At 47.5% G+C, this 246,352-nt stretch overlaps 58 protein-coding genes across 58 annotated transcripts; 35 read left to right on the top strand and 23 right to left on the bottom strand.

Moving 5' to 3' along the window:
• Positions 1 to 17,881: 17,881 nt before the first annotated feature.
• F5J12DRAFT_324263 (uncharacterized protein) lies at positions 17,882 to 19,548 on the top strand. Its single transcript, XM_051738901.1, has 5 exons — positions 17,882 to 18,081; positions 18,131 to 18,324; positions 18,375 to 19,074; positions 19,128 to 19,447; positions 19,497 to 19,548. The coding sequence occupies exons 1-4, from the start codon at positions 18,052 to 18,054 to the stop codon at positions 19,314 to 19,316; spliced, it is 1,113 nt and encodes a 370-aa protein (XP_051597227.1). The 5' UTR covers positions 17,882 to 18,051; the 3' UTR covers positions 19,317 to 19,447; positions 19,497 to 19,548.
• A 1,150-nt stretch (positions 19,549 to 20,698) lies between these two features.
• Positions 20,699 to 25,314, bottom strand: F5J12DRAFT_324334 (uncharacterized protein). The gene is made up of 10 exons (XM_051738902.1): positions 25,236 to 25,314; positions 25,043 to 25,177; positions 24,846 to 24,990; positions 24,756 to 24,789; positions 24,511 to 24,707; positions 23,816 to 24,460; positions 23,730 to 23,763; positions 23,482 to 23,657; positions 23,089 to 23,434; positions 20,699 to 23,027 (listed from the first exon to the last, which is right to left on the bottom strand). The coding sequence occupies exons 3-10, from the start codon at positions 24,869 to 24,871 to the stop codon at positions 20,886 to 20,888; spliced, it is 3,600 nt and encodes a 1,199-aa protein (XP_051597226.1). The 5' UTR covers positions 24,872 to 24,990; positions 25,043 to 25,177; positions 25,236 to 25,314; the 3' UTR covers positions 20,699 to 20,885.
• Positions 25,315 to 25,559: 245 nt separating this feature from the next.
• Positions 25,560 to 27,627, top strand: F5J12DRAFT_849999 (uncharacterized protein). The gene is made up of 7 exons (XM_051746494.1): positions 25,560 to 25,866; positions 25,919 to 25,952; positions 26,001 to 26,194; positions 26,245 to 26,944; positions 26,998 to 27,317; positions 27,367 to 27,441; positions 27,498 to 27,627. Exons 2-5 carry the CDS (start codon positions 25,923 to 25,925, stop codon positions 27,184 to 27,186), a joined length of 1,113 nt encoding a protein of 370 aa, XP_051597225.1. The 5' UTR covers positions 25,560 to 25,866; positions 25,919 to 25,922; the 3' UTR covers positions 27,187 to 27,317; positions 27,367 to 27,441; positions 27,498 to 27,627.
• A 799-nt stretch (positions 27,628 to 28,426) lies between these two features.
• On the top strand, positions 28,427 to 30,691 carry F5J12DRAFT_955814 (uncharacterized protein; the record flags this gene model as incomplete). The annotated part of the gene is made up of 8 exons (XM_051749867.1): positions 28,427 to 28,504; positions 28,553 to 28,878; positions 28,931 to 28,964; positions 29,014 to 29,207; positions 29,258 to 29,942; positions 29,995 to 30,128; positions 30,177 to 30,315; positions 30,365 to 30,691. 8 exons carry the CDS (start codon positions 28,427 to 28,429, stop codon positions 30,560 to 30,562), a joined length of 1,788 nt encoding a protein of 595 aa, XP_051597224.1. The 3' UTR covers positions 30,563 to 30,691.
• Positions 30,692 to 31,518: 827 nt separating this feature from the next.
• Positions 31,519 to 32,859, top strand: F5J12DRAFT_324176 (uncharacterized protein). Its single transcript, XM_051738900.1, has 5 exons — positions 31,519 to 31,680; positions 31,739 to 31,946; positions 32,002 to 32,154; positions 32,209 to 32,282; positions 32,335 to 32,859. The coding sequence occupies exons 1-5, from the start codon at positions 31,607 to 31,609 to the stop codon at positions 32,537 to 32,539; spliced, it is 714 nt and encodes a 237-aa protein (XP_051597223.1). The 5' UTR covers positions 31,519 to 31,606; the 3' UTR covers positions 32,540 to 32,859.
• A 1,520-nt stretch (positions 32,860 to 34,379) lies between these two features.
• On the top strand, positions 34,380 to 36,064 carry F5J12DRAFT_849981 (uncharacterized protein). The gene is made up of 7 exons (XM_051746493.1): positions 34,380 to 34,485; positions 34,539 to 34,957; positions 35,011 to 35,105; positions 35,194 to 35,407; positions 35,466 to 35,618; positions 35,673 to 35,746; positions 35,801 to 36,064. The coding sequence occupies exons 2-7, from the start codon at positions 34,655 to 34,657 to the stop codon at positions 35,985 to 35,987; spliced, it is 1,026 nt and encodes a 341-aa protein (XP_051597222.1). The 5' UTR covers positions 34,380 to 34,485; positions 34,539 to 34,654; the 3' UTR covers positions 35,988 to 36,064.
• Positions 36,065 to 36,697: 633 nt separating this feature from the next.
• On the top strand, positions 36,698 to 37,511 carry F5J12DRAFT_849980 (uncharacterized protein). Its single transcript, XM_051746492.1, has 3 exons — positions 36,698 to 37,018; positions 37,093 to 37,378; positions 37,433 to 37,511. Exons 1-2 carry the CDS (start codon positions 36,932 to 36,934, stop codon positions 37,342 to 37,344), a joined length of 339 nt encoding a protein of 112 aa, XP_051597221.1. The 5' UTR covers positions 36,698 to 36,931; the 3' UTR covers positions 37,345 to 37,378; positions 37,433 to 37,511.
• Positions 37,512 to 38,535: 1,024 nt separating this feature from the next.
• On the top strand, positions 38,536 to 40,026 carry F5J12DRAFT_849975 (uncharacterized protein; the record flags this gene model as incomplete). Its single annotated transcript, XM_051746491.1, has 9 exons — positions 38,536 to 38,692; positions 38,715 to 38,938; positions 38,992 to 39,116; positions 39,173 to 39,278; positions 39,318 to 39,386; positions 39,445 to 39,597; positions 39,652 to 39,725; positions 39,780 to 39,876; positions 39,910 to 40,026. The coding sequence occupies exons 1-9, from the start codon at positions 38,629 to 38,631 to the stop codon at positions 40,024 to 40,026; spliced, it is 1,029 nt and encodes a 342-aa protein (XP_051597220.1). The 5' UTR covers positions 38,536 to 38,628.
• A 78-nt stretch (positions 40,027 to 40,104) lies between these two features.
• F5J12DRAFT_323941 (uncharacterized protein) lies at positions 40,105 to 41,031 on the top strand. The gene is made up of 2 exons (XM_051738899.1): positions 40,105 to 40,527; positions 40,580 to 41,031. The coding sequence occupies exons 1-2, from the start codon at positions 40,207 to 40,209 to the stop codon at positions 40,778 to 40,780; spliced, it is 522 nt and encodes a 173-aa protein (XP_051597219.1). The 5' UTR covers positions 40,105 to 40,206; the 3' UTR covers positions 40,781 to 41,031.
• F5J12DRAFT_849971 (uncharacterized protein) lies at positions 40,651 to 41,759 on the top strand. Its single transcript, XM_051746490.1, has 4 exons — positions 40,651 to 40,971; positions 41,045 to 41,203; positions 41,257 to 41,330; positions 41,385 to 41,759. The coding sequence occupies exons 1-4, from the start codon at positions 40,885 to 40,887 to the stop codon at positions 41,629 to 41,631; spliced, it is 567 nt and encodes a 188-aa protein (XP_051597218.1). The 5' UTR covers positions 40,651 to 40,884; the 3' UTR covers positions 41,632 to 41,759.
• A 226-nt stretch (positions 41,760 to 41,985) lies between these two features.
• F5J12DRAFT_323869 (uncharacterized protein) lies at positions 41,986 to 43,878 on the bottom strand. The gene is made up of 7 exons (XM_051738898.1): positions 43,734 to 43,878; positions 43,221 to 43,681; positions 43,037 to 43,167; positions 42,770 to 42,977; positions 42,559 to 42,717; positions 42,424 to 42,497; positions 41,986 to 42,369 (listed from the first exon to the last, which is right to left on the bottom strand). Exons 2-7 carry the CDS (start codon positions 43,518 to 43,520, stop codon positions 42,177 to 42,179), a joined length of 1,065 nt encoding a protein of 354 aa, XP_051597217.1. The 5' UTR covers positions 43,521 to 43,681; positions 43,734 to 43,878; the 3' UTR covers positions 41,986 to 42,176.
• A 205-nt stretch (positions 43,879 to 44,083) lies between these two features.
• On the top strand, positions 44,084 to 46,824 carry F5J12DRAFT_955784 (AMP binding protein; the record flags this gene model as incomplete). The annotated part of the gene is made up of 9 exons (XM_051749866.1): positions 44,084 to 45,095; positions 45,174 to 45,302; positions 45,373 to 45,503; positions 45,554 to 45,613; positions 45,680 to 45,817; positions 45,883 to 45,892; positions 45,944 to 46,043; positions 46,130 to 46,273; positions 46,324 to 46,824. The coding sequence occupies 9 exons, from the start codon at positions 44,087 to 44,089 to the stop codon at positions 46,412 to 46,414; spliced, it is 1,812 nt and encodes a 603-aa protein (XP_051597216.1). The 3' UTR covers positions 46,415 to 46,824.
• Positions 46,825 to 47,245: 421 nt separating this feature from the next.
• F5J12DRAFT_895565 (GH3 auxin-responsive promoter-domain-containing protein) lies at positions 47,246 to 51,069 on the bottom strand (the record flags this gene model as incomplete). The annotated part of the gene is made up of 14 exons (XM_051747844.1): positions 47,246 to 47,401; positions 47,832 to 48,315; positions 48,379 to 48,386; positions 48,452 to 48,577; positions 48,635 to 48,817; positions 48,876 to 49,025; positions 49,096 to 49,337; positions 49,390 to 49,426; positions 49,486 to 49,906; positions 50,002 to 50,075; positions 50,130 to 50,282; positions 50,334 to 50,522; positions 50,658 to 50,717; positions 50,773 to 51,069. 14 exons carry the CDS (start codon positions 51,067 to 51,069, stop codon positions 47,246 to 47,248), a joined length of 2,580 nt encoding a protein of 859 aa, XP_051597215.1.
• A 1,981-nt stretch (positions 51,070 to 53,050) lies between these two features.
• Positions 53,051 to 53,865, top strand: F5J12DRAFT_849944 (uncharacterized protein). The gene is made up of 3 exons (XM_051746489.1): positions 53,051 to 53,406; positions 53,464 to 53,529; positions 53,588 to 53,865. Exons 1-3 carry the CDS (start codon positions 53,229 to 53,231, stop codon positions 53,776 to 53,778), a joined length of 435 nt encoding a protein of 144 aa, XP_051597214.1. The 5' UTR covers positions 53,051 to 53,228; the 3' UTR covers positions 53,779 to 53,865.
• A 1,391-nt stretch (positions 53,866 to 55,256) lies between these two features.
• On the top strand, positions 55,257 to 56,098 carry F5J12DRAFT_849937 (uncharacterized protein). The gene has a single exon (XM_051746488.1). It carries the CDS (start codon positions 55,595 to 55,597, stop codon positions 55,925 to 55,927), a length of 333 nt encoding a protein of 110 aa, XP_051597213.1. The 5' UTR covers positions 55,257 to 55,594; the 3' UTR covers positions 55,928 to 56,098.
• Positions 56,099 to 56,660: 562 nt separating this feature from the next.
• On the bottom strand, positions 56,661 to 58,975 carry F5J12DRAFT_914670 (GH3 auxin-responsive promoter; the record flags this gene model as incomplete). Its single annotated transcript, XM_051749125.1, has 11 exons — positions 56,661 to 56,938; positions 57,015 to 57,181; positions 57,245 to 57,252; positions 57,309 to 57,446; positions 57,504 to 57,596; positions 57,662 to 57,685; positions 57,745 to 57,895; positions 57,929 to 58,208; positions 58,257 to 58,299; positions 58,363 to 58,848; positions 58,898 to 58,975. 11 exons carry the CDS (start codon positions 58,973 to 58,975, stop codon positions 56,685 to 56,687), a joined length of 1,722 nt encoding a protein of 573 aa, XP_051597212.1. The 3' UTR covers positions 56,661 to 56,684.
• An 11,714-nt stretch (positions 58,976 to 70,689) lies between these two features.
• Positions 70,690 to 73,524, bottom strand: F5J12DRAFT_906877 (uncharacterized protein; the record flags this gene model as incomplete). The annotated part of the gene is made up of 7 exons (XM_051748834.1): positions 70,690 to 71,055; positions 71,082 to 71,895; positions 71,926 to 72,001; positions 72,074 to 72,406; positions 72,572 to 72,902; positions 72,955 to 73,245; positions 73,294 to 73,524. The coding sequence occupies 7 exons, from the start codon at positions 73,522 to 73,524 to the stop codon at positions 70,690 to 70,692; spliced, it is 2,442 nt and encodes an 813-aa protein (XP_051597211.1).
• Positions 73,525 to 87,725: 14,201 nt separating this feature from the next.
• F5J12DRAFT_849917 (CTR copper uptake transporter) lies at positions 87,726 to 88,550 on the bottom strand. Its single transcript, XM_051746487.1, has 4 exons — positions 88,381 to 88,550; positions 88,199 to 88,331; positions 87,974 to 88,147; positions 87,726 to 87,913 (listed from the first exon to the last, which is right to left on the bottom strand). Exons 1-4 carry the CDS (start codon positions 88,535 to 88,537, stop codon positions 87,817 to 87,819), a joined length of 561 nt encoding a protein of 186 aa, XP_051597210.1. The 5' UTR covers positions 88,538 to 88,550; the 3' UTR covers positions 87,726 to 87,816.
• Positions 88,551 to 89,025: 475 nt separating this feature from the next.
• F5J12DRAFT_323681 (ferric reductase like transmembrane component-domain-containing protein) lies at positions 89,026 to 90,990 on the top strand. The gene is made up of 5 exons (XM_051738897.1): positions 89,026 to 89,070; positions 89,124 to 89,584; positions 89,646 to 89,814; positions 89,875 to 90,349; positions 90,430 to 90,990. Exons 2-5 carry the CDS (start codon positions 89,175 to 89,177, stop codon positions 90,786 to 90,788), a joined length of 1,413 nt encoding a protein of 470 aa, XP_051597209.1. The 5' UTR covers positions 89,026 to 89,070; positions 89,124 to 89,174; the 3' UTR covers positions 90,789 to 90,990.
• An 11,034-nt stretch (positions 90,991 to 102,024) lies between these two features.
• F5J12DRAFT_784941 (uncharacterized protein) lies at positions 102,025 to 104,194 on the top strand (the record flags this gene model as incomplete). Its single annotated transcript, XM_051743139.1, has 12 exons — positions 102,025 to 102,139; positions 102,213 to 102,293; positions 102,617 to 102,637; positions 102,788 to 102,907; positions 103,036 to 103,046; positions 103,177 to 103,209; positions 103,268 to 103,440; positions 103,499 to 103,581; positions 103,636 to 103,785; positions 103,939 to 104,029; positions 104,074 to 104,138; positions 104,160 to 104,194. The coding sequence occupies 12 exons, from the start codon at positions 102,025 to 102,027 to the stop codon at positions 104,192 to 104,194; spliced, it is 978 nt and encodes a 325-aa protein (XP_051597208.1).
• A 3,811-nt stretch (positions 104,195 to 108,005) lies between these two features.
• Positions 108,006 to 109,401, bottom strand: F5J12DRAFT_323632 (uncharacterized protein). The gene is made up of 9 exons (XM_051738896.1): positions 109,386 to 109,401; positions 109,154 to 109,318; positions 109,065 to 109,097; positions 108,843 to 109,015; positions 108,703 to 108,785; positions 108,442 to 108,642; positions 108,246 to 108,384; positions 108,116 to 108,200; positions 108,006 to 108,062 (listed from the first exon to the last, which is right to left on the bottom strand). Exons 2-9 carry the CDS (start codon positions 109,244 to 109,246, stop codon positions 108,057 to 108,059), a joined length of 813 nt encoding a protein of 270 aa, XP_051597207.1. The 5' UTR covers positions 109,247 to 109,318; positions 109,386 to 109,401; the 3' UTR covers positions 108,006 to 108,056.
• A 2,025-nt stretch (positions 109,402 to 111,426) lies between these two features.
• F5J12DRAFT_849864 (uncharacterized protein) lies at positions 111,427 to 112,409 on the top strand (the record flags this gene model as incomplete). Its single annotated transcript, XM_051746486.1, has 1 exon — positions 111,427 to 112,409. A coding segment is annotated over one exon (432 nt), but the record flags the coding sequence as incomplete, so codon positions are not given.
• Positions 111,977 to 112,409, top strand: F5J12DRAFT_849863 (uncharacterized protein). Its single transcript, XM_051746485.1, has 2 exons — positions 111,977 to 112,075; positions 112,110 to 112,409. The coding sequence occupies exons 1-2, from the start codon at positions 112,000 to 112,002 to the stop codon at positions 112,376 to 112,378; spliced, it is 345 nt and encodes a 114-aa protein (XP_051597206.1). The 5' UTR covers positions 111,977 to 111,999; the 3' UTR covers positions 112,379 to 112,409.
• Positions 112,410 to 115,547: 3,138 nt separating this feature from the next.
• F5J12DRAFT_323543 (uncharacterized protein) lies at positions 115,548 to 116,620 on the top strand. The gene is made up of 2 exons (XM_051738895.1): positions 115,548 to 116,338; positions 116,421 to 116,620. Exons 1-2 carry the CDS (start codon positions 115,881 to 115,883, stop codon positions 116,470 to 116,472), a joined length of 510 nt encoding a protein of 169 aa, XP_051597204.1. The 5' UTR covers positions 115,548 to 115,880; the 3' UTR covers positions 116,473 to 116,620.
• Positions 116,621 to 117,851: 1,231 nt separating this feature from the next.
• F5J12DRAFT_928880 (cytochrome P450) lies at positions 117,852 to 120,080 on the top strand (the record flags this gene model as incomplete). Its single annotated transcript, XM_051749467.1, has 12 exons — positions 117,852 to 118,015; positions 118,085 to 118,205; positions 118,257 to 118,410; positions 118,461 to 118,547; positions 118,596 to 118,710; positions 118,767 to 118,945; positions 118,995 to 119,181; positions 119,235 to 119,271; positions 119,324 to 119,436; positions 119,484 to 119,550; positions 119,604 to 119,726; positions 119,779 to 120,080. The coding sequence occupies exons 1-12, from the start codon at positions 117,941 to 117,943 to the stop codon at positions 120,078 to 120,080; spliced, it is 1,560 nt and encodes a 519-aa protein (XP_051597203.1). The 5' UTR covers positions 117,852 to 117,940.
• A 2,304-nt stretch (positions 120,081 to 122,384) lies between these two features.
• F5J12DRAFT_849830 (uncharacterized protein) lies at positions 122,385 to 123,828 on the bottom strand. The gene is made up of 5 exons (XM_051746484.1): positions 123,556 to 123,828; positions 123,209 to 123,502; positions 123,095 to 123,155; positions 122,918 to 123,032; positions 122,385 to 122,845 (listed from the first exon to the last, which is right to left on the bottom strand). Exons 2-5 carry the CDS (start codon positions 123,405 to 123,407, stop codon positions 122,597 to 122,599), a joined length of 624 nt encoding a protein of 207 aa, XP_051597202.1. The 5' UTR covers positions 123,408 to 123,502; positions 123,556 to 123,828; the 3' UTR covers positions 122,385 to 122,596.
• Positions 123,829 to 125,371: 1,543 nt separating this feature from the next.
• On the top strand, positions 125,372 to 126,727 carry F5J12DRAFT_914663 (uncharacterized protein). Its single transcript, XM_051749124.1, has 3 exons — positions 125,372 to 125,956; positions 126,009 to 126,123; positions 126,191 to 126,727. Exons 1-3 carry the CDS (start codon positions 125,770 to 125,772, stop codon positions 126,711 to 126,713), a joined length of 825 nt encoding a protein of 274 aa, XP_051597201.1. The 5' UTR covers positions 125,372 to 125,769; the 3' UTR covers positions 126,714 to 126,727.
• A 2,551-nt stretch (positions 126,728 to 129,278) lies between these two features.
• On the bottom strand, positions 129,279 to 130,967 carry F5J12DRAFT_895547 (uncharacterized protein; the record flags this gene model as incomplete). Its single annotated transcript, XM_051747843.1, has 6 exons — positions 129,279 to 129,878; positions 129,929 to 130,396; positions 130,458 to 130,486; positions 130,543 to 130,683; positions 130,739 to 130,854; positions 130,903 to 130,967. The coding sequence occupies 6 exons, from the start codon at positions 130,965 to 130,967 to the stop codon at positions 129,279 to 129,281; spliced, it is 1,419 nt and encodes a 472-aa protein (XP_051597200.1).
• A 57-nt stretch (positions 130,968 to 131,024) lies between these two features.
• Positions 131,025 to 134,176, bottom strand: F5J12DRAFT_895546 (uncharacterized protein; the record flags this gene model as incomplete). Its single annotated transcript, XM_051747842.1, has 9 exons — positions 131,025 to 131,332; positions 132,173 to 132,828; positions 132,883 to 132,924; positions 132,977 to 133,088; positions 133,134 to 133,142; positions 133,224 to 133,316; positions 133,367 to 133,796; positions 133,861 to 134,023; positions 134,070 to 134,176. 9 exons carry the CDS (start codon positions 134,174 to 134,176, stop codon positions 131,025 to 131,027), a joined length of 1,920 nt encoding a protein of 639 aa, XP_051597199.1.
• Positions 134,177 to 135,568: 1,392 nt separating this feature from the next.
• Positions 135,569 to 135,811, bottom strand: F5J12DRAFT_695552 (uncharacterized protein; the record flags this gene model as incomplete). The annotated part of the gene is made up of 1 exon (XM_051740431.1): positions 135,569 to 135,811. A coding segment is annotated over one exon (243 nt), but the record flags the coding sequence as incomplete, so codon positions are not given.
• A 4,643-nt stretch (positions 135,812 to 140,454) lies between these two features.
• F5J12DRAFT_784932 (uncharacterized protein) lies at positions 140,455 to 142,058 on the top strand (the record flags this gene model as incomplete). The annotated part of the gene is made up of 5 exons (XM_051743138.1): positions 140,455 to 140,616; positions 140,664 to 140,855; positions 140,957 to 141,355; positions 141,402 to 141,526; positions 141,578 to 142,058. 5 exons carry the CDS (start codon positions 140,455 to 140,457, stop codon positions 142,056 to 142,058), a joined length of 1,359 nt encoding a protein of 452 aa, XP_051597197.1.
• A 2,611-nt stretch (positions 142,059 to 144,669) lies between these two features.
• F5J12DRAFT_784931 (uncharacterized protein) lies at positions 144,670 to 145,847 on the bottom strand (the record flags this gene model as incomplete). The annotated part of the gene is made up of 5 exons (XM_051743137.1): positions 144,670 to 144,822; positions 144,879 to 144,922; positions 144,970 to 145,185; positions 145,417 to 145,738; positions 145,812 to 145,847. The coding sequence occupies 5 exons, from the start codon at positions 145,845 to 145,847 to the stop codon at positions 144,670 to 144,672; spliced, it is 771 nt and encodes a 256-aa protein (XP_051597196.1).
• A 372-nt stretch (positions 145,848 to 146,219) lies between these two features.
• F5J12DRAFT_784930 (uncharacterized protein) lies at positions 146,220 to 147,986 on the top strand (the record flags this gene model as incomplete). The annotated part of the gene is given in 7 exon segments (XM_051743136.1): positions 146,220 to 146,411; positions 146,458 to 146,631; positions 146,651 to 146,789; positions 146,847 to 147,038; positions 147,218 to 147,354; positions 147,404 to 147,461; positions 147,652 to 147,986. 7 exon segments carry the CDS (start codon positions 146,220 to 146,222, stop codon positions 147,984 to 147,986), a joined length of 1,227 nt encoding a protein of 408 aa, XP_051597195.1.
• A 2,634-nt stretch (positions 147,987 to 150,620) lies between these two features.
• F5J12DRAFT_849814 (uncharacterized protein) lies at positions 150,621 to 151,961 on the top strand (the record flags this gene model as incomplete). The annotated part of the gene is made up of 8 exons (XM_051746483.1): positions 150,621 to 150,637; positions 150,774 to 150,818; positions 150,908 to 151,012; positions 151,172 to 151,320; positions 151,352 to 151,353; positions 151,451 to 151,531; positions 151,582 to 151,771; positions 151,826 to 151,961. The coding sequence occupies 8 exons, from the start codon at positions 150,621 to 150,623 to the stop codon at positions 151,861 to 151,863; spliced, it is 627 nt and encodes a 208-aa protein (XP_051597194.1). The 3' UTR covers positions 151,864 to 151,961.
• A 1,264-nt stretch (positions 151,962 to 153,225) lies between these two features.
• F5J12DRAFT_849807 (uncharacterized protein) lies at positions 153,226 to 154,586 on the top strand. The gene is made up of 4 exons (XM_051746482.1): positions 153,226 to 153,408; positions 153,469 to 153,552; positions 153,608 to 153,669; positions 153,795 to 154,586. The coding sequence occupies exons 1-4, from the start codon at positions 153,381 to 153,383 to the stop codon at positions 154,311 to 154,313; spliced, it is 693 nt and encodes a 230-aa protein (XP_051597193.1). The 5' UTR covers positions 153,226 to 153,380; the 3' UTR covers positions 154,314 to 154,586.
• Positions 154,587 to 155,132: 546 nt separating this feature from the next.
• F5J12DRAFT_724886 (kinase-like domain-containing protein) lies at positions 155,133 to 156,245 on the top strand (the record flags this gene model as incomplete). Its single annotated transcript, XM_051741575.1, has 6 exons — positions 155,133 to 155,216; positions 155,280 to 155,485; positions 155,545 to 155,747; positions 155,801 to 155,913; positions 155,964 to 156,153; positions 156,208 to 156,245. 6 exons carry the CDS (start codon positions 155,133 to 155,135, stop codon positions 156,243 to 156,245), a joined length of 834 nt encoding a protein of 277 aa, XP_051597192.1.
• Positions 156,246 to 159,653: 3,408 nt separating this feature from the next.
• Positions 159,654 to 160,774, bottom strand: F5J12DRAFT_849778 (uncharacterized protein). Its single transcript, XM_051746481.1, has 3 exons — positions 160,687 to 160,774; positions 160,398 to 160,628; positions 159,654 to 160,365 (listed from the first exon to the last, which is right to left on the bottom strand). The coding sequence occupies exons 1-3, from the start codon at positions 160,737 to 160,739 to the stop codon at positions 160,110 to 160,112; spliced, it is 540 nt and encodes a 179-aa protein (XP_051597191.1). The 5' UTR covers positions 160,740 to 160,774; the 3' UTR covers positions 159,654 to 160,109.
• Positions 160,775 to 161,663: 889 nt separating this feature from the next.
• On the bottom strand, positions 161,664 to 162,314 carry F5J12DRAFT_849765 (uncharacterized protein). The gene is made up of 3 exons (XM_051746480.1): positions 161,979 to 162,314; positions 161,915 to 161,942; positions 161,664 to 161,887 (listed from the first exon to the last, which is right to left on the bottom strand). Exons 1-3 carry the CDS (start codon positions 162,130 to 162,132, stop codon positions 161,725 to 161,727), a joined length of 345 nt encoding a protein of 114 aa, XP_051597190.1. The 5' UTR covers positions 162,133 to 162,314; the 3' UTR covers positions 161,664 to 161,724.
• Positions 162,315 to 163,600: 1,286 nt separating this feature from the next.
• F5J12DRAFT_895537 (uncharacterized protein) lies at positions 163,601 to 164,463 on the bottom strand (the record flags this gene model as incomplete). The annotated part of the gene is made up of 2 exons (XM_051747841.1): positions 163,601 to 164,051; positions 164,183 to 164,463. The coding sequence occupies 2 exons, from the start codon at positions 164,461 to 164,463 to the stop codon at positions 163,601 to 163,603; spliced, it is 732 nt and encodes a 243-aa protein (XP_051597189.1).
• Positions 164,464 to 164,757: 294 nt separating this feature from the next.
• Positions 164,758 to 165,593, top strand: F5J12DRAFT_724872 (uncharacterized protein; the record flags this gene model as incomplete). Its single annotated transcript, XM_051741573.1, has 3 exons — positions 164,758 to 164,898; positions 164,933 to 165,217; positions 165,270 to 165,593. Coding segments are annotated over 3 exons (750 nt in total), but the record flags the coding sequence as incomplete, so codon positions are not given.
• Positions 165,594 to 170,835: 5,242 nt separating this feature from the next.
• Positions 170,836 to 172,685, top strand: F5J12DRAFT_784923 (uncharacterized protein; the record flags this gene model as incomplete). The annotated part of the gene is made up of 7 exons (XM_051743135.1): positions 170,836 to 170,992; positions 171,028 to 171,107; positions 171,165 to 171,257; positions 171,345 to 171,636; positions 171,682 to 171,817; positions 171,879 to 171,963; positions 172,038 to 172,685. The coding sequence occupies 7 exons, from the start codon at positions 170,836 to 170,838 to the stop codon at positions 172,683 to 172,685; spliced, it is 1,491 nt and encodes a 496-aa protein (XP_051597187.1).
• Positions 172,686 to 173,419: 734 nt separating this feature from the next.
• On the top strand, positions 173,420 to 175,707 carry F5J12DRAFT_784922 (uncharacterized protein; the record flags this gene model as incomplete). The annotated part of the gene is made up of 7 exons (XM_051743134.1): positions 173,420 to 173,832; positions 173,885 to 174,003; positions 174,163 to 174,220; positions 174,327 to 174,482; positions 174,663 to 174,982; positions 175,042 to 175,434; positions 175,619 to 175,707. The coding sequence occupies 7 exons, from the start codon at positions 173,420 to 173,422 to the stop codon at positions 175,705 to 175,707; spliced, it is 1,548 nt and encodes a 515-aa protein (XP_051597186.1).
• A 456-nt stretch (positions 175,708 to 176,163) lies between these two features.
• On the bottom strand, positions 176,164 to 176,774 carry F5J12DRAFT_849759 (uncharacterized protein). The gene has a single exon (XM_051746479.1). It carries the CDS (start codon positions 176,656 to 176,658, stop codon positions 176,170 to 176,172), a length of 489 nt encoding a protein of 162 aa, XP_051597185.1. The 5' UTR covers positions 176,659 to 176,774; the 3' UTR covers positions 176,164 to 176,169.
• A 1,100-nt stretch (positions 176,775 to 177,874) lies between these two features.
• Positions 177,875 to 180,056, bottom strand: F5J12DRAFT_895534 (uncharacterized protein; the record flags this gene model as incomplete). Its single annotated transcript, XM_051747840.1, has 3 exons — positions 177,875 to 179,174; positions 179,731 to 179,843; positions 179,895 to 180,056. 3 exons carry the CDS (start codon positions 180,054 to 180,056, stop codon positions 177,875 to 177,877), a joined length of 1,575 nt encoding a protein of 524 aa, XP_051597184.1.
• A 9,113-nt stretch (positions 180,057 to 189,169) lies between these two features.
• On the top strand, positions 189,170 to 189,643 carry F5J12DRAFT_784919 (uncharacterized protein; the record flags this gene model as incomplete). The annotated part of the gene is made up of 3 exons (XM_051743133.1): positions 189,170 to 189,365; positions 189,419 to 189,531; positions 189,578 to 189,643. 3 exons carry the CDS (start codon positions 189,170 to 189,172, stop codon positions 189,641 to 189,643), a joined length of 375 nt encoding a protein of 124 aa, XP_051597183.1.
• Positions 189,644 to 191,389: 1,746 nt separating this feature from the next.
• F5J12DRAFT_323008 (uncharacterized protein) lies at positions 191,390 to 192,495 on the top strand. Its single transcript, XM_051738893.1, has 2 exons — positions 191,390 to 191,791; positions 191,859 to 192,495. Exons 1-2 carry the CDS (start codon positions 191,742 to 191,744, stop codon positions 192,379 to 192,381), a joined length of 573 nt encoding a protein of 190 aa, XP_051597182.1. The 5' UTR covers positions 191,390 to 191,741; the 3' UTR covers positions 192,382 to 192,495.
• Positions 192,496 to 193,167: 672 nt separating this feature from the next.
• F5J12DRAFT_849741 (uncharacterized protein) lies at positions 193,168 to 194,793 on the top strand. Its single transcript, XM_051746478.1, has 8 exons — positions 193,168 to 193,311; positions 193,386 to 193,570; positions 193,633 to 193,835; positions 193,889 to 194,004; positions 194,051 to 194,240; positions 194,295 to 194,571; positions 194,602 to 194,661; positions 194,732 to 194,793. Exons 1-6 carry the CDS (start codon positions 193,222 to 193,224, stop codon positions 194,330 to 194,332), a joined length of 822 nt encoding a protein of 273 aa, XP_051597181.1. The 5' UTR covers positions 193,168 to 193,221; the 3' UTR covers positions 194,333 to 194,571; positions 194,602 to 194,661; positions 194,732 to 194,793.
• Positions 194,794 to 195,379: 586 nt separating this feature from the next.
• F5J12DRAFT_323015 (uncharacterized protein) lies at positions 195,380 to 196,521 on the bottom strand. The gene is made up of 4 exons (XM_051738894.1): positions 196,488 to 196,521; positions 196,176 to 196,425; positions 196,015 to 196,123; positions 195,380 to 195,956 (listed from the first exon to the last, which is right to left on the bottom strand). The coding sequence occupies exons 2-4, from the start codon at positions 196,360 to 196,362 to the stop codon at positions 195,485 to 195,487; spliced, it is 768 nt and encodes a 255-aa protein (XP_051597180.1). The 5' UTR covers positions 196,363 to 196,425; positions 196,488 to 196,521; the 3' UTR covers positions 195,380 to 195,484.
• Positions 196,522 to 214,296: 17,775 nt separating this feature from the next.
• Positions 214,297 to 215,293, top strand: F5J12DRAFT_849711 (uncharacterized protein; the record flags this gene model as incomplete). The annotated part of the gene is given in 4 exon segments (XM_051746477.1): positions 214,297 to 214,316; positions 214,328 to 214,405; positions 214,464 to 215,003; positions 215,066 to 215,293. Coding segments are annotated over 3 exon segments (592 nt in total), but the record flags the coding sequence as incomplete, so codon positions are not given.
• A 4,953-nt stretch (positions 215,294 to 220,246) lies between these two features.
• On the bottom strand, positions 220,247 to 221,273 carry F5J12DRAFT_849693 (uncharacterized protein). The gene is made up of 3 exons (XM_051746476.1): positions 221,250 to 221,273; positions 221,085 to 221,181; positions 220,247 to 220,886 (listed from the first exon to the last, which is right to left on the bottom strand). The coding sequence occupies exons 2-3, from the start codon at positions 221,173 to 221,175 to the stop codon at positions 220,711 to 220,713; spliced, it is 267 nt and encodes an 88-aa protein (XP_051597178.1). The 5' UTR covers positions 221,176 to 221,181; positions 221,250 to 221,273; the 3' UTR covers positions 220,247 to 220,710.
• Positions 221,274 to 221,303: 30 nt separating this feature from the next.
• Positions 221,304 to 222,613, bottom strand: F5J12DRAFT_849688 (uncharacterized protein). Its single transcript, XM_051746475.1, has 3 exons — positions 222,349 to 222,613; positions 222,197 to 222,296; positions 221,304 to 222,138 (listed from the first exon to the last, which is right to left on the bottom strand). Exons 1-3 carry the CDS (start codon positions 222,533 to 222,535, stop codon positions 221,640 to 221,642), a joined length of 786 nt encoding a protein of 261 aa, XP_051597177.1. The 5' UTR covers positions 222,536 to 222,613; the 3' UTR covers positions 221,304 to 221,639.
• Positions 222,614 to 222,742: 129 nt separating this feature from the next.
• On the top strand, positions 222,743 to 224,086 carry F5J12DRAFT_322815 (uncharacterized protein). Its single transcript, XM_051738892.1, has 3 exons — positions 222,743 to 223,170; positions 223,225 to 223,333; positions 223,391 to 224,086. The coding sequence occupies exons 1-3, from the start codon at positions 222,999 to 223,001 to the stop codon at positions 223,920 to 223,922; spliced, it is 813 nt and encodes a 270-aa protein (XP_051597176.1). The 5' UTR covers positions 222,743 to 222,998; the 3' UTR covers positions 223,923 to 224,086.
• A 2,218-nt stretch (positions 224,087 to 226,304) lies between these two features.
• F5J12DRAFT_928867 (uncharacterized protein) lies at positions 226,305 to 228,187 on the top strand (the record flags this gene model as incomplete). Its single annotated transcript, XM_051749466.1, has 10 exons — positions 226,305 to 226,510; positions 226,536 to 226,610; positions 226,766 to 226,793; positions 226,914 to 227,043; positions 227,318 to 227,470; positions 227,515 to 227,570; positions 227,598 to 227,670; positions 227,857 to 227,886; positions 227,959 to 228,027; positions 228,062 to 228,187. The coding sequence occupies exons 1-10, from the start codon at positions 226,429 to 226,431 to the stop codon at positions 228,185 to 228,187; spliced, it is 822 nt and encodes a 273-aa protein (XP_051597175.1). The 5' UTR covers positions 226,305 to 226,428.
• Positions 228,188 to 228,590: 403 nt separating this feature from the next.
• F5J12DRAFT_322746 (uncharacterized protein) lies at positions 228,591 to 229,825 on the bottom strand. Its single transcript, XM_051738891.1, has 3 exons — positions 229,505 to 229,825; positions 229,345 to 229,453; positions 228,591 to 229,296 (listed from the first exon to the last, which is right to left on the bottom strand). The coding sequence occupies exons 1-3, from the start codon at positions 229,686 to 229,688 to the stop codon at positions 228,786 to 228,788; spliced, it is 804 nt and encodes a 267-aa protein (XP_051597174.1). The 5' UTR covers positions 229,689 to 229,825; the 3' UTR covers positions 228,591 to 228,785.
• Positions 229,826 to 230,756: 931 nt separating this feature from the next.
• On the bottom strand, positions 230,757 to 233,496 carry F5J12DRAFT_784910 (uncharacterized protein; the record flags this gene model as incomplete). The annotated part of the gene is made up of 9 exons (XM_051743132.1): positions 230,757 to 230,916; positions 230,979 to 231,021; positions 231,079 to 231,822; positions 231,879 to 232,071; positions 232,130 to 232,457; positions 232,557 to 232,672; positions 232,725 to 233,112; positions 233,165 to 233,218; positions 233,264 to 233,496. The coding sequence occupies 9 exons, from the start codon at positions 233,494 to 233,496 to the stop codon at positions 230,757 to 230,759; spliced, it is 2,259 nt and encodes a 752-aa protein (XP_051597173.1).
• An 842-nt stretch (positions 233,497 to 234,338) lies between these two features.
• Positions 234,339 to 235,461, top strand: F5J12DRAFT_724905 (uncharacterized protein; the record flags this gene model as incomplete). Its single annotated transcript, XM_051741576.1, has 5 exons — positions 234,339 to 234,460; positions 234,511 to 234,687; positions 234,751 to 235,022; positions 235,074 to 235,283; positions 235,325 to 235,461. Coding segments are annotated over 5 exons (918 nt in total), but the record flags the coding sequence as incomplete, so codon positions are not given.
• Positions 235,462 to 241,266: 5,805 nt separating this feature from the next.
• On the top strand, positions 241,267 to 243,146 carry F5J12DRAFT_849661 (uncharacterized protein). Its single transcript, XM_051746474.1, has 6 exons — positions 241,267 to 241,876; positions 241,938 to 242,022; positions 242,070 to 242,329; positions 242,353 to 242,592; positions 242,732 to 242,754; positions 242,787 to 243,146. Exons 1-6 carry the CDS (start codon positions 241,733 to 241,735, stop codon positions 242,923 to 242,925), a joined length of 891 nt encoding a protein of 296 aa, XP_051597171.1. The 5' UTR covers positions 241,267 to 241,732; the 3' UTR covers positions 242,926 to 243,146.
• A 1,550-nt stretch (positions 243,147 to 244,696) lies between these two features.
• On the bottom strand, positions 244,697 to 246,352 carry F5J12DRAFT_724869 (vacuolar sorting protein 39 domain 1-domain-containing protein; the record flags this gene model as incomplete). The annotated part of the gene is made up of 9 exons (XM_051741572.1): positions 244,697 to 244,766; positions 244,819 to 244,875; positions 244,936 to 245,280; positions 245,332 to 245,434; positions 245,485 to 245,577; positions 245,631 to 245,826; positions 245,881 to 246,022; positions 246,074 to 246,144; positions 246,194 to 246,352. Coding segments are annotated over 9 exons (1,236 nt in total), but the record flags the coding sequence as incomplete, so codon positions are not given.

Here is a 246,352-nt window from a genome sequence, read left to right as displayed (position 1 = left end):
CCCAACAAGTCTTTCGACCTCCAAATAATGAAAGATTGTGTGAAAACATACTTCTGCATGATCCACAAAAGGGTAAAAGAGGAAATGAGCGATCAAGGTGCACACAGGACTAAGGAGAGGCTGGGACAGAATTGTCAGCGAGCTCGGCATGTTACGGTACTCGAACTCTCACAGATATCACGCCCAAGTGTGCCTGACATACTGGTAGGTTGCAACAGCTAGACGCAAGGCAGCGTCACAGTACGAAGCGGAAACTGGACATCAGGGCGCAGAAGCCCTCATCCTTACTGACCTCAGATCTGATATTATCAGCTGCAACAACGACGAGGTTAGCGACGACACGCTCCAGCAAAGGAAGGATGCAGAGGTTGGGCAATCTGCAAACTGGGTTGTAGGTCTGGCTTGGCGCTCAGTCGATGTAAGTTAAATTCATATCTGAGCGGCAAAGGTGACTCACAAATCCGGCCATATTAGTATGTTGCATTTCTGCGCTATCTCAGCATGCATGCCACGAAGCAGTGGCAAGATGTAACTGAGGACCTGAACGTGAATACTAGCAATATGAATCAGGAACCACAGCGTAAATGTTGCAAAACCACGAAGAAGGTGCACAAATGGGTCTTTGACGTCGCCCCAAAGCATTTGAGTCGTGACATGCCACCGGCAAAGGCCATGGTCTTCAGGGTGATGGTAGATGAGAGGTGGTTAGATGAACACCCAGGAATGGTGGTGCACGAGGGCATCAGCTGGCTAAAAGGCTTCTATTCTCGCGTCAACCAAGAAGAGCTTTTCAAGGTGGATGCCACCTACCTCAAAGAATTGGATGAATGGCTCAAGACGTCTAATGAAAATGGGTCATCGGATGACGAAAACGAGTATTGAAACTTTGCTTTGCTGTTCACGTTCTGAGCAACACATGTTGTAGGATTTGTGATGCTCTGTTACAAAATTAACAAACATCATGTTTAATTTACCATCCATCCTTGTAATACATGAATGTCTAGACTCCAGTTACTGAGTATTGATTGAGTAGCAAGCTGGGTATCAGTAAATGATAATGCTACGCACCTTTGCAAGGTCTACTGTTGCCCACACCTTGCACTGATCCTCTCTGAGTGAAACAACAGTTAATGCCAGTAAGTTACCAATCCAGTTGAATTCCATGAGCGAAGGGAGGTGTGATTCTTGCATTTGGTCTTCCCCGAGCTCCCATAATCAGACATCTACGGCAGAACTTCATGATGTTAGTGCAAACAATGGTTAGTAGGTCAAATAGGACGATGTACAAGTCGTCCCAAATCGTCCTTTGGTTCCCATGGTATGGCTTGAACCACCGCATGCACACAAACCATAAGTGTTGCTTCCCATCGTGTAAGGGTTGATCCAGCTGAAAGATCTCCAGTATCTCTCCATAGCCATGTGTAGGTACCTGACCTGGTATCATGATGTGAACTAGGGAAGACCGGTGAGTGCCAACTGCTCTTGAAGCATGAAATTGCTTTCCATTTATCACAACATAGTCATAGAAGATGCTGTTGGGATTGAGAGGAATACTGCAAGGAGTAGTTGGCTGCTCGTGTTGGCAGTGCACTGGTGAAAGCAGAAAGCACGCATTGAGTGTATGAGCAAGTAATTGATAAGTTTCTGATGAGAAGATGTTTTCATGACAGCATGGACTTAGGGAGTAAGTTATCCCAGCTATGCAGTCTATGGTCAGATGGCCATCCATTTGTTCTGCGCCAAGGGTAACTCACCATCTGCGCTGACCTCATCAAGATCATTGCAGAGGGCAGCAAGCCCTGTGATGGTTCCATGTTCCTCATGCATAGCCTTCTGCATGATTTGTGCAGCTTCTGAGCTGAGGGATTTCACGGGATTGGCACGCAGAGAATAGATCTAGAGTTCCGTAGTCAGTAAAATAGTATTTGTATTCCAATTTACGAACGTGTTGCACTTACCACCCTCAAGCTCTTGCATGTGCGATGGAACTCCTTGAAAAAGGTCATCTCGAGTTCGCCATTTGTGTGGTTGTTTGCTTTGAAGGACTTCAGAACCTTGTTAAGGCACTCAAATAAAAACATCCAGAAGTCATGCAGCAGTCTGAAGTTGCAAGTGCAGTTGCCGACGTGTGTGGAATAGTGATGATTTGGCTTTATGGCACTCGATCCATAGAGCTTAAGTTCAAGCACATTAGTGTCATTAATATTGATGTATAGTCTGGGCGATGACATACCTTAATCAACTCAATGTTGTATTCACGTAGTAACCGATCAGCCTCGGTGATATCGTGGTCATTGATTGTGTGCTTGATGAGAATACAGATGGCCAAGGACAGCTTAAGAAAGTTCGCTGGATCAGTAGGATGAAGGTTGAGTTGCTCATTGCGGTCTTCAGGAACCTCGGGTGTCTCTGCATCGCCTGGAGGGGGAGGTGGGCCATGTATCTGACCTTCAGGCAAGTCTTTGACAATCTGGGTCACTGCCTTTCATTTCTTCTGCGCCTGGGATGGAAACCCATATGTAGTATGTAGAAGTACACGAAGATGTATGTGAAACTCACTCGTTTGACTTCGGCCTGCTGCGCCTTCTCGGCTTGCTTTACTACCAGCTGTTGGAGCTTTTCCTGCTTCTTTGCCTCAGCGATGGCCATATTCTCCTGCACGATACGGGACTTTTCAGTTTCAAAAGCTTCCCTTCCACGTTTCTTGGCTTCTGCGAGGGACATCTTGTTGTTAGCCTTCTGGGAAGCTTCCTGTTGTTTCTCGGTTTCGGCCTGCTCAATCGTGGAGATGCGGCGAAAGGGTGCTTCATCAGACGTCTGGCGCGGTAGATAACTGTCCCAAATCTGAGGTACCTATGCCTGTATAGGTTGTGAGCTTGATGTCAAGCATCAATGAAACATATGATGATCAGGCCATATACGGTTGCCAAAAGCAACCACTGATCAGCCATAAGAGATCCACCAGTGGGGGTCCCAATGTCAGTCGGCAGTTTGCTGCACGAGCCCAGGATGATAAACTAGTAATGTTTTGAATGTTAAGTTGCTCTTGGAAGGGAAAAATAGGACACACATACATCTGTGAGCATGCTGTGTAGTGTGGTGAGCTCATGATTTGGCCATAATATCTTGCTTTGAACCCAGATATTGTAAAAGTGCATCTTCACTAATCCTGAGAATAGAAGACATGTCAGTTTTATACAGACTCGAAGTAGATATTACGACGCACCCAGGAAGAGATTGTGCATCGGATCTATGACGATTTGTGTGACCAAGTCGAAATATGGTAGGCGGGATAGCTGTGAATATCGTGTTGCATACTCTTTGATGAAGGTCTTCTGTGCATTCGGCATCGCAAGGTTGCGATACTGATTGCCTAAACAGTGCTGCTCAGCATCTGTTTGTGGCGGAAAAGCTGATATGGATAATAAGTTATTGTATACTGTCTGTGCGAGAGGCAGAAAGACATACCTCCTTGCTGAAATGCATTTGGATTTGTCTTGTCTGCCACAGATATCCAGCACTCTGTACAAAAATAAGTATGAGAGTGTGATGCGAAGCCTCCAATCTTATGCACTGCAGGCTTGTTGCATATGACCGCAACAAGGGCAACATGGACAAGCCGTCCTAAGATAAGTCAGTAGACACTTGCATAAAATAATATTAGACATACCTTCAGGCTGTGATTCAGTGGGAACTTTGATACCATGCTTCCAAAGCTGCAGTAGATCAGACACGATAGGCCAAAGAAATCGTTGTACCTGGTCCGGTGATTGCTCCTTTGGACCAGGCATGATACTCGTGCACATTAGATTTGCTGTCCGATACCTGCAAGGAAGGACAAAGCTGTGTGAGAAGAAAGATGCGAGGATATCATAAAACTTACCTGTATTCTGGTGGCAGGTTACAGATCGAGAATGATGTTGGAGCCAATGAATGGGATGGCATGATATTGCTCCAAATGTATGAAAACCTGTTGTGAAGTATGTTCAGTCAAATCATAAAGTCAGCGGGAAGAGTGTACCAGTCCACGCCCAAGTTCACACCTGAGCGAAGCTCGCCATTTGGACCACTGCATTCATTTGTCTGGTTTGAAAAGAACAGATTGCCATTGGGGCCTTTAAGCTTCATGCGGCAGATATTGCCATTGAATATGTCTGTATACATGCCAGGTTTTCATGGTTTGTCTCGCCACTTGTTGAGAGTAGCCTCGATGCCAGGAATCTTGAGGATTGATGCAATTTGCTCAGACAGCGGGAGATAAGGGTACTTAATAACTGGAGTCTTCAGCATGCAAGTGTTGCCACATAGAGTCTGCCCTGGAAGAAAAAGTTCAACATGGCAGGATGTGCAGGTATCATGACAACACAGTGACGAGGCCAGAGGGTATACATCGTGACAATTTGGACAGACCGGTAACATATGGATGGGTCTATTGACTCCGAGAAGGCAATTTCCGGACTGGAGCGTTGTGAATGGGGAGGTAGCAGTTGGGTTGAGAAAGAATAGTAGAAGAGTGAGGATCGCCAATAGCGCATTGCATGCAATGCGTGGGAGATGGAACTGGAGATGGAGCCATGATACAAGAGCATGTATGACTGTGACGTGCTCTGGGATATCAGCGAGGTCTAGGTTATCCAATCGCACCTCTTCATCGATAAGGAAGGGATCAGGATTGTCTTCATCGACGCTGGGGTGGGGGGGGCCATCTACTACCTCTGCATTGTGGGCATGATCAGTTTCATCAGCATAAGACCAGGATCCATTAGTGTAGGACATATCATCATAATTGAGGGGCGGGGCGTTGTTCTGACTATTGTTCTGCTCATCACAAAGTTCTTCTGCAATATGTTGGAGCTGACATTCCACGGTGCACTGTTCTGGGTCAGGAGGGAGATGGTGGGCACAAAATGAAGTGAGAGGGCAAGTGCCAGCAGACGTCCTTGCGTTGTACTCTTGGAAGTAGTCCACAGCAGAAAGCAAGGCCTCGGGGCTATGGAAGTTCAGTCCCAGATTTGGTAGTGCACTGCCAAAGGTCAGAATATCAAGGTCCTTGCCACTGAGAGTACTGTGGTCGAGCATCTCTTGTTCTACAGCACAGGTCAAAGTACGTGGCAGGTCAGCAAAAGAGACATCAGGTGAGAGGGGGGGAGCAGGCATGCATATAGGGTATGGAAATAATCATGAGATGGGCCCTGCATCTTTAATGACTGAACGGATGACCCTATGCCCTGATACACGCAGCTGTGACATCTGGGATGCTTTTGTCCTTGCATGAAGGTCATATCACATATGGGCAGCAGCTGTATGTGCAGGCACTAGCACTCCATTACACCTGAAAGATTTGCAGTTGCATTGCTGGAACCCCATTGGAGGCGTGTTCTTAGTGAATAGAGTGTGAGGCCTTGAGGAGGTAGCAGGAGGATGTGCACGACGTTAATGATCATGTGAACATTATATTAGTTCCAAAAAAAGACAAGTACTACTTGTGAAAGCGTTTAGTGGGAGGGGTGGGGGTACTAGCTTCAGAGAATATGGGCATGCGACATCTTTTATTATTTTCCTGGCCAGCGATAAGTCCCTCTCGAATTTGGTCCCATCTTTCCTGAGTAATGATGAGTACGTGACAACACAAATGATGAAGTTTACTTACACACAACAGTTGCATACTCACAGTATCAAACATCTCCGATCCAGCAAAACTGTCTGGGGTAAAAGTATGCCTAATGGAGGGGCCAGAAACCTGTGTGGGAAGAGACAAGACTGGTATTTCCAAAGTAGTTTTCTAGAAAGAGGTCAATATTGAGAAAAGAACGGTTCATGAGTCACAATGTACCTTGACAGCTGCAGTTGGGGTCTCCTCCATACTTTTGGGCTCAGTTTCACTCTCATCAATGAGAGGAATGCGAGGGGCAATAGGCAGGGCAGTACCACCCTCAGGGCTTGTCTGGCTTTTGTCGGCAGGCAGGAGATGGTCTGGAATACATCCGAACAGTCCTTGCATGGCAGGAAGTGGCTTGACGTTGATGAGTAGAGGATCCTATGTAATACCATCAGCAAGGAAATGAATTATGCGATGACTTACTGAGATGGCTGAAACATGGGCATCTGCAGACTCCAACTTAACCCCACCAGTACCAATGTTAGCACTGAAGTCGACAATGCACACTTGAGTTGCACGAAAGGTATCATTGCCAAGCTCTGGTGACATCGTTGTTAGGGAGATTTCTATGGTCTGGTGTATGGCCGTGAGTGGAAGACACATGAACGGTAATTAGCCACATGTACCACAGGGCCTTGGGAGTTTGGCTCGAAAGAGAGCATAATGTTTTGGATGCTGGTTGGGACATGAAGTCGAAGGATGTGTGGCCTACATTTGATGACTGTCGGGGGACCAACAAACTCGGTTTCATTGGCTTGTGAGGTTGGAACCACCTGGTTAGCATCGATATGGAACTTTTGGAGGTGAGTGCATAGGCCGGAGGACTCGAGTACCACATACCTTGGGTTGGTTCATGGTGTACATGGTGAACCAGTGAACTTGGAGACCAAGGAAAATTTTTGCAAAGTCCATTATTTTTTCCAAGGGGTGCAAGGGTGGCAAGAGCCACTCTTCTGATGGTATTATAGTTGGACTATGGCCGATGGAGTTGAGCATAGTCGGAGTGGGGAAATGCACGTGCAAGAGGTCAGGCTATTGGTGTATTGACTATATTTGGATCTTGCCTACGTCAGATTATTTGGATATGTTACTCAAAAATTGTGGAGTCAGACTTTACTCAGACTAATAGCTATATCTTACAAAAAAACATCAAGGTTGGATTATCTACATTTGGAGAATCCGGTTATGTCCCCTGCTAAAATCTCGTTTCCACAGTGAGTGATTGGTCAATACTGAGGAGTGACGACAGTGTGTGAAGTGTCTATACAATCAGTCAAGTCCGCAGTAGCTACTAGCTCTACACCCACACGTCGTGGGTCCCACCCTCATAGCAAGATCGAAGAAGGCCTATAATCTCAAACAGGGACCTGCTTTGGAACCCATTGTCATCTTCATTTATAGGGTTGCATTTCTTGATCGAACAAATCAAAATCCGACTTCGGCATATGCATTAAAGGTTGTCACCCCTGGTGAACCTGTGCATCTGCAGTCACTAGTCACTGACCAGGTTCTATGCTATGCTTACTAAACAAGCCCGTGTTACTGTGGCTTACAGTAACAATCATCTCTTCGACAAGACAATATATTGTACTTTTGACAACCCAAGTAAATGTGCCAACCCAGAAAACAATCAAATCAGGCCTAACACACCCACAATTCTCCCCCCCCCCCCCACAAGGTAACCTGCCTGATACATTTTCAATCAATCACTATCCCCAACCAGGAATCAGCACTGTTGTGTATGTACTCGATTCCAAAAAACCAGATCCTGCTCTGTTTGCGGAACAAGGTATTGCGCAGAGGAACAGGGAAGGTAGAAGAGCAATAAGCAAGAACACTTGCCTTGAGTTAGAATGGTAGTAGATTTGAAGTAAGCTTGGGGCTCAGTAGTTTGTTGAGTAGACAGAAGATTGAATGTATGATTTGAGCTGAGGTCTCTGGCTGAGATACCTCAGGTTTATATACATGTAGCTATATGCACAGACCAGTAACATATATGGAAAGAGCTATCTATGTATAGTAAAGAACAGCATAGAAGGTCATGGAATATGATGTATAGTATTGTGTCATTGTGGAGCTGCTCACCAATCATAGTCATGTGATGTACAATGTGTTGATACACGTGTAAGTCTAGTCACATCTAGAGTTGGAACTATTAGGATATTTCCAACACTCCCCCTCGCTCTAGAATGGTAGGTTTACCAAACCCATTGACGAGCGATTAGTTTTGAATTTTTGCCATGTCAAAGATTTTGTAAGACTGTCTGCTTTTTGTTTATTGGTTTGAACATATTCAATACCAAATAAACCATCTTGAACACATTCACGAACAAAGTGCCATTGGACGTCTATGTGTTTTGACTGTCCATCAGATACAGGATTCTCAGCAATGAAGTGAGCTCCCATATTATTGCAGTATAATATGGTCTTATTTGTTTTTATCTTGAGTTCTTCAAATAGCATATGCAGCCATTTGATTTGACATGCAGCATCACATAAAGCCATATACTTGGCTTCTGTGGAAGAGAGTGCAATAGTCTTCTGTTTGTGAGAATGCCAAGAAATGAGGGAATTGCCAAGATACATGGCATAACTGGTAGTTGAATGATGAGTGTCTTTATTTGAAGCCCAATCGGAATCTGCAAATCCAAAGATCCTTGACTCAAGTCCAGAATAATATAAAGCCAACTTTGGAGTAGAAGCAACATAGTGAACTATGTGCAAGGCTTTATTGCAATGATCCTCAGTGGGATTCACCATATATTGTGACATGTGAATGACAGCAAACGCAATGTCTGGATGAGTTCCAAGAGCCATATAGAGTAATGACCCTATAATTGATTGGTATTGGGATCTAATGGAAGAAGTTGCTTGATAATCCAATGGTGCTTTTTCCGGTTGATATCCCGAAGGTAATGGAGTGCGAACATTTCGCGCAGTCTTCATGTTAAACCTTTTGATGACCTTTTTGACATAAGGAATTTGATCAAGATAGAGTTCTTTCTTTGATCTATTCTGGTGAATTTGAATGCCAAGGTATTCCTTGACTTCACCAAGGTCTCAGGATTCCCATTTCTTCATAAATTCTTCTTTCTTGGCTTTGAGAAGACGTTTGTCCAATCCTAGGAAGAGTCCATCGTTGACATAGACGAGAAAAATGACTATGCCAGCTTTTGACAAAAAGATGTATATGCCAGCATCCACTTTTGAGCGTACATAGCCCATGCAAAGAAGGGAAGCATGAAGGGCTTTATTCCATGCTAATGCTGCTTGCTTTAAGCCATATAAGGCTCTAAGCAGCCGATAGACCTTGTGTTCTTGACCTGAAACTTTGAAACCTTCTGGTTGCTCCATGTAAATTTCTTCATTGAGACTACCATATAAAAAGGCAGTTTTAATGTCCAGTGCTTCAGCTTCCCAGTTCTTCTGAGCACAGAATGCGAGTAGAATTCGCACTGTCTCAAAATGAGCTACTGGAGAGAAGGTGTCTTCAAAGTTGGTTCTGAATTCTTGTGTGAAGCCTTTTGCCACAAGACAAGCTTTATAATGACCATCGCTTTTGATTGCGAAAACCCATCAACACTTGACTGGTTTCTGATCTCTAGGTGGTTCCACCAAAGTCCATACTTGTCTTTCCTCGATAGATTTTAATTCATCTTTCATAGCATCAAACCATTTCTTTTGTAGATTGGGAGATAATTTTAGCACATCTTTATATTGTTCCGGTGATTCTTTAACCCATGCAGCAAGTGCAAACTCAAAAGGATGCATTTCTGCTTGTTGATCAGGCATTCCTTTCGGAGAATCAGGAGTAAGTGGAGATCCAGGAGATGTGGGAGTAGTTCCTTGTGGATGTTCAGTCCATTGACAAGGAACTTCAGGAGGTATAAGTGCAGGAGGTAACCTCAGAGAAGGAGGTCTGCACTCTTCTGCATATCTCCGAATATCTTCTCTGGAATTGTGAGCATGCTGCTCAGCATTACAAATCCACTGTTGTGCTTGATCCCGATTTTGTTGAATATCTTGTTTGATTCAAACTGGAGGTCTATCTCCATAGATATTTCCAGGATGAGATACTGGTATGAAACGACACTTTGGACGAGGTTCTCTGTCATTGGCAGGTGGTTGAGCTCTGTGAACATTGCGCAAGTCACCTTGAATAAATTCTGGTTGATGAGGATGCTGAATATGATGAGGGTCAACTGGTGGTACAGCAGCAGGTGCTCTTCTTGGTTGTTGAGGAGCTCTTGGCTGGTCCGCAGCTCTCTGCTGTGAGTTATGTTGTGGTGGTGTGTTAGGACGAGGTGGTTGCCGGTGATGAGGTGGCAGTTGGATCTGATCAGGACCTGGAAATGAATATAGGCTTTCAGAGTTGGAAGAAGTTGATTCATGGTCGTCTTCAGAATCAGGGTCAAAGGTATCGGTCTTTTTATGATCTGAACAGAAAGGAAAAGAGTCTTCTACAAATTTTGCAGTTCATGAAAGTATTATTTTTTGACCATGCAAAAAGTGGTATCCTTTTGTGTTAGGCTTGTAGCCTAGGAAGACCATCTCTATTGCATGTGGTTCCAGTTTGTCTTTTCTTTGTTCTTTAGGAACCCATACATAAGCTTTGCAGCCAAAGGTGCACAAATATGTGATGTCCGGGACTTTTCCTAAGAATAGTTCAACCGGAGTCTTGAATAGAATCCTCTTGAGAGGAGTTTGGTTGTACATGTGAAGTGCACAGTCAAAGGCAAAATTCCAGAAGCGTTTTGGAATGCAAGCATGATGTCGAATAGTACTGGCTTTTTCTAAAATTGTCCGATTAAACCGTTCTGCACGACCATTTTGCTGGGGTTGATCAGCAATGGACAATTGATGAGAGATACTGCATGAAGAAAGGAGCACTTTGAAAGTATGTCCCATAAATTCTCCCCCTTGATCCAAACGGAGTGCAAGTAAATGATGTCCAAGAGTATTTTGCATGGAGACCATCCAATTGGCAAATGCAGTATAAGTGTCGGATTTATTTCGAAGGTAGAGGCAGAAACCATAAGATGAAAAATCATCCAAGAGGGTTAAGATATATTTGGACCAGAAATACGATTCGACTGGTAATTCAAGTAAGTCCACATGGACCAACTTGAGAGGTTTTGTAGCGCATTTCCATGAAGGTTTGAATGCTTCAGAAGATAATTTCCCTTGTGTGCAACCTTTACACAAGGATTGCTCCCCCTGTATATGTATATCTTGTTTTAGGCCTAATCTGCAAATATGTCTGAGAACAGCTTGAGCTGGGTGACACATGCAATTATGCCATAAAGACTCTTTATGTTCCTTAACCAGAGGGCAAAGGACCACGAATGCATTGGTAGGTGGAAGTGGTACACCCACAAACCAGTGTAGCGGTGAAGTTGGAGAAGCTACTTTTGCCTCAATGACAGTCTGGCCATCTGGTGCTTGGATTATCTCGCTTGTCAGTGTTGCTGTACTCCTATACCTGTTTTTAAGGAGTGCATTTCTTGAGCATAACCTCTTTGAGAAAAGAGGACTATAAACAACATTATAAAGTGGCAGGTTACAGCCATTTTCCAGGTGAATAACCACTGTTCCTTCTCCGAGTATTTGAACTCTACTTAACCCAGCAGTTGATGCATGGGAAGGAGTATTAAAATCTCAGTAAGAGAGGAAATCAGTTTTAAATGGAGTCACATGGTGTGATGCTCCACTATCCAACATCCATAACAACTCACCCTTTGGTAGGTTTTTAAATGACATGTTCACACCCAAAGGGTAACAGTCATAAGAATCGAAGGCATGTCCATCGAATGCAGAAGGGAGATATCCTGATGCAGATTTGTTTGGATCATACTCGATGTCTGGATTATGCTTTACTCGAAAAGGGTTACAAATTACAGGTTCTGGCACAGATTCATGAAATTGAGATAAGGACATAGTCCAGCAGTTTTTCTTTTTCTGATTCTTTATAAGTATGGATTTTTGGAGAGATCCTCCATTGTCACAATCATGTCCTCGAAATCGAGAGGCAGACTGATCATTATTCCATACTGTCAGCGAAGCTGACCCACCATTATCCTCAACATTCCTATCTTCCACCATGTTCTCACAAGCCAAAACAGGAGTTCCCACTCGTACTGAGGGGTTGCAGGTACCACTTGGACATATCCTGTCCTGCTGAGTAGTGGAAAGGGGAATCGCCCTCTGATAAGAGTTCCCATTCTCCCATTCCCAGTGTTCCTGTTGTCACACACCAAAGGTGTTTGGTGAGGTGGACATGGATGTAGCTGATGAATGGAGGTGAAAACCATAGCCCTCATGCGAAGAAGGACAGCCAGCAATGTCAGCAGTCATCCCTCGCACAAGAACAGGTTGTCAGTGCCAAAGAAAAAGGAGGAGGCAGGTTAAGCGCCAATAAGGTTCTTAAGCGCCTGTGTATGGCATTCCAGTTTTCAACATATCTCCACCAATTCTGCAGACACCAAAACCATTCCCACACTCGCTTGTAGTGCTCAGCCACGCGATCCTACCTTCCAAGATTGGAAAGGATTTGCACACTCCACATGTTTCTACAGCACTCCCTCCAAAAGATGCTCATTTCACTAATTCTTCTGATATGGCTGCCTCCACATCAGTTATTTCACTTGTCCCCTTTGCTAGGGACCATGGCTACATATATCTACCAGGGGTTCCTACCAGCTTCCATCCTGAAGCATCCTGGTACATCCCACCCTCATCTGCCCCCTCTCAGCCCATCCAGCTTGGACAGCATGTTCTTTTTGTCAGTATGACCTCCAGGAGGACATTCTTTGGTCACCTCAGGTCTGTCATTCGCTTGGAAAGGTCTTATGTGGTCGTTTCAGTCTCTCTGGTCCAAGAAGCATATGGATCCTTCCTCCCTGCCCCCTGCAACATCTTCATACCAGTCTCGTCCGTCATTCTTCCAAAATTGCGACAGCTACAGTATAATCTACTGTTCTCCACTCTCCCTGATCGCATCCATGACGAGTATGATGCACATCTTGCCTCCTTGTTGCAAGATACAGCAGAAGATGCTCCCCCTTCATCCTCTCTTCCAACAGAGCCTCATTCATGAAGTTTTTATTTGCTTCACTGAGAGGATGGTTTGGGGGGGAAAGTTGTGATCCCCTATGCTCCTGTCACCCCACAGACCCCCAAAGCTTGACCCCTGTTGACATCTGACTCACCCTGTCCACTTTTGGATGTACTATATTGGCATCAGATCAGCGCTGCCTCTCTGTCATCCCACTTTGGCCTAGAAGCAATCTCTTCAAGATGTGACATGCACAGCCTCCCCCTAATGCGATTCCAGTGCACTTTCCCAGTTCCTGACATTACTTGACTCATACTGTGACATTCTGACTGTCTTTGACTCACCTATTGCCAATACTTACCAATCTTTTGACTTTGCTTACTGATTCTTCGCTTTTTGGCTTACTTATCCTTACCAATGCTTACCAATGCTTTCCAAGATGATTACCCATCGCTTACATTCCTTACTCATCAGTTACCAATCGCTTACCAAGTGTTTGCACCTTGTTTCCCATAGGCAATGCCCCTGTACTGTATATAAGTCACTGTACTTAGGTAGCAAAAAAAAGAAGACATCAGAGAGCCCCTCTTGCTCACAATTTATCATCTCTCAGTAAATCATTCATCAGCTTTGATAGTTGAGACTTTATTAAGGGTCTAGCTATCATCTACTTCGCTTATCATCATCTATCATCCATATACTTTGCTCCAAGCCCTCCCTGAGCTCAGTACAGCTTAGGACATTGAATTAAGTCACCATCCATCCTTCTGTAGGCTGACAGCAGTCTACCCTATTGCTTTCTATCACATTCTTGCTCCCTCTTCATCAGGAGCACCCCCAACCCTCAGCACTCGTCTTTGAGTGTTGTAGCTCACAAAAACCCTCCCAAAGAACAGGTTCTACCATCTAGGTACTGCATAGGCACACCACCACTCGCTTTCATTGTCTTTTGTGTTGGTTTTGGTTGGTTTTCACCACTGAACCTCACTTTGACTCACACCATGTGCCAAACCACGAAGGTCATTACTCATCCACCAACACCCCCTGTCATTCCCCACAAAACTCCAAAGACTGTGTTTCCATTTCAGCAAGTGTCTATGGATCTCATCACCAATCTCCCAGTCTTGGGGGATCAACTATACAATTCTATTCTCATGGTTGTCAATCAGGGCCTTACAAAGGCTGCCCTGTTTGTTCTGTGTCATAAAACTATTGACTCTGTCAGGCTTGCCCAGTTGTTCCATCAATTCATCTATTCCCGATATGGAATCCTGGAGTCAGTTATCTCAGATCGCAGACCCCAGTTCATGTCATCCTTTACCAAGGAGTTGTACAAGGCAATAGGGGTCAAAGCCAAGCTCTCGTCTGGATACCACCTGCAGACCAATGGCGAGAGCGAATGGGTCAATCAAGAGGTGGAAGGATACCTGCAGCTGTACTGCTCTGAGTTCCTGAACTCGTGGGCTGCCAAACTTCCATCTGCCAAGTTCACTCACAATGCTCAGGTGCATTCCGTCCATCAAATGACACCTTTTTCCCTCCTCCTTGGATACGATCCATCTCCATACCCAGAGGTCCGGCTCACCCTGGTCCTGTCAGTTGATGAAAGGCTGGAACAGTTGGCCTCGAGCCAAGATGTCACTGTTCTCACACACAAGAAAGCACAGGACCAGATGCGTTCGCACTCAAAAGGGTCCTATGCTGCGCCCAAGGTAGGAGACAAGGTACTCCTGGATACTGTGCATCTTCGTATCAAGAACCAGTGCAACAAGATTGCGCCCTGACATCTCGGACCCTTCAAGGTGACTCAGGTTGTGTCACCAGTCACTTTCTGATTGGACCTTCCACCAACATGGAAGGTACACCCTTTGTTCCACGCCTCCCAGGTTTTCCCTTTTGTCGAAAATGAAACATATGGAGCTGCACCCACAGCACCACTACCTGAGTTGGTGGATGATGAAATTGAGTGGGAGGTCAAGTCAATTCTAAATCACAAGATTGATGGTCGCAGAGGTAAGAGATGCTATTTGGTTAAATGGAAAGGGTTTCCCCATTCGTCAAATACATGGAAACCCAAGGAACATATAAAAGACCATGCATCAGAAGCCCTTGACCAGTACAAACTCACTCGACACCTCCGAACTTAATGGACTCTCCCCGCTCAGTCAACACAGAGAATTACTACACTGACCTCCCCTACCCCACAGAATCCGTTTACTATGCCGACAACAATGGGGTCGTTCCCCCCATCTCTGTCTATGCCCCAACCTCTCCCCCGACGTCCCCTGCCGGCTTTTATGTCTCCAGGCTCTCCTCGCCAGTCTCCCAGACCCATCTGGTATCGCCCCCTGTCTCCAGGGCTCATGGACCACATCCACTCCAGGGGTACTCGGTGCACCGTGTCCCCACCCCCAAGGCCAGAGTCCCCCTCAGTGAGGACAGTAACCAAAAGGGAAAGGGAAAGGGAAAGGTATGCACTGACAATGACCCCGATAGTTCAACAGCCCCCTCTGGTAACGCCCATGCTGCCCAACCTGCTGACCTACGCACCGCCTTCACCACCTACTCCAACAGAGCTCAATGCGCCACCCTTGACCTCCTTGCAATGGCTGCCACTGCCAGGCTTGACCAGCAGCAATTACCAGTCTCAGCAAGTGACTACCTGGACGTTGTTAGGGCACTTGACATCTTCCATGATGGGGACAACATTAACAGGTGCTCACCAGAACAGGTTGAGTATTTTGGGATGTTGTCTCAAATCTACAGAGCAACAGATGTGATCAACGGACTCGTCTCTAAGGTCAGGACTCAGAAGTTAAGTGGGACTGTGCTGCTCTCCAAGATAATCATGATCAACATGATGGAGAAGGCTTCCTCAGACCTTACCGAAGCCATAACAGGTGGTGCCTTCCACCACTTACGTCAACAACAAATAGGGGAGTTCTTGGCACTGCCCACCACACGACTTCTTGATCACATAATCCCGAAGCAAGAGGAACCATCAGCTTCGAAATTAACGGAAGACGTTGCAGATCAAGAGAAGGAAAGGCATTGGTGCTCCGTTGAACTAGGGTTTTGTGACTTGGGCGACCTGTTTAAAGAGGTTGGTGCTTGCTTAGGTACTGGAACTCACAATTCCACTTGGGAGGTCCTACTGCAAGATGTGTCATGGGCAGGAACCCACAAGAGTTACCATAACACTGTCCACTCCACCAACCCTCTCCCTGCAACTCCCTTCGTCCCCGTACCTACTGATCAACTTCGGTTCTATCTCAGAGGTCAGACGCCAGTCCCTGCTGACCATGTCCTTTTCCAGCATGCCTGCTACCAATGCCATTACTTGGGACATTGGTCATGCTGTAACGGACATGGCTCCTGCTTTACTCTGGCCCTTGAGGAACTGCCGTCTCCATCACCTCTGTCACCCATCACCGCTCGCATGCATTCCTGCATGTATACTACTCACCGACCCCTATCCTCTCGCCCTGCCAATACAACTTCTGGTCCATCCTCAAGGGTCTGAGGACCTTAGAGGGGGGGTGATGTTATGCTTCCATCAGGGGTCTGTCCTTTTTCAACTTCTCTCAGTCACATGCATCACATGCCTCATTGTGTCACTGGTCGTTGTCACCATCCTAGGGGCTCAAATGCTCCAGGGAACTTTCAGATCTCCAGCTGTCAAGGTATTTCCAATACCTGCTGAGACTGCACAGCCCTGGTAGTCTGGTGCTCCACCGCCCTCTCTGATGGACAACATGTTTTCTTCATGTTCCATTGACTCGTTTATATTGCTTACTTGCTGTACTATAGTTCCAGTGTTAGGCTCCTCACTGCACATTGATTGTGCCTGCTGGTATAGCCTTCATTTCCTCCCTGCCCCCATCGTTGACACCATATGACTCTTTCTTGTTTCACTGATGGGATTGTTTACTGCTGCATATATGCATCGCAATGCATCTGTCATGACTGATGTGGTACTCGTACTTAGGGGTATATAATCCTACATACTTCATCCTGTATCAGCAGTTTTTTGATAGCTTGCAACTGAGCTTCATCCCTCTGCTTTATCCTTGTTCTCTCTCTGTGTGAACAACCTTAGGGACTTGCCAGTGGACAGAACCTCTGTTGGATCATCACAGTAACTCAGCCATAGGGGTTACGACAAGTTCAGCCCATAGACTCCCATCTTGTGTGCTTCGTGCCTATTCCATTTGAAGAAGTCACTGCACTTGGGGATAACACTGAGGTCTCTGGCTGAGATACCTCGGGTTTATATACATGTAGCTATATGCACAGACCAGTAACATATATGGAAAGAGCTATCTATGTATAGTAAAGAACAGCATAGAAGGTCATGGAATATGATGTATAGTATTGCATCATTGTGGAGCTGCTCACCAATCATAGTCATGTGATGTACAACGTGTTGATACATGTTTAAGTCTAGTCGCATCTAGAGTCGGAACTATTAGGATATTTCCAACACAAGGGTGGTCACTGCCCTCCCTCCAGTCCTTTGCATATCTCGTGTTGTGCGTCCTGAGGTATGTCAAGTACTTCGTTGTAATCCGTGGTGTTTTCCTTCGTTGACTTGATGAGTCTCAGTTGAATGTAAATCTCATCGTCCGTTACACACAGAAAAGAGAGGTGGCTTGTTCTCTACTGTTTTCCTCCCCCCAAAGGACATAGGACACCGCCGAGAAGTGACAAGGACGAGGATGACCATGCTCGAAGAGTTTTTGTTTTCCACGCGGAGTGCTGGCTGCCTGTTAGCACGTTCAAGTTCTCATCTGGGTAATCCTCGTGCCATGAGTGTCCTGCCTTGTAGTGCTATACCAAATTCAGTGCAGTGCCCCAGCCCCGTCGTCTTGCAGCATTTTCCTACGTTTCCTCATGTCTCCGTCACAGGTAAACCCACCTGTTCTTCACGCATTCCTTCAGCTAATAGCGGATTAGGGTCACTCTCGATCTCACTCTCCAATAAGGCGTGGGGTTGATGGAGTGGAAGGGGAGTCCTCCACGTTTGCGGCCGCCACCATCGTTTCAGCTCCTTCGGGCAATGCGTCTGAATGCGAGCCGTACGAGGATGATCGTCGCACACCGCTGAGAAGAAATTGGAATGTCAACACCTGGCTGGACAGACTTCACTTGCTTCCCACCACTCGTCGAGATGGCACCGCCGTCGACCTTGAAAGTAGGTGCGATGAAGCAAGTGAGCAAATTCCGCTTCCAACATCGCCGATTGAAGAAGTTGTGATTAGCCCGGACGATGTCATTATTGCGTGTGTCCGTGTAGTTCACTTATGGATTCCAGGCCCTCACAATCAACGGCAGTGTCATGGGTCCTGCTGACTCGGGAAAGACCACAGTAAGCACCCCACACGTTTCTATGCGTTCTCCTTCATCAATGTACCTAGTTTATTGACTGTGCAGTTGGGAGACCCGATGCTCTTTGTGGGTCGACTTCCCGTACAAAGGAAGTGTGCCCTGTCCGAATTCCCCACTTCGACGGCATTCGCGACATTGTTTTGGTTGACACACCAGGATGCAACAATTCATTCATGACAGATTTCCAGGTTCTCTGGGAAATTGCAGAGTGGTTGAATGCGGTGTAAGCAGCTCGCTTGGCTGCAAGTGATTCCAATTCTGATAAGGTTTTAGGTATAGAAAAGGCGTTAAATTGAGCGGTATTCTATATTTCCATCGGATTTCAGACACCAGCATTCAAGAGGCACCGTCAAGGAACTACAACATTTTCAAAGAACTATGTGGCAAAGACAACTGCAAGAATGTCATATTCGTTACCACGATGTGGGATCAAGTATGGGAAGAGTTCGGCTCGGAACGCGAACAGGATCTACAGTCTGACTTCTGGCAGGCGATGATCAGTCTAGGATCAAGCACTCGCCACTTCGAAAGGACCACCAAATCTGCTTGGGATATAATTAACTCGGTTGCTATTTCACCGCTGGCTGAGCGCCGCCCGCTTCAAATCCAACAGGAAATGGTAGATAAACATCTATCGCTTGACAGAACATCTGCAGGAAGAACGATTTTAGACAGGCTTCTCAGTCTCAGGCCCCGCTCCGAAGGACTTCTCGCACGGATTAAAAAGGCTACAGGGAGGCCGAGTTATCGGACGACGAAGATCACTGTCACCTTCACCTATGATCCCACCGATGCGGAGTCCGTTGAGACAGGAATATACAGTTCTGGAACTTGCAGCGTGGAAGGTTATCGAAGTGCTTTGCCGCAGATAACAACTACTTTGCGGACCGCGTTTGACGCACCAGAAGTTGCCCATAACGATTATCTGAAGGACGCAATTGCACCATGTCTTAGCATTTCTCTGTCCATTGAGGCAAGTGAGTCAGCGCGTGATGTTGAAGAGATTTGATGACCCCTTTATTAAAGACCATGACGGGAACGTACCACGCGCATTTCCAAGTTTTGGAAACCGCTACGCTGCTGATAAATGCTGCCGTTGACCGTGCGAAAGAGGCGACGTTCTCGCCAAATATACAGGCAGCGGTCAGCAAGTTTGCGAAGTATGATGATGACGAATGTCACATGTATAAACTTAATACCTTGCCAGGGAAATAAACCAGGTGCAGGAAATCATCCAGGATCTCGCCCAAAGGACACCTGAAGCACGACGTGTCCTTCAATCGACAGATGTCCGTATCATTTCTTTCTGCGCACATTCGATACGCCAGGTGCGCGAGGTCCTCACAGTACGTGCAAAGGCCTACCTGTGTCGCTTGCAGCTGATAACTTCTGCAGTCGGCATCCTCCATAAAATATGACCTCCGTGGTATCGACAAAGGTTTGGTGGCCCTGAAACGGGCCTTGGAGATTGTTGGTACTTTCTCCTTTTCGTGCCTCGGAGTAATCATCTTATGTCTATTGATTAGGACAACTGCAGTTGCGGCATTCCCGTAGAGCCAGAGCAAGCCCTTTCACCCTAAATACCGTATTCTAAACAGCCGCGTCAGCCTCTCACTCTCCGGGCAAGGTTTGGGCCATTGCCATGGATCATATTACTCTGCTGCCTTTTGTCGTTTGCATGTACGATGCTCATGCGCATGTTCATTTTTGTGTCCCTAGTTGTGCCGTACAACATGATTCTCCCCCTTCCCATTCCATGCTACACGTTATACGGTTCAAGTGATCATCTTTTGCAGATCTGCGTTGCGGTCCACCTTTTCTGCCTCACACTTCAGAAGTATGCCTCCTCGTGGAAACTGTAGCCACTGCAAAAATCTGTCTGTTTCGAAATGTAAAATAAAAACATACCTAACATGTATCGTATGCTACATACATATGTAGTTTGTACAAGATATCAAGGACTTTCAAAGTGCACGCCTAGAATTCAGAGTCACTAGTCAGTGGTTCGTCTAAGTTCGTCAACCCACCCACTGCACGACTTCACGTTTCGAGAAGACAACCAGGCGTCTACCGCTAGCTGTCGTTGGTGTCTGGTGGGATCGAAGGGAAGCACACAGACTCACAGCACGTGGATCTGCCATGAAATTCCTATTGTTTTCATACCATCATGTTGATCCCTGAGGCGCTTTTGCGGATCCTTCTTCGCCTACCAAAGTTGTTTATCGCCAATCAATGCTCCTTGACAAGTCTACATTTATTGTGGTACCTCGTGTCATTTTGGAACTCGATCATCCAGAAGCAGAAATGGAAGCATCCACCAGGGAACGACACAGATAGCGGTCCTGCTTTGACAAAACGCGTGGACAGCGGGAAAGAAGGTTGGAAAATGTCACGAGACGGCATAAGGTGACTACGGTCCAGCTTCGTCTCGCGCACGCGCACTAACGCCTGACGGTGGTTGGGCTGGGCCGAGCGATAGCTTGGAGGAGGTGAGGCAGGCGGAGCCGCTCGGGAGGGCAGGTCACCTGCTTGCTCTGACCGGCAGGCCGTGCACAATAGTGGATAGACGCTGTGGTGCCAAATATGCATAATTTGAATTTTAACCACGGACAGGTGTTTATGGTATACATAAAAGAGGGTGCGGTGGGTGGGCGAAACGAGTGGGCGAGGAGGTTGAGAGGGGGAGGTGACGAGCCTACTGGCAGGTGGTAGGAAAGTGCTCAGGCTGCCGCTCGGCTGGACGTTTGCTGCCGGAAGGAGCCGGCACATGCACTACGAGCTGACCTATACAATTTCCAAGCCTAGGATTTCACTGTCTGCAATACTACGCAGGTCCTGGACGCAAGCAGTGATCGCACAATTACTTGCGATTCTCTTGTACTCGTTGTGCGGTAGTCTCATGAGGAGGAGTGCGTTGAATGGTTGTTCGAGTTGCTCGAGCAGCTCCCACGTAGCGTCGACCTCGCTCCCCGTTTGCGTTCCAACCCATTTTGGATGCCAAGGACGAATGAGAATATATGTCGTGGGATCTTCCCCAAGGCAAACCGACAGTGTGACCACTAAGGGCATCAGGTGCGAGACATGAATCTCGTATGTGTAACCTGGAGAGCTGGTGGAATTTTCTAGCAGTTTAGCCGCCACGACACGATAGGCGATGGAGGACAGGATGAGCCTACGGTGGAAAAATCGCGGGCGTGGTAACTTCGCAAGGATGTTGTACAATTTCCGTGCACCCTCGAAATTGAGGCTATCGCGTCTAGTAGAGTCGCATCGAATTGACTGCGTGCAGGGCACCGTCTGGTACGGTATAAGGTTGGCGGGGAAACAGCTGTGGAATGATGACGCCTCCCCAACCCAATCAAGAACCGAGATGTCTCCCGATTGTGATACGATCTCCGCTAAAAGACGTCCAAGCGCATTTTCCGCAGATTCCCCGTAGATAACAGGTAAGTGAACCTTGAAAATGCCGAAAAGACAGTAGGCAACATCTTCGGGTCGGGTGGTACAACGGCTTGATGCCCAGTGGAGTTTCGATCGTGGATCATCCATACCTGGAGAGAAGTCCTCAAGATGCCGCGCCGCCACTCCCGTTGCTTTTTGGAGCACTTCGAGCATAGTGGGGTCTGTTTTGTGGTTTCCGGAATCAGAGTTCATGCTGGGTGACCAGTCCTGCAAATAGAACAACAAGGTGCGTGAAGCCAGTAATTCCTGAAGTGTCCACCCGCGCTTGAACCAGATACTGCCAGCTAGTGAGCCAGCGTCGGAGGCATCAGACAGGTAAACAATTGTCAGGGATGATCGATGATACCAAGAAAACATGGATCCTATAGCTTCTTGAAGCTCTGCGCTGCTGTTTTTTTCGATGCAACAAGTATCGCTCCATGCCCATGAGAAAGTGTGTCTGAGTGAGACAAGACAAAACTGTTGGAGTTTCGCCAGACCCTCCGTCCGCTCCAAGTCATAGATCACTTCGCCTTCAATGTCGCGTAGTAATGGCTCGCGGACTCCCCATCTGTGGGATAGCGTGGTAAACCGAAAGAACAATGAAATCTTCGCACGGATCTGCGCTGGAGACGACAATGAATATAGCTCCAAGTATGCAGGGCTATTCACGAAATGGGATATCAGCGCATCCCGATTGCATAAGGCGCCAGTTGGTGTATGCAACAGTCGTGGTGGCATTTTTGCGACGGTTTCAGAAATAATGTTCGTGATCACCTTGTGGATATCGGTAGGGTCGGAAGCGTCTGTCACCGCCCTCGCTGCACAAACAGCCCCTTTTCCGAGCTTTGTTTGGAGACAATCTGCGAGACATTTCTGAGCCAGTACATGATCTGGGTGATCGGAGGGATTTTGTGCCAACACGTCATGTGCGAGCTTAATAGCCTCCTCCAGATCACTCCTGACACGAAGTGTCCGATATCTTTCGTGAAGGGCATTCGCGAGGAGGACCAGAGATCTGCAGCGATCTGGCAAGGATGCACATTCCGACGCAGTTCGGCGAAGATATATGATTTCCTCTAAATCCGCGACACTTCCCCTTCTGAAGCGCTTATAGAGGTAATCATCCAGCTCAGTGAGGGTCCCTCGCCACCTTGGGTCGTGCGGGGGCAAAGACGTCCAAGCATTTCGCCTGAGAGTGACAGCATCGTCCAAGTCTGCTCTCCTCCCTTCCTTTCCGAACCGCTCAGAAAGAAGGTCGGCGCAAGCGATGAGAGTTGAAATATACTCAGGGTGACTCGCGGGAGTGAGGTCCCGCACAACTCGCCCGAGTACGATTTTGGCGTCCAAACTGCTGTTCGTCGTTTCCTTTTTGTACCCTTCGAAAAGGTGGTCCGCAAGATTTTTGAGTCCCGCACGGTTATCTGGGATTTTCAGAGGGAGGCCCTTTAGAGTAAGTCTTCGGGAGCTGGGCATCTCATTTGCCTAAATAGAAATGGAGATATGGTCATCCAGCGAGTTTACCGAACGTGTTGGAGAGATGTACCTGAGTCTCAGCTATGTCTTTGAGAAGCAGCAGTGCCGCACTCCATGCTATTTCCGGTTGACCTTCGAACACTCCAGGGAACACTGATACCTGCCATCTTCGGCCACAATGGCTGTTCGATGACTTCATCACACTTTCCAGCTCCGACAACCGTTGACCAGGGCCTAACTTTGCATCCGCTGAACTCCCGATCGGCACTACATAAACGCGGGAAGGAACCATGGACTTGTTAGGAAATCTCATTGCAAACGTATCAAGGTGCCGCTGCATCACTATGTCACGATCCTTCGGATTTTTGGAAAGCGGGTGGAGAAAGAGGACGCCGGATCGACACTTTTTAGTGAACCTGCAGAGGTGGGTGAAAATATTCGGAGGGGAAGTTTTTGCACTTACCTCGACTTCAACCAAGATGTCATAAATCTTTCAGCGTAAAAGTCATTATCGGTATGAAACGACGGCGTGTTGACGACTAGGATACCATTCGTGCTGTCCTTGACGTTGTATCTGGATGCGCTCATGTGCCACTTGGTACAGGGGTGTCGAATCTCTCCGGCCTGAATAGCTTCATTCTGCGAGAGCGTTTTGGTGAACTACCAATGAATCAGGATATCCCGGCTACAATGAAGTGTCTGCATGCGTACCCAACTCTTGTCTGCTCCCGGTGGGCCAACCACACTGAGCGCACGGTGTTCAAAGGAAGACAAGGAAGAAGTGTTCCACCACTTACAAAATTACGAGATCAATTTCTGAAACTTCTGGAATCGCAATGATGGGATTAGAAAAGAGAGATAAAAGTTGGCGCAAGTAGGAATGGTGGCGCATCTCTAGTCTTTGCCTTTCTTTTCGTGCCTTCCGTAGTTGCGCTTCAATGTGCCTGCACTCTATCTCGAGCTCGGTCATCGGCCTCCGAACTGTCCGCGTCCTGGGAACTCCCCAAAATGGCTTTGGCGTTTCCAGTTCTTCCCGGAGAAGCTTCTGCAACTGCAGGTAGAGAGCATGACCAGCAAACGTCTCGTATAAGTTCCTTTCTGCATCCACCAGTTCCTGCTGGAGTAAAAGAGGTTGTCCTCCCACACCTAAATCCATGACAATGTTCCACGCGGACTTCTCGGAATTGTTGAATTGCATATGGCGAGCCCCTGCGTCAAGTAAGGGCTTCCACGAGTTCCCTTCTAGTTGTGACACCATAGTCTCCGCTGCACTGCGATCTTTCACCTGGTCCCACATGGTAGACACCAGTCGTACGCGCTCAGCAGCTTTGTCCCCACATATACAACAAAATATGTCCAGGCTTTCACACAGTATACCGTCCATTTGGCGGGTAATGTCGTGAGCGTAAATGACGCCCGTGAGAAGAATGCCCTCCCTATATCTGTACATAGATTAGCCAGTAACAGTATGATCATAAACACATCCACTCACTTCATCTCCAACCAATCAGCGATCGTTTGGAGTATATCTCCGCCCGGTCGATGGGGGTCATTGAGCCCAGGAGTGTCCACCAATACATATTCTTGGTTATTGCGCAGCTTCATTGTGATTTCCTTGATGTCCTGTGTACGCGGCCCAGCCCCAAGCATTGCCTTCCCTCCCTCAACTCCCGTAAGTTTGTTGATGAACTGTGTCCATTTAGCCGATGACTAGGATACAAGGATTCCTGGACTTACACTGCTTCGCCCGGGCCCCGCAGGTCCCATGAATCTAGAGCAGAGTGAAGGTATGAATGAAGAGTAAACTTCGTAAAAAGGAGGACATACAGAACAACTGTAGGCTTGGAAATCATTCTGCGCGTGTGAAAGGTATCTCAGCGGGGATGATTGTATATCATCCTCAAAAACTAGGCACGTGTGCACCACTGGTCCGCATGTTTCCAAACCTGCGCCCACGGATAACGTTACCTGCCTGATGTTTCAATCAATCACTATCCCAAACCAAGAACTGTGTGTGTACTTACTGGATCCTGAAAGACCAGTTACCCCGCTTGCGAATTCCGGAACAAGGGGGTCACCGCCTTCCATTGAGTGCCATTGATCTCGTGCTGCACGTCCTGAGACTTGCCGAGGGCCTCGCTGTGATTAATGGCGCCTCCCTTCGTTTGCTTCATTTGAGTCTCTACTGGGACATAAACCCAATAGCCTTACACACACCTTTAGTTAAAAGATGGCTTTCCCTATTGCCTGAGCCCCCCCACAAAGGACTTGGGACACTACCAAGATGTCCATGCCCGAAAAGTTGACGTGTTGCCGTGCTGACTGATTAGTACGCCTTCCAATCTGGGTGATCCTCGTGCAATCCTCGTGTGTATGTCCTGCCTTGTGGTGCTATACCAAATGCAGTGCAGTGCTAAGCCCCAGCCCCGCCTTCTCGCACCATTCCCCTGCGTTTCCTCATGTCTCGGTCGCAGGTAAACCCGCCTGTCCTTCACGCGCTCCTTCAGCTAATAGCGGATCAGGGTCGCTCTCTATCTCACCCTCCAATAAGGCGTGGGGTTGACGAAGTGGAAGGGGAGTCCTCTACCTTTGCGGCCGCCAGCATCGTTTCCGCTCCTTTGGGCAATGCATCTGAATGCGATCCGTACGAGGATGATCGTCGCACACCGCCGAGAAAAAATTGGAATGTCAACACTTGGCTGGACAGGCTCCACTTGTTTCCCAGCGCCCGTCGAGATGGCGCCCCTGTCGACCTTGAAGGTAGGTGCGATGAAGCCAATGAGCAAGTTCCACTTCCAGTATCGTCGATTGAAGAAGTTGTGGTCAGCCCGGACGATATCATTATTGCGTGCGTCCGTATAGTTCACTTATGGATGCTTGACCTTAATGATCAACGGCAGTGTCATGGGTCCCACCGGCGCCGGAAAGACCACAGTGAGCATCGCGCACGTTTCTACATTTTTTCCTCAATGAATGCACTAGTTCATCGACTGCGCACTTGGAAGACCCGATGCTGATTGTGGGGCGACTTCCCATACAAAAGAAGTGCGCCCTGTCCGAATTCCCCACTTCGACGGCGTTCGCGACATTGTTTTGGTTGACACACCAGGATGCAACAATTCATTCATGACAGATTTCCAGGTTCTCTGGGAAATTGCAGAGTGGTTGAATGCGGTGTAAGCAGCTCGCTTGGCTGCAAGTGATTCCAATTCTGATAAGGTTTTAGGTATAGAAAAGGCGTTAAATTGAGCGGTATCCTATATTTCCATCGGATTTCAGACACCAGCATTCAAGAGGCACCGTCAAGGAACTACAACATTTTCAAAGAACTATGTGGCAAAGACAACTGCAAGAATGTCATATTCGTTACCACGATGTGGGATCAAGTATGGGAAGAGTTCGGCTCGGAACGCGAACAGGATCTACAGTCTGACTTCTGGCAGGCGATGATCAGTCTAGGATCCACCACTCGCCGCTTCGAAAGGACCACCGAATCTGCTTGGGATATAATTAACTCGGTTGCTATTTCACCGCTGTCTGAGCGCCGCCCGCTTCAAATCCAACGGGAAATGGTAGATAAACATCTATCGCTTGACAGAACATCTGCAGGAAGAACGATTTTAGACAGGCTTCTCAGTCTCAGGCCCCGCTCCGAAGGGCTTCTCGCACGGATTAAAAAGGCTACAGGGAGGCCGAGTTATCGGACGACGAAGATCACTGTCACCTTCACCTATGATCCCACCGATGCGGAGTCCGTTGAGACAGGAATATACAGTTCTGGAACTTGCAGCGTGGAAGGTTATCGAAGTGCTTTGCCGCAGATAACAACTACTTTGCGGACCGCCTTTGACGCACCAGAAGTTGCCCATATCGATTATCTGAAGGACGCAATCGCACCATGTCTTAGCATTGCTCTGTCTATTGAGGCAAGTGAGTCAGCGCGTGATGTTGAAGAGATTTGATGACCCCTTTATTAAAGACCATGACGGGAACGCACCATGCGCATTTCCAAGTTTTGGAAACCGCTACGCTGCTGATAAATGCTGCCGTTGACCGTGCGAAAGAGGCGACGTTCTCGCCAAATATACAGGCAGCGGTCAGCAAGTTTGCGAAGTATGATGATGACGAATGTCACATGTATAAACTTAATACCTTGCCAGGGAAATAAACCAGGTGCAGGAAATCATCCAGGATCTCGCCCAAAGGACACCTGAAGCACGACGTGTCCTTCAATCGACAGATGTCCGTATCATTTCTTTCTGCGCACATTCGATACGCCAGGTGCGCGAGGTCCTCACGGTACGTGCAAAGGCCTACCTGTGTCGCTTGCGGCTGATAACTTCTGCAGTCGGCATCCTCCATAAAATATGACCTCCGTGGTATCGACAAAGGTTTGGTGGCCCTGAAACGGGCCTTGGAGATTGTTGGTACTTTCTCCTTTTCGTGCCTCGGAGTGATCATCTTATGACCATCGATTAGGACAACTGCAGTTGCGGCATTCCCGTAGAGCCAGAGCAAGCCCTTTCACCCTAAATACCATATTGTAAGCGGCTGCGTCAACATCTCACTCTCCAGGCAAGGTTTGGGCAACCGCCATTGATCGTATTACCCATTTGCATGTACGACATTCATGTATATGTTCGTTTGTGTCCCTAGATGTTCTGTACAACGTGATTCTCCCCCTTCCCATTCCATGCTACATGTTATGCGGTTCAAGTGATCGTCTTTTGCAGGTCCGTGTCGTGGTCCATCTTTTCTGCCTCACAATTCAGAAGTATACCTCCTTATTTACCCTGTAGCCGCTGCAAGAATCTGCCTGTATGTCAAATAAAAAAATTCCTAACCAAGGACTGTCAAACTGCAAGCCTGGAATCCAGAGTCACTAGTCATAGAGCGGAGAAGAGGTGCGCGAATGACGAATAACATTCGAAATAAGAGTACATACACAACAACTGCGGGCTTCAAAACCATTCTGCGCCTGTGAAGGGATTTCCACGGGGGCGACTATGTATCATCCCCAAAACTGGGTACGTGTGCATCCACTGGTCCGCATGTTCCAAAGGACTCATTTGAACTCGCGCCCACTGGTGACGTTACCTGCGTGATACTTCAATCAACCACACCATCCCCAACCGACAAGTAATGGTGTTTTGTGCGTGTGCGTGTGCTCGATCTTGAAAAACCAGTGGTCCGTTTGCGGAACAAAGGCGGTCACTGCCTTCCAATACGCATCATACCCTGAGGCCTTATACCTTAAGGCCTTATGTCGTGCGCCTGTGACTTGTCAAGGACCTCCTTATGATGTGATGCAAGGCGTTTTCTTGACGAGTCTCTGATGAACGTAAAGTGGCAAGGACAAAGATGTCATAGTTGGTCGTCTTCGTGTGGGCGGCCTGTTATGCAGTGCCATGGCGAATGCACGGTGCCGGCAGTCCTCCCAGCCTTGCCCCAGCATTCTCCTGCGCTTCCTTATGTCTCCGTCGCAGGTAAACCCACCTGTTCTTCACGCGTTCCTTCAGCTAATAGCGGATTAGAGTCGCTCTCTATCTCACTCTCCAATAAGGTGTGGGGTTGACGAAGTGGGAGGGGAGTCCTCCACGTTTGCGGCTGCCAGCATCGTTTCAGCTCCTTTTGGCAATGCATCTGAATGCGAACCGTACGAGGATGATCGTCGTACACCGCTGAGAAGCGATTGGAATGTCAACACCTGGCTGGACAGGCTCCACTTGTTTCCCAGCACCCCTCGCGATGACACTACTGTTGACCACGAAAGCAAGCATGATCAAACGAGGGAGACAATGCCGCCCCCTACATCACCCACTGAAGAAGTTACGATTACCCCAGATGATATCGTCATTGCGTGCGTCCGTGTAGCTCAATCATGGATCCTAGACCTTAGTAATCAAAAACAGTGTCATGGGCCCCAGTGACTCGGGGAAGACCACAGTAAGCATCCGACACATCTCTAAACATCCTCCTAGACGAATATACGTAGTTTATCGACCGCGCAGTCGGAAGACCCGATGTAGGCTGTGGATCGACTTCCTGCACAAAGGAAGTGCGCCCTGTCCGATATCCCCACTCCGATGACGGTCGCAACATTATCTTGGTTGATACACCAGGGTGCAATGATACATTCATGCCAGATTTCCAGGTTCTTGGGGAAATCACACAGTGGTTGAATGCGATGTAGGTAGTTTGCTTGGTTTAAAGCGATTCCAATTCTGATATCGTTGTAGCTACAGCAAAAACGTCAAATTGAGCGGCATCCTGTATTTCCATCGAATTTCGGACCACAGAATTAGAGAAGCCCCGTCAAGGAGCTACAAAATCTTCAAAGAGCTTTGTGGCAGAGATACCTGCAAGAATGTCATATTCGTTACCACAATGTGGGACGAAGTATCAGAAGAGGTTGGCTCGCAGCGTGAACAGGAACTGCAGTCTGATTTCTGGCGAGCAATGATCAAGTTGGGATCGACCACTCACCGCTTCGAAGGGACTACCGAATCTGCTCGGAAAATAATCAATTCCGTCTCTATTTCACCGCCGGCTGAGCGCCGCCCACTTCAAATCCAGCGGGAAATGGTAGATAAACACCTACCACTTCACAAAACAGCTGCAGGGAGAACAATTTTAGATAGGCTTTTCAATCTCATGCCTCGTTCCGAGGGGATTTTCGCACGGATTAAAAAGGGTACGAAGAGAACGAGTTTTCGGACGCCGAGTGTCACCCTCACCTATGATCCCACCGATACCCAGCCCGTTGGGATGGGAATAAGCAGTTCCGGGGCTTGTAGCGTGCAAGGTTACCGGAGTGCTTTGACTCAGGTAATATTCACCTTGCAGGCCGCCGTTAGCGCTCCAGAACTTGTCCGTATCCATTACCCGATCGCTCCGTGTCTTGAAATTGCTCTGTTCATTGAGGTAAGTGTATCGGCGGCGTGATATCGAAACGATCTGATGACCATTTTACTAGTCCATGCCGGAAACGCACCACGCACTTTTTCAAGTTTTAGAGACTGCTATACCACTGATCAATGTGACCATTTACCGTGCAAAAGAGGCAAGGTTAACGCGAGATGTAAAGGCAGCAGTCGACGAGTTTGCAAAGTAAGAGGAGGATAAATGTCACATGCAATAACCTAATGGCCATGGCAGGGAAATGAACCATGTGCATGAAATCATCCAGGATCTCACCAAAAGGACGCCTGAAGCACGACGTATCCTTCAATCGACAGATGCCCGTATTATTTCTTCCTGCGCAAAGTCGATACGGCTATTGCGCGAGGTCCTTTCAGTGCGTGCGAAGGTCTACCCACGTTGCTTGCAGCTGATGACTTCCGCAGTCGGCATCCTCCATAAAATACGACCTCCGTAGTGTGGATGATGGTTTGGGGGCCTTGAAGCGGGGCTTGGAGATTGTTGGTATTCTCTCGTTATCGGCCCTCGGAGTGGTTATCTTAACAGTATCGATTAGGACAATTGCAGCTGTGGCATTCCCACAGAGCCAGAGCAAGCCCTCTCGCCCTAAATGTTGGTTGTGACTTGGAAATGCGTGAATCTCTCACAAACACCATTGCTCCATCTCCATAAGCCGTATTAACTGATGTTCATACACATTCATTCTTCCGCCCCTAGTTGTGGTGCACAAAATCATGTTGCCACCCTACACGTGGTTGAGCTCCTCAAGTGACTTGACCATCATTCGTAGGTTCGTGTTGCGGTCCCCCTTCCTACCTCACTTGCCAAGAAAACACAACACATTTCTCCACAGACACCGTAGCCACAGTAAATGTTTCCGTTTCAATTCGCAGATGTAAACAAAAGCATTCCTAGCATATATTTGTGTGCTACTTGGCTTGATGTCAAACTGCGAGCTTTTCTGCCGCCGCTGGTAATTTCCGAGTACTGTGTACGTGCATACTTAGCTTGACCGATGGCTCTAGAGCCTGAGCGCGAGCAACGAACAGAAAGGTAAGGTCATGGGAAATCCCTAGTTCGTCAATCCTAACTACTAATAACGCTGCGCGATTCCACGTTTCGACCCGACCTATATAAGAGGACAAGGCGTCTATCTTCACAAGCTGTATATAGTTGATATTTGGTTGCTTCGAAGAAGCATACAGCACGCGAGTCTGCCATGAAGTTCCTGTTGTTTTCATACCATCATGTTGGTCGGCCCTGAGGCGCTTTTGCGGATCCTTCTTCGTCTACCAAAGTTATTCATCACCATCGCGAAACGATGCTCCTCAACAAGTCTACATTTATTGCGATACCTCTTGTCATTTTGGAACTCGATCATCCAGAAGCAGAAACGAGAGCATCTACCGGGGATTGACCCAGATAGAGGTCCTGCTTCGACAGAACGCGTAGATAGCGGGAAGGAAGGTGGGGAGGGAGATGCCAGTACTGGCAGTGCGACCACCGCGTGCTCCCGGGGTGAAGCCTTCGTCCCGGGTAATACACCCACACTACCCAGCTTCAATACGGTGCGCCGCATAATTGGTTGAGGAACTTAATAGCCTGATGTCGGTGTCAAGCCCGCAGTCGGGCCGCCTGTGGAGGGTGGGGTTTCAACCTTGAGCGTCATGCAATCCAGCCTACCAAGTGATACGAACCTCAACCGCAATCACTACCCGCCAGTGCAAACACATGAAGACTGGTACGTGAGATGCGATCGTTTTATCATCGCTGCTGTAGTAACCCTTGTGATACCAAAGCATGCACTGCTGCAAACCTCCGCTTAGACAATCTCTCTTTACAAGAATTTCGTTATATGGCCTAATTTACATGTTGATGTTTCTCGATCATCCTGGCTTCATCGAGCGCTCGCTCAAAGCTACACAGCATCATCATAAAACGAACGTTGACGAATGGAAAGAGTTTTGGAAAACGTTCCAAAAAGACGTCGGGAACATTAACTTGCTTGTAGGCTAGCCACAAGTGTGATATATGCATTCGCTAATAACTTTTTTTCTTGCAGGCGACCGTACTGCTGGCTGGGAATGCCAATTTCCTGAATATCACCAATCAGCATGGGTTGTCTTACTGGCCTCAGAAGCTGAGCTATGTATCTCTCGTGGCTGCATTGGGTAGTATTTTGATGGGGTTGGCGGTCCGGAACCCGAGATTCTTTGTGAGTTATCAATAGTCTCGGTTTTGTGGTCAATCTTGTTGAAATGAAATCCAGACTGCTTACTCGGCGTTTTACTTCCAAGTCATGGTATTGGTATTGGGGTTTCCGTTCGAGCTCTTCCTATACAGGTGCGTGAAGAGCACTTTGTTCGACATCGCCGTTCACGTGTTTGTTTTGTAGCATCATTCTATTCATTGCTGCACTCATTGTGCACCTCACTATTAATGCAGCAAAGCTCCAGATTTATGCGGCCGTTGCCATTATGGGCCTCGTGATCATATGTCTCTTTTTGTATTGGCTTGTCACGGAGCCATTAGATGGCTGGCAGTTTTTGCCCCAAGAGTGCAAGAGTCGTGGGACTGAGGAGCCTTTGCAAAACGCGTGAGCGCCTCTAGTGGAAGGAAGGAAGGATCTTGGGATGAGGTTGCTGGCTAGGTCGTACAGCTTTCGTTTGATTTCTTCGCACGGTGAAAGTGATATCCTTTTACATGATTGATACCCTGAAATGTATTGTAGGTGGCTCGAGTTCTACATGCAATGCTTTGTGTTGGGAAATGTGGCCGGAGGCTGCTTCTTCGGATCTGGACCTCACCTAAGTCGCTTTGCAACTGTCGTATGGTGTTGATATGCACCCAGTTATTCTTGGTTGCAACTTGTTCGACGCCACTGGGCCAATCACGAATACCCGGGGGAGCGTCGCTCTTTCCTCAGCCTGCGATAATGTCTGCTTCGAGGGAATCTATGACCCACGATCGGGCACGGTCCACGGGTGAGACTTTCTATTGAATCCCCCGTGTGAATTTCTTTTCGTCTCGTTTCAAGTCTTCCGCAGGAAAACAACCAGTTCTTTCCAGTTGGAGGATCGCCTCGGTAGATCATATGCAGCAACAGGTCATTATATGGCAAGTGATGATGCATCAAACTTGTTTAACGAGCATTCTATTAGCTGCAAGCAGAGAAGTCAGAGAGAGGACGTTCGTTTACGATGCACTAGCAGGATTTCCAGAGTCGCCCATGATCCCTTAAAATCGTGTCAGACCGTCCTCGTTGGACACAGGGATGAAAAAAAGTACCAGAGATGACGATTCATTCATCCCTTCTCCAACGAGCTACATCGCGAACAGCTGATCCATGGACAACCCGTTTTCATGAGGAAATCATTCCCTACCTCAGCACTTTCACAGGATCCTGCAACGTAGTCGTAGAACGACCACACGGATATTTTGAGGGAAGAGGGAACGATTCACAACGTCGACAACTGGGTGTTGCATCCGAAACATATCCCTAACAATCAGGCCTCCAGAGTCTTCGGTAAAAAAAGATAGTCATGTTACTTAAATAACTTGAACAAAGAACGGCAATCAGCAACCAATCGCAGAAATAAACCATACAAGAGGCGGATTTCATAACGTCAGATCCTAGCCGATTTCGTGCTCGCGGTCCTTCGCAAACCTCCATGCATCTGGGCAGGATAGTAGTGTCAGTGCAAGTAGGACTGATAGGCCGAGTACTGACTTTGTTCGGCGAGCGCTTTGGATGCATGATACGTTGTCAAGACAGAGGACTTATTTCCTTACTCTTTGAAAACCCCAAGTGCTCTAACATCCCAGTCTTTCTCAGTAAAAGCAGACATGAAGCGCCTGATGAACTGACTATAAGCATAAACAACAACTCGACATTCAATAACCATTATAAGACCTGAAAGCTTACGGACATGCACAGTATGCGAGGAGGGTGCTTTAGAACCCACCTGCAACCCACATCCAGCCCACTGTTATGTGGGAGGCTGTATGCATGATTACGTCTGCACTCTTGACTGCCACATCGAACACTCCTTCCTGAGTCTCTAAGTCAGTCTGACGGGTGCTTGTTTTGCCATTTGCAGGATAAACCTTGGTTATGTCCCTCTACAACAATGATTTCAAGTTTGCCATCAGCGCAGTTCGCGAAGTTGTCCTTTCCTTTCTTCACAGAACGAAGGGCGGCCAACGGAATATCCGTGTTCGAGGAGGTCATGAACGACCCACATGGCTATCTCAATTGTTGATCATTTGACTCGGGAGTCGGGGATTGGTACGGCTACCGAGCCAGGTGGTCCACAGGGTAGCTTGTCGTTGCTGGGGGGAGTCACCACATGTAGGCCGGTGTTGCAGGTTGTTGGAAACGACAACTGTAGCAACTAACCACCGATGTTGTCAGATTGGACACGCGGCTGTGCTGGCAACTCCCGTCGCAAACACCTTGTAGCCGAAGACCATGCTGGACACGCCGTGGCATCTGTAGCATGAAACGGAAACACGAACGGGCGCCGAGTACCACGTGTCATCTTCAGTAGGACTCGAAGCATTACCATGAGCATGACTTATGCAATCTTCGGGATCTAGGGTTATGACAAGGGCAGTACAATGGTTACTGTGTTTAGGTGACGTTAGTGTTGTTCGTTTACATCCTGTGGCCTCAAGACATGCGGACATCGTGCTCGTGGTTCTGAATAACCATCATGTCTGTCGCTGAAACGCTCCTGCGCATGCTTCTTCGCTTTCCAAAACTACTCATCGCCACTGTCAAACAATGCTCCTCGACAGCTTTACATTTGCTACGCTACCTTTTCTCGCTATGGAACGCGTCGGTTCAGAAGGGGAAACGAAAGTATTCTTTGGAAGATAACACAGATAATATGTCTCCCTCGAAGTCGCATGGGGAGAAAGATGGGGGAGCAGGTATCCACGTTGAGAGCGCAACTGCATTATGCTCCGAGGATGAAGGCTCGGCATTGGAACCTACACCACGTGGAACGGAGACAGTGAGCAGCTTTCCTGGCAAGATGTATCTTCATGACCTGATGTTGGCGTCAAGCCCGCACCTCTGCTGTCTGCCGAGGGTAGAGTTTCCACCTTGAGCACTCTGCGACCCAGCAGCACGAATCTGCCCGAGCCTAACCGCAGCAGATCGTCCACCAACGCAAGCGACTGATCAAAGCCAGTATGTGACACCTGAGTATTAATCACGGCGTCCAGACTGACTCTAGTCAAATTCAAGTTTACAGGTCTGCGCGCCTCCCCTCAAGAATCTGAAAGAGCTGTTCACAAGAACATCATTGTATAATTTGCTTTGCATGCTGATGTTCCTCGATCATCCTGGATTTGTCGAGCGCTCCCTCAAAGGCACCCAATATCGTCGTAAGACTGATATCAACAAGTGGGTGGCTTTTTGGGAGACGTTCCAAAAAGACGTCGAGAATATCAATCTGCTGGTAAATTGAGCCGTGAGTATGACACGTGTATCCGTTACTAAGCCCTTTTTTGCTGCAGGCTACCGTGCTACTGAGCGGGAATGTCAGCTTTCTGGCTATCATTACCAATAACGGATTATCGTACTGGCCGCAAAGGTTGAGCTATGTGTCGCTCGTGGCTGCGTTGGGAAGTATCTTGATGGGACTGGCAGTTCGGACCCCGAGATTCTTCGTGAGTGATCATAAAGCTTAGTTCCGTAGTCGATCCCGTTGAACTAGCATCCAGACAGCCTACACGCCGTTTTACTTCCAAGTGATGGTATTGGTACTAGGATTCCCATTCGAGCTCTTCCTATACAGGTGCGTAGGAAGTACACTTCACTAGATATCACCATTCACGAGCACGTTTTATAGCATTATTCTTTTTATTGCTGCGCTCATTGTACACTTCAGCATCAACGCGGCGATGCTACAGATTTATGCAGCCATTGTTATCATGGGCCTTGTGATCGTATGCCTCTTTTTATACTGGCTTGTTACGGAGCCTTTAGAGGGTAGGGAAGGCCGCGAGGAGGGTACAGCCCGTGGAGTTCAGGTTTAGCTTGCCCAATGAGTACATCTTCGATAGATACCTCAAGGTAACCTTGTAGTGTGACCCTTATGGAAAACATTTCCCTGGGCTGTGAGAACTGAAAGCTAAACTACATTAGTATGGTCGAACGGTGGACCCACATGGTATGTGTGTTATAGTACATATTAGTGTAGGACAATATGCTCGCGTTGCAACCTTGTAACTGGTACTCACATCGTAGCCTTCGGTTGGCGCGCGCTCCGGTATGGTTGTCCAAGCGTTCCTTCGAATCTTTGGTCGCTTTCCGAAGTTCTTTATTGCTATTGCCAAACGATGCTCGACGACAATTTTACATTTGCTGCGTTACCTCTTCTCGTGCCGGAATGCATCAGTCCAGAAGTCCATGGAAAATGGCACACGAAAGGGCCTTGCCTCGACTGCGTCCAGTACGGATAGCGTGACTCGAGTCATGCAGCTAGAGGAAAACGGCGGCATGAAGCCCGCCACCACACTGTGTTCTGAGGTCGGTGGCGTCAGTGGGGGTTCCGTCCTGCACCACACACAAGTTATTCCGCGGAGCGCTGAGAAGCATCAGACATCGTTCGAGAGTAGTACGGTGCGCCGCTTTCCCGACATGGCTATGATGTTGAGTTTGATGTCAGTTTCAAGCCCGCGACTGTCACAGACCCGGAAGTCGGCGACACGGGTGTGCAGCCTGTCATCCTCCTAAACACCGCGAGTGATGATGTCGAACTCCGCCCTCACAATGTTCTCCCCCAAGCACGTGTGCAGCGGTACGTACGACCTCCAAGTATTCGCAACAGCATCCAAACTGACATTCGTAACGTCAAAGCGAACCACCCCCATTAAAATACTCCTTGCAATTATTTGCTGTCTTTATTCTGGCGTTGGAAACGATTTCGACATGTTTCTTCCTTAATGGTTCTCTGTCCATTTTACGTTCTGTCAGGGATATGCAAGACGGGCGACAGACTGATATGGCCAAGTTTAATACGTTCTGGGGAGAGTTTCGAAGAAGACTTCAAAATGTCACTTTGCTGGTGAGTCTGACAGAGCAAGAGAGAGGTCCCTTCGGAAAATATTGATGTACTTCATTACTGAACCTCACGGGCAGGCCACTGTACTCTTAACTACGAATGTCGCCTTCCTTGCTATCCAATCCGTCGATCAGCCAGGAGTGTCTTATCTACCTCAGAAATGCTGCTACATTTCTATTATGGTTTCCTTGGGCAGCATTGTGGGTGGGTTTGCCCTTCGGATGCCGAGAGTTCTCGTATGTGATTTGGTCCATAATCTAATAGTCGACACTGTTGACGTCCCAATCAGAAGGGTAGCACAGCTTTCTACTTGGACGCCATCTCCCTGATTCTAGGGTTTCCGTCTGCACTCTTCTTATATGGGTATGAAACACTTTGGATGGTGATTGACCACGCCCTTACGAGCGCCTTTTACAGCCTCCTCTTCTTCTTTTTCGCTCTCATATTTCACATTGGCGATTCTGGACCAGGGCTTTGGTTATACTGGGCCTTCACGAGCTCCGCCATATTTTGGTTTGCATATGCAGCACTCTATCTTGTTATCACGGAGTCGTTGGAGAAACGTTTAAGTTCGTCTCTCGGCGGGGCCAATGGAGACGAGGAGGCCTCAAGGGGCCAGCGAACTCTGTGGGGCCTTTCAGCGATGCTATCATATCAGGGGTAATGGGTGCTGTTTGTGAAACAGAATAACCGCTAATATTGAAGCCGGCGGGAAGTTTGGTGCACAAGCCAGAGCGGAATGAAATGTCCTAAGATCTACGGATCAACGAGGCCCGAAATCAAGATGTCTAGATCGTCTAGGGACTACGTATATACCCTTTTTTGTCCTCGTAGAATGGTCAAGTTCATTTCAGTTACCCTATATACCCTCTCCCGACTCATACCATTTCAAATATCATACATAACTCGTTTTCTCAACCAGATATATGTCCAAACGGGTATTCGGAACTCCCTCTGGAAGGGATAAAACTACAACTTGAGAGTAAGTTAAGCTTTCCTTCTTTAGTGAACCTGGTGCCATGGGGGGATACATATCAAGAACTTCGAAAAACTTTACCCGACACTAAAATACATAAAAACTTTCATGCATCCTGCGCTCCGAGGTATCGATCCTGGAGAACAGATCACTCTCACTTTTCATGGTAAGAAGATATAAAGGACGATGCTTGCCGAGAAAATTTCTCCTGGCCCAGAATCCCAGTAAGTCAACCCCTGGTGATCGACAGATTGGATACCGAGAATTCCTATATTAGCGGCTAGCAGGATAGTTGCCTACCCACAAAGGCTCAGTGATAGATCACATTTACAATCGCGACCCTACTTACAAGCAAAATTAGTGTTCTCGACTCTCGACTTCATTTCGGAACTTGCACCAGAACACTTTCCAGTTCCTTACGTCTGTTTCGTGATCAACTTGTGTGATCTTCAAACAGCGCCCGACAACTCCAGAATGATCAAGGAAAAATAGCATGCACAGTATGTCATGAAGCGCTTTTGTCGCGAACAGTGGCTTCCTGAGGGGTTACTGTGTTTAGGTGACGTTGATGTTGTTCGCTTACATCCTGTGGCCTCAAGACATGCGGACATCGTGCTCGTTGTTCTGAATAACCATCATGTCGGTCGCTGAAATGCTCCTCCACATGCTCATTCGCTTTCCAAAAGTTACTCATCGCCATTGTCAAATGATGCTCCTCGACAGCTTTACATTTGCTACGTTTGCTTTTCTTGCCATGGAACGCGTCGGCTCAGAAGGGGAAACGAAAGTATTCTTCGGAAGATAACACAGGTAATATCTCTCCCTCAACATTACATGAAGAGAAAGGTGGGGGAGCGGGTACCCACGTTGTGAGCGCAGCTGCACTTTGTTCCGAGGATGAAGGCTCGGCGTTGAGTCGCAGACTTACACCACGTGGAACGGAGACAGTGAGCGGCTTTCTTGACAAAATGTATCTTCATGACCTGATGTCGGCGTCAAGCCCGCACCTCTGCTGTCTGCCGAGGGTAGGGGTTCCACCTTGAGCATTCCGCAACCCAGCAGCACGAATCTGCTCGAGCCTACCCGCACAAAGTATCCGCCAACGCAAGCGATTGATCAGAGCCAGTACGTGACATCTGAGTATCAATCATGACGTCTAGACTGACCCTGTCAAATTCAAGTTTACATGTTTGCGCGCCTCCCCTCAAGAATCTGAATGAGCTGTTCACAAGAACATCATTGTATAGTTTGGTTTGCATGCTGTTGTTCCTCGATCATCCTGGATTCGTCGAGCGCTCCCTCAAAGGCACATAATGTCATCGTAAGACTGATATCAACAAGTGGAAGGCTTTCTGGGAGATGTTCCAAAAAGACGTCGAGAATATTAATCTGCTAGTAAATCGGGCCATGAGGGTAACATGTGTATCCGGGACTTGGCTCTTTTTTGCTGCAGGCTACCGTGCTACTGAGCGGGAATGTCAGCTTCCTGGCTACCATTTCCAATAACGGATTATCGTACTGGCCGCAAAGGTTGAGCTATGTGTCGCTCGTGGCTGCGTTGGGAAGTATCTTGATGGGACTGGCAGTTCGGACCCCGAGATTCTTCGTGAGCAATCATAAAGCTTAGTTCAGTAATCGATCCCGTTGAACTAGTAACCAGACAGCTTACACGTCGTTTTACTTCCAATGTATGGTATTGGTACTAGGGTTCCCATTCGAGCTCTTCCTGTACAGGTGCGTAGGAAGTACGCTTCACCGGATATCACCATTCACGGGCACCTTTTACAGCATTATTCTTTTTATTGCTGTGTTCGTTGTACACTTCAGCATCAACGCGGCGATGCTACAGATTTATGCAACCATTGTTATCATGGGCCTTGTGATTGTATGCCTCTCCTTGTACTGACTTGTTACGGAGCCCTTAGAGGGTAGGAAAGTTCCTAAGGAGGGTATCGCTGTCGAGGTCAGCCGTAATTTGTTCAACGGGCGCATCTTTGATAGATACTTCAAGGTAACCTTGTTCCTTACTGAGTAGCGTGACCCTTATGTGAAGCATTTCACTGGGTTGTGAGAACTGAGAGCTAAACTACATTAGTATGGCCTGTGGACCCACAAAGTGTGTGCGTTGGTATATATCAGTGTAGAACAATATGCTCGTCTTGCAACCTTGCAACTGGTGCTCACTTCGTAGTCTTTGGTTGGCGCGCGAACCGGTATGGGTGTCCAAGTGCTCCTTCAAATCTTTGGTCGCTTTCCGCAGTTCTTTCTTGCTGTTGCCAAACAATGCTCGACGGCACTTCTACAATTGCTGGGTTACCTCTTCTCATGCTGGAACGCGCCGGTCCGCGAGTCAATGGAAAACGGCACAGAAAATGGCATTGCTTCGACTGCCTTCAGTACGGATAGCGTGACTCAAGTCATGCAGGCAGAGAACAACAGCAGCATCGGACCCGCAACTATGCTGTGTTCGGAGGTCGGCGGCGTCAGTGAGGACTTCGTCCTGCACCTCACACAAGCTATTCCGCAGAGTAGTACGGTGCGCCGCTTCCCCGACATGCTATGATGTTGAGTTTGATGTCAGTTTCAAGCCCGCGGCTGTCACAGACCCGGAAGTCGGCGACACGGGTGTGCAGCCTGTCATCCTCCTAAACACCGCCAGTGATGATGTCGAACTCCGCCCTCTCGATGTTCTTCCTCAAGTACGCGTGCAGCAGTACGTAGGACTCCCAAGTATTCGTGGCAGCGCCCAAACTGACATTTGTAACGTCAAAGCAAACCACCCCCATTAAAACGCTCCTTGCAATTACTTGCTACCGTTATTCTGGTACTGGAAGCGATCTCGACATTTTTCTTCCTCAACGGTTCTCTGTCCATTTTACGTTCTGTCAGGGATATGCAAGACGAGCGACAGACTGATATGGCCAAGTTTAATACGTTCTGGAAAGAGTTTCGAAGAAGACTTCAAAATGTCACTTTGCTAGTGAGTCTGACAGAGCAAGAGAGAGATCCCTTCGGAAATATTGATGTACTTCATTACTGAACCTCATGGGCAGGCCACTGTACTCTTAACTACGAATGTCACCTTCCTCGCTACGCAATCCGTCGATCAGAAAGGGGTGTCTTATCTACCTCAAAAGTGCAGCTACATTTCTGTCATGGTTTCCTTGGGCAGCATTGTGGGGGGGTTCGCCCTTCGGATGCCGAGAGTCCTCGTAAGTGATTTGGTTCATAATCCAATATTCGACACTGTTGACGTCTCGATCAGAAGGGTAGCACAGCTTTCCACCTGGACTCCATCTCTTTGATTTTAGGGTTTCCGTCTGCACTCTTCTTATACGGGTATGAAACACTTTGGATGGTGATTGACCACGCCCTTACGAGCGCCTTTTACAGCCTCCTCTTCTTCTTTCTCGCCCTCATATTTCACATTGGCAACTCTGGAGCAGGGATTTGGTTATACTGGGCCTTCACGAGCTCCGCCATAATCTGGACTGTATATGCAGGACTCTATCTCGTTATCACAGAGTCATTGGAGAAACGTTTAAGTTCCTCTCCTGACGGAGCCAACGGAGACGAGGAGGCCTCAAGCGACCAGCGAACTCTGTGGGGCCTTTCAGTGATACTATCGTGGCAGGGGTAATGGGTGCTGTTTGTGAAACTCGGAGTAACCGCCCATATGGAAGCCAGTGGGAAGATTGGTGTACAAGCCAGAGCGGAATGAAATGTCCTAAGATGCACGGATCGGCGAGGCCCGAAATCAAGATGTCTAGATCGTATATAGGGACTACGTATATACCCTCCATTGTCCTCGTAGAATGATCAAGTCTATTACGATAGATTTATATACCCTCTCCCGACTCATACCATTTCAAATGTCATAGATAACTCGTTTTCCCAACTAGATATATATTCAAACGGGTATTCACAACTCCCTCTCGAAGGGATATAACTACAACCTGAGAGAAGTTAAGCTTTCTTTAGTGGATCTGGTGCCATGGGGTGGACACAAATCAAGAACTTCGATAAATTTACCCGACACTGAAATGCATAAAAACTTTCATGCGTCCTGTGCTCCAAGGTATCAATCTTGGAGAACAGATCACTCCCACTTTTCATGGTACGAAGATATAAATGACGATGCTTGCCAAGAAAAATTTCTCCTGCCCCGGAATCCTTATGCTCGAATTACAAAGCCTCCTTATCTTCACGGTCCATGCTTTTTATGGAAGAAGCCAGATGTCCATCGAGTGGCTCCGTTATAAGCCAGTAGAAAACGAGAGACGCGATGAGGAGGGTAATGACAAACGCGCCCCAGCAAACCTGAGTCACTGCGGCATTCTTGCCTAGATGTACCACAATTGCAGCGGTAAAAAGGAGGCTATAAGAAGTGTTTGTCAAAAATGTGAATCAAAACAGGCGTTCCTTATCTTACCCGTAAAAGAAGAACTCGAATGGGACGTCTAGAATCAGTACCATGACTTTGAAGTAGAACGGCGAGTGAGCCGTCTGGCATTATAAATATATATCAGAGTGTTGATCGACCATTGAATTCGGTTGAACCTCTTACGAAGAATCTCGGCGTTCGGACGGTTATTCCCATCAAGATACTACCCAGTGCGCACAGTAGAGACATGTAGCATAACCTCTCGGGCCAGTAAGTCAACCCCTGGTGATCGACAGATTGGATACCGAGAAATCCTATATTAGCAGCTAGCAGGACGGTTGCCTACCCACAAAGGCTCAGTGACAGATCACATTTAAATCGCAACCCGACTTACAAGCAAATTAGTGTTCTCGACCTCATTTCGGAACTTGCACCAGAACACTTTCCAGTTCCCTACGTCGGTTTCATAACCAACTTGTGTGATCTTCAAGCAGCGCCCGATGACTCCAGGATGATCAAGGAAAAATAGCATGCACAATATGTCATGGAGCGCTTTTGTCGTGAACAGTGGTTTCCTGAGGGGAGGTGCGCAGCACCGCAACCTTGGATGTCAGAAGTGTTAGTATGGGCGCTGAGATACATACTCGGGCTTGTCACATACTCCTGCGATCGCGTTCCTGTGGGTGGGTGCCAGGGAGGCTTGGGAGCGGAGAGTTTATTCCCCTCGTTTAACAGGGATTGCATTTGGGGCGCGTTCGAGTCATTGCCCACGAGAGACACCGGAGCTGCGGGCTTGTTTCTGACATTAGGCTTCTAGGTCACGACTAGTCAGACATTTGGCGCACAGTACTTGTGGGAGCTGGTATGATAGGCTGTGTATTATCCAAGGCAAAACCCCCAACTTCGGAACATTGTATGGTGACATGGTCGCCTCTGCCCCCACCCATGATGTATGCTATCGAAGGAAGGCCACTATCTGCGGCACCCTTCAACAAGTACTTTCTTTTCCACTTCGCGACCGACGCGTTCCAGAGTGATAAGAGGTATCGTAGCCATTGTAAAGTCGCCGCCGAAAGTCGCTTGTAAATGATCAAGGATAACTTCGGAAGGCGAAGGACTCGCAAGAGTGTGTTGGGGGTCAACATGATGGTATCAAGACAGCGCCAGTTTCATGATGGACGCCCAATGACAATCTGGGCATATCGTAGCTTCGTCTTCGTCTCGGTGATAGCTCATCCAATCGTTGGCAAAGGGTAAACCGGTCCCCATATCAGCCGATGTGTGATTGGCTCGGGAAGTCGGCGTGCTTCTAAATTTATAGTAACTTCCCACAGCCGTAACAAAATATTAGTACGTACTACGCAGAGAACTTTGTCCGCCAAATACTGCCCGGCCCTCCGCTCTGTAATGTTCTTCACCGCATCGCTGCGGCGAGTCTTACTCGGGGAGTGCAGGTTAATCTTGAATGAAGGCGTGCGAAGACGCTGGGTGTCTGTCATGAAGGTGCCTCACTCGGAATTGAATACTTACGAGCTGTATGTGATTCATATATCAGCAGGCTCAACACAGGTCAATCCACCGCCTCTACTCACAGTACGCCCAAATACGGGTACCCCAGCCGAACAACGACGTCTCTGCGGAGCCTTATCCATTTATGTAAGTCAACACGACCCTACTGGGCAACATCGCAACTCTCTTCCAATACACCACCATGAACGAGCAAATTTTCAGGTCGTCGTTGCCACCTATCCCTCTTTCTCGCAGGTCGATCTTCACCCATCTTCTCGGAACGTCTCCAACCACACCACATCTTGTCGGTGGCTTCCCTGTATCTTCCCCGGCTTTCATCGATGCAGCCACTGGGGTAACAATTTCCCGTGGGCAACTCCGTTCCTTCGCTCTGCAGCTTGCGCATTCTCTTATCAACTTGCCTGAGCCACTTCGACACCAGCCTAATGGAACTACTACTACCCGACCAACCGTACTCATTTTCTCTCCGAATAGCATCGTTTGGCCCATAATGGCTCTCGGCGCTTCTGCTGCGGGCTTTACCGCCACTCTTGCCAACAGTGGATATAACCCAGACGAACTCAAGCACCAGTATGTCGACGCCGGTGCTCATCTTATTTTCGTCCACCCGTCACTACTTGACACCGTGAAGAAGATGCTGACTTCAATCGGGTGCTCGGATATGCACTCCAGAGTTATTGCGGCTACCTCGGGTTGGCTCACAGGTGTACCAGATACTAAGATATCGGGTGCATCAGGTTTCGTCTGTCTCGAGAACCTTCTTGGTCGCGGGCAGCTTTCTTGTGAAGTGAACTTCGACGGAGAGCGGTCTGAAGAGACAGCCTATCTTTGCTACTCCTCAGGAACTACGGGAAAACCCAAAGGCGTACAGACTACCCATTACAATGTAACTTCCGTTGTCGACATGACTAAACCCCTATGGCCGAACACGAGACCTTGTCTCACGGCATCCTTAGCGGAAGTGACTGGACCTGAGCAGCCAGATGTCGCCCTTGGATCTCTTCCCTACTTTCATATCTATGGACTGGTGACGCTTCTTCTACTTCCGATTGCTCTTTGCACACCGAGCGTCGTCACCTCTGGGTTCGTTCTCGAAACATTCTTCAAGGCAGTAGAGAAGTATCGTGCAACAGGTCTGGTGCTTGTTCCTCCCATACTGACCGTATTTGCTCGCCACGAAGGCAGGTATCGTCTCTTCCATTCCGAGACGGGGCGGAGATGGCCTGGTATTCAACGAAAACAAGTAGAACTGACATGCTCATTCACAGCCTTCAACAAATACGATCTCGGCTCCCTCCGTACAGTACTCAGTGGAGCTGCACCGCTCAGCCGGGACTTGGTACTGGCCGTTAAGAAACGCTTTGAGGGGGCGGGGTATAACGTCACTGTCACTCAGGGTATGGTGCCAGAAAATCGATCTACTCGGACCACTGGATATGAGGCTGATCTTTCCTCCGCGGGATGTAGGGTATGGCCTTACGGAGACGTCGCCCATCGTGTTCATACTGCCTGACAAACATGCGTACCATCATCCGGGCTCTGTGGGAGTAGCACTCCCCAACCTAGAGGTTCGACTAGCTCGTGAGGACAATGGAGAGGTACGTGTTCGCGCTGGTGGTTTTTTGACTAGTTAAAGCGTGCAATACAGGTTTTGACTGATATTGAAGGTGGTGGAGAAGTATGGGTAAGAGGACCGACAGTCATGAAGGTCTGTGAATGTACTTACCTCTTTTCTCGACTTCCGTTTGACGCTCGTGGTATTCACTGTTACTAGGGCTACCTCAACAACCCGTCAGCCACCGCTGCAGCCATCACCGACGATGGCTGGTTCAAAACGGGTGACATCGCTATCTGCAGTAAAGATGGATTCTTCACGATCGTCGATAGACGGAAGGAGCTGATTAAATACAAGGTGCGTTCGCGGGACACAGTCTTGAGGCTGTCTCATCACGGTTCACATGATTCACCAATGATCAGGGGTTCCAAGGTAGGGATGATATTTTTTCTCTTTTCCCAACGTCACCCACATTCCACGCAGTGCCACCTGCCGAGCTCGAGTCGCTACTCTTGCAACATCCTGATGTGGCAGATGCAGCGGTCATCGGTGTACTAAGCACGGAGACAACAGAATTACCTAGGTGCGTACCCCCTAGAGTCCCAACCTGCGCGGACGGGTTCTGTACGGCACGTACATCTCGTGCACTTTTCTGATTCGTTTTCCTAGGGCTTATATCGTCCCTGCACGAGCTGTCGCGAAGGAGAACGCAGAGACGTTTGCGCTAGGCATTCAAAAATGGGTCGCTCAACGAGTTGCTCCACACAAGAAGCTACGTGGGGGAATTGTTCTGGTAGAACATATTCCGAAGAGGTATGTCTGTTAACATATCCAGGCGTGTCGCTGTGATAGATTCCTCTCAGTGCGTCTGGAAAGATTCTACGTCGTGAACTTCGTGATCGTTCTGCGTCAGACATGGTATATGGTCAGATTGGAGTCCGTGCTAAACTGTGATGGGGGTATTGCTGCGAGAGTAGGCTCCTGTGTGTTTTGTCTTACGATGGCGGGAGCCTGTTGGATCAAGGAGATTAGTTGGTTTGTCTTCCATGTTCCGCTGTTTTTGGGATTCCATGTTGACCTAGGAGACGCACCCCTGCAATACCATTCGAACTGATCAAACTGTTTACCAGACTTCCAGCTTTGGGGCGTGCCCAGCGCTAGAAGGCTGTTGTAAGGTAAATCGCCTTTTCGTGCTTGTCTCGTTGCAGTTTGATACTCAGGAACACCACCTTTCTTGTTGGAATATGCCACCCGTCCGAGTGCGCTTGACTACCAGTTGTTGCAAGGTAAATCACCTTTTCGCGTTTGTTCCGTTGCAGTTTGATACTCAGGAAATACCACCTTTCCCGTTGGAGTATGCCACTCGTCCGAGTTCGCTTGACTAATTGTTGAGTAGCGCAGAGAGGCGGGTCGACGTCGTTAATACGACTGATTCACGAGAGTAAGTTGCAATAATTATGTTTCCCCAATCACTGCGCACAAAAGGAATGGACTAATGTTCTGTGGCGAATGGAGAAATAGAACTATTACAAAAGCAGTCGTGGCTGCTGCTGCTTTTATCATGGTTCAATATCTTGGCTGACAAGGCCAACCACAGATCCAACCCTGTGCTTTATGTTGTTTGTTTCCATCCTGTTAATTATTCCAATCACCATCATGTCGGTCGTCGAAGCGCTCTTGCGGACCCTTGGTCCTTTCCCGGTTACTCGTCGCCATTGCCAGACGATGTTCCTCTACAACTCTACGATTGCTTCGATACCTTTATTCGTTTTGGAACGCATCAGCTCAGAAGTGGAACCGAGAACATTCGTTGGACGATAACGCAGATCCCTCGAGATCGCCCGACGTTAGTGGGGAGGCGGGTGCCAGCGTCGAGAGTGCTACGATATTATGCTCTGAGGCTGAAGGCTCAGCCTCGGGTCGCAGACGTTCGCCACCTGGCTGGGGGCAAGTGAGCTGTTTTCCTAACCAGTTATAGATCTTCATGACATGATATTGGTGTCAAGTCCACAGATATACGTCTGTCGAGGGTAGAATTTCCAATCCGAGCGGTATGCAATTTACCATGCCACACAACACGAATCTGCTCGAGTCCAACGTCCGGAAACTATCCGCCGGAACAACCGGCTGATGAAAGTCAGTACGTGACAACTGAGTGATTACCGCACCTGATCTCTGCAAGCCTATGGTTCAGCCTCCTAGCTGCAAAAGCGTCAAGCCTTTCATTCCATAACCGACTCACAAAGAGTAAACAGTACAAAGAAAAGTACACTATGTTACACATATATGGCATGATTAAATGAATTCTATCACAACAAGAAATACTATTAACCCTCCCTCGTTTCACGCTCCATCATATATCATACATAACCCGTCCTTCCAACCATGCACGGTCGGCCTCGCCCCAGATCACAACAGGCACCTTAACCTGTCCAGAGGCAGCACCCTTCGTCCTGACCTTCCATTCTCTGAAGTCGCTGAATGTCCCAGGTCGAACCACCCGAACGCAGGGTATGCCGATTTTTCCTATTCGACTATCTTTCAGGTAATTCTCATTGTGTTTCTGCAGTTGGTCATGCAAGGCATCAGGTACCACAGAAATGTTTACGCCTGGAAGAAACTTTGGTTTTATCAGGCTGCGCTCGAGCCTGGAGGGTGCGTCTCCCCAAAGAATATCCCGAGACCCACCAGCATTTCCTTGTAATTCTACAGTGAATGCATACCGAGCAACAGCCTGACGGTAGTCAGAGGAAACGCAGAACTCTGAAACTCTTCCAAGCAAGTCTGACGTTGCATCGACGACTTGGCGCAGCTGCGTTTCTGTTGTCACCTCGTTTGCAAGGTGGATGTGCATGCTAAAAATGATATATCCGCCATTGACTCGTGCATTCATGTACAGGGGAAGTTCCAACACTCACTTTCGCCGCTACAGTGAACGAGCAATTAGATACCTCAAACTGACTGGAAAGAAAGAAGCGTACCTCGATGTACCTGATAAGGGGTTGTCCCGCGAGGATCGAATACCACGATCTCAACGACATCGCCAAGGCGATAGCGCCAGAATCCATCTCTCGTTGTCAGGACTACTTCGTATTTCTTTCCCGATTCGACGTTCCACTGATTCAAAAGGGATCAGTACTTCGTCACAAGCGCGCAAGACAAACATGAACTCACCGACTGAGCGAGGTATTTGGATTCCTCTGGGTCGTCCACAGGTAGGAACTCGATGACGTCGTCGGAACCGACAACCTTGTATAGGTTAAGGTCTCTTGGACCATACGCCACAGCCAAATACGCCTCGCTACTAGCAATGGCCAACGTCTTCACAGATACCTCGGGACCAATGTAATGCCGGATCTACATGGTTGAGTGTGTCAGGACACACCAGGATACGGGACGAAGGGTTATAACTTACCTCTGGGACGACTGTGGCAAATGGGCCACTGGCATTTGCCAGAATCGCGCGCAACTGTGGCCAAATCTGTCTGAACCATCCAGGGGTATCAGTTGCTTTGCCAATCTTGCGCAACTCCTCGGCACGATCTGGGTTGGGCTGAAGGAAACGCTGTAAAGCAAAGCGGAGATTCAGCACCCGCATGGTGATGGCCTTTGACACTGCCGTCGCAGAGACGCACCTGAAGATTATCCTTCACGCCTTCGATTCCGTCTACATCTGGTATGACGCCCGTTTCGATGCAGTGAATGAGATTGTCCCAATGATCGTCAACCGTGCGACATAAATCCCGGCATGAAGTCGTGGACATGCTGTTGATGGTCTCGAGTTTGGGTTCCACCAATGCAAAGAGAGCATGCATGAAGAGGAACGATTTGTAGTTGGAGATGAAGGAGACGGCGATGGGCGACGAGTAGTTAGGAACTGTGGATGGGGGTTAATGAGGAATTGTGCAGGAGAAGCAAGCTAAACTGACTCTTTAGAGTGGCAGCGAAATCATCTCTTTCCACAGGCTGCAAGCAAGTATGGTGAGTTCAGCTACAAAGACTGGTTTTTTCCTGATACAGCCTACCATATTATTTTCTATGCGGCCCAAACCGCTCGTCAGCAAGAAAACGGGTATGTGTTTGGCCATGTCTCCATCCTCATCAAGAGGAGTTACGACCTGACGGTATGCAAGGGAAAATATGATACAGTTCTTGCCGGTGCCGTTCTTGCTCTGCGGGTTCGCAAGTCGGACTGTCTCAGTCATCGCCCTTGACATGTGGTCTGGGTGACGGTATTTGGGCAAGTACTTTGCTGCGCCGCCCGAGGTACCCGAGGAGTGTGCAATAAAGACGGGAAGACCAGGCGCCATCAGGTTCTCCACCGAGGACTTGTTGCATGTGGGCTCGAAGAAGCGCGAGATAACGGGGGGATAGTCCTCGTAAACACTCAATCCTACGTTATTGTGATAGATCTCGAATAACTCCTCTTCCGTCACTGTATTGGTGCTGAAGTGCGCAATGAGCGCGGAAATAAATAAAAAATAATGCTATAAAACGTGCTCGCCAATAGTCACACCTAATGAAGCGCGCTTCTTACGCACCTATATAGGAAGAGAACGGATGGGAGCGCTGGTATGCATACCATAACTTCGAAACAAAATATCGAGAAGTCTGGCTGAATGTTACTTCAATGAGACCGACCACTGAACCAAGCTTTATGATCACTCACCAAGAATCTCGGTGTATGAACCGCCAGTCCCACCCAGATACTTCCCAACGCAGACAAGAGGGACGAGTAACTAAGCCGTTCAGGCGAGTACGACAACCCATTCTGGGCGATAAGACTCAAAAAACTGGGATTGCCGCTCAGCAGGACGGTAGCCTGCAAGAACTCATTATGGGATACGTATGTTGCACTCATGATCCGACTTACAAGCAGAGTGACGTTGTCGACGTCGTTTTGAAACTTCTGCGAGAAAACTATCCACTCCTTGCCGTCCGTGTGATGATGACTCCGTGTAGCTCTAAGGGAGCGTTTGATAAACCCGGGACGGTCGAATGAGATAAACCAGAACCATAGATCTAACAGTAATAGCACTGTGCTGATAGGAGGTGCGCTGCCCTGTAGACTTGGATGCGACAGGGTCAGTCTGGACACCGAGATCGTGACTCCGGTGTCACGTATTAACTCTGATTAGTCGTGTGTTGGTGGATAATTTGGGGGGTTCGACTCGAGTGGATTCGTGCTGCGACACACGCTGGGTTGCGGAATGCTCAAGTTGGAACCTCTACCCTCGGCAGACAGCATAGCTGCGGGCTTGACGCCAACATCAGGTCATGAAGATACATGACTTGTCAAGAAAGCTGCTCACTGTCTCAGTTCCATATGGCAAAAGTCTGCGACCCGAGGCCGAACCTTCATCCTCGGAGCATAATGTCGTAGCACTCTCGACGCTGGCACCCGCCTCTGCACCTATGCCAGGCAATCTCGAGGGATCTGCGTCGTCTTCCAACGAATGTTCTCGTTTCCACTTCTGAGCTGATGCGTTCCACAACGAAAAGAGGTATCGCAGCAAATTTGATGTTGCAGAGGAACATCGTTTGGCAATGGCAATGAGTAACTTCGGGAAGGGGACAAGGGTCCGCAAGAGCGCTTCGGCGACCGACATGGTGGGGATTGGAACATTTAGCACTTGAATCTCCGGCCACAGGAAGGAAACAAACAACGTAAAGCACAGGAATTGTGGTTGACCTTGTCGGCCGAGATATTGCTGTGTCATCGGCGAATGGAGGAATAGAACCGTGATAAAAGCAGCAGCAATCGCCATTGCTTTTGTCATGGTTCCATTTCTCCGTTCGCCATAGAACATTAATCCATTCCTTTTGTGCGTTGTGATCGGGGAAATATAATTATTGCAACTTACTCTCGTGACCCAGTCGTACTAACGACGTCGACCAGTCTCTCTGCGCTACTCGACAGTTGGTAGTCAAGCGGACTCGGATGAATGGCATATTCCAACAAGAAAGGTGGCATTTCCTGGGCATCAAACCGCAACGGAACAAACGTGAAAAGGTGATTTACCTTGCGACAACCTTCTGACGTTGGGAGCGCCCCAAAGTTGGAAGCGGTGCGTCTCCTAGGGACGAGATAGAGTTCCAAAAACAGCGGAATATGGCAAACAAACCAACTAGTCTTCCCGTTCCAACAGGCTCCCGCCGTCGCGAGACATAGTGCACAGAAAACCACTCTCGCAGCAATACCCGCCTTCACAGTTTAGCACGGACTCCAATCTGATCACACACCATATCTGACGCAGCACGCTCTCGAAGTTCATGACGCAGAATCTTTCCAGACGCACTGAGAGCAATGCTGTCACAACAACACGCCTGGACATGTTAACATGTTTTGGCTCACATGACATTCTGACATCGCACTTTGATACTTTGACTTGGACATTTTTGACTTATGTGATTCGAGTTTTCACTTTTAAAAATTGACAAAGTCAGTTTGAGAAAAATGGAAAAGTGACAACCGCAAAGTCACCTTGTTTACAATTTACAAGGAAACTCCAGCCCGAAACTGAGACGCTTTTTTCGATATCCGCGCATATGCCTCTAAATCAACTCCGCACGGCAAAATCTCACCAGCCACTTACAGCTCGAACTGTACATCGTATTCACAGCACGTATGCTGCTGGTTCATCTGGTGCGTTTGGCGTGTGCAGCGCTCCGGCGTGGTGAACAAGGCGCCCGCAGGCGGCGACGGCCCTGTTCCAGTGAAAAACACAATGAAAAATGAAAATTGCAAAGTGAAAAATTGAAAAATTGAAAATTGCCAAATGAAGAATGATTTCAGACAAAAAGCAGAAACGAAGCGCGACCGTCTGGCTTTACATACGTCTCTGCTGCTGAACCTTGTATTGATGCCATGGGGCTGTGCGGTCCCGGACGGCACCCCTTACGCGAAGTCTTGTGGAACGTTGAATTTGTCTGACGTACATGGGTGGCAGGTTGGCGGAAATGGACAAGGTTGACACTGCCTCGTACGTATGCACATAATACACACAATGGTGAAGTGCTTGTCTAGTTCCTATTTATGTTCTTGGTTGTCCCTCACACAGGCAAGTCGTTTACGAGTGCATCAGGAAATTAACACTTTACTATTTTTGACCTTTTTGTGACTTTTTTTGACTTTTTTGTGACTATTGTGACTACTTGTGACTTTTTGGGAAGGAACCTACTATCTGTACTTTTTTTCTTGACCATATACAGCATTTTGAAGAATGAAAAGAGAACAGAATCTATTGAGACAACTAAGTGATGATATATCTAAGCCAAGAAGACTAGAAAATGTCTGAAAATTCAGAGATATTGAGCCATTGGTGTGATGCACACTGTCTGAGAGAAAAATCACAATATCTCTTTGGAACCTCCATCAATTTGAATGTATGTGGTATCTACTGAAAGCTATGAATTAGGTGGTTTGAACAAGACCAAAATAAGCAAGAACAGTGCAGCCATGCCTGCAGGACATGGGTATGATAGTTGATTCCTTCCCAAAAAGTCACATTAGTCACAAAAAGTCAAAAATAGTAAAGTGTTATTTTCCTGATGGACAGTCCTGGTCGATAGTAAAGAAAAGGTTACTATTACATGACGCCAACAATAACTTCACAGCAACTCAACCTTTAGATCTAAACTTGATAGAGAAAAGGTTAATTACAGCAACCCATGACTCCCCCGCTTTCCCTCCGCCGTCACCCTCATATAAAATGTCGGTTCAATTGTCAAATCTCCCTCAGCGTCCCCTGAGCAACTGACCTTCGTCATGTTCCGTCTCTTTTGCATCGCGCTGTTATTGCTTTCTGCTCAGCTCACTTTCGTTCACGCGGACGATTCAACGCCGCGTGTACACAACTCACACACGCCCAGGGCTCTCACCGGACTCTTGGGGCGTAGCGCAAAGTTCGCGCAGAGGCAGTCGTTAGAATGTCCCACTGGTGATCGTATGACACTCTACCTGCGATCCTTCTTCACACTAGTCTCACAGAACATCTTCACAGAACAGTGTACTGACAATGAATGCTGCAGCGTCGGTTCCTTCTGCTGCAATGACCAAATTGGTGGTTGTGGGTACCCTGTCCTCCGACGTTATGATATGTTTTCATTTACTTATACCGTATCCAGGTTGCCCTATTGGTTCAACTTGCTCGACTGGGACGGATTTCTGCACTGGTATTGTCAGCGGTGGAAGTAGCATTGGCGGGGTTAGCAGCACTGGTGGTGGTAGCAGAGGCCCGTCGGCAGGGTTATCTACTTGGCAGGCTGCCGGTCTTGCAGCGATCGCCGGCGCGCCACTGTTCGGTGCTGCGTTTTAACAGATCTCCAACATTCAAAAATGATACCTTCCATTCGAACGTTCGAACATTTTTCTTATTCCTTCTACCCTTCAGGGTTCGTAACGATCAAGTATCCCGGTGGGAATGCGGCAGCGAGGCCGGGCGTTGGGAACACTTTGAAGTTGGGTGGGGTTGTCGTACGCGTAGAGAGCTTTGTGCTATAAACTGATTGTGTATGAAGATGTTGTCCGAGAGCGCATATCTTTGTGTAAAATTAATATACCCTTTATTATCACCATGAGCGGAAATTGAGTGCTGTGTATGGTAAAAGAGGCCGATGTTTGTGGCATAGTCAACGTGCAGGAAATTGACGAAGGTCGCACCTTGAACAGTGTAAGGAGAGAATGCCAGATCGTTTGTGGAACAGCCTTTCGCGAGTTGTTTCTACTGCATACCGCCCCCACTCATCCACATCATGAGGAGGGTGCATTAAATAATAATGTGTACCTATGGTGCACCACTTTCCGTCCAATTGCGTACAGAAAGCAGGACAACGAGTGGCTGAGATTAGGTGACGGTGTTCGGTGGTGGCTTAGCAAGTTGAAGGGAACACGTTGCCTGGCTGTTGACTGTCAGAAATTCCTGGCGCCTAGTGTACAACTTTACCACTTGTACAAGATACACTTGCATGCAGGAAGTACATACGGATTCCATCTCAAATTTCCGCACTCTGGCCCCACGGGCGTGGGAGAGTCCGGTCGATCGCCTTCAACCTGGCAAGCGCGGCCGGCTAACACGATCATGATATGTTTTCCATAACGGCAGGACCTCGTAACGTGGGCACAGCCCAACTCAAAGAGCTCGTAGAAACCATTGGTAAGTTAGACCGCCCATGCCGGCCGAAATCCATTGCGAGGTATATTGAAAACCTACCCTGCGTCACGGAGAGAGCGGACAAAACAGCCTCACCTGCGACTTCCACTGGCTTCACGACGGGATGAAATTCCATTCAGAAGGTGTGCCTCAGTACGACTCAGCGAAGACGACGCTGGAATTCCTCCCAGACTTGCCGCAGTTTAAGGAAAAAGGAGACAAGTTGTCAGGAAGTACTCTTGCTGGTACGTCGGAGGCGCGTTGCTGTCCATTTCTGATCGTTTCTACCCAAATCCGATGACATCCCCCACCTTGTGCATCTCACACGCCGGAGGAGATCAGTTAGACCACAGTAAGGGTCGTAGTTGGGTTCCGAAGTTGCGGTACGTGGTCAATGACAAAAATTTCGAAAGCTGGAGAGATGTAAACAGTATGATATCCAGCTAACTTTGCACGACGTTGTATCGTGTCTCCCGGTTTTATCTCAGGCCTGGCTGTTCCCCCTCACAAGTTGTGCGTGTGTATTGTGATAGGCAGCCGTCATCGTATCACGAGGCACCCGAGTATTCCGCATTTTCTAAGTGCCCACGGCGACTATTGGAGGGAAAGACCGATCACCGTGAGATCTACTCACATCACATGTACAGGATTTTCCGGTTTTGATAACGGGCACAATATATAATTCAATTTGGCTTGTCGAGATGACACAGCAAAACACATGATCAAATACTCGCTGTATATGGATATCGAGAAGTTGCTTAATCCAAATGATCTTACCACGACATAGTACGACGTTGGCCTCCCAAGTTCCCCTCGCGCTCCCGATCATATCGAGGTAACCGGACTTACGCCAACGATGAGGTCGCGCACATCAGAGTCGTACAGTATAAAGTGATCATGGACTGAGCATGGGGGAAGCACTGATCAACTTAACCTCTAACCTCTGCGTTTTGTTCTTCTTAGCATCACTCTTCACTCCATTATGAACAGCCTACCTCCCGCACCCATTACCTCACTCACTCCAGAGCTCGTAGAGCGACTTCGCGGACAGGCGCTGGATGTACTGTCGTACCTCGTGAAGACCAACTCTGCTACTACCTACTTCAAGGAATCCAATGTTTTACCGCAGTTCCGGGCTGCGCTTAATCTCACCGACGGCGGTAACCAAATAGACGCTCAGGATTACCCTGTGGAGACTTTTGTAGCTAGTTTAGTCGTGGGCTTCCTGATCATGTGCCTCATTTTGTACTGGCTTATCACGGTGCCCTCAGAGGTTTTGCCTGTGGAGGGTGCAGCACGTAGAGGTCAGGCTTAATGACCTGAACATACGCCTTTTCATGATTCTAGAGAAGGGGATATCTCCCGACATGGTGGTCGACTAAGCCGCACAGGTATCTCTTGATAGGTGCTACGAAAAGTGATCTGCTTACGTAGATGCTTGAAGGTAACTTCGTCGAGTAGAAGGGAAACTTATCTAAACCATGATCCTACAGTATCGGTACGTAGTATGTACATTGAATGTAGAACTGCATGCTCGCTCCTGCATGCTCGCTCCTGCATGCTTTGGCCCACCATCGTCCGCTATGGTTGTCCAAGCAGTACTCTCACTAAGTTTTGACCATTTTCCAAAGTTTATTTATGTCAGGTGACAGTAGTGACCTGAAAACCTGCCAGCCAGTCATAAACTTGACTAATGAATATCGTCTGTGTCGTGCAGTGCTAAAACTATTAGGCAGTCGGACCGTGCACTACGCTGCACTGCCCAAAGGTTGGAGCCTACTCTCGTCCGCTTGACCCGCCCCACTGTTAGTGCACCAACAGGCAGTATTGGCACTCTTTACAACCTCGGGCAGTACATAAAATACAGTCATTTACTGCACCTGATCTCTACATGTTCCAACCTTCTAGCTGCAGAAGCGTCAATCCTTTCATTCCATAACCGAGTCGCAAAGAATAAGCAGCACGAAGAAAAGTACACTAAGTTACACTTCATATGACGTGATTATATGAATTCAGTCTATCACAACAAGACACTACTATTAACCCTCCCTCGTTTCACGCTCCATCAGATATCATACATAACCTGTTCTTCCAAGCCATGCACGGTCGGCCTCGCCCCAGACCACAACAGGGCACCTTAACTTGTCCAGAGGCAGTACCCTTCGTCTTGACCTTCCACTCTCTGAAGTCAGCCGAACTGTCCCAGGTCCAACTACCCGAACGCAGGGTACGCCGATTTTTCCTATTCGGCTATCTTTCAGGTAATTCTCGTTGTGTTTCTGCAGTTGGTCATGCAAGGCCTCGGGTACCACAGAAATGTTCGCGCCTGAAAGAAATTTGGTTTTATCAGGCTGCGCTCGAATCCGGAGGGTGCGTCTCCCCAAGAACACTCAGAGACTCACCAGGATTTCCTTGTAATTCTACAATGAATGCATACCGAGCAACAGCCTGACGGTAGTCAGGGGAAACGCAGAACTCTGAAACTCTTCCAAACAAGTCTGACGTTGCATCGACGACTTGGCGCAGCTGCGTTTCTGTTGTCACCTCGTTTGCAAGGCGGATGTGCATGCTAAAAATGATATATCCGCCCTTAACTCACGTATTCATGTACCAGGGAAGTTCGAACACTTACTTTCGCCGCTACAATGAACTGGGAAGTCAGATACAACAAACTGACTAGAGAGAAAGAAGCGTACCTCGATGTACCTGATAAGGGGTTGTCCATCGCGAGGGTCGAATCCCGCGATCTCAACGACATCGCCAAGGCGATACCGCCAGAATCCATCTCTCGTTGTCAGAACTACTTCATATTTCTTTCCCGATTCGACGTTCCACTGATTCAAAAAGGGGTTGGCGCTTCGTGCAAGCGCGCAAGACAAACATGAACTCACAGATTGAGTGAGGTATTTGTATTCCTCCGGGTCGTCCACAGGTAGGAACTCGATGACGTCGTCGGAACCCACAAGCTTGTACAGGTTAAGGTCCTTGGATCGTACGCTACAGCCAAAAACGCCTCGCTACTGCCAATAGCCAACGTCTGCAGATATACCTCGGGACCAATGTAATGCCGGATCTACATGGTCGAGTGTGTCAGGACACACCAGGATACGGGACGGAAGGGTTATAACTTACCTCTGGGATGACTGTAGCAAATGGACCACTTGCATTTGCCAGAATTGCATGTAGTTGTGGCCAAATCTGTTTGAACCATCCAGGGGTATCAGTTGCCTTTCCAATCCTGCGCAACTCCTCGGCACGACCTTGGGTTGGGCTGAAGGAAACGCTGTAAAGAAAAGCGGAGAATCAGCGCCCGCACAGGTGATGGCCTTTGGCACTGCCGTCGCAGAGACGAACCTGAAGATTATCCTTCACGGCCTCGATTCCGTCTATATCGGGTATGACGCCCGTTTCGATGCAGTGAACAAGATCCTCCCAATGATCGTCAACCGTGCGACATAAATCCCGGAATGAAGTCGTGAATATGGTATTGATGGTCTCGAGTTTGGGTTCCACCAATGCAAAGAGAGCGTGCATGAAGAGGAACGATTTGTAGTGGGAGATAAAAGAGACAGCAGCGGGCGACGAGTAGTTAGGAACTGTGGATGGGAGTCACTGGGGTGTTGTGCAAGAGAAGCAAACTAAACAGACCCTTGAGAGTGGCAGAGAAAGGCAGTCTCTCTCCACAGGCTGCAAGCAGATGGTATGGTGAGTTCAAGCTAGGAAGACTGGTTTTTTCCTAATAGAGCCTACCATATTGTTTTCTATGCGGCCCAAACCGCTCGTCAGCAAGCAAACAGGTATGTATTTGGCTACGTCTCCATCTTCATCAAGGGGAGTCACGACCTGACGGTATGCGAGGGAAATCATGATACAATTCTTGCCCGTTCCGCTCTTGCTCTGCGGGTCGGCAAGTCGGACAGTCTCAGTCGTCGCCCTTGACATGTGGTCTGGGTGACGGTATTTGGGGAAGTACTTTGCTGCGCCCCCGGAGGTGCCTGAGGAGTGTGCAATAAAGATGGGAAGACCAGGAGCCATCAAGTTCTCCACCGAGGACTTGCTGCACGTGGGCTCGAAGAAGCGGGAGATAACGGGGAGATAGTCCTCGTAGACACTCAATCCTATGCTATTGTGATAGACCTCGAACAACTTTTCCACAGAGTGTTCCAGAGCGTCTATTTGGTTACCGCCATCGGTGAGATTAAGAGCAGCCCGAAATTGCTGTAGGGCATCGGATTCCTTGAAGTAGGTAGTAGCAGAAGTTGGTCTTCACGAGGTACGACAGTACGTCCAGCGCTTGTTCGCGAAGTCGCTCCGCAAGCTCTGCAGTGAGCGAGACAATGGGCACAGGGGGGAGGCTATTCATCTTGGTAGTAGGTAGTCTGCAAGAGATGAAGTGACGAGTAGTGACAAGAAGAACACAGCGCAGAGGGGTTGAGTTGTTCAGTGCTTCCTCCATGGCCACTTCATGATCATTTTATAGTGTACGACTGCCATGTACGCGACCTCATCTTAGCGTAAGTCCGATGTGATCGAGAGCTGCAGAGGAGCCCGAGAGACCAATGTCGGAGTAGTACGTCGTGTAAAATCATTGCCGTGTCGGGTTGGAATGGATAGACTCCCCCATACCCATATACAGTGAGTATTGATCAACCGCGGTTTGCTGTGTCATATCGACAAACTAAATTGGATGATATATTGCGCCCAGGACTCGATTTGAATCCCAAAACACTGCACACACCTTAAAAAAGTCTGATTTAGACTTGCCACGGACCGAACGTGCTGAACTTTAGTTCTCCTCTACGGTACTTACCGGGATGTGCTGCTGCTTCAAGTCTAGCAACCACACCACGTGCTAGCGGTACTATGCGCGATTCAGAATTCCGAAGCTATCGCGGGACGATGAAGTGATTGATCACTGATATGCTGGAACCATTCCGGTTATTGGAGCGAAAATCCTGTACACGCAATGCGAGGTGACCGCATTTGCCTTCCAATGGTCGCTGTCGGCACTGGGGAAAGCACGGGATAGTCGGATGCCTCGTGATGCAAAAACAGCTGCCTATGATTGATCACAATACACACACGCAACTTGTGGGAAGAACAACCAGGCCTGAGACAAAGCTGGGAGACGTGATACAACGGCATACGGGGGTAGCTGTATATCACACCTTTCCACATCCCTCCCGCGTCCAGAACGAAAGACTTACCTCATGAGCAACTTCGGAACCAACTACTACCATCGTTGTGGTTCAACTGGTCTCCTCCGACATATGAGATGCATGAGATGGGCAGTGTCATCGGATTTTGGTAGAAACGATCAAATGAATAGCAACGCCCCTCCGACACACTAGCAAGGGTACTGACACTTTATCTCCATTTCCCTTAAACTGCGGAAAGTGTAGAAGGTATTACAGTGTCGCACGAGTGCAATCGATTTTCGCTCGTACCGAGACACGCATTATGATATGGACTTACATCCGCCGTTGTGAAGCCAGTGGAAGTAGCAGGTGAGGCTGTTTTTCCGGCTCTCTCCGTGGCGAAGGTCGGTTCCCAATATGCTTAGCTATTTATTTCAACCGGAAATTGAATGAGCGGTGTAACTTGCCAATATGAGCTTTTGAGCTGCGCTGTGCCAACGTTACGAGATTCTGCTACTGGAGAACACATGTCATGGTTGGTGTTAGCCAACAGAAGACAACAGACCAGACTCTTCCACGCCCGTCGGGCCAGAGTGAAAATTAGAGACGGAACCCGTGCTTACTTCATGTAAGTGTAAGTATGTATCTTGTACAAGTGCCAGTAAAGTTGAACACTAGGCGCCGGAAATTTCCGACAACCAACATCCAAGCAACGCGTTCGCTTCAACTTGTTAAGCCACCACCGAACACTCAAGCTCCCTCGCCACCCAACCTCAGTCACTCGTTGTCCGGCTTTCTGTACGCAGCTGGACGGAAAGCGGTGCACCGGAAGTACACATTATTATTTAATGGATCCTCCCCGTGATGCGGGTGAGTGGGGGCGGTGTGCAGTAGAAACAACTTGCGAAAAGCTATTCTACGGACGACCTGGCATTCTCTTACACCGTTCAAGGTGCGGCCTCCGTTAATTTCCTGCACGTTGACTGTGTCCCAAACATCGGCCTCTCTTACCATACACAGCACTCAATTCCAGCCCACGATAATAAAGGGGTATATTAATTTTACACGAAGATAAGTCCACGCGGACGACATCTTCGGACGTACAAGCCCTCCCAATTTGCAGCGTAACGATCTCTACGTGTACGACAACCCCACCCAACTTCAAAGCGCGGTCCCAACAGGACAGGTATGAACCCTAGAGGGTAGAAGGAACAAGGAAATGTTCGAACGTGCGAATGGAAGGTATCATTTTTGAATGTTCAAGCTGTGTTAAAGCGCAGTACCGACCAGTGGCCCGCCAAGGATCACAGCAAGACCGGCAGTCTGCCAAGCAGATAAACCTGCGGATAAGCCTCTGCTACCCCCACCAGTGCTGCTAACCCCGTCAATGCTACTTCCATCGCTGTCCTACGCCCCAAGGGTCCGATGAGAGCCCCGGACGTATGTGAGTTGTGTATACGCGGCGTTGAATCGTCTGCGTGAACGAAAGCCAACTGAGCAGAGAGCAATAAAAACGCGATGCAAAGGAAACGGAACATCACGATGATCAGTTGCCGGTAGGTATTGACGCTGAGGGAGACTTGCCCAACGAACCGACATTTTATACGAAGGTGACGGGGACATTTATTAGGTAGTGTGAATGCAAGGACAATGGTAGGACGAAGACGGGTGAAAGGACACGGTATGGGGCCGGAAAAGAGTCGTCGTCATTGGCGTCATTGTCGTGCTGTTGTTGTCCTTGCCTTGCTATGTGGTCATGTCGTCGTCAAGAGTGCCATCCTCCCCTGGTGGTCGCCACGATCAGTAGCCCTGCCAAGTTAGCGCTCAGCAATATTTACAAGTCGGATCTGGTTGGAACGAGCAAGGTGAAGCTGAGGTAATCATTCCAATTTCCAATTTGTTCCCCACACCATACTTGAACGTTTGAGATGAGGTTGACGAGACGGCTATGGCAAGTATACGCTTGTATGATACCAGGCTTAGGACAGTTTGCGCTGTGCCTACTGTTGTCCACTTCCTAGAGAGCACCGTCGACATTCCTTCCAAAAGTGTGGGTGTGCAGGGAAACAGCCCGTCGCTGGATCTCTGTCATCAAGTAGGTTGCGGCGTGTAATGAAGGAGTATTCTCTCTAGGTGATGAGGGGGAAAGACGTTTCCCTAAGGGGTGTTGACTGCCCACACTCTTCGATTTTGCTGCTGATGGCGGGACGTATCCAAAATTCTCACACAGAAAGTTATGGAAAGCCGGACAATATGACACTGCATCTGTAACATTAAACAAACAAAAATAAAACAGCTGATTGTGTGACTTTTGCAGCACTGCTCCTGCACAACTTTTTATACTACCCCTGCATAATTTTTAACACAGCCACCTTGTACCACTTTGCACTAGCTAGGAGGGCAGATAAAATAGATAAACGTAGGCAGGACTGTGAACACAGTTCGTCGGCACCCTCCCCAGTCATCCCGCCCAATCCATGAGGCCGTGATGCCCCACAGGGCCCTGCTCGAACACTCGACCCCCTCCCCCGCCCCTCCCGCCTGGTGGCGGGATTGCTCCTTCGGGAAATTCCCACGGCATCGCCACCTGCAAATTCATGTGACTGCACTCCGCACCACAAGTCATCACTGGTCTAGCGAATTTGGGCCCGTTTCTTGGCAAAATACCCATTATTACATGGGTTATGTACAGTAGCATCAAAACGAGTCCCAAGGAATGGGCGAGGAGTGTGTGTAGCCCTGACTCACTTGCTCTCCCTGTGCACATGCCCTGCTTAGTCAGTAGCTGTGGGCACAGCCACCTGCAAATTTTCTGCACATTACTGCAAAAGTCGTGCAATCAGCTGTTTTATTTTTGTTTGTTTAATGTTACAGATGCAGCACCATAGGACAATCATGCTCAAATAAGGAATGTCCAATGGCAAAATGTCCAACTCAAAATGGAAATGGCCAATGGTGGACCTCAATCACTCCAAGTACTTTTTTTTTTTTGCCATCATTGTAATGAAAAATGAAAAAAAAAACATGTTTGTCCAAGTACCTTTTTTTTTTGGCCATCATCATAATGAAAAAAGAAAAAACACATTTGTCAAAGTACTTTTTTTTTTGGCCCATCATTGTATTGAAAAAAAGAAAAAACACCTTTGTCAAACTTGTGACTGCATTTCTTATGTATCTATAATTGCAGTGTCAACACTGTCTCCTTATTATAGCCAACAAGAAGTTCCCCTCAGCCACAGGCAAGCCCTCCTGTGCAAGATGCATCACAAACTGGTCGCCCACAGGTGGTTCCATGGAGTGAGATTGCCTGTAGCAATCGAGGATAATGTCCATGTCAGATAAGCCATAGCTGTGGGAAGTAAGATATTGGGATACTATTCCACCCAATGGTCAAGCTCGAGCCTTGACCTGGGAGCTTAAATCCGAGTTTGCATGAGGAACATATTGGCTGGAAAGAAGACCATGAAGGCTATGGATGTGTGTGTAGATGATCAGGCTGGCAGGGGGACCTGAAGAGGGAGGGGGGGAGAATGGATGATGGGTAGAGCACACACATGTGTGGGTATGAGATGTGGATGGTGACAATGTCATCAGGTAGGTGGGAGATGTGGGAGTGGACACAGGAGGAATCCTACAACTTGAGGGTGGGGATCTTGGGGTGTTTGAGGAGCTTACTATGTCTGCATCAACTTGGAGAGTGCAGAGACTGTTGGTGATTGTGTCTACTGTACCACAGTTAAACCTGTCAGTTTGCAAAATGCAAAGTCAAAAATCACCATTGTTAAGCACTTCAGTAGATGTTAGCAAGGGAGGCATGAGTCCTTCAATGCCATTCACCATGATGAATGCTAAAACCTCCCAGAATGAGGCAGTGTGACATTTTATGAGATACTTGAATGTACCCTTGGCATGTGTTACACTTTCCCTAATTTGTTGATGGACTAGAATAAGGCCATTTTGCATGGCAGGCACCTTGTTTACCATGCCCATGCCCAAGCCTGATATTCAACCCCACAATGCCTTATAACATATCTCCTTGTAAATAGAAGACTACAGACAGGAGTGATTGTGCTTCCATGCATTCTAACATACATCTCAGTAGGTAGAAGATTAGAGATATAGAAGGAACATCACACAAGCAGTGGAGACACTGTGCCTTGTTGATATGTATCCGAGCTACTGTCAATAAGATTCCACCAAGCCTCAGTTGCACAATCCAACCTCTCCAACTGCCAATCTTCATTGCACAAGTGTTCACAAGGGTGTTGTGTAAACAGCTGTTCATCAAACTTTTGTAGGAGTCAAATGTTTTCCTGACCATGGCTACAGGAGAGAGCAACATAGGCATTGAATGGGGTAATTTTGCCAGTAGGCGGTGAACCAATGTCAACAATGCAATACTTGATCATCTGTGCTTGTGCACAGTAATCAGTGAAAGTGAATGCAGGGGTGATAGGCAGTTGCACACACATCATAGTATTTTGGAGGATGATGAGCTGCAGGATTGTCAAGTCAATGGAGAGGAATATACTCAGACTTCAAGTTGGTTGAAGCTGAGGTGCAGTAAGGAAAAAATAAACTGCTAAGTGTCCGCTTTTGGATTATGTAATGCTGTGCTCAGTGAACCACAACTAAGGTAAAAGTGATAAACTCCAACATGCCCCTTCAATGAGTATAGTCAAGAAGGAATTAAAAGAAAATAATACCCATAGCTTCAGAGAAACAAACATGCTTCTCCCTAGACACACCCTTAGTCAGCACATCAGCCACCTGGTCACTGGTAGACACATAGTTGATGACTACTTCTCCATAATCCACCTTCTCTTGTATGAAGTGATGATGGATCACAATATGTTTTGTGCGGTCATGGAACATCGCATTTCAAGCCAGTGAGATAACAGATTGATTGTCGATGAGGAGGGGAGTGGGTTCATGTGATGACACAGTCTCGAGTTCAAGGACTAGGGTATGAATCCAGATAGCTTCCTTCATGGCAGTGCATGCAGCCATGTACTTGGCTTCTGTACTTGAGAGAGCAATAGATGATTGCTTTTTTCGATGACCAGCTAACAGCTCCACCAGAAAGGATGAAAGTATAGCCAGTAACAGAGCAGTGGTCATTGATATCCACTACCCAATCTGCATCTACATACCTGATCATGCATGCATTTGAGTCTTGCTTATAGGTAAGACAGACATCAGGGGTGCATCACAGATAGTGAAAAACATGCTTTAGTGCAGTAGAGTGTTCATGCCCAGGGCATGCAGCATGATGGCTCAACATGCCTACAGTAAAGGCAAGGTTGGGCCTCAGTTGCTAGCATTGCATACATAAGGGCTCCAAGAGTGCCCTGGTATGACTTGGTGTCGGCCTCTGGAATTTCTAGTTTTTTGAGCTTTAGGTTAGGCTCAATGGGGGTCATCGATGGCTTGCCCCTCACTCATTCCAAAGTGCTCAAGAATACTCTCAACATATCTCTTCTGTGAGAGCTGTATGATACCTTTATCACAGTTGTGAAGTATCTCCATTCCTAGAATCCAACATGCCTCCCCCAGATCTTTCATCTCATACTCCTGTGAGAGCTGAGCCTTGATGTGCTCAATGGTTGTGTGGCACTTTGAGAGTATTAGCTTGTCATCTACATACACAGCAACAACAATGAGTATGCCATTCTTGACTTTAAAGAAGAGGCTATGGTCAGGCCTGGCTTCGAGTGAAACCCAGGGATTCGAAAAACAGTCTGAAGACAAAAGTACCATGACTTGGGGGCCTGTTTAAGGCCATAGAGCGCTTGTAGCAGCTGCCAGACTTTGTTGCTGTCAGGAGGAAAGCCTGGAGGGGGGCAAAGGTATATTTCTTCATCTAATAGTCCATTTAGGAATGCAGATTTAACATCCATCTGATGAATTTCAAGATTATACTTAGCAGCAAGTGCCAGGAGTATGTGGATGGTTGTGAACTTGGTGACAGGTGCAAACATCTCCATGTAGTTGATCCCGTGTACCTGTGTAAAGCCTTTGGCTACCAAATGAGCCTTGTACTTCTCAATTTCACCAGTTGGCCCTCGCTTGATCTTGTAGACCCATTTTGAGTCAATCAGTTTACAGCCAGGAGGCAGGGCAACTTCCTCATACAGTCTGATGGACTTAAAGGTCTGTAATTTGTCAATCATTCGCAGCATACCACTGATCTGCATCGGTGCATTGCATTGCATTGTTGAACAAGCGAGGTTTGTTGTCATGTGTTGTGGATGCTCTGTAAGCCACTTCCTCATTCATCTCAGCCACCTCAGCCTCACTGTTGCCACACACATGCTCTTGCTCTCAAGTGACTTCGTCGATGGGGCTTCCACCCTCACTCTCTGCACCTGAGCCCTCTGGCACTGCAAGCTGTTGACTAGGTAAGGTTGTCCTGTCATAGGAATTGATGAAAAAGTGATAATCATCATCTCTAGGTGGCGCTTTTCATGTTCTGGTGGACCTGCAGGTCTCTCGAGGCAGAATTGGAGTTGGATAGGGCTGCAGGGGTGTTGCTTTATGCATGGTAGGTTTTGGCATCATCCTAGCTCACTTTACTGATGGTTTTGAGGCCATTTCAAGCGCTTTGTTAGGACTCTGGCTGCTGCCTGGCATGTTACCCTCTGAGTGCTGTGGGGAATGATCTACCATTGATCCTGAGTGATCAGGTGTGTCATTTGACTCAATTTCAACCTCATGGACAACATCTTCACTCTCTCCCTCACTAGACTCAAGATCCCCATCATCAGACTCCATGTGAGCACAGCCTTCCATGCCTGAAGCCCTGATGGTATCCAGGTGCAACATATTGCCCTTTTGGGCATTCCCTCTTATGTCTGCTGGTTTACCAACCATGCCTGCAGGATCTTCTTCTATCTGGACATGATCTAGGCCTGCTGCTGTGCTTCCCTCATCAAATACTACATCCTGGAATTCAAAGACATGACCAGTGGGCTGGTGTAAGCATAGGTATGCTTTCTTGTTCTCTGCAAAGCCCAGATGAATGCATTTTAAGGACTTTGCATCTAGCTTCTTCCTTTTTTCCTCAGGTATATGTATGTGTGCAGTGCAGCCAAAGGTTCAGATATGGGCCAGCAATGGCTTAATCCCTGTAAAGGCTTCATGTGGTGTGACATCCTTGGAGATAGCACAGGTCAGTGATCAGTTGATTAGGTAGGCTGCATACTGGATAGCATCCCCCCAGTATTTATTTGGCAGTCCAGTGTCTTTTAGCATCGCCCACACACTTTCAACAAGTGTGCAGTTCATCTGCTTGGCAATGCCATTCTCCTGTGGGGTATAGGCATTTGTCTTCTCAGTGGTGGACCCCTTTTGACTTGAGGTAGGCCTTGAACTCATCTGAGCCATACTCCCTGCCTCTGTCACTCCGAAAATAATTTGCTTTTTCACCAGTCTCAACTTCAGCTTGAGCGAGGTAGTCTTTCACTGAGGGGAAGACTTCATCCTTGGATTTCATTAGTTTAACCACAAGGTGGTGTGAGTGAGCATCAATGAAGGTTACAAAGTAGCAGTGTCCAGTTTGGGCTGTAGTCTCCATGGGGCCACATACATCAGAGTATGTCTGGTAGAGTACTGTTGGGCTTTCAATGTTTGACCTGATGGGTATCACCTTATGGTGTTGCTTCCCTTCAAGGCAAGGTTGGCATACTGAGTTCAAGTGCTCAGTGCCAGTAAGCTCCATGCCTTCAACCATTCCTGCTTTAACCAGTTTAAGCACAGATTTTGTATTTGCATGCCCAAGTCATCAATGCCACAAGTCAAGTGTGGCTACAGACTTTGGTGCTGCAGCTGCAAGTGCTGGGAAAGTAAGGGTAGGGTCAAGTAGTGGAGATGGTCCTTGTATGACAAGTGCTCCATGACTCAGAGAGTGAGTCCTTGCTGCAAGGATGTAGAGTGAGCCTTGACGATGACCCACACCTACAGTGTCTGTACTGTCAGGTGATTGAGCATGTTCCACCTGTGAAGGTGACCTGGACATTTCTAGTGGCAAGGTATGCCACCAAGAGGAGGTTTGCACTGAGATCTGGAACAAAATAGACCTTCTGTAGTAGGATTCTACTGGTCTTCCCATTTGGAAGATCCATACAAAGTTTGATCCATCCAATGGTGGTAGCAGGAATTGTGCTCCCATTTCCAATGACTACAGGCTGCAGGGGTGAGAGCATCTTTAGCGAAGTGAACCATTTCTGCTGACAGCACATATTCACAGAGGCACCTGGAGTCAATGACCCAGTGCATGTGTAGATTCTCGCCATTGTCAGTGGCCATGAAGAGCTGTAGGGTGCTGTCTTCAGCAGGTGAGATGCACATGACTTTAGCAACAAGTTTGTCCTCCTTAGGCTTATCCTTTTCAGCCTGTGACAGGGACTTGGCTGCCTCATCAGCCTTCTTCTTGTAGCAGTCATCTTCGACATGGTTCATCTTCTTGCAATAGCCACAAGCCTTTTTCTTTTTCTTGTCATTCCTCTTTCCCTTTTTGTTAGGCATCTTTGTTACGAGGGCAGTTTGTGCTGAAGAGGTGTGGTGAGACTTCTCCTCTATCAAGACTTGGGAAATGACAGAGTCCAGAGTTAGTTTCTCATCAGATGACATGAGTATAGTGCAAAGAGTTGAGTATGAGGTTGGAAGGGAGATGACCATGGCTATGGCAACAAGAGAGTCTTCAAGGGGCTGTCCAAGAGACTTTAGGATTGTTGCCTTCTGCCACATGGCATTAAGCTGTGTCTCCATTGAGACGTCATCTGCTAGGGTACCATGAAATAGTTCTCCAATAAGGTAGGCTATCGTTTGTTTCCCTTTGCCTTCATAGCGCTCACATAGCTTTTTCCAGACTTCTGTTGCCATCATGGCATGCAGAACACCACTAAGTGGGTCGTCCTTTAGAGTAAGTGTGATTTGAGCCCTTGCTTCTTTATCCTTGTAGTGCCAGTCTGTGCATGCAACTAGATCAGCTGCTGCATCAGGTGCCTTCAACTTTCCTTCTATGAGCTCCCAAAGTCCATGGACATCTAGGATCATCATTATTTGGTACTTCCATGTCTGGAAGTTTGAACCATTGTCTTCAAGGGATGGTATGTCATAGAGTTGACTGGAGGCTTGAGTAGCTTTACCTGAAGGTGTAGTAGAGGTTACTGTTGAGGTGGAGACTGGGACCTTTGAGGGACCAGAAGTGGATGCTGACAGACCAGACATAGTAGACACTTTGTACCAGACTTGACGTGTTCAACTTTCCTAGGATTAGAACTTGCAAGCAGGGCTCATAACCTTTTGGAGGATGATGAGCTGCAGGATTGTCAAGTCTATGGAGAGGAATATACTCAGACTTCAAGTTGGTTGAAGCTGAGATGCAGTAAGGAAAAAATAAACTGCTAAGTGTCCGCTTTTGGATTATGTAATGCTGTGCTCAGTGAACCACAACTAAGGTAAAAGTGATAGACTCCAACACAGTACACTTGCAGCCTGAAGTAATTGTGATGGTGAATGTTCTTGAAAGAGGCATGACTGGGCAGCACACCCATCAGCAGACCAGGGAGAGGCTCTGCCTTAGTGCACTTCATCTCCAAGAGGACAAAGGCAGGTGGATACTGCAACATGATTTGATGAGATGGGGAAGGCTGCACACTTTCTCTGGGGTTGAGGACAATGTCCACAATATGACCTTGCACACCATTCACCATGTCTAGGTCAGTTGAGATGTTAAAGGTGACCATCACCCCCATTCCAATGGCAAGCTCGATCTTGTCAGACAGCCCAGCACATTCCTGTCTGTTGCATGCATGCCCTGTCTTTGGTTTAGAAGCCACAGCAAATTTCTCAGGTAATGTCAGCGGACACCTGGCGATGGAATCCCAAGCAGGGAAAATGATAAGATAGGTCCTGCAGTCCCCTGAACGAGATAGGGTGCACATTGAATTCCAACACATATGCACAGCATGGCATGGTGTGACCAGTACAGCATCTCTCCATGGTGCCTGCAAGAAATCAGTAGGCAGACAATGAGGGTCAGTGAGCATGAGCCCCCAAAGCATAGACAAGTGATCCTCTCTGCAGTTACCATGATGCACATGATGCAACAGATCCATCCAACTGGCATCAGTTACCTGCACTTGAGTCTTGATCCATATGATGATATCAAACTGTTCAAAGATCTGACATCTGATCACCTGATCCTCTGTGTCCTTAGTAAGATTGCAAGGCCAGTATAGAGGAGCAGATGCTTTTGAGGCCACCAGAGGAAATTGATGGAAATCTCCAACAAGGATGACATTCAACCCACCAAATGGCTCCTCAGATGCAGAGCCTGTACAGGCAGACCTAGCACAACAGACGATGTTCGAAAGCTTGACAAGGAACTCCCACAAAACCATGGAGATTTTGTTGATGATCAGATAGTGTTTGTCTCGGCAATATGACTCCAACGCCTTCAGAGTCTGTGCTGATTGTCTTCTGCCATTGAGCAGGACCATGCCTAATGAGACAAAGTCATGCTCAGCAGAGAGTAATATAGTGCAGATGAAAACACAACCAACCTATGAAGTGCAATGTCTTGCCATCAATGACAGACACTGCAATGCCTGTGTAGGCAGCCTTAACCAGCATCCCTGTGACCCCTCATTGCATGAAGTTCTCAGTGATGGTTTGAATTGTTTTAGATTTACCAACACCACCCTCCCCAGGTATGACCATATGCAGTTGATCTGGATTACATCCTGTCAAGAACTGCTCCAAGTGCCAGTCGATGATGTTGTATGTGCAGCATTGGTCATGTAACAGATCAGCAGGGTTAGTGGGACACAGTGCAGTTGAATCCTCAACAAGTTGTGCAAGCAGGTAAGTACCACCACTATCAGTGAGGAGTGCACCATTGTTGGTGTCCACGCTGCCAATGTCTCTCTCAGGATCAGATGGCAAAGTGGGCATTGGTAGAATGCTTGAAGGAGTTGTATGCTGTCAATTGATTATCTGCAGTTTGCCCAAAGTGAGGTATGAGATGTGTGAACACCCAGACCTGACTGAGTGGGATGACATCGCCAAGACATTGGCCATTCGCTCTCTTTGTGAGCCTAAGGATATGTAGGTGTGTTGCATCTTCAGCTGCTATGTCAAAATGTTGTACATAGACCAAAAAACAGTCTGTCCATGACCATCTTACCCCCCTCTTGCCAAAAGGGTGCATCAGGAGATGGAGCTGGCCAACAACATGACCTAAGATACTCTTGTGAGTGACATGGAAAAGTAGTGTGGACCACAAACCTTTCAGGCCACTCTCTGGCCATTTGAAACTGGGTCCACATTGATGATAGCTGCATCATAGTGGCCAAGGGTCCAGGTCTCACAAGGTGGAGAACAGAAGAGAGTCTGGGCAGGGAGGATGTCTGTGATATCATGTATCACCATGTTCTGCAGCTGCATCTTGTACCAAACCTGCAGATCAGTAAAAGGCAGGGTTGAAAAGCTTGATCCCTGACATTGCCTGCTTATAGTGTGCACAGAGCTTGGTCCATACACCTTCTCATGATTTAGAAAATTGACAAGGGTGGCTTGGAGGTCAAGTAGTCCAAACTTCTCAGCAGCACCATCAACACTAATGTGTTGCAAGGGTGGGTCGTAGGAAAGGTTGATCGCCATACCATCTGTGATAAAACTACACAAGGGGAAGGGAATGGAGTCTGGATCCTGGGTCCTGAGGCATGCAGAGATGGCGAAGTAATCGGTGACAGGCCATGTGGGACCTGGTGTCTTGGAAACTAGATCCACCTCCTCGTGATCACTGATCTCACTGTTGCCATCATCAGAACTCCCATCCTCAACCTCCAAGGACTTTTCTTCCACACGACCATGGGAGTGAGTCTTTGATTCATATAATGATGTCACAAGTTCAAACATCCTACATTTTTCAGTGCAATCAAGGTACTGGCAAATTTGAGGATCATAGTTATTGTTATTGCTAGTTGATGCAGGTGTCTTGATCTCTGATACATGGGTGTGTTCAGTTACATCGGCAGTCCATTGGATGGTGACCCTGACACACTTCACACTTGGTATGATGCTCTGCATGAGTTCTAACTTGGGGATGTGCCAATTGTCGATGGGCTTGTTTCCCTTACTGCATCATGCACTGTGATCAAGTATTGACTGCTTGTGCACATGAAACTCATCCAGTACAGAAGATATTATACAAAGATTGTCATCGTCAATGCAGTAAGCTTGGACTCAGTATCAGAAGTCCATAAGCACATGAATAGCAGTAATAATTTTGGGAGGGGCTGCTCCAGTGATAACACTGACAATGTAACATTGGACATCATGGTGCACATGTCCAGTCACCTGCTTCAGCTTAGCAACACCACCTTTAAAGTGATGGAACCCCACAGTAGGCTGTAAAACTGAGAAGCAAAAGTCGATTTTGGCTTCACCAACTGCATTTATGCACCACTTCATGTCATGGTCCCAAAATTCCTTGTGCAGGTGGTGAAGGGGCTCTGGAGTTATAAAAGTGCTTGGACAAGAAAGCAGAATGTCCCTCCAAAATGGGTCACTAACTCTGCTGAGGCAAAAGCACTGTGCTTCACGAAAGAAGACTTGGATGTTTGTAGGGTGGACCTTCAATTTCACCACTGCATGCTGAGCCAAAGTGGTGGATGCAGTTCATGGCTCATGTCGGAATGGGTCTCCAAACTGTTTGTACATCACCATGGTGATTGGGGAAGTCTTTCCCCCAACAGCTGCAAGCATGGCAGCCTTGGGAGTGTCAGCAATATAACCCATGATTGGCATGAAACAGTACCACATGTGCCCCAGAGAATCCAGTAACATAATGCTGAGTTTGGCAGCTTGCTTGACGGGTTCAAGTACAATATCCAGGCATTCATGAATGAGCCTATCTTCAAGGAGGCCACACATATGCTTGTTCTTGTGCACAAACTTGGGGATGGGGAGGAGAGTGGTGAGCATAAATGAGTTGGATGACAATTTTAGGTGTGTGGACATCTTGATATTTGCTAGGCTGATGAGAAGTGGATGAGCAACTCTGCCACCACATAAAGTAGTAATATTCATCTTGTCTGAAGAAAGTATTGTGCCAAGAAGAGTCGCTCTGCATGGAAGCTGTGACTGGGGTACAACAATTGAATAAAAGGATCTATAACTCACAGTGGAAACATACCTGCATACACCAAGCATCATCAGCAGTCATCCACTCTGTATACACCCTACAAAGCTTCTCAGGCATATTGTATACATGCCTCAGAACAAAATTGAGCTGGTCAGAGAACAAAGGGTGGTTGAGGAGCCATGCAATGCATTCCAGGGGACCATGCCAGTACAAGTGCACAGGGTGTTTGGTTGGCTGTGAAGGAGTAATCTCCATTGAGCGCCAGCACAGCCCACCAGGGAGTAACTCAGCCAGCCCACAAAGTGCTCTGGCTGTACAAAAGGAAATATTTAGTAGCTGTATCTGGTGCATGTCAATAATGATCTTTGGAGAGAATAGGGACAGGCATACAATTGAAAATGACAAGAAAGAGTCTATAGCTCTCATGCTCAGGCCTGAACGAAGTAACCATGATGCCAGCTCCCATTCATTGTGGGAGTTGAAGGGGTAGTACAGATTTGATGCCCATAGGTTGCTGAACTGGTCACTGTTAAATTTGTCTATAAATGTTGGGCCAAGTCCAAACATTTTAGCTGTGCCCTTGAAGTCATCTGTGGTTGGCCCCCATGTGTCAAATGCCATATGAACAAAATCTGGGTAATCGTGAGTTGCATAGTCATCAGGGTTGGTGCTCATTGGGACATCTTCTAAGTGTGTTGGGTGTTGAGAGTTACAAATGTTCAAGCTCGAAGGTTGGAGAGACTTGTGAAGGCAGACTAAGTTATTGACCCAGGTATTGCACCCAGAGGATGGCTGGCTCATGTGCATTGCAACAGTGCTGTGACTCTGGAAGCCACCTTTACCGCAACTTGGACAGTGGGGCATACTCTAGATGGTCAGGCAGGCCAATTCCATGTTATGTGATTATCACTTCAGTGCAAATTAGGATGTTGTTCAGATTGCTACAGAGTGTATTTCTCATATACTACCCAATCACATCCCATTCACACACACAGTCACTCATGTCCATTTATAACCTCAATCACACACACCACATAGTGTAGTCACATTTAGTCACAACACATGGGCAGCCTGTGTGCCAAAACACCAATGCTCATATAGACCCCAAGATGGGCCCACCTAAATAGATTAGCCAGTACACATGGACAGGCCCAAGGGACTAAAGTGAGAGCAACACATGTACAGGCCTGTAAGTGCATTACCACAACATATGGGAGGGCCTGCAGTGGGTAAGGATGTTGAAACATTTAGATGGGCCCATGACCAATTAAGTATACTGAGTTGCTGTAAGACATGGACAGGCCCATCCTGGTAGGTTACCCCCCTGTTACAACATCAAGGCAGGCCTGCCTATCATAACATGGAGAGGGTCACAACATAAGGATGGGCCCATCTATGATTAGAATACAAAGTTGGCAACATATGGACAGGCCTGGGAGTAATATCATTTATGGTGTTGCAACATCTAGACAGGCCTGTTCATAATAAGCTGTACCCCTGTCGCAACATAAAGATGGGCATGCCAGTAATGTTGTTTCATAATGTCACAACATATAGACAGGCCTGTTGACAGTAAGATGTACTGCTGTTGAAACATAAAGATGGGCCTGTCACTAGTATCATTTAATAGAGTCACAACATAAGGTCGGGCCCATCAGTAGTATTATGCAACATATGGATGGGCCCATCCACAGTAAGATGTACCTCTGATGAGACATAAAGATGGGCCTGTCAGTAATCTCATGTATAGCATCACAACATATGGGTGGGCCCTTCAGTAGTATTATTTATATCATCACAACATATGGGCAGGCACAGCCCCAGTAAGATGTACCCTGTCAAAACATAAAGACAGGCCCATCACTAATATCATTTAATAGAGTTGCAACATATGGATGGGCCCTTCAGTAGTATTATTTATATTGTCACAACATATGGGCAGGCCTGGCCCCAGTAAGATGTACCCTGTCAAAACATGAAGACAGGCCTGTCACTAATATCATTTAATAGAGTTGCAACATATGGATGGGCCCTTCAGTAATATTATTTATATTGTCACAACATAGAGATGGGCCTGTCAGTAATCTCATGCATAGCATCACAACATATGGGCAGGCCTAGCCCCAGCAAGATGTACCCTGTTGAAACATAAAGACAGGCCCATCACTAATATCATTTAATAGAGTCGCAACATATGGATGGGCCCTTCAGTAATATTATTGATATTGTCACAACATAAAGACAGGCCTGTCAGTAATCTCATGTATAGCATCACAACATATGGGCAGGCCTGGCCCCAGTAAGATGTACCCTGTCAAAACATAAAGACAGGCCCATCAGTAATGCTGTTTAATAGTGTCACAACATAAGGATGGGCCCTTCAGTAGTATTGTTTCTATTGTTGCAACATATGGATGGGCCTGTCAGTAATACCATCTAATAGCATCACAACATAAGGACAGGCCCATCCATGGTATTCTCAGGCAGCAGATAAGGGAAAACAAAAACCAGTGTTACAACATAAGATGGACCGATCCATCCATTGCAGGATTACAAACCCTTGGCACTGCATAAGATGGGCCAATCTGTCATATCATAGATAGCTCACCACAAATGGACGGGCCTATCCATAATTGGGTTATCCCCCTGTCACAATACAAGATGGGCCCAGGAAGACAAGAAATGAAGAAAGTGGAACCTCTCACACTATTGAGTATCTGAATTTCCCACTATAAATTGTGTTTCACATTGGACGATTTGCCTATTTAGTTGGAATCTCAGGTGCTGGTCTATGTAGCTGCGAGCCAGGCTCCGCCATTGGAGCAGATGGGAAACACACAAAACAAACAGCAATGCTATTGCAGAACAACACATCATATTTTTATCTGAGCTTCTGCTTCATATATGCATTCAGGATTATTGACTTGTAGTACTGGTATTGCCATCATGCCATGGGAATCATTCATAGGTGGGATAAAAAATGTGATATCCACATATCTCATTGTCTGTCTTTAACCTCTGACTCTTCCACTCTCCAATCACCATTGCCACTCTCATCGTCAAACTACTCCATCATCTCAGTCATCAGAAACATGTTGTCATCATCATCTTGCAAGCTCTTCAAGAAATTGCCTGAGCTTGATGCTGTGGCCAACTGCATCCTTCAAATTTACTTCAAGGATATTGCAGAAAGCAGCAAGCTGGGAAAGGCAGACAAGATTGTGAAGTGGAGAGGTGCCATCAAGGTGATAAACGATGAACTAGTGCATCATAGCATCATCACATTTTTTTCACTAACTGATGCATTCAGGATGCTGTACATGGCCTCATTGCTAGGACAGATGAGATTCTGATGACCCTCATCAGTGTTGACATGTTCTTAAAGTGGCATGAAGACCTTGGCTCAATTGAGCACCCATGGCCTGAGTGGAAGACTGCCCTATCCCCTTCCAAAACTGACATTGCCAACCACAAGTGGCTCAACATCATTGAGCATTGATATGACTACCACCAGTTGGGCCTCCCTATGCCCCACATTGTGCCAACACCAACACCACCCACTCAAGAGACCTGAAATGCCTATGAGCAACAATGGAAAATGGAAAGTGACCAAGGCAGAGGTGGAGCAAATGATAGTGGATAGCTTGCACAGGATGGAGGTGGACGATGAGGGTGAAGATGAGGTGCCAGAGAAGGAGGACAATGAGGAAGAACCAGCATGAGGCAGGCAGAAGCACAATGCTGCCATGAAAACAATGTCCCATCAATCCAGACATCAGTCCCACTCTAGGAAGGCAACAGTGGAAACTGATGATGATGAAGATGTTCCTGCTCAAGGCCAATCGAAATGCAAGCCTTGTCCACTGTCGGATGGACTATATGGTCATGCTGCTGTAGCTGCCAGAAGGACACCTTCTCCCAACCCCCATTCCTGTGACTCATGCCACAGACACAAGGTCCGATGCTACAAGAACCCTGGGAAGTCCTGCTTCCCATGTGACAGTCGACAAAATTCAATGTAGCCATGCCAAAGGCAGGATTGCCTCTCCAACTCGACAGAATCCATCACTGAGCCAGGGGAAAAAAGCAAGCTCGAAGTCTGTCCCCAATGATGGAGGCCCAAGAATCCCAAAGTCCAAAGGAACGTCCCCCAAAGCAACACATTTTGAATGGCTTCCAAAGCCATCAATGCTGGGGTTGGGCCCTCCAACCAGGGAGAGACAATCCCTGAGGGATCTTCACTCAGTATGTTCACAATTTCATGTATTTATGCTGACTCAAATTTTATTTAGAGATTCATATTCCTGCATTCAAACACAGGGATTCCTGCCCAATCCCAGCTGCTGTATGAGCAGATTTGATTGTTGAGGCTGGCCCATCCATTGCGCAGGAGGTAGAGGGATCTATGGCAGCAGGTATGTTTAATCAATCTACATTTATGCTAATTATTGCAGTTAACCCTTGTATTCAAAGCAGGCACCCACCCATCAACAACAGCAGCACCTGTCCAACTCACAACTGCTGCAACTCCCAGCACACCATCACCCATCTGTGCCCCAATCACCAAGGTGTTGCAAATGTCCAACACAATTGAAGAGTGAATCGAAGATTTGGAACATCAACTCTGTGATGCTGAGGCCCACTGCCAATACTACAAGGATCAAATGTATGATTTCCAAATACAACAGGACAAAACCATGCAGATGCTGGACAGGATGGCTCATGAGCTAGAGGCTCTGCATATTTTGGTATATGGACAAGCATTGGGTGACGATCTCATTGATCTCTTAGGGCCTCTGGCAGATGAGACAAGGGCAGATAGGACAGCAGGGTGAACAAGGCCATCTATCATTTTACTCCTCCACAGTACATACAATGTCATTTTGTATTTCCATTTTAATTGACCACTCATGCCACATTGCATATTCAACCTTTATTTAAGAGTGAGAAAAAGACAATAATGGCTAGACAGCCAACAGAATTGCAAAGGATAATCTCATTCTACTACAACAACTGCTAATGTATCCCAATAGGTGGAAGCTTAGCAAATGCATGGCTTTTTGACATAGAATAGTTAACTTGAAACTTAAAAAATGAGATAGTGGGATGGTCTCAGTCTGCTAATATGGCTGCTGATGAATCCGAATAGATGGACACCTGGTGAATGAGCAGGCTATGCTATTTACAGCATTCACTTGAGAGTTACAAAACAAGATAATGGCTAATAATAGGATAATGATGCAAAGAAAGATGTCAGCCTGCGAAAACAGCATTCCATGGATCCTGATAGACAGAACCCTTCCAAATGAGTGGCCTGCACAATATGCAAGGTTGATATGGACTGTCTCAACCTGCTAACATGGCATTCGATGGATCCTGATAGATGGAACCCTTCAAAATGAGTGGACTGTGCAAGATGCAAGGCTGAGAGCAATTGGTCATTGGATGCAAATGCAAAGCAATATTCTCATTGCACTAATGTAGGATCCAAGGTATGCCCACAGGTGGGACATGTGCAAATGAGTGGATTGTGAGATTTGCAAGGTTCAATTCAGGGAAAATGTTGCATTCTGCTATTGCAGGAGCCAATGTATTTCAATAGGCAGAAGCTTGGCAAATGAGCAGATAAATATTTCTCCACAGATGGAAATACAACCAAGGGCATTCAGCCAGTCACTAGTGACCAATTCGCCCTCTGTAGTGAGAAATGAGTATTCTGTTTCCCAACAATGGTTTGTTGCCATTCATCTCAGCCTGCAGATGCATGAGCCTTTCAAGACAAATGACATACATACTCATGTCATACCAGACATATCCACAATGGAAATAAAACATGTGAAAGGTGAATGAATGGGCTAGCTTGCCACTGGACATCTCCTGTGAAGTACCTGCTGACCCGCCCATCAGCTACAGGGCAGAATGCAAGGGTGGGGAACAGAAACTGCAGGTTCACATTAAGCTAACATTTAACTACAAATCTTTCTCCAGAACAAACTGAATATCAGTCACATTCATGGCCTGCCATTTGCATTTGGCATGCTTGGCCAACCTCAAATACATCATCCTCTGCCTCACTGCATAACACCACACCCCAGGAGCTCCAATAGTGCTGCTTCCCATCTGTATCTTATGCCATTCTTTTGCTCAAAATCTGAAGAAACTTATAGCCCATTGAAATTCTGATATTACGAGCTCTTCCTCTTCTTCCCAACAATCTTTGACAGATTTTGCTTGCAGCCAATGAATGCGATAAACTAATTGAAGAAAGTTCATCAACCTTAAAGCACTGTTGAACAGTAAGGTCAACATACATTCAGACATGCAACTCTTTGATTCTGTGTCCTGTGGGACATTGATCAACCAAAACCATGGAAGATGGGTTCCGTGGTGCTCCTGTGCATTTTGGGAGATGGCCACTGTCTGCACAGCCAGGTCTTCTTTATGAAGCTCTTGATAACATCCTAAGATATCTGCACCTGTGCCAAGTACAACCATGGCATCTCTGCATCAATTATAAATCATGGCCTGTTGTTTTACTGAGACATTGATAGTGTGGATCATATCCCAGGCCCAAGTTTTTGCAGAATAGCTCTTAGCTGTGCACACCACCCCCCAAAAGACAGCTGCCTTGTCTGCCAACATTAGATGGAGGCCATGTAGCACATCATTAGCTTGACCTGTGCAAAGCTTCAGCTCCCTTTCTGCAAGATTTTGAAGCCCTTGAGCTTGACATGCATCAATGCCAAGAGCAGATGGAAGTGGCAATTTGTCCTGCAGTCCTGCCAGGGTTCCATCTGAAGTGGGCAACTCATCCCCCACATTGTCCAGCCAACCATCATCTGAAGCATAATCCTGCTCTGAATTTGCATCAAGAAACACAGTCTGCTGTACAGATTTGCTGGTGGAAGTGTTGGAGCCTGCTTCAAGGTGCAGCTTCAAGTAAATTGTGGCATCTGCGATAAAACCTGATTGTTCAGATGCAATGCGATCAGCATGGCATGCCATAGCAAATTTTTTCAATTCTAATGCCTGTTCCCCAATGTCCTTTCTGTCCATGTGAAGTGAGGTTATGGCCTCTTCTAAGTGTAAACTGCACACTAGCCAACTAGCTGCTCCATCTAGGCTTCCACTGGGTCTTGGTTCCTCCAATAACGCTAGTTCAATGGCATGCACTGTTGGTGCTTCTCATGATATGTCAGTATTTTGCATTTATCCATGAAGGCAGACACCATACCCACCCTTAATTGAACTTTGAAGATGTCCATGACAGATGGGTCATCGATGTGATCATGCAGTGCATGAATCTCTTGCATTTGCCAGCTGTTTCACTGCTCTGCAGTCAAGGCTTCATCTAGCTTTATATATGCCTGCCTCGCCAATGGTGCTGCTGCTTGAGCCACTTTGAGCTTCTGCAATAGGCTATCCACTTAATCTTGGATGTCAGAGACTGCACTGCAAGTGGATCCTCAGACTAACCAATCCAAATCATCTTCATGAAGTTGGAATCATTCATCTTGAAATCCAGCAGTTCTTGGTGGTGTGGTGAGTTCATCCCACATGCAGATGTGGATACCACATTAAGGACAGAGCACAACATTTCAATGATTTCTCCATCTACCCATCTGGCCCCCTTGATGAACAGTGGGGCATACCATGCATAACATTCCTTCTTGTGCCCATGCACATGCCATATGCCAATTCCAGGGATAATCTGAAGTGATGATGGGATATCAATCATCTCACTTCAACCCACACACTTCTGCAGATTTGCCATGTAGGAGCAGTTAATGTCATAGAAGCAAACCACTTGTTTGATCCCTTCCATATTGTATCCCAATGCATTTGCCAAAGAGTAGTCCATGTTTAACTGTCTGCAGCGCCATCAGCAGGTGTCAAAATCAACAATTCAACCTCATACCTTTCTCCTGTTTGGAAGTCAACAATACAATGCAGATAAAAGCATCCATGCCATGTGCATGCAGTTGCCCCAATTCCAGTCGCATGAAGCTTTCCCCAGGCTGCATTTGCCTGACTGATAGCTCTGTGGTTGTTGCAGGTGGATTTCTCTGCCTGAGCTCAGATCATGTTTTGCACAGGTTGAATGAATTCATACCTCCCCAATATGTGGAGTGGCCTTCAAATAGTCTGCGTAGTGTGGATTGGTCACCATATAACCTAGTCTGTCCATCAACCACCTGATGTTTGGATTTCCGCTCATGCATGTGTTCTGCTTTAAAGTTTCTGTCCATTACTACTGTGTGGGTGATCTGCCAGCTGGAGAAGGTCAGCATATGAGGATTGCATTATTGGAGCCACTTACTGGTCCAAATCCTCATTAGTATCAACATTTATTCCAGGCTGGGGGCATGCTGCACAAAATAATGCCAGTCTGCCTTTCTCTGCTGACCTGGTTGTCCCACAGAATCCATTCCATTTAAGTAGCTTGAGGTATCACCATTTCTGCACAACCCATAGAAGCTCACAGTATCTATCCTGATTGACCCTTCAGACATTCCAACACTTGGAACCAAAATACCAAATCTTACTGCAATGAGGTGTGGAAACACACTGGATGTGATCTGACACAACTTGCTGTAATAGTTCATACCAGACATTCCACATTCCAGGTTGTCCCTCAGGAAGTCATCCAGAACTGTGAATGTGAATGTGGTGCTTGGCTTCTCAAACATTGAGGGAAATAGTTTGGCTCTGAGTAACTGTATGTATCAGGTTTCTGCAGTCTCACATTCACACCAATTCACTACAATGAAATGAACACCTGTGACATCCACAATGGTGAGATATCTTGACCCCACTGGAGGACAGAGGTGCTTTTGGTTTTCTTCGATATCTTCTACATCTTCCCTTTCTTGATCATCCATGGGCAGAGGTTCACCTGCTGCTTGCTGGGCTTGTGTGATTGCATGGGGACAGGGTGCTCCGCCATGTCCTAGGTGCATCTGAATGCCAGTCTGTGGGTCTTGATGTGAATGTAATTCTGGGCAACCAACTGATCTCTCACCATGTGGAGGGCAGATTCCTCATAGAAGTCCCCTGTCCACTGTTGGATCCTGTGGAAAGGCAGGCTCTCATGACTCTTCCAGCAACATTCTGTGCAGAATAGGGGCTGATGCAAGCAATCTGGACATCTGTATACCCCATCATTGCCACACCAGGTGCAGTTCCTTGGCTCTGGGGAAGCTTCCAGCTCCAGGAGTATCTTCAAGAACTCCCCCTTCTGTAGAACCCATTCACAGATATAATCATTCTGTGACTGACACACCATGTGAAGTCCACTTTCAGGTTGGCGAACTGCTGCATACCTTTTTCCATGGTAACATCAGTTGCTGGACCGGTGGGCTCATGCTTTCATGTCTGTCAAAGGCTGAATCCACCCATGCATCAAAGTACTTGTGGGAGCAAGACCTTGAATGCTTGGATGGTGAGGATCAGGGAGAATGGACAGGGGTTGTTGGATCTGGCTGTTTGATTGCGACTTCTACCAATCACAATCTATATCTACCTCCAGTTCTCCAAGTCTTGACTTCCAGCTGCTTCACCCGATGGCCCATGGTAGGACCAATCATTCTCATACCCTTTTGAGTGCTTCCCTTGGCCATCTGGAGGTTGCTGATTTCACAGTATGAGGTCAGTTGTTAGAAATGCTACCGCTAGTGCAAGTTGCTCTATCATTCAGCTCTATCGATGTCAGTACCTTAACACATGTCAGGGCATAAATACAAATGCAACTACACTGGCCTTGCACAATGCATGGTGCTGCCTTCTTATTACTGCTCAATCCCTGCCCACACATTCCCTTCCTGCTGCAACATTACCTGGGTGCTTTGCCTGGATTATGATGGTGAATTTGGATGCTATATTAGCTGATGAAGGTGAAACAAGATGTTCAGTATCAATATAAGTATGGATATGATTGGGAAAGCCAACTGACAGCCCAGATGCAAACCAGGAGCTAATCCACCTTTGGGTGGGATCCTGTCAAAGAGATCAGCCTGATTGGATATTTCAGTCGCTTCATGGAGGTCCAAACAAATTCCTTGGCATGACCACACTAGTACTGAAATGCATTGAGACCAAACAAGGGTGTGAAAAAACTTAGTAGCCAACCATCTATTATACACCATTATACATCATACCACATCATACTCCATGGAGTCCCAGTATGAATCAGATGCCTGGGATCAGATGGAAAGAGATGATGCTGATGGTGAGCAAGACATAGAACCATCAGATGTGGGGGAAAGGGAGGAAGAAAGGTTTGAAGTGGAAGAGTTGGAGATCCTTGGGTGCCAACACCAGGAATGGAGGCAAGCAGGAAGAAGAAGAAGCCTGAAGTTCTGCTATCCATATGGGAGGAGATGCAGCAATTGGACAGGAACAAGGAGTTTAGAGGGAGCAAAGTCCAGACCAAGTGCAAGGTATGCTCTAAAAGTTCTGATTCAGATGCTCACAATTCAAAGCACCCTTGTAGCTAATACAAGATTGGTTGAAAAAGCCCCTCCAGTCAAAGAAGCCCCACATTACCCTTAGATCCAGTTACAAATACTCTGTGCAGGCAGTGGTCTGTGAATTGTACCAAGAGCAAATACAGGAGAAGCTTGCAAAAATGAAAGTAGAAGAAGGCAATACCCATGGAAGCAAGCAGATCCAACAGTATCAGAATGCATTGATGGCTTTTATTCAGGACGACCTGATGGAGGAACAATTGGCTGCAGCTGAAGATATAGCAGAAAGGTGGAATGGGCAGGAAGGCCCCATGCCAGAGACAAAAGCAAGGTGTGATTGTATGAGGTCAACTTCCCAGTCTTCAATTTATCCTGGTTCCCAGGAATGCAGCCAAGTATGGGTACAAGTATGTCCAAAACTTTGCAATGGAGATGTGGAGGTATTGTGGAATGCACATAGTGTGTATGGCTGGGTGGAAAAATGAGGAGGGAACTATACAGGCATGCATGTGAGTCCACCATATTCTCCTCTAGGCCTAGGTAAGGCTCATGCAATGACAGTATGGACTTCAATAATGAAATCATGGATGGAATCCCCTTCAATGATGTCTGCACACTGGAAGGAAGCTGGCAAGAGTACCTTGGGGAAACATTTGAGGAACCAGGAACACTGCCTGAGCATGATGGTGAGTCAAGTCCCAAATGTGCTCAGAAAAAGACAGTGGCCAAAGCAACAAGGACTGGCAAGGTTGACTCCATGAAATTGGTGAAAAATGCCGATGGAGAGATTTGGATAGGAGAAATTGCAGGCCTTAGCTGGGACCAACTACCACTGTTCTGCCTGTTTGCCAAGGTGGATCAACACTTCCCTGCCATCTGCATACATTCATGGATGGATGACATGCAGGATCACAGATAACAGGGCATTGGTGTTGGACATTTGGTTGACCCATTCCCTTGTAGAAGTGTTTTCCATCCTGGATTTGAGCAGCCATGAGGCTTCCAGGAAGCCATTCTGGGGCTTCAAGACAGATGAGTGCTTTATTCACAAGGAAAGAAATGATCACCCACCCCATGACCCTGTTGAAACCATGCAGGTGACAGGTTGATGGTGCCTTTCAACTCAGCATTATCGCAGAAATATGACTTGTCCATCTGCCATGCCTGTGGGGAAGCCTTTATGCTCTCCCACAGTGGTTCCCTCAGAAGATGAAGGTGGTTCCATACATCAGCCTGCCATTGCATTAAGTCAGTAGAATATGAGATTCTGCATTCCCTTACCCTTCTTTTTGGGCTGAGAGTGTCTGGCAAATACCAAATGTGGATGGTGTTTGAGTCAGTCACCAGAATGGATGGCTCAGTCACTTCCATGTATCTCTCAGCAGCTTCTGCATTGCAGGTTTTTCCACCCCAATTTTTCCCAATGTTGACTGCAGAAAGATGAAAACTTCCATCACACCATTATGATGGACTTACTTGGGTGATGATAGGCCTGTGAGATTACTGACAATATGTGATCTGCTTCACATAACACCAGAAATGGAATTGATATATCTGGAAGGGCACAAGGTCTGCTGAATACCTCCTCTTGAAATCTGGCTTTCATGTATGACACAATGCAGTCTGTTAGTTCCATTTGCCATCCATGGGGGGTTTTAGACATGTCTTGTGTAGTATTCATGCTTGGGGTGGATGAGGTCAGAGTTGTATAGTGGGCAAGCTGCTTGCAGCTTGTTGGAAAATTACAGCATGTTGGGATGCTTGCCTCAATATTTTGCTGTGATCCAATCAATATGTTGTGACACTATACATGCTATTGGTGTTGGCCCATCTTATGTTGCAACAGGGGTGGATCTTACTAGACAGACCCATCCTTGTTTTATGGCAATATAAAAGATATTACTGAAGGGCCCATCCATATGTTATGACCATATAAATAATACTGCTGAAGGGCCTGTCCTTATGTTGTGACTGCATAAATGATACTGCTGAAGGGCCCTTCCATATGTTGTGATACTATAAATGATATTACTGATGGGCCCATCTTTATGTTGTGACAGGGGTGCATCTTACTAGATGGGCCCATCTATGTGCTGTGATGCTGTAAATGATATTACTGATGGGCCTGTCTTTATGTTGCGACAGGCATACATGTTGCTATTGATGGGCCCATCCATGTGTTGTGACCATGTAATTGATATTGCTGAAAGGCCCATCCTTATGTTGTGACATGGGTGCATCTTACTAGACAGGCCCGTCTATGTGTTGTGACACTGTAAATGATATTACTGACAGGCCCATCTTTATGTTGTGACAGGCATACATGTTGCTATTGACAGGCCCATCCATGTGTTGTGACTGTGTGATTGATATTATTGATGGGCCTGTCTATGTGTTGTGACACTGTAAATGATATTACTGATGGGCCCATCTTTATGTTGTGGCAGGGATGCATCTTACTAGATGGGCCCATCTATGTGTTGTGACACTGTCAATGATATTACTGATGGGCCTGTCCTTATGTTGCAACAGGCATACATCTTGCTATGGATGGGCCTGTCTAGATGTTGCGACACCATAAATGATATTACTCCTGGGCCTGTCCATATGTTGCCAACTCTGTAATCTTTCATAGATGGGCCCCTCTTTATGTTGTGACCCTATAAAGCATATGATGGGCAGGCCCATCCATATGTTGCAACCTTCTTCATGATACAATAGGCAGGCCCATCCATGTCTTACAGTAGCTTAGCATACTTACTTGGTCACAGGCCCATCTATATGTTGCAGCATCCTTACCCTCCACAGGCCCTCCCATATGTTGTGGAATTGTGTTTACAGGCCCATATGTATGTTGCTCTCACTATAGGCCCTCAGGCCTGTCCATGTGTCATGGCTAATCTATTTAGACAGGCTGATCACAGGGTCTATATAAGTGTTGGCATTTTGGCACACAGGCTACCTATATGTTGTGACTAAATGGACTACATGGGGTCCACACACCTTATGTGTAGCAATGAAAAAACATGGACTGGGGGAGCCTATTTTCAACATTAGTGTTCTGGCTGGTGAGCTGCAGCCATCTCTTGAGTCTGATGGTATGGTATGCTTGCTCTTTTCTTTTGGGCCACTATTTTACTTATGCTGGATCTTGATAGGCACAGTTATTGAGCATGCTGGTAGTCAAATACTTGCCATTCATCTAGACTAGTACTATCCATTACTTTCCTGTACTTATTGAAAAATGCTGTATGTTATGTCTGTGTGTTGTTGCCTTCATCCATAGGAACAAAGTTAGATCTACCAAGTTCTCTACTACAGTGGGAATCTAGGTTGCTGTATTAGCTAGGTGTGTCTGTTCCCTTGTATGCTAGGTAGCTATTGGTCTTTGGATTGCTGGTATCACTGGTGTGGCTTACTCAGGTGCTATGAGTTGCTTGGATGCTGGCCACTACTTTGGGCAAGTCTGGTGTAGTCTACTCTGGCACTACAAGTTGCTAGGATGCTTGACATTGCTTTGGACTAATATGGAATTGTGCAAATACTATGGGCAGCTATGAGTTACTAACACATTTTTGTGTTTTGCTGATGAGACCTTATCAAGAATGATCAGTATATGGGTGGCCTTGGAAATGGGATGGGATTGTGTAAGTCACAATATACTAATGGTCAGAGTGAAGAAACAAGGCTGATCTGTATCATCTCTTTAGAAGAAGAACATGTCCATGCCCTGCAAAAACTTGAGCATGACAAGGAAGAGGTTGATGGTGCAGATGACATGGAGGTGCCAGGTGTGTTCCTCTGGGTGGATCACTTTTCCGATGTTGGTTCAGACAATGAAGCAAGTGATGTCAAGGTGAGTCTGTGAATTCTTTACCTATGGCTACAAAATGTACTACATACTTTTCATTGTCTGTTGATACTATTCCATTTGACCCACATATACAATGCTGTCACTAGGTTGATGTGTTTTTTTTTTTTTCAATTCAACGGTGGCCGAAAAAAAAAGTACTTTGACAAAGGTGTTTTTTTGTTTTTCAATATGACGATGGGCCAAAAAAAAAAAGTACTTTGACAAACACGTTTTTTCTTTTTTCATTATGACGATGGCCAAAAAAAAAGTACTTAGACAAGCGTGTTTTTTCATTTTTCATTACGACAATGGCAAAAAAAAAAGTACTCTGAGTGATCGAGGTCCGCCGTCGGCCATCTCCATTTTGAGTTGGGCATTTCGCCGTTGGACATTCCTTATTCGAGCATGATTGTCCGGCTTTCCATAGAAAGTTGATTTCCTCCGCGAAACTCCGAACCCCATATTGTCCATGAGCGCTTGAGCCGCGCTACTACAGTAGAGTACCTGCGTTTCGTCCCCGTAAAATAATGTTAATGGTATACTCCACTATTATACACAAGACATGCACGAGGACTAATCTACTGAATTAAGATATCAATGGAGGTGAGCCGACAGTGTGTATCGTCCGAACAGCATCTCCCCAACACCCAAGCCAATGACGAGCGAAAATATGTAACCTAGCTGGAACGTCCTTATAGCTCGGACAATCAGACGAAAACCAAAACATAAGTTTAGATGGATGGTGGCTCACATGACTGTCAGCATGAAGAGATAGTTGAGGAGCGCTTGTGCGGCATAGATGACACCTCTTGGCAGGTCGTACGCGGCTACAAAAGGAGGCGCCAGTCGTCTAAAAGTGTGATCGGCCGCATTGCGGTTAGGGACGGGAGAGGCGTTCTGCTTATCGACCAGCATGCGACTCGCACTACATTCTCGGTTGAACGGATATCAGGGGAGGTGGAGAAAGGGTACATACCTTTTGTTCCAGTGTAGTTCCATGATTGATTTGCATGCTGCTAACCATCTCTCGAGGAGAGCAAGCAAGAATAGACCGATGCAAGCACCCAACATTGCACCGCTACTCTGAGGAACCCATCCGAGGAACCATACTACGATATATGTTAGTAAAAGATCGTGAAGAAATGAATAGCAGCTGACGAGTGTTCCCGAGTGTGAAGTGGAGGTAGGGCAGCATGTTCCCCACGGCGAGTGTCATGGCGCCGTCCATGGTCATATTCATCCCATTGTCTGCAAGACATGGTTGCACACGGTACAACAGGCAGACGGCGACGAGGAGGAGGTGGGCGTTGTGCATCGTGGAGAGCACTAACGAAGAGATTTGCTTGGCAGGAGCCGAGACTTCGATCGGTCACCCCTGCTTATGTAATCTGACGGGATCACTCTGGAGTGCCCTGGGACCCTCCTCGCAGAGTGATTGGCATCAATAATGGCCGGACTGCCTCCTCAGATCCCAAGCAGCCTCCAAATCTACGAGTAAGCCGCGAATATCCTCATTCACAGGAAGAACTAACCCCTCCACACAGCTTCATATACCGTAGACCCCGAATGGCAACTCAAATTCACAACTATCTGGTGTGCACCGCTCTCGGAGTGGCTATCGTGGTCTCCCTCCCAACCTTCGGTTCGTTCTTTGAGGAATGGTCGTTTGCTAAAGGGCTTCTTTGGCGTCTCCGAATGCCTCGGTAAGGGAGGATACTGCTGCCGTCGCTCGCGAGGATATACCTCCACCCCGACCTCGGCCGAAGAGAGGCGCCGAGGCAGTCTGGCACTCTATCGCGTCCGTTCGACACTGGACGTTACCGTATGTAGGGTTAAACATCTTACAGAGTGAGTCTATCCTAGTTTCTGGTAACGTTCTTGAGTTGATTGTACGGTCTCAGTGTCAATCATTCTCGCATATCTCGCCGTCGTTTTGCTCTGTGTTATCAAAGATGCTCCTCTTGTATCTAACCCCAACCGAGCTGGTACAATCCACCTTCGACTTACACGTTTTCCACCCCATCTCTGACAGTCCTCTCCGCACAGGCTTCCTCGCGGTAGCCCAGATCCCGATCGTATTCTTATTTGCAACGAAGAATTCTATCTTGTCGCTCCTTTTAGGCCCCGGAAACGGATACGAGAAGCTTAACTATATACACCGCATGTCTGGAAGACTGATGTTCCTATCCGCATGCATCCACGGATCACTCTGGATACGCAATCATTTGCAGTACGGACTTCCGATCATCGGACAGCAAAAGGAAACTTCCGGCGTAGCAACGTTAGCCGTGCTCGGAATCATAGTCTTGACTTCGCTTCGCCCGGTACGGAGGTTATTCTATCAGGTTTTCTTCGTGGTCCAGTGAGTTCCGATCTACCACGTGTTACAGACGCCCGTGCCTGAAACAGGCACATCCACACAGCGTTCTGACATTCGTTGCGTTTTTCGTCACCGTTCGTTACCATACGCTGTATGCGGCACCGTGGATATTCCCGGCCCTCGCTTTCTTCGGGGCAGACGCATTCTTGCGCTTCTTGCGCTACCGCATCAAGGATGCTAAACTTAGCGCTCCGGATCAACTAATGACACTAGTAAGTATTTGGTTCATTTCATGTATTCCGTACATCATTGATCCGGCTTTCCATGAAAAGGTTCATATCCAAGATTGCGACGATGGATGGTTGGCTGGCCAACACGTCCAACTCCGTGTCTTTTTCTCCAATCGCGCCTTCGAGAGCCACCCGTTCACCATTCTCTCCGGTCCTCCGAATAGGTCCTGCTTCAACCAGTCCGGCATGATCCTCGCAGCACGCGTCAACGGCGATTGGACACGTGAACTCAACGCATACGCGCATAACGAACAAGACCCATCTGTCTGCATATCAGAGAAGCAAAGTGGTGGCGAGCGGAGCTGCGTACCCATACACGTCATGATTGATGGTCCATATGGTGGGTCGAGTGTCGACCTTGGACAGTACGAGACGGTGCTGTTGGTTGCTGGCGGATCAGGAGCAACGTTTACGCTCGGGCTTCTGGACGACATCGTCTTTAGATGTATCAAGGCTGGCCGTCGTCACGGCGAACGAACGAGAAGGATCGAATTCGTATGGTATATCAGATCGTTTGGTGAGTGTTGCCCCGATTCTCGGATCCTGATCGACCTTCTCTGACTCTGACTCCTCGTGGGCGTTGTTTTTTATATATAGGTCACATCGCATGGTTCGCAGAGATGCTGACAGAGATTGCCATCCTCGCTGCAGGAACCTCCCTTGATATCCATTTCTCCATCTTCGTCACATGCTTGTGTGACCCCGAAGCTGTACCATTCATACCCAACAGCGACGTCAAACTAGACCGTCCACCTGTATATACACTTCTCTGTGAAACCACCGGACTTTCGCGACCCTGTTCTTTCGAATCCGCTGAAGCGGAGGAGGATAAGCCATTCAGCGCAGCACAGCCGCACGCTGGAGGTGGCGTCGCAGTGTGTGCGAGTGGGCCGGAGAGGTCTGGTCAGTCGAAACGAGGAATGCGGTCGCGAGGTTGGGTGTCGGGAACGCTTTGAAGTTGGGTGGCGTTGTGGTGCATGTGGAGAGTTTTGCGCTGTAAATTGGGACCTGGGTTTGTATGTACGTATGAAGATGTCGCGCGTATGTTTATTTTTGTGTAAAATAGCCCCCCGGTATTATGATCTTACACGAGCGGGATATGAATGTTGTATATGGTAAACCAGGGCCTTGCGACTTGAGCAGACCAAGCCTAGATGTTCAGGGCACAGTCAACCTGAAGGAAGTTAACGAAGTCCGTACCCTGAACAGCGTAAGAGAATAACGAATCGTCTGTAGGATTTGAACCTTCCGCGAGTTGTTCCGCCGCGTGGCGACCCCAATTCATCCGCATCATGGGAATGATACAAGTACTGTGAACACCCTGTTGAGCTCCTGAACAAGGACAAGTAGCTTACGAAATTAAGTTTGAGTTGTCTCATGACCGGGGTCGATCATATTGGAGATCTTCTCGACACCTTCGACTTCTATAATATAGGACGAACCGTTTTCTGCTGGGAGGGCAATCTCACCGCCGACCTGGCTGGTGCCTGTATGGGGCAGTGGCACAACGTTACCTGTGTGAACTTCTCCACCCGCATTACAGCGGTTTGCGAAAATAATGTCAGTTAGCAAAATATTTGTGAGCGCGTCGTGAGCTCCGCCCAACAAGGAAACATACCAAGCTGGCATGAAAACACTAGTGAGACTAACTACCGGCGTCACTCCGACTCACGAAAATCTCACTGGCGACGGGTCGGCACTCGCGGTCGTTGACGAAACGGGTAAGAACGAGCGTACGCTCGCCCAGCACCACAGAAGACCAGGACATAGTCACTGTGCACAGCTAAAGGACGCGTTTGTTCGAGATGATAGATACTATGTGCCGCAATAACAGTGAATGGGTAGGTACGTTGCAGCACATGTTGTTTACTGCGCCATCTCGTGAGTACATGATGTAGTTCGGCCATCGCTAGTAGTATGTAGACAAATGAATTCTGCGATGAACGCACACATTCCTACATTCCCATATCGGGAAGGGCTCACGACGCGCTGACAAATATTTCGCTAACTAACATTATTTTCGCAAACCACTGTAATGAAGGCAATAGAATGTCGGGGGCTCAGGGGTATATCCGCCAGGTACGACAGGACTGCAATACCTCCCCATAGGCAGGCCCGTAACTTCGCCCCAGTTCTAGCTACAGCGCCTAAGTCTGAAATTTCGGATACTGAAAGTGACGCACTGGTCCACCGGTCATAGATAGTCAGCTCCTTGTCACCTCCAACGAATGGAGCAATAGGTCGCTTTGGGATAGACAACCAGAACACGCCACACCGGAATACCAGAATCGGTAGTCAACACTCGAAACCCGAAACAAGGCCTTCTCGCCGCTATTGCATGATCGAAGGAGAGATGGGTGAAAGTACGCAACCGCCGGCCCCCTCCTTCCAAATCTTTCACATCGGTCTTGGCTTTTACGGTCTCCGCAACCTTGATCTCAATGGCGTGTACTGCGGAGCTGGAAGGGGGTAGGGTTCTGTGCCAACTATGCACTTGCCGACAGAATTGTCGGATAGTTGTAGATGAAAAATCGACCTGCTGCCCAGATAAGAATGGTGTCATCAGAAGGGCTGAACCTCGAAGGATGAATATGTTGGAAATATTCCTAATAGTTCCGACGTCTAGATCATTCCAGAACTACACGTGTTCAACACGTTGTCCATCACATGACTTGGGTCAGTCATTGGCTCCACAATGATGTCATAGTGACATCATAACAGACATCATGTTATACATCATATTCCATGACCTTCCATGTTATTCTTTACTATACTGAGTAGTAGTTTCCTTTTACGCTACTGGTCCGTGTGTACCTACTCATGTATATAAACTTGGGACTTTTGTCCTAAGTCCCTATTGAATTCCACATTCGTTCTTCACTTGTCTACTCGACAACTGAGCCCCTCAACTACAAGTTGCTTTCAAACGCTACTACCATTCTAACACAAGGCAAGTGTTTGTGCCTTATTGCTCTTCGTTTCTCCCATTCCTCTGCGCAATAGGTTATGAGCCCCGCCTAGTCTAGGTGGTTAGCTATTTACGCATTTGCATCAAGCGATCACTGCTGACGGGCAAATCACGATGGATGTCATAGGCCTAGATGCGCTAGGAATGGTAGTAGTAGTCTTCACCATGTCGCTTGCCACTGGTCTAAACCAGGTGGTACTTTTATTGCATTATGGTGGTTATGATCTGATTCATCTACACGAGCTGTTTGTACGCTCAGTAGCCTTTTGGCTTTCTTTTCTAGGTCTCTCCACTTGGTGGCGAAGGTGACAGCTTCTGCTGCAAGAGCAGATACTGCGCAGAGCGCTACTTCAGTGACTCATTCTTCATCCTCCAACTCTGCCCCCACACTATCTCCACTTTCATCTTCCCGACATCGACTTCGACGCTGACCTAGATCCCGTTCCACTGTATGATGAGGTTCAGGCTGCTGATGCACCTGCTCCACGTCATGCACCGACTCCTCTTCCAGAGGAAGTCCAGGCACTGAACGAGTTGCTCGACCCCGAGCTCGTTCTCACTGTCGTCCCTGACGATAATGCAGAGTTCAATTTATTATAATTCGTTCGTGACTGTTTCTCAAAGTTACGGGAACTAATCTATGGTCTTAACACAAGATGTCTTTGGTCGTCGCCAAGAAACTTGAGCTTGCTATTGCTGAGCAACATGACGGGATGTATGAAGTGAAGTGGCAGAAGTATGCGGTGAAGGAGATCATAGAATATACCGAGATGTTATATGTACGCGACTGTGCAAGTTGGAGAGAAGCGGTTCCTTTGTCAGTGGCTTTCTTTAAGAAGCCAAACCCTGCGACTTATCTCGTTCCAATTGACACCGTGGAAACAGTGTGGCAACAAATGCCCCACTTTCCAGGGTTCGAATCGCCATTCTTCTATCCGGGTCTCCATTTAGCTTTCCATGGCTATCTTACTGATTTCTTCCCTAAACTTTCCCATACCTCGACTCCTCATGCCATCGCTAACTTCAATGGTTGCGATCTTCCTTCAGCTTACTATGAAGATCCTTCCCTCGACACTGTTCTGGCCTTCTTGATCACCCACGATATGTTTGTCTATGTCTACTACAACGTTCACCCACTCTACGATCCATGCTTCAACAGCGTCATCCCTCCTCTCTGCCTTTGGAACCAGCATCTTGAATTCCATTTCAGAGGAACTTGGGTTGACGGAAGCACCGACATTGCCTGTATCCCAGGGTGGTTTCGAGAATGGAGACACGGAGGAGACAGGTTTGATAGCAACCTTTTTAGGTCTATTTGACGGTATAGGGATGAAGCAGATATGGGAACTTCCCTGCGATATAACGCTGTTAACTGGCATCTTTCATGGGGTCCAGACCCCGCTAACGCAGGATTCGCTTACTGGCCTGGATCAGAGGAGGTTTTACGCGATCTCGAACGTGTCATGGACGACTCTACTTTTGATTATCTCGCAGAACCCCGACCTCATGGAATTCGCACCACTGCTCTTAGCCGAGCTCGTGAAGCTTGTGCCATACGACAAAAGTTATCCTCTTCCAAACTCGCTGGACGCACCGTACGTATCAGGCGGCCGAAACCATTGGGAAACTAATACTTGTGTACTATACGAGTCTTACAATTGTCTCGAAATGTTAGTAAAGGACAAACATTTTTGCTACTCTCCCGCCATAAATGTACCATATTCTTGCGCTGATCCCTACTTGGGATTTCGTTCAGATGGAATACCGTTGAATGATTGCAACTGGAGCTTTATGAGCTACCATTATTTTCCTCCACTAGACTTTTTAAGTCTAGAGCGCAATAATTCTCGCATCTCATCCTGGAGATTCGCAGAGAAAGGTACTATGGCTCCAAAAACAAAGATGGAAAAGCGAAGAAACCCTCGTCCTTATTTCAAAAACCAATGTTCCCATCGGCGCCGTCCATCTCAGGCTGCTAGAGCATCCGCTCGCAGGCCCAAAAGGAATCGGATTCATGAACTCAATCCTCCATCCATTAAAACTCATCTGACTCACTCGTTCTTGTACGAACATCTGCTTATGGACTTTTGACACTAGATGTCCGAAGGTCTTTCCAAGCAGATCCCCAAGCTTAATGGCTTGAATTATGCCTCTTGGTTGGTTCTTATGAAGGCTTACATGCAAACACTCAGTATTATGGGAATCGTTGACTGGCACTATTGCAAGACCTGCTGCTGGTGCTGCTGCCTGCAGACATTGCTGCCTGGGTTACCTCTGACACTTGTGCCCAAGGCATTCTTACTCTTTATTGCGATCCAATGATTGCAATGTCAATTGATGGGTTAGCAACCTCACATGAAAAGTGGGCTGCTTTAAATAACTCCTATGGAACTCCGTCTGCTATGATGACTTTTATGGAATTCCAACGACTTATCTGAATTCAAATCAAACCAAAGGATGATATAATGGCTAAAATCGCTGAGATCAATATGCTTCTCGCTGCCATTAGTGCCCAGGGTATTACCCTGAATAATAAAATGAAGGCACTCATTCTGGTTCATTCGATGACTCAAGCTTGGGAACAAGCACCCAGTCAATATATTATCTTCTATTGCCGCCTGATCAACTTTCTCCTGATACTGTTATACCTCGCATGAAAGAAGTCTGGGCTCATAAATCGGGCAAAACTATGCTTCCACAACAGGATAAATCTGGATCTTCATCTACCCAGGTTAAACAAGAATCAAATTCTCTTCTGGCACGTATGAATAAACTGCCTCTTTGCCAAATTTGCAGAGGTGGTCATAATACTTCCAATCATCAATCTGGATCAGGATCAGGATCCTTTCGCGGTTACCATGGAGGTCGCAGAAGAGGTCGTGGAGGTCGTGGACGTGGACGTGGAGGTTACACTCCCTATACTCCACAACAACAGCAGCAAGGTTCTGGTTCTCGTGGCCGAGGCCAAAACCGTCGCCGAGGCAAGGGCAAGGCCCGAGCCAATAATCTTGAAGTAGAAGGTGCTGAAGCAGTTGGTGCCACTTGTATCGAGGAAGTCCCTGAGGGTTCCTACGATCCAAACACTCGCTCTTATGCTGGAGAGTTTGGTGATCATTATGATCAACCCACCTTCGAAAATTATAATGCTGCTGATAAATTTGAACTTGATGCAATCAATGTTCAATCCCACGAACCAAGCCCTGAATATTCTCTCCCGGATGAGACTCTGGTTGAACGAGTTTATTCCTCTGACCTGAATACATACCTCGGACAACATGTCATAACTGATACCAAGATGTATGATCCTGATCTTTCCCACCAAGACTTAACCATGGCGATGGAAACTGTTGGGGATACTCCCAATTATCCAGTTGATGCTACAACTGGAAATCTTGCTCCTTGGTATCTGGAGGAAATTCAGAATTTCCAACCAGATCAAGTTGAGTCAGTCAAGATTCGTGTTAACATTCCCAGGTCTAATTCCTGCCAATGTTCTATTTGTCGCTGAACAGCCAACTCTTGCAACCTGCTGGGTGTTTCCCTTCGGGAACCAGAGCAACAGACAGACTCGGATGCTTATCCGAGGACGATTTCCTTTCCCCCTGCTGAGCAGGACGGGACATGTCAGAGTGGTTCCCTCAAACCCTCAGTATGAATGGGAAATTCCATTTTGGCTGGCTGAGAACATGGTGGCAAATCGGGATGTTAAGGATAATGGCAATGCGACTGCGTCACAATGGATTAATGATCTCTCTTCCTCTCGATTTCGAGGACAGAGTAGTAGAGATGGAGAATCTCTCCGAAAAATCTGTACTTGTAAAAGCCACTAAAAAGCGTGCTAAGCCAATGTCCTTATCTCAATTTCACGAATCTGTGCCAGAAAATCCTGTATGTAAACCTTTTCGTATAAAGCATAATCCAGACATCGAGTATGATCCCAACGAATCTGCATCTGGATATTTACCCATGCAGTTCGATGGTCATGCCTTCGATTCTTATGACTGTTACCCTTTGGGTGTGTCATATTCGAATCTAAAAAAGAATCTACCAAAGGGTGAGTCGTTATGGATGTTGGATTCTGGAGCATCACATCATGTGACTCCTTTTAAAACTGATTTCTTGACTTTTCGAGAGTTTAAAAATCCACCTTTGGCCTCTACTGCAGGCACCAAAAAGGTTCAACTTCTCGGTCAAGGAACAGTGGTTATTTGCCTAGAAAATGGCAGTAACCTACCACTACATAATGTTGTCTACAGTCCTTTGTTCTCAAAGCGACTTTGTTCATGCAATGCGCTGCTCAATAACGGGTATAGCAGCACTGCGACACTTACTGGCGAGACTATCAGAGCACCAAATGGCTGGATTGTCCTAGAAGCAACAGTAGCTTCTCTGACTTCACCTCTACATTGGTTTGTGGGTGTACCGCTTCCACCTACCACTGCTTTTGGGGTCCTTTGCCCTTTGGTCACGGAATCACAAGAGTCTTTATGGCATAATCGCATGTGTCACCCTGCACAAGCAGTTCTCAGGCACATTCGCAGATTAGGTCTTACACAAGATATTACATTACAGGGGGAGATTACTCCTTGCAAAGGTTGTGCACAGGGCAAACTTTCCTCCAAGGTTTTTAAACCATCTTGGAAACGTGCAGTAATACCTCTCGGGCTTGTCCATGCTGACTTGCTTGAATTACCTGTTGAATCTTATTTTCGGTCTCCGACACCTATGCTGCTTTTGCCAATTGGCTGGTGTCTGTTCAGAGTACTACTGGACGACATCTACTTGCGCTCCGTTTGGATCGAGGGGGAGAGTTTATGGGTCTTACCTTCAGAGCGCTCCTTTCTTCGCGCAGTATTACTCATCAATTATCCATAGCCGACCAGCCACAGCAAAATGGTCAGGCAGAACACTTTAATTGGACTATTTCCGAGAAAGCAGGGACCATTCGACATCATGCATGTGTTCCAAAACATTTTTGGAATTTTGCTTTTGACTGTGCACTTCATGTGTACAATCGCACTCCTCTCAAGAGGATTCAATTCAAGACTCCGGTTGAACTATTCTTAGGAAAAGTCCTGGATATCACCTATTTTCGCACCTTTGGCTGCAAAGCTTTTGTATGGGTTCCTAAAGAACAACAAAAAGATAAACTGGAACCTCACGCAGTCAAAATGATTTTCTTGGGCTATGAGCCTAATACAAAAGGATATCGGTTCCTTCATGGACAAAAGATAATTCTTTCTCACACTGCAAAATTTATAGAAGACTCTTTTCCTTTTTGCTCTGATCACAAACAAAAATCCGATACCTTTGACCCCAATACCGAAGACAACCAAGAATCAAATAATTCTGACTCTGAAAGCCTACATTCACTTCCGGATCCTGATCAGATCCAATCGCTGCCTCATCACCGGCAACCACCTCGTCCATTAACTCCACCACAACAACAAAACCCACAGCAGAGAGCTGCAGACCAGCCAAGAGCTCAACAACAAAGAAGAGCACCTGCTGCTGCACCAACAGTCGACCCTCGTCATCTAAGGCACCCTCATCAACCTGAATTTATTCAAGGGGACTTGTGTAATGTTCGCAGAGCTCAACCTGCCGATGACAGAGAACCTCATCCAAAACATCGATTTATACCAGTATCTCGTCCTGGGAATCTCTATGGAGACAGACCCCCAGTTGACATTGAACGAGATATTCAAAGAAATCAGGATCAAGCACAAGAGTGGATTCGTAATGCTGAGCGACATGCTTGCAATTCCAGAGAAGATATTCGGAGATATGCAGAAGAGCGCAGACCTCCTTCTCCGAGGTTACCTCCTGCAATGATACCTCCTGAAGTTCCTCGTCAGTGGACTGAACATCCACAAGGAACTACACCTCCATCTCCTGGTTCACCACTCACTCCACTTCCAGAAACTCCTTCTTCGCCGAAAGGCATGCCAGATCAACAGGTGGAAATGCATCCCTTTGAGTTTGCATTGGCTGCCAGAGTTAAAGAGTCTCTGGAACATTTTAAAGATGTGCTGAAATTATCTCCCTGAGTTACAAAAGAAGTGGTTTGACGCAATGAAGGATGAATTAAAGTCTATTGAAGAAAGACAAGTATGGACTTTGGTGGATCCTCCTAGAGATCAGAAACCAGTCAAGTGTTGATGGGTTTTCGCTATCAAAAGCGATGGTTGTTACAAAGCTCGTCTTGTGGCTAAAGGCTTCACACAAGAATTTGGTACCGACTTTGAAGATACCTTCTCTCCAGTCGCTCATTTCGAAACTGTGCAAATTCTTCTCGCATTTGCTGCCCAACGAAATTGGGAAACATGAAGCACTGGATGTCAAAACTGCCTTTCTATATGGCAATCTAGATGAAGAAATATATATGGAGCAACCAGAAGGATTCAAAGTTTCGGGTCAAGAACACAAGGTTTATCGGTTGCTAAGAGCCCTTTATGGCTTAAAGCAAGCTGCAGTTGGCATGGAATAAAGCCCTTCATCAATCCTTACTCGCAATGGGCTATATTCGTTCCAAAGTGGATGCTGGGATTTACATCCATATATCCAAAGCTGGAATCAGTCATTTTCCTCGTCTATGTCAATGATGGACTTTTTCTAGGATTGGACAAATGTCTTCTTAAAGCCAAGAAAGAACAGTTTATGAAGAAATGGGAATCCCTGAGGTCTTGGTGAAGTCAAGGGAATATCTTGGCATTCAAATTCACCTGAGATAGGTTGAAAAAGGAAATATATCTCGACCAAATACCTTATGTCAAAAAGGTTATCAAAAGATTCAATATGGAGACTGCTCGAAATGTTTGCACTCCATTACCTTCGGGATATCAACCAGAGAAATCACCATTGGACTACCAAGCCACATCTTCTCTTCGGTCACAGTACCAGTCTATTATAGGGTCATTACTCTATATGGCTCTGGGAACTCGTCCCGATATTGCCTTTGTGGTTATTCGCATGTCACAGTATATGGCAAATCCAACTGAAGATCACAAAAATAAAGCCTTGCATATAGTTCGCTATATTGCATCAACACCAAAGTTGGCTTTATATTATTCGGGACTTGAATCTCGAATTTATGGCTTTGCAGATTCCGACTGGGCTGCCAATAAAGATACTAGGCATTCCACTACTGGTTATGCCATGTTTCTTGGCAATTCTCTCATTTCTTGGCAGTTCAAGAAAACAGAAGACTATCAGCACTATCCTCTACTGAAGCCGAGTATATGGCTTTATGTGACTCTGCACGACAAATCAAATGGCTCTCTATGCTGTTTAATGAACTCAAACTCAAGACTGAGAAAACTATCCTTTATTGTGATAATATGGGAGCTCAGCTTTATAGCTGAGAATCCTGTATCAGATGGACTGGTCGAAACATATCGACATCCAGTGGCACTTCATGCATGAATGTGTTCAGGATGGTTTGTTCAGTATTGAATACAGTTCAAACTGACAAACAGAAAGCAGACGGTCTTACGAAGTCTTTAATGTGGCAGAAGTTCGAAACTAATCGCTTGTCAATGGGTTTAGTTACTCTACCATTTTAGAGCAAGGGGGAGTGTTGGAAATATTCCTAATAGTTCCGATGTCTAGATCATTCCAGAACTACACATGTTCAACACGTTGTCCATCACATGACTTGGGTCAGTCATCAGCTCCACAATGACATTCATAGTGACATCATAACAGACATCATGTTATATGTCATATTCCATGACCTTCCATGTTATTCTTTACTATACTGAGTAGTAGTTTCCTTTTACGCTACTGGTCCGTGCGTACCTACTCATGTATATAAACTCAGGGACTTTCGTCCTAAGTCCCTATTGAATTCCACATTCGTTCTTCACTTGTCTACTCGACAACTGAGCCCCTCAACTACAAGTTGCTTTCAAACGCTACTACCATTCTAACACAAGGCAAGTGTTCGTGCCTTATTGCTCTTCGTTTCTCCCATTCCTCTGCGCAATAGAATAGGTGTCCATTATCTATCTGAAGCGCTAACCTTGGTGCAGTAGCGCAAAAGCTGAAAAATATGTCCACCCCACAGAAAGCAAGGGCAGGGAATATCCATAGTTCTGCATACAGCGTATGGTAGCGAACGGAGTAACAAAAGAGGCCACGAAGGACAAAATGTTGTGTGTCTTAGATGGTCAAGGTCAGGCGTTTGTTACACACCGAGCGTGAGTTGGAACTCAGGGGGCTACAAAGAGAACCCGATAGAAAAACCTTCGAACTGGGCGAAGGGAAGTCAAGACGATGGTTCCGAGCACAGAAAAGTGGCGCTGGAGGCACCCTTCCGCGGACTGAGGATGGGAAGGAATCCAACTCTCCGAGCGAGATCACCGACCATCCCTGTTAGGTTACATAGTCAATAGAGTAGCTGATCGACCCCCCACCAACTGTCCACTTCGCAATGGTCAGAGGACAAGCCTTCGGGTGTACGTTTGTGCTTTCTCAACTGCAAAAGCTGTTGCTCATGCAGCTGATCACCAGCTGACCCAGAGGACGGTGGAGGGGCAAACCTGAATGCTAATGGTAGCTGCGAGATGGATTGTGACAACAACGGAGGAAGCTTCATTACATAAACTTGAAGCTCGCATCATGCGTTGAACTGTACATCTTCCACTCAAATCAACAGTACTATTCCGAGGATAGCAGCGTCATAAGCAGCTGGTACCTCCTGCTAATTCCATCAAAATCCATCAAAATAGACAAAAATAGACAAAGTGAGGACTTCGGGATTCGAGGGAAGTTGGTCAGATTTGGTGAAGTTGCGTTTTTTTTTTTTTTTTTTTTTTTAGTATTAGGCCTGCAGGATTCCTGCCATTGGCGCCTGAGGCGAGGTTCCAGCGTGGTGGGAGATAGGGACGGAAGGACTCCCATCCGTGTAAACCGCTCTACTAATATAGAGCCTTCTGGGGTATGTCTCCTCTCTAGTCTCTTCATTTTTCGCTCTGCGTAAGTACCGCGATTTTATAGATATACAAGAGGCACATCGTGACCAATGATTGTTCAATATTCAATGAGAGAACTTGTCTCAGCATAACCCTTATGGCCTAGTGTCCATTCCAGCGTATCGATGGGCGCTCTTATCGATCAATACAAGTCCGCAGTTCCACGCCACTACCACCACCATCTCCCCCCCGTAGCCATACACTTACTGCTGTTCAGAAAGCTCCAAGAACCCTGTCTTTGCATTATTCATGGCTCCTGGTTTTTTTGGCGGATTGCGGCGTTTTCGGGGACCAGGTTCTCGGGCACAGAGCGACCACGCAGTGATTCCACAAGCTCCCGCTTCCACAGCGGACACCCAGCCAAGTGCGTCTTAAGCTTTACAAGATGAAGATGGTCGCAGCTCTTGGGTTGACTGAAGTCACTGTCGATGTTCTAGATGTCTGCATCGCTGCGCCGATTGAAGCGATTCGTCCACCTAGCATCTATGCGGATGTTCCTGCTCCCGACACCACTCAAGGTGGCCGCACATCCTCTTTTCACGTCCCTTCATGTGTTCGCTGAAGCTTCTTGCCCAGATTCTGTGCTAAACAGTACAGGCACTCCTCCTTTGTGGACTGATGATCAAACTACGGGTTCATGTTCTCTCACCGGACACACTGGCGAAATACTCACGGGCGAGTGTTGTACTTATGATGATGAGAGAAGTCTAACATTAGTAACCAGAGTTATCCTTGTCCCAGCCTGGCTATTGAGTAGAGGATCCTGTTGAAGCTAATCAACCAGGTAGGATCCCAGTAATTCATGCATCCACTTCTTGCGCTGATGGAAGCTACTGTCTAGATGCTCCTCCAGGCAGTGAAGGTGTATCCATTGTGACGTCGATTAAGACTCTTCACCCACTTTCACTCTCTACCTGTAACAATGCAGACAGTTCCATTTGACAGTACTTGAGGTAGTCGCACATGCTCTCCTATCTGCTTTGAGATGTGTCTACTGATGCTGCTTGCCCAGGTTCTCTGCAGAGCTCTACAGACATTCCTGTGCTGACTGTGGTCCAAAATATGGGTCCACACTCCACACAAGGTGATGTTGATACTCCTATTCCTGCATGCACTGGGAAAGTATCCTTGGGTATGTGTTTTGTTTGTAATGAGTGGAACAAGTGTTGCTCTCTTCACAGCCTGTCTACCGCCTAGATCCTGCGAAGGCTAAAGAATACATTGAGCACACTCATTGTTTTTGCATTCTTGTCATGGTAGGGCAAATGCAGGTAAAACAACAATCTTGCAGAGGGTTTGTAACATGGTGGATTGACCAGAAATCTTCAATGGAAAAGGGGAAAAGCTATGCATGAGGTGCTGTACTTGCTTCAGATTGACAATATTTTGGGCTATATTCAGGTGGATGCTGGTGTTGTGCAAGCCTCATTAACAGTGAGATTGGCTCTTGATTGTTATATAATGTGCTGTTGGAGCTGTTAAACCTTTCCAGCATGGCTACCATGACATTGAAGATGAGCTGGTCTTTCAAAGTAACCCAGGCTTTGTATTCCATGACTCATGTGGGTTTGAAGCTGCAAATGCAGTGCAGTTCAACAAGATGAATAAATTTGTAATGGATTGTGCCAAGGCATTCAAACTAGATGAGAGAATACATGCCATTTGGTAAGGACATATGACTGGCAGTGTGAATGTGCTGATGTGATTCTGGTGAATGATCAAGGTTTTGTATTCCATGGACTGACAGTGAGAAGATGGTCACAGCTAGTGAAATGAAGTTTTTTGATGAATGTGATACAGGGTATGGTGAGTGGGTTACATATTTTATGGTTGATGTTTTAAATTTTGGCATTTCCAAAGTTCCTGTGATTGTGCTGTTGACAAAGACAGATGCCTTGGAGCTTGAGGCACTGGAGGAGCTGGAGGGCCAAGGGTCAAGTGTGGATGATGCAGAAAGGGTTGCAGATGTGCAAAGAGAAATTCTGGACACCCATACCACAAAGCTCAAGGGTTGGTTGAGCCAGTGAAGGTTTCCACCTCATGACTATCTGTCACTTGGTGATAAGTACTGTATATTATCAGTAGGTTGGCAAACTTGGTGAGAAATCATTCCAGGAATGGAAAAAGGGGATGCAGATTGTGCACCCTGACTGACATGCACAGCAAATGTTTTGAATGGAGAAGGGCTGCAACAGCTTCTCATATCAACACAGCAGTCCAACCTGGGATTATGTGTTGAATTTGCTATAGTGAAGTAAGTTATGTATATTAATCACAATGACTGTTGATGCAGAACAGCCTGAGATACATCAATGACAATTCACACATGGCAAACATCACAACAGTTTTAAAAGCCCTTCACTGTATATGATCTTTGGGGACAGATATATGTGCATGGTACAATACCAGGGTCACATAGACACAGTGTGCATGCTGAGTCAGGAATGCAGCTGTACATGGCTAAGTCCCTTCAATGGCAGACCAGGCAAGAAACAAAGACACAAGAGAATAACAAAAGGAAAGGAACCAGTTGTTGTCCTTGACCCAAACCCTATCACTCTAAGTCTTCGTGGTTTTTGGCTCTTTCCCCTTCCTCCAGAAATACAAAATGCCAATTTTATAGGTGAAGCATTTCCCTTCCCTACACCAAAAATGACACATGCACCAGTATCCAAGAAATTAAATATGCAAACTGCCATGCTGAAAGGAAATTGATGGGTTTACAGCTGTTTAAGTCAAATACATGAAAAATCATCTGATTTTTCATTTACCTTCCACTATTTCAAGATCATCTTTGCTGGATCAAATACAAAGTAAGACTTTCATCATTGCAGAAGGAATAGCAGCTTACACATCTGATTCTTCCTTGCAACATCTACAAGAATGGGACATAAATTCTCCACATCTTCACCATGCTCCTGAAATGCTGCCTCAATGAGTTGGTGAACATTAGCTTGGACCCCTGATATTTGATAGGCTCTGACAGCCACTGCCAGGTCCTCCTCCAAATATCTTGTCCCATTCTTCCCCTGAAACAAGAAGTGTAGATATTCAAATACCAGTAGGCAACCTGCAATCATGACTTAGATGATTCAAACAAAGAGAAGATGTGTTTACCAATGCCATGTTCTACAACAAACTTCATTGAAGATGTCATTGAAGCAGACAACATAGGCATTTCTTTGAAGGACAGCATTGGTGGATCAATCCATGGCTAAAGCATGTCAAATAATGTCATCTGCCTATGGTTGAAAAACCAAAGTAGATGAGAGACCTACAACCTGAAGAATATTCCAGGGGGGCTGTGAGAGCCCATGTGTGTGAGGAAACAGTGCCACAAACCAACTATGTATGTGTTAGCAATCACTCCTGCTGAATTCAGAGGGAAACCCATACATTCTGCATAGAAAATGTTGAAGGGTGTCAATAAGATAGAAGATAGATGGTGACTGACAGTCTGGGGAATACACAAAGGCATAAGACACAATGATATTCCATGGAAATTTGCACCTACATCCTGAAAAACCATGTTAAACCAAGGTCTGCTATAATGCATGGATTGAGCTCACCAACTATTCAAGGATAAGAGCCTGATTATCATGTATACTGCATAAAACTCACTGTCTAATGCCCAAAGTGAACAGGGTCACAAGGACACCAACAAAGGGCAGTGAACATGGTCAACAAGCATCCTCCATCACTTGCCATGACTCCACTCACTTCCTATGAACCCACAAGCAACATGGTGGGACCAAAATGGTTAGCATACATACATCCACAACCATTGACATGATTCCACTCACAAGCTAGAACACCAAATGCACAGGGTGGTAGGAAACATGGTCAGTATGCATTGACACCACCACTCATGATTCCACCCACATCCTATGAACCCACATACAGCAGGGGGGAGAAATCATGGTCAGCATGCATCCACCCCTACTTGCCATGACTCCACTCACTTCCTATGAACCCCAGGTGCAACAGGGTAGTAGAAATGATGGTCAGCATGCATCCTCCACTACCTGCTAGGACTCCACCTACAGCCTATGAATCCAAGTGCAACAGGGTGGAAACAAGCATAGTCAGCAGCATCAACCACCACTTTCCATAACTTGCTTACAGCCTGTAAACCCACATGCAGCAGGGTGACATTAATCATGGTCAGCATGCACTATCCACCACCTGCCATGACTCCACTCACTTCCTATGAACCCAAGTGCAACAGGGTGGCAGCAAACATGATCAACATGTGTCCATAATCACCTGCCATGATTCCACTCACATCCTATGAACCCACATGCAACAGGGTGGCAGAAATGATGGTCAGCATGCATCCTCCACTACCTGCCATGGCACCACTCACTTCCTGTGACCCCAAGTGCAACATTGTGGCAACAATCATGGTCAGAATACATCCTCTTTCACCAGCCATGACTCCACTCACCATCTATGAGCCCAAGTGCAATGGGATGGCACCAAACATGGTCAGTATGCATCCACCATCACCTGTCATGATTCCACTCACTGGCTATGAACCCACATGCAACAGCACAGCAGCAACCATGTTCAGCATGTATCCACTACCATTGACATGACTCCACTCACAACCTGTGAACCCCAATGCAAGAGGGTGGAGATGATCAGTAGATCTTCCACTACCAGGCATTGTTCCACTCACAACCTATGAGCTCAAGTGCAATGGGGTGACAGCAAACATGGTCAGCATGCATCCACCACCACCTACTATAACTCCACTCACAACCTATGAGCCCAATTGCAACAGGGTGACAGCAAACAAGGTCAGTCACCATGCATCCACTACTACCTGCCACTGCTCCACTCACCCACTATGCATCCCAGTACAACAGGATGGCAGCAATCATGATCAGCACACATACACCAGGGACTACCACCATTTTCCATAACTCCACTCACTGGCTATGAACCCATATGCAACACAGTTTCAGAAAATGGTCAGCATACATCCATCACCATTGACATAACTCTCTACTCACAACCTATTGATCCAAGTGCAATAGAGTGGCAGAAAACATGGTAAGTATGTATCCTCCTCCACCTGGCATGGTTCCACTCACAACCTATGAACCCAGGTACAACAGGGCAGCAAACAAAATGGTCAGCAGCAATCCACCATCACCAGCCATCCACTTACAACCTACAAACCCAAGCACAACAAAGTGGCAAAAGAAAAGGTCAGCATGCATCCTCCACCACCTGCTATGACCCCACTCACCCACTGTGAAGCCATCAAGTGTGACAGGGTGACAGCAAATATGGTTAACATGCATCTTCCACCTACCATGACTCCACTCACATCCTGTGCACCCAAGTGCAACAGCATGACAACAATCATGATCATGATCAGGCTACATCCACCACCACCATGACTCCACTCACATCCTACAAAACCATATGCAACAGGGTGGCAGAAAATATCATCAGTATGCATCCAATATCACCTGCCATGACTCCACTCACTGACTATGAACCCACAAGCAACAGGGTGGCAGAATCATGGTCAGCACACAGCCACCACCATTGACATGATCCCACTCACAAGCTATGAATCCATGTGCAACAGTGGGCAGCACTCATGGTCAGCATGTATCCACACCACCATTGATATGACTCTACTCACATCCTATGAATCCAAGTATGATAAGGGTGGCAACACACATGATCAGAATGCATCCACCACTCCCTGCCATGATTCCACTCACAAGCTATGAAATCAAGTGCAGCAGTGTGGCAGAAAACTTGTCAGTGTGCATCTACACCACCACCCATGACTCCACTCACATCCTATGCACCCAAGTGCAACAGTGGCCACAATCATGGTCATCATCATTGCATCCACCACCAACCACCACAGTTCCACTCACATCCTATGCACCCAAGTGCAACAGGGTGGCAGTAATTATGGTTAGCATGTATTCACCACTACCTGCCACCACTCCACTCACATGCTACAAACCCAAGTAGGTGGGAGCAACATGATCAACACTATTGCATCCACCACCACCTGCCATGGCTCCACTCACATCCTATAAACCCAATTGTAACAGAGTGGCAGTAAACATTGTCAGAATCATTGCATCCACCACCACCTGCCATGGTTTCACTCACATGCTATGAACCCAAGCACAATAGGTGGCAGCAAATACAATCAGCATGCTTCCTCCTCCACCTGCCATGACTCTACTTACTCCCTATGCACCCAATCCCAACAGCAAGTCAGCAATTACATCAAATTTGAATTAGCACCAAAATCCACAAATTAGTGAGCATCTTCTCATATAACACACAAATTCCTTACATATGGAAACCATTGTGAGAGCATGACTGACAGTGTTGTAGGATCAATCATCTCTGTCTTCCAGTTCATGTATTTTTTCAATGACCTTTTACCTGTCAGTACAATTCTGATGTTAAGCATTTTCACTTACTGCAGAATGGCCAATTCAATGCACAGTTCTAGGTTGGACTGCTGTGTTGATATGAGGAGCTGTTGCAGCCCTTCTTCACTCAAAGCATTTGCTGTGCATGTCAGTAGGGGTGCACAATCTGCATCTTGTTGTTCCATTCCTGTGGTTATTTCTCACCAAGTTTGCCAAATCTATACATAATATGTGCACCACTTACCACCAAGTGACAGATAGTCATGAGGTGGAAACCTTTTCTCTTTCAACCAATCCTTGAGCTTTGCAGTATGGTTGTTTAGAATATCTTTTTCGATATCTGCAACCCTCCCTGCATCATCCACACTCAACCCTTGGTCCTCAAGCTCCTCTACAGCCTCAAGCTCCAAGATATCTGCCTTTGTCAACAGCACGATCACAGGAACTGTGGAAACACCAAAATTCATAACATGAACCATGAAGTATGTGCATACATGGTACGTACCATGCCCAGTATCACACTCATTAAAAAACTTTGCTTCGCCTGCTGTGACCATCCTGTGGCTGTCAGTCATTGGAATGCAATACCTAAATATCATCACAATCATGTCAGTACACTAGCAGTATCAGTCATCATGTCCTCACCAAATGGCATGTATTCTCTCATCTAGTTGGAGAGTATTGGCACGATCCATTACGAACTTCTTCATCTTGTCAAACTGCACTCCACTTCCAGCTTCAAACCCACATGAGTCATGAAATACGAAGCCTGGATTACTTTGAAAGATCAACTCATCCTCAATGTTGTGGTAGCCCCGCTGGGCACAGTCAATAGTACATTACACAACATTCAGGAGGCAACCTCACCGCTAATGAACCCTGCACCAGAGCGACGTCCACCTGAATATAGAACAACGTATCAACAATCTGAAGCAAGCACGGTGCATCATTCATACCTTCTCTCCTTTTCCATTAAAGATTTCTGGTTGATCCGTCGTGTTACAAACCCTCTGCAAGATTGTCGTTTTACCTGCATTTGCCCTGCCCATGACCAGAATACGAAAACGACGAATGCGCTCAACATGCTCTTTAGCTTTCGCAGGATCTAGGCTATGGATAGGCTGTGGAGAGGGTAACACTTGTCATTCATGTTAGACTTATCCCACTCGTCTCAAACAAAGCACGCACCCGAAAGTACTTCCCCAGTACATGCAGGAACAAGACCTTGTGTAGAATGCGGAGAAGAGGGTGACACTTGTTATTCATGTTAGACTCGTCCACTCGTCACAAACAAAACACGAACTCGAGGGTACTTCTCCAACGTATGCAGGAGCAGGAGTATCTATATCACCTTGTGCAGAATGCGAACCCACAGCTTGAACCTCAGTCGGCGCAGAAATTCCCGTACTGGTTGGCAGAGAACCAGGGCAAGCAGTTTCAGCAGATAATAAAGAGCCCGTGCGACCGCCTTGGGTAGGGGCAGACACAGAACCATCCGTGTAGGCAGGGCTAGGGAGAAAGAGTGGGTGAAAGATTTCAACCGGCACGACAGCGCCAACATCTGCATTGTCTGGAGCTAAATGGCGACAGTCACTTCAGTCAACACGAGAATGCGATTATCTGCATTGCTTGGCAGCATACCTGGTTGAGTGGTTTCAGTGGAAGTGGGAGCTTGTAGAACTCTTGCATCGTTCCTCCGGGTCCAAAAAGGCGGCCACTGCAAACGCCATAATCCGCTGAAACATCCAGCAACCATGACGAACAAAAAGGTGAAGTTTTTGGAATTCTCTGAAGAGCAGTAAGTGTATGGTTGCGGGGGGTGGAGGTTGTCAAATGGAAAGGGCGTACAACGGCAGACTCGTATCGGTGGATACGACGAGTGCCTGGCAACAGACTGAGAGCCATGTCGCACACTGTTCGCACGGATCAGTTGGTATATTCACTACAGTCGCACTCCGGACACTGCCATACACGTCCCGCCATCAGGTGCTGTTGAGTAGGCCCACTCCAGGTGTCTTCGAGTATGAAGTGGTGGTAGACGGCGCGAGTTCCATGGAGTCATACACGGTCATGTTTATGCCGCTGTCTGCAAGACATCGTTGTCATGCATGGGTTCCCCCTTACTTATGTAATCTGACGGGAGTTACAGCGACTCACTGCTCCCCCGCATATCTCATATAACGTGGACCCAGCTCAAATTCACGACCATCTGGTGCACTGCTCTCGGAATGGCTATCGTAGCCTCCCTCCCAACGCTCGTTCGTCCTTTGAAGAATGGTCGTTCTCTACAGGGCTTCTCTGTCATCTCATAAGGACTCCGTAAGGGAGAGTTCGCTGTTGCGGATTGCGAGGATAAACCTCCTCGGTCGACGCGAGGCGCCCTGGCAGTCTGACGCTCTATCGCTTCTGTTCGACACCGGACGTTACCGTCTGTACGGTTAAGCATCTTACGGTGTAAGTCTACCACTTCTTCTTTCTAGTCGACATTGATTGTACGGTTCCAGCCACTATCCTTGTCGCATATCTCGTCGTCGTTTAGGTTTGCATCATCAAATATGCACCTCTCATATCCAACCCTAATCGAGCTGGTAAAATCCACCTTCGACCTACACATTATTCATCCACGTCTGACGGTCCCCTCCACACAGGCTTCCTCGCAATCGTTCAGATCCCGGTCGTACTCTTATTCGCAACGATAAATTCCACCTTGTCGCTCCTTCTCGGCCCAGGAAACGGACACAAGAGACCAAACCATGTGCACCGCATGTCCGGGAGGCTAATGTTCCCTACGGACTTCTCGGTCCGCAGAACTTCGGAAACGTCCGACGTAGCAACCTTTTCTGTGCTCAGAATCAAGAATCATCATCTTGACTTCCCTTCGCTTAGTTTGAAGGTTTTTCTACCAGGCTGTCTTTGTAGTTCAGTGAGCTCCAGCTCTGCACCCAACGTGTGATAAACACTTGTCTTTAAACCAAACACACCCACGCAGCATTTTGACATCTGTGGCTTTTCTCGCTACAGTTTGTTACGATACGCTATATGCGGAACCATGGACACTTCCTGCCTTCGCTTTCCTTGGGGCAGACGCTTTGTTGCGTTTTTTTGGGGTACCACATTAAGGATGCCAGACTTAGCGCTCCGGATCAATAGATGACGTTCGTAAGTGCGGGGTTAATGTTGCATACCGCATGCATATATGCGTATACCGCTGACCCGGCTTCCTATGAGAAGTTCACATCCAAAACTGCGACGACGGATAGTTGGCTGGCCAACACGTCTAACTCCGTGTCTTTTTCTCCAATCGCGCCTTCGAAAGCCACCCATTCACGATTCTCTCTGGTCCCCCGGACAAGTCCTGCTTCAACCACTCCGGCATGATCCTTGCAGCACGCGTCAACGGCGATTGGACACATGAACTCAACGCATACACGCGTAACGAACAGGATCCATCTGTCTGCGTATCAGAGAAGCAAAGTGGTGGCGAGCGGAGCTGCGTACCCATACACGTCATGATTGATGGCCCATATGGCGGTTCGAGTGTTGACCTTGGACAGTACGAGACGGTGCTGTTGGTTGTGGGTGAATCAGGAGCAACGTTTACGCTTGGGCTTCTGGGCGACACCGTCTTTAGATATATCGATACTGGCCGCCGTCACGCCGAACGAACAAGAAGGATCGAATCCGCATGGTATATCAGATCGTTTGGTGAATGTTGCCCTGATTCTCGGATCCGAATCGACCTTCTCTGATTCTGACTCTCGTGGCGTTGTTTTTTTTAGGTCACATCGCATGGTTCGCAGAGATGCTGACAGAGATCGTCATCCTCGCTACGGGAACCGCCTTCGATATCCATTTCTCCATCTTCGTCACATGCTTGTGTGACCGCGAAGCTGTACCATTCATCCCCAACAGCGACGTCAAACTGGACCGTCCTACCTCTATATACACTTTTCTGTGAAACCACCGGACTTTCGCGACCCTCTTCTCTCGAATCCGCTGAAATGGAAGGGGATAAACCGTTCAGCGCAGTACAGCCGCACGCCGGAGGTGGCATCGTAGTGTGTGCGAGTGGGCCGGAGAGTCTGGTCGTTGAAACGAGGAATGCGGTCGCGAGGTTGGGTGTTGGGAACGCTTTGAAGTTGGGTGGGGTTGTCGTGCATGTAGAGAGCTTTGCGCTGTAAATTGGGACCCAGGTTTGTATGTATGAAGATGTCACACGTATGTTTATTTATGTGTAAAGAGGTCTGCACTGTACGCGGGCGGGATGCGAGTTATATGATCAAGGGAGAGATGGGTGAAGGTACGCAGCCGTCGGTCCCATTCTAAATCTCTCACATCGGCAGTCTCTGCTATTACGGACTCCGCAACCCTAATCTCGATGGTGTGTACTGCGGAACTGGAAGGGGCAGGGTTCGGCGCCAGCTAACACTTGCCGACAGAATTGTCGGATAGTGGTAGATGAAAAATCGACCTGCTGCCCAATGAGAATGGTGTCATCAGAAGGGCTGAACCTCGAAGGATGAGTAGGCGTCCACTGCATAAATTGTCGAGAGGTCGTATGTCAAACCAAGCCAGGACATAATGCAGCGTACCAGTGTCGAGGTCCTTGGATACTAGAGGTTCAATGCTGAGGAGAGAGGCGAAGTTAAGGAATTTACTTGAGCGCAAGTGCCTCCTTGTCCGGCATACGTCGGACAAGCGTACGAGTGCACCCGTCGTTGGACAAAGTAGCCATGCCTGCCTGTGCCGCTTCAGAAGGCGTCGACAAGGACCTCCTTGACTCTGAGACCCGTCAGATTCTTCGGGACTATGAAGTATGTAAATACTTTTGTGCACATCTGATTCCCTTTAAGAATCCCTGTTCGCAGGAAGAGAGTGGCCAACATGCATGCCTTGGTATACTCGGACGTCCCCTCACGCCGCTCGCAAAGATCATGATAACTACATCATCATCATCCGCCCGCGATAAAATCGTTTATACCCAACTCTGTTCTTTGACACAGTTGTCCTTTGGCCACTCAAAAAAGAGAAGTCTAAAAAATGAGACGCTTGCCTGCATATTGACTTCTATGTGGTACTCCAATCCTTCCCCTGTGCCTGAAGAGAATTTGATGACAACGATGTTGCGGTCAGAAGGGTACCCAGGGCTGCCAGCGGGGATCTGATACCAAATTATAAGTTCAAGTCGTCACGCAGACCAGATAATCGTCCACGAGGTAACCATCTTCGTGTTATGTATATACTTGAGCGCAATGGTTTGGGAAGTCGTGACAGGCACACGCCTTTCTCGGCACAACGACCAGCAGACCAAAGCATAGCCCAGGTCCCAGATGTTGTCCACGCCCAAACTTATGGAAAGTCGGGCTACCGCACGCGCTGTTGCGTGTCGGATGTCCTGTGAGGAACCCGATCCGGTGGATGAGCTGATCGGTGGACCGGTCTAGTCCTGGTCATACTCTACGCCCGTGTTTCACCTTCTTACTCACCGTGTTTCACCTCACTGCAGTATATAATTTTCCCGCCCTTCGTCCATTTTCTCCAGCAATTAACCTTCCGTTATCAGGTATGCCTCTTGTCGTCCACCTTGTGCTGGATCTTAGCTTCGTTATCAGCGTTAGGTTGGCTAATGCACTCCTACTCCTTTTCCAAGGCACGCAACTGCAGCTGAATAATTACATTATGTTAACGGTCTAGAAGCACTGGCAATTGTAATGACTTCCGATGGCTCCGATCTCGACTCACCCATCTCGTCTCCGGAACCACTTTCCCAATCGAGCTCGCAATCACACCTTCAGCGCCATCCTCAGCCACAACCACAGCCTCCGTTAACGGGTCAGGCTCAGGACGACTTCTGCGCTGCTTTCCTTGAGACGCTCCTCCGCAATCGTGCTCCGGAGGTAAAGGTAGCGCAACCGGACGTGTACGATGGATCAACTGAAAATATGATGCCTTCATTAATCAACTTGAATTGAATTTCGCAACTAACCCGTCTACGTTTGCTACCGACGCCATCAAAATTAACTACGCTATGTCGTACATGAAAGCGGGCCGTGCCCAGCAATGGGTAATTGGCCTCCGTAACAAACAGCGTGCAGGAGGGGCTTGCCCAGAGCTTGACAGTTGGGAAGGTTTTGATGATGCGCTGAAGGAAAAGTTCAGTGAACCAAACAAGAAAATGCGGGCTCAGTACAAGCTCCTCGCCTTGAAACAACGCGACGGCCAATCGGTCGATGACTATCTTACGGAGTTTGAGTTGCTGGCAGGAGACACTCAATTCAAAGACGAAGCGCTCTTCAACATCTTTCGCACCGGGTTATCGCACCGGATTTTCTCACAGTGCGTACAGAACGGGGACCTCGAGGACAGCTTACAAGGATGGAAGCACTGCGCCAAGCGCGTTGATCGTTACACTCGCACTAATTCCACCCTCCTCTCTTTCTCTGCTAGAAGTCCTCGCCCACCGGGTAAATGCACCTTTCCATTCCAGCGCCACCCTGTACCCCCGACTCCCTCTGCACCTCCTATTCATCCAACAACTGCGTCGGCTCCCGCCCCGACACGTTCTATTCTAGGTGCAGGCGAGCCTGTGGATACCGGTCAAATCAACCGTCGTCAGGGACGTAGAGGAATCACGTGCCATCGCTGTGGACAGGTTGGACCACCTTGCTCGCAACTGTGCTCGTACCGAGGTCGAGCGCATTCATGCGCTTGTGGACTACTTGGGAATGGCACGGCAAGGCACGACGTTATCAATGCAATCAATGAAGTCGCTACGCAAAAGAAAGAAGAAGCGCCATTGAATGAGGAATCAGGTTTTTGAAAATGCCGGTAGGAAGTGACTCTACCTCATCGGCGTCTACTTTAGGCTCTAACAATGTTGATGTACCATATGATCGTTCTGAATCGAATCCTTCGCCTATCAATGATCCTGATGCATCGTTAACTAAATATACCCGTCGCTTCCTCCCTTGTAGTCTCTCGTGTTAAGAGCGGATATGCCGACGAAGCCGCTTTGTGCCCCGTCCGCCATTGGTTCCATAGCCAATGACGAGGACAACCCCACTGCATACTCTGTCCTTCACGAACTCAAGAATCCACGTCAATAGATTTGAAGGGTAGCTGGTAAGTCTGCATTCCTTCCTCTTGTGCTTCAGACATTAGAGGATTGCCAGTCTTTCGACGTCGAGGCCCCTACTGGATAGCGGGGCCAGTGGTTGCTACGTCGATAGGGGTCACGTCCGTGCTAGATCAGTCAACACTCGGCCACTCCTTCGACCCATCCCTGTTTATAATGCAAACGGTTCATCACATGGCGCCGTGGCGCGTGGGAAAGGCCTTACTCGACCGCTACCCTGTGTCTTGTTGTCCGCACACACCTGAGCCGGAGGACGCGTTCTTAAAGTCAATATTGCAGTCCTTGGAGGAGGGTGATCCATTACGGATTACAGAGATCTTCTCGGAATATCTTGAAAGTCCACTCGCCAAGGTATCTGCTCAGTACCTTGACGGCTTCTCACAAGTATTCGAAAAAACTGAATTTGGTCATTTGCCTGAATACCGCCAACGGGATCACGCGATCAAACTCAAACCCGGAATGGAACCTTTAAATAGCAAAATTTATCCTTTTGAGTCTCTCAGAACAAGCGGAGTTGGACATGTCCTCGAAGAACACCTTCATATCGGATGTCTCCCCCATCGCATCCCCCCCTTTTTTTATTATTATTAAGCAGGGTGGTACTCTGTGTCCGGTGCAAAACTGTCGTAGACTTGACAAGGCCACCATCAAAAATAATTATCTACTTCTTTCTGAAGTCGTCCACAAACTACGTGGTGCGAGCTACTTCACCGATTATCAACTCGCCGGCGACCTTGCAAATGATGATGAATGTGCTTTTTTGCCACCTTGTTTGCCAGGGGGTAGTTATCGTCTATACGGACAGCGTGCTTTCCATCTCGAACTTCCTCAATCTTGGCGACGGATGCGCTCCATATTCCACACTGCCCTTCTTCGCCCCTATCATTTTCCCACGTCCACGATCCAACAACGCGCCGCCACCACCAGTTCTTCTCAGAGACCATTATAAGATAGAAGTGTTAGATGAGTGCTTTCGTTGTGGTCGTGCTGAATATCTTGTGAAATGGTAAGGTCTTCCTCGCAAAGAAAACACTTGGGAGTTTCGTGAAATTCTTGATGACAGATATGGTATTAACAACAAACTTCAGGAATGTCTTTGTTCATAGGGGACACGTCCGCCTTAAGAGGGGGGTGACGTGATGAAGCTCGTCCAGCCATCGGCTGATCCGTCGGCTGGTCATGTCCCCTGCCATGATACTTCATACCTTGTTTGACTTTCTTACCCACGATGTTTCGCCTCACTTTATTACCATATATAGTTTTCCCGCGTGTCGTTCATTTCTTCCGATGTTAACCTTTCATTATCGGGTATGCCTCTTGTCGTCCACCCTGTCTAGTATCTTGGATTCGTTATCAGGGCTACGTTGGCTAATAATTTCCTATTCCTTCGCCAACGCACGCAACTACAGCGAATCATCAATCATCACATATCTCCCATGCACTAAACTGATTTTCCTCTTCTACAGTTTCGCCCCGCGCATGTCGCACTAAGGCCCGACAGTAGTTGGGCTGGGCTGGGCTCGGCAGAGCCACATCTGGAGGGCAGGTCACCTGCTCGCTTTGACTGACAGGCAGTGCGTGATAGCAACCAAAGAGGTTGTGGTGCCTATCACGCATTCGTAGCAGTTACTTAGGGATAGGAGGAAATGGCACTTGATTCTTAATTACAGACAGATGTCTACGGTATACGTAAAAAGATGGTGCGGGGACTGGGCGAACGAGAAAATGAGTCTGCAAGGAGGTCGATGGGGGAGGCGATGAGCCTACTGGCAGGCGGCAGTCCAAGAAAGAGGTGGTGGGAAAGTGCTCAGGCTGCTGGTCAGCAGGACGGTTGCTACCGGAGAGAGCCAGCATCTGCTTGACCCTTCCACTCCTCGACATTATTGGTTATATGGGCCCTACTTCGCCCAGTCAGATACCTCCTCACTCTCAGGCCCTCGTTGGGCTCCGAGCCCATGGAGATATCGTGCACCCCGCACGACTTCGCCAGATTCAATGCATGCAGTATGCAGACTACTGTATAGTAATATTCTCCGGCTACTTTTACTATTCTGACTATTTTAAACTTCGTGGCTCTTGGGCCGTGACCCGAAATGGTCCCTAATAATAGTCAAAAAGGTACGAAATAGAACAATAGACAAACGATTCCTTGACGTAAAAGGCACAAATAGTGTGTGGTTACAGTTATTTATAAGGCTGTTCGTAAAAAACCTTCACAACAAACAAACCATGTCGTGAATGCCGATCATAAGTTGCACTGCAATGTGTCCGATACGTGAACTTAATGCCAGGGTTAATAGTGAACGCTAAGAATAGGGGGTATTAATCTGTATTAATAGGGGGTATTCGCCACCCCCCGCAGTATCAAGGCCCATCGGAAAGTTGAAAGGCGTAGTTATATGGTCAATCCATGCTATGCATTTCAGTTTCATTTCTCACCTCCAAGCGTACTAGCGCAATACTCGATTATGGGCGAGACGCTGTACCAAGATAGTGGGCAGCGTACTAGATTTGGGTCCTATGTCAACTCGCCTTCGGACCGCGTGTTGCTGCCAGCCTTCAAATACCAGTCGTTCAGACCCCTTGGCGATGTAGCCTCATCAAAATCATGCTCATCACAGCTTTGACTGCTGCGTGCTTCCTAGCGGCGTATTTCTCATGGAGCTACTCATTGAAGCTAAAGGTTAGTCAAACGGAAATCAGCCGCTAGCCGCACTCGTAACGCCGATGATCGCCTGTACTTCTATCATAGAGCGTCAACTACCTGCCTGGTATGAGACCACCCCTTTCTGCGATTAGCGCATTTGGTGCTCTCATACCCACGTCTTGGTGGAACCCGGGCCTCCATTGGTCTTGGGAGTGGAGGAAAACCAGTGAGTTAGCAACACGTTTTGCTCAAGGCGGAGGGGACTCATGCTTTTCAGATTATTTCAACTATAAGCACGACGTGATTTCGATGGTTCCGTTGATAGGTCGACCGGTATATTACACGTGTTCTCTTCCGGTCATGAAGCAGCTGTTGAAAGAAGAAGGCAAGCTGGGTCACATCAAACCCACCGAAATGACAGATGCGGTCCTGTATGTGTATTTCCTCATGTGGTATTTTCTGCATCCTCACATCGTTAAAGCGTCTGGGGCCAGAATCTTCTTTCTGCCAATGGTGACGTGTGGAAGCGCCATAGGAGGATCGTTGCGCCTGCGATTACAAATGAAACGTGGGCATGCTCCTCCATGCGTAGATCCCTACTGAGTCCGTCCATTAGCTACGAACTTATATCGCAGCAGGCCGCTGCACTGTACGAAGATATGGTCAGAGCAGCTAAATGGGAGAATGAACAAGTGGTAACCGTCAACAATATCAATCAGTATATTCGCCGTGTACGTCAAACTCGCTTCGCCTTTACACCATGCAGGTTTATCGGTGGTGTCTGTAGTTCGCTTTGGGGATCATATCGCGATGTGGTTTCGGCCTTCAGATGCCATGGACGGACCCAAATACCAAAAATACTGAAGAAGAGATGTCCTTTCCAACTGCAATGGAATGGGTAGCAACGACTCTGGTTCCATGGAGCCTCGTCTTGCCACGTTGGTCGTACCGACTACCCTCCAAATGGTAAGTCTCATTCTAATCCCGTGGTCTCTCGACAAATCTGTGGTCAAAGGCTTCGCAACATGGAACACGCTCGGTCATCGTTAGCGGAGTACATGAACACGTTTGTCGAAACAAAAGTGCAAGAGATCTCCGGGGTGACGGACGGTGATGATCATGCGCAGCGTGGCGACATCTTCACGCGCCTCGTGGCTGGGCTGGACAGATCCGGAAAGACTGGCCTAGAGAAGCAGGAAGTCGTGAGTTGATCCTTCCTGATTGACATAAACAATACTTTACAGTAGCCATTAAGATCGGGAATACTTTCGCGCTGATGTTTGCTGGTCATGGTGCGTTTCTTATCTCCGAGACTCCGTCTAATCGATTCATTCCGCGCTTCAGAGACAACCTCAAGCGTCCTGTCAGCGACTCTGGGTTACCTGGCATTCCATCAGGACGAACAAGAGAAGGCATATCAGGAAATTTTGGCGGCGACTCCTGCCAATGGAGAACTAGTTCGTCATTCCTTATGTGCCGTCGCTTCTGACCAACGTTCTTCCAGGGTACAGAAGAACTGGCAAAACTTACTCATACCTTGGCATGCTTTCATGAATCTGCAAGAATGATACGTGAGTCATGTTCGATTCTGTGCTTGCTCTCAGCCTAATTATATGACCATCAGCTGCAGCGCACGTAATCCCAAGAGATGTCATTGATGATGTCGCAGTTAATGTAACAAGTCCTACTCCGGGAACCATCGTGTTTCCCAAGGGTTCGAGGATCATTATCGACATGGTCGCCATCCGTAAGCTGAGCTCATGTCACATGCATTTGTCCACCTGAAATGTCATGTATAGATCACAATCCCGAGACGTTTCTTGACCCTGAGGTGTGGCGCCCCTCGCGCTGGTACGGCGTATCCGAGCATGACCTCACCATGTTTTCCACTGGGCCACGTGTGTGCCCAGGGCGCAAGTTCGCCCAGATGGAAGCCGTTTCTTTCTTGGCGCATCTCTTGCGCGACTGGAAAATTGACATCGAGCCCCGTAATGGGGAGACCAGAAAGCAGCTCGAAGAACGAGTGATGGGAAATACAAAGTTCATTGGTCTTGCATTCGGGGTTCGACCTGTAGGTCTGAAGCTCATCGCTAGGAAGTAACGGATTCATTGGAGTTTTCCCTGTCCCTGTTGGGACATTTTTGTGCTTCTGGATACCGCGTCTTGATATTTCTGCTTTTTTTCTTTCTTTCTGATTCCGTGGCGCCACGTCGAACAGGGTTTAAATCCCCGACTCCCACGTAGGTGGGAGAGGTTTCTTGTCCGACCCGATTCAAGGTTTGTGACAAAGGATCTGTCACGTATGACATCCTCTTCCTCCATTTCCCTGTGTAACAAAACATCTACTTGTTCTCCACTCCGTATTGTCTCAACACAGTACAGGTAGAACAAAGCGTCAGCACATTGTCTCAACGACATGGGTAATATATAATCTGAATATGCACCAAATTTTGCTGCGCAACTTAACAACTTGATTGCCTCGTCCAGGTTATCGAGGGTATGTTGCCGTTGGAATCTAAATCCTGCGAGTGAATTGAGGGAAATTGCACGGTAAACATGACTTGATGGACGAAAGTCCCACACACCACGTGCTAGGCTAACAGCTTCGTCCAGAACGGCTGCTACACCCCGTTTGTTGAACGTATCACCAAGGCTAAGCGCGGAAGGTATCGGAGCGATAAGGCACACTCGTCACTCCGGCCTCGACGGAGTTCCGATGCTTCTCAATTCAACTTGGCGGCCTCGTCTAGGTCCGGAATTGTGTCCTGCCTCTGGTGTCTATCCCTAAGAAATTCGGCAAGGTTGCTGGGAGAAACAGCGCGGCGGCATTCATGTCCCGGAAGATGAAAGTCCAATGCAACACGTGCAAGCCGGATAGCTTCCTCCAGATCAGACAGCAGGCCCAGCTTGTTGAACCTATCATTCAGGCACAGTGCCAGGATTATGCAGCACGACTCAACTCAATGACCTCGTCCAAGTCGCAAATTGACCTCTGCGCCCTAGATTTATCTCTAAGACACTTTGCAAGAAGGCGGAGGTTGTAGCGCGGCGCTCGTGGTTCGGTGGACGGAGGTCTAAACACGCGGTCGTGCGAACCTGGTAGCTCGTTCAAGGTCGGCCATCGCTCCAAGGGTATCATACCTCTCACTAAGACAAGCCGCAAGGTCGTGGAGTGACGTCGATCGATCAGGATGTCTACGGGGGCGGAGGTCCTGTTCAGGTCAATAACTTCTTCCAAATCAGCTATCGCGCCTCGTCTCAGGAAGTATGTGCGAAGAGAACTTGCGAATGAGCCGTCCTCACATATTCCGAACTCTTTGATTGATAAAGCGGTAATTGTGCTCGGCCGCGGGAGATGATCTCTAGAAGATCCGCTATTTGTCTTTTGGACATAATTAGTACAGTCCATCAACATTTGTAGTGATGATCAGAGAGTAGTTAACTCACTACTTCGGTCAAGAGAGTCAGGCCAAGGTGAGTACATCTGCAAATCGCTTAGTGCTCTAAGAGCGAGCACCGTTAGAGCGCTTAGCATCGGTAACAGTGCGTGCCGAGCTCTCAAACAATTCAAAAACTGTCTGAAGCGCATGCTGTAATTCGACCGTCTTGCAGATGCTACGTTTGCATTACAGTTTAGCAAGGACCCCATGAAGACCTTACGAATGACCAACTCACCTGAGGTAATAAGCCAAGAGTGGGGGTATAGTAGTCCGTGAACGATCCTTGCAGTGGAAGACTACAGGAAAACAGTGTTAAGCAAAAATGTATGACACAAAGAGGCCATACAGGAGAAACACACTCACGAGGGTAGGAACGGTGGAGGGAAAATGAGGAAGCCGCGGAAATTGAAAGTTGGAACCGAATTTCATTCGCCGTCGTTCGTGAACACTCGTGCATGCCAGGATGAGTCTTGACTGGGACTCCCTGTTTCACGTCTGAGTTTCACCAGCTGCTTGTAACAGGCATTCCGGAAATCACCGCTATCGCAAACCCAGGTCTTGTTGTACTTACAATCAGACACTCCAACGGTGAGAGTGCAATTCGACTGCCCACGACACCCACAGCGATTCCCTATTCACGACCTGCATGAGGTGATGAACGTGAAAAAGTCATGGACGGGTACCCTATAAACGAGATTTGGAATAAGGTGGGCAGCGATTGACAACGACCTAGTGTGACCGGCACTGGGCCTGGCTGTGGAAGTTCGTGACGGGCCTGTTGCCCGATATGGTTGACGTCCTGGAGACTCGTCAAAGACGAGGACCGCAGTATGTCTGCGTAATAACCAGGGCTACTAAACCGCGGCCCGACTTTGGCTGTGCAACCACCGAATTCCGAGCGTATCATTTGGAGCAAACCGAATCTAGACGCACGCAGAACGTCTATCTCGCAGAAGTTCCTAGGTACATATATTCACAATGTCTACAATTATTAACAATATTCATGATCAAACACCATGCATCACGGACACAGTCCAGCGCGCGCGTAACGTCATCATTCCGAATCACACTACGCCTTCCTCGATACCCTCTCCATTTCCGAGGCATCCGTAGCAGATCAGTCCAAGGCATACTGATTTCCCATCCATTTAGGTAGGAGTTACAATTTTCCTCCCATTCAAGGCAAGTTCCTCATGGGAGTAGAGCCATAATGCGTTGCGCGGCGGTCCCAGCGGCCGTGCAGAGGATCGCGGAAAGCCTTATTGGCGGACGCGAAGAGGAATGAAGTGACGAAGAGTGCGAGCACCACGACCCAGCTCACCCATGCAAACGCAAGCATGGCAGTGAGGACACGACAACTAGAGTAGACCCAGCATGAGGAGAGGTTGCCCCAGTGGGTGTCAGGGTCGGGCGGGTTGCCGGTGCGCTATTTAGGGTAACAGGATCAACGGGAATCAGGAATGGTGTTAAACTTGGGAGACACGACGCCACGACTTACAGATGCGATAGCGGCACCGACGATCCAGAGGAGGAAGAGGATAAAGAGCCCGATAAGTTCAGTTGCGAAAGTGTTGATGAAGCGACGTTCAATTCTCTTGTGGATTGTGCGGCCACTAAAACGATAAGGCTCGATTAGACATCGATCTCACAATAAGTACCGCTTTGATGATCTCACATGAGGAACGACCAGAACATGGAAAGGATGCTGGTTACGAGCAACTCGATGATGATAGGATCTACGATGTATGATGAACCTCATGGCGAGTATTCGATAGGCATGTTCGCTCACCATAGAAGCTAACGCCGTAGTTCAGGGGGTCGAAAGGAGACAAGTTGAGTGTGTAGTGGAGCCTAACGGCGCAGAGCGACATGACGACCGCCGAGAAAATAAACTTTGTTTCCGACAGCATTAACACTTCTGACATCGCAACCTGCCCATGAAAACTCACTAGAAGAATGTAAAGGAAGACACGGAATCCGTGAATCATGATGTTGTCCTCTCACTTGGTGGCGAGCTGAGGTTGATGGATGTTGTGGGCTTCTGAGAGAGGGCGTGGTAATGATACTCTTCTCGTACGACGCACTCGGGTTTTATGTAGGATGACGAAATGCCCACGAGGAACTTTGTGCACATACCACGCCGATTCACGAAATGAAATTCACGCCGCATCTCCGCTTCGTTGAATGACATCCACCCACCTTTGAGAACCGCCACGTGGGTATGACTCACCAGAGAGCATCGTTGCCGTTGGGCTTGCAGACTGGCCGGTACCTAGTGGAAAGCAGGAGAAGCCCGTACGAAGCACGGGGCGTATGATTCCTTGGCGTCATCCGAGTGCCATGTTGGGCCTAATGGACAGCGTGACCGCAAGAATGGAAGTTCAGACGTCAGCGGCCTCGAGGCCTGCCTCGTTCTCGGGATGATCCTGGACGACCCACATTCCTCTCTCTCATCTTCCCGAACATCTTCCCCCGCCGGAACGGTTTTTAGAACTTTGTCGATATCCGATAATGCCATCGTAACTATAAGCCAGTGGGGTAGACAGGATAGATCAGGTCGCCACCTACTTATGGTCTGCGTTCGGCGAATCGGGTAGTACGGCCTGCACAGGCTGCACAGCAACTTCAGGTTGCTTGCATAAGCTAAGCGAGCGAGCGGAGCCAAACTTTGGCAAGTCTCCAAATCGGCACAGCTCTGGCTCAGGCTGAGCCGATCGACGTCATCATGGCTGAAGCGCTTTTTTCATACACTGTATCGTAGCAGCGTCAGCGTGCACACCGGGACTGATTAACTCACGGGACATGGGAGTGCAGTGACGTCGACTCGTCTCGATACCCCACATGGTAATTATACTGCAGGGCGCTGTGCGTTGGACACCATACTCAAACCAGACTCCACTAGCACCACGGAAACTTCACATAATTGCATTGCCCCCAAGTCCCATATATGTAACCCTGGGACGCCGGGAGCTGGTGAACGCACGGAACACGGCACTCCGACGCTGGATCTCCATCAACCTGGCACGCAAGACTTCGAACTAGGTACTACCCAGTAACCAATGTGCTATCCGAAGCATGCACAGCAGTTACCCTCCCCCAATGTGACGCCACCCCCCACTGTAATATTGTTGACCTACACAAAGCATAGTAGCTCCGATTGAAGACGTCGACGACGTTCGCAATAATCTTACGACAATCGTTCACTCTCCAAATAGCTATCTCCGACTTCTAACGTCACCCACATGCTGTGTACGATGGAGTGACATGGTGCATGACCCGTATATTTGATGATGGAGAGGAGGGTCTTTCAGAGGGGAAAATTAAACACCAAACGCACTGATAGATGGGGAAATTCCCTGTATGATGTATAGTAGCCACGATACGAGGTTGGAGTTGGCCACTGCAGTGTGCATCAAGGACGAGAGTAATGGAGGGTAACTGACGTGGCCAGGCCTGGGCCAGACTAAACATTCACACGTGTGTAGCATGAACTTCTCAATAGCACAGCAAGTTCCTCACGTGGGCTTATTTTGGAGTCTGGCAGCTACCGGACATGCCAACAAACGCCAACCCGCTAAATGAGACCTCCAACGTTGTAATATTTGGGAATTCGATATGTAGATCTGTATTTCCGGTCTCTATCGAGGACGTTCCCTCCAGACCTCCATCAATCGATACCACTCAGAAGGGCAGCCCGATACCCAGGTCGTCGTCGCGAAGCATGGTCATCACTCCTTCCAGTAGCCTCCGTGAAGCCTCCTTCGTGTGAACCACGCTGAGGAGTTTGCTGTTTCCAGTGATTTGCAGCATACACAGCCCGCCGCGATCATCTCGTCAGTCCGCGTTACCCGTTAACTCCGTTCTCAGGTAGGGTCCTCCATGAACTAGCAGTCTCGCACAGCAATTTGTAGCCCCTTTTTGTAGAGATAATAACCAAACCCCAGATGCGACCCCGACTTCTTAGCTAGTTGAAGGAAATTTATTTATGTAAAACCCACATCCGAACGCTGACTCCAAAACAGGTTCTGGTCATCGATACTACTCCAGACTCCATGCATCGCACCGATAAATCGTGGAGGTCCATCAGCGACATTTGGCTGGAAAGCGACTACGGTGGCGCTATTTGACCATAGCTCAGGCTCAGATCAAGGGCAGAGTTGATATGATATCTGGAGGGCATTAAATTGTGCTTCGCATAGAAAACACGAGGTGTTCACTCACCGACGTGATAGGACCTCCTGCTCACGACATCATGGGTATATTAACCGATGTTGCCTCTCAATAACACCAGTCCTCTCCGTTGTGACTCACTTTCCCTGCTACGACACTCCCGAGCCCTGACTTCCTACTATGGTGGTGCACATGTCGTGCCTTCTGGACAGCTGTGGGGGTCCTCGAACGTACAGAGTTCAGGATTTCCTGCTCGTCGCGAGGAATATCAAAACGGCAGCAAGGGTCGCTGCATGTGATCTTTATCATATTCCTTCTTTGTCATCCTGCTATCATGAATTTCTTCTTGCCCGCGTTGACATAGGTGGTAAGTGCATGCATTGAACTTATTCATCTGCAATTATGCTGAGACGCCGTAGTTGATGGAGAGAAACTCATGCTCATCATCGAGCGGGCCCCAAAGAATAATGGTATACGGGTGGTGTTTTCGAACGGTGGAGTTGCAAAAGATACGATCACCGTTGTGCGAGCCCTGTACGTCGTACTGCTCCAGCTCAGGTATATTGCAATGGTGGCTAATGTTTTCGATCTCTCTGCCTAGGGAGGACCACGAGTATTGGCAGCAGGCTGGTCAAATTCCCGTATGCAGGGGAACACTTCAATGGCGCGACCATTCACCCCACCTCTTGGACATTGTTTCGATATCCGGCACCGCATCCGCAGTGTTCAAATACTACAACTGTTATGTTCGCCAATGTTATTGGTACGCTAGGGTCATTCTGGCTTCGATGGCGAAGGCATTCCCATCTTGCTCTAAGGAGGGAACTACTTCGTTCTCGAAGAGGAGATTTGCGATATTTGGAAGCCACAAGCTGGACCAGGTACAACTCCTTGTGGACCTTCATGCTATTTGCCGTCAGGACGCATGCGCCTCTCTACCTCCTGCGCGCCCTCCGTTTATCGTCACACCTGATTCTCTCCAGGCCATCAGCTCGGCTATAGCTGGGTGCCTTGAGACATCTTTGGCACAGATAGTCTGGCTTCAACCCGCTGCTGGCGTCGTCAATGGCTGCTGTGACCGAACGATAGGACGTGAGCCCACCACCGCTGGTGGATGGACCTGAAGGCCGTAACGGTGGGATGAATATCCTAAAAGCAAAAAATGGTAATGTCAAAGGTCGAATAGTCTTCTCAGGTATTGCTTTAGCCCTCCTCGTACACGCTTTTTGGGAGTGAATCTTTGCCCAGAAGTATATCACTTGCGTAGTGACTCTGACTTCTGTACAGTGTATTATAGATAACCACAGCAGATTGTACTGTTTTCCAATGAAACGCATTGAAGTAGGGCCTGATGGGTAAAACGGAAAAGGTCGGAAAGACTTGGTAGCGACATCATTTCTTTGGGTCAGGTGTTGGACTTCTCCCTGAGCACAGTCTATGGATACCCCTGACATTTACTTTCTCGAGCCCTCAGAGCTTCACTGGACAACATTTCACTGACTGTTAGGTCAATGTTACACCTCAGGCCACCCCCCCTACCATTTTTGGTCATATGACATGTCTATGTGTGTCTAGGGTTCCAGGTTGTTGCCATCACTGTCATTACCATTTGGGCCATGGTCTGGGTCATCCACCATCCACAACAGGGGGGGGGGGGGCTAGTCTAGAAGGGTTCTGCAGCATTGTCACTGTGCATTGATTGTCTACTTGTACATTTCCTTTGTCTTGTTTCTGCCTTTTCCTTTTACAGTATATTTGATGTGTTTCATCCGTTTCATCCTCATCATTACTCCACCCCCTTGCTGTGCATGTCTGATTGTGTGGCTAGTTTGGGCCTCATTCCCTCTGCTACTGAGTCATACTGACTCATTTATATTTCATTGCTTACTTACTGCAGCAGTTTACTATTTACAGGGATATTGTATGCCCTCCTTGAGGAGTATATAGTTAGAAGTATGACACCCTATACTTTATTTTTTCACTACCTTGCAATTTGCCTCAAATATGCTCTCTCTTCTCACTTCTCTTGCATTGGGTGTATACTCCTAACAGAGGGAATCCATTGAAGTCAGGGTTAGTAGGAGAACCATAGGGGTGATGACAGCTCAAAAGGATTTTTTTGGCCCAACCAACTCTTTGAATGCCTGACACTTCCTGACCATTCACCATCACCACTGATGTGTCCAAATACACAACTGGGGGAGTTCTCCTCCAAGAAGACTTGAATGGCCAGTGGCAACCCTGCACCTTCATCTCCCAGTCATTCAACCCTGCTGAAAGAAACTACAACATTTACAACAGAGAGTTACTGGGATTTATCAGAGGCTTGAAAACCTGGAGGCATTACCTCCATGGCTCCCCATTTCCAGTCAAGGTCTTCACTCACCACAAGAGCTTGACCTACTTTAAGGCTCCCCAGAACCTAAATCACTGCCAGGCCCACTGGCTTCTTGATCTTGCAGACTTTGATCTGCAACTTGACACATAGTGTAGTCACACTTAGTCACAACACATGGGCAGCCTGTGCACCAAAACACCAACACTTATATAGACCCTGAGATGGGCCCACCTAAATAGATTAGCTGGTACACATGGACAGGCCTGAGGGACTAGAGTGAGAGCAACATATGTACAGGCCCATGGTGGGTAAGGATGTTGAAACATTTAGATGGGCCCATGACCAATTAAGTATACTGAGCTGCTGTAAGACATGGACAGGCCCATCCTAGTAGGTTACACCCCCTGTCACAACATCAAGGCATGCCTGGCTATCATATCATGGAGAGGGTCACAACATAAGGATGGGCCCATCTATGATTAGAATACAAAGTTGGCAACATATGGACAGGCTTGGGAGTAATATCATTTATGGTGTTGTAACATATAGACAGGTTTGTTCATAATAAGCCATACCTCTGTCACAACATAAAGATGGGCCCATCAGTAATGTAGTTTCATAATGTCACAACATAAGGACAGGCCTGTCCATAGTAAGATGTACTGCTGTTGAAACATAATGACAGGCCTGTCACTAATCAGACCCTTCAGCCAACCTTAGTCCTGAAACTGGGACACCCGAAGTGTACATTTGCCCTGAAAGTGGGACTAACTGACACTGGCTGGTGGGTTGTGAGGGGGGGTAGGCCGACATGTGGGGGTGGAGTTGGCCAAACATGCTGGTGGATGGACCCCCTGCCTGGAAGTGGGGCTGGCCTACCTCACTGGAGGATAAAGACAGCCTCACTAGTGGATGTTCCCACCCCCTGGAAGTGGGATTGGCCAACCTCTGGGGTAGATGTTCCCACCCCCTGGAAGTGGGATCAGCTGACCCCTGGGGTAGATGTTCCCAGCCCCTGGAAGTGGGATCGGCTGACCTCACTACTGGAGGTTCCCACCCCCTGGACATGAAATTGACCAGCCTCCCCATTGGATGTGGGATTGGCCAGAAATTAGGTTGGCTGGAAGCAACCTTTGAGTTGATGGGGGTGTATATCCATCAGCAGCAGAGATTAGGTTAGCTGTGAAGCAAGCTTTGATTTCCAGCAAACCCCCTGGAAGTTACAACATCTAAATTGTATCTACAAACCCTGTCCCAGAGCTCCATCAGTAAACCACTTTGTGTGCTGGCAGTCCTAGGGAATCTGTCCAGTGCTGGACAGCTCTGGAAAGCTCTGGCCAGCAAAAGTGATTTACTGATGTCTCTTGGTTGGTTGCTGATGTCTGCTTGGTCTCTTGCCCTCTTTCTCCTGAACCCCATCTTCCCTTGAACCCCCCTTTTTCATCTTCTTCTTCTTCCTCTCAACATTCCCACTGCCTCCCCTTTTCCTTTTCCTTTTCTCCTGGGGTGTATCCTCTGGTTCCTTTTCCTCACCATCCCTCCCACTGTCACCAGAGTGCTCTGCATCTCCACCAGTTTTTTGCCCAGAGCCTCCCTGTTCCTCTGAGTCACCAGAATTTTGCACCAACCTTGCAATTACCACCCCCACTGTGGCCATAACATCTTTGCCTCTGCTGATATCAAGCTTAGAGTCCAGCAAGAAACCCAGATTAGCAACTTCTGGGTCATCCTCTTCTACTTCCTGTGCCCTCTTACACTCCCTCCACAACATACCAAATCTGAGTACCACAGGAAGACCTTTCACCCTGGAAGTAAACCTCTGGGATTGCAATTGACCCAGTGCCTTCCAGAAGGAACCCCCATTGGCATGGATCTCTTGGGGCAGATACTGGGCACTCCAAGTCCATGATGCCCATTCAGGCAACCCTACCCTGGGTTCCATATCAGGTTCCTGTGCAATATGTTTGTTAGCCTAGTCTTTGATGCAAGATTGGCACTTACTGTCTCTGGTAAGGCATATACAAGATCAATGAGATCCTGGTACCTGGGCATGATGGAAGGGGTCTTTAAAAATTTCATCTGGTCCCCATTGGCATGCCAAGCAGGACTGGAGTCATGAGGGGTATTTTGAGATGAGGAGGCCCCAGAGTCAAGCCTATCTTCCTGGACAACTGGAGTTACCTTGCATGGCCTTGCCCCACCAGTTTCCAGCTCTGCCTCTGAGTCTGATGCCCCAGCCACTCCACTGGGCTCCCCCCCAGCTTCATTGTCATTGTCAGGGCTCACCCACACTCTTTTTTCCCTGCTGGTTTTCTGGTTAAAGGGCCTTCCCAAAGGCTTGTTGTCCTTTTTGCAATTGATAAATGAAATGATCACCTTATCCTCATTCTCTAGGGAATGCCAATGATTCCAAAGCAACCTAAGGTCAGCCTTGGTCCATTTTGAAGGATCCTTCATCACAAAATCCATCTGGGATGGATGTTGAATCCAGATACTCCAAAGGGGACTTGATAAGCAAGCCCCAGGGAACCTTGGCCTTTGGCTTCCTGGTAAACTTTGCTGTTATTCCAACTTCAATCAGCAACTGAAAATGCATGGGGGGATCAAGACCATACCATAGGCTGCTTGGAAGACAGCTCTAGCCAAACTCTGCTGGGCCTTCAGCTTCTGCCCAGTAAAAGCTGGCACCTGGGGGTTTCCTTCATCATCCAGGGCTATTTCCACTGCTTGCTTCTTGTCATTCAAATCTTCTTCACCTAAGAATGGGATCAAACTAGGTACATATCTTGATAGACAATGCTCCAAACTTACCAGGTTCAGTCAAAAGATAATCTGTTAACATTTGCTCCCCTTTCAGCACCCAATCCTTGGTGGGCTCCAAAGACACAGAGAAGGCCTTCTTGCCATCAGGGGGTGCTGTCTCCAAACTACATCTCTTTGTGAGCATTGGATAGACCAGGGGAAGGGGGACTTACATAGCCATCTTGATCTGAGCATCTGGGGTCTCATGGGAAGCAAACATTACTACATGCACCCCCATGGTTCTTCTCCAGTGATTTTGAAAGGTTAGGGTAAGGCCTGCAAACCAGAGGGGCACCTATGATTCATGAGTCCCTTTGGGAGCACCCAACTTATTCCACTTCTCAGCAGCCCTCCCAGCTTCAGCTTTTTTATCATTGGAAACAGACTCCCACCACTGTTGGATGATTTTGGTCCTCTGGCCTATGGTCTTGGGGTCCTTGGTGTCCCTCCTCTCCCTATCATAGGCATCCATGTCCTCCTTGAAGAGCCACTGACCTGCAGTAAATTTGGTAAAGGGTTTTCTGTAGTCACCTGCCTTCAAAGGTCTCATTCTCTCCTCTCTGGCATCCTCACCCCCACCAGTCTCTTCCTTCCTCTTTTCTGCTACAGCCAGGATGTGCTGGATGATGTTCCCCTCATCATCTCAGTCATTGGGGTCCAGTTCTTGAAGAAACTTCCTTCTGATGGCCTAGATAAGCTTGAGATATGTTAAACTTGATAAAACTATTATCATACCACTCTCAAATTCTGTGGCAATGCCACAGATCCCTCAGATGCATGCTGAAGGATCTTGGACTTCACCTGGGCCAGGATCTTGGCCCTGAGGTCAGAATTTCCTCAGGCATCTTTGAACTTGCCTACATAGGAAGACAGGAGATCAGAGTAGACTTCAGACCAGTCAGCCATTTTGTCAAATCACAGGGAGGTGAATAAGGCAGTAGAGGATTTGTGGAGTGTGGTGGCAAGATGAAAATTTTAGGCCCTTCCTAATTTAGGCAGGAGGTTGAAAATGTTGGCTGTTGCCAGCCATCACTCATTCAGGGAAACTACCATGTTGGGATGTCTGTTTTGACATATTTGCTTTTCACTCTGAACCAGATACCAAGTTCCAAGGCAACAGTAGACCAAAATATACCCCTGTTCTAAATACAATCCATTTCTTTACCTTGGAACATCAACCTGGCCTTTTTGGCAAGGTCACCCCACAACCCCATCTGCTTATTAGCATAAGCTTCCATCCCTGGCTCAATGGATTGCCCTGCCCTTTTCTCTCATATGTTTCTCTGGAACTTGAACCATAAGGTGGTCCAAAGCATCTCATGCCTGACCAATGACAATTCTTCTTTCCATCTGTCCCTTCTTGCCCTTGCTTTGAGCCAATTGATCCTATAAACTGCCATGCAATTTATTAGTAATATGTCTCCATGCAGTATTCACACTTACACTCTTCCATCAAGCCCCCACTGTCCACATTCCTCTGACCCTGTTCACCTTCCATCATCCAAAACCATGCCATTTTACTGGTCCCTTGACCAAACCTGTTCTCCTCTGTCACCTCTTTACTCACTGCAAGGCCCTGAGGAAGAATTTCCTGATATTTTTCTCTGATGCTAACATCAGGTTCCAGTTGAAGAATGGCCTGCCTAGACCTTTGATAACTTCTGACATGCTTGTTTATTCTGGACACCACATTTTGGATCTCCTTCTTGGTTCTGGTACCCTCCCTGGTGGAATTTGCATTCCAAAAGTTCTGCCAATATAACATTGCCTTGTTGCCCAGGTCAGTGCAAAGCCCCTCTAAACAATCATTAGCTTGCCCAATCCTGAGTTCCATTTCTTCTTTGAGAAGGGCATGAAGGCCAAGCTCTGTCAGTTTGGCTGCTCCAATGGATGAGGGCATCCATATACTCATGACTTCAGCAGCCAAGTCTCCTTCCTCTTCTGCAGCCTCCCAGTCCTCCTCTCCATCTTCCCAGAACTCTCCTTCATCTTCCACTTCTTCATGCCCAAGGAATGCTGGATCATCCTGGGAAATGAAAACATCATCTACCTCCAAACCTTCAAGAAAGGCTTGTCCCTTGCCATTGAATTTCTCAATTCTGGCAGAAAGTCACTGTCTCTTCTCAGAGGCTTTGACTTCTTGTCTTGTAGACATGAGACTGGGAAGCTGATGGAGCTCAGATCTTAGCTGGTCTCTACAGGAGGTCTGGTTAGCAAGCTATCACCTCAGGGAACAACAGTCCTTACTGTGCATCCTCTATGCTGATTCCTTCTGCAAGCCAAGCCACAGAACTAAGGTTTCCTGAGGATGAAGGTGGATTTTTCATGAGCTTTAACTGTGCTTCACCCATGGTAGGGGCTACAGATCATCAGACAGGCCCATGGCTGGGATAAACTGACTGACCTTTGTCCCCTTTCAACAAATAAATATCTAGGGCCTCCCCTCAATCTGCCTCTGCCTCTACAGCATCCAATTCCAATCCTGTAACCTTACTAGGGTCTAGGACAGCTGTCAACTGCTCATATGCCTGATTCATTTCCTCCAGACACTTGTTTGAAGTCTTGTATTTTTTTAGCAGTGAAGGGACTGAGAAGAACAGCATAAACTCTCTTCTCTTTGAAGAGGAGATCTCTCACCTATGCCCACAATTTTTTTCCAGTTAGAATCTCTCATATGATCATCATACACCTCTTGTCTGTGGGCTTGAGTCATAGACCTTGCAGTTGGAGAGATCTTATTGAATGGAGCCCACAATGTCTCCAAAATTTCACCATCCAGGTGGCCAGCACCCTTGACAAAGTTGAGGTGATATCTTGAAAAGCAAGAGAGTTTGTGGGCAGCCAGATGAAACTTCCCCACAGCAGGAATGATTTGGAGACCAGGTGGAAGAGTGAGAGAGCAGCTGGACTTTACCCAACTCTGGAAGTTGATACTCCATTGGCACCCTACATCATAAATGACAAGGGCCTTTTGGATGCTTTGGGAATGGTAATCAAGAGCATTGCAGATGGAGTAGTCAGTGTTCATATACCTGGCCCAAAGTGAGCTCCAATGCATCCATTCTGCCTGACAAGCCAACTCACCTTTCCCCTTTTTATATTCCAGGGCCTTCAAGCCTCCAATTACTTACCTCCTTGTTATCCAAAGACTGCTGGAGATGAGTCTGATAGGGTGCCTCAGAAACCATGTAGCCTTTTCCATCTGATAATGACACATCCAGCTCTGGCTTGTTCATTTTCATATGCTGTGCAGTGAAGTTGCCATCCATCACATATTGCCTCATCACAGTGTCACTGAAGGGGGTTAGAAATGGAATGCCTATGGATTAAAGCCCATTACCCTGCTGTAGCAAGTTCTCCAATCTGGAGGTAAATTAATACCTGGTTGTGGGCAAGCAGGGCAAAAGAGTGCAAGTCCTCCCTGCCCAGGATCTTGCTCAGAATCATGACCAAACCCAAACCATTTCCTATGTTTCAAATCCATCCACAGTTGGGACACCCACAGTCAGCTCTTGGTACCAGTCCTGAATGGAGAGGAAAGTATTAATGCAAGCCACTCAATGGGGAATAGCACTCAACTGGTACACTGTCAGGAAAAGCATTATTGGTGAACCTCTTCAGCTTCTGATAGAAACTCATAGCTGAGGTCTTGCACTCCAAAGCATCAATAAGAAAGTGATTGAGGACATCAAAGGTGAAAGCAGTTCTGGGCTTTGTTATGCTGGCTGGAAAGAGTCTTTCCCTGAGTAAATGAAGGTGCCAGTCTGTGGAATCAGATCCAGGGCAGCTGCACCAGCAAAACTCATGGGTGAAAATTCCTTCACTGTGCATGATGGTCATTTGTGACTGAGATGACCTCCTGGCACCAAATGTTATCAGAAGACTGCAGGAAATTGAATGCCACTGACCTGTAATTGGGAAGCCCTTCCCCAGAAAGGTAGCCCAAATCCTCTGGATCTGTATTGGGCATGGGAATCACCTCATTGCAAGGGCATGGACCACCCCCATGGCCAATGTGTCAAAGGAATCCAAGTTCCATCAAGGAAGTGGTCTGGTAATGGGTACCATTCCACTTTTGTACCTTGTGGAAGGGGAGATTTTGGTGAGCTTCCACAGCACAGGGGCCACACCAGGCATGCATGCCTGAGCAGGACATGCACTGGATACTTCCTTCTGCCTGTCTGCACTGCTCACATATCCCTGCCTTAGCCAGCTGCTCTCCTTCCAGAATGACTTTGATATAATCTGTTCTCCAAGGCAGCCATTCTCTAATAAAGTCATTCTGACTCTGTTGAAAGTTTATTTAGCCCATGTACCACTAAGTAAGACTACTTACCTTGGTGACCCTCCTGCTGGTCAGGGCATCATCCCCTTCATTCCAGTCTGAGCCAGGAATCTCAAGGGAGTCTGGGAAGTCAGAAAAATTGACATTTTGGGAGGCTATAGTCCTTGGGGTTCTTGGAGTCAAAGGTCCACTCTGAGAGGGGAGGTACAGGTGCCTGGCATCAACTTCCTTGTATGTAAGCTTTCCTCTCCTGGTCCTGGTTGGTTCAAGCACATATAATGAACTTTGGCCAGACCATTTGCCCAGCACCTTGTACTTTCTCCTATGCATGTGAAAAGCAGATGATGGTAGAAAAGCTAAGAGGAGTCAGGAACTGCCAAAAAATACACATGGCCTAAAAAATTCATTGGGCAAATAGAACACAACAAGATACAGAACCACAGGAGGGAGGTTTAGTTGTGGCTAAGAACAGAAGACATAATGTCCCTCTGGACAGCCCAGGTAGGCCTGGTGACCTGGAGTCTGTCATGCACCCTGTCCTTCATGTAGTGTACAATGGCAATCCTTTCACCCCTTCCCCACTTTGGAACTGAATGTGAGAGAATTTTGCCAGCCAAGAAAATCATGGTGCCTGGTAAATACAAAAACTTTGCCCCCAAGTCTGGCACCAAGAAATTAGCATCATGGGAGCCCAAGCTGACCAACAAATCCAAAAGGGTGGGGGCAGAGCCAGCATCTTCATGGAGAGGAGTTTCCTGGTTGACAATGACATTGATGTTGGTATAGACAGATGGCCAGTCCAAGGGATCCTCATTCAGCACACTGCCAGTCTTTGCAGAGACAACTTCTGAGCCAGCCCTGGCAAGGTCAGGCAAAGTGACCATTGTAATGTCACTCCAGAACTTTTCAACATGGGCAATCTGCTGGAGCCATTTTCTTGTAGCTTTCCTCTTGAGGGAAGCACTTTGGTGCAGATTGTCCACAAGCCCTTGTCAGGGATCTCAGTGACAGTTTAACAGATGAGAGGGAGTAGCCAACATGGTGAGCCTGCATGAAGGTGGCTGGAGACATGGAGATCCTGCCATGGCCATAGATGGGAGAGTCCACAGGTTGATGTTGATGACCATAACATTTGTTAACCTTGGACAGGTCCTTGGGCTTGTGCTTGGACTTTGACCTGAGGGAGTCCTTGATGGAGAGGTGAAGTTCATTGAGAAGTTGCTGTATGACAAGAGGTGAAAGAAAGGCCAATAGAGAGGGAAAACACACACAATCCTTGCACCATGGATGATTCCTGGCAAATACCATACCAGGAGCCTGCCATGCCTATTGAGAACTGTGGCTGGAGCATCCAGAGAGCCAATGTTGGGGTGTTCAAAATAGATAAACTTGTCCTTGGCAGTGGGAAAAGGATCCACAAACCAATCAACATCCCAATCATCCACATCTGCAAGGAGTGAGAGGTGAATTGTTTTGGATGGGAGAGTCACCCTACAGGGATTCAAGATTGCATGTGAAATGACAGCAGCAGCCAATCTGACTTCCAGGGAAGTGATGGCATCATCAAGAAGATCAGGTTGTTGGAGGGCTGCCTGGGCATTGGCCAAGAGGGAGAGGGCTTGGAGTCTATGAAGATGTCACCAGAAGGTTTGGAGATAGGAGGAGGCAGGGAGCTGACCTAGGCTTGGTGAGGTGGTCCCTTGTGAGAACAGTGCCAGATGAGAAGTTGGGGTTGGCCCCAAATGCAGTCTTAAGCATGAAAGCAACAGTAGCAGTCAAAGACATTTGGAGATCCATGAGGGGAACTGGGTTGGATTGAGGAAGGAAGGAAGGAAGGAAGGTGGAGAATGAAAAAATTGAAGGGTGGGAAAGACATAGAAAGTTCCAGAAAGAGTTGAATGAGGGCAGGCATTGTCACTTGAGGCCCCAGGGTATCATCAGTGTCCATCAAATAGTATTTATTATCTGATCCAGAAGTTGCTCAGTCTCCAGGTGTAACCTTCCCTCATGAAGGCACTCCCTGGCACCTGGTTTGTGGCAGTGACCAGGCTCTGGTTCTGCCAATTATGAATAGTCCTGAGGGCTTGAACATAAATGTAGAATTGGATTGGGGTGCTGCAGATATGCAGTGAATGCAATATGAACATAAAACCCCAGTGCCACCAGTGAAATGAAGAATACAATTGTTTCCAGCAACTACACCTCTGTCAGAGAATAAGTAGGGCTTCCAAAAGAAAAAGGTAGATGAACAGACCTGGTAACTAAAATATCTCATTGATACCTGTGGGCCAGCCTCCTGCTTCCCTGAACAAAATGGCCACTGACCTCATTAGAGGACTCCAAATTGTGAAATAATTCACTAGACACATCTTCTGGAATCTGATCAACTCCAGGCAGGTATGCTCCTATGCATGGTGCTCTGCCATGTGTTTAGTAAAATGGTACCTTGAAGCCTTTGTATCTAGGTCCATAGTACCAGCACCATGCTACTGGTACTTGATACCCAATTTTTAATTTAGCAGGGAAAAGGTACTAATACATTACAGGGAGATGTTTACAGTAGACAGTGGGCAAAAAGACTTCACAACTTGGAAAAATATATGTACTTAAAAGACTCAGAAGACTTGCAAAAAGATCAACAACATAAATTTGTATTAGGGTTAGGGGAAGAAGACTTGCAAAAAAGAAATCAATCCTATACCTCCAATTAGGCAATTTGCATTAGGGTTAGGGTTAGAGCAGTGATGGGTCAAAAAGATTTGACAGAGAACTGACATCCCCATTTTTAAAGAAAGACAATCAATTCCTGATATTCTGCTACTTATGTATCTAAGTTACACTTGCACAAAATACACATGCAGAAAAAGTCCCAAGTGGAACTGAGACTTCCCTGCATCCCAGAGGGGGCCCTCCCCTAGGAGTACAGTTACATCTCTAGAAAAAATGTCCTCAAATGCAACCAAAAACCCCCAAAAAGCGCAGTAGCCTTTAAACTAGAGTCAGTTCCTTCAATGACCAACAGTAGACACATACCTGGGGTAAAAGGCACCAAAAGCACAACAGTAGTAAAAAATCTAGTGAAGATGATCAATTGCAAAGTAAAGGAAATGAAAATGAGCTTAACGTACCTTGTATCACAAACAAAGGCACAACTCATGGAAACTAATAGTAATCCCCCAGTACCCTAAGTAGAGAAGCTGGCCCACATGAGTGGGCACAGATGAAAATCCCCCAGATCCCAAGTTGCTAGCCCACATGAGTGGGCATAGATGAAAACCCCCAGAACCCCATAGATAAAAAAAATCCCCCAGAACCCACAGGGTCCCCCAGTCAGATGTCATGCTGGCCAGGCACAACAGATGACTGAAGGACTTCCCTCCCCTGTCCAGTGCCTGCAGTACACTTTCAAGGGGGAGGGAATCTGCAAAGACAAGGAGGATCAGAAAAAGAAGAAAAAAGAAGAACCTTGGAAACAAAATTGTGACAAGGGACTTGTGGGTTGACAAGGAGGGTCAAGAGAGGTGGGAGGGAGCATCGAGGGGAGAGGGAAAGTGATGAAGGTGTGGTGTCAGTGTGCATGCCAGGTTTATAAGGGAACATGTTGTTTGTGTTTATTTGCTGTGCCATTGAATGCTATTGGTAAATGCTGTACAGTTGCAAGTGAATTAGCCACCAGCTGTTGTGCCAGATATTTGCTCCTGTGCAACAGGTACCAGATATTTGGTCCTGTACTATAGGTATTCAGTCCTGCCAGGACCAAATATGTACCCAATATGCCAAGATTGCCAACCAACCAATTGCAGGTGGGGCTCTTGGTTGCCCATTGTGATTGTGAAATAATGTGTCATGTGTCACCATTCAGTATTAAGTGGAATGGCCACTGATCTAGCACAAATCTCCTAATCAACTTATCATCATTATTGATGAGTGATGCCCTAATACATAGCTATTGTATATTGTACTTGATATGCAAAATTGGTGACTGCACAACCAAATGTCACTTGCCATCTGGATCACCAGAGTTACATACAATTTGTTTGATCACTTGCCAAGGGCTGGTGACATGTGTCACTGCGGAGCGGAATTACTGATGTTAATTTGGATCAATTAATATTGATTACCATATACTGGTTCCACTGCTAATCTGCAAAACTACCTGAGGGGCTGTATGAAAGAGTGATGTGTCACATTGTGACACAGTCACTGCACAGGGTCCACATTGGGCATTCAGTTCCTCAGTCACATCACTTATCCCCTGAACTATCCCCATGTGTGTCTGGGCTGCTGGAGTAAAGACTGCATGTAACAGATCCCCTCAGACAAGATAATAACCATTTTTGGTAATAATCTGCATAGTTACTATTGCCAGTAGGAATTACATATGAATGAATACAGTTTTTGTGAGCAAAGATTGGTGGATCTGCAATATGTAGGAGTTACATATGGATGAACACAGTTTTTTGTGAACAAAGATGATTGGTGGATCTGAATTACTGGTACAGGCACAATGTGATTTGAATGAGCCAAAGTACCAGGCTGCCACCAATCAGCATTTGATGTCAGCCCCACCAGCTGTCCCATCAACCCAGCATCTGACCCTCAGTTCTGCAATCATGTTGCTTATCCCATGAGTGTCTCATTCCCCTGTTCACCTGTCATGTGACCTCACCAAACATGCCACAACAGCCTGAGCAGCTGCACCCAAGCTTCGTAAATACTGTTTCCCTTTCAACCATCCCCCTCCCTCCATTTGCCACCTTTCCACATCAAAAAAAAGCTGTGTGCTCTCAGCACTGTGTTCCCCCCCCCTCACCCTCTTCCCCTCTCCCTTTTCCAAACCAAAAAAAAGGTAGGTGATTTCTTTCTCCACATCCTTTCACTAATCTTTTTTGTTTTCATCTAGCTTCATAATTCTTGGGTGTTGGTGCCCCCCCCCTCCCCCCTCCTCTCCTCAGCACTGTCCACCCAAAAACAAAAGTACATGATTTTTTAGTTCTTTTTCAGGTGCATCTCCCCCCCTACTCACCACTTTTCTTTCCATCTAGCTTTGTTGTCTCCCCCCTTCCTCCCACCCACTCTGTCCAAGCCAAAACAAGGTATGTAATTTCTAAGCTGCCTCTCACATTTATCCTAGCTCACTGACAGGTCTTCTTAGCTGCTCCCTCCCTCTCCCACCACCCTCCATGTCATACACAAAATAAAGTAAGTCATCCTACCTACTTTGCCCCTGTCTTCCTTGTCTAGAAGTGTACACACTTATGTATCTATATGTATGTAACCATGTAATAATCATTCAATCTAATATACACATTTATATTGATGATTCCATTCCTTGCTCCATTATATTCCCAGTCAGCTGGGGTTTACCCATGTTCTGTCATTGTCTCCATCCCCCAAGTAATCTGGTTGCATGGTACTGACCTTGTGCTGCTAGACTACCATGGCAAGGACAAAGCAAACTTCCAAGAGGAATGTTGGTGACAAGCCTGGCAGAGTCTCTCTGGTCAATTTACAAGCCAAGGAGCAACAAGCTGCCCAGGCTGCCAATGCCAATGCCATCAGGGCTCCACTTCAAGTCAAGAAGAGGAGGATAAGGAATTCTGTGAGTTTACTCTTTCCTCTGATCATGATATTCACATCTTCTTTCAGTTCTGTCTCATGTGTAGGGATGGGGGCACTTTATGGGAGTGTGATGTCATGGGCTGCTGGAGGGTGGTCTGCAACAAGTGTCTGGTGGTTCCAGAGGATTCCCTTCAACAGATCACCCAGCCTGGTGTCTCCTTTAGGTATATTCACCCACCACCCTATTTCATCACCTCAAGTCCTTTTGTTTCTCCTCAGGTGTGTCAGTTGTCATTGGAAGAGGACCAGACATGGAACTCCTCAGCCCTACTATGTAGGTTCATCCAAACTTCCCCCATACAACCTAACTCCAAATACAGGGCTTCTATCTGGGTGATGAGCATGTCCTCAGCAAGCCCCCTGCTGTCATGGGCACATTCCAGCATGCCACCACCTCTGAAGTGGCTACCCTTTCCACAACCATCATCCACCTTCACCTGGATGGCTTGACCCTGGACCCTGACCCAGTCCATATCATCCAATCCATGATACAAGGGTATTTCAAACAAGAGGGCACTTACAATTTTGCACAGTTGCCTTATGACTTGGGAACTCAGGAGTCTAGGGCTGCCTATGAAACTGCAGCTGAAGTGCTCTCTTCCTTCCTGGCCCCATATGGAAGGGTGGTTCTCTTCTTCACTACCCACAGTGAAGAACAAAGTGGGGATCTCTTTGCTGGAAGTAGGGATGGGCAGGTATTTGTCTCAAGGGTCTTTGAGGTGAGTCACCATTTCTCAATCTTTACTCTCACCTCACCATCTCCAGGTTTTAGAGGCTCTCCTCACACCCCTCTCCAAGATTGTTGAGGGAGGTGACCTCATCTTCCTGGTGTGTGGATATCTGGTCAAGCATCAGGAGAGTTTCCAAGACTTCAAGTCAGCCATGAACCAGTAAGTGTCCTCTCCATCTGAGCACTTATTTATCACTCATCACCATTCCAGCTTCAAGCCAAGGTCAATGCTCCTCTTTGATGCAGACAGGTTACTCCCTGTCAACACCATTCCTTTCCTCATGAGTGTTTTGGACCTTACCATCATCCAAAGCTTTCAACAGATGGATAAGACAGTCAAGGCTGCTCCCAAGGACTGTGGGGTGCTGGGTAGACACTCAAATATCATCCTCATGTTTTGGGGGTCTCAAGGAGGGAGGGTATTGGTGGAAAGGTACATTTGGACTGACAAGTTCATCAAACCTTGGGGTCAGAACTTGCCTGCTCAATGCCCTCAGTGTGGGAGCATGCAAGAATGGCTGGCTGCTAGTGCTGATTCAACTTATTCCTATCAGTGCCAGTATCCTGATTGTGGGAAGGACTTGGAGGGGGCTGCATTGCCACCCAAAACTTATACCATTTCTATGCCTCAAGGAGCCAAAAAATTACTAGATGGAAAACAGTCATCTGCATGGTTGGTAGAAATTTTGTAAAATACATATACCTCCACAGTACATAAAAGATGGACTGTTTATAAATAATGAATCCAATGATATGGCCCATACTGCAAGAATGTCCCATCTTTCCTAAGAAAATATGTTGAAAATTATAGAAGAAACAGATCCTTGTTTATTCTGGAGGTTTCACAGCTGATATGCATATATAATTTTGTATGTCTGCTGCATGCTTTGCTGATGCTGGGTTAGACTTAAGTGAGGTTAGGGAGCTCACCCATGAAATGGTGATGTTGGCCAACACCCCTTCTAGGGAGCTCCCTCATGCTGAGGCTAGGTCAGCCACTACCACTTCCAGGGGGCTGACACCACTTCTAGGGAGCTCACCCATGAAGTGGTGATGTTGGCTGACACCCCTTCTAGGGAGCTCCCTCATGCTGAGGCTAGGTCAGCTGCTACCACTTCCAGGGGGCTGGGCCATGCTTAGGTGATGTCAACTGACACCACTTCTAGGGGGCACCCCCATGCTGAGGCTGCATCAGCTGATACCACTTCCAGGGGGCTCCCTCATGCTGAGGCTAGGCTGGCCAGCACCCCTCTCAGGGGGCTCACCCATCCAGGGTAGGTTGGCTGATGCCACCTTTAGGCAGTCCCATGAGCTGTGGCTGACTCACTTTCAGGGCCATCAGCTGACATCGGTTAGTCCCACTTTCAGGGTGAATGTACACTTCAGGTGTCCCAGCTTCAGGACTTTGGTTGACTGAATTATGTGCACTAATATCATTTAATAGAGTCACAACATAAGATCAGGCCCTTTAGTAGTATTATTTATATTGTTGCAACATATGGACAGGCCCATCCACAGTAAGATGTACCTCTGACAAAACATAAAGACTGGCCTGTCAGTAATCTCATGTATAGCATTACAACATATGGACAGGCCCAGCCCCAGTAAGGTGTGCCCTGTCAAAACATAAAGATGGGCCCATTGGTGGTATTGTTTAATAGTGTCACAACATATGGATGGGCCCTTCAGTAGTATTATCTATATTGTCACAACATATGGACAGGCCCATCCACAGTAAGATGCACCTCTGATGAAACATAAAGATGGGCCCATCAGTAATGTTGTTTAATAGTATCACAATATAATCATGGGTCCTTCAGTAGTATTATTTATATTGTTGCAACATATGGACAGGCCCATCAGTAATATTGTTTAATAGCATCACAACATAAGGACAGGCCCTTCAGTAGTATCATGTACCATGGCTCAAAAAACTGACCACATGTTTGTATGTTTTACATTAGTTATGACTCAATGCAATAACCCCTAACCCTAGCCCTAAACCATGAGTGTATGAAATAGGGTACTTACTCTTGGCTTTCTATTGGTCCATGAATTGAGTGATTTGGATAGGAATTGATAGAATAGCAGCCATTTGAAAATGACATGTCATGTGGTCAGTTTTTTGACTTTAGTTTTGATCACATAATTTTGAGTTTAACAAAGTTTAAAATGCTGTGAGGTGCTTACTAATGCTTACATGGTATATCACATGATCTATTTGATGATTTGTCATCATACAAACAATGCCAAACAATGAATTGGGACCATCAAGGCTCCCTCTTCTACCCCAACTCATGAAACCATCCTCCTGGTCCATCTGAGCCATTTTCTCAGAGTAATCCCCATAAATATTGGTGCCCACTACAGTAATGTCATCAGGGTATATGTCCAACACAATCAAACCCTTAAAAAATCTGCTTTCAGTCATCCCTGTGCTGTTTCCCCCACCCATACCTGACATGTTCTGCAACTAATCAGTACTGAGATGAGCCACTGTATGTTGGAGCTGGTCAGATTCTTTACTGGTAACCCTAACATGACCTTTGGAATTGTGTGCCAAAGATCATCCCACTGGAACATCCAATGCACAGGAGGACAACAGACAATGGAACCAGTCCACATCAGACCAGTGCAATATGGCCACTGCATACCCCAAGCCAGCTGGTAAGTGGTATCCAATGACAATGAATATTGCTGATAGAATTGTGTCAGACAATCATGCCAATGATGGTGGCAATTCAACTGCAAGGAAGCCCAAGCCCAAGCCAAGAATCAGATCCAATGGTCAGTTTCCATGCACCCTTGGTTAATCCTCTCATTACAGCATTCTACAGCAGCCCAGAATGATAAGATGGTCATATCACCTAATGATCATAGGTATACATCCATAACACAATTACACATGCTTATCTATGTCAGGAGTTGATCCAGTGGGTAGGAATTTGAATGCCAGGCCTAGAGGCTGTGCAATGGACAGGGAAGATTGACTGTTGGATCAAGCAGAAGAGGATGGTGTGGCTCATTGCCCAGAGTGGAACTGTAGGCCCCCATGGCAGCCAGATGATAATTATCCTACTCCAACCATGAGGAGGCAAAGGTAGAATTGAGGCCAGTACCTAATGTTTTCCTGTAGACTGGCGACAACTATATATAGTGCACAGTGCAAGAATCGCTAGTGAATTACCAGCCCCATAGCTACCATGTACCATAACCCACTGTCACAATCTAATCATGGCCAATTTGTGCACTTCTCCAATTCCATTCAACATAATGTTCATTGAAATGAGTTAAATATACAAATTAAAGCTGGTCTGGTTTAAGACAGTAGCCTACACCTGCTGGCTCTTCCTCCTGAAGATCTGCTAACTGTTGCCAGAAGCTGGTAAGCATGGCATGCTGCTCAACTGTGATCACCACTCCCTGGTTGCATCCACCAGGGTATTGGCATAATACCTATATGCAGTGATCAGATTGGCATCATGTGCAGCATTGATGTCTGGCTGACACACCCCACTCCTAGCCATGATACTGGAGATCTGCCTTGACATTTGAACTGGTAGACATGTTTAGCTATGGTTGTGTAGGAACTTCTGGACTTACACTCAGTTTGTGGAGTATCAACTCCTGGCAGTATGGTGAACTCCTGGGAGACTGTGAAAAGCTCTGAATGTGACAATGGGATTGGCACTGGTGATGGGGATCTAGCCAGCAGTATTGATGTGGAACTGAATGATGCAGGAGCATCTGAAAGGTCCATAGGTTGATGAGGACCAGGGAAATTGCTGCTGGGCAATGTGAATGTTGTTGGGCTGGGAACTGGGATAGGATTGTGACAGGCTGGTGACACAGAGGGAGTTAAGGACCAAAATTGGGGCTCATGCAATAGGATGAATGGTCATGATGATTGGCCAGCTGCTTGAGTTGGGTAGATGTAAGCTGATGATCTTGTAGCAGCAGGTGACTGAAATGCTAGTTCTTGTAAAGGACTGAATGGTGGGGATTGAAATGGTGGGGGCAACCCCCAAGGCAGCTCATGCAATGGAGTACCTGGGGCAACAGGCAGTGGTGATTTGTCCCATGCCAGCTCAAGTAATGGGGTGCTGTCAGAGAGGCATGTTGATATGGAGTCCCAAGGAGGCTCAACCAATGGGCTGCTAGAGGAGGGAGATGGTGCCAATGACTCCCATGCTGGCTCTATCAAAGGTGATCTGGGTGAACCAGAGGACTGGAAGGGGGGTTCCAGTCCAGTTGTGCATGTTGTTTGAGCCAGGGACAGCTTGAAAGGTGGCTCACATAATGGGGATGATGGCATGTCTGGCAGGTCATCTTCAGTAAACATTTCCTCATCCTCATCAAGAGATGCAAGCTGCTGCATATCATGGCATGACAGAATTACTGCACACAGTCATTAGAAGTAATGGTCCTTGGACTGGTTGACTTACAAAGTTTATCTGGACTGCCAGAACTGAATCTAACATTTCTGGGAGCCATATGAAAGTTCAAAATGTTGTAGGCACTGTGGGGATTACACCAATGTTTGAGAATGATTTCAGTACCAGTGATAAGATTGTATTACACAATATTTTTTCACCAGTCATCTTGCAGGATGTGCAAGTGCATACATAATGGAAATGGGCACTTAGTGGAATGACTGTCAACTGCCATACATTACTCCCACCAAAATATGTTTGATGGTTAAACCAGTACATTGAATATTGCAAATCACAGCATCACCAGAGTGAGCATTTGTATTGTGCTTATGTAAGCCTGTTGAATGGTGTATGCTAGCCAGTGAATTCACCACACCACTCAAGCACCCACCACCTGCACACCAAAGCTTTAACAGCACTATGTCTACTGCCAACACCAGCACCTTCATCCCAGCACAATTGACTGACAACATCCAGCCAGTCATCACTGCTGAAAATGCCAAGCAGATGGTTGAGGAGGCTGCCAGGGTTACAATGCAGGCACTGAGAGGCCTTCAGGGCCAGGATGCTAAGCACTGGGGAAAAGCAGCTCAGCTTGTGTTGGCCCAGCTGGTAAGTGAAATTGCAGCCATGATATCTGTTCCTGACATCTATGTAGGGAATGGTCCACACAGTTGTTGAACATCTACCCCCAGCATTCAAGATCCCTCTGCATCTTATTGCTATCAATATGCACATGGTTGACCCAGCAACAATCTTTGCCACACAGATGTGGCCACCTTTCAACCAGATGATGATGGCACAAGAGGCTGACTGTGAAGGATCATGCATGGTATCACCTTCATCACCAGCCTAAGTCTCACCCATATTACAGGGTCATGGAGGAGCTTACTGGGCCTTCATTGAGGGCTGAGCACCAGGCACAGCTGGTGGATAAGGGGAAGGGGAAAGAGTTGGGTACAGATGAGGCTCAAGGGATTCAGCTTCTGGGTGAGCACTAATTCTGAGGATGGCAATTGGGTAGACCACTGATATGGGATCCTGAAGATGCACCCACAGACACTACAGCTAGGACCACTGGAGTTGTGATGCAGAAGCCAGGACATGAGGAGGATCAGAACAGGGAGAAGGCACAGGGCTGTAGCCAGTCAAGATGTGGCCAGCCAGCAGCCAAGCCTGTTGATGCCAGTGATCACACCAGTAGAGGCCTGGAGCTGGTCAAGGAGACCAACAAAGAAGGTGAAACCAGCAGTCAACAAGGATGTGCAGGACTGGCAAGACATCAACAACCCTCCTGAGTCCTGAGAGGTAGTGCCAGAAGCTGAGCAGTGTGTGAGATGCTGGGACAGGAGTTGGCCCTGTACAGTGCTAGCTGGCAGGGCATGCTGGCAATGCCACTGTACCAAATACTCATGCAGCTTGTTCAAGGGGAGGGGAGACAAGTCCGAGATGCAGCAAAAAGCCTCCCATTCAAGGCCTCACTGGCAACAATCCCCAGAAGACACCACTGGCCTTCCCACCACTTCAACACTTGCTGCACCAGCTCCATCAACTGGTCAACAAGCCAAACATCAAAGGGCACCAAGCTGAAATCAATCTGCTAGTCCATCCAAAGTAACAAGCCACATTATTTGTCTCCTGGCCCATGGACTGGCTGCCCCAGTAAGTTATTCACAGTCCTATATTTTTGGCTAATTGGTTGAACTGATATTTCTATTGAGTAGTGGAAATTATTACTCCATCATGGCTGTCCCAGTCACAGTCTTGTGCAAGAAGCATTGCAACAGACCCACCCATCACTCTAGCACCAACTACTACAACTGGTGCTGATGATCCATGCCATTGTGACAAGTATCAGAAGAGGTTACCATCCTCAAGTGGGAGAATGCTGACATGAGGCAGGAGATAGAAGTAACCCATACTGAGCTTGCCACTCTCCATCAGGTGGTAGATGCCATCCATAATCACCTATTCCCAGCCCCAGACATGCTTAACCATCCTCTGGTCCCATTTCACACTACTTCCAATCCTACACTGGTACCTCACATGCTGGTCATGGTGGAACTTGGCACTGCCACTGGTGTTGTAGAGGTTCAATCATCCCAAAGCGGCTCAAGACAGGAGTCCACTGAACCCCCCCCCTGGCTTCATTCAAGGGAGGTGCTGGCTTGGAAGTACCTCCTTTGAATGTCAAACCTGTGCATGGACCTGCTGGAGGTCCAGCAATCTCTATTACTCCACCACCACCAGCAGTTGGATCAGCACCTGGACAGGAAGGTAGGATGGAGGTCAACTAACATTAATGTACATGTCATTTCACAATCCATTCATGTTTTTTTGTCTTTGTACTTGTACTTTGTTAGCTGCAGCAATATATTCTATATTGTCAAAATGTGATCTCCAGGAAGAAGTAGCTACCCCTGCTAGTAGTTGTTACTGTATGATTCAGATACTAGAAACCAATCTAGTATGGTGATGTCTGTACCAAGGCTGTGGTGTGACAAGCACTAAGGGCCAATGGAGTCATGGTTCACCTAGATGATTGAATGATGACTGGCCAGCATAACTCAATTGTTTTTGCTGTATAGCATGATGGTGACTTTCATGGTATTGTTCTGGCTTGCTGGAGGCCATAAGGCATTGAATTCACAGTTTAAATGTACTGGGTAGTTGGCTAGTCTTCTGGTCATTATCAGAGCCACCATTGTGGTAATACATGCATCTCTGGCATGGTATTGGTACCAGTATGTACATACACTGTGGACCAGCTCCTGGGAGGTCAGGCAGGTCAGGCATGGTATGGTATAATTTCTGGGCAAGCCTCCATGGATGACTTGGTGCTGGGACAGCTTGACTGATGGCCTCATGGCATTGGGGATGTGCCAGAACTCGTTGCAATGGCGCCAGGACACCCTGCATGATGGCCTCATGGCATTGGGGATATGGTGGAATACATGGAACCAGTGCCAGGGTGGCTTCCATGGCATTGGTGTTGTGCCAGAACACATTACAATGGTGCCAGAATGGCCTGCATGATGGCCTCATGGCATTGGGGATGTACCAGCACTCATTACAAAGGTGCCAGGATGATGGACCCATGGCATTATGGATATGCTGGAATACATGGAACTGGTGCCAGGCTGGCCTCCATGGCATTGGTCCAGTGCCAGTACACATTACAATGGTGCCAGAATGGCCTGCACAATAGGCCTCATGGTATTGGGGATGTGCTGGAACACATGGCATAGGTTCTGGGACAGCTTCCATGGCATTGGTGTTGTGCTGGAACACATTCCAATGGTGCTGGGATGGCCTGCATGATGGCCTCATGGCATTGGGGATGTGCTGGAATGCATGGACCTGGTTCCAGTGCCAGCTCACAATATATCAGTGCCAGGACAGCTTCCATGATGGCCCCATGGCAGTGGCAATGTGCCAGAGCATGTGGCATTGGTGCCAGCATGGCATTGGCATTGTGCTGATTCACATTAAATCAGTGCTGGCCAGGATGGCTTCCATGGCATTAGTCCTGGGTTGGTGTTGGCCTGGCTCACATTGCATTGGTGCTGGGACACCTTGAATAGCATTGGTATTGGGTCTGCCCACATGGAATCAATTCCAGGACAGCCAGCATGGCATTGGTGTTGTGCTAGCCTGCATGGCATTGGTATTGGGCCTGTTCATATTGCATTGGTGTTGGCCCAGCTCACATGGCATTCATCCCAGGATGGCCTGCATGGCATTGGTGGTGGGCTGCCCCACATGGTAGTGTTGCCAGGATGGCTAGCATGGCATTGGTGTTGGGCCAGCTTGCATGACAGTGTTGCCAGGGGTGAACTCAGGGGCTGAGCCCATCCATACCTTCTGGGGACACCCAACTCTGGGCTCACCTGGGACTACTCATATTTCAGTGGCTACACCCTAATCCCACAGCTGGCTTGTACCCCATGATGACAATTCTAACCTCTGCCCAGCCATTCTCCATAATGACTCCTACTCTTGGGCTCAGCTGTATGCTATGGTGACACTCATTTATTGGGCTCTCCCATAGTCCATGATGACACTTACTCCCCAGCCTGCTTGTAACTGACAATGACAATTCAAACCACAGTTGCACCATTCCTCATGACAACATTTCCTCTCAGGCTCAGCTGTACTACATGGTGACACTCATCAGTTGGGCTCTCCCATACTACAAGGTGACAATAGGTTCATGGCTCTCATGTAACACATGTGCACAAGCCATACATGGGCTCAACCTCCACTGGCCCATCACTGATGGCCAATTGCCAGCCTCTGCTGACTGTCTCATATGGCCTAACCAGGTGCATGGGCTCATGGGGAGGCAAACTGTGTGGTAGGTGATTGTCACACAGAAGTCTGGTTTGAGTGTCAAGCAGTTGGGAAGGAACTGCTGCAATGGCCTCAAGAATAAGATCCCAGACTGCCTGCATCACCTGAGATTGGTCATCCAAAGCTGCTCATTTGATCATAGCAGCCTCTACCAATTCTGCCATTCTGCCAAGCTTCTCTGTTCCATGCTGAAGATAAGAGGAGAGATTGTCTAGAAGCAAAGTGTAATAGTCTCCTCTAGCTCTGGTATCATGTTTAGTCTTATAAACCTGTCATGATGACAAGCCGAGACAATGTACAGAGACATAAACCAGCCTGGGTGTCTTTGAACCCTCAACTCCAAGCCTGCTGCTCAACCAAAACTGATGGCAGCATCCGGATCACCAACTGCGTCAGTTTTGTGGAACTGGCACAGAGACAGACAATGGACGAGTGCAGGGATGATGACTGATGTAGGGACGAAGCGCCATGCGCATTGTGCACAAGTACCCGATCCGAGTCGGCGCTTGAGATAAGCTGGAGTTCGTGTCACGTGCGGCAGACATCGACGCGGCGGCAGCCAGGCCGGAAGTTAGCTGCCTGTCCGACTTTACACACCTTCTCTAAAGTGATGTAGTCAAGCTCCTTGATGTCCCCATCGCCGACACGGCGCTTACTTGACTCTGTGTAGCTAATACACCAGGGCACGGAAGCTGTAAGTTGGCTCTGTGTCTTCCAAGCGTATTCTTACTCATCGTCATATGATTTCATAATAGAGTCTACAAGGCGTATCTCAGGGATTCTGAGTGGCGACAGAAAGCGAAGCACGCCGATCATGACACTTGCTCGACGGCAGAGGACATGGCTCCAATGTTACTCAAGTATCAATTCAATAAGCGCTATTGACATCCATCCCTCGATGCGCCACTCACTCGACAACGAGTAGCTGGAGAAGCCCATGCATTGATGTGATGCCTACAGTACGTCCCTTCTGCGTCTATCAACTTTATTTTAGTCCGAGCACGTAGTATTCCTCGCAGGTCTGATGTGAACATGCCTGGAATCAGAATGGTGGGTGTGCTGGGCCTGGAGTGGGTCGACGGGAAATCAGTGCGAGTCTTACTTCCGGGAGGGTCAGAGGTTATGGTGAGCCAGGATTCCGATGCAACTGATGGCATTGGCCCCGATCGTTGCGAAGATGCTGCGCTTGCAGAATTCAGGTGTCGAGCGAGGTAAGGGTTTCTATAGGGAAAAGCATTGAGTTCACTCGAATCATTCCACTGTAGACGATCTGTTGAATATGATCAGCATCGAAATAGGCAAAGATGCACATCGTGAACATCATTCATGGCGACCTGACAACTTTGAATATGATACTCTGCAGGGGGGACAAGGACTTGGTCTGTTACGCCACAGTGACATTGTTCAAGTTCACTTACTTGCGTACCAGGTGCTGATCGACTTTGGGCTCGCTTACCATTCTTCGCTGGTGGAGGACAAAGCGGTAGACCTCTATGTCCTCGAACATGCTTTCGCATCAACGCATCCAGACGCAGAGCCGCTCTTCAACTCAGTTCTCGCTTCATACGAGAAACACCTCGGAAAGCACTGGTCCGTAATCAAGAAACAGTTGGATGACGGCGAGTCATATTCCCTACAGTGCCACCTTTGTTTCTCTGACTAACAACCCCTAGTTCGCCTCAGAGGTAGAAAATGCAGTACGGTAGGTTAATTCTGGGTCATAAAGGAAACCTATAATCTATTAGGACCTCGGTATTTTGTTTTGTCTTCCCATCTGCCTTCGCACCGGCAGTATTTTCAAATCCCTTTAGCATAGGGGTAGTGGCATGTGCCATCGATAGAGTGGGTTGCAATGACTGGGGTATCGATGGCGCATGTCACTGCCCCTATGCTCCTACCCGAGTTCGAGAGCCCGAGACAGTACAGTGCTCAAGATTTCTTATGCATCGCAAGAACTCAACCGGTGGCAATGGTGGGTGCATGCGATCTGTATTATATTCCTTGCCGGCCTTCCTGTTATCATGAAGTTTTTCTGGCCCACGTTCATGCTGGTCGTAGGTACATTGACTACTTGAGCGTAGGGTACACTTCGATGGGACCGCTCTCCACTCCGTCTCTCCGATATTGCTTTCTTTGCAAGCGCCGCATCCACCACTTTTAGACTCTACAACCTCTACATTCGGCAATGTTACTGGTACGCCAGGATCACCCTAGCGGCAATGGCGAGAGCATTCCCATCTTGCTCCCGGGAAGGGACTACTTCATTTTCGGGAAGGTGGCTCTCAATGTTTGGGAGCTACAAGCCATCACAAGTCCAACATCTCATAGATCTTCACACTAACTATTGTTATGATTTACACCCACCTGTCAGCCACCTACCTCCTCCTATAATCCCCACTTTGGAGGCCAGACGACATGCTTCTGCCTTCGTTACACTAGACATTCTCTATGGCCTCGCCATGTTTATAGCCAACGTCCAGAGGCCTCTGCCACATTCAGCGGTGCCCGCACTAGCAGCTGTCATTGTAAACCGACATGATGACCAGTTGGCCGGAGGAATACTCGGATCCAGCAGGTATATGGCGTCCTATTAGGTGGATGACGACTGCCACGAGGCGAAGGAATTGGACTTCCAAGAGACGAAGCTAGATGATGCTAGCGGATGTGCTTTGATCGTCTGCTGTATATATGTGATTCGAATTTTGTGTCCCCAATTTGCCTATACCATCACTACGACGTGCTAGCACAGTACCCGGCAGTTACTTTCTTTATTCCCATGGCACTTACTATCGCGATGACATTGTGGACCACGCCTTCGTATATCAGATATCGGATCGTGGTCATCGGAAGCGCGCAGACTCGACGCTTCGCCCAGGTTCCAACTTGCTCAAATCATGTAGATAACCCATCACAGCAGAATTCGATGGCTTTCCTCACGCCTTGCATGAGGGTTTTCCTTGTCGTTTCCGACTCCGCAGACATCGCGTCCAGTCTATTTCTTCAAGGTCATTTCCCTCGACGTTTTTTTACTGTGATTTGTGCTTCGCATAGAAAACACTAAGAATTCACTCGCCAACATCAATGTGATAGGACCTCCTGATGCGCGCACGACATCATGGACTATATCGACTGAACTTGTCTCTCAATAACACCAGTCCTCTTTGTTGCGACTCACTTTACCTGCTACGACACTCCAGATCCGTTGGACTTGCTACTATGGAGATGCACATGTCGTGCCTTCTGGACAGCTGTGGGGGTCCTTGAACGTACAGCGTTCAAGATTTCCTGTGCTTCGCGAGGAATATCAAAACGGCAGCGAGGGTCGCTGCATGTGATCTTTATCATATTCCTTCTTGGTCATCCTACTATCATGAATTTCTTCTTGCCCGTGTTGACATAGGTGGTAAGTGCATGCATTGAACTTATTCATCTACAATTATGCTGGGACGCCATAGTTGATGGAGAGAAACTCATGCTCATCACCGAGCGGGCCCCAAAGAATAATAGTATACGGGTGGTGTTTTCGAACGGTGGAGTTGCACAAGATACGATCACCGTTGTGCGAGCCCTGTACGTCGTGCTTCTCCAGCCCAGGTATATTGCAAATGATGGCTAATGCTTTCGATCTCTCCGTCTAGGGAGGACCACGAGTATTGGCAGCGGGCTGATCAAATTCCCGTATGCAGGGGGACACTTCGATGGCGCGACCATTCACCCCACCTCTTGGACATTGTTTCGATTTCTGGCACCGCATCCGCAGCGTTCAAATACTACAACTGTCACGTTCGCCAATGTTATTGGCACGCTAGGGTCATTCTGGGTTCGATAGCGAAGGTATTCCCATCTTGCTCTAAGGAGGGAACTATTTCGTTCTCGAAGAGGAGATTTGCGATATTTGGAGGCCACAAGCTGTCCCAGGTACAACTCCGTGTGGACCTTCATGATATTTACCGTCAGGACGCATGCGCCTCTCTACCTCCTGCGCGCCCTCCGTTTATCGTCACACCTGATTCTCTCCAGGCCATCAGCTCGGCTATAGCTGGATGCCTTGAGACATCTTTGGCACAGATAGTCTGGCTTCAGCCCGCTGCTGGCGTCGTCAATGGCTGCTGTGACCGAACGCTAGGACGTGAGCCCAACACCGCTGGCGGATGGACCTGAAGGCTGTAACGGTGGGATGAATATCTTAAAAGCAAAAATTGGGGATGTCAAATGTCGAATAGTCTTCTCAGGTCTTGTTTTAGCCCTCCTCGTACACGGCTTTTGGGAGTGAATCTTTGCCCACAAGTATATAACTTGCGTAGTGACTCTGACTCCTGTACAGTGTATTCTGGATAACCACAGCAGTTCGTACTGTTTTTGAATGAAGCGCATTGAAGCCGGGCCTAATGGGTAAAATGGAAAGGGTCGGAGAGACTTGGGAGTGACGTCATTTCTTTGGATCGGGTGTTGGACTTCTCCCTGAGCACGGTCTATGGATACCCCCGACGTTTACTTTCTCGAGCCCTCAGAGCTTCACAGGACAATATTTCACTGACTGTTAGGTTAAATGCCGCTGGAATGTTCAAGCACTAGCAAGTCATTTCTTCAGTCGATCAATGGTGTTTAGGACCAGTAGGTACACAGCTATGAGTTAGAAATTATAGACAATGCCTTAGAGAGCAGCTAGATAGAATCCACGCAATAACAAGTGTTGTGACCTCGCTTTCCACGATACTTCCTGTATCTATCGGGCAAGAAACGATAAGACAATACGACCCGATCCGCTTACACTCGTTATGCGGCAACTTCGTCAGTAGAAGCGCATGGAATAGTTGCCGCAGCTGTGCAAGCTTGTACGGAGTGCCATACGCATTGTCACATGCACGGTATCCGATCCGAGTCGTGCGCGTGAGATAAGCTTGTCACGTGCGGGGGAAGCGGCCACAGCCGGGCCGGAAGTTAGTTGCCTGTCTGACTTTACACACGTCTCTAATAGCCATGCCGTCAACCTCCTTGAGCTCCCCATCCCCGACACAGCGCTTACTTGGCTCTGCGCAGCTGATACACCAGGGCGCGGAAGCAGTAAGTTGGCTCTCCGCGTCTTCCGAACGTATTCTTACCCATCGTCCTATGATTTCGTGATAGAAAGTCTACAAGGCGTATCTCAGGGATCCCGAGTTGCGACAGAACACGAAGCACGCCGATCATGACACTTGTTCGATGGCAGAGGATGCGGCTCCAGTATTACTCAAATATCGGTTCAATAAGCGCTATCGACACCCGTCCCTCGATGCGTCGCTCACTCGACAACGAGTAGCTGGAGAAGCCCGCGCGTTGATGCGATGCCTACGGTACGTCCCTTCGGTGTCTATCAACTTTATTTTCGTCTGAGCACGTAGTATTCCTTCAGATCTGGTGTGAACGTGCCCGGAATCAGAATGGTCGATGCGGCCGAGGGTGTGTTGGGCCTGGAGTGGGTCGATGGTAAATCAGTGCGAGTCTTACTTCCGGGAGGGTCAGAGGTTATGGAGGCCCAGGATTCCGATACAACTGATGGCGTTGGCCGTGATCGTTGTGAAGATGCTGCGCTTGCAGAATTCGGTGTCGAGCGAGGTAAGGGTTTCTATAGGAAAAGCGTTGCGTTTACTCGAATCATTCCATCGTAGACGATCTGTTGAGTATGATCGGCGTCGAAATAGCAAAGATGCACATCGCGGACATCATTCATGGCGACCTGACCACTTCGAATATGATGCTCCGCAGGGGGGAGAAGGACCTGGTCTGTTACGCCGCCGTGATATCGGTCAAGTTCACTTACTTGCGTACCAGGTACTGATCGACTTTGGGCTCGCTTACCATTCTTCGCTGGTGGAGGACAAAGCGGTAGACCTCTATGTACTCGAACGCGCTTTCGCATCAACGCATCCAGACGCGGAGCCGCTCTTCAACTCAGTTCTCGCTTCATACGAGACACATCTCGGAAAGCACTGGTCCGCAATCAAGAAACGGTTGGATGACGGTGAGTCATACTCCCTGTGGCGCTACCTATGTTTCTCTGACTGACAACCACTAGTTCGCCTCAGAGGTAGAAAACGCAGTATGGTAGGTTAATTCTGGGTGATAAAGGAAACCTGTAATCTATTAGGACCTCGGTGTTTGTTTTGTCTTCCCATCTGCGTTCGCACCAGCAGTATTTTCAGAGCCTTTTTTCTGTCGCACGGAAATCTTCAAGGCATGCGCAATATGTACTTGTATGTGTAACTCACACTGTCACGGCCGGGCGACGGTAGTGGGTCTGAGTCAGTGATAATAAGCGTGGACGTGGTTAGGTTTGGAATCAACTGATTAGGCAAGTCCTCGTTTCGCGTTTCGCGTTTTGCATGAATCCAGCCAGCGCATGAAGTCTGATTAGGTGGAGAGCGACCGTGCCATCAAGATAGCTGTTTTATTTCTACGGTACGCTGTATGTCACGCTCAGTTCTCTGATGGTATGTATAAGTGCTCTGACAAGCTATACGTCAAATACCATGCAGCTCGAGTGTGACTTGCTACACCCTCGCGAGTGGTCGCATCTCGTGCTTACCCTCGTCTTTCCTTATAATTCTTCTTCATACACAAAACCATGCACAACACGCCACCCCTGCTCTCGTCGGACGTGCGTGGGCTCGACCCTCCGACCAACCTACTCAAACCACGATCCCTCAGTGTTCCGAACAGAACCACACACCCATTGCTTATATGGTGATCTTTCGCGTTCCTCTGAAATTACCCCCATCCATATCTCTCCAGTGGGTCCAGTTTCCTCCCACTGCATCACAGTCCCGTTCGATCGCGTCACTGATCAGTATGCATGTCTCACGCCGATGTCATCTCCGTCCGGCCGATCTCCTGATCTGCATCTGTAGATTGACCAATGTAAATGGGAGTTTCTTCTAAACCGATCTCAGTCCCAATACAACGATGTTTACTTGGTAGGTGGATGACTCGATTCGATCTGTGTACTCCGAGGTGTTCGGCATCGTGTCTCCCAGACCTTGAATCTGTGGATGTGATGGAATAGGTAAGACGTCCGTCGATTCAAAGGCAGGGCACAAAACCCCCAGCGAACTGGCCACTGATAGCTTCTGATAAAGCTGACAAGCCAAACTTGCTGCAAAATTTCAAGAACCAGAGATATGTGATAGTGGTTGGTTTCGGTTTCTGACCTTCGCTACTTGATACAATACACGTCAGTTCAACACGAGGCAAATGGTGAGACACACTACCCAACCGCACCTCCGGTCTACACCGACCTATTTTGACTGCCTTGCAGTACTGTTGAAGGCCTCACGTGCTCGAAAGCATCTTTTCGGCGTCTGGTTGACCAGAACGATTCGGCATCAAATGGAAATATAGCAACGCTCTATGACGCCATGCACTGAACTGACCGCTACTCCCGCGATCTCGTTCATCGGACGCACGCGGACTTGAACAGAGCTGTGCAGTATGGAGGAAAGAAAGGAATTGCATACCTTCTGATTGATGCGCGACGTAAATTTGGCAAGCAGGTCACAACATGTAATGAAAATGCAAGCGTGGGGAAATGAGCGGTTGGTGAAAACAACAAGCCGGCGCCGCTTGCAGGTCTAAAGAGCCCGGGGCGTAGGAATTAAAATCGGTTTGAGACGGATCACGACTTTCTCCGGTGGAGGTTGAGAGAGAAGTAAGAGATGTGGACGGCTCACAATGTTTACCGGAATCCCTCCTCCGCAGCGTCAGTGTCTTGGATATCCACGCGTGGCATGCGTTGCACCTGTGCACCTGTATCATGATTGTATATTGCATTTGTTCACTCCTTACTTACAAAGTTACCTTCCGTCGCGGCCTGACCCTTTGATTCCCTGCACAAAGCACCGTCCGACATGGCCACACTCGCAAGGGTCGAACGCCCATAAAAATCGAGGTCACTTTAAAAACTGGAATGGAGTAAGGGATAGTGGGTGTAAACCGGCTTCGACCTATTTGGATTTGGTCTGAGACGTCGTACCACGTTTTCCCATTACCTATGAACTTCCAACTAAGGCAAAGGTTTGTTGAATTACTCGTGCAGCCGGAACTTCCTGGCTAAGCTTGTCAGCGAAAACTGCACATTGGTAGCGGCTTCTTTGACCGAGGTCCGCAACTTGTCTAACGTACCCAACACCTTGTGGTTGCGCAAATCATGCAGAACGACCGACAGCCGAAGTGCCCCACTTGGACCTGTACAATCATGGATATGAATGCGAACGTTGACCCCCTCAGATAACTTCACAGGTTCTTGGTATATGCCCGTCCCTATATAGAACATAGTGTCATTTATCGATCCAGCTGCCTGTAAGGACTCCCACTTCTATTGCCTGCCTTTGGTTGGGTTGTCGTCTGAGTCCTAAAAACGGCATTCGTGTGCTCGGCTAAGATTGGAGAACAAGAGGGGAGAAGTGTGCAGCAAACTGGAGACCAGAGACGGCAAACACGAGCACGAAAACCAAATTGGGTGTATGTGCAATTGCTGGAGGGGAAATTCATACTGGATTGTCAAGAGCTAAATCTGCGAGCTTCCGTTCGCAGGGATAGGCCTTTCCAGTGTACCACAATTCAATGACGACGCATCTAGTGTAAGTTAGACGCAATATTTGGCACGAGTACTCATTGTGCTCACCGCTTGATCGATCAATTAACCAAATTCAAATCCGAGGCTTACCTACTAATCCCGACAACAGTCTCGAAGAAAGGTAGATCCGAGATGAATGACCCGGCCCTTAAAACTTCCTGTATACATTGGGGTTTAAATTCAGATGTCACTGACGGGGCGGAGACGAGTCACCTCTAGACAGGAACTTGATACTTGAAGGTACAGCGTAGGCAGACACACCCGGTCGTTCGGTTCCGCAGGTACGTGGAGATACCACAACGAGAGACCAGTGGGGACACCCTATCAGTACTAAACGAATGGATGTCGACGAACAGAGAGTCGCAGAATAACGAGGCGAGAATTGTGGACGTCCTATTGAAAACGAAACAGAAGCGTCAGTTAAACGTTTGTGGCAAACGACCGAATCAATATATCAAGATCTGAGTCGGTTAACTCACAACTAGTTGGGGTTTTCGAGTTGGAAATGTAGAAATGCTATGTCGACCTTCTGCCCGCGTCGACAGAATCGACGTCTGCAGGGATCCAAAACAAACTACCAAGGAACCCAAGTAGGGTAATACACTCGTCGTCTATCGAATCCCGAACATGATTTCTCTCGAATCTGACTAACATCGCAATCAAGAATTCCGTTCGGAGTGGTGGTGCCGGCGTTCTTAGTGGCGGGTATGGTTATTTCAAGCGATGGGGACGCTGGCGAGGCAATGGTGAACACGCAAGTAAGCAGAGGAGGGATTATGTGGGGATCGAAGACGTGGAGAGGTGGATGAGAGGGAACGCAGTGGAAGACGTCGAGGGAAATGATCTTGAAGAAATAGACCGGAAGCGATGCCTGAGGAGTCGAACACGAAGGGAGGAAAGCCATTGAATTCTGCTGTGATGGATTATCTACACAGTTTGAGCAAGTTACAACTTAGGCGGAGACGGTCGAGTCCGCACGCTTCTGATGACCGGGATCCGATACACGAAGATGTGGTGCACAATGTCGTCGCGATCATGACGCTAGGACGGACTAGTCGTGTGCCATTCAAGCTATTTGGGTACCTACACAATCATGTACAGAAAAATAGAATAGTCAGGGCCATAGCAACGAAAAACTATCACTGCTGGGTGCCATGCCAGCATGACGTAGTGATGGTATTAGCAAATTGCGTACACGAAATTCGAATCACATATTTACAGCACACGATCAAAGCTCATTCGCTAGTATCATCTAGTTAAGTCTCTTGAAAGTCCAATTCCATCGCATCGGCACGGTCGTCATCCACCTAATGCGACTCCATATACCTGCTGGATCCGAGTATTCATCAGGCCAACTGGTCATTGCGTCGGTTTACAATGACAACCGCTAGTTGGGGCAACGCTGAATGGGGCAGAGGCCTCTGAAAGTTGGCTATAAACTCGGCGAGGCCATGGAGAATGTTTGGTGTGACGGAGAGAGAAGCATGCCATCCAGCCTCCATGGTAGGGATCATAGGAGGTAGGTGGCCAGCAGGTGGGTGTAAATCACGACAGTAGTTAGTGTGAGGATCTACGAGAAGTTGGACATGTGATGGCTTGTAGCTCCCGAACGTTGAGAGCCATCTTTTGAAAACGACGTAGTCCCTTCCCGGGAGCAAGATGGGAATGCTTTCGCCATTGCCGCTAGGGTGATCCTGGCATACCAATAACATTGCCGAACATAGAGATTGTAGTGTTTAAAAGTGGTGGATGCGGCGCTTGCAAAGAAAGCAATGTCGAAGAGACGAGGTGGAGAGAAGTCCCATCGAAGTTTACCCCTCAGTACAGGATCTTGACCGGCCCTTTTCCAGTATTCATGGTGCTCCCTTCGTGGGGATATTAGAAAGGTCAGTCGCTGAAGCAGGTCAGTAGAGTTGGATATACCTGGCTCGCACGACTGTGATAGTGTCCCATGCGACTCCGCCATTCGAGGACATCACTTGCATACTATTGTTACTCGGGCTGCGCTCGATGGTGACCATGAGCCTCTCTCCTGTCAACACAACATCAGGGCACGATCATACTCGAGCAGTCAGTGTACTTACGACCAACATGAATGTGGACAAGAAGGAATTCGTGACAGCAGGAAGACCAGGAAGGAGTGTAATATAGATCACATCCACCGACCATTGCCGCCAGCTGAGTTCTCGCGGTGCGTAGGAAATCTTGAACACTGTATTGTCTCGAGCTCTCGAGCTCGCGCAGGAGCATAGTGGTAGTGGCATGTGCCATCGATAGAGTGGGTCGCAATGACTGGGGCCGGTTCTGCGAGAAGATTCAGGGGATACCATTGCACTAGTTATATAGAAAGTCTGGTATGACGAAGGCACATCAGGAAAATAACACTTTAGCACGAGAAATTCGCAGTGGCGGTGAAGGGCACCTGCCTCATCCGGCGGGCGTGGGTACTTGCCCCGAACGGTCGCTCAGGCTTGCACAGAGCCCCGGTGACGTCATGCTGTCACGCCCCTCGGCAAGCTGGCCGCATCGGCACGTCCTCCGCGGCGGTCCGACCCATTTGGCAATTTCGTGATTGCCGTATGAGGCAACCGTCGTTGTCTGCATTCGATCGCAACCGATGGTATATATTGGAGGGAAGGGCTGCCAGCCCATGCAATTTATGTTAGTAAATGGCAATTGCCATCTCTTGATTGATGAACTTTCAAGCTTCGTGTAGAGAACATGTATTATGGAGAATGTGTAGGTAGAGTATCTACCACATCTGCAAATGTAAGTGAGGTCTAAGAGACTCTTAGAGCCCCCATTTAGCAAGTAGTACAAGTGCTGTCTAAGTTGTGATGTAAAGTGATGTTCTTTGCTCTTCATTAGATTATCACACAATGCGGTGATGTATCAGATATGCTATTGCTTGTCTGATTGGTACATGACATTATCTAACACTATCAAAGATGTGATAACATGTTAAGGAGCTTCTATCATCTCCTTTCCTTGTGCAATCAAATCATTCACCAACATGGTGTAGTCCAGAAGTTCAGTTCCCTGCAAGTTCATAATATGACGGGTTATACTTTGATGTATAGCATGATTGTCCTTGAGACTGAATTCAAGTGCCAAAAACATTCTGCTGGAATATTCTCTGAGTGCCAGTCACAAGGCCATGCCTGCAAGGGCAATCACCACTTTGAGGTCCCTTCACTCAGTGTCAACAAACCTACAATACTGCTTCTCTCCCCACAGGAGATTGAGGATGAGTTGTACAAGTGCAGGGTGGCCAAAGGGAACTACAGTGATGCTGTCACTGGCTGCACACTTAAGATGATTGAGTACACACATCAAACAGAGAAAGGATTTGTACCATTTTAGGTTCATCTAGCCATGTGAAATCTTTGAGGAGGTATGGGATCTGGTCTTTGCATAGCTGCACCTCTTCACCGTGCCTTTGTACTGGAACTGTGAGGCCGTAGAGTGGTAATGCCAGGATGTGCACAGCACTCCTGAAGTCAGAGCATATGTTTGTCTCGCTCATTATGTTGGTTCTTAACCAGTTGCCTGCAGCAGCTGTCAGATTGTCAACAGCAATGTTCGCAGGCTTACCTCTGGTGTGGCCTAATGCAGTTTCCTGCAATGCCTGTGTAATTATCACAGATAATTTGGATTTCTTGGGCAGGAGGTTTGTAATAAAAAGGTGCCGCTTCAGGTTGAAACACACAGCTGTGCTGATGTCGGCTGCTTGAAGTCCTGGGTCGATAGTGGCTGAGCTGCTAGTGTCTGGTGTTGGATGTACTGTGGGTAGTGAAGCTGAGGCAGAGCCTTGTGCAATACTCCACATTGTTTGACTGACTTGCTGTAAAATGTGTGAGAGTTGCTTGCATACATTTGCTACAATTCTTAGTACTTACTCAAATAACAGATTTCCCAGTGACGACAAAACACTGGTTGGATACTTCCTCTCCACCTCGAAGGGGCCTTTCAATGTGCCTGATGCATTGCATTTGAGGGGAATATGGAAAGATGTGGGATGGTGACAAGGGCTGATGGTGCATAATCAAAATTTGGGGGTGAATACAGATATGCTGTTGAACCCATTGGATGTCCAAGATCCATGGGGATTGGTGGTGCAGTGTTGTAGCTAGTGTTGGCAGGATTGAAGGGGGCTGGTGGCGCAGTGCTGTAGCTAGCATTGGTGAGATTGAAAGGGACTGGTGGCATAGTGCTGTAGCTAGCATTGGCAGGATCGAAGGGGAGTGGCAGTGCAGCGCCATAGCTAGCATTGGCAGGATTGGAGATTGGGGGATGAGGGTGTTCATGCCTGGTGTCTGTGGTAGTTAGGAGACCTTGATCGTGGTCATCGGGGTACTGATATTGAAGAAAGTTCGCTTGAGACTGCAGTTGCTGGTCAATTGCCGATGCTGTCAATGGTTGCTCGTCCACAATGTTCAGCTGGCTTGCTGCTGGGTTCAAACCAGATGAAGCAGGGTACTTTGGCCTTGTCTGTAAGAAACTGAAGTGTTAGTGTCTTTTTCTGAGTGCACAGATTTGCTCACCTTTGCTTTTTTGCTTTTTGCCTGCAAGCTCATGGTGGTTGAAAACACAATGCATCCTTGTCCAGGAGACATCATGGCTTACATGTGTGTATCTTATCATGTATATCAGGCATCAATCAAATACAAATTTGTATATGGGGAAAGTGTGGAGAGTTTCGTTACACAATGCAGAATGATCATGCTAATTGACTAGAGAAAAGAAAGAAAAAAGAACAAATAGCCACTGAGGCTGGCATGGCGGTTAGAGTTGTGATGATGCAAAGAAGAATAGAGGCTTACCAAAATTATCATGATCAATTTTTGCTTTCGTCTTCTTCACTCACATCTGTGTCACTTTCATCAACATTAGCAGAAGTGGCCAAGAAGGCCATCAGATTATCTTTGGAGTTGAGCACTTTGTTGTCTTCAAGTTCACCTGTGACTTCCTCCATCTGGTTGAGGCATTCATCCTCCAATGTGAGCAGCATTAAATCCTGTCCATAAGCCCCAATGTGGTACTCTTCCTCCTCTTCCAATTGACTGACTGAGCAACACTCCATGATATCCTTGAAAAACTGGAGATCTTTAGTCAACTGAAGGAACTTAGTCTCTTCTTCTTCTTGCATCACAAGGAGGAAATCTCTCTGGTGGTTGATAGCCTCAATCTCCCAAGCAGTAGTAAGAGCACAGAGTTGCCTCAATTCTCGGTCAGCCTCCTTCATTGCCAATGCCTTTTGGAAGGCTCTCTCAGACAACCCCATCAATCTGTGGACAAAAAGTGTTCTTCCCTGAATAATATTTGTAAGAACATATAGTGCATGTACAGGTATATGAGAGATTTTACCACTTGTGCATCTTCCAAGGTGATATCACTAACTGATTGTCATCCAAGTGACTTCTTGGCAAAGCGGAGCTTGATAGCACTGGGCTTGCTGTAAGGTGTGAACTTGGCATGAGAATGCTTAACATGAGCTGACAGATTATGAGCAGCAGGAGGGATGGACACAGAAAGATTGTCCCCTGTGTAACTCTTGTTGCAAAGTTGAAGTGGCATCTGCACTTCCTCAGTGCTGAGGCTCTGAGGAGGTGAGGGAGGAACTTGGGAGGGAGATCCCTTGCAATATTCATATTGATGGGTTTGTGGAGAACTTGGAGGAGGGGTAAGGGGGCAAGACATAGCTGTATATGCATTCGGCCTAAGATGTGAGTATGCATGCTGTTGGCAGGTGAAAGCAAGGAAGTGGAGTTCAAAAGACTTGTAAAATTTGGCTGGGCACTGAACAGCTCAGGAGTGCCATACTTCATGAAGCTAATGATGGAACCTCCTTGACACTGGAAACCTACCTATCCATTACCCCCTGCTCTTCACTCGTTGATGGAGTCTGGGGATTGCACTGCCCAGTACCATGAGAAGTCAGGTGGGATATATGGTTGGTCGAAGAACACACTTGGACAAATTCAAGATGATTGATATCAGAAGAATCAGGAAACAAATATCCACTGGCCTTTCTGGAGTCATGTGGAATGGAGACTGGGCAAATATCTTGCTGAGAACCTCATGCAGGCTCAAATCAATACTTTCCTCAAACTGGATTGGGTGAGTTCTGATACAGTTCGGAATGTTCATATTTTAAATTCCAAGACAGCTGGATGGTCAAAAACCATCATTCACATCAGTGTGCCAGCTCCTTGACTGGATGGACACCCTGCCATTGGGGCCAGGGTGGCAAGTAATGCAACTCGAGGTTGATGGCTATGACACAGGGAAGAAGATCAATCTTATTTATTGTGATGGACTAGAGGTTGTAGAGAGCCTTTTTGGAAACCTGATTTTTGCCCAGAATATGACTTTCAACCTGCTTTGCATACAGAGAAATGGAGAGGAGGAATATGGGGAATGGTTCACAGCACAGGAGGTGACACATATCCAGGTCAATCATTCTTATTCTTCACCGAATCTTCTAGTTGCTAATATTAATTAAGGACACTCTCCCTGACAGTGCAACCCTTGTTCCTGTTATTGCTGCTTCAGACAAGACACCCATTACAAGGTACACAGGTGGGCTTGAGATGTGCCCACTTTTCCTCATGATCGCCAATATTGATGCCAATGTCCATATGAAGGCCACAGCACATGCCTGGCGATGTGTGGCTTTTGTGCCCATTGTCAAATTCGAGGTTCATTCAGATTACCAGATGATCTTGCAGTCCCAGCTCTGGCACAAATGTGTTGACATCATCACAGAGAAGCTGAAGCATGCCACCAATTGCAGAGAGTTCATGGCCAATCTGTTTGGTGATGTCTGATGTTGTTACACACCTTTGGTTGCATGGACTGCAGACCTGCCAGAGCAACAGCTGATTGCCACTGTAAGTAGAAATGCATCCCCAGTCACTCTGGCAACTCTTGACAAATTTGGAGACTCAACTTGTCAGCCCTTCCACACGAAAGCCTACACACTTGACCTCATCCATGCTGTCAGTTGTCAAAAGAAACCTTGGGACCTTGACACCTTCCAAAAGTTGGTGAAGGCTAATCACCTCCTTGGTGTACATCTTCCATTTTGGTAGGACTGGAAAAATAGTGATGTTTGCTGTTTCCTCATCCCTGAAATTCTCCACATGGTCCACAAGCTTTTCTTCAATCATGTGTTAAAGTGGTGCAAGGAGGTGGTTGGGAGCAATGAACTTGACACCCTGCTACAAGGTCCACCACAAACATGTTGGGGTGTGCCACTTTGCTAGGAGTGGCTGGTTTGATATAGTATAGTGCTGATGTCTTGGAGCACCTGCTCATTACCCATTGCAAGACTCCATTCACTCAGACGAACAAGCAGCCCAATTTTGCTGAACAGATTGTCCACCTTCTCAACCGTGAGGAGTGTATGTGCCTCTTGGATGTGTACCTCCTACTTCACAAATACAATGAACCCTTGGTCAATGCTGCCAGCAATGAAGAAGATCTTCTCTGTTCAGCAGATCCTACTTCAGCATGGGTCTCCCATGTTGCCCCTGGCAAACAATACCATTTTAACTCTCCTTGGCCCATTCACAATATTTTTACAGATGGTATTAGCTCCAGCAGTGCCACAGCTGCACTGTCCATCACAATCACTCCTGACCACACAAAACTCAGGATTGTTGATATTGGAGACATTTACATGCTTCCTGACTTCACTGCTAGGCTCAAGGAATACATTTTGCAGTGCACAGGAGGTTCAATGTCCCACTCAATCTTTCGGTCATTCAACAAAATTATGGTCTGGCATAAATTCCATATTCAATGGTACTCAGTATCCCGGCCTTCAACCATCATGCCCAGTCAAGTGGTTCAAGCTCAGCCTCCATCAACTAGCTTCCCCCTCGGCAACTGTGATGCTGTCCTTCTGAATGTCAATGGGCAGAGTCAACACAATCCTGGTTGTAAGTTGTTCAATGCACATTGCCATATGACTAACACACTATTCTATTTATTCATACAGATCATGTCACACAAGTATGAGTAGTATTTCAGATGACCCACTCCCACTGCTCTCCAGAGCCGCCTCCCCCCTTTTTAGCTCAGCCTCTCCTTTATGTTCAGCCATTCCATATCATTGCAACACCAGAAAGTCAACTAGACACACACCTGTGGATGCTTGAGAGGGTATACTCCCCCTCTTTATGTCCAACATCAGCTTGCCATGTTGGCTTTATTCTTCCTTTAACTGAAGTTTGTCATTCAGCAGACCTAGTGCCTGTGATTGGGAAGGAAGTAGACCACACAGTGACACTGGCAACATCGCAGGAGGTGTACCAACGCTTCTACCTCAACTACTATACTGACAAGGAAGCTTTTGATACATTGTATGAATATAGATCAGTACAGATCTAGTGTAGGCTATCGAAATCAAGAGACAATTTTTTCAGTGCCTGGCAGAGTCGCAGATAGGCTGATTAGATACAATATTCTGAAGTACTTTGAAGATAAGATGCATCATGAACATCGCTGAATGGCAAACTAACCAGCCAATCAGCAATCATCATTTGAGTGAACGTAACATTCCATTACCTGTCAAGGTCTCACTTGCTAAGCATTCATTTCAGTGTTTTGCTGATGCACTACACCACAGTATGTTGAGTAAGAAGTGTAAGAGATGATGCAACAGTGAATGATATTTTTTATATTAAAAAAAAAGGATAGCTCATTGCTGTTCTGCCTGGCAGTGGCACTCCCCATCCCCACATTGCCATTTGTGAGCCTAATTTCACTGGTTCAAAAATGCAAATGGGGCCAGCCTGGATGCAAAGGTGCATACTCATTTCCCATTGCAAAGTCACTTTACAGGACTTTACAATTGCTTTCCAGCACTTTGCAGCTTGAACCGGTCTGCAGCCTCAAGGCCTATTGGGTCCAGGGCACTGACATAATCACTTAGGGCAGGTTAGTGGGGTGCATGGCAGCAGGAGCCCTTACCTGCCTTTGCCCTCCATCTTCGATGCTCGATGCTCTTCAATTGCTGCCATTGGTGAGTACTTGTCAGCAAGCCTATCCCAATATTTTGCCCAGTTGACAGATCGCTATTGCTCGAAGGTCAATTCAGTTCCATCAGATGGGACTGGTGAGCAGCCCATTGGCTGTTCCCTTTGCTGGGCCATTTGGCACTGGATGTCACATCTATGCAGCTGTTCTTGAGCTGATTGTTGGTCCCCTTCAAGACTTTCAAGACCAGGAGGTTTGACTTGGCCTGAAGACTGTCCTCACACTTACCGATCAGTTGGTGAGCTGCATTGTCAACTCCTTCCCTTCCTCTTCCACTCATAAGTTTTGAAACATAGATCTCACACATTGAGTATATCTATTCTCACAATGCCATCCACCATGATGCTAAACTGGCAAGTAGACTACACTGACCTATTTGTCAGCTGGGTGCTGCCCTATGTCAACTGGCTGACTACATCATCACACTCCTTGACCTCCCAACAAGTCTTCCACCATGTTCCAAAACCATGTGGGCACTGTCTGACACCTTACAAAACTGCACCAGCCTTGAGTGGGGCAACCTCCTCCTTGTTATGCTGATGAGTAGTGTAGATAGTGAGGTAAGTGCCATATTCAGCCCCCTGAATTGGGTGGCATCCTCATTCAATTCATTAAACAGGTTGCCAGTGGTGCAGCACAGACATTGCCCATCAATTGGTAAATTATGGCTTTGGAAAGACCATCTTCCAAGTTGCTATCATGTTTCAGTTCATGGAGTTTATGGAGTTTGTTGCCAGGTGGCACGACAACATCTGTGAGGTACTATGGATGGATCCTCAACACCTCCTCAGATGTAGGCACCACAAGCTTTCCCATATCATTGTGGAGGAACACATTGAGTTCCCTGACCCCATGATCTTAGTGATGTATCTGTTACCTCGTACCTCATGGTCAGAGGGTCACCATCCCCCCATTGCTGTTGTGAGGTCTTGTCAGCCTGATCTTGCATTGCTGGCAGAGTTCTGTTCATGGCACCTTGGCTGGTCACCAGATACCATCCAGTCCAGATTGATGAGTGCTCATGCTGGCACAGCCATGTGCACACTTCTGCAGGTGAGTCTTACAATTGTGCTGAATATGCCCACCCCATTTCATCATCCACTGTCCACAGCTGCCAGGGAATGTTGATAGTGAGTGGCTGCAACATGACCTTTGGGTCCTGAGCCATTCTGACAAGTCATACAAGCTCTCTGTGCCAAGTTTGTCACTTGAAACACCAGTGGATGCAGATCCATTGCCTGCATACAAGATAGAGATGCCAGCAGTTGTGTTAGAATACTCAAGACCCAATTTGGTGGAGTTGATGGTTAACCTTCCTCATGAAACTGGAGTTATTGACCTGGTAGGTGGTGTGGATGCACCACATCTTGAAGTTGGAGTCATTGGTCTCATGGATGAGGACTAGTCATTTGCCTAGCACACATTTCTATAGTGTTGTATCAGTTTGTGAGTGGCACAATCACCATGTCTGCGCAAGTCTACCTCGCTTACTTCCCTGCCTGTTGTGCTTTGCTCCATGCTACTGCCAGTCTGCCCACCCAAGTGAACATGACATATCAGATTCTGTCCTCCAGATCTGACTTGCTGACCACCTGCCTTTGCATTGCTCCTGCCACCTCAGTTTGTGTTGTTGCCCAGATCATTATGAACTCAGTCATGCTCACTGCAATCTCCTAGGTAATTCTGTAGGTTCAACTCATTATACATACTGACCTTTACCCAAAGAGAGGTGTATTCATTGGCTTCATGCAGCTGAAAGGAAAAGAGAAAAAGAAATTGCAGTTCATTCCCAAGGCTGGGTACTACAAATTTTGGGAGGGATCTGATGGACCAGAGATTAGCATTCAGGTGGGCATTGTTTTCAGTGAGTGCACTGTTTCTAACGATGATGTCAGTTTATTGCCCTATCATCCTCCAACTCTTGTGTTCACTGGAAACCCTGGAATCCCTTGAATACAAGTAATCTGTCTTCTCAGTTTGTGCATGTCCTGCTGTCTCCCCACTCTGGTATCCTCCATCTCATTTATTTCACCCTTCCTGCATACTATATCTGGAGACCACCCATGACATGCCTACCTCATTCCCCATGACTGCCAATTCTGCAATGCTCATGGATTGAAATATGCACTAGGTTCAGTCAGTGAGATAAAATTTTGAAGGTATGGTTGAGCATCAACTTAACCTTGCTTGTGAACAGTCACTGCAGGATCCAAAGGTTAATATCAATGTTTTGCCAATGTCCATCTGTGTAGGGCAGCAGAGTGTAGGAGGAAAGCATATACCATTTGGCATGAACCCTTCTTCCATGCCATGGCTTGTTGAGAAGGTCTTATTGAGCTTGCTGTCAAAATGGTGGAGACAGGTGATGTCTGCTATGATGGTATAGTGTGCAATTCATTGGGTGACCTCATCCAGCTTATGTACAGAGAAGATGGGATGCATGATGCATTTATCATGTGCCAGAGGATCAATGTGTTCAGGCTCAGTGACAGGAAGTTGGAGTGAAGATTCTGCATTCAGTCAAATCCTTCTTCACCATCCCAGATGATGAGGGGAGCATCAAGATGAAGATGGAGTGGGTTTTGGGACTGATGGTGTCAATTTAAAGGTAGTGATCTGTGTTCCAGGTATTGACTTGACTTACCTTGGTCACTATGAACCCAGTCATGCTCACTGAGATCTCCTAGGTAACTGTCCTTACCTTGTTTGCCTTCTGTACCTGACCAACTTTCTGCACCTTGTATGGATCAACCTGCTATACATACTTTTGCCCAAAGGAGCACCCCATCACCTCCCTACTCTCTGGTTTGCTGGAAAGGATGACTTCAGCCCAGAGGTGAGGGGATTTGTGGAGAACTCATACATACACAGTCTGACCCCCACAGGGGGTACTTTTTCCATGCCATGGCTGGTCAAGAAGGTCTTGTTGATACCACTGTCAAGACAGTGGAGGCAAACTATACCCAATGACATCTCATCACATCATATCCCCCTCCCCAGCTTTCTCTGTGCCCCCCCCCCCCCCCCATGCCTGTCAGTGTCAAATATCTGTCAGCCAAAATCATATCCACATCATCTTTGCCAGGGTACTCCTTGATGGAGCATGTATGGACCTCTGTCAGCCAAAATTGTATCCACATTGTCTTTGCCAGAGTACTCCTCAATGAAGCACATATACACCTCTGTCAGCAAAAATTGTGTCTGCATCATCTTCATCAGGGTACTTCTCGATGGAGCACATATGCATCCCCCCTATTGTTGAAGATGGAGATGTTCATGTTTGCATCACCTGCTGTTTGGTAAACACCTTTTGGTTCTTCACATTCATTTTGTGTTGATCTCATGGACAATGACAGTGGCTTGTTCACATCTTCCACATTGACTGCTGCAAGCCTAGTGACCTCAAACCAGCCTACACTGTTGATGCAGTCCACCAGCTTCATGGAGAGGTTAGCAGGGAAATGCAGGTGAATGCTTTGCTGACCTTCTGCATGCATGTATGAGCCACACATGCTACCTGCTGCATATTGGAAGAGTTCCACCTCAACCATGAAGCATTTGAGTGGGTGTTGGATGAGATTGAGGCGAAGTTCAACCATACTCTGGTTAACCCTGGAGGGATGTGCAGTACTGTTGCTGCCCAGTCCATTGGTGAACCAGCTACTCAAATGACTCTCAATGCCTTCCACTATGCCAATGTGTCCAGCAAAAATGCTACACTCAGTGTCCCCTGTCTGAAAGAAATCATCAATGTTGCTACCAATATCAAAACACTTTCACCTTCTGTGTACTTGGAATCCTACATGGCCCAGGACAAGAAGACTCCATGTTCATCAAATCTTTCTTTGCTATTGTTGAACTAGTTACTCAAAGTGACTCTTAACACCTTCCACCACACTGGTGTATACAACAGAAATGCTAAACTTGGTATCCCCCATCTGAAAGAAATCATCAACATTGCTACTTGGTATGACCCCAACCCTACATCCACCATTATCAAAGACTCTGTGTTTGTTGAAGCTTTCTTCACTATTGTTGAACCAGTCACTCAAATGACTCTTATACAACAGAAATGCTATGCTCAGTATCCCCTGTCTGAAAGAAATCATCAATGTCACTACAAATATCAACATGCTTTCACTTTCTGTGGATTTGGTATGACCATGACCCTACATCCACCATTATCAAAGAAGACTCCATGTTTGTTGAATCTTTCTTCACCATTCCAGATGAGGAAATCGAGTCAAAGCTCCACCTTCAGTCACCATGGCACCTTTGGCTGGTGCTTGACCATGCCAGAAAGATTGATTGGAGTCTTGCTGTGGTTGCCAGCCACATTGCTGGGAGCTTCAAGATGGACCTCTTCATCATCCAGAGCCAAGATAACTTGGAGAAATGGGCAGGGTACAGTTGAAGAAGACATCTTCCTCTGCCAATTCAAGAACACAACATTGAACTTGGTCAGCCTGCATAGTGTCCCTACCTCGTATTTTTGTTGGAGTATGATGAGGGGAGCATCAAGACAAGAGGAGCAGGTTTTGGAGACTGATGGCATCAACTTGAAGGTGGTGATCTGCCTTCCAGACATTGACTTTACTCACATGTACCTGAACAGCCAGTGCATTGAAGCTTCCAATGCACTTGGGATTGCAGTTGCACATGCAGCAATCATGAAGAAAGTGCAAGGAGTCATTGAATTTGGTGGTTCATACATGAACTACTGCCACTTGTCATTGTTCTGCAACCTCATGACCTATTGTAGAACACCCATGGCAATCACTCCTCATGGTATCGACCATGCTGACACTGGCACCCTGGTGTCGCTCATTGGAGGAGAAACAGTGGGGATTTTGATGGAAGCTGCTGGGCATCACTGACTTGATGGGGTGAGGGGTATTCATAACTATGTGTACAACGTATTACTAGCATTATATTAATTACTGTTCCAGTTTTGTCGTCACACTCCTGTGCACATTGGTTGTTGAGGGCTTCACACTGAATATGATGTCACTGAATTGATTCTGAAAGAAATAGTAGCTAGTTGACAGTGCAGCTACACTAAAAACTGACTTCATTTGCAACTCCCACACACTGGCTGGTTGGGTTCAGGCCACTTGTGGAGGGAATGAACATCCTGTACATGCCATGGTCAGACAGAAGGCATCGATGACAAAGAGTGTTGCCTTACCTAGCTCCCCTGACAAGAGAAAGAGGAGGGCGAAGGCGTCTTCTCCAAAAGAACAGCCCAGCCTACACACCATTCATCAGATCAAAGAAGCTGGCAAACAAACTCACCTTCAAGCAGCCAGGACAAGGGCAACATATGCCAGGCATGTCCACCAGGCACAGTTGTAGCTACAGAGCCACTTTCCAGTGGAGGGGATGCAGCTGTCTCCAAGTCCAAGTCATGTTGGCAGTGGGGACCTGAGCTTGGAAGTGTATGGTGATCCAGACTTTAAGAATGCATTTGAGCACATGCCAAATCAGTGCTTGGACAAGGCCCTGGCCCTTTACCTTTTGTGGAAGGGTTTCCAAGAGAACTGCAGTCAGAGTACAATCAACAGTGTTCAAGCAGTGTTTAAATTGATGTCGGATGAGGCATATGTCTCGCATGACTCTACCTTTGCCAGCAACTAAAACAGATGCTCCTGACAGTGATGGTGGGACATTCTGTGAGGCCTGGCATTACAATAGTGAATGCCAGTGGTGGGAGGGGAATCTGGTGCGCTTGGCAGAAGTGGATGATGTCATAGCATCTATCTGGCATAAGGTCAATTCTCAAGGATCCAAGCACACACACTCTGGTGCTGTGAAGAAGGAGTACCTGGACATGATCCTTGCCTGGTCCAATTCTTGCTGTCCCCTCAACTCCCCATTGCAGTACATCCATTCAGTGATGACACACTCAGAACCCTCAGTGCCACTGTTAGTCAAGTGGGTGACAGATGCAAAGACAAAACTAACCACCACACAGCACATCAAACAGCTGGCCTGTGCTGCTGTCGCATTCATGCTGTGGACCAGGTAACTAGCATGTGGCTTTACCTCTGAAGTCAATGATGACAATTTACAATAGGAACTATGAACTGGTCAGGCTGAAGTGTGGGGACATAAAACTTGACAGGACCACTGTAGATAATGTGTTCCTGAAGTACCTTCGAGGTGAGGAAGGATCACTCACCATCAATGACCTTGGTGTGTACTTTGAGGTGCACCTGAGGAATCAAAAGGGGTGGCAGAGAAAGTTGGACAAAGGGATGAGGGAAATTGACTTATGAAGTACATTCAATCCCATCTTCATGATGTGGCACTACCTCACATCTGATGTCCATTTTCGATGGCACATATCCATAGGTAATCACTACAAGGTTTATCCACACCCAGATATGGGCAAAGCATGTGATGTCTTCATGTGCCTGGTTTTCTGGATGAGATGGACCAAGATTGTCCATCTTGGTTGACCAATGGCTGATGACGACTTCCTCTTTCCCACTGTTGGTGCGAATGGGGTGCTGCAGCCAGGTGAACCGCTCTCCCATGATATGGTTCAGAAGTGGATTGATGAGGGAGTGGCAAGTGCTGGGATTCCTGGAACGTTCTCCACACATTGCTACCATTGGGGAGGAGCACAGCACAGGTTCATGTATGCCCCAGTGGGGCAGCAATGGACCCTTGTGTGTGTCCAATGGTGGGGGGTGGGCCAAAGGTGAACATGTGAGTCTTGTGTTCTTTCCTATATGGGTGTGTTGGAGTGAACCGGCACTTCTCACTTTGTCCTTGACACCACACACACAGCACAATACACTGATGCATCACCTGCTCGATGAACTTCATTGCTACAAAACCAACCACAGTGATGCCCTGGGCCTGATCTTGTGGGAAGCTGAGGACTCACTTGCTGGTGAAGCTGCACTCATCTGGCCAGCATCTACAGAAGCACTCCACATGGCCCATGCAGCACTAACAGCAGACATCACAGCACTGCACTCAACAGTGAAAAAAATGTCTCATTCACAAGCAGCAATGTCAGCAGATGTAAGGGAGATTTGCCAAAAACTGGGTGACATGAGCAATGTAGTCACAGCACTGGCCTTAACATCCACTGCTTCTGGTGCATACTCATATTCTGCACCAATGGTGCCATGTCAGGGCACTGGCGATGCTGTGACAGATGGTGAGTCCATTCCATTCCTCACCATCACTGCATGAAGGCCAAACTAAAATCTGCAACAGCCCACCAATGTCAACACCATCAACACTCATCCATGCAGTATCAGAGCACTGTCTTGCCACCTCCAATGGTTCAGTCCATTCCAGCCACCCAGCCACATGATTCACAACCATTGCTGCTCAGATTGCCACACCTCATCCAACTACCCCTGGATGTCTCTGCCATGATGCAGTCCCTCACTTCACACATCAGACCTGAGAGGACCAACAGCCACTCAAGTTCCTCTGCTGCTTCCCTGGGACTGCTTATCCCAGATGTTCCCATCTTATGGGCAGACAGGACATGCACTCCAAGGTCAGACTCCTGGAAGGACATCATGTGCCACTGGACAAAGGGTGAGCTGCAGCTCAACCTGCACACTCCACTCAAGGACTGGCCCCATCACTACTACAATGGTAAGTGCTGGCACCTCAACACTAAGCACTACCAGTGCAAGGTCATGGCCACTGAATTTCTGAATGAGTACATACTACTTCAATCTGTCCTACTCCAGTGTCTCCGACAGTTGTATCTGGCTCTCCAGGTTCCAAGGGAATGAGGATGCATTCCTCTGAGCTTACAGAAGCACTGCTTGTCTAGGACATACAAGGCTCCTCAATGCCATCATAGCTGCTCACAAACAGCATCATGGGGATGGGGAGCACTGCTGCCAGGCAGAGCAGCAATGAGCTATCCTTTTTTTTTAATATAAAAAATATCATTCACTGTTGCATTGTCTCTTACACTTCTTACTCAACATACTGTGGTGTAGTGGTAGATACTCTACCTACACATTCTCCATAATACATGTTCTCTACACGATGCTCGAAAGTTCATCAATCAAGAGATGGCAACTGCCATTTACTAACATAAATTGCATGGGCCGGCGGCCCTTCCCTCCAATATATACCATCGATCGCGATCGAAAGCAGACGACGACGACAGTTGCCTCGTACAGCAATTACGAAATTGCCAAATGGGTCGGACCGTCGCGGAGGACGTGCCGACGCGGCCAGCTTGCCGAGGGGGGTGACAGCATGACGTCACCGGGGCTCTGTGCAAGCCCGACCGGCCGTTCGGGGCAAGTTCCCACGCCCGCCGGATGAGGTAGGTCGGCCTCACCGCCACTGCGAATTTCTCGTGCTAAGTATCTAGAATGAAAATGAAGCAAAACAAGCAAAACAAAGCAATTCCCCTGGTAGGGAAATTACATACCCTACATCCCAGGGGTACTCGAGATCTTGACTGTCCCCAGTCAACCCAAAGGTGGCTCGACTACACAGGAACCCAAGGTCATGAGGGAGGGGGTGAAACAACGACTCATCGACGAAGAACGGGTGCTCGGAATGCCACAATACGAGACATGACAACACAAGGGAATGAAGCAAGTACCTTGCAAAATGAGAGGAGAGAATCTGCGCGCCCGATCCTGAAATATCCACAAATCTGCCTAAAAGTTCCCTCATCCACCAAAAGCCGGACATGACCACGAGTTCAGCAGCGACGACGATGGAAAAGGTACCATTAAGATGCTGTTGAACCATAGCATGAGGAGCCCGAAAAGCGAGAGATCCGGTGGAGAAATGGGTGAGATATTCAAAGAATCGTCCGAAAGTGTCTCTAACCACAAAAACGGGCATATCTCGACGACAGCTGCGTGGAACTTGACAGAATAGGCGTCCCCAGAAAGGGCTATGCAAGGGGAATGGACTGCTGGGAAAGAGAGGGGTGCAGCTCTCGGATGCGTGAGATACGATGAGAGGACTTCGAGGGTGGGGAGAAGGGATCAACTCGCATAACAACGGCTTGGATGATCAATACAAAACTCTGTGAGATGGTAGAGGACTCGTAGACGAACAGGGAGAACGAGGAAACACGCCGATTGGATCAGCCGATCCTGAGTTATACGCAAAACCGTCTCGAAGCCCTCTGGATATGAAAACACGGATATCTCGATAACGGTTGCGCAGAATTTTACAAAGTAGATGTCCCCAGGAAGGGTTCAGTGAGCGGGATGAACAACCCGAAAAGAGAGAGGAACGGCGCAGAACTGCGCGAGCTACTGCGGAAAGACCTTGAGGATGGCCCTTCATACAAAAACACAAATATCTCCAGAGCCACTGCACCTATCAGAACAATCCTGATATCAACATGGAGCATTCATCGTGGGCTACAACCCTCCCAAAAAGCGAGAGGCGCGACGCGGAAACGAGCGAGATACGACTACAGGACCCTGAGAATGGACCGATCCACAAAAACGCGAATATCTCTTGAATGGCTTGGCGCATGCAAACGAGCTTGGTACCGACAGAGAGCTGGGGTCGAGTAGTATGAGCCTGCCAAAAAGCGAGAGGCGTGGCGCAAAAACGAGCGAGATACGCGCTGGATACACGCTCAGCACGAGGAAGTATTCACCTTGATGAGCGACAAGCAGTGTCAACAGTGGCTTGGTCAGAACTGTATCCACGGATGCGAGGCATTGTGTAGAGCATAGCAAGGCGCCAGGTGCGATGCTAAACGGCATGCTGTGGGGAACTCGAGCCTGGGGGGGTAAAACACAGAACAAAAGAAAAGAAAAACTAAACGTGTATAATGTACTGAAAACATCGCATAACGAGTAGGTAGATCCATACTAGATACTGCAAGATCCATAAGCAAAAAAAAAGAAACGAAAAACATAACAAGCTTGTGTGACATGCAGCGTCAACGCGCTCTTCGAGAGCGCCGGGGCGTGCGACTGCGGCTGCGCGAACGCTTCGGCTTAGAATGGACATATGAGGTCACCTTCCTCGAGTGTGAGCGAGAGCGCGAGTGCGAGGACGAGGACAAGGAAGAAGGGAGTGAGCTACTGGTCGACTATGAATACGAGCGCCTTTGAGGATGATACTGCTTCGAGCTGCGGGCATACGACTGAACCGGTATGAATTCATCTTTCGAACGTGTGTACGAAGCCGTTCGAGTCCGCGAGCGCGAATGTGAACGAGGACGCAAGGGCGATTGGCCTCGGCCACATGGCCACCTCGACTGTGGCTGCGCGTGCGGTGAGCTACGAGAGCGCTCGGCTGACGAGCGACGAGACCGAATGACTGGCGGGTCGGGTACTACTGGCTCGAGCTGGAGAGTAGGCAGGGACCGAGTAGACACGATGCTCGTCTGAGCAGGTATGTGCGATGGTGCATTGAACACGCTTCGAGAGGGTGCGGCTGTGGGTGAAAGCGAGCGAGCGGGCGATGAGCCCATACGAGCCTCGAACCGGCTTGTCAACAAAGACCAGTTGTCGAGACGGTCTCGCAGAGTCCGTCCGGCAACTTCACGCGGGATTTCCAGTCCTGTAGGTAGAACAACGCGGCCATCGACAAGTAGACACTTTCCCAAAGCTAAATATGACTTGAACGAATGGCAACCCGCTCGAACATGACCTGAAAGTCCGCAGAAGAAGCAGAATGAGTACAAACGGTGGGGAGAGTGATTGTCTGAGGCGCGTGATGGCTGCGCGCGTGAACTGTCGACCTTGCGGCTCTTCCAGAGGCCATTGCCGAGTGCGAGAACCCGTCCTGCTGCAGCTATAAGACTAGGTACAGTAAAGGTTTGAGCTGGTGGGTCATGAAACTCAAGAAGCTCTTGTCTGAACTCGGGCGGGAATCCATGAAAGAAGCTGGATGTTAGGTGGGGTAGCGGCCCATGTTCCTTCTCGAGAGACAACGATAAGCGACGAAAAATGCGATAATATTCGCCCAGGGATGATGTCGAGATGGTGTCTGAGCTTGCGAGCGCCTTGCGAAGTTTGTAGAACTTGTTTCGAGTGATTTCCTGTAATTCTGAATACTGCTGAGTGATTTCCGAGGTAAAACGAGCCCAATCTCCTTGACTACTACTGACGAAGTGGGACCAGAGGTCTGCCGACTCGAAAGGCGCATACTTGAGAGCAAATCTGATTCGCTCGGGTCCGTCTGAGAGCCCGAATCCATCACAGAAGTCGATTATGTCATCGAAATAGAATTGTAAGTCCTCAGGGTGCCCAGAGAAGCTCGGTGCTTCGGGCGAGCCTCGGCACGGAATTTTAAGACCGAGCATGAAGATAGTGGGTAATACGAGTGCGAGTGCTTGACATGTGAGTGCGTGCGAGTGGGAAAACACGAAATTGCGAGCGAAGTGACTGCAAAAATGAGATCGAAAGGCAAAATCTGCTAAACTGAGCCTAAAAATTGCGAAAATGAAGCTGGAAACTGCAAAAGTGAATCTGGGAAGGTTGGGATGAGTGCCAGGCTAAGACAGAAGCCCCTTGCAGTGGGCTCCAGTTGTAGGAAGAGGGATTTGAATGAGGAGAGAGGTTTAGTAGGAATATCTGAGGGGAATGAGTAGGCCAAAAGGGGCTTCTATAGCCTGGGACTGGATCCTGGTAGTTGTCTGAAGGCTTCTATGGCTGTCTTGGTGCAGGGAATGACCTGCTCGAACTTGTCTCTCATCTGTGGTAACTCATCTCTTTTTTTTAAAAAAGGAAAAAACCATACACAAGTAGCACTACTGCTGACTAAGCAAACAAAAATGCAAAATCTAAGTGCAACTCATAGAAAAAAGGATCTAGAATGAAAATGAAGTAAAACAAGCAAAACAAGGCAATTCCCTTGGTAGGGAAATTACATTCCCTACAGTGCCTGACTAGATGTTAGTGGATGATCTGACAAGAAAAAAACTACAATACCTTTACATACCAATCCCAAAGATTGGCATTGTCCAGCAAGACCATCACACCATGCTCATCATCATAAGCAAAGCCAGAGGCCACTGATTTAAGATCAGTGATGGCATAGTAGGATTTTTTAAGCTGGATAATTGTTAGCAAGGCACAAAAAAAAAGAATGATATGATGACTTACCACCTTGAACTTCCACTCACATGATTCAGCTGTCTTATCACCATTATCTGGACCTGGTGGATAATTATGAACCATGTGGGCTGCTGTGGCATTCCATGTAGCCTTCTTAAAGTTTCCATCACCAGCCTGTGAAAGATGAGAGGCTAAGAAATCCAGTAACATGCCTTCCTCCTCTGTTGTCCATACTGCAGCTTTCTTGTGAGTCCTGGGGGGAGGCAGGGGGTTCCACAGGTCCAGAGGATTGATTGTAAGGCCATGTGACCACAACAAGTAGGTTGATCCTGCAGATGAGCCAGACTTTTGATGATCACAGTAACTGGGTGACAATGGTTGTGTACCTCAGGTGGATGCATGTTACACTTCCATCAGGGGTCTTTCCTTTTTCAACTCCTCACAGTCACATGCGTCACATGCCTTGTTGCATCCCTCATAATCGTCGCCATCCTAGGGGCTCGAATGCTCCAGGGAACGTTTGGATCTCCTGCTGTCAAGGTATTTCCAATACCTGTCAAGACTGTGTCACCACTGTGATCTGGTATTCCACTGCTCTCTTTGATGGATGACTTGTTTCATTCTTGTTCTGCTAACTCATCTCTGACTCATGTTTGTCGTTTACATGTTGTACTATAGCTCCGGTGTCAGGCTCCCCACTGCACATTGATTGTGCCAGCCGGTACAGCCTTCATTGTCCCCCTACCCCATCATATGACACTGTATGACTCATATTTATTTAACTGATGGGATTGTTGATTACTGCAGATATGTGTCACAACACATCTGTCATGACTGGTATGGTACTTGTACTTAGGGGTATATAATCCTATGTACTTCGTCCTGTATCTGTAGTTTTTTGATAGCTTGCAACTGAGCTTCATCCCTTCACTCTATCCTGTTCCTTTCTCCATGTGAATACTCGCCAGCAGAATGGAACCTTTGTCCAGATACTGCGATAACTCAGCCATAGGGGTTACAACAAGTTCAGCCCATAGTCTCCCACCTCACACGCTTTGTGCCTATTCCATTTGAAGAAGTCACCATGCTTGGGCATAACAAAATCAAAAAAACTCAACACAGCCTTCAGGACTCATTGACCTCTTCACAAAAATCTACTCATCCCTGGTTACTGAACTTCAACAAACCACTCTCAATCGATAAAGGCTCATTGGTCTCCCTCAGTGCAAAGACTAACTCGCCTTCACTTCCTCCACTACTCAATCGACTAATCAGTTGAAAACAAAATTGAGAAACACCCCTCCACCCTCAACCAGATTCATCACTCTACAGGCAGCCACTAGGCTTTAATAGATCGCCTCCCTATGTGTAAAGCCGCTTGAGCACAACCCCTCTCTTATGCTGACAGGTTTCTTTCGAGAAATAAATCCTCCCTCAGCTTTCATTATCACTTCTTGTTAAAGTGTCTAACCTGACCAAATTGAGACCTCCAGTCCCTCCTTGACCAAACCCCCTTGGGCTCAGCAGGAATCCCCCGCTACTGCCCATCCCGCTAGGAAGACTGGGACCCTCGGTTACCACCACCAATCCTCAGTTGTCTTATTTATCCTGGCTTAGGGATTCAGAAGTTGCGCTTAGTTCAGAAGAAGAAGATGATCAGAAGTCTGATACTTCTTTCGGATCAGTCCTCAAGGAAGAACAAGAAGCACGCAAATCACTGGTTATGTCCATGACACTCAGTCACAGAGAGTCAGCCCCTGAAATGCCACCGAAGGTATTTTCTGAAGTGGAGCTGATGGAAAGACTAGAAAAACAACAAGTCACTTTAGCAGAAGACTGGTGAAAAATCACTGGAATGCAAGGTAGCGACCCATTTCCAACAGGAACACCTACAGACTTGGCATTACACACGTGGTATGCCAGGAACTTCAGAAAGGTAATTCCCCCAGAGGTCCCCATTGGAGGGTCCAGTAAGGGTAAGGCCCCAGCCGATCCTGACGATGCATATGAATGCCACCCACCCAATGGAGGACGGGAGTTTAATGTCAGGCATCCTGGAGAATACGATGGAAGCCACAATGGTCTCCAGACCTGGGTTATGCAGGTTGAAGGATACTTGAACCTAAATAAGCATGTGTACAACATGGAGTCCCTCAAGATTTCATTTGCGCTCATGTACATGACGAAAGGTGCAGCAGTCTCCTTCATGGAAAACTACCAAAACGAAAACAAGCTTCTCGATGGAACAATCTATTACATGGACACTTTCCAGAGGTTCGTGGAACATCTCAAAGCTACTTTTGAGTCTGGTGACCAGACTGCTCTTGCCATACTCCGCCTTTCTGAAATCTCTCAAGGCAAACAGGAACTTGAGGTGTACATCGCCAAGTTTACAGGGCTTGTTAACAAGGCTCAACTCAAGGAAGAGTCACATGAAGCAGGGATCTTCTTTGGAAAAGGATTAAATAAAGAACACTGCGACTGGGTTCTTAATTCTGGACATGCCCCTACCATGGTCATTGAGTGGATACAGTGTGCGGGAGAAGCAAGAACCGCGATTGCTACCAAACATATCCTCGAAGGGAAGGAATCTCAGTATGAAAGAAAGTTCATCCATTACCGTGGAAGTTCCTGAGATCCTGATGTGATGGGCGTTGACAAATGTAAAAGAAGCATAAAACGATCCACTTCGGATATTAAATGCTACAACTGTGGCGCTGAAGGTCACATTAAGCGTGACTGTAAAGTCAAGGTCAAAACCCAGCTTTCCAATGTTTGCGTGGTCATCTCAGAAGATGGGATGAAGACTGCTTATGTCGGAGATCGTCTTGCAAACAAGGAGGAACAGAAGCTGTTGGGTTTTTAAAGGGGACTGACGAATCTCCTGCAATAGTCAGTCCCATTGCTATTTTGTCCACTAAATGTACTTCTGTAGATGATGAATCAAACATGTGAATTCGATCACCTCTTGGGATGGTCATTCTATCAGACTACAAGGCAGGAATATGGGCCTGTATTGACTCGGGCACAGAAGTTTCCCTCATTTCGGAATGAATGGTACAGAAGCTTCAGATACCAACATATCTGGTCAAAAGCAAGTTCAAGACCACGTCGTTCACTGGAAAAGATGTTGAGTGGGTCACCTGCAAGGTAACCCTGAAAATGGAAATCAAAGAGCACACAATATGAGTCAAGTGTTATGTTGGCCCACTAGTCGGAAAGGAGCACATGCTCCTTGGAATGCCTTTCCTCAAGGAATTTAAACCACGGATGAATTGGGAGACAGGAAAGATTACTTGTTGGGATGACGGGTACGTACCAAAACCTGGAAGCTTACCAACTATAGGAATGTTGTCTCTGGATCCAAGGGTTCTAGATGGAAGAAACGCAGTGACAGAGGTAAACCCCATCAGAATTAACAAAACAACTCTTTCCACAGAGCTGGAAGCTGCATGGGTGGCTGACAAACAGGAAGTCACTCTTCCTGTCGAGTATCAGGAGTTCACCAAGGTATTCTCAGAGGAAGATATCCCGTTACCAGTCCACTGACCTGGGTTGGACCACGAAATCTGGTTGAATGAAGATTTCAAACCCAAAAAAGCAGCAGTATATCCAATGTCCCCTGATGAACTAAAGGTTTTAGATGAATTCCTGGATGAAAACCTTAAATGTAAGAAGATTAGACCATCAACATCGCCACAAGCAGCTCTGGTGTTTTTCGTTGCAAAGAAGGATGGAAAGAAGAGATTAATTCAAGATTACCACTACCTCAACTTGTTTACCATCCAGGATGCACACCTGTTGCCAAATGCACAGGCATTGTTTGATGAGCTCATCGAATCAAAATACTACACAAAGTTTGACATACGCTGGGGGTTTACAAACCTCTGAGTCAAAGAAGGAGATGAGTGGAAAGGGGCATTTATTACACCCAGGGGCTTGTTCGAACCAACAGTAATGTTCTTTGGACAATGCAACTCACCACCTTCTTTCCAAAGATATATGGGTCGGACTTTCGAGTCTCAATGAGGAAAACAAGTGGGGTACATGGACGACATTGCCATTCATGGCAGGACAAAGGAAGAACTTCGAACTCGAGTACGCAAGTTCCTGAAGATCTGCGAGAAAGAAGGACTGCACCTCAAGATCAGCAAGTGTGTCTTTGAGGCCAAAGAAATAGAATTCCTTGGAATGATTATAGGAAAAGGGTGTATGGAGACTTCACTGATGAAGACTGATGCCATCAGTACCTGGGAAGCCCCTGACAATCTTACAGGGCTTCATCACTTCCTTGGATTCTGTAACTTCTACTGAAAATTCATCCCCTCCTTCTCAAGTGTCACTCGTCCTCTCCACGACCTTACCAAGAAAGGGGTGTCCTACCAGTGGACTCCAGAATGCAACTCTGTGTTCGAAAAATTAAAGTCTTTGTTATGCTCTGCTCCAGTCCTCACCATTCCAGACTTCTTGAAGCCTTTCGTGCTATTTACCGACACTTCGAAACTTGGAACTGGAGCAGTACTCACACAGAAAGGAGCCAATGGTGAATGGCACCCCTGTTCTTACCTTTCCCAGTCCCTCATTGGTGTGGAACAGCATTACCAGGTCTATGACTTGGAAATGCTTGCCATTATCTGCACACTCAGGGCTTTCCGTCCATACCTCCTCTCCCCCATCGAGCCAACTGTGGTCTTCACTGACCACAAAAACCTCAAATACTACCATGAGCCTCAAGAGCTCACCCCTTGTCAAGCTCATTGGGCTGCCACTGTGCAGTCCTACCCCATTTGTTTTTCCTGGCAGGCTGGCCATCTTCAGGTCCCAGCCAACACACTCTCTCACAAGAACAAAACCGTGGAACCTGCCCCAGTAGCCACGGTCCTTCCCCCAGACCTTTGGCTTTCGGAGGGGGTGGGTCCTCAAATTCATCTTGTTTCACCCTCCTTTTCAATAACAAAGTTGCAAAAACAATTAAAAATCAACTGTCTTTGCTGTATTGGGCATCTTCCTGCTCATCTAACACAATCCAAGACAAACTCCAAGCTGTATTCTTGCCCATCTGAGGAAAAGCCAAAGAAGAATTGGCTGCCTGAGGCTCGCCCTTCTGAGCAATTCATCAAAGGAGCCAGGGGAGTCTATGTGATCTCTGCCAACCTGTATGAGTGCATCAAGAACGACATGTCAAAGGTCTCTACAGGACCAGTAGCTCAGGAAAACATCACTGTTGCAGAAGATGGAACAAAATGGTTTGGAACCATGTGCCTCTACATCCCCCCCGAACACCAACAACATTGTATGTGAACCTATCATGACCACAAATCCTCTGGTCACCCTGGGCAGAAGGCAATGTTCGCTAAAATGAAAAAAGAAGTCTGGTGGGAAGGTATGGGAAAAGATATCAAGGCTTACATCACAGGATGTCCAAAGTGTCAGACCACCAAAGTGGTTACTCACCCGCCGACACCGCCTGTCATCCTGCATGAAGCCCCAAAGGTCGTGTTTCTGTTCCAACAAATATCAATGGATCTTATCACCGATCTTCCAGTATCAGGAGAACATTCATATGACTCTATTCTCACGGTTGTCGATCAGGGTCTTACTAAAGCCGCCCTGTTTGTTCTGTGTCACAAAACTATTGACTCCATCAGACTCACCCGACTGTTCCATCAGTTCATATATTCCCAATATGGAATTCTGGAGTCAGTAATCTCAGATCATGGACCCCAGTTTGCATCATCATTTACAAAGGAGTTGTACAAGGCGATAGGGGTCAAAACCAAACTCTTGTCCGGATATCACCCACAGACCAACAGAGAGAGCAAATGCATCAATCAAGAGGTAGAAGGGTACTTACAACTTTACTGCTCCGAGTTCCCCAACTCATGGGCTGCCAAGCTTCCTTCTGCCAAGTTTGCTCACAATGCAAGGGTGCACTCTGTCCATCAGATGACCCTGTTTTCCCTTCTCCTCAGATATGACCCCTCCCCTTACCCAGAGGTTCAGCTCACCCTGGTACCCACCATAGATGAAAGGCTAGAACGGCTAGCCTCAAACCGAGACATTGCAATCCTCGCACACAAGAAAGCACAAGACCTGATGCATTCATGCTCAAAAGGGTCTTATGTTGCACCCAAAGTAGGAGACCACGTTCTCCTGGATACCAGGCATCTTCATATCAAAAACCAGTGTGACAAGATTGTGCCCTGACATCTCAGGCCCTTCAAGGTGACTCAGGTGGTTTCACCAGTTGCCCTCCAGTTGGACCTCCCACCAATGTGGAAGGTACACCCCGTGTTCCACACCTCTTGGATCTTCCCTTTCATTGAAAACCAAACACACAGAGCTGCACCTGCAGCACCTCTTCCAGAGTTGGTGGATGATGAAATTGAGTGGGAAGTCGAGTCAATTCTAAATCACAGGACTGATGGTCAAAGAGGTAAGAGGTGCTATTTGGTCAAATGGAAAGGGTTTCCCCATTCGTCAAATACCTGTGAACCTGAGGAACATATAAAAGACCACACGTCAGAAGCCCTCAACCAGTACAAGCTCGCTCGACACCTCAGAAATTAATGGATTCCCCCCACTCTGTCAACACTGAAAATGACTATGCCAACCTCCCCCTTGCCATTGAATCCTTTCACAATGCCAACAATGATGGGCTCATCCCCCCCATCGTTGTCTATGCCCCAACCTCACCCCCAACATCCCCCACTGGCTTTCATGTCTCTGGCTTCTCCTCACCCCTCTCTCAACCCCACTCGGTATCACCCCCTGCCTCCAGGGTTTGTGGACCGCGCCTGCTCCAGGGGTTTTCCATCTAATGCATCCCCACACCCAAGGCTAGAGTCCCCCTCAGTGGAGACAGTAACTGCAAGGGAAAGGGTAAGGTGCAGGTTGGTGATGACCCCAATAGCCCAGCAGCCACCACCGGTAGCACTGATGCTCCTGAACCTGCCAACCTATGCACCACCTTTACCACCTACTCTGATAGCACTCAACACGCAGCCCTCGACCTCCTCGCAGCAACCACCTCTGCCAGGCTTGACCAGCAAAGATTACCAGTCTCAGCAGCTGACTACCTGGACATTGTTAGGGCACTTGATGTCTTCCACGATGGGGATGACATTGATGGGTGCTCACCAGAACAGGTTGCGTATTTTGGGCTGCTGTCTCAAATCTACAGAGCGTCAGACATGATCAATGGGTTGGTTTCAAAAGTTCGTACTAGGAAGCTCATGGGCACCATGCCACTGTCGGAAATTATAATGATCGACATGCTGGAGAAGGCTTCCTCGGATCTTACCGAAGCCATTACTGGTGGAGTGTATCACCACTTACGTCAAAAACAAATTGGAGAGTTCTTGGCACTGCCCGCATCTCGACTTCTCGATCAGATCAAACCAAAACAAGAGGAACCATCAGTTTTGAAATTAAAAGACAACATTCTGGATCAGGAGAAGGAGAAGCAATGGCATGCCATGCAACTAGGGTATGTGGATTCGGGAGAGCTCTTTAAAGAGGTTGGTGTGTGACTAGGTATGGGAACTCACAACTCTGCTTGGGAGGTACTTCTGCAGGATGCGTCATGGGCTGGGCTGCACAAAAACTACCATAACACCGTCCACAGTGCCAACCCTCTCCCTGCAGCTCCCTTCATCCCTGTCCCTTCTGATCAGCTTTGGTTCCACCTTGGAGGGCAGACACCAGTCCCACCTGACCATGTCCTCTATCAGCATGCCTGCTACCAGTGCCATTACCTGGGACATTGATCATGCCATAACAGATGTGGCTCCTGCTTTACTCCAGCCCTCGAGGAACTGCCGACTCCATTGCCATCGTCACCCATTGCTAATAGAACTCACTTCCGCATCTACACTACTCACCAACCCCTATCCTCCCATCTGGCAAATGCGACTTCTGGCCCGTCCTCAAGGGTCTGAGGACCTTAGAGGGGGGGTGATGTTATGCTTCTGTCAGGGGTCTTTCCTTTTTCAACTCCTCGTGGTCACATGCATCACATGCCTCATCACATCCCTCGTAATTGTCACCATCCTAGGGGCTCGAATGCTCCAGGGAACGTTCAGATCTCCTGCTGTCAAGGTATTTCCAATACCTGTCGAGACCGTGTCGCCACTGTGATCCAGTATTCCACTGCTCTCTTTGATGGACAACTTGTTTCATTCTTGTTCCGCTAACTCGTCTCTGACTCGTGTTTGTCGTTTACATGTTGTACTATAGCTCCGGTGTCAGGCTCCCCACTGCGCATTGATTGTGCCAGCCAGTACAGCCTTCGTTGTCCCCCTACCCCATCATATGACACCGTATGACTCATATTTATTTAACTGATGGGATTGTTGATTACTGCGGATACACATCGCGACATGTCTGTCATGACTGGCATGGTACTCGTACTTAGGGGTATATAATCCTATGTACTTCGTCCTGTATCTGTAGTTTTTTGATAGCTTGCAACTGAGCTTCATCCCTTCGCTCTATCCTGTTCCTTTCTCTGTGCAAATACTTGCCAGCAGAACAGAACCTTTGTCTGGATACTGCGATAACTCAGCCATAGGGGTTACAACAAGTTTGGCCCGTAGTCTCCCACCTCACGCACTTTGTGCCTATTCCATTTGAAGAAGTCACTGCACTCAGGCATAACAATGCACATGATAGTTCACATCACATGACCCTCTTAACTGAAGCTGAAGTTGAACACTTGGACTTCACATTTGCAGGGTGAATGGTGCCTTATCTATTGAACTACAAGTTGTGTTGTTGTTTTATATAATCATCACATGACTACATTACTGAAGCAGAAGCCCAAAACTTGGACTTCACATTTGCATGTGCATCACAGCTTATATAAACATCACATCACTACTTTGCCAAAGTTGAAAAAATAACAATAAATTTATATAGACTGTCAAAAACTTCAACTTTGACTTTGGAGGATGAACAGTGCCTAAAGTGATGCAGTCAAGCTCCAGTAAGTTGGCTCTGCATCTTCTGAATGTATTCTTATTCATCATCATATGATTTCATAATAGAGTCCACAAGGCATATCTCAGGGATTCTGAGTGGCAACAGAAGCAAAGCATGCTGATCATGACATTCATTTGATGGCAGAGGACATGGCTCCAGCATTACTCAAGTATCAATTTGATAAGCACTATTGACATCTGTCCCTCAATGCATTGCTCCCTCGACAACAAGTAACTGGAGAGGCCTGTGCATTGATGTGATGCCTACAGTATGTCCCTTCAGTGTCTATCAACTTTATTTTCATCCAAGCACATAGTATTCCTCACAGATCTGGTGTGAACATGCCTGGAATCAGAATGGTCGATGTGGCTGAGGATGTGTTTGTGTTGGGCCTGGAGTGGGTCAACAGGAAATCAGTGCAAGTCTTACTTCCAGGAGTGTCAGAGGTTATGGAGGCCCAGGATTCTGATGCAACTGATGGTGTTGGCCCTGATTGTTGTGAAGATGCTGTGCTTGCAGAATTCAGTGTTGAGCAAGGTAAGGGTTTCTATAGGAAAAGTGTTGCATTTACTCAAATCATTTCATTGTAGATGATCTGTTGAGTATGATTGGTGTCGAAATAGCAAAGATGCACATCACAGACATCATTCATGGTGACCTGACCACTTCGAATATGATGCTCTGCAGGGGGGAAAAGGACCTGGTCTGTTACACCACTGTGATATCATTCAAGTTCACTTACATACCAGGTGCTGATTGACTTTGGGCTTGCTTACTATTCTTTGCTGGTGGAGGACAAAGTGGTAGACCTCTAGGTGCTCAAATGCACTTTCACATCAACACATCCAGATGTGGAGCCACTCTTCAACTCAGTTCTTGCTTCATATGAGAAACACCTCAGAAAGCACTGGTTCATAATCAAGAAACAGTTGGATGACAGCAAGTCATACTCCCTATAGTGCTACCTTTGTTTCTCTGAATGACAACCCCTAGTTCACCTCAGAAGTAGAAAATGCAGTACAGTAGGTTAATTCTGTGTCATAAAGGAAACCTGTAATCTATTAGGACCTTGGTGTTTTGTTTTTTCTTCCCATCTGCCTTTGCACCAATGGTATTTTCAAATCCTTTTAGCATAGGGATAGTGGCATGTGCCATCGATAGAGTGGGTTGCAATGACTGGGGTATCAATGGCACATGTCACTACCCCTATGCTCCTGCCCAAGTTTGAGAGCCTGAGGCAGTACAGTGCTCAAGATTTCCTACGCATTGCAAGAACTCAACCAGTGGCAATGGTGGGTGCATGCAATCTGTATTATATTCCTTCCCAGTCTTGCTGTTATCATGAATTTCTTCTGGTCCATGTTCATGTTGGTTGTAGGTACATTGACTACTTGAGCATGGTCATGCCCAGATGCTGTGTTGACAGAAGAGTGGCTCATGTTCACCATTGAGTGCATCCTGAGTAACAATGGTATGCAAGTGATATCCCTTAATGGTGGAGTTACAAGGGACACTATCACAGTAATGCAAGCCAGGTACATATATCCAACTCCAATGACTTGCTTCAGCAACTGATGTTTCTAATATTCCCACAAAGGGAGCATCAGGAGTACTGGCAAAGAGCTGGTCAACATCCTGCACTGAAGGGTACACTGCGATGGGACCGCTCTGCACCCTGTCTCTCCAATATTGCTTTCTTTGCAATCACTGCATCCACCACTTTTAAACTCTACAAACTCTACATTTGGCAGTGTTATTGGTATGCCAGGATCACCCTAGTGGCAATGGCAAGAGCATTCCAATCTTGCTCCCAGGAAGGGACTGCTTCATTTTCTGGAGGGTGGCTCTCAATGTTTGGGAGCTACAAGCCATCACAAGTCCAACATCTCATATATCTTCACATCAACTACTGTCATGATTTATGCCCACCTGCCAGCCACCTACCTCCTCCTATAATCCCCACTTTGGAGGCCAGACAACATGCTTCTGCCTTCATCACACTAGACATTCTCTATGGCCTTGCCACATTGCCAATGTCCAGAGGCCTCTGCCACATTCAGCATTGCCCACACTACCAGTTGTCATTGTAAACCAACATGATGACCAGTTGACTGGAGGAATACTTGGATCCTCTGGTTTCATCACAATGATATTGTGGACCACACCTTCATATATTGGATATTGGATTGTGGTCATCAGAAGTGTGCAGACTTGACACTCTGCCCAGGTTCCAACTTGCTCAAACCATATAGATAACATCAGTAAATCACTTTTGCTGGCCAGAGCTGTCCAGAGCTGTCCAGCACTGGACAGATTCCCTAGGACTACCAGCTCACAAAGTGGTCTACTGATGAACCCATCACAGCAGAATTCGATGGCTTTCCTCATGCCTTGCATGAGGGTTTTCCTTGTCATGTTTGACTCCACAGACATCACATCCAGTCTATTTCTTCAAGGTCATTTCCCTCAACGTTTTTCACTATGTTTTGTGCTTTGTGTAGAAAACACTAGGAATTTGCCAACTTTAACATGATAGGACCTCCTGATGCTTGCATGACATCATCGGCTATATCGACTGAACTTGTCTCTCAATAACACCAGTCCTCTTCGTTGCGACTCAATCTGCCTGCTATGACACTCCTGATCCCTTTGACTTGCTACTATGGTGATGCACATGTCGTGCCTTCTGGACAGCTGTGGGGATCCTCGAAGTAGTACAGCGTTCAGGATTTCCTGGGCGTCGCGAGGAATATCAAAATGGCAGCAAGGGTCGCTGCATGTGATCTTTATCATATTCCTTCTTGGTCATCCTGCTATCGTGAATTTCTTCTTGCCCGCGTCGACATAGGTGCATGCATTGAACTTATTCATCTACAATTATGCTGAGATGCCATAGTTGATGGAGAGAAACTCATGCTCATCATCGAGCGAGCCAAAAGATACGATCACCGTTGTGCGAGCCTGTACGTTGTGCTGCTCCAGCTCAGGTATATTACAATGGTGGCTGATGCTTTCGATCTCTCTGCCTAGGGAGGACCACGAGTATTGGCAGCGGGTTGGTCAAATTCCCGTATGTATGGGGACACTTCAATGGCATGACCATCCACCCCACCTCTTGGACATCGTTTCGATTTCCGGCACCGCATCCGCAGCGTTCAAATACTACAACTGTTACGTGCGCCAATGTCATTGGTACGCTAAGGTCATTCTGGCTTCGATGGCGAAGGTATTCCCATCTTGCTCTAAGGAGGGAACTACTTCGTTCTCGAAGAGGAGATTTGCGATATTTGGAAGCCACAAGCTGTCGCAGGTACAACTCCTTGTGGACCTTCACGCTATTTACCATCAGGACACATGCGCCTGCCCACCTCCTGTGAATTATCCCTTTATCATCACACCTGATTGTCTCCAGGCCTTCAAGTCGGCCATAACTGGATGCCTTGAGACATCTTTGGCACAGATAGACTGGCTTCAACCCGCTGGTGGCGTCGTCAATGGCTGCTGTGACCCAACGCTAGGACGTGAGCCCAACACCGCTGGTGGATGGACCTGAAGGCGGTAACGGTGGGATGAATGTCCTAAAAGCAAAAATTGGCGATGTCAAAGGTCGAATAGTCTTCTCGGGTCTTGTTTTAACCCTCCTCGTACACGGCTTTTGGGAGTGAATCTTTGCCCACAAGTATATAACTTGCGTAGTGACTCTGACTTCTGTACAGTGTATTCTGGATAACCACAGTAGTTCGTACTGTTTTCCGATGAAGCGCATTGAAGTAGGGCCTAATGGGCAAAACGGAAAAGGTCGGAAAGACTCGGGAGCCACGTCATTCTGTGGATCAACTGTTGGACTTCTCCGTGAGCACGGTCTATAGATACCCACGACGTTTATTTTCTCGAGCCATCAGAGCTTCAATGGACAACATTTCACTAACTGTTAGGTCAAGTGCCGCTGGAATGTTCAAGCGCCAGCAAGTCATTTCTTCTATCGATCACGTCAATCAATGGTGTTTAGGACAAGTGGGTACCCAACTATGAGTTAGAAGCTATAGACATGCAATAGGGAGCAGCTAGGTGACAGAATCTACGCAATAACAAGTGTTGTGACCTCGCTTTCCACGATACTTCCTGTATCTATCGGGCGAGCAACGATAAAACAATACGACCCGATCCGCTTATACTCGTTATGCGACAACTTCGTCAGCAGAAGCGCATGGAATAGTTGCCGCAGCTCTGCAAGCTTGTACGAAGTGCCATGCGCATTGGGCACGGTACCCGATCCGAGTCGTGCGCGTGGGATAAGCTGGAGCCCTTGTCACGTGCGGCGTCAGACATCGCAGCGGCCGCAACCGGGCCGGAAGTTAGCTGCCTGTCTGACTTTACACACGTCTCTAAGGCGATGCCGTCAACCTCCTTGAGCTCCCCATCGCCGACACAGCGCTTACTTGGTTCTGCGCAGCTGATATACACCAGGGCGCGGAAGCAGCAAGTTAGCTCTCTGCTTCTTCCGAACGTATTCTTATTACTCATCGTCCAATGATTTCATGATAAAAAGTCTACAAGGCGTATCTCAGGGATCCCGAGTTGCGACAGAACGCGAAGCACGCCGATCATGACACTTGCTCGATGGCGGTTCCAGTGTTACTAAAGTATCGATTCAATAAGCGCTACCGACATCTGTCCCTCGATGCGTCGCTCGCTCGACAACGAGTAGCTGGAGAAGCCCGCGCGCTGATGCGATGCCTACGGTACGCCCCTTCGGTGTCTATCAACTTTATTTTCGTCCGAGCACGTAGTATTATTCCTTCAGATCCGGTGTGAACGTGCCCGGAATCAGAATGGTCGATGCGGCCGAGGGTGTGTTGGGCCTGGAGTGGGTCGATGGTAAATCAGTGCGAGTCTTACTTCCGGGAGCGTCAGAGGTTATGGAGGCCCAGGATTCCGATACAACTGATGGCGTTGGCCGTGATCGTTGTGAAGGTGCTGCGCTTGCAGAATTTGGTGTCGAGCGAGGTAAGGGTTTCTATAGGAAAAGCGTTGCGTTTACTCGAATCATTCCATTGTAGACGATCTGTTGAGTATGATCGGCGTCGAAATAGCAAAGATGCACATCGCGGGCATCATTCATGGCGACCTGACCCCTTCGAATATGATGCTCCGCAGGGGGAAAAGGACCTGGTCTGTTACGCCGCCGTGATATCGTTCAAGTTCACTTACTTGCGTACCAGGTGCTGATCGACTTTGGTCTCGCTTACCATTCTTCGCTAGTGGAGGACAAAGCGGTCGACCTCTATGCGCTCGAACGCGCTTTCGCATCAACGCATCCAGACGCGGAGCCGCTCTTCAACTCAGTTCTCGCTTCATATGAGAAACGTCTCAAAAAGCACTGGTCCGCAATCAAGAAACGGTTGGATGACGGTGAGTCATACTCCCTATGGTGCCGCCTGTGTTTCTCTGACCGACAGCCCCTAGTTCGCCTCAGAGGTAGAAAGCGCAGTATGGTAGGTTAATTCTGAGTCATAAAGGAAACCTGTAATCTATTAGGACCTCGGTGTTTTGTTTTGTCTTCCCATCTGCCTTCGCACCAGCAGTATTTTCGGAGCCTTTTTTCTGTCGCACGGAAATCTTCAAGGCATGCGCAATATGTACTTGTATGTGTAACTCATACTACCACGGCCGGGCGACGGGAGTGGGTCCGAGTCAGCGATAATAAGCGTGGACGTGGTTAGGCTTGGATTCAACTGATTAGGCAAGTCCTCGTTTCGCGTTTCGCATGAAGTCTGATTAGGTGGAGAGCGACCGTGACATCAAGATAGCTGTTTGATTTCTACGGTACGCTGTATGTCACGCTCAGTTCTCTGATGGTATGTATAAGTGCTCTGACAAGCTATACGTCAAATACTATCCAACTCGAGTGTGACTTGCTACACCCTCGCAGAGTCGTCGCAACTCGTGCTTACCCTCGTCGTTCCTTATAATTCTTTCTTCATACACACGCATGTAAGGAGACGAGGGATTGTGTGGGGAACGAAGACGTGGAGAGACAGATGAGAGGGAACGCAGTGGAAGACGTCGAGGGAAATGACCTTGAAGAAATAGACCAGAAGCGATGCCCGCGGAGTCGAACACGAAGGCAATGCAGAGCCTCATACAAGTCTCGGGCGGGAGGAAAGCCATTGAATTCTGCTGTGGTGGATTATCTACACGGTTTGAGCAAGTTACAACTTGGGCGGAGATGGTCCAGTCCGCACGCTTCTGATGACCGGGGTCCGACACACGAAGATGTGGTGCACAATGTCGTCGCAATCATAACGCTAGGACGGACTAGTCGCGTGCTATTCGAGCTATTAGGGCACCTACACAATCATGTACAGAAAAATAGAGATAATAAGGGCCATAGGAATGAAAAAACTATTACGGTACCATGCCAGCATGACGTAGTGATGGTATAGGTAAATTGCGTACTTAAAATTCGAATCACATATCTACAACAGATGATCAAAGCTCATCCGCTAGCATCATCGAGCTTTGTCTCTTGGAAGTCCAATTCCTCCGGATCGCCGCAGTTGTCATCCACCTAGTGGGACTCCATATACATGCTGGATCCGAGTATTCCTCCGGCGAACTGGTCATCGTGTCGGTTTACAATGACAACCGCTAGTTCAGGCAACGCCGAATGTGACAGAGGCCTCTGGAAGTTGGCTATAAGCATGGAAAGACCATGGAGAATGTGTGGTATGACGAAGGCAGTCGCATGTCGTCCGGCTTCCATGGTGGGGATCACAGGAGGTAGGTGGCCGGCAGATAGGTAAACCTTGGCAGGCGATCGTATGAAGATCGACGAGGAGTTGGACTTGTGATGGCTTGTAGCTCCCAAACATTGAAAACCACCTCCTCGAAAATGACGTAGTGCCCTCCCTGGAGCAAGGGGGAAACGCTCTTTCCATGGCAGCCAGCGTGACCCTTGCATACCAATAGCATTGCCGAACATAGAGATTGTAGTGTTTAAAAGTGGTGGATGCGGCGCTTGCGAAGAAAGTAATATTGAAGGGATGGGGTGGAGAGCGGTCCCATCGAAGTGTACCCCTCAGTACAGGATCCTGGCCGACTCTTTGCCAGTACTCATGGTTCTCCCTTCGTGGGGATATTAGAAACGTCAGTCACTGAAGCAGGTCATTAGAGTTGGATATACCTGGCTCGCACGACTGTGATAGTGTCCCTTGCGACTCCACCATTCGAGGATATCACTTGCATACCATTGTTACTCGGGCTGCGCTCGATGGTGACCATGAGCGTCTCTCCTGTCAACACAACATCAGGGCACGATCATACTCGAGTAGTCAGTGTACTTACGATCAACATGAATGTGGACAAGAAGAAATTCATGATAGCAGGAAGACCGGGAAGGAATGTAATATAGATCACATCCGCCGACCGTTGCCGCTGGTTGAGTTCTCGCTATGCGTAGGAAATCTCGAACACTGTACTGTCTCGAGCTCTCATGCTCGTGCAGGAGCATAGTGGTAGTGGCATTTGCCATCGATAGAGTGGGTTGCAATGACTGGGTCCGGTGCTTGGAGGGGATTCGGGGGATACCATCGCACTAGTTATATAGGACGAAGCAGAAATGTGCAAAGCAACAGATCGATAGGAAACGAGGCTCACCTAAGCCTAGAGTTCGGCACACGTAGGACGTTTCATAGGACGAACCAGTGGACCCACAATGGGACGAACTAGAGCGCCCATGCAGTCGAACCCCACAGCGGTGCAGAACCTACTATATAAAAATGTGCTAAAATGCATGACACGAGGGTTGAGCAAGGCAGCCGTCGTCTCGTCTGGGCAGTAAAAACCCTCATGTCAGCAACAGCAGGCATCTGGGGGTGGGCAGTGTTGCAGGTCTGAAAACGAAGCTTACCTAAGCCTCAATTCGTGACATGAGGGTCAAGCAAGGCAGCCTTTTACTGATAACCCAACAGACTTTGGAGAGTTAAGGACAAGTTTTAATGTCATACAGAAGTAAAAAACTGTACTTGAAAATTAATTTGACAACTTTTCAAAGGAAAAACTTGATGTATTAGCAAACATTGAGGCATTCACAAAAACTTCAAGTTTTGCCTTTGAAGTTTTGTGTAATTAATTTTCAAGTGCAGTCTTTACATTTGTACTACATTAAAACCTGTGCTTAACGCTCCAAATCCCTAAATGGACCTGTTCCTGGGTCATCCTGGGGATTCTCTGGCCTAAATGGACCTGTTCCCAGGGCATCCTGGGGGATTCCCCAGCCTAAATGGACCTGTTTCCTGGGCATCCTGGGGATTTCCCTAGTCCAAATGGACCTGTTTCCTGGGCATCCTGGGGATTTCCCCAGCATAAATGGACCTGATCCCAGGGCATCACAGGGGTTTCCCCAGCCTAAACAGTGCTATTCCCAGAGGTTCATCTGAACCACCCAACAGACCACTGTAAGAGTTGTCCAACATGGGATGCTCTTTGAATCATATAAACACCTCCAAGTTTGGCATTGATCAGTGAATGTATTCAATGTCCTTGATTGCCACATGGCTGCAGTATTTATTGTGGAGAAGGACTACACAGAGGCTTGGAATGCTGTCCCCCAGCCTAAATAGACCTGTTCCCAGGGGATCCTGAGGGTTTCCCCAGCCCAAACAGATCTATTCCAAGAGGATCATGGGAACCCCCCCCCATTTCAAATAGATCACCATAACAGCATGAAGGAGCAATCAAAGTGATTTGGAGTCTCCATACTGCTGACAGGGGTGTGTCATATCAAGTACCTATTCCATGACATCAGATCTGAGCACTCTATACAATATGTAAAATAGCATGGCCATAGACCACTGAGGAATGTTTGGTGACATCTGATGGAGTAAGTAGTATTTACTTGGTCATGGCAATTGCCCAGGCACAGACATGCAGAGTCTCCAACCACATATTTGACTGTGGAGGGAATTATACTGGGGATTCTCCAACTCACTCTGGGGATTCTCCAAACCACCCTGGGGATTCTCCTCACAGAAATCTATAGCAAGATCTCAGTCGAGTGTGCAAGCAGCAAACGTCTATATTTGCATTACCTATAGCAAGATCTAAGGTAACAACGTGAGCATGAAGTACACGAACATGGGAACAAGACACTATACCCACCTCAGTCGAGTGCACAAGTGGCAAACATCTGAGGTGGTGTTACTACAGTAACAAGTTAAATATGCTATACGAAACAAAAGGGTGAGACACAGGTGTTGAACCTGGTATTGAAACTACAAGCACGGTCATAGTGCGAGTGCTTGTACCGTTAATTATACATATGAAACATTTGGAGACAATAAACCAAAAATTACCATGCTGTATTGTCAGCGCTCGAAACAACTAAGTACAGTGGTCTTGTAGACCCATAAATGGGAAGTGTTTCCCATGGTAAGGAAAAGTAGCATCAATTAGTGAATGAAGGCTACGAGCAACTTGCCAAATCTAACACTCCCCCTCAAGTTGGGCATAGGCCAAGTTCAACCGCAAAATGTTTCACCTTCGGAGATGGTAGTGCCTTCGTTAGCATATCAGCGATCATGTCTGCGGTTGGTGTGAGTCAAAGTGAGGTTTAGTGGTGAAAACCAACCAAAACCAACACAAAAGACAATGAAAGCGAGTGGTGGTGTGCCTATGCAGTACCTAGATGGTAGAACCTGTTCTTTGGGAGGGTTTCTGCGAGCTGCAACACTCAGAGATGAGTGCTGAGGGTTGGGGGTGCTCCTGACGAAGAGGGAGCAAGAATGCGATAGAAAGCAATAGGGTAGACTGCTGTCAGCCTACAGAAGGATGGATGGTGACTTAATTCAATGTCCTAAGCTGTACTGAGCTCAGGGAGGGCTTGGAGCGAAGTATATGGATGATAGATGATGATAAGTGAAGTAGATGATAGCTAGACCCTTAATAAAGTCTCAACTATTGAAGCTGATGAATGATTTACTGAGAGATGATAAATTGCAAGCAAGAGGGGCTCTCTGATGTCTTTTTATGTCACATCTTGAAGAGATTGCCTCTAGGCCAAAGTGGGATGACAGAGAGGCAGCGCTGATCTGATGCCGATATAGTACATCCAAAAGTGGGCAGGGTGAGTCAGATGTCAACAGGTGTCAAGCTTTGGGGGTCTGTGGGGTGACAGGAGCATAGGGGATTGCAACTTTCCCCCCCAAACCATCCTCTCAGTGAAGCAAATAAAAACTTCATGAATGAGGCTCTGTTGGAAGAGAGGATGAAGGGGGAGCATCTTCTGCTGTATCTTGCAACAAGGAGGCAAGATGTGCATCATACTCGTCATGGATGCGATCAGGGAGAGTGGAGAACAGTAGATTATACTGTAGCTGTCGCAATTTTGGAAGAATGATGGACAAGACTGGTATGAAGACATTGCAGGGGGCAGGGAGGAAGGATCCATATGCTTCTTGGACCGGAGAGACTGAAACAACCACATAAGACCTTTCCAAGCGAACAACAGACCTGAGGCAACCAAAGAACATCCTCCTGGAGGTCATACTGACAAAAAGAACATGCTGTCCAAGCTGGATGGGCTGAGAGGGGGCAGATGAGGGTGGGATGTACCAGGATGCTTCAGGACGGAAGCTGGTAGGAACTCCTGGTAGATATATGTAGCCATGGTCCCTAGCAAAGGGGACAAGCGAAATGACTGATGTGGAGGCAGCCATATCAGAAGAACTAGTGAAATGAGTGTCTTTTGGAGGGAGTGCTGTAGAAATGTGTGGAGTGCGCAAATCCTTTCCAATCCTGGAAGGTAGGATCACATGGCTGAGCACTACAAGCGAGTGTGGGAATGGTTTCGGTGTCTGCAGAACTGGTGGAGATACGTCGAAAACCGGAATGCCGTACATGGGTGCTTAAGAATTTTATTGGCACTTAACTTGCCTCCTCCTTTTTCTTTGGCATTGACAACTTGTTCTTGTGCGAGGGATGACTGCCGACATTGCTGGCTGTCCTTCTTCACATGAGGGCTATGGTCTTCACCTCCATTCATCAGCTACATCCATGTCCACCTCACCAAACACCTTTGGTGTGTGACATCGGGCAATATATGAGGCAAATTTTGCCATTTTCTACAACCCAGCGAATGAAGTGAAAATGGATATCGATGTGTTTGGTGCGTGCATGATACTGATGGTCTTTAGTGAGCACGATGGCTGATTGATTATCGGAAAACAACATGGTTGGCTCGACGAATGGCTGAAAAGGCTCTCCAATGAGTGACCAAAGCCACAAGGCCTCCTTGGCCACATGTGTGGCTGCCACGTACTCGCTCTCAGTTGTTGAGAGCAAGACGATTTCCTGTCTTTTAGAAGACCACGACACCACTCCGCTGTCTATTAGAAAAGTGTACCCTGAGACTGCTCTGTGGTCTTCTGCCATGCTGCCATCTGCATCTGCATACCCGGTCAATGCACTTGGTGATCCCCCATACATGAGTCATAAGCCTTTTGTCCTGAGAAGGTACTGATAAATTCTCTTTACAGCTTCCCACTGAGCAACTCCAGGGTTGCCTGAGAAACATGAGACGGTTGTTATGGCATATGAGATGTTGGGACGAGTGGCAAGGGAGGCGTACATGAGTGATCCTATGGCTTCATGATAGGGTATGTGGCACATCATAGCGAATTCAGCACCAGTTGATGGCGACTGCCCAGAATGCAGTTTGGTACTGGGTTCCATCAGGTTTGACACGGGCTTGAGCTCGTCGAAGCCGAAGCGTCGTATGATGGACTCGATGTAGGGGCATTGGCACAGGGAGATGGTATGTTCATCTCTATTTCTGGTTACTTCAATGCCAAGCAGCCAGTGAAGTTCCCCAAGGTCGGTAATCTCAATGTATTTTCTGACATTGCGCTTAAGCTCCTCTATCTCATTTAGGGACGTTGTGGCGATGGTGCAATCATCAACATGGATGACAACGATGACAAGCTCACCAGTGGTGTGTCATCTGAAATAGACGGCCTGGTCGACTGAGCACTGGGTAAGGCCCAGCTCATCGACGAGGATCTCCACTAATCTTTGGTACCAGTGACGGCCGCTCTGCTTCAAACCATACAATGTCTTTCGGAGGCGACAGACTTTATTGGGGTGATCGGTGGATTCGAAGCCTGGGGGCTGTTGCATGTGGATTACTTCATCATTGGTAAGTGTACCGTTCAGGTATGTGCCTTTGATATCAATCTGATGGAGTTCCAGGTTTGATCATGCTGCCATGGCAAGGATGGTTCGAATGGATGTGAGCATTGCAACTGGGGCGAAGGTATCAAAATAATCGACGCCTTCGACTTGAGAGAAGCCTTGAGCGACGAGTCAGGCTTTGTACTGTACCACATTTCCAGCAGCATCTTTCTTCGTGTGGAACACCCATTTGGATCCAACTATGTTGGCACCACGAGGTGTGTCAACGAGTTCCCAAGTACCTGCCATGTGTAACATTGCTAACTCTTCTCTTATCCCAGCCTCCCACTGCGGCCAATCTGGCTGACAATGAGCCTCAGCCAGTGAGGTAGGCTCAAGGGCTTCGGACTCAGCGGTGACTTTGTTCATGGCCATAGTGAGGTTGATATTGCAAAGGGCGTCATTGGGATCATCTACGATGGATGCAAGCAAAGCTGTGGCTCTGTCCTCCCCCTCAAGTCTGGTGGGGTCAGCCTCATCTTCGACTGTAGTGGGGAGCTGGACTCCTTTTGGTATATTAGGTATACTGTGACTGTTTGTACTGCCTTTACCGGTGAGGATATCAGCAAGTCATTGGCTAGGCTTTTGAATTCATTTCGTGACAGGTGGTTCAGCTGGAGGTGATGGGGGCACGGGATGAGCTGGGGCGACATGTGGAGGCATTGGAATTTCTTTTGTCTTTGGGACAGGAGCTGGAGGCATTAGCATCGCATTCAGTAAGTAGCTGTCTTCTTCCTCCCCCTCGTGAGGTAACAACTCAGCTGAGGAGGGATTCCAATATACATTCCTTTCAACGGTAACTGACTTCTTTTCAGGCCAGTACATGCAACAGCTGTTGGGGCTGTTATCATTGATCCCAACCCATCGGCCCTCCGCAACATGCCCTCCAAGTTTGGTTCCACCCTCGATTTGTACCCAGACACTTGAGCCCCACATGTGGGCTCGCCTGAGGTCTGGTTTCTTCCTGGTTGTGGCTTTGAGGGGTGTCCCACTGTCAAACGCTCTGGTGGGAGTCCTGTTCTTTAACCAGACGGCGTGGTGCACCACTTCACCCCATAGAGCACAAGGCAAGCCGCTCTCATGCAGCATGGCATGGACTTTTTCAAGCAAGGTGCGATTGAGACGCTCAGCAACTCCATTGTGCTGTGGGGTATCGTGTATGGTGAGCTTCTGTTTTGTTCCAGCCACCTTGAGGTACATCACAAATTCTTTTCCAAGGTACTTGCTGCCTCGATCGGAATGGAGGGTCTTCACACGAGCGTTATGCTGGGTGTGACACCAGGCCTCGAAATCTTTGTAGGCTGTGAAGGCTTCACTCTTCTGGCGAAGGAGATGAATATAGGTGAGTTGCATCTTATCGTCAGTGAAGGAAATGTAGTAACGCCATCCACCGAGAGTTTCTACAGGTGCGGGTCCCCAGATGTCACTATGTACTTCTTCAGCAAACTCATGAGCTCATTCTCTGATGTGTTCCTTCATGACAGGCTTCCTGGTTGCCTTCACATATACACAGGCTTCACAGAAGGTCGGCTTGTCTTTTGACAAGTCAAACTTCAAACCTGATACAAGTCCCTTTTCAGCTAGGCAACGAGCGACGGACAGAGAAATGTGTCCCATCCTATGGTGAAGTTCCATCACAGTTATTGATTCAGCTGCTGTGTTTGCACTGTTGCAATCGTCATTGTGGACGACGCGATAGAGCCCAGCTTTAGACTTAGGGATGTGACCAACAACATCATCGGCAGGGTTCCTGATGGTACAGGTACCTTCAGCAAAGGTGACGGAGTAGCCTAGCTGGTCAAGGTGGCTGACAGACACGAGGGTGTATCCAACCTTCAGGTGAGTATAGTACTTCAGGTGAGTCGCAGTTTAGTTACATTCGTACCTGTTCGGCACCATCTATGACTAACTCCCCCATAGCCTGTAGCATCGAAGAGTTGTTTGTTGGCAGCCGAGAATGACTTGGGTGGTATCAGTCACCAATGTCTCGAACTTCTCCTTGTAAGGGGAGATGTGTCGAGTGGATCCTGGAATCGTAGAGTTCAATGACAGGCATACCGATGGGGCTGTCATTTATGAGGTTCGCGAACTCTGGGGAGGTGTTAGTGGGCTTCGATGTGATTTGAAGCATGTCGCTGTGGGGTGAGTGCTCATCATCCACATCCCCCATCTCACTGAACCAGTCTTCGTTGGTGGTGATGAAGCAGTGTCGAATCAACAGTCATCATCAGTCTGACGATATACTCAGCAAGTCAGGGAGCAAACCCTTCGTCATTGAGTTCATCCAGGGCATGCACTGAGAAGGCACCCTCTTCATCAGAATTCAAGCATTACAGCATGCACAGATCCCTTGGTGGCAGCAGGTAAGCTTTCTTTCTTTGTTTTGTCAAGATCAGGACATTGAGATTTGTAGTGTTCCCTCGAACCCACAGTTCCAGCAGGGGCCTCACTGGCGAGTGTGCCCTCTGGAGCTACCCCCTCGACTACCATTTCTTCCATTTCCTCTCCCCCTTCTGAAAGAATTTCCTGGGGGTCAATGACATGGCTTCATGTCGCCATCACGGATTCTTGGCTTTGGATTGTACATGCTGAGTCTCTTTGCAACTTCTGTGCTCAGACTCTTCGATGATCAAGGAGATGAGAATGTTGGGGTTGATAGTTTGTGTCAGGCTGTACAGGCATGTGGTTGCTAGCTGTCCAGATGCGAAGCTGGTGAGGTACTTAGGCAGCGATTGGATGATGGTCGAGTGGTAATCCTTTTCTTCGATCTGTATGCTGATGGCAGCTAACTCAGTCTCTCTTCATATGCAGATCGTCCAAGAACTGGCGGACAGTCACCAGTCAACAGGGCACTGCAAGTTTAGAAACTTCAGTGCGAAGGTCGGTCTGTGCATAAGCACCCTTCTCCATGTATTCACAAATGATTTCATTCCACATAGCAGCAATGCTGTTAAGGCTACAGCACCTGGAGTGCAGTGGAATCAGGGATCCAGTTGGGTAAGTAAGTGTTTCTCCATATTTTCGCTTTTTTGCCACTTAGTGAGTTCGTCAGTGTCAGGAGGGACTACAGTTACGAATCCATCCTGATTGGTGGAGGTCGTGCTGACAGGGGAAGGAGAGGTGCCATCAAAATGGGACCACAATTCCTTAGCTTCAACAGGCGGTCTGGAAGCTGAAGGGAGAAGATTGCCCAGTTTGCACCTTTGATGTCAAGTTTCAGGGACATTGCCTGGGAGCAGTGTCAGTGGTGACAGGGATGGCAGTAGTCATTTGTGGGAGGGGGGACGAGGGTCGGTTGGCAGCTGAGAATATCGAAAAACAATGGTGAGACATCATATAGGCTATTAGAGCTCAGGGCTCATAACCTCACAGAAATCTATAGCAAGATCTCAGTCGAGTGCATGAGTGGCAAATGTCTATATTCGCATTACCTATAGCAAGATCTAAGGTAACGATGTGAGTGCGAAGTACACGAAACATGGGAACAAGACACTATACCCACCTCAGTCGAGTGCACAAGCGGCAAACATCTGAGGTGGTGTTACTACAGTAATGAGTTAAATACGCTATATGAAACAAAAGGGTGAGACACAGGTGTTGAACCCAGTATTGAAACTTACAAGCACATGTCATAGCTGCAAGTGCTTGTACTGTTAATTATACATATGAAACATTTGGAGACAATAAACCAAAAATTACCATGCTGTATTGTCAGCACTCGAAACAACTAAGTACAGTGGTCTTGTAGACCCATAAACGGGAAGTGTTTCCCACGGTAAGGAAAAGTAGCATCAATTAGTGAACGAAGGCTATGAGCGACTTGCCAAATCTAACATCTCCAGGCAATGCTGGGGATTCTCCAACCCTCCCTGGGGATTCTCCCACCCACTCTGAGGATTCTCCAAGGAATGCTGGAGATTCTCCAGGCCATGCTGGGGATTCTCCCACCCACTCTGGGGATTCCCCAAGGGACACTGGGGATTCTCCAGGCCATGCTGGGGATTCTCCAACTCACTCTGGGGATTCTCCAGGCAATGTTGGGGAATCTCCAACCCATGCTGGGGAATCTCCAACCCATGCTGGGGAATCTCCAACCCATACTGGGGATTCTCCCACCCACTCTGGGGGTTCTCCAACTCACTCTGGGGATTCTCCAGGCAATGCTGTGGATTCTCCAAACCATACTGGGGAATCACCAGGCAATGCTGGAGATTCTCCCACCCACTCTGGGGATTCTCCAAGGAATGCTGGGGATTCTCCAGGCCATGCTGGGGTGGAAACTCCAAATCACTTTGATTGCTCCTTCATGCTGTTATGGTGATCTATTTGAAATGGGGGGGGGTTCCCATGATCCTCTTGCAATAGATCTGTTTGGGCTGGGGAAACCCTCAGGATCCCCTGGGAACAGGTCTATTTAGGCTGGGGGACAGCATTCCAAGCCTCTGTGTAGTCCTTCTCCACAATAAATACTGCAGCCATGTGGCAATCAAGGACATTGAATACATTCACTGATCAATGCCAAACTTGGAGGTGTTTATATGATTCAAAGAGCATCCCATGTTGGACAACTCTTACAGTGGTCTGTTGGGTGGTTCAGATGAACCTCTGGGAATAGCTCTGTTTAGGCTGGGGAAACCCCTGTGATGCCCTGGGATCAGGTCCATTTATGCTGGGGAAATCTCCAGGATGCCCAGGGATCAGGTACATTTGGGCTGGGGAAACCCCCAGGATGCCCAGGAAACAGGTCCATTTGGACTAGGGAAATCCCCAGGATGCCCAGGAAACAGGTCCACTTGCACTGGAGAAATCCCCAGGATGCCCAGGAAACAGGTCCATTTAGGCTGGGGAAGCCCCCAGGATGCACTGGGAACAGGTCCATTTAGGCTGGAGAATCCCCCAGGATGACCTGGGCACAGGTCCATTTAGGTTGGAGAATCCCCAAGGATGACCTGGGAACAGGTCCATTTAGGCTGGGGAATCCCCCAGGATGCCCAGGAAATAGGTCTATTAATCCACTGGGGAAAGCCCCATTTGGACCCCAGGCACTCTGTTATAGATGTAATAATCCTGGAGAAAGTCCAAGTCTGACACCTTTCTCTGGAGAATCTCCAGGGCCTGGTGAATCTCCAGCAGTCACTGGGAATACCCAGGTGGTCAACACCTATTAGGTGGATACATCTATAAGAATATATGAACCTAATAGGTCCCCTGGGGGGGGTGACTGAAGTGCTGAATCTGTTGTGTAATTGGGGTCCTACTATCCATACTGTGTCCTAATCCACAGCCTTCTGGGTGGCCCTGGACACCATTTGAGGAAGTGCATGAAGTTTATAGCAACAAAGTTTTACAAGTCAAGGTAGTTTTTGGCTTTAAGGGATCTGCTATCAATAGTCTATGCCAGTGGACAAATGTCTGGGCAAGAGTGGCATCTGTAGCTTATTGTCTAGCAGAGTGGATTATTTATGGGGTGGTAGATGACATAACTGTTGCATGGTGAGCTGTTGTGTGTATGGTCAGAGAAGGACATATGAACAGTCTTCAATGATGTGGAGGATGGGTGGGACACAAAATGAAGTGGAGCTAGCCTGGCTCCACTTCATTTTGTGTCAACCAAGAGTTCTGAAGCATGACAAGCAACCTCTGTCTGATGGATGTCCTACAGCAGACCATAAGACTACATACTCAGATGTTCAGGTTTCCAGGGAGAAGGGCACAGCACAATGCCTCTGAATTGGAATCTCTTCAAAATAGGTGTAGCTTTTGTTGGGAGACATAATGATGTATGGATCATGGGCACCAAAGGGCAAGAAGATCAGAATGCCATGGAAGCCTTCTAAGGGGCATTGAGTGAACTTCCTCCAGCAAGAGAGCTGGCATATGGTACAGTACTGTACAACTGGCAGTAAGTTTTTATCATATACTTGGTGTATTAAGGAGGGCTAGGGACAGGAGGTAGTGAACAGCCATGTAGTGCTTAGTCAGACAGGTGAAGACATGGTTGTGTGTCATGCACTGCATCAGGAAAATAACACTTTACTATTTTTGACTTTTTGTGACTATTGTGACTTTTTGGGAAGGAATCTACTATTGTTACCCATGTCCTGCAGGCATGGCTGCACTGTTCTCGCTGATTTTGGTCTTGTTCAAACCACCTAATTCGTAGCTTTCAGTAGATACCACATACATTCAAATTGATGGAGGTTCCAAAGAGATATTGTGATTTTTATCTCAGACAGTGTGCATCACACCAATGGCTCAATATCTCTGAATTTTCAGACATTTCTCTAGTTTCTTGGCTTAGATATATCATCACTTAGTTGTCTCAATAGATTCTGTTCTCTTTTCATTCTTCAAAATGCTGTATATGGTCCAAAAAAAATTACAGATAGTAGATTCCTTCCCAAAAAGTCACAAATAGTCACAAAAAAGTCAAAAAAAAAGTCACAAAAAAGTCAAAAATAGTAAAGTGTTATTTTCCTAATGCACAGACCTGCCACCTGAGTGTCCATACAGCATTGACAATACCCAAGCAATACAATGTAGCTGTGGGGTCTGTACCACAATGAGGAACCATTTTGAAGTTGAGAGATAACCAACCCCAATCATTTAGAGATCAGATTTTGGTCCTGCAAGTGAAGGGTGGGTGATTTGTTTCTTGGCAGGAGATGAAGTGAAAGCCATGTGATTTGTATTTAAGGAGTGCTTGGACACTGCTGGGAGAGAACATGCATTGATGCAGGGTTGCAGTATTGATCATGGCATGGTGACACAGGGTGAGGCTAGGGTACATGCAATACAAGGAGTCAACAGAGAAGAAGTTCATAATGGCTGTTGAATGGAACTGAAGATAGGGGAGAGGGCTGATGTGCTTCTGGACATGATGACATCAGTGAGTTTTCAGCCATTTCCAAAGGTGGCAAGGGTGTAGATGGTGGAAGGGGAGTAGTTTTCAACATTGAACTAATGGGGGATGTAGATGTCAAGGTCTGATGATTGCCAGTTGCAAGCATTGGTGGGGAATACCACACAGAGTGCCATGGATCTGGAGACAACTGCATCACATGCTGAGAGAATGTCCCTAAGATGCTCAGTGGTTCAGAAGAAAGGGGCACAAATGACATTGAGTTGGTGCTTTAAGTACCATCTGATGCATTTGGATTTGGCATTGGTGGTTGATGTGGCAGCAAATGTTAGCAGGTCCCTCATGTTGCAGCAGTCAAAGATGAGCTGTAAGAGGTCAGTGTTCACAAAAAGAGTAGATTCACTAGTAGCAGAGGTGGGTGAGGCCATTTTGAGTACAGATTTGAGTTTACAGTGATCTGCATTTTTTATAGAGAATAAACTTAAGGAGGAGTGGGGAATGTGAAGGTCTTGAATGTGTGATGGTAGATGACAGTGTTGGAAATTGAGGTAACAACTGATGATGTCATTGCTCACACCCAAGTCTGTAATGAATGGGAGGCAGTCCATGATACAATTTATGGCTCATGCTAAGTATATCCTGGACATTAAGATGGAGGAAGATTGTCTATGATGCAATGTTTGGGATCATATGTAAAAGATGATTCATCATAGAGCTGGCATTGTTAGTGAAGGGGGGAAGATTGTCAATGAAGCAAGGTGTGATTACAGATCTAAAAGTTAAAAAGATGGATATGGAAAGCAGTTTATCAATTTCACATACTGGTGTTGTCAGTTGATGCAAAGTACAGGTGCAAGTTTAATCTGGAAAGCTGTTAGATGTCAAGGGGGGGTGGAGAAGGGAGGGGGCAATCCAAGATATGGGCTTCAAGTATGGCATCCATGTCATTTTCTGGACCAATGTTGATAGCATGTGAAGTAATCAAAGATGAGAGTCTTCTCAGCTATCATGTCAAACCAGAGAGCTAGGTAGTGGAACCTGTTGATCAAGGAAAAAGGCTCAAAATGAACTAGATTAGAGAAACTGGCCATGACAAACAACAGGACTTACATACATATATACTGCCCTACTGTTTGGTACATTCTGCCATGAGAGAATGTTTGAGAAAGACATAAATAGAAGAGAGAACTATGCTACTGGCCAAGTATGAACATGTGGCACAGGTGAGGTGTAGCCTTCCCAAGTGACAAGTAAGCAAGCACAAGTAAAGGAAAGGGAAAGTCCATGATGACTAAGTATTCCTAAAGCATAACCCTAACCAAGTATGGACATATATAGGCAAGCAGGAAACAATGAAGTGAAAAGTCTACTGGTCATTACACTATCCCCTCCTAAGGCTCCACTTCCAGACAAGACCAAACAGAATGAATGGTAGTAAACAGCTCTGGCACAGGTGTGAACAGGCTTTCAAAGTTGTCAGAGGAAAGGAGGGACATCTTTCAGGGGGCACCAGGGTGCAATTGGTAAAAAATCCTTGATTGCTGACTGTGAATTCTTCAAGGAAGAGGCCAGCTCCCAGGTATGATCTTCCTCAGGGTATCCCCTCCAATGGATGAGGAACTGAAGGGCTCCATGCTTCGAGCAGGAGTCAACAATATATTCAACCTTGTATTTGACATCTCCTTCATCTGTGACCCTCTGTTGTCCAGGCCTGTGAACAGGATGCCCATCTAGAGCACCAAGATAAGGTTTGACTTGTGACACATTCACAACTGGGTGTATCCTCAGGTTGTGTGGCAGCTTTAACTTAAGAGTGTTTGGGAGTATATTGAGTACCTCATATGGTCTGATCCACTTCTTGGTAAGTTTACATCTCTGCCATTCCCTCAGGGACAGGTGGTCTGTGGCTAGCCAGACCTGAGATCCAATGGAGTAAGATGGGGCAGCAGTATGGTGCTTGTCTGCCTGTTGCTTCTGCCAAGAGGGGGCCTTAGCCAAACTTCCTTTACACCCTGGAACACCTGGAACCAAGATTTCATGACATCCTGCACTGCTTCTACCTTTGAAGTTGTCAGCTCAATGGCCATCCTAGGTCTATAGGAATGGGTAACCTCAAAGGGGCACTTGCCAGTAGAAGAGGACAGCAAGTTATTGTACATGAACTACACCAAAGGCAATCATTCTCCCCAGAAGCTTGCTGCTGGTTGGTGTAAGGCACTGCTGAATCTTGCAGTTCAACCACTCTATTTGTCCACCCATTTGGGGGTGAGAGGCTGTATAGAGTTTTTGATGTACTCCTAACATCTTAAATAGTCCCTTCATGAAACCAGAGGTGAACTGAGGGCCTCAGTCTGATATAATAGAGTCTGGAAGTCCATGGCATTTCCAGACATGTGTTAGGTAAAGATGAGCTGGTTTAGATAACAATAATTAAGTGAAGGGAACAAGTTTCTCATCCCAAGGGATTCTGAACTGTCAAAACTAGAAGGCAGGACTCAGTGCTCTGTAGTGTTAGTATTCTGTGGCATGCATGGCATGTTCCACAGTGTAGTACTAGCAATGTGAGTGGTGTGAGCAGTATACATAGTTCATGTGTGTCAGTTTGTGAGGTGGATGTCATAGAAAAAGTGAAAAGAAACTTGTAGTTACCTTCCAAGTGCCAAAAGGTATCATTCTGTACCTAAATGCAGGGATTTATAGTCCAGGCAAACCCAGAACCTAAGTAAGACAAGGGACAGGCAAGATGAAGATGTGTGATAGCACATACACATAAGACTGGCTGAAACAGGTGCCAAGGGTATACTACTAGCACTAAGGGCAAAGAGATTGTGGGGTAAAGAAAGAGTCCAAGGGAAGGGAAATGACTGGAATGCAGCAGCATGGGTACTGCAGTGTGCAGGGGGGAATGAGGGTGTGGGAAGGTAGCAGATAAGGCAGGAAGGTAGCACATGGACAGCAGTGAGTGTGAGTGGTAGGGAGACATAACAGTAGTCACAGAAAGGTTGTCAATAGGGGCTTATGCATCTAGGGAATGCAGATTCCTCACAATGGGACAATTACTTGTAATGGATGTTAATGGCACAAGTTCCCACCCTCATTATGGTGTACTGCCAATGATATAAGTTTTTATTGCAATGATTCCAAAAAAGGAGCTTCAATACACAATACTTCACACTTTCAATCTAAATATCAGATAAAAATATACATATTTGATGTAATCTGGCAAAAATAAACCATTGTATTCACTTACAATGTGGGCACCATCATAATGGGTAAAGTGAATTTTGTGACATGTCTCTGACATTGGCAAGATTTCCCTCTAGGGAGATGGCCAGCTGCAATCCAGGTGCCATGAATGTCCTTGGATTGCAGCCTTCTTAGCTGTCAGAACACATACACCAGCAAAGGACATGAAGTAGTACAATGATGATTGCAAAGATCATCAACACACATGAGTCAAAGCATGTTGCTATGCAAACCAGATTGTGATAACTAGCAATAGCTCTAAGATGTCTCAACATCAAATATGGATACTGTTCAACAAGCTTGTGAACGTAGCCTGCATGGCACACCAGCAAGAGCCTACAGGGTACACCAACCCAACACTAAAATCATTACACATGGTAATGTATGTCAAGAATGTGACCCGGAATTACAGTAGCATCTTGGAGTTTTGCCCAGTGGGCTTGGAATTAAACTCCAATGTCAACATGCTTACTAATTACTGTACTATAAATTTTCTGCACTGTTGTTTTCCACCTCAGTGACTACTTCATACACTGAGGTGAGTATAGCTAGATTCCCACTTGTTTACTTGGTACTGATGTAGTGTAGAAACTCATACCTTCATTAATATACTCAAATGCATACTCTCACTGCAGGAACTTGTAAGAAATCACAAAATTGTCACTGAGTCCAGTAATGTCCATATACAAGCAGCACATGCCACTGTCCATGATATGCACACATTCAACCATGTGCTTCCATGTGGTCTGCAAGACATTATGTACAGTGCAAAAAATCCCCACTGTATTGAGTTAACCCCACAGTTCCCACCCTCTTGACATGTGACCGGGGGACTGGACCAGCATGATCGACCCCGACAAGGAGTTTACAGACCTAACAGCGCCCAGGAATTAGGACACGTTGCGAGTTCAGTGCTCCCGTGAACGTGTCCAAGGTTGTGAGGGCTGTGTTAGGTGTTGTATGCAACAATCGATCGCACTGCCATGAAGATGGTACTGACTAATATGACATGTATAGTAGATTCCGCAGCGCTGCGGGGCTGGAATCTGCGTGGGCCCCCTGATTTGTCCTATCATGGGCCCCTGGTTTGTCCTATTGTGGGTCCCCTGGTTCGCCCTTGGTTCGCCCTATCATGGGCCGCCTGTTTCGTCCTACGTATCATGAAATTTAGGCTGAGGTAAGCTTCCTTTCCTATCGATTTGGGTGCACCCACTGGTCTCTCATCGAGGTATCTCCACCCACCTACTCCAAACGACCAGGTGTGTCCGCCTACATTATATCTTCAAATATCAAGTTGCTGTCTAGAGGTGAATCATCTCCTCCCCATTAGTGACGCCTGAGTAAAAATCTCCTTGTACACGGGAATCTCGAAAATCCAACGGGAAATTGTAGGCGAACTTATACCACTTTACAGGAAAACTGCGAGAAGAGCTGTTCTGAACACCCTTACTGGTCTCGCGTCGGTTTCAAGGGCCTTTTCAAGCGGTGTAGGGCGCTTTCAAAAAGGATGGCTGGTCCGATCGCTCATTATCCCCGAAAGACGTTACCACCTCGCTCGCCTTCTTAATGTCTTCCTCCTCCTTTTCGAATCACGGTTCGTTTGTCACAAGCCTGAGCGCATGCGGCGGAACCAACATAAAGCTCCATTACAGAGATCCTCTGAGCACCACAATCTCTGCTCTAAGAATGGTCATTCGTACGGCAGAGTCTCAGTATTGCTTTATCTACGGAGGTGAATTTTTGTCTTCGAAATTATCCTTTAGGCTGATAGAGATGCAATCCCAAACCCATGACCAGAGCGCCCCGTGCATTTTTCCAACTAGTAGATGCTGTCGTACTATCGGACATTCTCATAACTGAACATCCAAGACGGTCGAGGTTATCTACAGACATTCAGACGAAAATCTGTGCATTTTCATTTTCCGGGTGAGTTGTGTTTGATTACGTGTAAAGTTAATGAGCCATTCTTAGAGAGATGAGGGGCACACAGGGTGTCGTCCAGGATGTAGCCTGGAGGAGGCCTGGTGGACAGTATATCTTTAAACGCTCAGACGTCCATGTTATCTTATCATGTGCAAATTCTATGATGCTCGCGTGTGATGCCCTTTGAGTGTGGCCAGACTTAATTACAGTTGTGCATGGCTGACAACCCGTGTAGTCGGCACTTTCAGTAGAACATTTGAAAGTGCTCCCTAGAATTTATGAAGGCTTGCGAGAACTTAGGACGCTGGAAACCACAGAATCTTCATCAGTTATTGATCAGGAATAGTTGTAGGTGCGGCACTCGAGTAAAACTCACCACTACTAGACAATGCACTGCTCGCTGCTAGCATGCGACACAGCATCCACTACATACCACTGTTGTAATACACTTCGTCGCCGTTCTACTTGCAAGATTATCTGTTACAGTTAGTTATCAATGCATATTATGTATGGCTACACGTGTGGGGTTACCTATGTAGATCACTGATTTGGGAGGAATATGCCTGACGTGTGCTGCTTCGCAACTTTGCTGCTAGTCGAGTTCTCGTGGTGCGTAGGAAATCTTGAACGCCACACTGTCTTGAGCTCTCGTGCTCGCACAGGAGCATAGTGGTGGTGGCATGTGCCATCGATAGAGTGGGTTGCAATGACTGGGGCCGGTTCTGCGAGATGATTCAGGGGATACCATTGCACTAGTTATATGGTGCGAAACAACGTCTTTGCCCAGCCAGAGTATTATGTAAGTTCAACTTTCAGTGGTTCCACGTGTGGAAAAGAAGCCCGCTTGCACTCACGTATGATACTGCTCAGCGGGCAAAGAAGCTGCTCCACACCATATAACTAGTGCAATGGTATCCCCTGAATCATCTCGCAGAACCGGCCCCAGTCATTGCAACCCACTCTATCGATGGCACATGCCACCACCACTATGCTCCTGTGCGAGCACGAGAGCTCAAGACAATGTGGCGTTCAAGATTTCCTGCGCACCGCGAGAACTCAACCAGCGGCAACGGTCGGCGGATGTGATCTATATTACATTCCTTCCCGGTCTTCCTGCTGTCATGAATTTCTTCTTGTCCACATTCATGTTGGTCGTAAGTACACTGACTACTCGAGTATGATCGTGCCCTGATGTTGTGTTGACAGGAGAGAGGCTCATGGTCACCATCGAGCGCAGCCCGAGTAACAATAGTATGCAAGTGATGTCCTCGAATGGCGGAGTCGCAAGGGACACTATCACAGTCGTGCGAGCCAGGTATATCCAACTCTAATGACCTGCTTCAGCGACTGACCTTTCTAATATCCCCACGAAGGGAGCACCATGAATACTGGAAAAGGGCCGGTCAAGATCCTGTACTGAAGGGTACACTTCGATGGGACCGCTTTCCACCCCGTCTCTCCGATATTGCTTTCTTCGCAAGCGCCGCATCCACCACCTTTAAACACTACAATCTCTACCTTCGGCAATGCTATTGGTATGCCAGGATCACCCTAGCGGCAATGGCAAAAGCATTCCCGTCTTGCTCCCGGGAAGGGACTACGTCGTTTTCAGGAGGATGGCTCTCAATGTTCGGGAGCTACAAGCCATCACAAGTCCAACTTCTCGTAGATCTTCACACTAATTACTGTCGTGATTTACACCCACCTGCTGGCCACCTAACTCCTATGATCCCTACCATGGGGGCCGGACGACATGCTTCTGCCTCCGTCACACCAGACATTCTCCATGGCCTCGCCATGTTTATAGCCAACGTCCAGAGGCCTCTGCCCCATTCAGCGTTGCCCCAACTAGCGGTTGTCATTGTAAACCGACGCCATGACCAGTTCGCCGGAGGAATACTCGGATCCAGCATGTATATGGAGTTCCACTAGGTGGATGACGACTGCGGCGATCCGGAGGAATTGGACTTCCAAGAGACAAAGCTAGACGATGCTAGCGGATGAGCTTTGATCATCTGTTGTAGATATGTGATTCGGATTTCGTGTACGCAATTTACCTATACCATCACTGTGTCATGCTAGCATGGTACCGTGATAGTTTTTCATTCCTATGGCCCTTACTATCTCTATTTTTCTGTACATGATTGTGTAGGTACCCAAACAGCTCGGATAGCACGCGACTAGTCCATCCTAGCGTCATGATCGCAACTCGATGATATTGTGCACCACATCTTCGTGTATCGGATCCCGGCCATCAGAAGCGTGCGGACTCGACCGTCTCCGCCCAAGTTGTAACTTGCTCAAACCGTGTAGATAATCCATCACAGCAGAATTCAATGGCTTTCCTTCCGCCCGAGACTTGTATGAGGCTCTGCATTGCCTTTGTGTTCGACTCCGTGGGCATCGCTTCCGGTCTATTTCTTCAAGGTCATTTCCCTCGACGTCTTCCACTGCGTTCCCTCTCATCCACCTCTCCATGTCTTCGTTCCCCACATAATCCCTCGTCTGCTCACTTGCGTATTCACCATTGCCTCGCCAGCGTCCCCATCGCCTGAAACAACCATATCCACCACAAGGAACGCCGGCGCCACCACTTCGAATGGAATTCTTGATTGCGATGTTAGTCAGATTCGAGAGAAATCATGTTCGGGATTCGGCAGAAGACGAGTGTATTGCCCTACTTGGGTTCCTTGGTGGTTTGTTTTGGATCCCTGCAGACGTCGATTCTGTCGACGCGGGCAGAAGGTCGACATAGCATTTCTACATTTCCAAGTCGAAAACCCCAACTAGTTGTGAGTTAACCGACTCAAATCTTGATATATTGATTCAACTTTTCGCCACAAACGTTTAAACGACGCTTCTATGTCGCCTTCAATAGGACGTCCACAATTCTCGCCTCGGGTATTCTACAATCCTCTGTTCCTCGACATCCATACGCTCACTATTCATGGGGTGCACCCACTGGTCTTTCATCGGGGTATCTCCACCTACCTGCGCAGCCAAACAACCGGGTGTGTCCGCCTACGCTGTACCTTCAAGTATCAAGTTGCTGTCCAGGGGCGACTCCTCTCCGCCCCGGCGGCGACACCTGAGTCTAAACCCCGATATACACAGGAAGTATTAAGGCCGACTCGCTCATCTCGGATCTACTCTTCTTTGAGATTGTCGTCGGGGTTGGTTAATCGAGCCTCGGATCCGCAATAATGATAGGAACTCGAATTTGAATTTGATCGATCGATCGATCAAGCGGTGAGCACAATGCTAGTACTCGTGCCAAATATTGGGTTTATCTTACACTACACGCATCATAGTCGAATTCTGGCACACTGGAAAGACCTATCCCTGTGAACGGAAGTTCGCCGATCTCGCCCTTGACAATCCGGTATGAAGTTGAGTATCTTTTCCCCCCAGCCATTGTACACAGCTTCAATTTGATTTTCGTGCTCTTTTTGCCATGTCTGGTCTCTAGTCTGCTACACACTCACTCCCCTCCTATTCTGCAATCCTTGCCGAGCGCAGGAATGCAGTTTTTAGGACTCGGATGGCAAGAATCTGAAGGCAGGCAATAGAAGTGGTTTTCTTGACGAGCAACTGGATCGACAAATGACACCATGCTCGATATCCGGACAGGAATATACCGAGAACCTGTGGAGTGATCTGAGGGGGTCAACGTTCGTATTCATATGCAGGGTGGTGCAGTCTAAGCGGGACACTTCGGCTATCGCTCGTTCTGCGTGATTTGAGCAGCCACAAGGTGTTGGGTACGTTAAACAAGTTGCGGACTTCGGTCAAAGAAGCCATTGCCAATGTGCAGTTTTTTTGCTGACAATCTCAGCCAGGAAGTTCCGGCCACAAGAATAATCTGACAAACCATTGCCCGAGCCGGAAGTTCATATGTCGCAAATTTCTTGGGCACGTGATAAGAACCTTATAATACATGTTAAGGGTGGCTGTTCACACTTCCGTTATAAGCCATGCCAATGCCACCCATGTGTCATTGAAAGATTGCCAAAAATGGGTATTTGTACATAATATTTTACACATTTGCACTATATCTTAGATAAAATATCACATATTTGCTATAATCTAGCCAAACCTGACCATTATAATGGCAAGTGGTCCATTACATGCTGCTTACAATGGGGGCACGTGACAATGGACCAAATAAATTTGCGACATAGGTGGGAACACGTGATACGACGTCCCTGACCAAGCCAAATAGATCCAAACCGGTTTACACCCACCATCGCTTATTTTTTAAGACAACCTCGATCTTTATGGCGGCTCGCCCCTTGCGAACGTGGCCATGTCAGGGACGCTTTGTGCATGCCATGAAAGCGTCAGGCCGTGACGGAAGCTAAAATTTTAGGCGAAGAGCGAACAAATGCAATGTGCGATCATGACACGGGTGCACATGCGCAACGTATGCTACACGTGGATCGATCATATCCAAAACAGGGAGGCTCTGGAAGAGAAATTCCGGCAAATATTGCGAGCTCCGTTCACTTCTCTTACTTCTCTTTCAACCTCCGCCGGAGAGTCGTGGCGTTTTCAGATCCATCTCAACCGATTTTGATTCCTACACGGCGGGCTCTTTACATGTGTAAAGAGGTGCTTTCATCCGACCGTTCATTTCCCCGTGCTTGCACTGTAAATTAGTCGGAACCTGTTGCAGTTGTCATCCAATCCGCCATTTCCCCGCGCTTGCACGTTGAATTATTGTTGTTTTCATCTCATCGTTCATTTTCGCACCCACTCGCAAAAGTTTAAATAGCACGCGTCAATAATACATGATATCCAATCCTCTCTCTTCCCCCGGGTCTCTGACTCACTACGATCTACTCTACATGTCTGTAATTCCCTCTACTAACTTTGTCCATTTGCCACTAATCTTCTGTCAAGTTTCTACCACAGATATCGTCCCCACGCCAGGCTTCTTGCACGGATATGAGACCTCAATAACATACAGCGTCCGAGACTTCCTATCCATCGCGAGGATAATCCCAGTGCCAGCAACGATCGTTGCATGCGCTCTTCATTACATCCAAACGGCGGGAGGAACGCCCGAGTCCAGCCGGTATGTAGAGTTTCATTAGTTAGATGATGGCTGTGTTGGCGCTTTCAAGAGACGGGACTAATTGGCACCAGCGGCTGCGTTGGTGACCTACTTTCTTTGTTTCCAGCGGACATGGATCGTACTAGTTTTTGGTTCCTACGCATACATAGCATTGATTTCTACATTGTGGAAAACTGTATTCTATGCTACTCCAGACTTCGTGACTAGGAAGAAAGACAGAGGGGCGGCAATGCGAGGCTTCCGAGATGTAACTAGTTTGGATAGAAAACGTCTGGGCGAAAACCGGCAGGATCTTCCAGAGAGAAATGAAGTTTGGAGGGGCGGTAATGCATCGAGAAGGGTGGAGTACAAAGATTTCGAGTTCTAAGGACGAGAGACGCGATCAGACCTGAGAGAGCGGAGGGCCGGAGAAGGAGTACAGCCACCTCGCACTCTTAGGTACGCATGGCCTGTCATCATTTCTCGCCGTTCTCTGATTTCTTCATATGTCTACACCCCGTGAACACTCCCGCCTGTCGGATTCACTCCTTCCAACTACTCACACTACGACCCATCACAGCCCTCAAAGCGAAAACTACACATCCGCAATCGCATGGGGCTCTGTTTCGTCTTCATGTTTGGGTTCCCAGGCTCGCACTAGCTTTCGGTCTGTTGCTGGGTCATTTACTCTGTCCGGGAATCTTTCAAATTCTCCTCATACCTCCTCTCCACTTCGCACCCGCCCCCCTCTTATTAGCATGCCCGTCTTCCCAAGCAAATCGTTTCACACCAACATCATTCACCTTCAGTTAACTTCTTGATCAGTTCTGATCGCCGCAGAACCAAGTCTCTCCTAACAGGTCTTTGTTCTTACATATCTAACAACAACAGGTGATATTTGATAAATGTATATTCTGATTTAATCTGGGTACTCTGAGCCTACTGCAAATCAGCGAATGTGATGTAGTAGGTAAGACGTCCACCGGGGCTACATTTCTAAAATAGAGCTCGAAAGCCCCAGCTAACCGCGACCAGGTCGATTCAGCGAAAACTGACAAGTCACACATTTCCTCAACAACCTCAAGGAGTGGAGAAATAGGATAAGTGGTTAAACGTCAATTTCTGACTACTTTCACATTGCACAACAACACAACAACTTCTTGGACCGCCCGAGTCCTTGACTGACAAATTAATCTGTCTTGAAGCCACTTGTTACCGCTCTGCGGGTGACCAAAAATTGAGCCTAAATCCCGTGTACACAGAAAGTATCTATGTTGCCTCATTCATCTTGGGTTGGCCTCTTGAGAACTGTATAGACAAGGCAAGTCTCACTCGAGCGCGCCACACCTGCAACTATTCTTGATTAATGACCGATGAAGATTCCATGACTTCCAACATCCGCCTCAATGCTCCCAAAAAGGAAGCACCTTCGATGTTCTGCTGAAAGTGCCGACTACACAGGTTGCCACCCACGTGCAATTTTCATTAAGTCTGGCCACACACTCGAAGGGCATCGCACATGAGCATCATAGAATTTGTGCATGGTAAGATATAACGTGGACATCCGAGCGTCCAAGGATATATTGTCCGTCAGGCCTCCTCTGGGCTACATCCTGGACGATACCCTGTGTACTCCTCATCTCTCTAAGAATCATAGAATGGTTTATTGACTTTACACGTAACCAAACACTACTCACCTGGAGAATGCATGGATTTTCATCTAAACATCTGTAGATAACCTCGACTTTCTTGCATGTTTAGTTATGAGAACGATCAATAGCACGACAGTGTCTACTAGTGGGAAAATGCACAGGGCACTCCAGTCATGGTTTGGGATTGCATGTCTATCAGCTTAAGGGATAAGTTCAGAGACAAAAACTCGCCTCCCTACACAAAGCAATACTGAGTTTGAGTAGAAATTGTGGAACTCAAACGATTTCCATAATGGTACCTTATGTCTGTTTGGCCATATGTGCTCAGGCTTGTAACAAACGAACCGTGGTTCGAAACGGAGAAGGAGGAAGACATTAAGAAGGCGAGCGAGGTGGCAGTGTTCCTTCGGGGATACTGAGCAATTGGAGCTAGCCATCCTTTTTGAAGTCGCCCTACACCGCTTGAAAAGGCCCTTGAAACCCGACATAAGACCATTAAGGGTGTTCAGAACAGCTCTTCTTGTGGTTATCCTGTAAAGTGGTATAGGTTGATCTACCATTTCCTGTTGGATTGGAAGTGGACGGTGCTCAGTAGGCTGCGACTTCGAGATTCCTGTGTACATCGGGGTTTGGACTCAATTGTCACTGACAGGGCAGAGACGAGCCGCATCCAGACAGGAACTTGATATTTGAAGGTACAGCGTAGGTGGATACACCCGGTCGGTCCGTTGCGCAGATGGATGGAGACTCTGCGATGAGATAGTAGTGGAGGCACCCCATCAGTACTGAACGAATGGATGTCGACGAACAGAGGGTCGCAGAATAATGAGGCGAGAATTGTGGATGTCCTATTGAAGACGACATAGAAGTTTGTGACAGAAGGCTGGATCAATATATCAAGATCTGAGTGGGTTAACTCATAACTAGTTGAGGTTTTCGAGTTGGAAATGCAGAAATGCTGGGTTGACCTTCTGCCCGTGCCGATGAAGTCGACGTCTGCAGGGATCCAAACAAACCCGCAGGGAACCCAAGTAGGGTATTGCACTCGTCGTCTATCGAATCCCGAACATGGTTTCTCTCGGATCCAACTAACATCCCAATCAAGAATTCCATTCGAAGTGGTGGTGGCGGCGTCCCTTGTGGTGGGTGTGGTTATTTCAACTGATGGGGATGCTGGCGAGGAAATGGTGAACATACAGGTAAGGGAGACGAGGGATTGTGCGGGAAATGAAGACATGGAGAGATGTATGAGAGGGAATGCAGTGGAAGACGTCGAGGGAAATGACCTTGAAGAAATAGACCAGAAGTGATGCCCGCAGAGCCGAACACGAAGGTAATGCAGACCATCATACAAGTCTCGGGCGGGAGGAAAGCCATTGAATTCTGCTGTGATGCATTATCTACACGGTTTGAGCAAGTTACAACTTGGGCGGAGACGATCGAGTCCGCACACTTCTGATGACCGGGATCCGATACACAAATATGCGGTGCACGATGTCGCCGCGATCATGGCGCTAGGACGGACTAGTCGCGTGCTATTCGAGCTATTTGGGCACATACACAATCATGTACAGAAAAATAGAGATAGTAAGGGCCATAGGAATGAAAAACCATCACTGCTGGGCACCATGCCAGCATGATGTAGTGATGGTATAGGCAAATTGCGTACACAAAATTTGGATCACATATCTACAACAGACGATCAAAGCTCATCCCCTAGTATCGTCTAGTTAAGTCTCTTGGAAGTCCAATTCCATCGCATCAGCACGGTCATCATCTACCTAATAGGATTCCATATACCTGCTGGATCCGAGTATTCATCTGGCCAACTGGTCATGGCGTCAGTTTACAATGACCACTGCTAGTTTGGGCAACGCCGAATGTGACAGAGGCCTCTGGAAGTTGGCTATAAACATGGCGACGCCATGGAGAATGTCTGGTGTGATGGAGGCAGAAGCATGTTGTCCAACCTCCATGGTAGGGATCATAGGAGGTAGGTGGCCAGCAGGTGGGTGTAAATCACGACAGTAGTTAGTGTGAAGATCTATGAGAAGTTGGACTTGTGATGGCTTGTAGCTCCTGAACATTGAGAGCCATCCTCCTGAAAACGACGTAGTCCCTTCCCTGGAGCAAGATGGGAATACTCTCATCATTGCCACTAGGGTGATCCTGGCATACCAATAACATTGCCGAACGTAGAGATTGTAGTGTTTAAAAGTGGTGCATGTGGCACTTGCAAAGAAAGCAATATCGAAAAGACGGGGTGGAGAGCAGTCCCATCGAAGTGTACCCCTCAGTACAGGATGCCAACCAGCTCTTTGCCAGTACTCATGGTGCTCCCTTTGTGGGGATATTAGAAATGTCAGTGGCTGAAGCAGGTCATTAGCGTTGGATATACCTGGCTCGCACGACTGTGATAGTGTCCTTTGTGACTCCGCCATTCGAGGATATCACTTGCATACCATTGTTGCTTGGGACGGTGAACATGAGCCTCTCTTCTGTCAACACAGCATCTGGACATGACCACACTTGAGTAGTCAATGTACTTACGACCATCATGAATGTGAACCAGAAGAAATTTGTGATACCAGGAAGACCGGGAAGGAATATAATACAGATCGCATGCGTCGACCGTTGCTGCCGGTTGAGTTCTCGTGGTGCGTAGGAAATCTTGAACGCCATACTGTCTCGAGCTCTCGAGCCCGCGCAGGAGCATAGCGGTAGTGGCATGCGCCATCGGCAGCGCAGGTTGCAATTACTGGGGCCGTCGTTGGGAGGAGATTCAGGGGATACCATCGCAGTAGTTATATAGGACGGACGAAGCTTACCTAAGCGTAAATTTTCGCGACACGAGGACCGAGCATGCTGGTCACACTTGGTGGTGACCACAAGTGTGACTGGTGTCACCCCTAAGTGCGCACCGCGAAGTTCCACCTAATGAGAACACGTTGCGAGTCCAGTGCTCCTGAGATCTGGATGAGATCACGAATCCGACGCTAGATCCGGATGAGATCATGAATTCGACACTACATCCGGATGGGATTTGGGCATAGGTAAGCTAACGTCCCGTCGGATTTGTTTGCTCTTGGGGTTTTCTGCGTCGCACTATATAACTATGCGGTGGTACCCCCCAAATCTCCTCCCAGCGCCGGCCCTGGTCACTGCAACCCACCCTACCGATCCAACGTGGTACTATAACTATGCTTCTGCCGGAGCTCGAGAGCTCGAGACATTACAGCGTTCAAGATTTCCTACGCATCGCGAGAACTCAACTGGGGGCAGCAGTCAGTGCATGTGATCTGTATTATATACCTTCCCGGTCGTCTTGCTATCATGAATTTCTCCTCGTTGAGTTTGTCGACGCTGAGACTGGTATGTTGATTATACAGTCGTTCCCACTGGCAGTCTCAGATGGTGCAATAACAGCAGAAAGGCTCATACTCGTCGTCGAGCGTGCCCCTGCTAACAATGGAACACAAGTAATATCCTCGAGTGGTGGAGTTGCAAAGGATACTATCACAATCGTGCGAACCAGGCGCGTTATTCTTCCCACTCTGGGGGCCTCCTTCGATGATTGATACTTTTAATACAGGGAGTTCCACGAGTACTGGCAGAGGGCAGGTCAAGAGCCAGTATGCAAGGGTACACTTCGGTGGAACCACCCTTCACCCAGCCTCTTGGATGTCGCGTTTATTGCAGGTGTTGCATCTACCACTTTTAAGCACTATAACCTTTACATTCGGCAGTGTTACTGGTACGCCAGGATCACTCTGGACGCCATAGCGACAGCGTTTCCGTCTTGCTCCAAAGAAGGCACCACATCGTTCTCAAGGAAGTGGTTTTCGATGTTTGGGAGCTACAAGCAATCACATGTGCAATTCCTCGTAGAACTTCATACCATCGGCTGCCGAGATTTACACCAACCCGTCCTCGAGACCGAACGACATGCCTCTTACTTGATCGCACCCGATATCCTCCACGATTTAGCCGCATCTATAGCAAACTTGCGAAGATCTCTTGCACTGTTTACAATTCGTCAACCAGAGGCGGACATTGGAATTCGATACAGCGACCGCACGGCAGGAGGAATGCCTGAGTCCAGCCAGTATGTAGAGTCTCATTAGTTAGATGATGGCTGTGACGACGCTTTCACGAGATGGGGCTAGTTGAGACCAGCGCTTGGGCTGGCGGCCTACTTTCTTTGTTTCCAGCAGATATGTATCTCTTTTTACGTCATTGCAAGCGATCACAGAAGGTACTTATATGTAGTCGGCGTTTGGTCCTGTCAGGACGGAGCACGGAGCACAGCTGCGACGATCGTACTAGTTTCTGGTTCCTACACATACGTAGCTCTGATTTCTACATTGTGACAAACTGTATTCTATGCTACTCCAGACTTCGTGGTCAGGAAGAAAGACAGAAGGGAGGCAATGCGAGGCTTCCAAGATGTAACTAGTTAGGAGATCTGTATGGAAAATGTTTGGGCGAAAACCGGCAGGGCTTTGAAATGAAGTTTGGAGGGGCGGAAATGCGTCGAGCAGGGTGTATTACGTAAATTTCGAGATCTAAGGACGAGAGACGCGATCGGACCTGAGAGAGTGGAGGGCGGGAGAAGGACACAGCCACCTCGCACTCTTAAGTACCAGGGTACGCTTGGCCTGTCACCTTCTCTCGCCGTTCTCCGATTTCTTCATATGTCTACACCCCGTGAACACTCACGCTTGTCAAATTCACTCCTTCCAACTACTCACACCACGACCCATCACAGCGCTCAAAGCGAAAACTGCGCATCCGTGATCGACGGGGCTCTGCTTGTTTGGGTTGCCAGGTTCGTGCTAGCTTTCGGTCCTTTTTTTTTTGCTGGGTCATTTACTCTCTCTGAGAATCTTCGAATTATCCTCATACTTCCTCTCCACCTCGCACTTGTCCTCCTCTTATTAGCATGCCCATTTTCTCGGGTAAATCGTCTCACGCCAGCATGATTCGCCTCCAATGGATTCCTTGATCAACTTTGATCGATACAAATCAGAGTCTCCTCTAACAAATTTGTCCTTACATCTCCAATAATGACAGGTGATATTTGGTAAGTGTATAGCCCGATTCAATCCGGGTACTCTGAACCCACTGCCAATCTGTGAACGTGATGTAGTAGGTAAGACGTCCATCGGGGCCACATTTTTACGGAAGAGCTCGAAAGCCCCAGCTCACTGCGAACGCGTCAGTTCAGCGACAGATGACACGTCACATTTCCTCAGCAATCTGGAGAAACGGAGAAATAGGATAAGTAGTTAGACTTCAATTTCTGACCTTGACATTGCAAAATAGCACAATAGCTTCTTCGACCGCGGGATCCGTAACCCGCCATTCCCTCGCAGCGTTACCGGACTGAGCCAAGTCCCCTGCTTACCGTATCACATATACCGCACGGCCGAGTGAGTTTGTCTACACAGCATCTCTAGTTGTCAAATTGATCTGTCTAGAAGGTACACGTTACCGCTCCACGAGTGACCAAAAGCCTGAATCCCGACGTACACAGAAAGCACCAGTGTCCCTATCGTCTCGTTCATCTTGGGTTGACCTCTTGAGACTCCTGTCGACAGGACGTGATGCTGGCAACTCAAAGTCGATCGATGACCGGTGATCTCGGAGGAATCTTGCATCATCGCATCATATGATCGTGGCATATTCAGATCGGGCGCTCGATATGCCAAATATTGGATCCAACTTACGCCACCCGCATAATTCCCCTGTCGTAGTCGAATTCCAGCATACTCGGAAGACCCTTCCCTTCAGATCTATCCTCTGCTATGTCCAATACGTTACCTACTCGAGTCCAACATCTTTCCTCTTGAGCAACTATACGATGAGAAAGCGAAGGAGTACAACACTCGTTCTTTGCAAACGGCTGGATCGAAGTGTATCAGGCCGCATTTTGTATACGGACAGGCACATAGCAAGACCCTGCGGAGTAATTTGCAGGTGTCGACTGTAACAAGCACAAAATTTACCATTCTCCTTCATTGTGGTACAGTTCCCACAGGAATAACCCGCTGTTGGTAATGCAAGTTGAGAACACGGTTCGGATTTTTGCAATACTGACATGCCGATCATCTTGCGTGGTTTGCGCAGCAATATGGCGTTGAGTACATTAAATAAGTTGCAGGCGTTGATCACAGGAGCCATTGTCAGTGTGCGGTTCGACGTCGATTTGCGCCGCAACTCTGGGAACGAAGTTCCAACTACTATCCCACTTTCCTGCCACTTGTGATTGCCTAGGAGAGATTTCGTGAATTATTCACCGAGTCATCAACTCGCAGCTTTCGAGTGCTTCCTTCGTAATGTGCATCTCACTCACAACATCATATAAACAGGTTCGACGTCTTGGGTTATTGGAACCTAACGCAAGCAATTCGAATCCGACTTACGCCTACAATTTCCTATCCCATTTCAAACGTCAGGAATTCTTAGAACAACCTCGAAATCGATGACCGCTTTCTCAGTCCTCGCTGGCTTGCAATAAGAAAATGACGGTCGCGCCATGCGGGGGATCAATTGATCATCTACTACACAGCAGCTCTGAAGACACTGCGAGGGTACCTTTGGGTCATGCGGTGAACAGGCTCCATTGACATGAGCTGCGACAGAGGGAATCGGGAGGTGGTCATCATGGGAAAGAGGGGAGAGCGTCTGGTCCGCAATGAATTCACTCACCGTTAGCCTAACAAACCTTGTAGCAGGCTTTGCTTTACCCCGCAAGTCATCCCTGTCCTTAGCAATGTATGCGTGTCAAACGTGGGAAGCTGGTAACACAGGTAAGTACGATACATGCATACCTCGCTGAGGATTGTTGAATCCCCAGTGTGTAGATTGGTTGTCTGGATCTGTTTTTCCCTACATCACAACCACAACACTCAAACAAGACTCCATTTGGATCTGATATGTGTGCTGAAACATACCTGATGATCAGATTATATGCAAGACGTGTCAGAGAGAAGGTGAGGAAGCTATTTGGGAGAAGAAGTACGAATGAAGAGGGGCCATGAAGCAAAGGATATCGGGACAGAAACTCTCAGAAATAGCAATGTGAGAGGTGAGTCTAGCTGAAACAACCCCAGAAAGGGGGAAAAGGCGGTAAACAACCTAAGGACAGATCTTCATACAGGCCACTGCAATTCCGAAGAGCGTAATTTTGCATTGGGCCCACGTCGCGATGGGTCTTGGCCTTTGTGGGTTGGCGCACGGCCGGTCCGCATGCGGTGAGAATTGGATGATGAGTTCTCACGGTTGTGGCGCACGTGGTCAGGTATCATTGTTTAGGTTTGTTTGTACCTTAAGAGCTGGTTGCGAGCCGGGATAATCTTGTGCTCTGCTCGGATTCTCATTCCATATTCGCAGATCCATGACCGCCTTCATCACTTTCATCTTGATCTCGTCTGGTTTTCAGGCAAGTGATAACTACCGAACATGACTGACTACCATCGTGCCGGTTTTATTCGCGCTGAAGCCTTGTTTATTGTAGGGCGGCTGTGAAAAGGTTATAGAGATATGGAATGTGAAGGGGGAGAATGACACAGGCCGTGGAGATGGTGGACACGATAGGCCCATTGATCGATCCCAGAGCCTCTGTTTCGATTCTTATGGTGATGATTGCCTCTGGGCGGACCATGCCCGGGTAAGTACATCCAACTTCGCATTTACATTCCCTCCATTGACAAGGGGATGCAATGCACCCGTCGTAACGCGTTCCCTATGTTGAACCCACGAGTACTGTGGTAAGTAAGGCGTCTAGGTGATCACAGGAACGCTGCAAGGAAACAACGAGTTGCGGACGTCATAGACGAAGAAGACATCTCACGATTGTGCGATGTCAACGTGCGTACAAGTCAGAAATCGAGGACTAACCACTGTCTCGTTTCTCCGCTTTTTAAGATCGCCGAGGAAATTTGACCTATCAACTTTTTCCCGGAAGCAACCAGGTTGAAGTTAGCTAGGGGATACCGAGCTCTGCCTTGGTAAAGTATTCTGATGAATGTATTACCTACCACGTCACGCCCATAGATTTCCGGTGGAGTCTCAGCAGAGACACCGGTACCCGGGCCTCGAAGTTCATAGATCGAGCCAGACCACACACCTACCAAGCACTATCCGTCCTTGTTGCAGATACTAGGACAAAAACTAGGAGAGTCTCGTATTTACGTTGATCAATGCCGATCAAGAAATTGGCTGGAGGTGAGTAGTGTCGTTATGAGACGATTTTCTCGAGGTGATGGGCTTCCTAGTGCGAGAAACGACGGGTCTTGTGATAGTAAGGGAGGAATGCAAAGCAGAGGATGTACGAGAGGAAAACGAAGGACACCCAGGAAGAATAGGTGGCCGAGAAATGGACTGAAAGCTGCGGCGCACGGCTTGCACGCGCAGCCGAACACAAAAACGAGACGGTACGTACCACAGGGCCCCACATACTACGGCCGTGAAGACCACGGTTCTGCATTGACCTTTGTGACGGGTTTTGGTCTCAGAAGGCTGGACAGAGCATTGAGCCCACACGAGTGCTCAGGGGTGGTGTGGTGCATGATGTCGCATATGAAGAAATCATAGTAAATTGGAGAAGGAAGGCATGATTCATGACAACTATCATCGTTGCAGGTATTCGTAGGCTGTGTGCAATGTGCGTATGCACGGATAATAAATACTATGTGTAGAAACTTGCAAAAGGCATTGCGGTTGTCTCAGTCCTGACTGAGGGAAACACTGACTACAAACACCTATGATGTAGCTGCAGTGCCATAATGAAAGATCCATTGGAAATGAAGAAACGAAAGGGTGGGCGGCCAACCCAGCTGCGGGTATCGACTGACACCAAACCGTGAAACCATAGTCAGTCGCTACCCACCTGCAAACATCCCATATACTGGGACCATCCCTGCCGTGTGGCCGCCGTGTCCATCGCAGTGCCATAATCCAAGTCGTACATCCACTGTTAATCGCTATCCACCCCAAAAGACCCCATATACTGGCCGCATTCCTCCTGCTATGCGGTTTCCGTATGCATTTGTAAAGACAACCTCTTGCCATATGAACCATCCAGGAGGGGTGACTGTAGATGCAGCTAAACCGTGCAGAATATATGGAGTGGTTAGGCGAGGGGCATGTTGTTCGACCTCGGTGGGCGGTAAAGTGCAGAAGTGACTACTATGTTGGTTAATGAGGTGCTGAAGTTGTGACGGGCTGTAGTTTCCGAGTATTGGAAACATTCTACTTGAGGACGACGTAGTGCCCTCGCTGGAGCAAGACGGGAATGCTCTTTCCATAGCAGCTTGGATGATTCTGGCATACCAGTAGCACTGGCGAATGTAGAGATTGTAGTATGTAAAGTTGGTGGATGCAACGTTTGCGAATAATGCGATACTCGAGAGATGGGGTAGGGGATGGTGCCATCGAAGTGTACCCCTGCACATTGGACGTGCACTGGGGCTTTGCCAGTACTCGTGGTACCCCCTAGATAGATCAGGCACTAAAGCAATGCGCTTGAATTGAAATGCGTACATGGCTGGCACGAACGCGATAGTATCTCTTGCAAGTCCACCATCCGACGACATTGCTCGTATCCCATTGTTGCTGGAGCTGCGCTGGATGATGACCACGAGTCTCCCTTCTATCAAAACAGGTCTTGACATGGCTATGCACACGTAGTGAATGCACTCACGACTATCCTCAACGTGGGCAAGAAGGAACTCATGATAGGATGATTTTCGAGAAGGGATATAATACAGTCGGCATTCAACGATTCTCGCTTCTGTGCGATGTGTCATTGCAAAGCGCCAGAAATCTTGCACAGCGTATGGTCGAGCGAAGCGGTCCAGGAGGTTTGGCGTGTAGATTATGTCCATGGCGGCGTAGCGAGTGATCCGTGGGTGGGCTATCGCAAGTTAGAACCGAGAACAGGGGGATATTTATCATTTCTAAGGACGCGTTTTTGGAAGGGTTACAGTGGCTGTTCCCAAAATAGAATTTCCTAGAAGTCTTCTATGGAAAGCCTCTGGCGCTGCATCTGTAACATTAAACAAACAAAAATAAAACAGCTGATTGCGCGACTTGTGCAGTAATGCGCAGAAAATTTGCAGGTGGCTGTGCCCACAGCTACTGACTAAGCAGGGCACATGCACGGGGGAGCGAGTGAGTCAGGGCTACACGCACTCCTCGCCCGTTCCTCGGGACTCGTTTCGATGCCACTGTACATAACCCATGTAATAATGGGTATTTTGCCAAGAAACGGGCCCAAATTCGCTAGGCCAGTGATGACTTGTGGCATGGAGTGCGGTCACATGAATTTGCAGGTGGTGATGCCGTGGGAATTTCCCGAAGGAGCAATCCCGCCACCAGGCGGGAGGGGCGGGGGAGGGGGTCGAGCGTTCGAGCGGGCCCTGTGGGGCATCACGGCCTCGTGGATTGGGCGGGATGACTGGGGAGGGTGCTGACGAACTGTGTTCACGTCCTGCCTACGTTTATCTATTTTATCTGCCCTCCTAGCTAGTGCAAAGTGGTACAAGGTGGCTGTGTTAAAAATTATGCAGGGGTAGTATAAAAAGTTGCACAGGAGCAGTGCTGCAAAAGTCACGCAATCAGCTGTTTTATTTTTGTTTGTTTAATGTTACAGATGCAGTGTCATAAAAGCCAGACACTCGCACCACATAATTTTTGAACTCAGCACCGAATGCCCGAGCACTTACTACTTTTGAAAAAAAACTTTTGGCGAGACCCCAATCACCATTATACCATTGTTGAACATCCAATACAACAAGTCCATTCGCTATTGTGCCAACATCCGAAGTCCCATCACCATGAGTTCACATGTTATAGTGATAGATTCAGTGGTCATTTACAAAAAATATTGCATAGTTTTATCTGAGTTCAATATCACATAGACCCACAGCTTAGAGTATGTATGTGTCTAATGTCTAAGTGGTTGAACGAAGAGACTTCGATCCATGGCTGAAAGCCTTCATCCCAAAGCCTTCCCATCTACAAAACAAGTTGCAAATATGTTGATTCTCGAACAGTGCCACCCCTTTCTCCACATTCCCCTCACTGAAGAGTCTTCGACCTTCAGCAACATCACTAGGGACAATAAAAGAGCGCAGGACGTTGACAAGGTAGAATACTGAGTAAAATGTACTTACAGATGTGTGAGGATCTGCGGATCTGTCAAAAGCAGTCTGCTACCTGGTTGAACTCATGTAAGTAGATGCATGAATAGTGCTGCCTATTGCCACAGCTTACCTTGATAGTCAGATATGTATACTTGACCACCAGTCATGATGTACTGTACGTGTTGAGTGAAGGCCAAAAAGTCTGCAATCTCTTCTGCCTTTGTATCCAGAAGGAAGCAAGGAGCCACATCGCCATTGTGGATGTACTTCACAAACTCATCATCTGAGGACGTGTGGATGAGTTCCTCAACAAGGTATGTGACATTCACAATACTGCTGGGCTTGGATGGCTTCCCAGACCCCCTTTCTGTTTCTGCTGGCACATCCAAATATGCAAATAACAATCCTGCATCCACAAAGTGCAGGTGAGGAATTTCGAAAGGTGGTGGTACCTTGGTATCTTCAACAGCATGATCAATGAATTGGTACATCATCTGCAAGAGTGCTTTGGCCCAGTACAAAGTGTTAGCTTTGCGGTAGAGTATGTTGGACTTGTCTTGTAGGGCATAATGTGTGAATGGGGGTTTGACTTCCACAGGATGGTCATCAATATATGGTCTTTTGAGGACGATGTGATTGTTGGGAGATGACCCAATACCCATGTCCCTGAGAGGTGATAGGTTGAGTTGTGCAATTTGGGCCATCTTGAATGCTCCAACTCCAATGATCGAATCAGCAGAGGCATTGAGCCGGATTTTCCCAGAGCAAAGGTCAGCATTTCTAATATTGAATGCAGCCTTCTCGCTGACCAGATCATTAAGATCATGGGTCTGGATGGGGTAAAAGTCCACTTGTATGACTTTCTGCCAGAAGACTAAGATACATCAGTACTTCGAAACTACAATGATATCAACTGGAAAGTCTGCTTACCTGTCTTTACATTGAATTCGGAGGCCCCCCCAGACTGTAATGCTTTCTTGATTTGATTGCAGTTGGGGGACAAGAAAGTTTTTGCAGATCTCTTCTGGGGCAGAAGGGGAGTAGAACCACTGGATGAACTACTAGTATGACGGTGGTGGCATTTACCAGACATCACACTTGAATTAGTGGGCAGCACCATATCCTATGTTCAATGTGTTAGTGGATGGGTTGGGTCAAAATCATGTTGGAGCTAAGCATACCTTTTCTCCATCCCAAAGATGTGCCACATCGTGCAAGATTGGGTGATCAAACATGCTACTTGACGTCGTAGAAACCACTCCCTTGGAGAAAAAAAGAGTGGATGGCTCAGAAATCATCGTGCTCCGAGGTACAACCAGCATTGAGACTGTAGAACCAGGGAGAGAAGTGCTCAAGCCAGCCCAAGATGTCTGCTGTTTGTGGGCAGGTGGGCTAGAGTGGAGCTTCTCTTGAAATTCTTCAAATTCTTCCCATTGATTCACAGGTACAATGATGAATAACATGAACTGTTTTGGTTTAAAAACCTTCACTTTTGATCCTTTCCAATTGCTGTCATGGAGACAGTCACCATAAAAGTATGCTGTTGGGCTTGAATGTCTGGAAAGGTCAACTCATTTACTGTTGCAGACGAAGAATTCCTCCTCTCACCAGGGAAACTGTGGGCAGTAATCTTTGATGTGCAGTACCAAAATGCCAAGTGCTATGGCCAAAAGTTCATGCACAGTGCTCAGCATGTCAATGTCTTTCAGCCCCTCACAGATACTCTATTGAACTTGATTAACACTGCTCATACAATCTGAATCGAGCAAAACTTACCCCGATGTTGTTTGCTCGCAGATTCTTCTTTTTGCCCCCAGCTTCGAAGACTGCCCATATTTCTAAGGAGATTGTCTCTGCAGGAGGCAGATTGTGAGCCATGTGTGCCCAACATTCATGTTGAGCTGCATAATGCACATGCTGTGCACTATAACCAGTGGAGCCAGGTGGCAGTGTGATCATGTGGCCCAATGCAGCATTTGCTGGAGAGTTTGCTGGCTGAGGGATGTTCTGCCAAGTGGATGGCACTTGGACACTTGGACCAGCAGGGGAAAACTTGGAGTTGTGATGAGCAGTTGGCATTGGCAGTGGAGGAATCAGCATTGCCAAGTTGCCAAGGTTTGGAGCAGCATTTGACATGGCCATGATGGCGGGGGGTTGACCGAAGCTACAAATAAGTTGAGTTTAGCAGCAAGTCTGAATGCACAGATTGGACATACCTCATGACTGTGCAGCACTTATGGACTGATGTATGTACTGTGGATTGGGTAATGCTGAGGATGTATGAGTCCAAGCCCAACGAACAGAGCAGAACATACATACCATTGGTGTTTTGTGCCTGAGCTATGGTGGCGGGTTTGTTCTTGTACCACCTATGACATGCTTCACAGACGAATTTACCGGGCTGAGCAGGATCATAGGTGGCAACATAGAGGAAAGGCTCGCCCTTGTGTATCAGAGCTTGGCACCAAGACTGCTGGCAGATCCTGTCTTCTTTTGTGAACACATCCTCAGTAAACTGAGTAATGAGGTTTGAAACAGACACTTGCATGGGGGAAGGATCACAAGATAACGAAGATACTGAGTGAATGGGCGAGAATGACAGTAAACAGGTTAAGTATGATCCACCAGATGATGACCAGCTGGTATCCTGGTCGATGGAACCACTGGCACACACAAGGCCTGACCATAAAAATGTAACAAACTTCCTTCATTAGCTAGTTTGTCATGAGATAAATTCCAGGCACTTACTTCAGTCAAGATGGAATCAGACAATGAAATATGCGAGGACATTTCATGCAGTGGCCCTAGCATTGACCTTAAGTGTAGCAGATGGCTGATGAACTTTGGAACAGGTCCTCAAATGGATTTGGAAGCCTACCTGTAGGTTTCAGAGGAACACAACCATACCTTGAGGACACAGGGGGTTAAATCGAGTGACAGAATCCATGGTAAAAGGTCATATTTGCAACCTTGAGGCATGGTTTGTCTTGAATGGTCACACGAAAGAGTAGGACGAGAACCCAATTCGTCGAGCATCAGACAAGGGTGGCCCATCGAAGCAGCATGAGGAGATAGACACACAGTGAATGTGCCCATTGCAGAAGGTTGAACAGAGAGCCTAAGCGATTGGCTGTCCATACACGTGTCTGTAATACTTGTGATCACAATGACTCGCACACGTCTGCAATGCTTGTGATCACAACACTATAACACAGCTTCAGTACGTCTTAACACATCAACAGGAGATCTTAAGAGTCAGGGTGAACTGACTACTGTGGAAACCCTTCAGCTTACAGCATGCCATTCTCATGTCTACCCTCTTGAAGAATCAGAATAAACCTACTCGTAAGTGCTAGTTCTCCCAGCAATATGACGATGTATTATTCATGACCTACAGCACCCCTTGACCAAATCGAGCCCCACATCAGGCGACTGTGGAAAGCCTGCCTGACAGATAAGGAGATTGTTTCCAAAATCCGCAAACATATCAATATGAGTGTCTATGGTATTGGGTGAGGTTTTCTTTGAAAGGGAGTGACTCATGACTCACTGATAATCTCAGCCTCACCAAGTTTCAGGAAATTCGAAAGCAGCTTGGACTACTTCGCACCTGCCAACAGGGACACACCTGTGAGAGTATCCAAGATGTCATGGTTGAGATGCAGAAAATGTACCCCGATGTGGGGGTACGTGAGATGATTGGGCTGCTCTTTCATGAGCACGGTATGGCTGTCTCAAGGTAAGCAAACCATGACCAATTGTCCACTCACTTGCAGAATGCTGATGAGAAATTGGCATGTAGAAGCGTGATCCGAGAGTATTTTGTTACCTATGAACCCCACTTATTGAAGAGCCGCAAAGCCAATCGTTTGCAGTGTCACCGTTTCTGGGCAGCTGGTGTAAACGATATATGGGCTGTGGACCAGCATGACAAGTGGTTGCATTTTGGCCTTGCACTACACACTGGCATCGAACCTTTTTCAGGCCATATCCTCTGGACCAGGGTTTGGCACTCCAATTGCAACCTGCAGCTCATCCTCTCTTATTACCTCAATACTGTCGAAGAATTCAGCTGTAAGTTCCATGCATATGTTCCTATTTTTGCTCAAATTCACGGTCCATAAGACATTCCCATGATCACTCAAAGTGATCCAGGTACCGAAAACTTCGGAATTGCGAATGCACAAACTCTACTGTGGCAGATGCATGATCTGGCTCTTGAGGGCTACATTCAGCACCAGTGGATGCATACAAAGAAGAATATCAAGCCAGAGATAGCCTGGTCCCAGCTCTGCTGCCGTTTCTCCCCAGCTTTTGAATCTCTACTTGATATGGGTGTAGATTCTGGCTGGTATGACCCCAACAACATGCTACAGCTGTAAGTATGCCGTTCACACCTGTCCCTGTATGTATTCAAAGTGACCCCATCCACAGCATGGTTTTTCGATGGGTATTCATCCCTTGGCTCCAAGTTGAGCTAAAAAACTATCAAGACTGCATCAATAACAGCTGAAAGCGTCATGACAAAAGAAAGGTTTTGGCTCACAGAATCCCAGAACTCATCTATACATGCCCAGAGGACTACAGGGCATTGAATTTCAAGGCATGTCCTAACTATCTTGTAGCTTACATTTCAATGCTAATCTACTATGTATTTGTGCATGATGTAGATAATGGTTTCTCCAGACACCATCAAACAAGTGCGACAATTGTACATCAATCCCAACCACATCGTGTTTGACCTTGTGCCCCCTTCTCTCAAAGCATTCATCAAAGCATGTTACTTTCAATTGGGCAGCCCTTCTGTTGGATGCACCTCCACGTGGACTGTCTACTGCAATATCCTGGACCTAATGTGGCACTGTGAGGGAGTGCCCGCCATTCTGACAGCAATGGAAGACTGTCTCGATGCAGCTTCCGAGGAATTGAATCTCCTGCCAGGCCTCCATGCTCTCCACAAAGTGGAGGGTTATATGGGTGGCATTGCAAATGGACTGGGCCTTCATAAGTGTTTGCTTCATAATCCAAACAGCAATCCTTTCTGATTCCCATTCATTTCAGAGGCCAGCCATCTACAGACAATGGATGCTCTGAACATTGACAAGCCTGATATCTACAATGAGATCGACGCTGCTCCTCCACTTCTAGTGGCTCAGTTTTCTTCGGAGGAGGATGATGAGGCAGATGAGGAGGACATCAACGCCGGTCTGTGGATGTAGCCTATCTCACATCTTCCTTACGAGCTAGTTTGTCAATTCGGCGGCTGGTAGTCTCCCTGTCTTACACAATTGCATTGTTATCATCTTGTGGTGTCTGGAATGAAAACCTCATGTAGTACTTTTCACATATGAGAGTGGTTAAGATCGCACAACCTCGAGCATTCACACAACATGTGCTGGTCATGTGGCATTGTTCTTCGATTGGCGAGGTTAACCCTTGGGAGTATAATTGTATTGATGTCTTTGTTGAGAAAGCAACTTACTTTCTCGAGAGCAGTTCACTAGGTGCCTTGCACTCGTTCTTATCCATCCCATTTCTTGGAATGCCTGGCGAATTCTGGTACATAAAGTGGTGTGATGGCGAGCTCTTGGCATTCAACATCTACATGGCCAACTCAGAACACTGCTGGGCTCTTGTTGGTGGTGATGGTGGTGCCTGTGTTTATGGGTCTGAGGACTGGTATGTTGTTCATACAACCCGATCTCGAATACAAGTACTAAAACACAGTCCATAGTCTGTTTATTGCGTGTGGCCATCAGACACGAGCCTTCCCCCTTGCGATCCAATGTAAAACAAGCTCTGAAGCTAGCTGCATTGCAAAAACTCTTCAAGCCATCATAGATACACTTCCACACAATGCAGACTACATGCAGATACTTGCAGCATTCAACATTCCACGTGTACGGACATTACTGGAAGATGAAAGTACTTTTTATGCGATCATCATTGGTTCGCCCCCTGGTATTCATCGCACAGCTTGAGTCTTTAATCTCATACTATGTAGTTTGTAGCTTGATTTCGTTCAGCAAGAGCGCAACTTGTGCTGAAGGGTCATTTAAATACCGTGTACAAAGGGAAACTACTTCATTTTGGACTGCATTAGCCTTCATGATCGTCAAAGGAGTCCCACAATGCATGCCACCCATGTTGATGCATGACCAGATAGGTGAAAGTCCCCCTCCAGCCACAGCCAATTCTTTGGCTGAACAGCTCCATTGCTCACTATCCATTTTGCCTCAATCTCAACAAACTACCTCAATGCCTTCGCATGCTTCTACATCATTGTCTGACCCGACCTTTTTGCATACCTCATCTACATCTCACTCCTCCACTCTGACATCAACTGTCTCATCTAGGTCAGAGGCCATGATCTCTCCCATCATTTATGGTCATGTCTGTAATCTTTGTGGCATCGTTTCCAGCAATTATTATCCAACCTCGACTTCATGCATCCGGAACCTTGCTCACCCACTTGGTGACCTAGTGGCTTGCTATCTTGCATCCCATGGATAGGGCACTGGGGACATCGAACATATTATCCAGGCACATGAGTGTGTGCATAACGATGAAGATCTGGTTATTTTTCTTGCTGGCCAGGGTATGTCTGTTAGTGAAGCAAGATTTTTGTTGCAGCTTGTAGATCTACAGGATATTGGGCTTAGATAAAACTCTATGCTACTGTTTTGTAAATGACCATTGAATCTATCACTATAGCATGTGAACCTATGGTAATGGAACTTCAGACGTTGGCACAATGACGAGTGGACATCTATCAACAGCACAATGGTGATTGGGGTCTTGCCGAAAGTTTTTTTCAAAAGTAGTAAGTGCGTGCTCGGGCATTTGGCACTGAGTTCAAAAATTATGTGGTGCGAGTGTCTGGCTTTCCATAGTCTTCAACCAGCATGCAGTAATTACCCAATTATGGAAAGCCAGACGGTCATGCTCAGGTACATGGTAGGAGATGTGCCATACACCTACTGCATTTGGTAGTCAGCCACCTTGGGACCCGGGACAGCCCCAGAAAAATACACATGGGTGTTTATAGGTATTTATGCAGACTCTGCCAAGGTCGAAGTAATGACATCCTAGTTACTGTAGTACTACATAATGTATCAAGTACCACAGGTACTTGCCTTCCACTAATACCATGCCTTGCTGGGAGAGCATCAGTGCAAAAGTGTGCTCAGAATCGCTGCTATTCAGGGCATTGATGATCATATCAATTGCCAGGCAGTACTGTGAAAATGAACCTTCAGTATCTCGGTAGCTGTCAAGTGCACTCTAGAACTTCAATTGCAGCTGCTCGTTGAAAGCCGAGACCGAAGCTTCACATTATGTAATTGTGCAAGCCACACCTCTCGTGGAGCGCTGCCTGCCCTTGCCCGCCTGCCATAGATAATTCCATAGCCACTGACAAGTTAAAAATGCTGCTGGCCCACCACTACTCCCAACCCACATCTGCATTTGGTATATATTGAAATTTCCCACCCTACTGCCCTGTAGTCCCCTGGGTCAGCTCCCTTGCCCTACCGGGCTCTATCTTCTGCTGGCATGCATCATATATGATCATTAACATGAAGTATAAGTATATTAGAGCATAATTGAACACTTAGTCGAGTATACTAGTGGCCCTGAATAGCTTGGAAATGAGATAGGGGTAAAAAGCCAAAAAGCGGACGCTTTTCTGATATATTGGACATATCTACTTGGTTTTCATGTCTCCTTCAAGGTAATATGTATGCCTACAGCATATCCAAAGTTCATAGCCTTTGATGGAGTACTTTACATGTGGTGACACAATCTCCTCCTCCCTGTATTTCACCATAGAAAATTTTTTCTGGGTCTTTTTGTGCTGGTAATGTGATGTAACATGGTATAGTAGTTACACTTCGTGAATTGGTGCATAATTGGACCGCCCATCAGGTGGCTGAGAAGCTCTGAATTGCTAGAAACGATTTCAGGGGTTACAGACAAAAAAGTGTTCGCAATTTTGCTACATTTGATATGGGCATTTGAGAGGGACATCCCCTTGTAGTGGCCCTCTGTACCTATATAATATCACAAGCTCATTGAATGGGGTGGAGCTCCTGAGGTGTTGTGCCATGGTCTTCCCCTGCTGGTATTTAGGGGCTTTATCAATTTCCAGGAAGTATATTGCTATTCTGACTATCTAGGGATCTATTGAATACTTATTCACAACCAAAAAAATAAATACCAAGTCCACAGCAGAAGGGGAGAGAGCAGGGGAAGGAAAACAATCACCCAGAGAGCGTGGGAAAATGCGCAAAAAGTTGCGGAGACTTTTAGAACATATCAAAAAGATGGAATGGTACGTCATACACAGTGTCTGGTGCTCAATGGATGGTAGTACTGGGATTTTAACATCTGATAGCTCCTCCTAGAATTATATTACGCCTACTTCAGTGTGTCACACCCTCAGAACTTGAGACTTGGTACCAGTCTCTTATCCTCAGTAGTGAAATGTATTTACTGGATCAGAAGTCCACATGTATCAATTTTCACATATTTTTGGGTTCTCTGGGTAATGCAGGTATTATATTACATGAAGGCATGTCCCATGACCAAGGGGAACATGGTACTCCATCCATTGAGTACCAGACACTGTGTATGATATACCATTCCATCTTTTTGATATGTTCTAAAAGTCTCCGCAACTTTTTGCGCATTTTCCCACGCTCTCTGGGTGATTGTTTTCCTTCCCCTGCTCTCTCCCCTTCTGCTGTGGACTTGGTATTTATTTTTTTGGTTGTGAATAAGTATTCAATAGATCCCTAGATAGTCAGAATAGCAATATACTTCCTGGAAATTGATAGAGCCCCTAAATACCAGCAGGGGAAGACCATGGCACAACACCTCAGGAGCTCCACCCCATTCAATGAGCTTGTGATATTATATAGGTACAGAGGGCCACTACAAGGGGATGTCCCTCTCAAATGCCCATATCAAATGTAGCAAAATTGCGAACACTTTTTTGTCTGTAACCCCTGAAATCGTTTCTAGCAATTCAGAGCTTCTCAGCCACCTGATGGGCGGTCCAATTATGCACCAATTCATGAAGTGTAACTACTATACCATGTTACATCACATTACCAGCACAAAAAGACCCAGAAAAAAGTTTCTATGGTGAAATACAGGGAGGAGGAGATTGTGTCACCACATGTAAAGTACTCCATCAAAGGCTATGAACTTTAGATATGTTGTAGGCATACATATTACCTTGAAGGAGACATGAAAACCAAGTAGATATGTCCAATATATCAGAAAAGCGTCCGCTTTTTGGCTTTTTACCCCTATCTCATTTCCAAGCTATTCAGGGCCACTAGTATACTCGACTAAGTGTTCAATTATGCTCTAATATACTTATACTTCATGTTAATGATCATATATGATGCATGCCAGCAGAAGATAGAGCCCCATAGGGCAAGGGAGCTGACCCAGGGGACTACAGGGCAGTAGGGTGGGAAATTTCAATATATACCAAATGCGGATGTGGGTTGGGAGTAGTGGTGGGCCAGCAGCATTTTTAACTTGTCAGTGGCTATGGAATTATCTATGGCAGGCGGGCAAGGGCAGGCAGCGCTCCATGAGAGGTGTGGCTTACACAATTACATAATGTGAAGCTTCGGTCTCGGCTTTCAACAAGCAGCTGCAATTGAAGTTCCACTGTTCTCGACAGTGGCCAAGAGTGAAGCTTCAAAAAATACAGTGTAGGGTGTTTTCTGACGAAGAGAGTGATGATGATTGTAGGTGTCAACGGTCACGTGTTAGGCGCTCTTGTACTTGTAGAACTGTTTACGCTAGTTTACACCTCAGCGCTTGTGTCTACGACGCTGAGGTGGGTACGGTAACCCCTGAGGACACGTGTGTATACTTACCTCCTGTAGCGTGTCTTATCAGGTATTGTCAATGACAGCGCTTGTGTCTACGACGCTGAGCGTGTCTTATCAGTTTACAACAATGATGACCTATTCCTAGATAAGTGGTAGATACTTTGTAGTATGTCAGGCTCGTATCTACATTTTCATGGCCATTTTTCGTGATTCATTATAATATATGCAAAGCCGTTAAATTATACCTCGGGTAAGTTTGCGGTGTCTTGGGTCCCAAGGGGGTCAATTACCAAGTCTAGTATTTATGGGCACCTCGCCCACCGCCTTTCTGAGCGTGACTGTCCGGCTTTCCATACGTGGAGAGCGTCAGGGTGATGGTTGGGCCAGCAGGCGAGGAAGGTGGGAGCATGCTTATGGTCATATTTGCTGTTATGGTATCGGAATCAATTACGTAGCAGCCACCATCATCATTTGACCACCAACTCAACTGCCAATCAGCAACCATGGTCGGTGCTAATTACATGGGTGGAAAAAGGTTTGACTGGACCTGCTACCCACATTATCAGAGTTAAAGCACGACGCCTAGAAATGCAGTACGTGCGAAGACAAAAGACGCGGCTGGCCGTGCACAAAAACGCACTTTGTAAAACAACGTCTAGCGAATGCTCTAGGACACCGTAGTCCTGGGGATCGTCGTAATTCCGGTCCATTGCGTTCAGCTTCTTTGTTGTCCGAGATATCTCTCGCCCACGCACCCCATAACACTAGAAGGTCTCCACATGTCCCCCTCAATCAGTATTATACGTTATCTTCTGATAACGAGAATGGCCGAAAACGACCATCCAAAGTACTCTCTGCATTGGATACGTCGGATCGTATGCTTCTGTGTTTCCGAATCCTTGTCGGCGCTAAGGATCTGTTGTGTTAGACATGTCGATCCGAGCTGCTATCGATCGGATACTTCAACTACCAGATCTAGTTGGTGCTCAAGCGGTTACTCACAAGGACACAGTGCCCTGCGGGGGCGCGAGAACGGCCAACGACAGTTCTGATGAATATGGAACTAACGACCAAGTACTTCTTGATCTCGGGCAAGAATATATTGGCTAAACAGTCCTCGTGTGTCTCTTCACAGGATTCTCCTTTTGATACCGAGCATTTACAGCGACCAGAAAACAATAATACAGACGAGGGGATGGCTTCCCGGAATTTCCGTGACAGTGGATATACCGAGAGAAGAAACTCGAAGGCACCTTTCTCTACTCAGGGCCTCTCTGTGCCCAAAGTAATCAGTTCTCGCCCCTTCCTCGGTCTTCTCCCTTCACCACCGATTCTTCCTTTATGGATGTTGATCGCGACATGATCTTGGAGTTCGAGTCTTCACCAAGGCCTCCCCCTAGTCCTATAACCGAATGGTCTAACGAGCAGTCCATGATGTTTGGCCACTACTTCCCGGCAACACAACACATGCACCCATCGAAGGATTCGGGGCACGGTCAGACTTGGGGCACTTTCAGCCCTTATCTCGTATTTCTACTAGCAGCGACAAGTTTTCTGGAAGTAAGATCCACTCAAGTCCTGAGTTGTCGCTTTCCTTCCTTTCACATCAGCCTACGTTCCGAGGACTGGAATTTTCCGACAGCCCTGACCGGGTACGTTGTATTCATGAGACGCAGCCTGTAAAGGACAATTCAGATATTGTCCCTATGACTCACCTGCCGCTTGACTTCCTTTCCGATCCGGATCCCTGGGCAACTATTGGAAGGATTCTGCAAGTGGAACGTTTGAAGGTTGCATCGACGTAACTTCATCCAGTGAATGTCCGATCGACTTTACCAAAGGAAGGGAAGGCGTTGGTTACTCCGTGAAAACCGGGAGAGATGTCACCAGCAGCATGTTCACTGGTGCAGTTTCAGATTCCTCACGAAGGAAACGGCGGTCGGGTCTAATCAGTACTTCGGAGATAATGATTGTTCCTCTCTAGGACTGCATCGCGGTTTGGTTCAGTTCACAAGCCTCTTGAGGATGCCTTGGCGCACGATCTGAACACATTCGATGATGACGTCAAGCTATCCTCGCGGTTGCGAAGTGGCCTCCCTATCTGGAAAAAAATGGGCCACTGAAGGAGATGGGGCACGAATGATGGGAGGTCACTTGCTGACCGAACTGGAATGCCGGACATCCGATGCCTTTCCAGAGAAAAACGCAGCTATGGTTTACGACGGACCATGTTTATTTGGTGATTCTGACTCTGAAGACGATTAACTTCACATCATTACTTGCTTATATGAAGTATCGTTTGTAGTACATGTACTGCGTGGCTGCAATTGTTTGGCACCTCAGCCACGTGTCGCGCGGACGGTCCCTGGCCACATCGAGACGCGATCACCGACTTAGTGTCGGACAATGATAAGTTCGTACTTTCTGGCTTCACACGAAGTTCTTTCCATCCGCTATCCACTCGCAAAGTATTCATGAACCCGGAGGAAAGAAAGCAGTTGGAAGCAAAACTATGTCGAATTAACTGGGACGAGTTTGACACTCTAGCGCACCGCACAATATATGGCCGGTATCACGACTCTATGCGTGGTTGTTTCTTACCTGAATTCCAGATGAAGTTGCAGGTACAGCAGAGGCTGTAGGCAGCGGTAGCGCGGACATACCACCTGCCTTGTTGTTCTATGCAATTCGAAACATTCTTTACCCAACGTTCATCCTTGGTCAAATTCCCGATCTGCTCAACGTTCTTACAACCATCGAGGGATTGCGCCAGTTCGCTACCAAAAAAATAGGGCATATACTCGCGTTGAACCAGTTGTACATAGAGCGCCCGCCCGACGACCGGGAGGTAGGGTGTTGACAACGAAAGAGATCCGCGCTCACGCATCTTGCCAAGCACAAAGCGAGTCCTTGAGAAAACAGTATTTCCTCCTCTTGAAGAATCTCTGCCAAGCAGTAAGTGGGTCGCTGGCGACTTCGTTGTGTATCACTGAAGACCTTTTGCGCAGTATATTCATTATCTGTGGACATCGCCCGAGTCATGCCTGCTCGCAAAGCGATTGAATGACTTTTTCCCCGGTTGTCTGGAAGGCTACAGCCAGCCATCCTCTCTCCGCTTCCAGATGGATCTCAGCGAGAACGAGAGGGCCGAATTTGGGGAGTTAAAAGAGGAAGTTTCAACATGGATGAAGACGATACTTGAATGGGAGTATGAACGAGAGAAGTCAGGAAAGCGGCAAGAGTAAGCTACGGCAATCTTGTATCTCGTTCTGTGTTGGTCTCATGTTTGATTAGCCATTCGAAGGCCGATCTAGGGGCTTCTTTCAAAGATGACTTCCAAGTCGCCTTCCCCCCTCATGTTGGTCATGCTGACATATTGGACGTGTTAGTAACATACCTCACGCGCGTCGAAGACATGATCAACAAGTTGGAAAAGTGGTTCCCACCATCGACCTGACCTGACTCAATGCCAGCTACACCAACTGTCTTTCGGTGGTATCTCACACGGCGCCAGATCTATCGGACTGCTGCTGCTATGTCACATTCATCGATTGTGGATTTGCGCTTGGACACCCAGGTAGCGCTAGCTTCCACAATTTTCTCCTTTGTCAGTCGCCCCGTATATGCGTTGGCTACTTTGGTCGAGGATCCATAGATAGCAGGAAGCACCTCTGCTCCACTATCTGGGGATGGAAGTGATTGTACGATACGTCAATATCTCGCAGCGTCTACGTACATAATAGTTACATCAACCCCGCAACGAACTGGATAGCACAGAGATCCAGTTGGCATACGTTCGAGGTTGATAGTAAATGGAAATAGGTTTTTCCGCACGTTCCTAGTGGTGTAGTGATGACACGAATGTCCTTCCGAAGCAAAATGTACGGGACTTCCTTAACTTTGCCTTAGTGAGTTAAGCTTTTTAGAAAACGCCTCTCGGCATTGATAGTGGGTAACCTCTCCACTGTAACGTGGCATGAATACCTCCTAAGAGCACTCAAACTCGGAAAACTGACCGTGGCGCATGCACTGCAATGACACTACTTCCCAGTCGCTTATGGCATTGGGGGCATCTGAAAAATAGATCATTCCAGTCAGTTGTCAGTATACATTATGGAAACATAGTAACATACATTCTGCTGTCCGTCACTTTGACGCGTCTAGATTCGAGGATCATCAACGTCCTGGCAACCTGCTCGCTCCGCGCCTTGTTGATTTCCCGAATAACGTGACTATCACAAACTGGCATCCGCAGAGCCTGCTGCAAGAACTTCCGCACTTCCTCCGCTGATACGAGAGGCGGAAGTAGTTGCAGTGTCTCGACGGGATTTAGTCGATGGCTCTGCCTTCTCATCAGATCCAGAGCAGGTGGAAGGAGGTTGGGAAGATCCTTCGCAGTGGGTCGTAGGTAAAGTTTCAGCAGCGTCAAGAATACGGTGTTGGTCTCAGTATCGGGGTGGTACACACGTTTGCAGTACCTAAAAAGACAGTAAACAACTGCAATACGTAGATGGTGACGGCGATCATACTCCTCGGCCTTCTGGAAATTGCCTAACTTGTACGCATACAGTTCTAGGGCGTGCTCATGTCTTCCCATGCGACCTAATAGTATGGCTCGTGCTTCGTAAAGATCTGTGGAAGGCATCATCAGCTTTCACTGCTACGCTATGCGACTAACCGACCTTCTGAAAGTCGGCCATATAGGCGGGCAGGATGGTAATGGTTGGTCGTGTCGATGAAGTGGAGAAGCTTCGCGTACGTCTCGTCCCGTTTCTCTGCGAGATCACAACATTACATCCTACAAATTTTGAAGGGAAGAGAGTCCTACGGTTGTCCCCACGTTTCTTAGCACTGATGGTAATGCTCAAGTAGAGCTCAGCAAGGCGATCATGCAACATGCCACCGTCTTCATGTTTCTCTTCAATAAGGTACTCAATATAACGTGCGGAAATTTGAGGGTCAATCTTCTCCAGGTAATCAACCACATGGGAACGGGGAAGTTCAACATCCTCGGACATGAAAACCTGATGTTGACGTCAGGATATGGTAGAACGAAATGTGGTTCATGGCTGTATTACCTGGAGACCCATTTCACGGTCTTGGTCAAACACCCAACGTGCAGACTTGAATATCTGGTCCAAGTACTCTGGCCCCAGTTTCTGGAGATAAGAAACCGTCGGATCGAGCTTGTCCCTAATATCATCTTCATTCTCGCTCAGTCTGTGAATAATTGTCGGGAATATGACATAGACCGCCGAATCAATAACTCACTGCTGCAAGAGTGCCAGGGCTTTCGCGTGCATCTTCTTCCCATTATATAAGAAGATCAGCTCTGCAAATTTCTGAAAAAAAGTTAGTTGTTGTTAACCCTTGAGTACTTCCAACGCCCACCTCACGGGCGCGCAGCTCCTCCTCGACTTCCGATACTTCACACCAATTCGCAACTCGACACAATGAACCAAGTAATGCAGGCCGGTAAAGCAAATATGACTTAAACAGTGCCGTGTCTACGATTTGGGCGAAGTGGATCAGTTGTTGCGGCGTTAGCGA

Source organism: Pisolithus orientalis, assembly GCF_024613125.1.
Source record: "Pisolithus orientalis strain OTSU chromosome Unknown F5J12scaffold_31, whole genome shotgun sequence".
NCBI lineage: Eukaryota > Fungi > Basidiomycota > Agaricomycetes > Boletales > Pisolithaceae > Pisolithus > Pisolithus orientalis.
Note: the sequence above shows the minus strand (reverse complement) of the source record. Positions and strands in the feature narration are given on the sequence as shown.

Excerpts from the sequence above, each read along its gene's own strand:
- F5J12DRAFT_849937 (XM_051746488.1), top strand. The coding sequence starts at position 55,595 with ATGAACAGCCTACCTCCCGCACCCATTACCTCACTCACTCCAGAGCTC.
- F5J12DRAFT_322746 (XM_051738891.1), bottom strand. The coding sequence starts at position 229,688 with ATGGACATAATCTACACGCCAAACCTCCTGGACCGCTTCGCTCGACCA. Across the intron at positions 229,454-229,504 it reads TGCCCACGTTGAGGATAGTC|AAGGGAGACTCGTGGTCATC; the intron begins GTGAGTGCATTC and ends CTGTTTTGATAG. Across the intron at positions 229,297-229,344 it reads ATCGCGTTCGTGCCAGCCAT|GGGGTACCACGAGTACTGGC; the intron begins GTACGCATTTCA and ends TGATCTATCTAG.
- F5J12DRAFT_849944 (XM_051746489.1), top strand. The coding sequence starts at position 53,229 with ATGTTCCGTCTCTTTTGCATCGCGCTGTTATTGCTTTCTGCTCAGCTC. Across the intron at positions 53,407-53,463 it reads AGAATGTCCCACTGGTGATC|AACAGTGTACTGACAATGAA; the intron begins GTATGACACTCT and ends ACATCTTCACAG. Across the intron at positions 53,530-53,587 it reads CAATGACCAAATTGGTGGTT|GTTGCCCTATTGGTTCAACT; the intron begins GTGGGTACCCTG and ends TACCGTATCCAG.
- F5J12DRAFT_849971 (XM_051746490.1), top strand. The coding sequence starts at position 40,885 with ATGCAAGACGAGCGACAGACTGATATGGCCAAGTTTAATACGTTCTGG. Across the intron at positions 41,204-41,256 it reads TTCGGATGCCGAGAGTCCTC|AAGGGTAGCACAGCTTTCCA; the intron begins GTAAGTGATTTG and ends CGTCTCGATCAG. Across the intron at positions 41,331-41,384 it reads TCTGCACTCTTCTTATACGG|CCTCCTCTTCTTCTTTCTCG; the intron begins GTATGAAACACT and ends CGCCTTTTACAG.
- F5J12DRAFT_849693 (XM_051746476.1), bottom strand. The coding sequence starts at position 221,175 with ATGGCTTTCCTCCCGCCCGAGACTTGTATGATGGTCTGCATTACCTTC. Across the intron at positions 220,887-221,084 it reads TTCTGGTCTATTTCTTCAAG|TTGGATCCGAGAGAAACCAT; the intron begins GTCATTTCCCTC and ends TTGGGATGTTAG.
- F5J12DRAFT_849741 (XM_051746478.1), top strand. The coding sequence starts at position 193,222 with ATGCCGTCAACCTCCTTGAGCTCCCCATCGCCGACACAGCGCTTACTT. Across the intron at positions 193,836-193,888 it reads AGAATTTGGTGTCGAGCGAG|ACGATCTGTTGAGTATGATC; the intron begins GTAAGGGTTTCT and ends ATTCCATTGTAG. Across the intron at positions 194,005-194,050 it reads GGGGGAAAAGGACCTGGTCT|GTGCTGATCGACTTTGGTCT; the intron begins GTTACGCCGCCG and ends CTTGCGTACCAG.
- F5J12DRAFT_849917 (XM_051746487.1), bottom strand. The coding sequence starts at position 88,537 with ATGCACAACGCCCACCTCCTCCTCGTCGCCGTCTGCCTGTTGTACCGT. Across the intron at positions 88,332-88,380 it reads CTTCACACTCGGGAACACTC|TATGGTTCCTCGGATGGGTT; the intron begins GTCAGCTGCTAT and ends CATATATCGTAG. Across the intron at positions 87,914-87,973 it reads CTCTTCATGCTGACAGTCAT|GACGTTCCAGCTAGGTTACA; the intron begins GTGAGCCACCAT and ends CCGAGCTATAAG.
- F5J12DRAFT_849863 (XM_051746485.1), top strand. The coding sequence starts at position 112,000 with ATGCTGACAGAGATCGTCATCCTCGCTACGGGAACCGCCTTCGATATC. Across the intron at positions 112,076-112,109 it reads CATCTTCGTCACATGCTTGT|CGACGTCAAACTGGACCGTC; the intron begins GTGACCGCGAAG and ends CATCCCCAACAG.
- F5J12DRAFT_849661 (XM_051746474.1), top strand. The coding sequence starts at position 241,733 with ATGTCGATCCGAGCTGCTATCGATCGGATACTTCAACTACCAGATCTA. Across the intron at positions 241,877-241,937 it reads AATATGGAACTAACGACCAA|GATTCTCCTTTTGATACCGA; the intron begins GTACTTCTTGAT and ends GTCTCTTCACAG. Across the intron at positions 242,593-242,731 it reads TGCAAGTGGAACGTTTGAAG|GAAACGGCGGTCGGGTCTAA; the intron begins GTTGCATCGACG and ends TTCCTCACGAAG.
- F5J12DRAFT_323015 (XM_051738894.1), bottom strand. The coding sequence starts at position 196,362 with ATGGCAAATGCCACTACCACTATGCTCCTGCACGAGCATGAGAGCTCG. Across the intron at positions 196,124-196,175 it reads TGTCCACATTCATGTTGATC|GAGAGACGCTCATGGTCACC; the intron begins GTAAGTACACTG and ends TTGTGTTGACAG. Across the intron at positions 195,957-196,014 it reads ATCACAGTCGTGCGAGCCAG|GGAGAACCATGAGTACTGGC; the intron begins GTATATCCAACT and ends ATCCCCACGAAG.
- F5J12DRAFT_849778 (XM_051746481.1), bottom strand. The coding sequence starts at position 160,739 with ATGTCCTCGAATGGCGGAGTCGCATGGGACACTATCACAGTCGTGCGA. Across the intron at positions 160,629-160,686 it reads ATCACAGTCGTGCGAGCCAG|GGAGCACCATGAATACTGGA; the intron begins GTATATCCAACT and ends ATCCCCACGAAG. Across the intron at positions 160,366-160,397 it reads TCCCGGGAAGGGACTACGTC|CTACAAGCCATCACATGTCC; the intron begins GTTTTCAAAAGA and ends AACGTTCGGGAG.
- F5J12DRAFT_849830 (XM_051746484.1), bottom strand. The coding sequence starts at position 123,407 with ATGATTCACGGATTCCGTGTCTTCCTTTACATTCTTCTAGTGAGTTTT. Across the intron at positions 123,156-123,208 it reads CTACGGCGTTAGCTTCTATG|ATCCTATCATCATCGAGTTG; the intron begins GTGAGCGAACAT and ends CATACATCGTAG. Across the intron at positions 123,033-123,094 it reads ATGTTCTGGTCGTTCCTCAT|TGGCCGCACAATCCACAAGA; the intron begins GTGAGATCATCA and ends TTATCGTTTTAG.
- F5J12DRAFT_914663 (XM_051749124.1), top strand. The coding sequence starts at position 125,770 with ATGGTGGTGCACATGTCGTGCCTTCTGGACAGCTGTGGGGGTCCTCGA. Across the intron at positions 125,957-126,008 it reads TGCCCGCGTTGACATAGGTG|TTGATGGAGAGAAACTCATG; the intron begins GTAAGTGCATGC and ends GAGACGCCGTAG. Across the intron at positions 126,124-126,190 it reads ATCACCGTTGTGCGAGCCCT|GGAGGACCACGAGTATTGGC; the intron begins GTACGTCGTACT and ends CTCTCTGCCTAG.
- F5J12DRAFT_323008 (XM_051738893.1), top strand. The coding sequence starts at position 191,742 with ATGCTCATCATCGAGCGAGCCAAAAGATACGATCACCGTTGTGCGAGC. Across the intron at positions 191,792-191,858 it reads GATCACCGTTGTGCGAGCCT|GGAGGACCACGAGTATTGGC; the intron begins GTACGTTGTGCT and ends CTCTCTGCCTAG.
- F5J12DRAFT_849999 (XM_051746494.1), top strand. The coding sequence starts at position 25,923 with ATGGGTCCCACCGGCGCCGGAAAGACCACA. Across the intron at positions 25,953-26,000 it reads CCGGCGCCGGAAAGACCACA|TTCATCGACTGCGCACTTGG; the intron begins GTGAGCATCGCG and ends TGAATGCACTAG. Across the intron at positions 26,945-26,997 it reads GCATTGCTCTGTCTATTGAG|ACCATGACGGGAACGCACCA; the intron begins GCAAGTGAGTCA and ends CCTTTATTAAAG.
- F5J12DRAFT_324176 (XM_051738900.1), top strand. The coding sequence starts at position 31,607 with ATGCAATCCAGCCTACCAAGTGATACGAACCTCAACCGCAATCACTAC. Across the intron at positions 31,681-31,738 it reads GTGCAAACACATGAAGACTG|CATGCACTGCTGCAAACCTC; the intron begins GTACGTGAGATG and ends GTGATACCAAAG. Across the intron at positions 31,947-32,001 it reads TCGGGAACATTAACTTGCTT|GCGACCGTACTGCTGGCTGG; the intron begins GTAGGCTAGCCA and ends TTTTTCTTGCAG.
- F5J12DRAFT_323543 (XM_051738895.1), top strand. The coding sequence starts at position 115,881 with ATGTCTCCCCCATCGCATCCCCCCCTTTTTTTATTATTATTAAGCAGG. Across the intron at positions 116,339-116,420 it reads GCTGAATATCTTGTGAAATG|GAATGTCTTTGTTCATAGGG; the intron begins GTAAGGTCTTCC and ends AACAAACTTCAG.
- F5J12DRAFT_849807 (XM_051746482.1), top strand. The coding sequence starts at position 153,381 with ATGTCGTGCCTTCTGGACAGCTGTGGGG. Across the intron at positions 153,409-153,468 it reads CCTTCTGGACAGCTGTGGGG|CGAGGGTCGCTGCATGTGAT; the intron begins GTCCTTGAACGT and ends TCAAAACGGCAG. Across the intron at positions 153,553-153,607 it reads TCTTGCCCGTGTTGACATAG|TTGATGGAGAGAAACTCATG; the intron begins GTGGTAAGTGCA and ends GGGACGCCATAG.
- F5J12DRAFT_849981 (XM_051746493.1), top strand. The coding sequence starts at position 34,655 with ATGTCTGTCGCTGAAACGCTCCTGCGCATGCTTCTTCGCTTTCCAAAA. Across the intron at positions 34,958-35,010 it reads CACCACGTGGAACGGAGACA|CCCGCACCTCTGCTGTCTGC; the intron begins GTGAGCAGCTTT and ends GTTGGCGTCAAG. Across the intron at positions 35,747-35,800 it reads TTCGAGCTCTTCCTATACAG|CATTATTCTTTTTATTGCTG; the intron begins GTGCGTAGGAAG and ends CACGTTTTATAG.
- F5J12DRAFT_323941 (XM_051738899.1), top strand. The coding sequence starts at position 40,207 with ATGGGTGTCCAAGTGCTCCTTCAAATCTTTGGTCGCTTTCCGCAGTTC. Across the intron at positions 40,528-40,579 it reads CTATTCCGCAGAGTAGTACG|CCCGCGGCTGTCACAGACCC; the intron begins GTGCGCCGCTTC and ends GTCAGTTTCAAG.
- F5J12DRAFT_324334 (XM_051738902.1), bottom strand. The coding sequence starts at position 24,871 with ATGATTTCCAAGCCTACAGTTGTTCT. Across the intron at positions 23,764-23,815 it reads GAAATTGATCTCGTAATTTT|TGTGGTTGGCCCACCGGGAG; the intron begins GTAAGTGGTGGA and ends CCGTGCGCTCAG. Across the intron at positions 23,658-23,729 it reads CGGGAGCAGACAAGAGTTGG|AATGAAGCTATTCAGGCCGG; the intron begins GTACGCATGCAG and ends ACGCTCTCGCAG.
- F5J12DRAFT_322815 (XM_051738892.1), top strand. The coding sequence starts at position 222,999 with ATGCTTCTGCCGGAGCTCGAGAGCTCGAGACATTACAGCGTTCAAGAT. Across the intron at positions 223,171-223,224 it reads GTTTGTCGACGCTGAGACTG|CAGAAAGGCTCATACTCGTC; the intron begins GTATGTTGATTA and ends GTGCAATAACAG. Across the intron at positions 223,334-223,390 it reads ATCACAATCGTGCGAACCAG|GGAGTTCCACGAGTACTGGC; the intron begins GCGCGTTATTCT and ends CTTTTAATACAG.
- F5J12DRAFT_849759 (XM_051746479.1), bottom strand. The coding sequence starts at position 176,658 with ATGCCCGTTTTTGTGGTTAGAGACACTTTCGGACGATTCTTTGAATAT.
- F5J12DRAFT_324263 (XM_051738901.1), top strand. The coding sequence starts at position 18,052 with ATGGGTCCTGCTGACTCGGGAAAGACCACA. Across the intron at positions 18,325-18,374 it reads GCAGAGTGGTTGAATGCGGT|GTATAGAAAAGGCGTTAAAT; the intron begins GTAAGCAGCTCG and ends ATAAGGTTTTAG. Across the intron at positions 19,075-19,127 it reads GCATTTCTCTGTCCATTGAG|ACCATGACGGGAACGTACCA; the intron begins GCAAGTGAGTCA and ends CCTTTATTAAAG.
- F5J12DRAFT_849765 (XM_051746480.1), bottom strand. The coding sequence starts at position 162,132 with ATGAACCTAAAATGGTACAAATCCTTTCTCTGTTTGATGTGTGTACTC. Across the intron at positions 161,943-161,978 it reads GTGGGGAGAGAAGCAGTATT|TGGTGATTGCCCTTGCAGGC; the intron begins GTAGGTTTGTTG and ends GGGACCTCAAAG. Across the intron at positions 161,888-161,914 it reads GCCCTTGCAGGCATGGCCTT|CAGAATGTTTTTGGCACTTG; the intron begins GTGACTGGCACT and ends AGAATATTCCAG.
- F5J12DRAFT_323681 (XM_051738897.1), top strand. The coding sequence starts at position 89,175 with ATGCTCCTCTTGTATCTAACCCCAACCGAGCTGGTACAATCCACCTTC. Across the intron at positions 89,585-89,645 it reads CAGGTTTTCTTCGTGGTCCA|CGTTCTGACATTCGTTGCGT; the intron begins GTGAGTTCCGAT and ends ACATCCACACAG. Across the intron at positions 89,815-89,874 it reads CGGATCAACTAATGACACTA|GTTCATATCCAAGATTGCGA; the intron begins GTAAGTATTTGG and ends TTCCATGAAAAG.
- F5J12DRAFT_323632 (XM_051738896.1), bottom strand. The coding sequence starts at position 109,246 with ATGGGCAGGGCAAATGCAGGTAAAACGACAATCTTGCAGAGGGTTTGT. Across the intron at positions 109,098-109,153 it reads TTAATGGAAAAGGAGAGAAG|GTGGACGTCGCTCTGGTGCA; the intron begins GTATGAATGATG and ends TTCTATATTCAG. Across the intron at positions 108,385-108,441 it reads TGACTATCTGTCACTTGGTG|GAATGGAACAACAAGATGCA; the intron begins GTAAGTGGTGCA and ends AAATAACCACAG.
- F5J12DRAFT_849980 (XM_051746492.1), top strand. The coding sequence starts at position 36,932 with ATGCAAGACGGGCGACAGACTGATATGGCCAAGTTTAATACGTTCTGG. Across the intron at positions 37,019-37,092 it reads TTCAAAATGTCACTTTGCTG|GCCACTGTACTCTTAACTAC; the intron begins GTGAGTCTGACA and ends CCTCACGGGCAG.
- F5J12DRAFT_849688 (XM_051746475.1), bottom strand. The coding sequence starts at position 222,535 with ATGGCGCATGCCACTACCGCTATGCTCCTGCGCGGGCTCGAGAGCTCG. Across the intron at positions 222,297-222,348 it reads GGTTCACATTCATGATGGTC|AAGAGAGGCTCATGTTCACC; the intron begins GTAAGTACATTG and ends CTGTGTTGACAG. Across the intron at positions 222,139-222,196 it reads ATCACAGTCGTGCGAGCCAG|GGAGCACCATGAGTACTGGC; the intron begins GTATATCCAACG and ends ATCCCCACAAAG.
- F5J12DRAFT_323869 (XM_051738898.1), bottom strand. The coding sequence starts at position 43,520 with ATGTTGACCCCCAACACACTCTTGCGAGTCCTTCGCCTTCCGAAGTTA. Across the intron at positions 42,978-43,036 it reads ACAGGAACGCGATCGCAGGA|GTTGCGGTGCTGCGCACCTC; the intron begins GTATGTGACAAG and ends CTGACATCCAAG. Across the intron at positions 42,370-42,423 it reads TTCGAGTTCTTCTTTTACGG|CCTCCTTTTTACCGCTGCAA; the intron begins GTAAGATAAGGA and ends CACTTCTTATAG.